Source organism: Strix aluco, chromosome 11, assembly GCF_031877795.1.
Source record: "Strix aluco isolate bStrAlu1 chromosome 11, bStrAlu1.hap1, whole genome shotgun sequence".
Classification (NCBI taxonomy): domain Eukaryota; kingdom Metazoa; phylum Chordata; class Aves; order Strigiformes; family Strigidae; genus Strix; species Strix aluco.
In genome coordinates this window covers 17,074,202-17,358,864 of record NC_133941.1, presented here as the reverse complement: position 1 = coordinate 17,358,864, position 284,663 = coordinate 17,074,202, and the positions used below count along the sequence as shown (strand labels likewise).

The window sequence follows — 284,663 nt, the reverse complement described above, 5'->3', positions numbered from 1 at the left end:
TGCTCCACTCTCCAGACAAGAGCATATGGCCAGAGCCCAAGATGGGATGGCAGCTGGCCATTCAGCATTTGCTTTTTAGTGAGGCCAGGCTCACAATATTGTTGGTGACAAACAAAAGCCATTGCTCTTAGTGTGGGCTTCTTCATTTCCTTTTATTATATCCCCACCCATGTCATGTAAATAAAGCTGCAGTTAGCTTCCTTCGAAGCACTGGGGCAGTGAAGATTGTACTGAGCTTCAGGAGGGATCACAGCCACAGCCAAGGCAAGGGCACTACCTCCTTCCACCATTCCCTGAAGAGACTGGGCACTCCCAACAAATGGGAACAAGCGCTTAGAGCAAAATAAGATCACAGGACCTTGCTTTCAAAAAGCCTTTGATATGTGAGCTGGACTAGGACAGCAGTGGTCAGAAGAGATTAAGTAGGATGTAGGACTTGGCTCCATTCACAGATCTGCCCCAGGAGGCTGTATCCTGGTAAAGAGTAGCATTTTAGATGGCCATATAAAATCTCTGTATTTCATAGTCACAGGAGGTCTGTCTCCTGGTGGGCTTCCAAGAGCTCAGCTAGGCAGAGGCACCACCCATATGGATGCAATTGCAAACAAATGACCTTGGAGAGATATGGCCCAGGAGAAATTAACACATCCAGCACAAGCTCTCATCCTATTCCCTTTCTACCAAGGGACACAGGAAACAGGGGAGCACAGAAAGTATCATTTGGCAGAACTCAACCTGTACCTACTCTTCTACCCAAGACTGGCCCAACCAAGTCTTGGTACCCCCAACCCTCTCTTCTGGTGGCAAACCAGAAAGAGAAACACCTCTCTAGAGGCGAGAGAAGAGGCCAAAACCCACTGCCTTAAAGCTCAGAGCACATCATCAGTTAATGTCCTCAGTCCCCAGAGACAGCTCAGCTTTAAGAGCCTTCAATCCAGTGGAAGGTCCCAGGGATAGAGAAAGGACAACAGGGCACAGCTCTCATCCCTGTAGGACAGCATACAGCTAGACACAGGCAGCCAGTGGAGCAAGCGTTATTCAGCACAAACAAAATAAAAAAGCTCTTTCCGGCCTCTGCCTCACAGCTGCTCAACCATATTCCAACCCTCTGACCCTGATAACCCTTCTGGCTGAGAGGCATGGGGCCCATCATTTCATCTGCTCCCTCCCATCATTCTCCCGTTCCAACATCCTTAGCCTACCCGCCCCCACTTGCCATAAAGCTGACTGCTTCCTTCACAGGGTCACCTCCCTGCAGAAGAAAAAACCTCTCGTCTGGACACTGAGTTTCCTGGATGTCATCTGACCAGGACGGGGAAGAAAGACAGAAAGGTCCTCCTCCAGAACACAGAGATGGAATTGGTGGAAGCAGCTCCAATCAATTGGACTGCAGTATCCGAGATGGTATTTTGATTCCAGTCCTACAGCAAGAGGCAGCACGAGGCCAGGCAAGGGCAGATTACATGATCTCTCAAAGCCGCCTTTCACTACAGCACAACACGTCCTCTGTGTTATTAGAGGGCTTTTTCGTACTGAATGAAATAACACTCTACAGCTCTTGATTCCTACCTCAGGGCAGCAACAGCATCTCTCCTGCCCATCTTTCTCCAGGGAGGAGATTAAATATCAGAGATGAATCGAAATGCAGTCAATCAGGCAAGGCAATCTGCCAAAGTAGCAAAAAGGAAGGGAGCTGGGGGAGAGAAGGTACCTCAGTACTGAGGTGACCTGTTTAAATGCTGCTGCTGAGCTGCTGGATCTCTCCAAGGCTCTGAGAGACAGAGGAAGAGCACACAGAAGTGGGAATCTTCCTCCTGACCTGGAGGATGGGAATGAACACACATCACTTCCCAAGCATCAGCTGCACTTGAGGAAAGGGACAGACTCAGCTGGAAGAGCTGAAGACACAGTACAAGGCTAGTCCAGCCTGGTTCTGGGAACTCAGATCTGGCAATGATCTAGAGAGGAGAATGAGACTCAAACGTGTGCACTGTTTCAGGAACGGAGGAAAATACACCCCTCTCAGCCCGAGAGATTACACAGCTCCAAGCGGCTTTAGGAAGTCCTAGCCCATGAGAACCTCTCAGAGCAGAGATGCAAAGATCAAGCCTCCAGACCCCCCAGGCCTTGATGGGTGTCTCTGCACAGGGCATTTCTACTTTCCAACAGCAGTAACATAGCTGGAGCCAGATCCTTTGGCCACAAAAGCACAAGCTGCTGGGGCTGGAAGCAAAAGAGGCTGTTTTAGTGCCTCTCTGTATTTTAGCCACATTAGGCCAAAGACAGCTGGGGTCTGGGAACGATTCACATTGTGCTACCACGTCAGAGTCCTACACTGAACCAAAGCTCTGCTGCACTACAGTGCTTTGCACAGACACACAGAGAAGGCTTTCCTCTTCTAACAGCATCTGCTTGCACTGGGCATCTGGGTAACCTGCAAGCCACAGCATCCACACTGGAGAGAGAAACTACCAACACTCAAAGAGCTGGCTGATTTCAGAAAGCACTGTCATATCTTGTCAAGGGTGCCTGAAAGGCTAACCACCTCAGAAATCCTGTGCCATCAGGGTGCGAGGCCAGAGAGCACAAGTCAAAGTTCTCAGAAATGGGTTGTTCACAGTATCATCTACATCTTCATGTCAAGCAGCAGCAGGTGAACCATAGCAGGAAGGGAGAAGGGAAGGTGAAGCAGAGAAGCACCAGAAACTATGATGGACGGATAGAAAAACCACACCAAGAACTGGAGAAGTAAGCTGTGGGTTTCAAAGGTATACATGCACTCACACACAGGCGCAGTTTCTTGGCCTGTTTATCAAGCTCAGGAAGGAAGAGGGATCAGTCTGCCAGAAAGATCAGAGATGCTGGGGCTGTCATATGACACTCCCTTTAAGAAACAAAACCCACAGAGTGTGCACACACAGAGAGGAAGCTACAAGGAAAGCCTTGAAAACAGCAGAGGAAACCCTAACCCCACCCCAGAGGTGCTACCTTTAACTATACCCCATCCTAGAAGCTGATGAAAAGCACAGTCAAACTTGCATTATTTCAGGCAGGCAGAGGACAATTTTCTGTACTTCTCCGGCCCCTCCTGTCTTTATAATGTAGCACCTGGACAAATCCTTTCTCAGCCTGGCTATGTGAAGGACAGGGAGCCCTGCTCAGTCCCAAACCTCTCCCAAGGGCACTCAGCTCCCTCTGGAAGAAACACTTGCTATGTAAGTGCACAGCCATACCAAATATCCCTTCCTCATTCCCAGAAGCTTTGACTCCAGCTGGTATAAAAATCAGTAGAGTCAATAAAGCTACTGACTGTGGACCCAGAACAAATGGAGGAAGTTTTGGCCAGCATAACAATTGTACCCTGGCCTAGGCAAGAGAGTTTGCCTCTTACCCTGTCAGTAAAGCCCTGTGCAAGCTACCCTCATACAACCCTATTCTGTTTACAACCACTGCAGAAAAAGGGAAGAAAACCCTCAGCGAGTTGTTAAGAGGACATCAGGGCATGGCTGAGACTCCCATGCCTGCAAAAGCAGGGACACCCATGGAGGGGGGCCAGAGCGGGAAACACATCACAAGAGCCATACAGCATCAGATGCTCTCCTGCTCCGGTTAAAAACCACTCACACATGAAGCCCAGATGGTTTCCAGAGTGGGGGAGAAGGGTGTGTTGCTTACACAAGCAATGCCATATTTCAGTAAATATCATATGCCATCCAGACATTCTGGACTGGATCCAATTTCCGTTAGGCTTTGCTCAACTGGGGACCTGGCTCCTCCAGCAGACAGCAAACTCCATTCGTGTAAGGCAGATCTGTGTCTCAGGCAGACACACATTTTTACCAGATGATCCTTGTTACACCTGGCATGAAGAAAGGATTTCCAGTGTTCAGCCGATCAACCTCTGCTTCCAGGCTCAGCTCACCCAGAAGCCAGTTAACTCTTCCTCACCGGCACTGTGTAGGACTGTGCACCTGCTTCTCCCACTCACCTCTCTGGGGATCCTCAGAGTCTCCTCAGGTTCCTTTCACATGCTCAGAACTTCATGTGTGTACCTGCAGTGCTAGGAAGCACCTAGTCTGTTTGACAACTTTCACAAAAGACACAACACAATTGGTAATCCCCTGAGATGAGGTGTTAAAGTCTCTTTGTAACATCAGGTGGAGTACCTTGAGTTCTTCTTTAGGTCCTTTACAAATGATAATTGTTAAACTTGTCTCTAGCAGGGAAGAGCAGAAGTAGGAGGCACTTCAGCAACCACCTCTTAACACAGAAAGTTTAAAGAAATTAGGGAATTCTCCAGTATATACAGTCCCAGGGACAGATTTGTCCTTGAGATGAAACTCTACACATAGTTTTAAAAGATAGTCTCCCCGGTCCTGATTACTGCTTGCTGCACTAAAATGTTGGAGGTCTCTGCACAACCTCTGTCTAATAGCCTATCTGGCTTCAGGATCTTACACTAGCCAAGGCAAACAAGGCCTTTAACCAAAGGCAAACAAAGCCTTTACCCGAAAACAAGGCTCTTTAGCCAAACTCACCATTTCAGGACACAGTACTCCAAATACATGCATCCCTCAACCTGCCAAGGAGCAAACGTGACCATGAAAGAGCGGCAGTAGCAGGAATCAACAAAACAAGGTGGGAATCATTCCCCCAAAGAACCAACCTGTATTTTCTCTGACCATAATTTTAGAATTCCCTTTCAGAAAGCATGGCACATCTTCCAGGCAGCTTTACTCACACCCTCCCTGGAAAAAAAAAAAAAAAAAAAAAAATCAAGCAAAACTCTCACAGGCTTGGCAGAGGGAGGCTAGATGTCTGGCTTGCTGGCAAATATGACAAAAGCAGGGCTCCCCTCCTACAGTCCATATGCATGAGACACACCGGAATGGACAACAACTTTGTTGAAGCCAAACCAGAGACCTGACAGCTTTTCTGGACCCTGAAGCCAAAAAACGCACACTCATGAACCAGACTGGCATGAGTTTAACACAAAACACAAGTTTTGTTCCACTCAAGTTGGGGTTCGCCAGTGTTAATGTACTGGTCACAGCGCACAAGCTGGAGTGGTTGTGCAGCTGCTTCCTCCCCACACACACCTCACGGGCTGAAGCAGGAGGTGGGCACTGATAAAGTCACAGTATGAGGCACTGCTGAGGCTGTTCTTGCCTTCTTAAGGAGCACTAACATCAAGTTTGCAGGGCCTCTGTAGCTCATTTTTCTTCTCTTTTGTGACTTCCTAGCTGAGAGCCTTTCCTCTTCCCAGCCCTCCCAGACCCTGTGTACTAGATAACTCCTGCCTCCTCCCTGGTGTTATATCTAAGCTCCCAAATGAAAGGAGACATGTGGTTCAGAGTAAAGCCTCAAATAAACTTTTATTTCTGGGAGCAAAGGAGTTTATTTAAAAAACCCAAACCAGGTATCTAATATATAAAACACCTCTCTCAGATCAGAGATCCAGGCAGGTAGGCTCAACCCATGAGCACAGGCATCCATGAGCCCCATTCTCAGCTGTTACACTGCTGAGCATACATGACCATCCCTACAACAAGGAGGAACAAACCAAAAAACTCCTCTTAAATCAGACCAGCTGATGACATATTCCTTAAAAACTCTGTCAAGTTGTAACTATTATAGCACACTCATCAGCATGCTGCAGGGCACCTCTCCAGTTACTTCCATGGCTTCCTCAGCACCCTGGAAGCTAGTACTGGCCTTGTTCAGACACTTTGCTCAGGCCTTTTGGAAGCTCTGTGTGTCTCTGTACATCTCCCACGTCTACTCCTTCTGTGGGACTCATACTGTAAATCTTGGTATTGCTACAGCAATTTCCCAGTCTAATCACATGTCTTGTTGCATTACCACAGCAGTGATAGCTGGTTGAACCACACACCACATCCTTGCAATTGTTTCTATTACTCACAATTGACTTATTTATTAAATTTCAGCTTGCTGAGCCTTGCCAGAAGATGAGCAAGATCCCTGTCACCCCTCCTTGCTGTTGATCAGAGTTGCAGAGGGCAGGTGAGTAGGCTGCGAGTTTGAGCTGTGAAACAGCCCCAGCAATTTTGTAAGGACGTGCTTTCTCCAGCAGCCAGGCTCCCTTGCATCTAAGCACCAGGGCTTGAGTCCTGGGAAGTAAACTCTTGAATTGCAACAGAAATCAAAAGGGAAAGTAGATGCAAACGAAGCCTAAATTAATTCATGATTTTAGAGCAGAGAGGTATTTCCACAAACTTGCTTGTAGCATGGCATCAGCTGCAGTCCCTGTGTGCAGGTCTATCTCTGCACCCACCCTCGTTTGCAGATGTACCTAAGAGCAATCCATAACAGAAAAGTGAAGTGCCTCTAGATGCAAGTAACTCTGCTTGCGGGGGATTTCCTAGACTTGGAACAAACAGTCTGATGGGTCCTGGTTGCTTCAGAGGCCCAACCCACCATCTTATGCCTCACAAACACTCCTCTGACAAAAGACTTTGACTCCTTGCTTTCAAAGGGGAACAAACAGAAGACAAGTTCAGACAAGGCTAATGGCTGCTTGCCCAGCCAGGCCTCAGCTAGTCCTTCATAGTAAATATTTGTTCTTAATTACAGTGCCGTTTGCCCCAGGAACTTGCCTGCAATCTGTAGGAGGGAGGGGGATTATGTTGTTGATAGGTAAATAATAGCTCTTTCATCCAGAGAACCCAGTATGTTTTCCAAAGATGAAAGCCTCCTGAATACTTTCTCCATAGGTTAGGGTAAGGATTTTAAATCTTTGCCCCACTCAGGGGCATGCCAAAAACTCCCACAGTAGGTTGAGAGAGGGAGATTGGAGCTTCACTGCGACAGCTGCCCCTCCAGCTTTGCTGCGAGCAGGAGTCAAGTGGGACAGATTCAGCGCTAGCAACTGGCGAAGCGGGTGTTTGGCAGGATCTGGTCTGCCATCGTAACATGAAGTGAGGACAGTCTGCTGCAGACTGGCAGCATCAAGCACACGCTGCTCTGCCATGCTCCATCATGCCTGGCCTCACAATGAGACACCAAAGCCAGGTGGCCAACGTTAGATGGAGCCAGGAACAAACTCCATCCCCCCTGGTCCCCAGGTCCTGCTTCTGCCCAGCAGAGAGCCATGTTCCTTCATGCCCACGTCCTGTATGAAGAGCTCCCAAGGGCCTGGAACATCTTCTAGGGGAGGGCAAGGTGCTGCCCAAGCACAGAGCAGCCATGTGAAGCAATCCCACAGACAACATGTGGGAAGCAGCTAACAAGCGTGAGTTTTGATCTTCCAGCACTCAGCTTCCAAAACATCAAAAATACAAATATTTACCAGTGAGACTAAGGGAAATGTAAGCAGGAGAGCCAACCTCTGCTCTGTCTGAGGAGGAGGTGAGAAGTGACTTCCTCCCACCCACCATGAGAAAACCCATCTGACCCTCTGGGAGGCACTGAAGGAACACAAGCACTCCCCTTCTCCCCAAGCCACCTAGCTAATGTCACTGCCAAGGCATCCAGTATCTCAGTCAGAGGTCAGAGCCAAGCCAGCTCCAGCCCCAGAACACATTACCCATTTCTTCCATAAAGAAGAAAAACAAACAAAAACAACAACAAAAAAACCTACCATAGGCAATCAAAACCACTATCTACCCATGCTACAGCTCCTTCTTTCCTAATCCATTCCCAGTTACCAAGTCCAGCACAGAAAGCAGAGGAGAAATGCCTGTAAACACCAGAAATGAGAAGAGCCTTCTAAGAGCAGGACCTGAACTTTCAGGGGAGTGCCAGACACGCAGAAGTCTGACACTATAATATTTAAAAATCCAAGATAAACTGCACTCCTCTCCTCCCACGTTCAGCCCATCATTCACAAGAGGTTTTTTGCATGTCCCAACTAGGCAGGAGCAGGCACAGAGATGATACTGCACTTTTAATGCCCAGGAAAGCAACACAAACCCTCCAGCACCACCTCTGCTGCTCTCCCCCACTTTGTCTTATCATTTACAAGCAGATTTGCTGGGCTTGGTTTTGTTCCTCTTTCCAAACATCACCCAAGCCTTTTATTTTTTTTTTTTCCCCCTCTAAACTCTGCATTAAAAAAAAAGTGCCATTCCCTCCCCCCAGCTGTAACGGACTAGCCTGAAATCTGTTGCCAGCATGCAATAAATATTTGTACAGTTCCTTTTTAACTTCATTCATCTCTCTCTACTGCAACACTTAAATCATTTAGCATTTTTCCCTCTTACCCAAGGTCTTCAGGTTCCTAGACAGAGATTTAATGAAGCCTCTGAAAACCCCCAGTCCAATATTCTCTACTAATACCCTCACAGTGAGCTGGAGTTTTTCAGTTTGACCCATATATGAAATCAGCTGTGGTGTGAGCAGTGGGAAAGAGAAAGATCTGCTCTATGCATCCTCCCCTGTTCCCCATAGCTGGGGAACAGCCAGTCCCAGGCCTCACATCCACACTTTTACACAAGTCCCAACTCCATGAGCAGCTAAGACAAATGGTTCATTGCATTATGCCCGGTAAAGGACAGCACTGGAGATACGGGACCAGAAATGTAGCTGGTGTCAAGTCTTTCTTCTGGTATGTTGCTATGTCCTACCCACCTGAATCTCTTTATTACATCCTTTAGATGTTTACTTTGCTTCCTGCCACTAAATTCGTCAGACAGGCTTCCTTGCTATTATGGTAGTTATAAGGTACATGGTTAGAGGTATATTTTATAGTGTGCCTAAACAAGGAGTTAATCCTATAAATCTATGTAAGAAACACAATACATTCAGAACAAGAATTCAGCAAGGAGGGAAGTTTTAAAAGGACACTTTCAAAGAATTCTTGTTTATCCTTGACTGGTTGAACCTTAACACAACAGTCTGCCAACAAGCCCCAAACTATCTAGACCCTGCACCTGTACAAGAAAAAGGCACCTTAAAACCAAAAGCACCATTAGGTCCCTATTGCTTGCCTACTGTCCCTCTCCTGAGCAGTCCTGAGCCCTCCAAACCCAGATCACCAGCTTACAACCATGTAAAAGATGGAAGAACTTGAATTTGGGGTTAATACATCTTTTTCCTTTTGAAAGGGGGGAGGGGTGGGGTGGGCAGCCAGGGAGCATAAGCAAATTTACATACAAAGGGTTGAAACAGAAAGAGAAAGTGTTCCACCAAAACAAATTACTTTTAGATTAATGTTTTTTCCTTTCCTGATGCAGGACAATCTACCTTAAAATGCTAGCAAGGAGGAAGTGTGTTTCTCCTAACGCTGTTCTCTAACATAGATGCAGACTGCTACCGGGGAAGCAGAGAACAGGGTTGAACAGATTTCTCACCAAAACCTGTAAGCCTGAAAAGAGCTATCAGGCAATAGCAACTACTGGTGACCTTTTGAATGAACTCACCTTGAGACCAAAGCAAAAAGCCCAGGTCTTGATCCTTACAAGTCCCTTGAAATAATGAGAGGAAGGATGCACATATACTTAAGTTAATTCATTCAAAGTTTAGGTGCACACCCCCTTACCTTTGGCAATACAGAGCATAAATATTCACCAGGGAAGGGAGCAGGGCAGGGGAGACCAGAAGAAACACTACACATCTTGTGAGTCACAGCAAGCCATAACAGAGGATTCATTAACTGGATTCAGGTGATCCTATTAGCTTTGCAATTGCTGCACATCAGGCTGCAGAGTAATTAGGGCTGCAATTCAGAAGGATTTACCAGAACATTTTTTATTAAAACACAGTTGTTAATCGGTCTGACTAAAGTCTTCAGAGCTATTAGCCTGCTGCACAGAAGTCATAATTACTTCATCCACTGGGGAAGAAGGCATCAAAGAAACTGCCTGGGATCATCTGCAGGTTCAGAGGACCGAAGGAAAGCCAGGGAATTCAATGGGACATCTCCGTTTGGCATCACCACAGGCTTTTGATTAGGTTTCCAAGTGGAGCACCTGGGAGGCCAGCAGAGAATATAAGAACATCAAGCCTACACAGGAAGGATTTGCCATCGGAAGTATGCCAAGACAACACCCAGATGTATTAGTTGACTCAGAGTTACTGCATAAGTCCTAATTGCTGCCTAAAAGTTTAGTGGTCCACCTGAATTACATGATCTGTATCTGCTGAGGATGTTTGGCCACCCTGCAGCATCTTACAGAAGCAGGGCCCATATTTCCTCTTCCAGAGGCAGAGCATTTTTCAGTGCAGACAGACTCAACCACGCCAGAGAGGAGTAAAGGGCAAGCATCTCCTACCAGAGCAGTGGAGTGTGAGCAGCTCTTAGGTTTCTCAACATATGGCTAGCCATGGGAATAGGAGGACACATTCCAGCTCCAGTCCCTGGTCTCACTTCCACCAGGTTAAGGCAGGCTTGATTCAGGTGATGGAGAACTGAGCTCAACAAGTCTGGGCACGGGATTGAGAAAGAGCAAGGCATCTGGGCACCTGCTGCCTTGCCCTGCTCTGCTTCCGCAGACACTGCACACGCAGCCCTGTCTGTATGAGTGCAGGAGGGCAGAGACACCAACAGAGGCGAAAGAAGAAACAATTTCCCTCTCCACCCTCTCAAACCAGAGTTGGTGAATGTAGGACTGGGGCTCTGCGAGTCAGGCTGCCCATCCTCTGCCACCAGCACTGCCCGTTCCTCTTCCTAGCCCCCTTTGTTCATAGATTTACTACCAGTACACAGAACTTTTCCAGTTTCATCCCCACCACACCAGCTGGCATCTGCAATAACCACGCTCCCAGCAAGGGGGAAATGGCAGGCTACACTGCCCGACTGTTAGACTGTGAGACCACAGTTTAATAGCTCCTGTGCATCCGGGTACTCCATGAGAAACCCTGCCAGACCCTCCAAAACCCAACACCCTTACCCATATTAAGCAATACAGACAGTTTATCAACAGACTAAAGGGAAGCTCAGAAAGGAGAACATGATAAAAGAGCAAGTGGAAATATGCGCGTGTACACAGGCTGTGAGGGTATGAAAATAGCATTAGGGCAATAACAAGTAGCCAACCCCCACCACAGGCTCTGGAAAGGAGGAGATCTATTTGTAAGCCAGGCACCTGCAGAAGAGATACTTTGACTTTTATGCTCTGGAGAGCCAAGACTCTGATGCATTCTGCTATGCCTGAGGTTTCTAAATAACTGATCTGATGTGCCCCTGAACCACCGGTCCTGGTGTCTGGCCTGGGCTTGCTCCTGTGGGAAGAGCATGGTGGACCTCTGACAGGGTCTGCCTCAGAAACACTCAGATGCATGGCACAAAAAGCATAAAGGAGATTCCAACCAGTGGAGGATGTACTTCTGAAGAAGAATATTCTGTTTTAATAAGCAAACTAAATGAGCATGTTAAATATCTTACTATTCCGAGGGGAGGGGATAGGGGAGATTTTGCCAGCTTCCCCTCCTTGAGCACTTCAAACACTTGAGCACATACGCCCTACAGGGAAGCCTACACAGTGTGTAAACCTAGTGTAAGTTTTACATCATTAGCCTCATACAACACCTAGCACAGGACTAATGATGTAATGCAAATAATTAAACATAAAATCATGGTTGGCAGTTGACAGAAGAAGGGAGTTGGTTGGAACAGCTCATAGAAACAGCTTGTTCTTCTTTTGCCCTAATTCAAGTTGCAGAGGTAAAAAAGTGCTGTCCTGCCTGGCAAGATCACAGTGCAGCTGAGATGAGGACCCTTCCAAATTTCCAGATCAAATAAACTGCTTGTTAACCAACTGCAGAGGGGGAGAACTGTCCGGCTCTGACCTGCTGGCATCCTGCCAAAGGGGTTAAAAAAGAAAGAAAGAAAAAGACACTCCAAAGCTTCTGAAGTCTTTCCCAAATAAAGCAATACTAATAAAAATAGATCTGATCTTCATAAACCATCAATACTGAGCTTAATTAAACATTTTAATCTTTTACAGCTGGACACTAGAGCTAGGTGTACACCTTGGAACCAAATGCTCATCAAATGATTTAGCTCCTCTGTCAGTTCACAAATTACCTAGGAACAGACTACAGTTTTGATGACTTTACTCATTATGTTCAATTATTCAGTGTATGGTTTATGTGAACATATTTCAGCTAATAGATAATTCACATATTATTCCTTTGGTTGCCCAAATCACATGGTGACTTTCAAACCTCAGATCACCTAAATCGCCTATTAAATTTGGATTCCAATTGGAGACAGCCTTAAGGGACTCGGTTTCCTAGAAACTAAATCTCACCACTGGTTTGAGGGGAACTTCCATAGCCACTTTTTAAAATCTAGGCCAGATTTGTCTCTTATTTTAAATTTGAAAGTCATGCAAAAGTTTCCAAATTACAGACTTACATTCCATGGACATTGCTGAGAATAGTCTATTAACATTCCCATGAAACTCTTAAAAAGTGCTGCATACACAGCCAGAAGCCCTATGTGCTGTTTCCCTTTGAATCCTTCTGAGTTGCTTTTTTCCCTGAAGGCTTCATTGAGCTCTACTGGACATAAATAAAAAAGTTAAACATTTCCTTTTCTGGTACATCACACCAATTGATACTTGACGCACAGACCTTCCAGGCCTAGAAGGTTTTGCATTCTTAAGGGAATATGTCTCCAAAATTAAGTCTTTTTTGTATGTTTTCCTGTTTACACTTCCATGGTGTTCAGTTGTAGTTTGCATTTTTTTTTTCCATGCAAAGCAAGAAACAGTTTCAATTAACAAATTACAGATTCCTGTAAATATTCCCTACTCAGGGAGGGTAAAGGAGAGGCTTCTGAGACAAAGGAAGAATATAAAAACAGAATAAGGATTATAAAACTGAAAAGTAAACAGGCTAAGCAACTTCTTAAAAATCCCTTGCACAGAAGACACCTGTCTTCCAGCAGGCACAGCAGAAGCAGCCATGTGAAGCAGAAAAAGGGGATATACTGAGACTCAACATCAACTCAAGAGCTGTGAGGCTTGCTAAAAGCCACTGGCCTTTATCAGAAAGGTTCTGCCGACAGCAGAACCACCCGTTCCTCTCAGTCTGTGTCTGCAGGAAGCCTGATAAAAAGTTCACCAAAATATAAATAAGGAGTAAGGACTTGCCAGCCTGTTATTTCATGTGACAGCTGTGCCACAGGGGTGCTGCCTGGGGGCATGTCCCTGCTGACTGGGGTACTGAAGAAAGTGGAGGGCAGAAGATGGTGCCCATCCAAAACTGGCTCTCAGTGCTTATTTTGGAGCCACACACCTGAAGTCATGTTTAGAGCCAGGAAGGATGAAGACATAGAGACTAGAGGTAGGCTGTGCTCGCCATTCAAAGCTTTGCTCTGCTCACCAGGAGTATCTGGCTGCAAGGCAAGTAAAACTGTCTTCTCTGCTCTTTGGTGTTGTTTGTTGCTTCATATTCTTGTCCACAGTCACTGGTAATGTAGCACACAACAAGAGCTTTCCCCTGCTCTTCCAAGCATGGCAGTTCACCCAAACCCCAAGACTGGGTGCTCACTCAGGAAAGGCCTCCACTTTCAGGAAACTGGTTACTTCCACCAAAGCTGCCTTGGTAGCAAGTTTAATGAATGAAGAATGCCCTAAGGAGAAAGGATACAAGCGAAAGTTTGGCACGGAGCATCCACCCCACCCTGCTCACTAAACACCAGTCCCTCCCAGTGCTGTGAAGAGCATTTACCAGGGCTGCCCCAGAGCTGGACCTGGAAGCCAGCCTGTCCTGAAACCCCACCCCATGAATCTCCTGTGTGCTCTGCACCTCCTCCTGGCCGAGCCTTCTCTTCCTGAGGGCATCCCACATGGCAGGATGCTGCTGCCTGCGTTTCTCCAGGACACACCTTCTCAGGTGGGGATGGCTACAGATCAGGACTCCAGCAACTGGGTCCTCTGTCATGACACCTTACACCTATGCTTAGAGCAGGCCTTGGGAGAAGGTAGCTGGGCCCTGAGGTTCTGATGAAAGCTGGTTTATTAAAAGCTCAGGACTCAATCCCTGCTCTGCCATCAACTTTCTGTTGGTGGCTCAGTCCAGGTTCTGCTCGCAGCCTGCACAGGACATCCCTTTCCATCCACCTCCTGCCTGGCCGAGCACACTGTGCCTGGTGTGTGTCTTCCACAGCCTGCAGCACAGGGACCCCCCCACTCCTGCAGCAGACCAGATCCCAACACCACACACAAAACAAGAGTTCTTGAATCTGTCTTCTTTCTGCAGCAAGCCTAAACTCTCACTCCAGTCCTTCCACTTTCCCAAGCTCCAGTGCCTCACCAAGCCACCCAGGGCTTTGCAGGAATGCTGACCCCTTCAGCCTCACAGCTCTTCACTGCAGGGGGTCTATCATCTGTAAAGGTGGAAATATCACACAGCAGCACTTGGTTGGCAAAGGATCAACATTCAAACATCCACGCTACAGAAGGATTCAGGCAGAAAACTAATAGACAAGGGTGGTCTTCAACCTGTGTGAAGGCATGGAGCATCTGGCAAGGATGAGAAGACAGGGAATGCAGCAAAATCCAGTGAGCTCAGCAACCAGACACAGCATTTTAGCAGCGACCATGGAGCACCACAGTCAATGTTTCCAGACCTGAGCGACAACAAGGCAGGATTAAAGCTCCACTTATAAAATTACAAGGTTAATAGATGTTACGAGCATGTTACCAGGTGTCATGACTTGCTGGAAGCACATCCCTGAAGATAGCAGAAGCAATTACAAGCACTCCGCTCACTATCCAGCTGCATCAACCACCCGTAGGCACTACTTAACAACCCTTTATCAAACTAAACTTAGCACAAAGGAGGATCTGGTGTGCCCACACCACTGTATATGTCCTCTGAGCCAGCCCTGCTCCCTCACAGAGTTCATCTTAAACAGACTCCAAATGCATCAGTCATTTTAAAATTAAAAAAAAAAAAAAACAAAAAACAAACAGAACAAAACACCAACCAAAAAAACCCAACAAACCAGGCATCAGAGTCAAACTGTGCACTGTTTATTATAAAGTAGAACCCTTAGATCACATAACCTGCTATGGTGAAAACAGCAAAGAAAACCACCCAGGAAAGGAATGGAAGTCCACATGGCATGACTCTTCTGCTGACTTTCAGTCAAAAATCAACTATCCTGGGAGGGCCAGAAATGATAGCAAGTGGGAAACTAAGATATGGATGGTTGAAAGGCCTTGTCCTAACTCATACAGGAAGCCTGGGACAGGGAGCTACTGTATCGCTCATCTTAGGCCAAGCCTGGTGAGATCTCCTATCCAAGCTGGACTATCTAAAAGGGACAGAAGGCTTCTAGGAAGCAGCAGGGGTTTTGTACATCACCGTAGCTTCACAAACTTGGTCAAAGGTCTGTAAATCTTCTGAAGAAGCAGTGATCAGCCCAGAGCTGAGCAATAAATAAAACACCAACACCATCAAGCATCTGTGAGCAGGATGGATAGTAAAAAGCCAAACTAGTCCAAACCCGCAAGGACATGACGGCATTTTCCAGGAACTTGTGACACCGCCTTCAGGGTGGGGATGAGCAACCAGTGTCCACACCTTGTTGCATTGTAGTCATTTGTATGGTTATGGGATCATACTTAGAATACCAGCTGCACATGAATACGTGGTGAAGGACCCTCACACATCCCTGTAAAGGCAATTCATTTCTCACAAACATGCATATGCTCTCACCCTGCTTGAAAATGAAACACACAGAGACATCACAGGCTCTGTGCATGGTGCCATGAGGTGCACAGGACAGGGACAGGTAGGATGCAACTCTCCATTTTAACAGGTTGTCTAAAAAGGTTCATAAAAGCAACTGTCTGTAGAGAACTCCCCACCACAAACAGCTTCAGCACACTCCACCCAGCCCACATGAAAGGTGAGCATGAGGGACAGGCCAAGTCTCTGACAGGCTCCAGCTATGAGTCTAGGTAGGGGAAAGAAACACCCCACCAACCCACTTATGCTAGAAGAAAAGATTTGTGGTTTTCTGCATTTTCAGAAATGCCAAGCAACATTAAATACCTGATAGGTATATTAGCACATCTGCTTCAGGAAAAATCACATAGCCCTTTCCTCCTCCTCACTAGTGTTTTATCCAAATCAAAACTGAGAAATAAAGCACTCTATCCATGCACTGCAGCTTGAATCAGTACACAAGTGACAAGCAAATGCTTTTAAAGACACTTTTCCCTGTTCTTTTCACAGGCTACTACTCCTCTGGTGACACAAAGCAGAATCTGTCTCTTCCCCTCTGCTGAAGCTGAGATCAAACAGCCACTTTACCACATCATAAGTTACAATTAAGGCTACTCCTGGCAAAAGATGATCCTTCCCTAACTAAATGCTAAAGTTCTCCTGGCATTTCTCTTCCTATTGTCTGTATCCAGCCCTGTATTTATAAGATTAGCTTCAAATTAGGACAGTTTCCTCATTCTTCCTCCACTCTTACTACAGCCTGGTTCCTGGGAATCTGATCCTATCTTCCACAGAGGTTACTCCCTGTTGATAGGAAATATCTAGTGTATGTGGGCAGGAAGCACCAACAGAGGATAATGAGGATTAAGAGAGAGTCCTTGTTATGACTTATCACCACAGCAGATCAGGAGACTCAGTGGGCCATTTGATCAACAGGAACATTACGAACTTGTCTCACACTCCCACACAGTGTCTCGCCCCACTGTGGTGTGGGTTAAAGTAGCACATGGGGGCTTTGAGGACAGGATGACTTGCCCTGGCCCATCCAGCTACTTCCATGTCATCCTGCTCTTCCTAACCAGAAGCATGGTGGTACTTAAGTACCATTAAGCAACGGGAGAGGACAGGTCAAAGAAAGCAAATCCTTTTGGAGTTGGTTTCTTGCCCAAACATTCCTCAGAGGAGATAAGACAAGTTTGTTGACCCAGGCAATGGCTTTCTATCACCTAAGGAAACTGGTCATTTCCGAGTGACTGTGCTGGTGAAGAATAAGATGTGTCTATTGGTTCTCCCTCCCTCTCCTTACTTTGGCTGTGCTATGCTACATTGCAATGTGCCTTTGATAACAGATGTACAATAGCTTCAGGAGTTTTCTCCTTTAGCCATGCACTTCGGCAGCTCTCCTCACTGACCAGAGAGAAAGGGAGCACAATATCTCCAACCTCCATACAAGCTCCTCGCACACACAATCACAGTGTGCCACACATGGCTTATTCCAGGAGAGAATCTTCTTGGAAAAGCAGAGGAATCAGAGCCACTAACTGTGGTAAGATCAAGCTTCATCCTGCCCTCTGTCCTGTCTCCAATGGTACTTGATAGCAGCACTTAGGGAAGAGTATAAGAACAGGCCAAGCATGTAGCTATGTTTCATTACAAATGCCTTCCCAGGGGCCAGCTATTTGCATCTGTGGGACTTTCTCAACAAAAAACTGTGTATTGATATTTAAAAGCACTCAATGGATTTTCCCTGAATTAGTTACTAAAACCTCCCCCAAACCTACATAAACACTTGTTCACCACAGATTCGTACAGTGCATTTGTACAGTTTGTTCTCAACTCTTTTCCTGGAAGTCGATTGTTTTCAGGTTCAGACTCAGAATCAAGCCTTGTTCCTGTAGCCCAGTTCATCGAACTTCTGAGATCTCTCTCTCAAGTGACATTATCCTGTTTTGAGCCCATTGCACTGCATTTTAGAGTAAGATGACCCCTTCTTCCCCCTGGATTGCTTTGCTTCTCTCAGCATCATATGCTGCAACCCCACCACTTCACCTTGTAAGGACTTCCTACAGCTACTCAGTGCAGCTTTTGGTTTTTGTTGCTCTTGAATAGTCAGCAGCAAGTTTCACCATCTGCCACTTACTCCTCTTTATCATTAACAGACACATCTGACACCTCTAGCCTTTGACAGGCCCTTGTCACATTTGACCAATATCAATTCTCCATTGGGAAAGCTGGCCCTTCATCTCTCTCAATCTTTGTTTCCCACCTTTCAGCATGTTATTTGCCCATTACAGATGCCCATGAGATATACCAAAACCCTGAGAGCACAACAGGGCCTCTGGCTGGCCAAGGTCCAGCCACCCATGGAGTATCTTGAAAGAGACCTATTTTCCCATCTGCTCTCTCAGCCCAACTCCTCAGCTTGCGGGCCTCAACAACCTCCTGCAGGAAGGCTCCCAGTTGTGTCAGTGAGGGAAGGAGAACAGCTGCACCCCAGGCACAGCACAGTCATTAACTTTTAGTACGGACTGACACAATGTAATGGCAGCAGCCAGGCACCAAGGAGGCTGAGCTCCTCTGGCTGAGCATCCTTGACTCTGCTGAACTCAAGCTATGCCAGACCACTGCAAGAAATTCCTGGAGCTCAATTTCTTTTTCCTGGGGGGAGCTTGTACAGGACCCCACAGAAACACTACCAGGACTTCCTCCTGCAATGCCCTGGGCTTGAAGCAGCCACAAAGAGAACTGCCATTACTCAGCAAACCAGCTTGCTCCCAAAGCCTGGAAAACATCTGGAGAGAAAAAAAAAAAAAAAGAAATGCGGCTCTTCCTAAAATCTCTTTGCTGCATACTATTCCTCAATCCTAGGGAGATGGACAGAGTGCAGCCTTTTCCTTCTAGTGACAATCTTCCATCCTGCCACCCAGCCTCAGCCCCCACCCCTGACTGTCCCTGTGGACTTCAGTCTTCACCTTCCAGCCACACCATGCTTTTGCAAAGTGCTCTTTCAGCCTCCTTCACCCCAGAGCTACCCACATTTCAGCACCCAGACAACAAGCCTCAGGAAAAGCACCTTCCTCTTCTTTCACAAGGAGTGGTCGATTGCTTCAGATAATGGTATTAAGTGAACAAGTCGGACACTGAGCAGCAAGATTAGTTCCCACAAAGACTGGGTAGTAATGAGAGTGGTTAAAGACAGGTAATGAGTGGGTGGCATTTGTCAGCTTCATAATGTAGATTATAATTTGTTTATTACTCTTGCTACTGCTTTCGCTGCTGTTGGAATGCAATTAAATAATAGCACCTTTGAGTCCTGCCGAGTATCTGTCATCCCTGACCTACAAACATCCCTGGGCCTCCGCTGCACATGCAGCGGCACTGGACACGTGGTGGCATCGCGTGGCCAGTAGGAAGATTCCCACGGCTCAGAAAGAAAAAGTGAAGAACTCCATGGACAAAACTACGTGTACCTCCACAAGGAACAGGCTCACAGAAGTTTTGGAGATTCAAGAAAACTAATCATCATCCATTTATAGTTTCATTCATAGTTATTTGAGGACAATGACATCTGGGAGTTATTCTGGACTGCCTGAGATCAGAACTTGATTTTAACACTGAGTCAGGAAAAACGTTATTGTGTGCAACTCACCACTAGTTCCATCTCCATGGTCAAGTGCTTCATCTCTTGGTGGCCAACCAACACTAGCTGCAAGCCCACCATTCACCAGGGGAGCCAGCACATATCATCCAGGAGTGCTTTTCACAGGACAGATGTGCCTCTCCTCAGAGGATCTGTCTTTTTCCCTTCTCATCCGAGAAGCGCTCAGTTAGCCCAACCAGGGTGATGAGGCTGCAGGCACCAAACTGATACAGACACTCTAAGAGGGGTGGACAGGGGACAAGATGGGGCTTTCCTGGCTACTGCTGGTTCAAATCACAGATAGGAAGTGACAGTCCCATCATATTGACTGAAAACTATCTCAGTGGAAGCACTGATTCTGTATCAGGAATGCACACTGGCAGACAGCAGCTTCAAACATGACTGGATTTGTTTTATTAAAAATACAGACATTTGTAAGTCTTGCTTCATGCACACACACGCACTTCTCCACTTTTACCAGGTTTAAAACTAGAGTGGGAATTTCTCTAAAACTGCCTCAGCGGCTGGCAACACAGGAAAGCAACAAGTTAGCTGTTCTGGGCTTTTCCAGATACAGTTTTTGTGCAGTTCATCCCCTTATTTGGACCCCTACCAGTGTGGCACCCCTCAACAGTATTGCCTTCACCATGTTCTGCTGCAGGACTCGCTGGACGGAGGCAGACAGGGTCAGCGGAGAACCTCTGCTTCACTGACTTCAATAACAACACTCCTGCCCCTCCCCAAACCACTTGAGTCCTTCCCTTGGCAAAGAAAAACATGCTGCAGGGACATAAATAAAAATCAGCAGTGCAGTTCAGTGCCGAAATTCACCATCAGTGCAAGTTTGGGCACAAGCTAGCGCCCACTGAAGTCAGCAGAAGTTTGGAAAGACAAAACACCTCCCACACAAAGGAGAAACAGAGGAAGCACTCAGAGCTGCAGAGGCAGATAAGCCGCCTGTCAGAACAGGCTTGGACTGTCCTAGCAGGAAGATGTTGTCCAATGAGAGGGAAAGCTATTTGGGGAATGAATGAATAGTGAAGCTTCTTGTTAAAAAAAAAAATAATAAAAAAAAACAAACAAAAAAACCCACAAGACTTTCCCAAACATATCTCTCTCTCAGCTTTCTGCCAACTGGATGCAAGGCCAAGACATGCAGGAGCCTGTTTGAACCTCTAGCGCAGGATCATTCAAAGGCAACAGCCTGAAAGGGGCAGAGGAAAGGTGATGAATGGCAGAGAGGACACGGAGACAGAGCTGATGGCAGAGCTGATCCTTGTTCTGTCGGAGGAGAGGACAGCTTTCTTGCAGGTGCAGCACCCTGAATCCCCTCAAACTCACATCCAGCATCCTGCTTTGCACAGCTCCAAGAGGATCCTGCTCAGGGGTATGATCCAGCCTGGACTGCTGCCTGCTCCAAGCAGCAGGGAACCAGCCATCCAGGGAGAGTAAGTGGCAAATTTAGAGTAAGACCCAAACAAACTGCATCACTGGAGCAGTGCTGTAAATCTTCCACCAGGTACTGAGCACTTCACTGACAGGATTGCATAGTAAAATGATGGGTCCAATTCAGAGCCACATTAGCAAAAGGAAGGAGAGTGCTTACCCCAAACCCAAAGTCACAACCCCTCCAACTGCACTTCCTTATACACATTTCAATTCAAAGTCTCCCATACAGAAAAATGCTGTGCTTCTAGGGTGTTGCATCCACAATCAAACCTCAGAGCTCAGCTTCTCGCTGGCACAGGGCTTTCACTAAAGCCGTATCAGTGACCAGGGTCTCGCCAACGCACCAGTCTGCTCCCTCCCACTTTGTGCAGGGTTTATCACAACAGTTCACCTCTCAGAAGAAAACAAGGCAAAACCACAAGCCAAACTAGAGCAGTCCTTCACAAGAAGAGGGAAGTAAAGGAAAGAAAAGAAAAAAAGAAGACAACACAGACCAGAAACAAAGAGTAAACTTCATAAAAGCAAAACCCCAAATCATGAAGAATCTGCCCTTGAGGCAGTGATGGGAGATGAGAAGAGCAGGGAGATGAGAAGAGCAGAGTGCCTGAATACACAGACTTTCAAAATAAAGCAGTGAGAAACCCAGCAAATGGCTTTACATAAGCCAGATGTTTCTCCAGGGAAAGAAAGTAGGAAAATAAATAAATCTGTCTGGATTCCCCTTCCTCCACTCATGCTTGGTTCTCTCACCAGTTACTTCTTAAGGTCCTACGTGCTCTTGGATTGCTCGCACCACTGAGCGGCACAGAAGTAACACACATTCCCCCCCAAATCTCCCCAGAGCACAGCTGGTCTCCATTTCTGACATGCCCCAATGTCTCTGGGAGAAAGCCATTCCTGCAGAAGGACCACAGCTTTGCAGGAGCAGCTGCCAGGTGAGAGTACCTCAAATCCCAACTATCTGAAGAAACAGAAAGCAGTGGAGAAACCAGGGAAAGCAAATAAGGATAATGCAGAACAAGTGCAAGTTCAGCTATGAGTACAACCAACCAGAAGGGAGAAAGAAAGGCCAGAGAGAGCTGGTGGTCTTGCCTTGCACTAGGCAGGGGAGGGGGGTCCATACTGCCCCAGCACTGAGGGGTCCACATGGCCCACAGAGGCCAGACACCAGCAATCTGGGGCTGTACAGCCAGCCTGGGTGTCTGTGCCTGCTGCATGATTAATTCCCAACCCATAATTAATCCCCAACCCTTGACTGAGCCATCAAAGCTGAACCGCAGCTTCCGCCCTGACCCAGCTCCCAGCCCAAAAACATGATCGTGACACAGCTGAGAAGGGCAGCATGAAGGTGTCAGGGAAGAGCCCGGAGGCACCAGAAACTTACAATTCCATTGCAAGCAGCTCATAGACTCTGACCACTGGTTCCAGCACCATCACAGCTGCCAAGGACTGCCGCCGCCATTACAGGCTCAGGGGTTCAGCTGCTGCCCGCCACACAGAGTCTTCCCCCAGATGTTCATCCTCCCATGCCTCTTTCACAGGACCCAGCCACTTTTCTGTACCACCATGATGGCCACGAGTCTTTCAGACCTTCCCAGGCCACCAGTCGGGGTCCCCTCAGGTGCCACCCAAGGTGTCACCATAGCCTCTCAGGTGTTTTGGAGGGGAAAAAAGTGAGAGCAGAGACAAAGTCAGTCTAGGAAAAGGAGACAGTGCTCACCAAGATAATTTCTCCCCTCACTACAAGCCCTGCTGACCCAGGAAGCAGGGCCGGTGCACACCCCTCAGGGCAGCAGCAGCCATGACAGGAAGGGGCGTGCTGTGGAGAGGAGGGACACAAAATGGCTGCCACTGCCCACCCTGAGGAGAGCCCTGCCCTGAGGTCCACTGCCGTATTGCTCCCCGCCTCACAGTTCCCCCCCAGTTTAAGGCAGATACTAAACAGATGCCACACAGTCACTTAAACTTGAGCATGGCCCCCAGGAAACAGGCACATTTGCTGCTTCATTATCATGTCACTAGCTAAACTGTGTGTGGCAGCCCGGACCCCACATTGCCCAGCCAGGCATGGCAACCCTCAGCACCTGCTTGCCCCCATCGCTGCATGGCAAGCCTCCTCAGTGCAATACAACTGCCAGCAGACAGCACTGATGTTGCCCTCACGACACACTCTTCTGGTGGCATCTCCTAAGTCTCACACCCAGGCTGGGGATCCAGCAGTGACCTTGTGGCAGCTCTGGGCAGCCTCACTGCAGCCCATCTTTTGGGCCTGTGCTACCGGGCAACACAGTAACAAGTTCAAAAGACAAAGCCAGTAGAAAACAGAACTTTGCAGCTTGAATAGAGGAACTTGCAGGAACAGGATGTGGAGGCTGGATGGGATTCCCATGAGCTGCTCTCCCTACCTGCTGAACATTTCCTCATCTGCCCTCTCATCCCAAATTACATTAGCCAGCCCAGCACTCTGACCTCAAGCATAATTAAGAGAAAGATTTGAAGAAGCACAGGAGCAAATGACACAAAATCCATAAGAAAGCCCACTTCACACACTTTCCAAGCAGCCCAGAGCATGACTATCACAGCCTGTTCCAGTCAGCTGTAAGTACAAGGATGTGTTGATTAGCTGAACTATTTACATGCCTTCGCAACACTGCAAACAGCCTGATTTGCTCACATAAAGGGTAAAAAAAGAAAATAACAGCCCACAAATAACCTGGTTACCTTGGAAATGTGAGCACCCAAATTCAGATGGTGGCAGGAAGAGTCTGCTTTCTCACGTGCATTTGTGTGACGCAATAGCAAGCAAGTTCAGAGCTGCGGAGGATGACTTGCATCATGCTTAGAGTGTGTTTGATGCCACACCAAGAAATAAGGGCCTAGGAGAGGGGTAAGGGTAGACACAAGCAAGGGAGATACAAGTAACCCCAAATCACCTTCCCCAAGCTCATGTCCTTCTCATTGGACTCCTGATGCTGCTTCCACCACCCCTTCATGCCTCCCTCCTGCAGTTGTTTGGGGCACATCTCCCCTGCCTTTGAGTTGTCTCTCTATTGCTGTGTATGACCACAAGTAATCCTTCCTGTGCTGCCCAGGGAACCAACTCTTTGCTCTTCTGTTTCACAAGATTTCAGTCACCCTCATGCTCAGGACATACCTGTTCTCCTTGCCCTTCCCTCTCCAGCTGGAGTGAGCATCCAGGCTCTGCCAGGCAGCATGGAAGGAGGCAGAATGGGATGTGCTGTGCAGAGGCCTGCTGGAAGTGTTCAAAATCAGCAACCCAGGCTTCCTGGTGGGGAACTGCAGAAGTTTAGCTCTACTTGTGTTCAGAGCTTTGTGCTTTTGCCATGACTTGAAATGGAGGGAGAAACTTTTTGAGAGCGCTTGGGTCCTGTGGTCCCTCTAACTGTTCGAATCAGAGAAGTAAGACAAAGTCATCTAAAAAAAAAGAAAAGATAAATTCCCACTCATATTCCCACTCATATTGCCTAAGGGCTTGTGGCATCACAAGTGAAAACCCAGGGACAGCAGATCTTTGTGCTCAAGCAGATTACCTGGTTTTGTAGAACAGAGCATCTTACGAGCAGCTTGTCTGCAATCAATGGGTTAACCAAGGAGCTTCTCCCTGCTTGGTGTGGGAAGCAGTATCTCCTTGCCAAATTCCACCGATCTGAACATAACCAGCTTTCTCACTCAGCCTGTGCTCCTACGCTCAGCTAGTGCTCGTGCCCGCCTCTGCAAGGGAGTGTAGACAGACCCCACGCTCTCTTTTCTCTCTGTAACTATTTCTCCAGCATTGCCCCTTTCCTGATGCCAGTTCTTGTCTCCTCACTAAATTACAGGACATCAGGTCTCCAAGGAAACCCAAGAAGCCAAGAAGCTCAGTGCAAGACATCTGTAAGACACTGATGGCTGAGGACCAGCCAGGCTGGCTGCTCCCTGCTGTCAAGTCCAGGAAGCTTGGAAAAGGCTCCTTTGGGTCCTGGAGCAAAGAGCACTTGCAGGTGGCAGGATGGTTGTCAGACAAGCTGTCTCGTTCCTTTGGCAAAGGGGCTTTTGAGTGCAGCAGTGGCAGGACACTCATAACAGACTTGTATCTCCCAGGATCAGGTACCCCGAGGGAGCTGCCTGCTGAGGAGCAACCTGGCAGCTGCCTGCACACCAGCTCCTCCACTGAGGCCGTAACAAATAGCAGCTGTGCTGTTCCAGTCAGCCACAACTCAGCTACCGTGCAAATGTGCTTACAGAGCTAATGCTAACTGCTAATATCCTATTCCACACCTTAGCAGAAAATCATAAGAGGAAATTAGATGGAAGCAAATATAGCCATACATCTGACAAGCTGTTCTGCACTTCTTCAGTGCACAGCCAGCCTCCAGCATGGTTTCATATCTTCCTCAAGAGTTACTCTGCCATGTAATTACAGGGGGAAACCTAAGGGTCTTCTTTTCCCTGCATACCAGGTAGATTTTAATTTGTTGAGCCACAAACAGGCCTCTAAATCAATATATAGATTCCCATCATGCAAGCAAGGAGTAAACAAACAAATTCTCACACACACACTCCCTTGGCTCCTGCTTCAGTCTCTGACTACCTCGGCTGCTCTGTGAGGGACTCCACATCCACCAGCCTGAGCTCCTTCTGGAATAAGACTAGCTATCTTTGGTGCTCAGGTCCTAGGATTAGAAGAACAAGACAACACACACATACTCACATTGAGGAATTGAACAACTGAGTAGACAGTCATTTAATTTCTTGCCATTTAAGTTAAAACAAGGAATGCTGGGAAAGGAACCCACTCCTGCCCAGTTACAAGCAGAGGCATGGAGAGCCACCGCTGGGCTCAGACACTTGGAGCCACATTTCACCCTAAAGCATCCTTATCAGCCCCTCCAGGTTTCCTACAAATTGCTTGCACCTGTGGCCAGGGAGCACAGGGAACAGCCCAGCCCATAAGTGACACTGTGTCTGTGGGTTTGGCCCCCCACCGAGGATGTAGGAGGGGACTCCTGCTCTCCGTGAGACCCAGAAGTCATCATCAGGTGGCCCACAAGGCCATGACTTCTTGCCTTCCTACAGCAATGAAGTCTACCACAACAGTTGTGGGCAAGGCCTTGCCATGCCTTTGCAGGCCACACTTAAACAGTGAACAAAAGTGTCTTTAGTTTATATATTTATTTTTGGCACAGAGGAATGGCTGGGGTCAAAGCCAGTCCCATTCTCAAGCTGTTCTTTGTTCTCTGGTTTAACCAATACCCCATATCCCTCTCCTCACCCTCCCACCTCCCCCTCTCCATTTTACCACAGGTCTTAAAAATTAAGCTGTGCATGAAACCAAACACCACACTTGAACACTGCCCAGCAAATGCTCTTCATGGTCACAGAAGAATACTAATCGACCATAAAAAAATGGATAAGAGCAGCATGTCCTTATATGGGCAGAGGCTAGACAAGCATCTGACACAAACATCATTTTTAAAGAAAAAATAATATTTATTTGCAATATAAACAAAGTCCCAATATTGGATCAGTATATATAGGGTCACTAATTTTCCTTCATAACTCAGAAAGCAGAACCATTCCTCACTAACAAGCTCTCATTTGTACTCATCAGAAGATGCATCTTTTTTTTCCTTTAAAGAAGAAAGACCACTAACAGCACAGGAAGCCTTTACAAACCAGCTTAGCTGTAATGCAATACAGATGCACTGTCAAAAAATCCCTGAAAAAATAAATTCCTCCATGAGGTAAGATGCAATTAGGATATTCTCAATTTTCTCACTCGCAACCGTACTTACGCCCATTCTCCCTTCCAATGACCCACGATCCCAACATTGTTGCAAACAAAACCCAACGAACAAACAAACAAAAAACAACCAGAAAACAAGAAAGAGAAGCTCATTCCAACATTCTGGTAACATCTTTAACAAAAAGAACGGTTTCAGGATGTGACAGCATCAAACATTCCTCCAGATGGAGATTTTTTTTTTATTATTTTTTTCTTTTTCTTGAAAAAAAGTACAAAAAACTGGATATTTAGAAAAAATCCGTGGCTTTTTTTTTTTTTTTTCTGAAAAAAAGTACAAAAAACTGGATATTTAGAAAAAATCCGTGGCTTTTTTTTTTTTTTTTCAGTTACATGAGAGTTAAAGTGGACAGGGAGGGGGGAGAAAGGAGGGACTACATTGCAGCCAATAAAGAAATCTCCAAATCCGTTCTGCCCTCCTCCCAGAAATTACTACCACTTCCTCCCCTCCCGGCTTGGTATAAGGTGTTTGCCAAACACTAGCCAGAAATATAAACAAGTCTTCTCAGAATAGAAGGCACGGCATAAAGTTATTTGAAAGAGGAAGAAAAAAAGAAATCAGAACCTCTGTCAAAAGCTCCAATCATCTCAGAATTTGCCAGTTAATATATATATTCATATATATAAAAAAATTCTCTGTTACATCGCTCTTATCATTTCCACATCTCTTCACTCCCCTCACACGCTCCATGTGTGACGATTCAGTCCCGTCCCGCTACGCAATCCTCGCTCTGCTCCAGGCGCTCGCCGTGTTCCCCCCTCCACCCCGCACACATGGAAAAGAATCAAGTGTGCACGAGAAACGCCAACATCACAACTACCTTCTGTACTCGGGAAGCTGGAATGGTTTTGGGCCAGCCGGATGACGTTAAGTCAGTCAACAGGCAGCAGAGAACGAAGCTGGGCTCAGACATGCTTCTACCAGCTCTGGAGGCTACAAGAGTTTTACCTCTGGCAATAGCAAACAGTGTTTTTGGCAGGGGTGGCGTTAAAAAAAAAAAAAGCTTGCGGCTTAGTCACCTTGGCTGAATCAGTGCAGAGTTTGTGATTGTGAGTGCAGGAGTGGTGAAGGGGTTGCGTTTAAGCCCAACTGGCCTTCACACATAACAAAGCTTCCTACCAGATGCTAACAACAACAGCAGCAGCATGTATCTCTCTCTGGAGTACCCAGTAATATGCCAGGACATACCAAGGCTTCACAAAGTGTGCAAAATGCATTTGGTCAATATAAACATTTGATTAAAAAAAATAATAAATGATCAAACAAGAAACGAATAAAATACTGGTTTTGCAACCTCGTCTGTACAAACAGTCAGGAACTTACATATTTAAAAAGAGTTTGAACCCAAAGCTCGAGTAAGATCTACCTTTTCTTTTTTTAAAATCAAAAAAAGTAAACTTGGGTTTTAAAACAGTCTTGGCCCAACACCTTTTGTTTAAGGTTTCCAAGTGCATAAATCTCCTCACTTTCCACAGCAAGCTAACCCCTGGTAGCTCTTCACATGTGTGCGTGCTCTGACAGTCCCAATGCACCCTGGAAAGCGGTTATTGCCGGTAACAGCTGCGTTCAAAACGCTGTAACATCGCCCGTATTAAATAACCCCCTGTAAAAAGACTACCTCTTCAAACCACTTTGATCAGGATACTAATGAACGGCATTAGCCTTCTTAAAGCAGCGATCAGGCACCTCTGCCCAGAGAAGCTAGTCCTTTCAGAGCTGCCTGGCAAGACAGATATTTTTGTAAGAGTTGAAATGCTCAAGAGAAGCGATTCGATGCTCAAGTTCCCAACCAGGCGGCATCCCCTTCATGTGGACTCCAGAGTGTTCAGCTGAAACAGGTTGTGGTTGGTAGGGGTGGTGAAGTAGAGCTGTTCGCTGGGTGAGCGGTTGTCACACGGGCTGTTGAGTCCCAGAGTCCTCTCAAAGTCCAGGAGCTGGCCCATGAAGTTAAAGTTTGGGGAAATGTTGGATTTTTTCCTTTTCACAAAGTCATAGGCATCATTCAGGGACAAGTTGAGTTTTTGCATCAAGTAGGCGACAGTGACTGTTACAGACCGGCTGATGCCGGCGAGGCAGTGAACAAGGATCCCACACTTCTTGGAACGGGCCTCATCTGAAACAAGACAAGGGGAAGGGGGAGTCTATTATTCTGCACCAAAAATGCACGGCTTTGGAGCAGGGCCAGGTGGCAGCTGCAAGCTCCCAGGACCAGGATGACTGCCAGAACTGGATCCCCTGCTCCTAGTGACACCATCTTCTGTCCCTTTGACACCCACATCTCTCCCCAAAGGGCTCCTGAGATATTCCCACTGCACAGCGAAGCTGCACATCCCTGTTCGCACAGCAAGGCCAAGCATCTCATGTGCTTGAGAAGTACTAATCAAGCCTGGCAACACATCCCTTGCCTAGGGAGCATCGGTACCCTCTATTCAAACAGAGAAATGGAGTAACCCACAGAAGGCAGGTGGAGCTGAAAGCAACTGCTCCAGGGAGATGCTGGTGGTCAGGCACAGCACACCCACCTCAACACCAATTAACCGGGGAAGGCTGTGTACTCGATGCAAGGCTGCAGCCCAGCACCACACAAGCTACTCTCTTCTACTGTTCTTGTCCTCCTTCCACTAGAAAGTAATGTGAATGTAGTCAAAGCCAATTTAAGCAGAGTCTGAAGTGCAGGAACTTCCCTTATTGTGAAATTGTTCTTTAGGATCGACAGAAACACACTTCACTACAAACAAACGCTTGGTTGGAGGAGACTCTCAGGATGAATGGTAGCAGGGAGCAGGAATGCAGGCTGGACCAAAAAATGGCGAGAGAACAGCGATGAAATTTCCCCTCCCTTGCCACCGATTGAAAAGCACACACACACTCATTGTCTCTCACACAGTCGGAACAGCGTGATCCCTTTATGAATTGACATCTTAGTGCTGAAAGAGGGACACGCTGCTGAGAGCACTGAATGCACGCAAGTACCCAGCACTGCTTACTTCTGAGCAGCCCTATTTCAAGTCAGTCATTTGACTGAGAGCTTGGCGAGGAGGGAGAAGGTGGCAGGAGAAAAAGGATCCTCAGGCAAAGCCGGAGGTAAGAGACACTGGCACCATGAGCACAGAGAAGGGCAAAGAAGGTGCAGATAAAACAAAATCCAGACCCAAGCCACAACACGTTTTCTGCCCCAGCTTCCAAAAACAGGCAAGAATTTCCAGTAGAGTGGGCAATCACCCCCAGCATACCCAGCCCTCCCCTCAGTCTCTTCCGTTCAACATTTTTCTGAGACATTTTTGCTTTTCATCTGACCCATGCCACATTTCTTGGTGTTTGGTTTTAGAGTGAGGTAATCCTCCATTTCCTGTCATTAACTGGGAAGCACAAGTGCTGTGTGCAGGGAGACATCCTCTGACTGGAGCAGATGGATCCCAAATGCCACATGCCAGCAGGGACCCTGAACCTCACCCCTGACGTTTAGTACTAACCGTCCCATGCGGGAAGTGAAGATGGGACATCAAACAGGTCCCTGCTGCCACACTGAAGCAGCTGCTTCTGACCACAGTTGTGTTACTAGAGGACAGAAGCTGGAGGCGAAGGAAAGCACATGGGAACCAGGGTTTCCAACGGCTGAAAAGCAGCCAAGGACCTACCACCTTCCTGCCGGGTTTCAGGCCTGAAAGCACAGCAAGTGAGTGCATGCAGCAGGGTCCGAAACCAGGGAGGGTAACAAAGCAGGATTGAAATGGGCTGCACAAATTTCAGTCCGAAGGTAAAGGTCCCCCCTCGCCTTTACCTACACTGGTTAACCAGATATGAAGCCATAGGGCTTTTAATAGTTAATGATGGTAATGACTACCTGTGCCACTCACCCCCCATAAATCAGAACTGATTAGGCTAACGACCATCACCAGCAGACAGCATAGGTCATGCTGGAAGTGTACATCCCTATTCAGTCCGACAGACACTTCTCACAGAATAAGAGCAATTTTCAAACATCAACACTAGCCTGGGTGAAGAGATCTGCCCCGCTGCGCCCCTCCCCACGACCAGCCAAAGCTGTCTCAGGGGCTGTCTGCACAGCAGTTTTTCCAGCTGAGCTCTGCAGTGTAATTATAATCACTAACTCATTGTGTTGACACTTACCTTGGGAGAAGTATCCATACAAGGAGTTAGTTATGCTAGGGTGACTTACAGTGGGATCACAACTAGACTAGCAAATCCCCTGAGGAAAAGAAAACATCCCCCCACCACCAATTTTAACCACAGGCTCAGGAATTGCTGGCACCAGTCACGTTAATGCAGCTCCCATCGACATTCATTCCTCTGAGCAAAGCAGGGAAAGGAGCTCCCCACTGCCTCAGTTCAGCCATTTCACACAAGTGCAAATCCCCATACAAGGGCAAGAGACAGCGGGGCCAGGTCCAGAGGGGCCGGTCCTACCACTTGCAGGTAACCCAGCTGAGGTGCTGCAAGAGAGCTGAATTTTGGAAGGGGAGGCCTCCCTGAACCCAGCCAGGGTGACACGCACCAGAAGTGTCACCTCGGCAGCGTGACGCTCAGCTGCTAAGCTAGCGCCAATGCTGTGCCTGGGAGAGGTGAGGCCAGAGACGAGCAACAGCCCTGGGAAGTTGCTTGCCACATTCCCAAGCGGTGAGTATGAAAAGAGATGTTCTGCCAACTACCTACCAATGAAAGCAATGGCCTCGGGAAAGAACTGCGAGAGGTTCTGGCTCCAGTGATCTGAGATGGGGATCTGCTTGTACTTGAACTCTCCGTCGTGCTCAAACATGTTTGGCAGGTTGGGAGTCACATTCAGGATGTATTTAATGCCGTATTTGCCCAGGACGTCCAAGTTGGTCGAATCTTTGGCACAGCCCAGGTACAGGTAAGGTAGGATCTGGACTGGAAAGGCAGGCTGATTGTTAGGGATGGGGCTCCCATCTGACTCCGTGGCACTGCTGGGTTCCCTGTCGGATTCACCGTCCGAGCAGTCGGAGCTTATCCGCAGTCCTCCCAGGCCAAGGACCGATGCAGGGGGAGAGTTGCTGGGCGAGGAGCTGTCAAGGTTCGTCTCGCAGTGCTCCGAATACTCAGTCTGAAACTTGTTAAAGCCACCTGGGAAGGGGGAAAGGAGAGAGGGAAGGGGAGAGGCAGAGAGAAAAAGGTGTTTTAATCTTCAGAATGAGAAATCCTTCTACCTGGACATAGGTGCATGTTACTTAGCAAGTCTTTTAACAGTAAAAAGTTGGTATACATTCAACTTCACACTAAGAAAGGCATCTCCCTGCTCCCTCATCTTCCCTCGGCAGATTGCTACTGAGCAAACAGGTCCTGGGAAACCAGAGTGTTTCTTACGAAGTTTGATATTGCTTGTGATAAATAGTGGCCAAATCTCACTTGCAAAAGAAACAAACGTCCAAAAATAAAAATCAATGGCAAGAGACAATCTCGCCTTCTTTAGCTTCTCAGAAATATGGGTCTGGGGCAGTTTAGGCAAGAGCTATTATGCCACCTAGACAGAAAAGCACAAAAGTATGTGCATCTGAAAAGATAAAGCAAGAACAACATCCACATACCCAGCCCAGCATGAAAACCCAATAAAAATAATTCACCTTCAAGCAGGAAAAAAGGCTGTGAGTTTTGCCAAAGAGTGATCCTCACACCTATTTTATCACTACAAACACGTTTTGCGACACAGCAGTGTCACAGGTTTGTTCTTCACCCAAACCACAGGAGGTTTGAGCAGGGATGGGACCCTTCACGTCTGCTGCTAAGTCCTTTTCTCCGGCTCCTCGGCTCAACAGCTTGGGAAGGAAGGCAGAGGCAGGGAAGCAAAAACCCCACCGATCTACCTCCTTTCCAGGCAATATTAAGCCGGAGCTCAGCCATCGGTATCTGACACTGACAAATGGTTTAATTAGAAAGGCCTCCTGGAAACTTTGTTAGTGGGTTCGGCGGTTGTGGCGGGGTCACTGAGCAGGACAGACAGCTCCTGCCACATCCATTCATGAAAAAGGCTCGTCCTCGTCCTCCTCCTCCCCCCGTGCCGCCAGACAGCGCCGAGGAGCCATTTTGGAATTTTAATTGGAAACATTTCCCACCGAGACTCCCGGAAAAAGGCAGAGAAAGGGGCTCAGCTCCTCCCCTGCCCATCGGGGAGAGCTTAGGAGTAACTTCAAAGCTGCTCCTTGCTGCTAGGGAAGAGGATGATGGGGAGAGAAACGGGAAGACAAAGCGAAGGAGAAACGGGGCCCATCAGGAAACCCCAAACCGGGATGGGAGACTCACCCACCGACATGGGCAGGGAGCGGAGGGACGGTGGGGGGCAAGCAGGATGAACCCCTGTGCTTGGCCCCCCACACCATGTCACCTTTGAAGGAAGCTTGTGAAGGCACTGCAGCCTTGAAGGCTGGTCCCCAAATACCTTCCTGTCCCCCTGCCACCCCAACCCCGTACCAGGGGCTCCCTCGGCTACCCAAAAACGGTCTATCAGGAAGCAGCAGTGGTTTTTAAAGGGCTGCGAGTGGCAACTTTCTTCACCACTCTCCCCCCAACACTCCTCCGTTCTCCTGTTATTTCTGCCTCAAACCCGCCACCCAGCGACCGGACTGGGAGGACTGGGAGGATGGGAAGGGTCCCAGCAGCCCAGCTGTGGGTTCTGTTCAGCCCGCTGCGGAGGCCTGCTGGGATCCTTCAAAATGGCCAAAAAACACCACCCCCACCCCCCACAAAAATCCAAAACCCCAAACCACCCCAGTCCTCACGAAAGGACATGTGCGGGGCTCTGCACCCCTGCAGCAGGGCTCCCCGCTCCTCCATCGCCCTGCCCTGGGGGAGCCGCCGGGCTGCCCCCTCCCAGCCCCGCCGGCACATCCAGGGAAACAGGGAGAAAAAGCCAAGCGCTCGCTTTCGGGAGACGGGGAAGGGAAGGGGAAAAAAAAAAAAAAGGGGGGGGGGTGCTCTCCTGCTCTCCCCCCCCTCCCCAAAATCTGGCCATTCTTACCGGAGGGAAGCCTGGCGCTGGGGCGGGGAGCCCCGCAAGGCACCCTCCGGGGAGCAGAGCCGAGGGGCGCCCCGGGGGGCGGCGGTGCCCAGCCGGGGTCGGCTCGGGACGGGGCAGCGCTGGAAGGGACACAGCCTGGAGGTTGGGGGGCTCCCTCCCGCCGCTGCCGGGGAGGCGACGCAGAAAGAAGCGGGGCGCTCCCGGCCGCTTCCAGCCTGCGACCATTTTGTGCGGGGGATTAAAGCGGGATGCAGAGGGGGGAAAATACGTATGTATATGTATAAATAAAAACAGATCAGGCAGCGGGAGGAGGCGGGAAGGAAGCAAAACAACCCAGTCACCTCCGGCCGGCCAGGCGATGGGCGCCCGGCGATGCAGGGGCCGGGGGCTGCGGGGGGGGGGTATGGCCAAGGGCCGGAGGAAGGGCGGGGGGGGGGGGCAGCTCACCTTTCAGGTAATAGGCTTTGCAGCCGTCATCGCGCAGCTTCTGGAGCAGGAGCCCCAGGACGGAGGTGGCGGCGCCGCCGTCCTGCCAGTCGGCGGTGGCCTCGTCGTAGAGCAGCACGGTGTCGGCCTTGCAGCGCTTGACGAAGCGCTCCTTGTCCTCGTGGTTGGGGATGATGGAGCGGATGGGCAGGTTGCCCTTCTTGAGGCGGCGGAGCATGAGCCCGGGGATGGCCAGGTTGATGGCCGTCTCGATGTGCGAGCTCTCGAAGAGCTCGTGGGGGCGGCAGTCGAGCAGCAGCAGCGAGCGGCCGCCGCCCGACTCCAGCTCCTCCTGCAGCCACTCCGCGCTCTTGCACGGCATCGCCGCAGCCATGGGCGCCCGCGGGGAGCTCCCCCAGACCTGCGTTTTCATGGGGCTCGGCAGCGGCGGCCGCCAGCGCCCGGCCCCCCCGGCCACCCACGCGGCGGCCGGACGCGGCCCCGCTCCGCTTGCTCCCCGCCGCCGTCCCCCGCCCCGGTGGGGCTCGGCTCTGCTCTGCGCCGGACGCGGCGCCGCTCCCGCTCCGCACGGCCGTGGGTGCGCGCTTAGCCTGCGGCCCGGAGCGCGGCGGGGCCCCCGCTCTGCCCTACGCGGTGCGCCCCATCCCGGCGGCCTCACTTAAAGCGGGGTTCGCCGGCGGCTCGGCGTGTCATGCCTCGGGGGGCGGGCCGGGCGGCGGGGCCGGCCGAGCGGCAGCGCGCCCCGCCCCCTGCCGCGCGGCCCCGCGCGCGCGCGCCCCCGGGCGGCGCGGCCCCGCCCCCCGCCGCGCGGCCCCGCCCCCCGCCGCGCCCCTGCCGCCAATGAGGGCGCGCCGGGGGGGAAGGGGCGGGGCCTGCGCGGCGGCGGGGCAGGGCGGAGGGGCAGAGCGCGGGAAGGCGCGCGGCGGGCAGCCGACCCCGGCCCGCCTCGCCGGGCCTGGACACCGCCCCCTCACCCCCCCCACCCCCCCGGTGGGTTTCAGCCAAAAGTTTAAGAAAAAGTTATGGGAGTGGAGTGACACGGCCCACGGGCCGGTGGGTGTGGAGGCCTGCGTGGGCTTTGAGTGGGTCATGCCCAGCCCTGCCTCGGTCCGTGACAGCAACGTGCAGTTCCCAAATAAAACTGGCTGCGACTCATTAAGCCTCCGGATTCCCCTTCGTTCTCAGAATGAGCTTCAAAATAGATGATTTTATCTGTGCATCCTCGTTTATTTTTAGAGTATCTTCCCTATTGGTACCCACTACTATAAATACAAACCTTTTGTGCTGCAACACTGAAATTTCAAGACAGGAATGTAACTGGAGGCACCCTTCTGGTTTCCTTCCATCTTTTACGTGCCTTCTCATGTGAGTCAGTCCTCTGGTACCAGAAGTTTTCTGTGCCTCACACAAACTGTTCCTGTTACAAAATAGATTTGATCTTTCTCTTTTTAATGAGCAGGATGACATTAAAAACGTGGTTTCATATGAGCTGCTTCTATTGCAGTCTGTTTTCACCATGCAGGCAGTGAAACACCGATGGGTTGCTCGGAGAGGTTGTGCAATCTCCATCCTTGTTGGTTTTCAAGAGCCGACTCAGCACAGCCCCGAGTAACCTGCTCTGACCTCAGGGCTGACCCAGCTTTAAGCAGGAGGTTTGACTAGAGCCCTCCTGTGGTCCCTTCTCACCTGGGTTATCCTACAGGCCCTTGCTCTCCAAATTCCCGTGGGCATGAGTGGGAGGGGGAACGGCTTCTCCTCCTCCCGGCTCTGGGACAGAGGAGATGTTCCCTTTTTGCCCTAACTTCTGTTCTCTTTAGCCTCTTACTATAAACTTTCTCAGCAAATAGTGTTACAAAGGGAAGAGCCAGGGTCTGTCTCGCCAGCAGATTCCCAGGCTCAGTGACCTGACTAGGTCTCAACAGGGTTTTTTCCCATCTGGCTGAATTTCAAGAGCTGGGCTGTATCTTGTGTAACAGGAAAGATATTGTTCTTTAAAACACCCCACACACGCAAACAAACACGTGTACACACACAGAGTCTTAGTCGTAATATTGATAAAACTGTGCTGTTCAAATGACGTTGTCTCAAGACAAAAATTACAAACTGGATTGTGTTTGAAGACACTTTTCATCCAGTCAAGATCTGGCTTTCTCAAAGCCATGACCTACTACTGAAACCGTGACAGAGCCACTGTCTCCCCAGTGGTCTTTCATACACCTTCGACACATAAAACATCCCAAGGAGGCCGTTTTCCTCTGTCTTTAGTACAAAAGCAGCACTTGGCTGTGCTGGGGTCCCTGTCTCCTATTAGTCTAATTCTTAAGTCTGGATCCTAATGAAAATACAGACTCAACACAGCACTTGAGCACATGCTTAACTTTGAGCATGATGAGCATCCCGTTGCAAAACACGCCGTGGTTTCAGCAGGACCATGCTCCGAACCGTTCATGGATTTCATCGGCATCAGCAAAATAAACGGCTTGTTCTACATCGCTTTTTTTGTGACTCAAGTGTGCCCGAGAAAGCGGAACAGCAGAAGCTGTCCACTTCCCCTTGCCCAGTTTATTTTTACCGCTGGTTGCTGTGGGAAGCTATTGTGATTCAGTGTTGCAGTAGGAAGTTACTAACGCTGTTCTTGCAGCAGAGGATGTTGAGGTTCTTATGCAAGCCACAGTCACGGTGAAAATAGCTGACCTTTCAGTATGTTTATCAAAGCACCTTCAATTCATAAGGGGAACAGTAGCGGATTGTGCAAAGGACTCACATCTGGGTCTAAAGCCCTTGGTGTACTGAAAACAGTGCCCAGAAATCTTACGGGGACTCCTTGGCTGCCCTTTGGTGGTGCGAGGGAGGCAGGTGTGACAGCCGGTGTGCGGCACCGTGAAACCAGAAGTGAAACGTTTCACCTCCATTTTGCGGTCGCATTAGCAACCACATAAGTTTCGGGACAGGCTCCAGGCGCGTCACCTGCAGAGGCAAGACCAGATTTCACCCTGACGAGGGTGAAAGTAAAATAATGTCACCTAACACTGCTGTGGTATCCTCTGCCTGCCCAGCCAGGAGCTGAGGGACACCGGGAGAGAGCCCCCTCGTTTCTCCCATCTCCTGGCCCTCAGGAGTGCGGCTCATCCTGGTGAATTCCCCGGGCAAGCCAGCAGGCAGGCACAGGCAGGGCTGGCAGCAGCAGGCAGGGCAGCGCGGCGGGCAGCGGCTGGTGCCAGCCTGTCGGCATGCTGCCCTCTTGAGTCAGCCGCTCCAAAATGCACCTCAGCCAAAAGCCAGACCGAGTTATCATCCTCCCAGCGCCAGGTTCCTTTTGCCAGGCCCTGCACCCTCCCCGCAGCAGCCGGGGCTGCATCCAGGGGGATTTCTTCCGTGAAAGAAGAAATCTCTGCTCTGCAAAGCCGTGGGCATCCCCCTCAAATCCCCCCGCAAGGAGAAGGCACCTTGCACCTGCGAGGTTTCCCGAAACATGGCAGCTCAGAAGCGTGCAGGCTGAGGCCAGGATGGCGTGTGCCAGCACCTCTTTCAGCACAGCGGGGTTGGCAGGGGCTCAAGGGTCTTGGTGGCGTTTGTCTCACCATGTACGTGGCTTCACTGACAGCTAGAAGATCAGCACGTGTCCAGAAATGAGCAGCTTTCAGCTCAACTCCAAAGAGTCCCAAGTGCTTGCAACAAGGACAGCACAAAGCGATATCCGCTCTACACGTGGATTGCCATCATCTCTGTGCCGTACTGCCACAACCAGCCTCAAGCTTCTAATAGACAGGGTTGTGTGCGTCTTTCTGGTTATTGTTCTGCTGTGGAAAGGCTCTCTCCTCCCACAGTCTTTCTACTCAGTGCCCAGCACGGTGACTGGCAACTTCCCCATGCCCACAGCCACACGTTGCCGGCTTGGCTTCAGATATTGCTTTTGTCCTCATCCATCCCGGTCTCCTGTGATGCTGATGCAGCTGCCATCTTGGGTTCCTCATTTCCAGCGCCACCACCTCTCTTTTCCCAGGTTCTCCAACTGCCAAACCTGCAGGCTGTGTTTTGATGGTCTGTTTTCCACCTGGGTCTTCATCTTGTGTTTTAGAAACAAAGACCCTGAGTCATGGTAGAACACAAGGTAAATGCATTGTTAGCAGATGTCTACCCAAAACTCGCTCCAGGTCCTGACAGCCTCTGTGGTGCCCTGGCTCCTAAGGACGTGACAGACACTACTTTGAGCCAAGGGAGCAGTCAAAGTCTGAGTAAAGGGCAGAAGGTGTCACACCATGAGGGGACTCATGGAACTAACTACAGCTTAGGTGAGGGCTAGGGTTCCCAAGGATTTGAAGAGTAAAGCAAAAGCATTTGCAATCAGAAGATGGTCAGAAGTTAAAACATATTTTTTTCTTAAAAATGAACTTCTGAAAAGCATGTCTTTGCTTTTTTTTTTTTTTTTCTTTTTAACATGCACTTTCTCAATAACACTGCACCCCAAAAGGATTTTTCTTTCAGTCTCAGCTGTCAAAGCAGCCCTTCCCCCAAAAACTCTGGGCTGTAGCAGGTAAACCTTCTTAGGACTTATCTTCTCATTGCTCAGTCAGCTGTTTGCAACATCTAATAACAAGTATCAGGTATGATTCATGGCCCAGATATCAATCCATAAAAATATTAAGCTCCTTCCAGCAGGAGTCTTCACCTGTCTCAGGTGCTTATTGGTAAAATATCCATCATACCAAGAGAGGATGCTCCTTCCTGGCAGTTTAATGATGGACTGGCAGCTCAAAGCAGTATTTTGCAAGCAGTATTTCCTCTGGGAATTTGCTCGGATGACCTGGGCTCTGAGAGTAGCTTCTGGTTTGCTCTGTGACATTGAGCAAAATCACAATTTTCTATACCGCACTATTCTCATCTGTAGAATGGGGCTGGTGCCTCCCCATCACCTTTGCAAGCATTTGGGTGCCAAGGAACCAGGCAGGTGGGCTGGTATGATGTTAGCATCCTCATGCAGTGCTGAATTTCTTGGACTGAGTCACTTTGTTCTATCTTAAAAAAAGACTTTTTATTTAATTCAGCTTTCCTTCCTAATTATTTAATTAAGGTAGGAGTTATTTTGTCAGGGAAGGGCACTTGTTGATAGTTTATCCCATATGTCATTAATGCATGTAAGAGGTTAACTCCTGGTAGAGAAATAGATGCATGGTTTTAACAGAAAAGGAAAAAAAAAAAAAAAAGGGTCCAAATTTGCTTTCTACTCCTGCACTAATTTGTGACTATTTTTATCAACGTTAACACTGAGCCAGGGTAAAAATACTCCTTAGAAAGTTTAGAATTTACATTCGTCTTCATATATATTCAGCAGAAATCTAGCTCCCCAGCCTCCGCACTGCCTATTCTGGATTCATTAGCTTCACCCGCCCCCGAGAAAAATGTCAGATGACTTTGGCCTGGTGAAGCGCTTCACCCACAAATGCTCAGCGGGAGGATCTAAGCGCAGTGCACTCCTTTCCGCAGCAAGACGGCCCCGTGGAGCATCAGCTCTGACACTGCAGGCAGCTAACTCAGCGTAGGGAACAGATTCACGCTTCCTAACAGAGCCCTGCTTCAGGGCAAAGTCTCTGGGGGGCTCCATCCTGCGAGGATGCTAAGCCCTGGCAAGCTTCTTCCCCTCTGCTGTCCCAGCAAAAGCAGGCAGAGGTAGGCTGGGGAAGAACCATCAGGAGGAGGAACCTTCGTGGAGCATCTTGTGAAGCAAGAGGCAGCCACAAGCATGTGCAAACTGCAGCGCTGGGTCCTTGGGTGGTGCCATTTTTCCTCTATTAAATGGGCATAGCATCATTTACCTCTCCGAGGTGCACTTTTGCTGCAGAGCTGGAGACTTTCATGTCAACATGTCAATGAATTCTGGTCCAAAGACAACAAAATTGTTCTCTGGCATGTTCCTGCAGAAGAAGTAAACCAAACCCTCCTGTGCAAAAGCAGATGGCATGTGCAGTGGCTGGGCAGATCAGGGAAGTTGTCCCACCTTTGCATCTGTGCAACCCAACCTGATGTAGGAGCTTTCTCCTTGGGCTGGTTCTCACCTTTCCACCATGCAGGTCTCCAGGTCATCTAGAAGCTCTGTGACAACCACAGGGGAGCAAAGCTGTGTGCAACATGCTGCAGGCCTTGGGAAATGTGGGCATTCCTTTCCCTTTAAACATTTCTGCAGCAGAAATGGAGGCTCCAAGAACCCCATTTTTCTGTTTTCTTTGATCATATCTTAATGGTCACAGAAGCTCAGAAGGGCTGAGACTGGAGGTCCCTCTGAGGAATGTCTGGTCCAACCTGTGTCTCACAGCAGTATCTGTTAGAGCAGGTACTGCATCCCAGTGGGGTATCCCGATATCTCCAAGGATGGAGACTCCACAATATCTCTGGGAAACCTGATGCAGGGTTTGACCACCCTCACAGTGAAAAAGTGTTTTCTTATAATCAACTGTCATGTCTCATGATTCAGTTTGTTCCCATTGCCTCTCATCCTTTCACTGGGCATCCAGGAAGTCTGGCTTCATCTTCAGGGTTTGAGGAAACCTCTGCATTTTTACAGAAAGGGGTGTGCTTCCTCCTGGGTGCAAAAAATCCAATCTGCAGAGCCAAAAGTAATTTTTCTGGGAAATATTCACCAAGCTTTTCTCACAATGCTTTGGCTGGGATAGTTGGTTACATGAAAACTGAAGAGGTCCCCATGCTTTCTGTGAAACCCACGGGTGAAAGGCGGCTCATGTTTAAGCCAAGAGCCTCCATGGGCTCCACCAGCCAGGGAATGCAACTCCAATCTCTCAGCCTAATCTATGAGTGAATACAGGGCGGCCTAGAATGAGCAGTAGACAGAAAGTTAGTCCAACCAAGACAGTTGATTTTGACTCAACAGATCATAGCCCGACCCTATGACTTTCTTCATGCCACTTCTACACCTCTCCTTCTACTCAGCCTTCACCCTAAGTGCCCAGGGAAAACATTGTTGAGCAACGATCTCTTCCCTTCTTCCCTGCCTCTGGTTCCTGGGCTCCAGGCCCCTTCGAGAGGAAGAAATGGAGAATATTTAAAATTATTTATCCTTTTAGCAAGGGGCTTTAAATGAGCAGGTATGGAAGCTGTGTGCCACCAACCTTACAAAATCCTCCCCTGCGGAGGATTAGAGGAGGGGGCAGCTCCAATGCTCCCTTTGGCATTAGGCCCTCCAGAGTCTGTCATTGCAATGACGGAGCAGGACGGGATGTTAATGAGACTTAAAAAGCCAACAACATCTGCTCTCAAGCCTGTCTCATGCATGTATTTGACATAGACTGCAGAGTGTGTAGTTGAATATATACCTACATACAACATTTTTAATCATTCCTCTTTTTGTATGCCAAGAAAGGCCTTTTCTGCATAGAAAGCAGTGAGGCAAGAGAGGAATGGCCCAAGACAGTGAGTGCAGGACCTGTTGGTGCTATCTGAGCACCTCCCCTCCGATCCGTTCGCACCTCCATCGCCTCCTCAACTCCACAGTTTCAGCATCCTCGGCTGCCCGCCCTGCGCACACGTCAGTTCCTCAGCAGCTTCTCCCAGGCGGCTGGGCTGTTTTCAAGAAGCAATTTCCTGCAGAGAAATATTTCTTTTTCAAGGAGGCTAAGTGGCGAGCTTCCTGGTGAGGGCTTTTCACAGGAAACAATTGCGAAAGCAGCTTCACCACCCACCAGGAAGGGCTGTAAGTGAGCAGGGCAGACGCAGGCTGCACCCAGCTCTGCTTCCCTAACCCAGCTCCCCCTCATACAAGCCCTGGGAGGTGAGTTTTGTGTCCCTCGCCTACACCTCCCAAGCTGCTGATGGGATGCTGTCTTGGGACAGGAGAAGCAGACGGATAGGGAAAACCTGGGATGCGTGCAGGCAATGCAGAGCCTGCCAGGGAAGGTGCTGGGTAAGACCTCCAGCTCCCAGCCTGTCCCTCCGGTGGGAGAAGGTGAGAGAAACTGAGAGATGACACAATGGCTTTGCCAGGCTTTGGCTCACCAGCTTCCACGCTCTCCCTCCTCACTATGTTGCTGGGTCTGATTTCAAGCAGGGCCACCAAATACCAGGATAGGCTTCTCTCCCCACCCTGAGCTGGGTGGTCACTGTTCTTCAGCCTGGTCCTGCAAGGCACCTGGGTTTCCGGGTGCTCCTCTGAAATGCAAACCCTGCCAGGACTTCTCCCCGCTGCTGAAAGGCTGAGGCAGCCCAGCTCAGCTCTGCTATGGCGGATCCGAGGCAGGCCTGGTGGCTTCGGCAACGCTGTCTGGACCGTGACAAGATCAGAGGCAGACTCAGCAACGTGGCGGTGCACCACATCCCTGCCTATCTACGAAACCCCAAACTGCACCAATTAAGCCCTTAGCTGATGCAGAGATACTGGGGAAGGAGGTTGCACTGTGCTGCTGCTCCTCACCATGGGTGGCTTTAAAGTTAATTATTGTTCATATCCTTTTATTCCAATGAACGAGGCAGGTCTCCCACCCAGTGCCTGTCCCCCCACAACACTGCTTTTCATTCATGTAGTTGTTCTGGTTTGGATGTATTTGGTGACTACTAATGGAGGGGCAACCCAGGCTCCTGCCTGCTTTGAGGTCTCACCACCTGCGCTGTGGCAACACTGGTTTTTCATTAAGAAGTTTTGCTGGCCATCTGTGAAGATGCTCTGGTTCCTGAGGGTTTTTTTTTTTTTTTGCATCAAGTCCTCTGGTTTTGCAACCCCTCATTGTGATTAAAATAAAACTGAACACAACCCAAGAAGCCATTTCCGTGAAGCATTTTGGGAGCAAGGGGCTGGTTCCCCTTTCAGAGCATCAGCAAATGACCTCTGTTTTCCTCCCAGTGTTAGCAATGTTCAGCTGAACCCTGCTCTTTTTCCCCAAAAGTTTAGTTTCCTTGAATCAAAGCTTTATTTTGAACACAAAGTGTCTCTTGAGACAATCTCTTTTCTGCTTGTTTGTTTGTTTGTTTTTAAATTTAATGTATTTTTAAAAAATTCTAGCTTCCTGTGAACTTGTTCAGCAATCCCTGCCGGTCGCTGGTCCAGCCTGTTTGACACTCTTAGGTACAGCCACAACTTTCAGATACACATACATGACCTACAAGAACATGACCCAGCGCGGAGGGAACTGGACCAGGTCTCAGGGAAGAGACGGGTCCCTTCCCAACTCACCACTGGCCTAATTGTATGATGCTGGGCAGGTCCCTTCCCTCTGTCTGTGTCCTGCTTCTTGACCCTTGAAATGGGGTTAAAGCCCCTTCACGCAGCACTTCGCTGGACCTAAGAGTTGGCAAGAAATACCTGAAACACCCACAAGGTGAAAGTCCAGTCTCCACCAGTGGCAGCAGTGCTTGGTGATGAAGGAGGAACCAAAACCTTCTTCCTTCTTCTCCCTTGGCCTGCTGGCAATGCTCTTCCTAAAGCAGCCGTGATGTTGCTGGCTGTAAGAATGCATTGCTGGCTTATGGTCAACTTGTTGTCCACCAGCACCCCCAGGTCTTTACCTGCAAAGTTGCTTTCCAGCTGGTTGGCCCCCAGTAGGTACTCGTGTGGGGGGTTATTCCTCCTCAGGGGCAGGAGTTCATACTTCCCTTTGCTGGACTTCATGAAGCACCTCTCTGCCCACTGAAGTCCCTCTGAATGGCAGCACCACCTCCTGATGGATCAGCCGCTCCTCCTGGTTTTGCATCTTCTAAAAGCTGGGGCACTCAGTCCCATCGTCCAGGCCATTAATAAAGAAATTAAACAATACTGGGCCCAGTGATGACCCTTGGGGCACACCACTGGACTCCAGCTGGACTTTGTGCTGCTGACCACAACACTCTGAGCTTGGCCATTCCGCCTGGTTTTAGTTCATCTCACCGTGCATCGGGAAGGACACACCAGCATGGTGTGGAGAAGGAGACCTGTCCTCTGAGTGCCATGGGCCTGTCTCACTGTGCCTGCCTGGCAAAGATGTCCTGGCTGCAGCTCCTGCTCCTCCCGTGCCCGGCTTTGCAGCCAGTCCCACAGTTCCTTCAGTTCCTTGCTGTGCTGTAGGCTGGGGAGCAAGATGCTACAATTTCCCTAGATGTCCTCCAAGCCTTTCAATCTGGCATTGAGCAATTTATCTATTTCACAATACCAAAGCCCTGGAAGATTTGCTGGACCCTCACCCCAGTCTATCACCCCAGGAAACACAGCAGACAAGACACTGGGCAGTATCGGCATGAGGAAGCAATGCATAAGGGCTCATCATGGAAGGAACTTGCTAGATCCCACCCGAAACACCACATGCGTTGCCATGCCTGCTGACCACATCATCTCTGAGGGGTTCTCAAGGGTCTGGAGCTTGCCTGAGTGTGGCTCAGAGGGGCCATCTTTGGTGGCCAAAGGGGTCTTGGGGGAAACCCTCTCAGCTGTAATAACAGCACAGCTTTCACAGGCAGCTGTTATAGCTGGGATGGCTCCTGGACATGTGCAAAGCTGGAGGGGCAGGGAGAGCTCACATCATGTAATAGCTCAAGTGGTGGAGCAGGGATAAAAGAATGTGCTTTGAGATATATGCTTCTCCACATCTGACTGCTGACCACAACAGGGTGTGACACACGGCCTGGAGACACACAGGGCACAAGGAAAGAGGTATCCTCCAAGCAGCTCATGCCATTTCAGCACATGCGTGCCTTGTGCCTGTATGTCACCGTTTCTTCACTCCTGATTTGAAAAGCTAGGAAGCAGTGATCAGAGAAAGGTGACCAGGCAACTTTTAAGCAAACACATCCTGGGGAATGAGTCACTGGCTTTGCGTAAGAAGCCAGACACATCTCTGGAGGGAGAGGGGCAGGCAAGGCATCAGGCAAGACGAACGCTCTGGGGAGATGCCTGCAGCATGATTAAAACGCGACTTGGACCTTGCATTAGGAGACCCATCTGAGATGGCAGGCGGAGGTGTGAGATCAAAGCCAAGTGGGCTCTGGGTGCACCCATGTAGCTCAGCATGCAGCGAGGCAACCCCAGCCCTGCAAACTGGCTGGCCATGGGGATGCAGCGGTGGGAGCACAGCTCATTGGGGCAGGCTGCTCCCAGGAGCTGAAGAAATCACGGCATCCACCTAACCCAAGCTTTTCTCAGGAAAACTGGGGAAGGCTTGGGTCTGGGTGGTGGCATTTCTCATGGGAAATGTTATTTCCTTGGAAACCATGGGTATTCAGGTCAAGTAAAAGCTATTAGCAAAGTGGCATCAGACTCATTGAGCCTGTTGAGTCAGAAGATAATTTCCAACAGCATGTAAGGTAATTTCCGAGGACCAGGAGTGTTTCATCACTGTTTTCCTGGTGACATCTTCAGCTTTTAAGACATCTTTTGCTTTTAAGAATCAGCCTTTTGTTTACTATTTTATCTCATTTCCCCACAGAAAGCCTTTTATTTACTCCTCAACATTACCTGTAGGTTTTCATCTGAGTGGGTGAGGAAGGAGGAGGTGGAAAAGGAACAGCTCTTCAGCAGCGTGGCCAGTGTGCCAGAAATGATACTTTTTTTTCATGCTATTCATAAAGATAATGAGAGATGAAAAGGTTGTGTCAGGAGCGGGATCTTCTCTAGTTGGAAAACATGAAATACGAGAGACTGCTGTCTTTTCTGCTGGGGCCCTGGCATTTCTGATGTTATCTCTCCCAGGGTTTGCCCTATGGGGCAGATGCCCCAGAAGGGCAGCCAAAGTGGATGGATAGATGGGAGAGGAGCCCACCAAGGGACTCACACCCACCCTAGAGGGGCTGCAAGGCCTCAAAGACAGAAGAAAACCTGGCTGAAAAGAAAACCCTCAGAACCCAGACTTTTTGGGTGAAAGGTGTTGGAAATGCAAATTATTCATTTAAAGAACTGGGACAGGAACCAGGGGTGTCAGGCTGAGCTGTTATCTGCTGCATCAGCTGTGAGTCTGGCTCAATATTTCAAAATAAAATTAGACTTGCAGTATATGTCTTTAAATATTTAAATTACTTTCAGTAATTCATATGGTGACATTTAAACAAAGTACGCCAAGCAAACGGCTCCCAGTGCTAAAAGGAAATGTTTGCAGGTAATAATATTTAATTTAAGAGGGAACAGCTGATATCAAGGCAGAATCTTAATGCTGAATTCAACCTACATTCCTTTCTGAACCAAGAAATGAAGAATAAATCCCTGGGCCTATGAATGATTAAACACACAGAGTGATGTGATTAAAGAGTTGGTCCCAGGCACCCCAACAGAGCTGTGAGTTACATGCGTGCCAAAATATTTGCAGGATCGGGGCCTCTGTGCAGAGTTGTTTTGTGTGCTCCCAAAGGTGGGGATGGGCAGCTCCACGCTGGGAGGGGAGGATCACTGGGGCTTGGCAATGCCAACCCCTCCTGCCCCACTCACTTGCCAACCCATATCCTGCTTGGGCCCTTTGCTGTGAGTCTGTTTTAGTAACTAAAGGTGAAATCCATCTTGGGTACAAACAAGCAAAACTCAATGAAGTCAACTTACACATGGGCTGTGCTTCCCTGTTGGTGCTCCTGGCCAATTTGCAGAGCTTAGCCGGGTCTGTTACATCAGTCACGCTGGATTTCATAACATTAGACGTTTCAATGAGGGTGACTCATTCTCTCTTGAAGTGTATTGTATGTATGAGCAAAGATGATTAACTTTTGCTGAATGGTATGATTTCTGGGATGGGAACTGCTATTAATTAGGAGCGGATCTCAGATGTTCACAAACCCTGTTTTCATGGCCTACTTTGTATATTTTTCTACATTCTACTTGTTTTTTTTAGCTCAGGATAAATATTAAAGTGCGCTTCCCTGCTATCCATCACTAAAGCAGCCAGAGAGCCAGAGAAGGCATCTGACTTTCACAGTCAGGCATGGCCCAGGGCTGTCAGTTCCTGTGGCCAGGATTCAGCTACCTGCCCCAAAAATCTCAGTTTTCACATTAAAAGCAAACAAACATAATAAAAGGGAGCTTCCAGCCATTGCAAGTGAAGCAGATAAAATAGCAAGGAAGGTAAAATAGGCTCAAGTGGCTCAGAATGTAAAATACAAACAATTACCCTTCCTTATCCTCCCCCAAAATTTTTGTTATCAAAAGAAACTCAGCTGGGGGCTTATGCTAATCTCATGCTTCTGGCTGTAGAGGGTTGAGCTTTTGGGGTTAGAAACACCAAGGACTCTTGGGATAAAGAGTGTCCGAGGTTCAGGGAGAAAAATAGTCTTTCAGCTTCACTGGCTGCGAAGTTGACAATTTGCCAGCACAAAGGTCAGGATGCTCAGCAGCTTCAAATGCATCCACAGGACCTGACACCATGGTCCTTCATGAAGCACCACACTGCTCGAAGAGCCTGAAGGTATTAAGACCAGCCTGCTTGCAATAGCCAAAGGAGGCAGGCGTAGGACAGAGCCGTCCTTCCCCACCCCACCACTGCTGTGGGCATAGGCAGTGCCAGGGGGATGCTGATGAGCAGCCAGGGCTGAAGATGAGGACTCAGCAGGCCAGCATGGGCCAGGCTGTTTAGTGTCATCTTGCCACTACCCTGTGACTCCCAGCATCCCTGTTTTGATGACAAGGTCCCCTCCCAGCTCCAGCCTGTGAGCTCCCTCTTGCCCCATCCCATGGCACCAGCAGCGATCAACACACCATCCATCCCACAGAGCCGAACACTCCACCCTGCTCTGGCTCCGTTGCTGCTGTGGGCAGCAAAACCGTCTTGGGAATAGACAATCTATGGCCAAACTCTCTGCCTGCCATTGAGGAGCTGGAGGCAGGTTTCTTGTCCTTGGTTCCTGGTGAAACACCACTGTGCAAGTCAATCAGGACTTCCAGAGAGAGAAAGGATGGGCCACAGCTCAGCCTGGTACTCTGCCAGCAAGGATGAGGTTCATCTGCTTTGCCCAGCACCCTCATTACTGTGCACCCCCACCCCCCCCCCCAGCACTTACGGTCACTCCTCAAATGTCAAGCAGGAACTGTGGGCAGCAGTTATGCAAACAAAGGTCACTGGATCCGTGCTTTTCCCTTTCATCAGCTGAGGCTGCACAAAGCTCCTGGACACAGGCTGGAGGTCTGGTCCTGCTCCAAAGCGGGCAGTGATGTTGAGCACAGGCAAAGCCCAAGAGAAGCAAACCTTGCCCATGTTTGTAATTGATCAAGATGAGAAAAGATTAATTTTTCAGTCAAAACTGAGATGAGAGGGCTGGGCATTTCAGTGCAAATGGGGGGTGAGCAGTGAAACCATATGTGCAGCTGATCAGCCCTAAACTGGGGTGTTTTATAAACCTCTGGGGTAGCAACTTGCTCCAAGGCAGCCCCTCTTCCCTGGCAGCTCGGGGTCACTTGCTCTGGCTTGGGCACCTGGAAGCACCTGCTGCCCAAGCTTCCTTGTAACTACCACAGCTCCCAGGCTTGCTCTCAAGAAGCTGGGAGGTATGGGAGCATTAAAAGGCTTCTCCTTTCAGACTCAACGGTGAGGAATGTGCATTCAAAACAGAGATAGGGCTAGTTTTTCTTGAGATCATGGGAGGACATCCCTTCTCCTGCACACCAACCCAACCGTATCTTTGAGATAAAGTGGCATCTAGGCGTAGGAAAACCCCACAATTTGCCTAAAATGGGGCTGTTTGCACTAGCGAAATGCCACTGACAGATGGAAGTATGGATGTATGATTCAGACACAAGTCTAGGACACGTGAGCCACTGCCCAAATTCCGTGCGTGCAGCAGAGGCTGAGCCACGCAGCCCCAAGGGTTTCCTTGGAGACTGACGCAGAAGAGGCTGCTCCTCTAGAGGCTCTTTTTCCCTGCCTTACCAGGCAAAGAAACACCCTAAATCCCATCCCTACCAAGAGAGCCAGCAAGGCTCTGCTGTGACGCTGGAGGAAGGGGCAGCACTGGGAGCCTGGCGGGTGGCTTTCCTCCCCTCAGAGCGGTTTTCCTGCTGCGCAGCTCACTCATGCTTCTAAAAATGTACGCTGGAGCAACTGTCTCTAAGGCAATTTCCATAACAATGGGTGCAGAAGAAGAATCGAGGATGCTGGTGTGCCTTGCTCACTCACACGCATGCCGAGGAATGGGCACACTGCAATTTCAGTGGTGAGCTGCCTGTGTGAATGAGAGAAAAAGAGTGTTTAACCAATTTGCTCTCGATGTCTGCTAGAAATCTCCCCAGAAGACCTGCTGTCCATTGCCCAGCCAAGGGGCATATGCAGGGCTCCTGCCTGTCTTGTCCTGGGGAGGTAGCCTGGCCCTGGGTCATTGCCAGACAGCTGGAGCCTGTAGGCATAAAAACACCCAACAGTAAAGGTACAAAACCACAGAAAACACTTCCACACCTTGCCCACCAAAGCAGCTTACTGGTGTGCCACCACTTCCCAGTAAACATGCACCAGTGCAGGCAGACAGCAGAGGGGAAGGACCAGCACCAGAGGCAGGGTGCTTCAGCAGCAGTACTCAGTAACATCAGCCGAAAGCTCATGCTTCATCTGAGGCCCTGGTCCTTGAAAGGCCGTGAGTTATGCAAAACCCTCAAGTGTTGTTATTTTATCACACAGTTCTGGGTGCTCAGCCCTAGCCAAACCCGCCTGGGTTTGCTCCTTCCCACATCGTTTCCGGTTGACCCATTAAAGTCAACACTCAGCCACTGCCTCTGGTTTGAATCGTTCGCATCCTGCCATTACAGCTTTGTTTAAATCCATGCAGAGCTCAACCTGTTGTCAGACATACACTAATTTGTGTGTTTCTAATTATTTGTTTCCATCTTAAAACCTGTTTTTCAGCAGATTGCAGCTTTATTTTAATACATACTTGGCTAGAGCTCAATATACTGGTTGCCAGTAACCTAGACACAAATAGGTTTGCATTGCATAGGGGGAGCAGGGGGAGAAAAGAGGCTGAGTTAAACTGAATTAAAAGCCTGTTCATAAAAATGAATTAAGCAAAACCATGAAACAAGCAGCAGTTTTGCACTGCAGAAGGTTCTGCTTGTACATACCTCTGTTTCTACCACTTGAAGTAAGATGAATCTCAGCACTTGCACAAGGGCATTTGAAACATTTCCTTACATAAACACTTTGAGCACCTCCATTTTATGTGATTAAAGCTCTTAAACTTCTGTTTAAGCCTTTTTTCAATCACACGCTTGGTGTTAAGAACTAGCTTGGCAGTGGATGACCAAGCCAGGATCATTTTCCACCTGTTTTCCCAGGATGTGAATGCAGAGAGTCAGACACTGTCCTCAGCCTCTTCATTCAAGCAACGCTCTACCAATAGCCTTTTGCTCTTCCAGTAGCAGGCTGGGCACTTTATTTCTTGGTCATTTCCATACAGGTCTTCAAAGGGCAGAAGTAGTAGTTGAAAGAAAACTGGGGTGCTATGCCAGGGCAGCTGACATCACTGCAACACACCAGACAGCATAACCAGTGCTCTGGGACCTGTCTTTGTTTCATTCTTTCTCTGTAGCTCTTTCTCCCATGCTGAGGATTTTGGGGTCTCTGATCTAAAATGCAGATTAGGAGACTTACTCTGAGGCAATTAAATGAAAAGAAAGAACATATGTTATTTGTTGGAAAAGACTGACTTTTTAGTGGAGGCCATGTTTTGCATAACACACTGGTCTGGCTGCATATCCACCCAGCCTGGGAGAGCAGAAAGGGTGCTGTGGTGCTTGCAGCAGGCTGGGGAGACCCTCCCCAGCTCCTGGGACAACCAAAGCTGAAACAGCTATGGAAAGGTCCAGGCTAGATTTTGCCCATGATAGTGCCGGTTGCTCCTTGCATTAGCGCTGAGATGGGATGAGTCATTTGCAGGGGGAGATGCTCAGCAGCAGCAACCATTGAGCAGGTCCCCACCACAAGGTGTTTCACCCTCAGCTCTTCTCTTCCTCAGGTCCAGGCCTGTCCCTTCCCATCCTTCATGTGCATGGCCCTGACCTTGCTGGCGATGGTTGAACAAGTCGCCTGCCCTCTGTATCTGTGCTAAACTCTTCCCTGCTCAGCCATGTCAGCCCTTCTTGCTGGAAAGCCATGAGGAAGCCTTGGTTTAAATGGCCAGACATAGTGACATGAGACTCTGACACATGGCTTCACAGTCAAATCAGTGTATCTTCTGCAGGGATGGAGGGGGCTCAACAACTAAGCCTGTAACTGGGTGGTTTAAGAATCAAGTCCTGACTGAAGCTGCTTGCAACAGTCTCGCCTTTGGCTTTTCCTCCCCAGCTCCGTCTTTCCCTGGGCGTGTGAAAACCCAGCAGGAGCATCCCATGGGCAAGAAAGCTTCAACCCCCCAGCACAGGGATTGTGGCTTGTCCTCCAGGATGGGCAGAAGCCACACGAGGAGCCAGCGTGTGTGCATCCAGCAGCGCGTTGTTTCCCCGGCACAGCCTGGCCTCCAGCAGTCTCCATCGTCAGCCACAGAGGGAGAGTGAAATCCTTGTTCGGTTCTTTCCAGCAGTGAACACAGTCCAAGGACATTCTGATTTCTCTGCAGGTTTTTTGTCAGCAGACAAAGGGGCTCAAAATCTTGATGTGACCAGTGGGGTGTGAGGATACACCTCCCAGGAGGAACTGCTAGAGGCAAGCAGCTCTTCTGTGTCAACAAAGTGACCTGGGACTTTAGAGGGGACACTCAGTTTGAGTACACAGTCTAGAGCACCTGGGAAAGGTATCTTGCTCCTGGTGTGCAGAGGCCCAGCTGGAAGGCTGATGGTGTGCAGCATCTCCAGGTGAGCACCAGTGACCTCCTCCCTCTTGCAGGTCTTGGACTCTGCAGGACACGTAGCCAGGAGCAGCCCTTCCATCAGTACCAAACACTTGGCAGCAGCATGGAGGTCACCTGGGAAAAGGTCTTTTGCCAGGCCAAGTTTTGGTGTGGGCACCAACAGCAGGGAGATCGGCTGGAGGTGGCCACTGCCTCCTGTTTTCATCCTTGCAGAGGAGCATCTCATCCAGACACATCTGCCTTTACCTGCCAGCTGAGCCAGTGGGGACACAGAGGGTCCATCACCTCCTTGTAGCCCTTCCCTACTTCCGCCCAAAGTTGTTTTTGGTGAACTTCTGCTCCTTTTTTTGCTAAAAAGGAAAGAAAAAGGGAAGAGACGCACTTGATGTTAAGGAAATCTAAGAGCGTGCAGCAATCCAACTGCTCAGACACATATGCCGCCTTCCTTCTGCTCTGTACCAGCGAGGCTGTGCCATATTTAGATCTGGCTCCATATCTTGCAAACTTGACCAACTGTTCCTCCACAGTGTCATCTTCGCTTGTTTACCCCCAAACTGTTCACTGAAATCCTCAATTCAGTGAGGGGGAAAAAAAAATGTAGGTTTTTATTTTTAATGACAGGAAAAGCACTAAATGCCAAGAAAGCCAGATCACAACACTGCTGGGTAGAGAGGTCAAAAGATCTCTTCATGAGTCACCATCTTCACCAGGGACCTCCCGTGTGAGCAGGCAGACATGCTTCCTAGAAACCACTCTGCTGCAGGAGCGGGACCAGCCCCGCACTGACTGCCAGGGCAGCGTTTGGCTGGCCGAGTCATCAGCCCGTGGGATGCTCCTACAGTGCTCCCAGATGAGTGGCAAGTTTAGCAACTACATGTGAAGGCAGGCAAAGACCTGTGGTCATGTTTGCCCATGGTGTGACTCCCCCATGGAGCCCCCCAGAAGCAGAGTGCTGTGCATCTGCAAAGCAAATGGGTAACAGCTACCTTAAGGAAAAGGCTGAAAAGTCCAGCTTTGTTACAAGTAGAAAACACAGGAAAGGACAGAGGGCATTCCCCTACCTTCTTGTGTGTGCTAAACCACTACAAGTTCACCACAGTGTTTGGGCACTGGCTTTGGGACCAGAAGCCAAGCAGAGATGGTCTTGTCCAATGCTTTCACCCAGTTACATCGTGCACAAAGCAGAGGTGAGACCTTGCCCTCCCGCACACAGTGGGAAGCCTTGGAGGCTTCTCACTGAACATCCACATCTCCTCCTGGCTTGCCGTTGATGTCAAGATACCACTATCTACTGGAGGATCTGGAGACGGTGACAACATGTCCTGCAGCCTTGCAGGATGCTGCAATGTGCAACATCTCAGCCCTCCCACCAGCTCTGGGGCTTGTATACGAAACATTCTCATGCTTGAGGCAGATCTTACGGAGTTAAGAGCATTTTCTTGGCTTGCTGTGCCGGTGGAAGAGCGACTTACAGCACAGCAGATGGATGAAATTCTAATTTGGGTTTCACATGATTTATATAAATAGGCTTAGACGAGGTTGCGCATAGATGGCGCAGTCATCTGCCAGCTTTGCTCTGTTTACCTTAAGACCCTCTCCTCCCTTCCCACTAATCTTACAGAGTACCCCAGTAACGTCTAGTGCATTTGCAGTGACAAGTCATCTCAGCCTGTGTCATCCTCCTGCAAACCACACAGCTCAGGTCTGGCCTCCCAGTAATGTGAAGCAGCCTCCTGGCCACCCCAGTTAGCTGGGGACAGCATTTATGCTCATCCTTCAAAACAAGAGGCAACTCATCAAAGAGCCACCAGAGCCATGACTCCCCCACTTGGCTCAGGAGATTGGGGAGGGGGGTATGGACCATGTTGCTTCCTACTTTGGTGAATGGGGACAAGAACGGAGCTCCCCCATCTCCCCCACTCACTCACAGGACACTGATTTCTGCCAGGGCTTCTCCCCACTGGTGGGTGCTCTGAGTGAGGGGACACCAGTGGCCCCATTACCACCCTCATGAAGATGACACAGCAGCTCCCTCCTCCTCCTCCCTACCAGTGCGTCACAAAGGAGCCTCCACCACATCCTGATGAGGAACAAATCAGCAAGCACATCTTTGTTGGGTTTAATTAGAAACCCCTGCCTCATCCCCACCGCTCCTCTGTCCCTCCAAGAAGGAGCTTGTGACAATTAGATGAAGGTGTGGCTCCTGTGGCACTCCAGCATACATCTGCTGAACGTCTCCATCACATGTTTATTCTCTCCTAGAAAATAACCATGATGTGATCCCAGCAGGAAAAAATAGAAAACTAAGCTGCTGTTTATTTTACGTGGCTGCCAGAAGTTGGTTATGCGATAGCTGCATCGTCCCTGCGTTGGATACAGCTCAGGGGGTTATTCCACGCCTGATGCAGAGGAGAGCAGTAGGGCTCTGCTTTTAGCATCCATCAACCCCAAGCGATCCCCCAGTCTGAGCTGCAGGGCAGATCAATGCCAAAAATGCCAAGTCTAGGATGAAATGGGAAGTCAGACACATGTTTCTCCAGTTTGAAGGCCAAAAGCCAGACTGCTAAACAGAACGACACCTCCGCTCACCTGTGGACCCAAAGTACCCCAGCCCAACACCTTGTCATGCAGCATCTCTGCCTTTCGAGGTGCCTTTGCCTCTGGCAAAATGAGCATCATCACAAAGCGGGTGTGTAGTTTGCAGCAGAAACTAGCAAAAATGTTATTAAACATCCCCAGAGGATGCACTGCCTGCATCCTTCATTTTATAGTCTGATTTTCTATGGAAGCAAGGTTTATGCAGCCATACCATCCGTGCACCCCGCCTCTCTGCCTCTCCTTCTTGGACACTTTCAGCCACACTGTATAGGGGGTCCTGGTTATTATGGGAATGTAAATTTTGTGCAGTTTGGTGGCTGATGAGAAGTGATGAGCGCGTGTTTAGCTTTTACTGGCCAGCGAGAGTCTACGCACATGCTTTACCCCACGACACAAACCCATCGGAAACCAGGCTTTGCTGGTTTCTGACACTGGTGGAACAAGTTGTATTATTTGTATTATTGTATCCTAGGAGCCCTAGTTTCTGTCCTGCGTTTAGTCCCTGGCATGAGCAGTATTTTCCATGGTCAGCCTAGAAGGAGGAAGCAGACTTTAACCCCTGCAGTGCAAAGACCAGATTCCCACATCAGGCCATTTTCATGCAACCGTCCCCATGAGAAAAAAAGCCCGTCTAGGATCAAGGCACATACAGAGAAATCCCAACACCAGCATGGAGTTGCCTCTAGGAGAGATGCAGATGGCTCAGGAGTAGCTGGGGAGGCTGCTGGGGGGCTGCTTGAGCCTTTGCAGCTCCTGCAGCCAGTACCGTGCTCAAACCCCACCTTCAGCCCTGCTGCTGCCAAAACTCTCTGATTCAGTCTCTCTTTTCCAGACATGCATCATGAAACAGCTCTTTCCCAGCTGGACTAAGGCACAGGTCACCAAATGAAGAAAAAGATTTCTCAAGAGACAAGGCAGATAAAACTCCATGTTTTGGCCTAGTTCCCCTGCTTGTGGATTTCTGGTGGAGGAGAAGAGTGATGTCACACTGGCAGTTGGAGCTACCTCTACCTGGGTAGATGCAAGTACAGCCAGGGTCCCTGCTCTGGACCCCTGCAGAAGATAACAGGAGCTTCATCAGGCACCTCTGGCTTGAGATGGACAGCCAAGGCTTTTCAGAAGTGATACATGACTTGGGATCGGAGTCTGGTACATGCTGAAAGACCCAAGAAGACAAAGACTCAGGGAGGCTTTCAGGGAGATCACACCCATCCCGGAGTACAGCTACTCTTATCCTTGTGGTTTGCGTCCATTACTGAGGTCCTCCTTAGCCAGCCTGAGCCACATCAACTACCATTCCCACTCCTCCCATGGGTCTGTTGTCTGAGATCTGCCCCTAATTATGGGCAGCAGAGAAAAGAAAGGAAGCCCAGAAGGGCTAGAGATTCAGGTCAAGGAGTGGTGGGGTTCTGGGACACCAGCAATCTCCGAGGGAGCTGCAAAGGTGCTGCAGATGGGGGCTGTGAGAGATGCAAGGTGCAGGGCCACACCTCCAAGGGCATGGAGCCAAGCTGGGCTATTTGTAGTGTAGGTTGTGGCAGGCGTGGGCCTGAAAAGCTGGACTATGAAACTACTGTCAAGCTTGGAGACTCAGTTTCTGCTGCCCTGGGAAAGAAGAGCAAGTGGCAGATTCAGGGTACTGCCAGCAGAGCAAAGTTTACAACGACTGTTGAGCAAGCGCTCTTGCATTTCCCTAGTGCCCACAACAGTGGCAGATGAGAAACATTGTCACATGGAAAATATTTGGGGTTTTCTTCTAACAGTTGCTGTCTCTGTGCTGAGGACATGCAAGAAAAAGAGCTGGATCTTCTGTCAAAACCATTTCCCACTATTGCAACGTTTTTAAGCAAAACCCAAAGCATTCCAAAAAGACCGAGGAAGATGCCCATAAACCAGAGAAAATAACTTCAGGAATGCAAAGCGACTCGTAGGTTTGGGTGTCATGTGCTCGTGGGATGAGTGGCAGCCTCTGCCCTGGCATCACCTGGAGAGAAGGAGAAAGTGAGCCCTGGGCTCAGGACCCGACTCGGCCTCCCCTCCTGCTCCCACCGCTGGATGGGGTGTGCCGGGAGGGACGGCACCTCAGCAACCCCATCGCCTACTGTGTCTCACTGTCAGAAACGCTTTTGGCAGAGCTGGCGACGTGTCAACTGGGAAAGCCAAAGTCCCCAAGGAAAATCACCTGAAGGGAAGGGGCATCCTGAGCATCACCAGTGCGGAGTGGTGAAGGCAGCAGGAATACCAGGTGGGGACGATCCCTGCCCCAGACCCAATTTTGGGCTGAAAGGCAATCCTTTCACCTGCCAGGCCATCTCTGCTGATGGAAATTCAGCTCCCACCGAAGCTGCATGTGTTTCTCATCCAAGCCACAAATGACCTGTGGCAGGACTTGGAGTCAGAAGAGTTGATACACATCCCTTGTAGTGTTTCAAACAGAAATTTCTCCAAAAAGGTTTGAGTTTAGAATCAATTTCAGAACTGGATTATTTGATTACTCCTGGATTTCTTTTCAATCTTCATTTTTCTAATCCTTTTAAAAAGCACCTACTTAGAAGTAAAGGCAAAGATATTCCCTTGTAGAAGTTTGAGTAGCTCGTAGAGGCAATGTTTGAAAAATAATAAAAAATAATAAAACTCTCCTCACTCCCAAGAGCAAAGAAAAAAAAAATTAAGTTTCTAGAAACATACTTACACCAGCAGAATTTTACTAGCCTGTGAACCAGTGTTTAGTATAGACACAGACTGAGGCTTTCCATGGGTATTAACAATAAGGTGACATTATTTCAGTCCCAAGCAGTAGAATTTCTTACAACATCTTCAACAGATATCCTGTGACCAAGCTGAAAGCTTTGATGAACAGGACAGCTGATTCCCACAACAGATTACAAATCGCTGCTTCCCCTTTGCGAAACAATGTTGAGTTAAGCACAGATTTCACTGTGAACCATTAAGCACAAATCCAGACCTCAATCCATGCCAGCATAAAAACTTGGATGAAGCATCTACTGAAACGTCTTTCTTGAGCGAGGGACTTTCCTGAGCTGGGCGCTCAGGGTCTTTGCCTCTCCCCTGGGATACAAGGGCATCGTCTCGGTTATTTCGGTCTCACACCGAGTGAAGTCACCACTGCTGCAGTGCTACTCGCAGAGAGCCATTCCCATTCACAACTCCAGTTCATTCACTCCAAAGCATTCCCGTTGGTCAGATATTTATCATTCTTGTATCACCCTCCAACTATTTTGCAGGGGTGGTAGGAGTGGCTTTTGGAAGACATTTGAGCACACACAAAAATACAGGCTTGGGCTGCTGTGTGTTTGGACAAATAAGTAAGTGCAATTTAATCAGAAGAAATGTTTTTATGGTAGCTACAAGCAGGAAGAGAGTATCCCAGCCCTGCCAGAAAACAAATCCCTGTGGGGATTTCTGAGCACACCCAAGACCAAACGGACTAAGACCCTGCCTGTCCATCCCACTGATTTGTGTGGGTGAGAAATTTGAGAAAATAGTAAGTTTTTAAAAAAATAAAACCAAGCAAACAAAATAAAATCCCCTTACCTTCATAAACACAGTCTAAACTGCCTGAAAAGCAACACAGCTGTGTGAGTTGGGCAATACAGCTGCTGGGCCAGGTCTCTTCAGCCCTGAGCTGGACATGCAGCGCTGATGGAGGTAGCTGCTCCTGCAGCTCCCAGCACCCAGGGACCAGCAGCTTCTGCCCAAAACAGCCACTCACGTATATATATTCAAATATATCTTTTTTTACACCATTTATAAGACACCTAGGAAGGTCAGCCTGTCTGGGAGTGCTTTTTCTGGCCCCACAGCATGGTGGCAGCAGGTTAAGCAGCAGCCCTGGTGCAACACTGTTGGTGGTAGTGGTTTTCCACCCCCACATAAAGCCATCCCAGACCCGTTTGCCTCAACATCCAAGACAGATGCTGGCAGGACCTGGCGTTCCTGCTGGTTACAGGCAGCAATGAGCTGTTTCTGTGTCAGAAGATGGTTTTGAGAAGGCAACTGAAGAATTAGCAGCTGCAGTTCGCTGAGGTTTCACAGATGGCTCAAATAGAGCAAGGTGGCTGGGTCTGGAGCGAGGACCTGCACAGGGAAGAGAAAGCACAACCAGGGCACCAGCTGCCGTTCTAAGTGCTCTGTGAACATTGCACCTCCCAGGGAGCAGGATCCCAGCCGTGCGCTCACCCCAGGCAGGGCAGCCCATCCCGCTGAGGTTGGTAGGACAGACATGCTGAACACCTGGCAGCAGGTCCCAGCCCTGATCCCTCTGAAACCAGCAGCTAAAGCTCCCGTTTATCTTCAATGGGGCCAGGATTTAGCCTGGATCTCAACTAAACCCACGATCATCAATGGTTTTGCTCAGGATTTAATTCCTTGGATTAAAGGGAATTTGCCCCGCAGTGCCCTGGGGAGCCCCAGCTCCCTGGGCAGAGCTCAGTGCTCATGTCCCACCACTCTCCATCGCGGACCACGAGAGAAAACCAACCCGAGGTCCCTGGGTTTTAAACAAACAAACAGCAAAAAGAGAAAGAAAAAAGAAGAGCAGCATTTATTTTCCCCACAGCTGTGCTCTCCCGGACAGAGGATTTCTGTGGCAGGACAATAACGCTTTATACGGAGAGGTTAAGTTTCAGTTACTTGAAACTATCAGCTCTTGTGTTCGAATCATCTTATTACCTCCACAATCAAACAAGGCTTCCCCGTTGGCAAGTATTCGGTCATGCTGTTTGAATCAGACACAGAAGCCAAGCAAGGCTGGATTTAAAGTGATCTAATGGGAGCTGCCCAAGGCCGCTTTGGGGAGGGGGTATAGCCACTGTGTTATTCACCCTGTTGGGCTGCCCAGCCCCTTTCCTGTGGGGGAGAGGCAGGTCCCACATGCTGAACCCCATTCCTAAGAAATAGGAACCCAAAATCAAGCTCTAGAGTTGAGCTTTTGGTTCCCAGATATCCCCCCTGACAGTGATGGGCAACCATCTAGCATCAGTTTTGGTCCTCTCCAAAATACTTGTTATCTTCAGGCCAGTGAGACACATCCAGTAGACTTTCTTCAGACAAACCTTCAACCCAATTCTCTTCTGGCTTTTGCCTCTCCCACCAGCAGATTGGGGAGGGCAGCATCTCTTCTAATTATCTATCCAAATGCTCTCTGTGACCCAAGTGGAGAGAAACACTCCTAGATCCCATTGTTCCGAGATAGATCCAGCCAGGGAAGTTACTTAATATTTGGGCACATCCCGCAGTGAGCAGTGCTAAACATGTGATGAAGCCAACGTGCATTTCAGAGCTGTAAAGCTAAAGATAGTAGATGCTACAGCCCGAAAGGTGCTTCTGAGCTACGACTGCAAGGAGGCAGCAGGAGTGCAGGAAATCATGTGCTGAACATCACCTGGAGAGGCAGTGGGTGACCAAGTGCTTGCATTTGTCCCCATGCAGGGGACAGGGATTTACAGGCCAGCCCAGCACCATGCAGATGCACAGAAACAAGGGGAACATCCCAGCCTGACATCTCACAACACAGGCATGGAAGGCAACCAGCAGTGGAAAAGGAGGAAAACAAGCCACCTCCATCTTGTTTACTCGCACCGAAAACTGCTGCTCCTCCATCCAGCCTCATCCTGCTGGCTGCCCTTCCCTCTGCCACAGCCCAGCGAGTGCCTCAGAGCCGCAGTTAGAGCAAGGAGAAGCTGCTGGTAAAAATCAATGATGCTTCAGCAGTAAGAAGCAACCAATTACTGGCTGCTGCTGGTACCTTCTGCAGGCAGCGAAGCAGTCTGACTCCTGAACCAGGTGAGCGCCTCACGGCTTAGCAGACACCACATAATTGAGTTTGGGCTTCAGATGCAGCGTGACAGCCCTTCCGTGAGGCACCCTGGGTACCAGCCAAAGTCCAGCTGATGCCACGCCAGCATCTGCTTTGTCTGTCTCCTAGGTAGGATGCAGAGATTCATTAGCAACACGCTGCACGGAGGGAGCAGGCAGCGTAGAAGGAAAGAGCCTTATAGAAGACAGTCATGGGCTGGGGATACTTTACCCATCAAGGTACCATGCCTTGTCCTGCACAGCTACCCCAAACAGATGCTCCAAGCCAAAATCACTCCCAAAACATCCACTTTTGAACTCATTCTGCTCTGCCTCACCAGTATCTCTGGCCCTGCTCTGCACCAGAGCAGACGGCTCCTCCGAAAGAAGCAGCTGAGTTGGTCTTGCAGAAGGATCCTGCAGCCTTCACTGGCAGCCTGGCTGGCTGCTTCTGCCAGCCAAAACCTGGGCACTCCATCAGCCCCTGTACCAAAGCAGTCTGGTATGGAGCAGGCACCAAGCCTGGGAGCTGTGCTTGGAGTTGCCCCAGCTCTGCACAAAGTCTCCAAGGGAAAACTGTGGTTCTCATGATCGGATCCACCCCCTTGCCCAAGGTAAGATGTCATTCTCCATTGAGGAGCTGTAGGATGAACATGTGGCTTGAAATCTTCCCTGCAATTAGCTTGCTACCTGCAGTCCTGACTACCAAAGGAAAAGATGTTGCATTATGGGACCCCAGTGCACAGTCCGTCCCTTCTCACACCCTGGGAAGGGAAGGCAAGGGAGCAACACAGAAAACCCCAGGGATGCACACAGGCAGCAAGCTGCTCAGAGCAGCCTTCTGGGCTAAGTGCTAAGGAAGCTTCCAAATGCATGAGGCCGGGTCATGTGTCAACTCAACCTGTGGCTCCTTTTAAATTAAAAAGCTTTTTCTCCCACCCAATTTCCTTCCCAATTCCTTAGGATCTCAGTCCAAGGGAAGGAGGAGGTCAGGTGAAAGCACAGAGGAGTTAAGTAGAGCCTTCCTAAAAGCGGTGTAAATGTTTCCACAAAGCAAGACCAACTCTGCCTCAAGACCAGCACCCGGGGTCTGCGTCCCAGATTCACATGCCTCTTCCTAGACCTCCCTTAGGTCCTGTCCTAACAGGCACCACCAACCTGAGCTCACTGGCTGACTCCTCAATGTGAGGTGACATCCTGGCCTTTTCAGGCAAGCCCCAACTGCTCTGCAAAGACGGAGCGGAAGCTTAGCCGGGCTTTCTGCACGAGCAAGCTCTGCCTGTCCCTCCAGGGGCACAAGCCAAGAACCAGAGTTGCTTCAGACAGCAGCTCTGTTCGAGGCAGGCAGATGCTCAGGGGATCGTCTAGACACAATCACCATTTCATATGCCTGATTTCACATCTTCCATCTTCAAGTAGCTCTTAAGTAGCTTGATTTAATGATCCAACACATTTCCACCCAAGCCCCAGGCTACAGGGAAATTTGCACAGGTGTGGCAGTGTTTCATTACACAGCAAGATGCAACAGCTCCCAGCCACACACCGGAGCTTCCCAGGGCTCCCAGAGTGCTCCAGACGCTACCACTGCGTTATCTCCTTCTTGAGATGCTCAGCATGCGGCCGACTTAAGCCTCAACACCTCTGAGCTCATCATCGGCGGGTAGAGCAGCCGGCGCAGGTCCGAGGCACAGCTGTGTCACACAGCAGTGGTGGAGCTGGGCATGGAGTCCACCTCCCCACCTCCCCTAATTGCTTTGTCTTGTATTTGACATCACGTGGTCACCCAGGGCATGAAAAAGTGCAGGGTAAATGAGCTAAATCCCATAATTATTTAATATAATTAACCACAGGATTGAAATAGGTTCATTAGCTAGAAGATATGCTGCTAGAAATCTTCCTTGTTCTTCTTAGAGCACTAACCTGAACACTGGAAAGGCTTTGCCACATCTTCCCCATTGGGGAGCAGAGAGGAGGAGGTCCTGCTTTTTAATGATCCTGACTTCAAAGAGAAGCTGTCTCTCATCTCAGGCTCTGGAACCCAGGATGCCAGTGTGACCCCAGGTTTCCAGACAGCCAGCATGGGTGCTCACACTGGTTTGGATCAAAGCAAGGGAGGCAGCTGCCTTCCACAGCTGCATCAACTGCTTCCCAGGGCCATGGCCAGCACCCTTCCAATGGGGCTAGTGAAATTAATTAATTAATTGCCTCCATCCTTTGGTGTTTCATGTGAGACAGCTTACAAGAACCATCCATTCTGCACTTCTCCCCCTTCCCAATGCAAAACAGGTAATTTTAAAGCACTTCTGGCAGTCCAGTGGAGATGCCTTTGATGAACCTGCTTCTTGCTCTTGCAAAAGCAGCCCCATGTGGGAGATGGAATGGGATGGGGGTTCTCCCTGCACAGCACACAGCGATGGGCTGTGGCCACATGCAGCCCTTGCACCAGGACTGGGGTGTTTCTGCAACACTCTTCTGTTGCGATCGTGGGTTGCAGGGATATCTCACAGCGTGCTGAGGCCTGGGTTCATTTCACCAGCGATTGATTCAGCCCAAGGCAGCTGAGCTGCATTAGGAGATCCCCCCTTGTGCTTCAGGGCGAGAACATCACTACATCTGTGAATGCGGAAATCCTCATCTTGCAGGGCTGTGGGATCCAGAAACATCCATACTGGGTTCATCATTCAGGCAGAGCTCATTTACTTCAAGAAAGACAGCCAAATAGCCAGCTTTCTTCTTTCACTGCTTCCACTCCCATGGAGACATCCAAACCCACTGCTGTGACCCATGAGCCAAAACATACCATGGGGGTCTCGGGGCTTTAAGCAGAGCCACCAAGAGCTACGTTATCAGCCAAGCTGGCTGGCTTCTCACTGAACAGCATCGCCTCAGCGTTTGCAAACACTGCCTGTAACGGGGTACGAGAATGAAGACATCATTGGCAGTGCTTCGCCTGGGCTCCCTTCCAGCAGACCTCACTGCGAGGAGGGGGTGACCAATTCCCGGAGCAGCTCTGTGAAGTCATTCTCTCCCGACGTGCCTTCTCCTCCCTGACCTCATCAGCTGGGGAAAGCAGGCACAACAGCAGTCCCCTGCTGCAGGATTTTCTTCCAAAGGTGGCAGCAAATGATACCATGCTGCTCACAGAGAGTTGGCCAGCACCCTGGGGAGTGCAATTGGGTGCACCCAAGACCTTTGCTCCAAGTAAACTGCCGTGGAGAAGCAGCCTCAGAGGACTGATGTTTGGTGAGCTGCGTGACACTGGTGGGAAACAGCTCAGAAAAGACAGGAAAAAAACAACTCACCCAGCTCAGTCCCTCTCATTGAACCTGGCTTGGGGGCACCCTCATGCTGCAGACAACCAGGAATTCATGGGTTCAGCAAAGCCTCCATCTACCCTGAGGTCAAGGACCTGCAGTGCAAACCTGTGTAGTCCAGAGCAGGGATGCAGAAACCTTCATTTAAATGAGAGAAATGTGTCATTAGTGATGAACATCTTCCAGAGGGGCTCTGATGGGAAAGGAGGGCACAAACCCTTCATTGCAGCTGGGGTTTTTCCTCCCGGTCTCTTTGATGCCCAGCAAAACACCCAGGCAGAGAGGGCAAGGAGCTGTCCTGGAGGATGCTGGACACCCAAGCTGCCAACCCTGGGAGCGGGGCATACCCCAGACCCAGGAAGAGCAGCTGGAAGTTGCTCCCAAATTAACAGGAGTGGGGGCTGAGCTCCTATGTTGGAAGTATTTAAAGATTTTCTGGGCTGGCGTCTTCACCTCCTCGTCCACCCCAGCAGCACCCGCCGTGGTTTTACCCAAAGAGAGTCCCAGTATAGCTCATCCCGCAGTGCTGGGGCTGCATGCTACCCTTCCAAAAGCTTTTATCCACTCAGGATGCCCCTGCCAACACACCCACAAACACTCACCTTCTGCCCCAGTTTCCAAATCAAACGTTTTAATTTAAGACTGGATGAATTCTTTGAAGTGGGGGGGAAAAAAAATCACATGCAGAAAGTGGAATTTCTCTTCCTTTTTCCAGAAATTAGCATGAGCCACCTCTTTACTCTTTAAAGTTGTTAAAAGATTAACCAGCAAATGAAACATTTGGCCTTTTCATTACTTCTTCCCCTTTCTTCCTTTCACTTTTTTCTGTAACAAAATGAAAAGAAAAAAAGAAGAAAACATTGAAAATTTACTAAAGGGAAGAAACTTTTGTTTCTAAACTACAACATGAGGAAGATTTGGAGTCTTCTTTAGCATCTTCACTCTCTACCTTCTTACTCCTATAATTTAGCAGAAAGGGGAGACTACTTGAAAAGATTAGGGGGGAAAAAAAAAGCTGGATTCCAGACATCCTGGCTCCTTGTGCTCTAGAGAAGTTGCCAAAACTTACTGATACTTGAAGACTATATACTAGCACTGGAACCACATTGGTGGTGAAAAGCCAAGAACTGGTTTGAAATTAAGTGGGTTTGATGGTGTTTGTACCTTTTTGTGTTCATTTTCATCCTGTCAGAGTTCAATAACAGGCTGAAACATAACCCTTGGGCTTATAAATCTCTTAACGGAGGCAGCAATATTCCTCCAGGCTGGGGACCGCAGCAAAGCCATGTGATCGGCCACAGCAAAGCTGCATAACTGGGATTTGCTCATTTGACTTCCAACCAAAGATAAAGTGCAATTTGAGAATAAGCTTCCCCTGAGCAACTTCTGTGACGAAGTCTGAGATAATCGTGGATCTGTTTGCAGATGCTCTGCCAGCAAGGGAGGATGTGCTCATGAACGACAGTATCTGTTCCAACTGCTGCCTGTCGGCTGTCCGCAGTTTATTCAGATGGCCGGGGAATACCAGCTTGGGAATGAGGTCTCCTTGCACGCTCCAGACCTACAGAGAGAAAACACGTAACGTGAAGGCTGTGTGTAGCTCAACGTGCTTTAGAGGTGCTCTTTAAGAGGCCTCCAAGCTCTTGCAAATCAAATGCACCTAAATACCAAATGGATTTCAACCTAATTCCAGAGGTAACGCCACCTACTCACATGCCAAAGCAGGGAGCAGACGGCTTGCTAATTAACGTGTCTCCTTCATGAATATTACACTTCCCGAGGAGGAATTTGGTGCTTGAGTGAAAGACTGCTGAAAGCGAGCCAAGCTCAGTTGAGCAGAGAGGATGCTTTGAAACTGCTGAGATCCCTCCAGCAGGGCTGGTGCTAAAGCCAGCCCCTGGTTTTCACACCTACCAGGTGAGTCGGTGGGTGCTACCCAGGTGACACCTCCAAAACACACAGACAGCTCACAGCCACATCACGGGGGACACAGGAGAGGTGGTGGCAGGGACAGGGTGGGAAACGCAGTAAACCACAGAGCGTTTGTAGTCCCAAACCTCTGTGACATTTGATAGTACCTGGGGCATGACCTTTTTTAACCCACACCCAAATCCTTCTGTAAAACCTTCTGGGAGCTTCCTTGGGCTGTGATACCCCACTGGTGCTTGCCCTAATTTCTGCCATAAACAGCTGCCCCGGGCACCTGCCAACAGTCCCATCCACACACAGCAATTACACAGCCCAGGGAAGGGTTAGCACAGCCGCACACTTTGCGTTGGGAAGAGCCAGCTTTGCCAGCCCGATTGGAGCCAGGCAGGCGGGTTTCCCTTGGCCAGGGCTCCCAAGGCTCTCCCATGACGAGGTGTTACCTCGGTCTCTATTTGTTTCCACTGTCAGTCTCCTTTGATGTTACTCCACAAGACTGAGGGGGGAGAGACCAAAAAAACCTCACCAAGGTGCAGCTGGTGTTCTCAGAAAGCAGTTGTCCTTGGTGTCCTCCCCACTCCCCACTTCAGCACAGCTCAGATGCTCGGTCCTCCAAAACCCATGTAGCGCCTAAATCCCGTTGGTCTTGTGTATGGTTTAGATTTTAAAGTAGAAATTGTGCTCCTCAACCCCTGTCTCACTTTATTAGTTGTAATTGAACTGGACAAGCAAAGCCAGGTTTGACCACATTAAAAAGGTTCCTGCTTTTAACCAAAATGCTGGAACTGCCATGCTGGGGTCAAAAGACTCATCATTTTGGATGCCTGCAAACTCAGCTGCTGTGCTAGAGACCAACCAACAGTTCCATCTACCAGCACCACCAACAGCCCCATCATGGCTTCATTTGGAAGAGGCTCCCAGAGATACCAAACAGACACTCTTGGACTACAACACATGCTCCAGAGGAGGAGACAACGTCAGGATGTTGCAAAGGCATCATCTGCCAAGCTGTGTACCCCCCAGCATTGGCTGCCAGCCCTTGCCCTACCAGTATAACACGTGCCACGGGCTTTGCCGCTCACGCCTAACACCACAGGAGGTTACAGGTTGCAGAGGGAACAGGGACCATTCAAGTCCTTTAGCCCAAGGATCCTTAGGTCACCTACCTCATGGAGCACCCCTCATGGGGTGGCACCCCAATTACCCCAGCAGAGAGGTGGTAAAAGGATGATGGAAGGAGAGCAGGATGGACCAGAGTTTGAAGAACAAATGAACCTTTCTATTTTCCTCCCAGGTCAGCTTGAAGGATGCTGGTAACCCTGCTGAAAGCTAGCAGAGCAGCTCTGTCCTCCAGGCTGGCCATGCCAAGAGAGTGAGTATGGTCTCATCTTCATCACTGGCCATGCCAAAAAGCAGTCCTGCCCGGCTCTTGCTCTTCAGAGATCAAATTCAAGGGCTGTGTGAGAGCTCTCCCTGCAGCCTGGCTGTTGGCATTTGGCCCATGACAAACAGCCATCCCAGCAGCAGACTCCAAGCTGAGACTGGATCCCACAGCAACCTTTAAAGCCACTTCTAAGAAAATACACAGCCCGTGTTATTGCCCTGTGGGACAGGTAGAGACTTCAGAGACCTGCTCCATAGCCCTTTCTTGACAATTACCCTTTAAATTTAGCACCTACTACAAGTGTGCATGAAATCTACTTGGCAGAGCAAAAAAACATCCCAGAAAACTCACTCAATCTTCGTTAGCATTTCTAGCACTGTACAAACGGCCTCCCTAGCCACTGGAAAGTCTGCCTTTCCCCAGCCAAAATGTTCCTCTGCAAGTCATTTGAGCTCTTACCTCAGAAAACTCCTTTCCTGCCTGCACACACAGGGAAGCAGCTGTAATCTGACTTTATTACGGCCGCGCACGTGCTGTTGCCATGGAAATGGCCGTGATGCTACTGGGGCCGACTGTGGCACAGCCAGGCATAGGCAGAGACCGCAGCCAGGCTCCCTGAGGCAGCGCTGCTGGAGAACCCCCCTCGGCCAAGTCACTAAAAAAACCCAACCAACCAGCAACAGTAAAACCCTCCCAGGCCAGGGATGAGAGGGTTTGGTGGCTGCCTGAGCCCTCAGGGTAGCACCAACAGTACATACACTGGGAGACCATTGGAGACCACTTTGAAGTTTATCTTGGTAGCAATGCAGCTCTTGCCATGTCATTATCAATGTGCCTGCTTAATTGGCTCCACTGAAAAGTCATTAATAACCCTTAGGTAAGCTAAGGGACGAACATCCCCAGATGTTTCTTGTTCTTCAGATAACTATTCTCAAAGACTTGGTCTCTTCAGTGGTTTGGCCAGTCAGGCCAGGGCCATGAGGGTGTAACATAAGCCATCACAAGGAAATAGAGAAAAGTGAAGAGCAGGACATCTTGCAGCCCAACACATCCTCCTCCTCAGTCTTGAACCTGCAAGGTGAAAGAGCAGGAAGAAACGGAAAGGTCTCACTGCCCTCCTTGTCCTGGTGGAGCAGGCACTGCCTGGATCCTGATCCACAGGGTGTAGACCAACCCTTCAGGAAAGTTATAGCAGCCTTGGTGACAGGAGCATTTCCATAGAGCCTGGAGGACAAGCTTGAATTGTGATTAAAAAAAGAGGCTATAAATTCCTGAAGAAGCAGCCATCCTCTCTTAAGCATGATGGATTGGAAACCATCGACGCTGGGGAAGCAGAGCTTAAACCACAGCTTGCCAATGGCTGCCCGCTGGGAAAGCACGGGTCTACACATGCCCCATATTCATCTTTTAACCCCATGGCATTCCTTACAATTGCCGCTGGAAACAGAAGATGCTTCCAGTTGGACCCACGAAGGCTGTATTTATCTCCTGCTTCAGGCCTGTGCTCAAGCCCCGTGCTGGGCAGGGCTGGGGAGAAGCCCAAATCCAAGGCTTGGGCCGTGCCAAAAGGGACCACAAACAATCCTGCACCAACCTGCCCTGGGGGGCAGGATGGAGAATGGCTGCCCTGGAGCTGAACAGCAGCAAGGGCTTTGTAAGCACAGAGAGATTCAGAGGCAGACAAGTCCTGCGGGTTTAAGAGTTACCAGGGTGTCATGCAGAAGGGGCTGTATTGCATCTGAAGCAGATTGTGAAGAAAAGCAGAATAAAAACTTGATTCACTGAAAACAGAGAGAGGATGAAGCTTCAACTGTCATGTGCGGGACTCGAGGAAGCAAAAACGCTCCTCTAAGGCACAAGGAAGGAAGGAAAGGCATCACAGCACCAACCTGCCCACTGATGTTCAACTGCTCCGTCACCGCGGGGTGCACGGGGAGTGTCAGTGCTCCAAACCCCTCGCCCTTGAGCAGAGATGCAAACGCCCCGAGGTGCACCCGGCGCCACGTCACCGAGGTTCATCTCTTCATCTGGGCAGGAACGCTTTTAGCATCCTCCCATCCTGGAGCCAGTGCGAGTTATCTTCCAGGCTGGTGTTTGGCAGGTAGAAACCATGGCGAAGGGAGATCCCACATCAAGCGCATGTCTCCCTGCTGCACCTCAGCACTCGGGCTCCCAGACCGCATGGCTGAGCGCCCCACTCGCAATTACAGATCTTCCAGTTTCTTTGGCCCTTTCATCATCCCAGACACGCAATACCAAGCAAACCTGGCAACTGCTTCTCATTTACCTTCAGAAGAGTTGAAAGAACCTGGCCAATATTTATAGCAGCAAATCAAGCTAACAGTGCACCAGCTGCCTTGAGAAAAATAGCTGAAGCTTTTCTGAGATTATTATTCATCAAATTGGATTCCACCTTCCTCCTTTAATTTTATGGGTTTTTTTCCTAAAATATGGATTTTTCTTTATGTTGAGGTTTTACTTGAGGATTAAAAAGGAGGACACAGAAAACAGGAAAAAGGGGAAAGAAGGATAACAAACTCTGTTTCGTAAAACCAACAAAATTTTCAGCTAACAAAATTTACTGTCACAGAAGCCTACAAAGGAGATGGCATTGACAAAAGGCACGATGCACATTGTTATGAACTACTTCTTAAGAACTACTCAACGGATTGAGAACCCAGTTTACACCAACACCTCCACCAGAACCGAACCAATACGGCTGATAGAAAACCATGTCCCGAATTGGCTGTGGGAACAAGTGCCCCCGCAATCCAGGATAATCCCTCTGGGAGGGCTGGAGTGGGGCAGGAGGTGCAGGAGCAGGCGCTCGGCTGATGCAAGTCTGCTGCTTGGAGGACCTTGTTCCTCCGTCAGCTACCCAGAGCACATCTGACAAAGCCAGTTGACCACAGGGCCGTGAGAAAAGGACAGGATCTGCAACTGAATTACCACATCTATTTTCTCCAGGGCTTGCCCAGGAGTGAGTCACGTCAAGAGGAGGCTTTGAGCACGGTCTGGACCTGGGCAGATAAAAGCAGCATTATTTGTGTGCGTTTGCTTGAATTAGCCAGAGAGGAAAGTGCACAACACATCAAACCTACAAAATAAATACTGCACCGTAGAGGCTCACCCAGAAGAGATTTCCTGGGAAATGCTTTCATTTTATCATCTGCCCAGGGAGAAGAAATCACAAAGCAAGAACCAGCCATGGCCAGAGGAGAGGTGCCAAGGCATGGGACACCCTGTGCCCACCCAAACCCTGCAGTGGTGGCTGGGGCTGTCCCTGTGGAGGTAGACAGAGCCCAACACCAAGCAGGGCTGGGAGTAGAACAACAGGATCAGCTCTTGCTGGAATTGCTCCTCCTGAGTCTTCACCCTTTCCCTCAGAGAAAGACAGCCCCAAAACAGAATACAACATCTGTCTCAGAGGTGGGAGACCAACAGGTGACCCCCCTCCAGCTCCAAAAGCAAGGCAAAACTGACTATAATTACTTCCCACTAGACATCTCCCCACGCCACATGCTGGGCTGCCCCTTCCTGTCTGTATGAGGCCATGATGGGCACGTGGTCCCTTCTTCCTTCACCAGGGACCTGATGCTATGGGCTCAGGGTAAGAATTACCCACAGATGCACACGGGCACCCTCCTACAGCACTTCCCAGCCTTGCATAGGCAGGGAAAAAAGACCAGGGGAGTTTCTTCCCTGAGCAGAGTCCTTTGGGAGAGCCACCATAAGGGCTCGAATACAGGCAGGCAGGCATTTTCCATTTCCCTGGTTACTTTGGCAATGAATGCTTTCATCCCTGTTTAGGGGTATTCTCCATGTGTTACAGGATCACGTCAGGACAAGCTCTCCAGTTGCCGGGGCTTGAGCAAGTGGAAGTCAGAGGCATAGCCTGAGTGTCTCTCTTCCATGCAAAGGGGAGGGAGAGACAGCAAGAACCACCTGAATGAGGAAAAAAGAGTTCACAAGCATGCTTCAGTATCCACCATGAAAAATCAAACTGAAACCCAAGATACTGGTATGTTGGTAGGAAGAAGGCTACAGAACAGGCTCAGGATGGAAAAGTAGGGAGAGGGAGAGAGCAGCACCTACAGCAGGGACCACAAGTGGAAAGAGTAGAAACAGGCTGAGGAAGACACCAGGAAAGGCAAGAGACACTTCCACAGCAAGAAACAGATGGTCCAAAATGACAGGCAGGTTCTTGCATGTCATGTCAGGCACCATCAGTAAACATCCACTGCTGACATTTCAAACCTACACAAGGGAGCACTGTCACACCTCATCACCCAGAAGATGAGACAACATCCTCGCTGCACTTGTCCCCAGTGCCAGGTCCTCCAGCTCAGATCTCCAGAATTGGACTCCAGGTCTATTCCCTGGAGAGTCTAAACAGAAGGTCTGTGTGTGATGGGAAGAGAGTCTAGTTCAAGCAGTCCGTTGTTCTGAACAGCTGCTGTGCCTGAGACATCTCTGCTCTGGAGGTCTCTAATTTATACGGTCACTTTTCCCTTGCTCTTCAGTCCAGGGCAAGAATTTGCAAGAATTTTCCAGGGACAGGAGAGCCCCTGTCTGAATTCCCTTTGATTTCCTCATCAACACGAGGGTCACAGCAGCCTTCCAACGCTTGAGGTGAAGGTCCACATCACACGGAAGGGGACACCACCACCATCAACAAGTTGTTCGTCATCCAAGCCCAGAGAGGAAGCGCGTACATGTCGTTACCCAAGCAGGTAACGTCACAGCGACGGCTTTGCCGAGCCAGGGTGCGTGGTTTAGAGATCCTTTTCCTTCCTGACATTTTAGAAATTAGCTCTGATGTCTAACACCTTGATCATTCAGGAGTTTAGCTTCCCCCATCACCATGAGCTTCAACACAGTACAAACTGAGCAGCTTCCCACCTGACTGAAAAAATGCTGAAAAAAACCCCCAGATGAGTAGGATTTAGGAACTGGGCAAAATGGATTCAGGTCTTGGCAGAAACAAGAGACAGTTGCACTTGGATGCGATGCCAAGTGAGTGCTCTGGGCACAGGGGGAGCAGCAATGACCCCTGCACTGCCCTTACCAGAGTCAGGCTGAATCTGTAATGACTTCAGGATAAAGGAAATGACATTTTTCTGCAAATTTGCCGTTCACCAGAGTCTTTCACGCAATTTCACTCTACTCAGAGTAAGTCAGTAGATGCTGGCTAGCAGCAGATGCCACCTTGATAATGTTGAAGAATGACTCCCACCAAAGCACTTAACAGACTCCCAAAATTTCCACCTTTGGAAAAGAAAATTTTCATCAATGTTATCCAGTGGGAAGTCTTCTATTAGGTTTCAACAACAACAAAGTATTTTGGAAGGCTAAGAACAACTTACCAGTAAGAAAGCAAGCAATTTCAAAAAAGACAATAAATTTTCTCTCTGTCATAGAAAAATATTCATTGTTTTTTCTCCCAAAGACCCCTAGAGGTCTCTAAACAGTGAATGAAGAACAGAAAATTGCTGCTTGGTGCATCCTCCACAACACAACTCCGAGTATATGAAAACATATAACATCTATGTAACATAAAGAAAGGAAATCAGAATTACCTCTAAAAGAGCAATAAGACTCAAAGTTTCTGACATCCGATTGTGCATATTATACCTTATACTTGCATTTCAAAATTAGTTTATGCTCAGGGTGACTGATTACCCCTTGCCCCAAAACATTTCAATCAGATCTAGTCAGCTGGAAAATGAAGACATTTTTCATGGTAAAAGTTTCACAGTGCTCTTCTGTCCACACATGTCAAAATTTGGGGGAAATTAGGAAAGACAACTAATCAGGCAATGCAACAGCATAAGTATTTCCACTAAGGTACTTGCTCATCCTTGCCCAGCAGGCTGTGTGCCCTGGCACTGCTCACAACCCGGCTGGGTCCAGGGCAAAGGGAAAGTTTTGTGTGTAACCTGAACTCTGAACACTTCCTTAACACCTGCAACAGGTATGACACATTTCCAAGAGCTGTCAGCTCTACCTGTTTCTCAAGCACCTATCAGTCAGCATTTCTTTTTGACCCACCTCAGTTCCTGATGGAGCGTACGTGACCATGGCACACTCAGCACTGCTTCCAGAGACACCAGCTCCTTCAGCTTGAGAGCTGAGAAAGAGTTTTATTGATCTGGGTCATAATATTCAATAACAGAACCTGTTAGAGCTCTGAAACATCCTACCCAAAATAAGTTATATAGAAACGTTGGATGGGCTTTGAGCAAAGCAGACATCTGCCCCAGACCAAGGCAGCTGGCGAGGACGTGCTTGCTGCAGTGAAACCAGGCTCCTTCACCAGGAGCTTAGACCAGTTGAGTGTGTTTCCTAATGCTGCCGAGAATCTCCTCCAGAAAACCAGGGTGAAGCTGGAGGGCCACGCTCCTTTCTCTTTGTTCACCGTATTCTCACTGCCATTTTCTGCTCCCTGGTGTGAAACTGCATGCTCCAGGGCAATGCAGAGACCCAAAGTGTGGAGTCCAGGGGAAACAAATGGTTGAAATCAGCTGGCCCAGAGGTTTTCCACAAGCATCATGCACCAAAGACAAGTTATTGCAAGCTTCTCTTCACAGCCAGGCATCTGCTGCTCACCCAACCACACCATGGCAGCCACCTGGTAAACTCATTTCTACTCAGATCTGAAGGCTTTTGTTGCAGAAGACACAATTAAGAGCATTTAGATAAGAGGGATAAGAGGCAGCATTTAAGATAAGAAAAGGTATGATCATCTCCCAATTACGTGCCCCATCCAGCCCAATCTGTGCCCACAATCCACACACTAGGCTGACCACAGAGACCACCAAAGCACCATTCCCACTCTGCACTGGGTGCCCCATGGACCCCCAGGCGCCGTGCTCAAGGCAGGAACCAAAGGAGCGCTGCATGGGGCTTGACTGACATCATCTGCCTTTGATTTGCAGCTTATTGTCTTGGGGATGGTTTAACAAGCTAATTTTTCCCTGTGGCTAGGTAATGGACACACCAAACTCCAAGGCTTCCCTCCAGCTGCGCAGCCCCACGCAGTGATAGGGCTCGGGAGGAACTGAGCTGCTGGTTTGCCTGTTGGCAGATCAAGCTCACAAGCTCAGGGAAAGCATTGAGCATGTCTAATTTTTGTGGACTCTCCATTAAAAGCACCTCTGAAATCCTTCTGCTCCACAGCAGCCAGCCTAAGCAGTGGTAGCCTCGCCTCCTGGCTCCTTCTCCTGCCTATTGCACCAGCCTCTCCTTGTGCCCTGAGCCACCCCGAGAAATGGTGAAAGTGCGGGTGTCACCCCAAACGTGTTAGAGGAGGAAGTAACACCACTGTCTGAGCAATCCACTTTGTGCAATGTGGGCGTAACACGACCGACCAGGGCAGAGCCCATCCAGCACATGCTTGTCTCATCAGCACGAGCTCCGTGGGCCAGGTTTGAGAGGTGATTTCCCACTGCACAATATCAGAAACATATCATGCGGCAGCTCTTGTTGGGCAATGGGAGATGCTGTTTCTCTTCCACCAGACAAGCCGGGTCACTGAGCCACGTGGCACTGGCTGCAGAGGAGTGTGCTGCCTGCCCTGCTCCCAGCGTCCTGCTGAACACAGTGATGGGGGAGTGGTAAGAGGCTGGGAAGGGAAATTCAAGGTTGGGATTTGTGCCTGAAGCCTGCCACTGAGGAAACGTGTCTCAAAGTGGTAGCAGCAGCCCATTCCACACCTGATGCTCAAGGAAAGGGGTGGTTGTCAGGAACAACAAACCCTATTAGCAAATTCTGAGCATCTTCAGGGTGAGCCAAGAAAACGGACTTGAATAGGAACACTCTCCTGATCACTCAGCACAACACAATGGGGAAAAAGTCCTTGGATCAAGGGAAGCAGTCTGCAGGGAAGAAAAAGGAGAGATGGACCCCTCCCTTCTCAGAGGTCTCCAGTGAACCCTCCAGGCAGCATCAAACCCTTAGGAGACAAAGAGGAAGGGAGTAAGTCACAAAATCTGAGTGTAGAAACCAGCTTGTGGAGAGTCAGAAAGGGAGGAAGGTTGGTTTGGGAGACGAGATAAGCCATAAGATGCACAGGAAATCAAACAGCACCTGCAGCTTCACACCTGGGCTGTGACCCAATCAAATGCATTTCAACACAACCAGGAGCTATTTCCTCAGCCAAGCACAGACGCTGGTGAGGGATGCAGGCAATTGTGAGGACCTGTCTTTAGGATGCTATTCTGCAGTCTCCAATGAGACTGTCTCACCCTCAGCAACCCCCGTTTTAATCGACATTTCTGCTTCCTGAACTATATTAGCAGAGAGGGGAACACGACCACAGCTTGGAATTCTTGTAGCTTTCCAACACCTGCAGGTCTTTCAGCAGTACCTCTGTTCACTTGGCTTTGACTTTCACACCACCCCATTAATAGAAAAATTATCCCTATCTATGGGAGGAAAAGGCCTAGGTCCTCAGGACTCAGCTTGCCAGCTCCAGCTCAGGACAGGGAGTCCAGAGCCAAACCAAACTCTCCCTGCAGTGCCACACCTCCATCCAGCACCCAAACACTGGGGCACCTTCCAGTAGGCAAAGTCACAAATGTCCTATGGGATGGCCCTGCCAGAAGAAACAAGAACACAGGTGCTGATCTTGGCTCAGCCTCTCACCAGCTCTCATACTGCAGCTGCAGAAGCTGAGCACCACTCAGGCTGCAAAAGTCAGCTGAGAGTGGTAAAACAGCCGGACAGTCCAGCTGTGCTGTACTTCCACTGCCAGCAGCACCCTAGCCAGCCAGCTTAAACTAAACCTGCGTCTCCATGTCCAAACTGAAGATCGCAGCGAGACCGCATGCAGACAAGTTACACAGTCTTAAACAAGTCATTACACCTGCCAGTGAGTCAGGATCTCTGACCACAAGAGGTGGCTTGAGTATGACCTCTCGTATCTCACAGGACTCCAGCAAGATCTCCAGGATGCTTGCACAACACGGCGATTACGTGACATGCCATCTATGTGATGGTTTTTGTCAGACAGGAGCGCTGAGAAACCTACCAGCAGGGATGTGGTGGGGCTCTGTGAAGGATTCCCTGCTGGAGAAAAGGACCTTTCCCAGCACTATCCAAGACTTTTGGGTGTAGGTTGACTCACTGGTGAGACCCACATACTATCACTCAACAGTGGTGCATGGTTTTCCCTCCAGCCCTGCTTTGTCAGGTCCAGCTCACAGGACTAGCCCTGAAAGAAAGGGCTTTGCAAAAGCTCTCCATTCCCAGGCCATGAACAGCCCCTTCCTCCATGGGGGAACTCTAGCAGACAAAGCCCATCTACAAAGGGTAAGAAGTCCTGATAAATTAGCACAGGAAATAAAGGAAGAGAGATTTACTCTTCATGTCTGCAGATGAGACAAGAATGGGCCTGATGCTAGTGACAGGATCTGGAAAGACAGAGTTCCCATGTGTCTTTGGAACGGGTGTCCCTGTTCTACACAATGACCACCCTGAACTCATCAACCAGGCTTCAGCCTCCAGGCAAGAACCTCAGCCGTGGGGCCTGCGGAAGCCCGCAACTGCCAGGGTGTGATGAGAAACACAGCACGCATGGTCCTGGTAACGCTGTTCATCCAGGCCAGCTTCTTAACAGAGGCCACAGGTAAGTAGGAGCAAACAAAAGCCAGAGTTAGCCCATCAGACGCTGCCAAGCTGCCAGCTGTTCGGTGGGCTATGACCATGTTTCTTCTCCTAAGGTTTCACAGCTTTTGCTTTCCTTAGCATTCCTGACATCACTTCTGGATTTACCTGGCTGTCGCACTAGAGGATGATGAGAGGTGTCCAAGCACATGCCATCACTCTGGGACACAGTGGCCCGTCGATGGGCTATACCAGCTGATGGACTTCATCCCTTCATACCTGCACAGCATAGAACAAAGACCACAAAATTAAACATGATCCCACACAGTCTCATGGAAACACCATCTCCCACACTTTGCACAGGTCCACCACCAGCCCATCTGTTGCTTAGATGCAACAGGACCCATTTGAATACCGCCAGCTGCAGGGACACGTAACTTATCCTGCAAGGCCACAGAGCAGCTTTATGTTTAGCCAGGATGCAAACTCAAGGAAAGAAAAGGCTCAGAAAAAAGGAAAATCAGTGTCGTGGCTCAGAGGAAAGGAGGCATTAATGTCTCTCCAGCACAACAGTCCTGTAAACGGTTGCAAAGATGCTGTGTTGAGTCAAAAGCGATTTCACTGTCACCTTTCTGCATACATGTGTTTTGGATTTGGACACCTCAGAGTTGGTGACCTTGGAAGGGGCCTCCCAAGCCATGTGGCCCCAACCCCAGTTCTGCATAATCTCCTTACAGGTATCTGACCTCCTCTCTGGTGAGGAAAAGCTCCCGGGTGGCCAGCTGGGACTTCACTACTCGCTCTGTGCAACTGGGAAGGCAAAGGGTTAAATCCATGGCAAAACCCCTTTCTTTTAGACATAGGGGCTGGTTTTAACTAACCTCAGGAATTTCAGTGGAGTTACTAGTTAAACTGGTGCACATAGATGTGGATGGATTATAGCAGTCTTGCTTAGATTGCCAAGGAATCAACTTCAGATGAATTGATGTAAACGTTTTTAAGAACAATTTCTATGGAGCCTGAAAGTGAACAAGAGCAAGAAGAGGGAGAAAACCTTCATTGAATAGTTACATCACAAAAAAATTCTCACTGGATGAAAACAAGGATTGTTTAGTGGGAAAAGCTAGGAAAAAGGCAGAGGGATCCTAAGAAGAGGTGTGGTCAACACAGGCTACAGCTCTCCACCATCCAAAAGCCACAGTTCACCAAAAGCCCTGGGGTGATTCATGTCTTGAGGAAAGCAGAGTTACCTGGGGAGGAAGTGGAGCCCGGATCCAACATCTATCCATCTGTCCAGTAGGAAAGGAAAATCTTGCACTGGCGTGTGCAGCCAGGAAGATTTCAGGAGGATGGAGGCAGGTTATGGGTTGCTACAGCAGAGAGGTAAATACGCCACACACCAGGAATAAAGCTGGTTCACTGCCAGATCCTGCACTCTGGCTGCAGAAGCTGGAGGAAGCTGCTTGCAGCGAGCAGCGTTTGGCCCAGGGCAGTGGAAAGTTTGATGAAGCCTCCAGCATACCATAACCAAGCCACCACTTCATCCTGGGGACAATGAACCTGCTGCTCCCCAAGGGCCAGCCCCTGTGACAGGGTCACCCACCACCAACGTCCCTACCTTGCTGGGAAAATCTATTAGTCTCCTGCCTCAAGGCAGATAGTGACCTCTCTGGGGTACCTGTCAAATTCCATTTCAGATTAGTACAACCCCTAGCACAAAGATGATGATGAGCTTCATCACAAGTATATCCCGGTACTGCAGCTGGCTCACAGCAGGGACAAACAGGCTCTCCTACCCATGCCCTGGTTTCTTGTCTCCTTCCACCTCATCACAGACTGCCCAGAGAACGTGACACACTTCTGTGCTGCCCTACGCATGCCCAGGGAAGGAAAAGCCTCCCATCTCTCTGGCCTGAAGCTTTCTGTTAGCAGCCACCTAGGAAACCTTGATGATGGGAGTCTGCTGATGGACAAGCCCCTTGCCATGGGCTGTCTCACTCTTTCCTGCCTGTTCAGGGATCCTTCAGCAGCGATGAGGCTCTCAGCTCACACTTAAGCTCCGTCCCCTCCTTACTGGCAGAGGCACCGGCCTGGCAAGAGGAAAAGGAGGCCAACAATGTCCTTGGATGAAGGAAAAGGAGGGGACTGAGTCTAACAGTTGTCCCCATAGGTAAATCTCGGCTTAGCTTGAGAAGAGGACATTAAATAAAAAGTGGGCTAAGAACCACATTCATGCTTTCAAAGAGGTTCCTGCCAAGGCCACAGCATGCACTTATCCCTGGGCTTTGCGGTCGTACTGCACCAGTGGCCTTGCTGCCCACTCCACTGAAAACAGACACACTGGCTTTGCCGGTGGTACCACAGTCACGGTCCCTTTGTCACTCAGCTCAGCCATCGAGCTCTCCAAACACCTTCTGTGACACAGGGTCCATTTCACGTCAGTCTTTGTGACAGGGAGAAGCTTTTGCAGTGTCTGCAAGGATCTATTGATTGGCATTTCGGTACCTCTCCACCTCCAGCAACCTTCTCCCAGTGTAACCTCAGCAGCAGCAATATTGGGGTGCAACGCCTCTCCCAAAGCCTGGGGCCCCCAAGACAGGGCCAGAGCAGTTTGTTGCAGGACATGGGGCAGCTGACCCCGCAGCTCTCCAAGCAAGCCTGTGAAATGCTGGGGTGGATTAAGGAAAGATGGCTTTAGCTGACCTTCATTTAGCTTTCTGCAGCTCCTTTCCCATCCTTGTACATTAGCAAGATATTTGCATCTAAAAGGCACGCAAGCCAATCCACTTGGGACCAGGGCAGCATGCAGAAGTGGGAAAAGGGGCTTTTCATTTCAAAGAGGGGGGAAAAAAGCTACTTTCCTGACTAGCGAGGCCAGGCTGGAAACCCCAGATAACACAGATGCACATAAAGCATACTGCTGGCTTTCCCCTCCCCTCCGGTGCGGTCCTGGTGAGATGACCACATGTGGTTTCAGAGATGCCTCCCAACTTCAATAGGTGGGAGAGAGGGAAGGAAAATGGCCCCCAATCACCACACCAATTTTCATTGCTATTAAATATAATCATCTCTGCTCTCTTTCATCTTTGCTTCTCCTCCGAGAGCTGGCAACAAAGGCAGCTCGCAGTAAGGAGAGGCAGGAGAGCGGGGTAATTGCAGCAAAGAATGTAACCTCCAAAACACGCCGCCGAGCCGCAGGGCAGGGAGCGCAGGGAAACCTGCCAGCTGCAGGGAAACCAACCGGCCCGTCGCTATCGGAGGGGTGGGAAAAGGGAAAGGGAGCAGAGACAGAGACTTGTTCAACTTTGTTTTTTGAAGCAAAGCAAATGACTGATTTCTGGTGCAGGGAACCACTTGGTACCAATCCCAAGCTCTAGATCTCATTCAAGCAAGTGTTAAAATGTCACTTTGTAAGCAGGCAGCAAGGTTGGCTCCAGGCGCAGGCAAAGCAGGCAGTGCTTGAGGCAGCAAATTGCCAGAGGTGGCAAAATTACCCCAGGCGTGCTGGAAGCTGGGGCCACACCAGAGCCGGTGGCTGTGGCCATGCCCTCACTCACCGCCTGGGAACAGCAAACCCATCGAGGAGTTAGACGACATCGAGTTTCCCTGCCAGCTGCTGCCTTCTGCAGCACGGAGAGGTGATGGAGGTAACGCCAAGCAGGAATCGCTGCCGGGCAGAGTGGATACCGGGGGGAAGGGCCGTTAGCACAGACCCTGCGCTCGGTCTGGAGAGGCTGTCACAGAGAAATCCCACAATGGGGAGCAGCGAGGGCCCAGGGCTTCATCCGGGAGCTTGTTCCTGACCCCACAGGTGGGAATGGCAGCACAGGAGAGCTCCCCGTCCTGCAGGAGCTGGACCTACGTGTGCAGAGCAGCCCCTGAGCCCTGCCCTGCAGAGCTGTGCTCCCCGTCCCACCCTTATTCCCTCCCTGCACATGAAGATCGAGTGTTTTATTGCCTGGTGCTCAGATTACCTAATTTATTACCTGGCAGCAGCAAGGGGCAGTTTATCCCCAAGCTCCCCCCGGTCCTGCTGCCTGTTTTTTCCACAACTCTTCTCCCCTCCCAAGGCCACCCCTGCAGCCCCCCAGTCCTCACTTCAGCTCTGGGGCGTCCTCCAAGGACTTATTCTGCAGGCATCCGCCAGACCCAGACTAGCAGCTGCCCTTTGACTGGAAGGGAGCAGACACTCACCTGCAACAGGAAAAACATAGAAGCAGGGAGGGGGGAATAACCACTTTTTGTTACTCAGCTCCACTGTTTGCAGAAGATGCCTCTGCCCAGCTGGTATCAAAGGCAGGCGCTACATCAGCTGGCTCAGAAGCTGGTTCTTCTGGTGGCTTTGGTTCCTCTAAAAAAGCCATGTCAGTGTTGGGGTACTAATGTCTGGAGCCAGCAGAGCATGGGTAACAGTTGGCTCTTTGTGCACACCAGCTCGTGACCACACCTGAGCCAAGCTGAAGGTTGAGGTCCCTTCTCCAGCTCGTATGGGTGCAGAGAGAGAGGGCAAAGCCAGGATGCTGCTGGGCCACACTGAAGACATCTCTGGCATTTCTTGCAAAACGTGGCTACCAGGTATATCCCTGCTGGCTGGGTCAGCTGAGACTGCTCACTGCTGCCTCCTTATGCACAGAATTTGATTTTTCCTGTCTGCAAGGGGAGGCTGGCAAGGCCACAGCTCAGAAAGCAGCAGGCCACTTTGGGGTGTGGCAAAACCATGGGCTGTTGCAGCTGTATTAGTAAACGACAATCTGGACAGTCTTGGTATAGACAAGGGATAACTTTGTACCATCATGCGCAGGGTGCTGCACAGGAGCAACAGATCTGCCCTCTAAAATTGAGACGAAGCAGCCCCATGGACTGCTGCAGAGTCTCCAGAACAAACTGAGTCTGCTCAATGCCACCAACACAGCCCTGGTTAAAGGTATCTAAAGAATTTTCAGTGTCCTCGGCAGCACGTACCCTGGATCACACCCCCTCTTTCCCATCTGGGCTGCCAAATTTAGAAGACTGATCCCATGGCCCACCCTTATTCCTGCCCCTGCTTTCATTGAGTGACCTGAGGGTACTCAGGCAAGAATTTCTGCTTTTTCCCCCATCACCTGGGCCATTGTCAAGGCGTTTTCACAGACAAACCATCCGTTTGTGCTCAGGTGAGGTCCTCTCCTCCTCTCCAGCAGACACTTGGCTGATGGGAAAGGCTGTGCTAGCAGGCAGGTTTTTGCATTCTCCTCCAGCACACCTTACTCCAGACACATTGCAGCAAATGTTCCTTTTTAAGATCTATTGATTTCATAAATAATAAAGGAAAGAAACACATCACACAAATACACAGGTCAAATAATCTCTCCCTTAGGAAACAAACAGGAGCTACAAAAAAACAACCCAGCAGGTGCATGTTGATCTTTAAGCAAAAGATCAAAGAGCGTTAAAGTTATTTGTTAATCAACTCAACAGCATATAGGTAAGCCATATTCAAAATGGGTCACCTTGAGGGGTCTTGTCCCAAAAGCCTCCAGGCTTGAAGCCTGCCTTTCTCATGCCTGAAGCTGTGGAAGCACCCGTAGTATTTTGGCACATCATTGTACTGAAGATCAAGCCCTTGAAGAAGAGAACAGCTCCATGGCAAGGCAGCTGTACCTCTCCCAATCACTCTTCTCCATCACATGTGCAGGATTTTAGTCTCTGCTGCTGGGGCATCATCTCAAGAGCTTTTGTTTCAGTGCATCCCCTCCATCCTACAGTTTTGTTTTAGCCAGTTGCTTTGCAGCTGTGCCACTGCTGCTGCAGAGCATGACAGGAGAGATGCCTGGTGAGCAGGAGGGTTTGAGAGCACCTTTCCTGGGCAGCATCAGTGCCAAGAACAGAGTCAACCTGCTGCTCCCCACTTGTGCCCTCAGACCTGAAGCCTGCGGTAAGTCACTTGCGAGCTGAATGTTGCCATTTCCACTCCAGCCCTTTGCCTTGCTCCACCTCCACGTAAGAACACACCACACTGTCAACAGGGACTTCTGCACCCCAGTGTGGACAGTGGCAGAAACGAAGAAGCATCAAGTGGAAGAGCTTGTTCCAGCCCTGCTTTGCAAAGCTCCTCCACATTAAGTGCCGTCTCTCCCTATGACCTCAAAAGCAAAACCTGGACACCATCCTGACCTCGCTGCCTTGACCAAGTGTGAAGCTGCTCTGGGGAAGGGTTTCTTAAACTCTACCACCACCACAGGCAGATACAAGATGGGATGAAACACCACACAGGCAAAGCTGCAAAACCAAAGCCTGCCCTCCCGCTCCCAGAGTCTCTCCCAGGATCTGCAATTAAGCCAGATAAAACTTCCAACCATACTGGCTTGTGGGCCACCAGCACTCAGTAGTGACATGTCATATGCTTCTGCTCCAGCCACATTTAGTAGAGGAAAATGAAGCAGCTTCTGCAATAGCACAACTACCTCTGTCTTGGTTGTACTGACCAATGCTCACAAGGGACAAGCACCAAAAGCCAAAATCTTCATCACTAACTCCTGCAGAAAGCTCTTATCTAGCAAACCCAGCACGCAACACGAAGCTTCTCCAGCCACAGGCCTGCATCAGAAGACACTGACATAGAAAGCAGCATCTACTGCCCTCTCTGAAGCAACCACAGCCTTTCAGAGAAGCTGAGCAACTGGAAGGCAGGAGGGGAGTAAAAAAAAAAACCAACAACCACATCTATTCCTAGGCCTTCACAGGATGAAAACCATCTTGGTTAACGCTGGTTAGCACAAGGTGCCTGCCACACCACGTGGACCAAGCGTCGCACAGGCAGGCAGAGCCTTTCTTGCTGTTATGGCATCTACACGTGGCAGAGCAGGTTCACAGAAGGGGAAAAGCAATGACCTCCCCCTGCCCCCTACCCCAGCCCGTACCATGCTGCGAGGAGGTTCTCCTCCTGGGAGGATTTCATGGTGCCCAGCACACTCCCAAGCTGGGAGAGCCCACAAATCTGCCCATTTCAGCTGAGCAGTGAAGCTCTTCCTCCAGCTGGGAGACCTGCACACCAAAGGTCAGCTCTGGCCTTCAGCAGGGCTGTGCAAACCTGAAGATGGAAACATTGCCAAGAGCAGCCTCGGGAAGTGAGGCCATGCAGTAGCTCCATCCAGGCAGCTACTTAGCTTAACCCTTTCAGCCACCAGCTGAAAGAACAGCTACCACCAACGGCACACAGCCTATGCAGCCGCAAGCTCTTGGAGTAAGCAGGATCAGCCTTTGTAGCACTCCTCACCTGACATTTGCAGAAAAATGACTGTGCCACACAGAGCACCACCATATCCTCAGCTTGACCGGTGTCTGGAAGGTGATTGTGAGTTATTAGCTTCATGGAAGATGCCTGCAGGGAGCAGAAACAGCAAAGAAGAGGTGACAGGTTTTTGGCACTGGGTCACAGTGCTGATTCAGCCTAACTGTTTTGTGACAACAAAATGGTGTGTTTCCAGTTGTACTGCATTATCAGGGAGGAAGGGCTGGAGTCAGTATAAAGAAATCTAAGGGTGATCACTGGGGAAAGACTTCCTTGCAGATGGCAAATTCATGGCCTCACCTGGCCCATCTCAGCTGCAGCTAAGCAGACCGTGAGTCTGCCAGAACATCTCCAGTTGTTCACGACGCCTATCCCTCACCAGAAACCACCCCCAGCACCCTCTCCCAACACACTGATGTAAGCATGGCCCCCAGATCTTTGCTCAGAAGCGAGACCAGTTACCTTCAAGCTCCACCTGAAGCCCTAGGGGACAGCCATCACTCGTGCCGAGTAGCAGAAAGGCGCTCAGCACATCCCCCAGCAGCACCGGCTGCTGTGCTTCGAGGAGACAGGGAGAAAGTAAAGGATGCTAGAGACCTCTGCTCTGGAGGCGAGCCTGCCTCTCTCTTCCCTGACACACTACATACGAATCTCTAATGAGCTCTTCGTCTACAGAACCTGTACCTCAACAGAGGAAGTAATTTATATGCATCTCCCCTGACAAGGAGAACAGTGGATTGGAGAGTAATGTTTGCCTGCGATGGCAGTTCTGCTGCAGAGCTAGAAATAGATCCCAGCTTTCCCGGAGACACACATAAAGCTTCCTACAGCATGCTAAATCCAGGTTAAATATGCAGATGAGCATCAATAAGAGAATCTTCTTTCCCATCGCGTTTCCTTCCCAAAACTACAGGCGATCGGGTCATGCCCTTTGAGAAGCACTTGGAGACCAACCATTTCTAAAAGCAAGAGAAGAAACGCAGCCCTGCTCTCACATCACAAGCAACAAACCTTTGCAAAACGATTCGCTTCCCTCCCCTCCTACTCACTCGTTGTTTTAAAAAGCATTTCGTTCAAAAGCAGTTCTGTAAAGAGGTTATATAATAAGTGATTTGTACCATGAGGCTGGCTGGTTTTAGCCCAGCTACTTAGATCATAGTTGGATTTTATTTTCTAGTTAGCTGGCCGACTCATGTCCAGTGACGACCCTGCGGGCAGAGGATGCTCCTGGCCATCTCACTTCCCACCAGAAGAGTAAATACCACAGTGCTCTGGTGTTTTTGCCTATTCAGTTATGAGCTCAGCTGTGGTATCTGTCCAATTCCAGCTCCCAGACAGGAAGGAAAGTGGGCAGTGCTTGAAGATTCTTACTTTTTCACAGATCACGGTTATGTTTAACATGCTCCATACTCATAGCAGCCAAAAAGCCATTTGCAACAGTGCCGGGTTCCCCAGGGGCCAATCTCGGCACAAAGAACTGTTGCTAAAAGTTTAGTGAGGTCATACGTCTGGCAAATGTAATGGCAACAAATTAAACTTACTTTTTTAAGAACTTGGCCTCAAGCATGCCTTGGAGATCCAAAACAAAATCTTTAACTCTTTGTAGCCTCCCCGTGCACAGAGTTCACCGCAAGCAGTTTTCAAGGTAGAGTATATCCTCACACAGCATAGAACCGATGTCAGCCCAAGTACAGACAACGTGCTCCTCCTCACTCGGCTGTTTCGCTGCTCCCCCAGTTAACAGCTTCACAAATCAGTTGCTGCAGATGTTCCCAAGTCAAAAAAAAGATCGTGAGTGTAAAAATAAAAGTGGATTTAACTCACTGTAGAGGCTACTCTCTCCTCAGCACTCAAAAAGCATGGTGTTTAGGGAACAAAGTTAAGCATGGAGCCTAGGGACAAGACAGGCAATAGGATTTGGGCTCCTCAGATGCGTTTTTCAGGTTATTGCTCAGTGGTTAACAACAAGGATTATATCTTAAATCTTGTATTTTCCACACCTTGACTGCCTCTCAAGCAATAGCCACCCTTTCGAAGTGCTGGTACATTTTAAGTCCTGATATCCTACTCCAGGTGAGAGGTTGTAAGGAGGTGAAATGAAGGACCAAGTTGCTGAGATTTGGGACAAGGAAATGATTGAGATGGAGAGTACTGTCAGAAAAAATCCCCTTCAATTACCTTTCTTGCCACCTACATCATACAGAGGTAGTTCAATTCCCTCTCCTCCTGACTCCCCACACCCACCCACCCTGGGTTATTTCTACAATACATTGTATTGATCAAGTGAGTGCTTTTAAGAAGTCGAGTCCAGAAAAGCAACTTTCCCTACACCCCACTGGCTTGCCCTTCAGCACCTGAGCATCTCATCTGTTTTAGAAGCACAATTAAATCTTTCAAATAGATTCACTCAGAACATCTGAAAAGAAGAAGTGTCTATATCAAATGTGCCCAAGTCATTTGTATTGCCATTCTCCTTAAAATACTATATACAAATTGCTTCTGTGGTCTCCAAGACATTAGAAACTACACATTAAGAGGAAGCAAAGGTTATTTTTAAAGTAAAGCTTAAAAACTGATGAATGTTGGAATTGCTTAAATTTTCTTCTCCCCTCCACACCCCCATCTCAAAGGCCAGTCCAGAATATTCAGGATCGAGTTGATAAATTAGGCTTTTGCAACTCATTTTTGTCATCGCTTCAGCAGCAGTGGAGCAGGGCAGGAGCAGCCTTCTCCTAGCAGCAAATTGGCTGCACGTACCTTTGAGTCCCCTCCTCCCCACCCACCCGCATCACTACACAAGCTCATTTCAATGAAAATGATGTCAGTCTCCCAGCAGAAAGCCGCTGAAAGCTTATAGCAAGAGCACGGAAGAATATCACTGAATTGATTCCATTAGCGTAATCTAAGAGAAAACAATGATTTATCAGACTCAGAGCTTGGAAACAGAAAACAAACAGTCTGTGGCAGAGCACAGAGAAATTCAGATTTATAACCAACCTAATAAGCATGGAAATAAGAAAGCTCTCAGCTTTCTGCAAATGAAAGAGTGAAATATTGTGATAATGCCAACAAGGGGTTCTTACAGATGTAGAAAGTACCAGGAGGGAAGGAGACCAGAGCTTCCCAGTGATGGCAGAGGAATGCGAACAACTTTGCCCAGATGGGATGAGGACTATTAACACTATCAAGACACTGTACCAGCGGACACAGCCTGAAACAGAAACAGGTGTAAAAAAAAAAAAAAAAAAAAAAGAGCCAAAACCACATGGGCTGGCCTTAAGATCTGCTAAGCCCCATGGAAATAAGGAAGCCAGCCAGTCCCAGGCAAGCATCCAGAATGCCCACAGCACAGCTGGAGATGGGTGCCTTGGGAGCTGTGCGAGGCTGGCAGGCGGTAGCGGCAGGAGGGACCACCAAGGGTAGGGATTGAGGCAGCCTCCCGGTTTGAAGAGGTCAGACAGACAGCGGCGAGAAGGGTTTATTAACCCTGAGGCACTCAAGTTCCCGCAGCTCATTTCTCCAGGAATGTGGGTAATAGTTTATTGCAAGAAAGGAGACCTCCAGTGGGCATTAGCAGAAGAGGTGTTGGAGAACAGGATCTCCCAGAAGTCCAAATTCTTGTGCAGCTACATATTGAACACCTGCTAAAGCCTTGAAAAAGTGAGGAGGAGCGATGAGGGGACCAGGGTGAGAGCACAGGTGTGAGTGATGAGCTATTCAACTGTGAAAACATCTGCAAAATGACTGAAAATTAAAGGCAGTCTGGTGTGAGAAGAGGGAAGTTCCACAATGGAGCAAACATTCTGCTGTTTGGTTGCCTTTCCTCTCCCTCTACTCTGCCCTTTAATTTACGAAGCTGATAAAGACAAAGCAAAATCCATTAGGAATCCACCCTGCACCTGACCCACCAGGGCCTCTCTTCCAACCTCAAGCAATTGTTTCTCACACGTTGGACAAGGGAGCAGGTTAAATCCCACCAGTAAATTCACTCACCTCTGCACAAATACCATCCAGGGTCTGAACTGCTCTGTCAGACTCGCCAGGCACCACCCAGGATGTGGGTGAGACAGACCCTTCTCCAGGTGCCGGCTGCGCTGGGACCTCACCTGCTCACTACGGTCCAAGAATGGAGGTGAACTCCCACTGCCCAAAATATCCTGGGAGCCCTTTGCTTGTCACTTATAGCCAGCACACACCTCAGCAACAAGCCTAAAACAGCCCGTGCCAGACATTTAGCAACTCCAGGATGCTTAAAGGTTTTAAAACTAACGCAGCAGCACCAAAGGCGGGAGAGATGCAACCTTCCTAGTTAGTACTCAGACCACACGCTGGCTGCTGCATCTCTGGAAAACACAGGAGATCACAGTCATTATTCACGCTTATGAATAAAATATTCTTTTTATTTTAGTAAAGTAACAAAGCTTATTTACAGATACAATAACTGTACATTCCAATTGAAAAATAGATTGCGCTTAAAATCATTAAAGCAAGTCACACGCAGTCTGTTAGGAACACAAACAACCTCAAACCTCCCAACGCCTTCAGCTCCTGTCTTCTCTCAGGAAATCAGCTCGTTTTGTTCTGAATGATTTTCTGCTGATTCTCAAGACATTCCTTTAGCTTGTCTTCAGTGAGCGTCAGCCTCTGCTCCAGGATGGAAACTGTCTGCAAAACAAAACAAAAGCTGCTGCTGAGCTGCTCACAAAGACAAGCTACGTACTGTGGGTAATCAAATGCTAACTTCACAGGAGTATTTTGAGGTATTTCAGGGCTGTGACTCCAGTACCAGCATTTTAGCAGGGCAGAGCCCCACGCGACTTCAGAGAGGAGCAACAGAGGCTGCCAGGCATGAAACTCTCCCGCAGACACCACCGAGCACCCATTCCAGCACTTGGTGCTTTCAAATCGGGCTCTGCATTTCCTTTCACAGACAAGTTCTGTCCTTCCATGTTCATGAGCCACCAGACACTCTTCTGATAACAAGAGACAGAGGATTTGAACAGTTTTGCCCAGCTGAAGGTTTGATTTTGCCTCTCTGCTTCAGACTCTTTCGTCCTTCCCTGAGTGCCATCAGTTTGCTGCAATTAAAACATGCAAAACTTGCTGGACGAGCACAATGACAAGCAAGAAAACCCTCCCAGTGTAAGTGCAACAGGCGACAGAGTGGAATTGAAAACCAAAGTGGCAATATCTACCTCAACATAATACCTAAATATTTTTGTGTAATCCAGTTACCCCACAAAGGATTGTTATATATTTCTCCTCAAGCTGAAGTCATCATGTACAGGATGCACAGGAAGAACATTTTAACCACGTGGCAATAAAAGCTTCTGCTGAAAACCTTTTATTGATCACTCGGAGGTAATCAAGGGACCTAGCTATGCAGAACTGCTTTCAGCTTCCAAAGACACCAGAGTGGCTGATAATAGGTGGTGATGATTTAATGCTTTAATATCCATAAACTTATCAGCAACAATCAATAGCTTCACATTTTGAGCATTTTTACTGCATCAATAACATCCTCTGTTAAAAACAAAGGATGTTCACAGAACCTTGGACTTTAATAAAGTAATTCAAATAAACTTGGACAACTGCTGTTTGTATAGAAGTTATACATAGAAAGCCTTTTAATAGCACGTTTCGTAAGCACATCTCTAAGTGCCTGACAAAAGAAAGCAGGTCTCATTATCCCCATTTTACAGCTGGGGAAACGAAAGCACAAAGAGAGGAAATAGCTTGGCTACGGCCACTTGAGACTAGGAAAAGTCTCCCGTAAAATGATTTGGGGAATGAGGCGGGGGGAAGAGAAAACAGACATAGTAAAAACAACACCAAGCACTATGGCAAAGCCATCTTGCAAGACTGCTTATCAACAAAGTCAGAAAGGGCTTTGCTTCATAGCATTTACCGTAATGCACCCTTTTTTTCCTCCCCATAGTTCAAAGCTTATTTCTGCTGCACATGTACCGCTGACTTGTGACAAGGCAGAAGAGCTGACTCCTGCTGCCTAATGCAGCATTGCTGCAACTGCAGAAAGCTTCACCTGAAAGAAAAAACCCTGCACTGCTCCATATTCCTGTGGGCCACAGTACTAGCTTCATTTAAGTTTTTTCTTCCTCTATTGCCAAGCCTTTGAGGCACAAGAACTGCAGTACACAGAGAACCATAAGAAAAGTTGCGGAGCCAGCAGGTAACATCCCAGGTGCCCCCAAGCCAGCAGGAGCCCTCCCGTCTATTCAAAGGAGAGAGGATTTCATCTTTTTCATACCCAGCCTTGCTATTGCCTAGTGGCTGTCTTACTGAGGTCAGGAGTAAAGCTACTCAGGGCAGAACACAGCAGGCTGAATGTCTACCAGGGGTTTACAGCTAAGATCTTATCCTGCAAGCAACCAGACAGAGAATGAAAAGCAGTAGGGATCCTGGCTTTTCCATTTAAAATAGAAGAACTAGTGACTCAAGACTCAGTTAAAAAGGGGGGTGTGTGAAACATTGCATCAAATTTCCTTTAGAAAGATAATCAACTGCATTAATGTCCTGGTCACACTGCCCTGCTAGAAGCAAAGCCCCAGATTACTTGCTGTTCCTATATCCCATGATTTACTGCCACCACAATCCTGCCGATACCAGTTAAGTGCTGTTACACACGGCACCGTGAGACTAAGCACAAGTAAAGCAGATTTCAGAAAGTGTTGAATTTGTGAAAGAGCTGTAAGGAAAATGTTTATTGGAATGGAAATTGCATGTAAGTATAAGCAGAAAGCTTGTAGTGAGTATTTGTTGGAAACTAAAAGTGGAAAAGTAGCAGTCAGAAATGAAATCCAGGAAGTCCAAAGTAGGAACTGATGACTACAGTCCATTTACACTTGAATATATAACACCCAAAATACACAGGGCATCTGACATCCTAGGAAGGTAAGGGAAAGCACCAGTACTGCCCAGCTGCTATTAGTGCTATATTGTAACTGACGCTTAAAAGAAAAGCTCCTTTATTAGCAGCTGACAGAGTTTTACGATATTTCCACGTTGCTATTTATAAAGCAAGTCCTTGTTAGGCAAATTAAACTGCACCCATTCAACTCCTGAATGTTTTTGCTATTGCTTTTCAGAAGATAACTAACCAACAATTAAGCCAAGGAGGAAAATACTGTTAGCCAGATTCAGTGAGGATTCACTGGAGCCAGGTTTGCACTCAAGCCATTTCTCTGTGGCAGGACCTGGGCTTCCTGTTGTGTCAGGAGCACAGTACATGTCTCCATTACACACCAGGGAGTAAATGCTGGATAATTTATTAAAGTCCTGGCTCAAATTGGCAGAAGGATAACAGTTTAGGCTTAAATAAGAAGAAAAATCAATCTATTTATTTTTTTAAGGAGTATTTCTGACTTTAGAGGAATATACCGAGCATTACTATGGACACCAGAACAGAATATAGAATTTTTCACACAGAAGAGAACTTACTTAAATCACTTCTACCAACACTTCCTGCAACATTTGTCTTCATTCATCTTCTCAGACTTAGCCTAGGAAAAAACCTGCTTTTCCCTCTGGAAACATTAATGAGAAACTAGGTAGGAAAAAAAAAAAAGTTGCTTCCTATTTACCTTTTAAGTTCTGGGGAATACTCAGCTCCATCTTCCCCCAGGACACCTAGACTGAAGCACCCACTTACATGACAAGTCCCCCTATGCTATTCCTCCATGTTATTTTTACTCCCTCAACCAATTAATAGTCATTTGTGATGCTGTTCTAAGATGCTTTCATCAGTATCTTTTCCTTAATCCATGTTAAACATTCCCCCATCCGATTAAGCAGCAGAGACAGTTTAAGAACCGCTAGCCTCAGGGCTGAGGCTTTTGCAGTGGCCCTGGAGGAACAATCAATCCTGCCTCTTGAGGACAGATAAGGGGAACCAGGTGCTAATTGAATGCCAACAGCAACCAGTTCTACAACTGCCACAGGAAACCTGAAAAGCAGAGTCCAGAGCAAGCAAGCGGAGGCCATCAGCAACCCTCTCGAGCAGTGGTGTGAGTCCCTGCCAGGAGCGAGAGATCCACCTAGACAGATGGCTGCTCATTAACTAAAGCAGTACTTAACCTGGAGCTGGGGGCAAAGCAGGGAAGAGCAGGGGCACAATGGAATAACTTTAGGCTCACCCCGCTGCTAAGGGATGCCTGCTCTGCAAGCAAAAAGCTGCAGATCCTTCCCTGTGAGCAGCACACAGGTTTTTCAGTATGCCACACGCACCGGCTTTGATTGAGTTAGCACACATAATAGCATGGGGGATGTAACACTGCTCCGCCTGATCACCAGTAATTGTGGGACTCCCAAAAAACACATGTACTGATACAACAGTTACTCAGATCAGGTAACAACAGCTTGGCTAAACCTACAAGGCATATGATCCTGCACACCGACTGCAAAGTAGATGTGCTCTTGGCTACGTGCAGGCGAAGTATTACGCTTGCACTTCTATTCCTGTCATCATTTCATAATATAAAATCTCCCTCTCCATTGATCTCGAAGGAGGCAGAAGTAGTTTCCTAGCTTTACTTAAATAAAAACATTCTTAAAAGTTTGCTCCACCAGTTTTTTTAAGCATATGCTAAAAAATATTTTGCAGAGGACTAACATATCAAATAGCCCAAGAAAAAAACATTACTTTTACCTCTTCAGATTTTTCTTTCCTGACATGTTAATTTATGAAGACAGCATTTTCTTCAAAAAATGCACTTGCAAAAGAACACGCAACTAATGCAGAAGTTTATAAGTTTCCATGCACTCAGTTTCCCCACTCCAGTGTGCTGGTAAAAGGAGAGACTTAGCGATGCCTTTAGGCAGAGTAAATCTTAGAGAAGACTACAGATGGCCCACGGATTTGCAGAATGAGACTTGTCAAGTTTAACCTTGAGTTGCAGGCTTAAGAGCTCTGCTCTCTGTAACGAGCAAGGCCAACGCTGGTTTGTTTTCAAAGACCTAGATGCCCTGCTATAACTTCTTACAGTTTTCCCTAAAAATGATTGTTTCAGAGCTGATTTCAGTCCCAAACATGGCCAAAAAGTACAGCAACTAAACCATGTCATAAAAATGCTGCCTCAGCATCCAAGGGTCCCTCCTTGGCAAATGCTAATGAGTGGGTTCAGAGGTTCCTATACACCTTTAGGGCACAAATTCATGACACCTGGAGCAGACTGCTCCACAGCATCGAGGAGAACTGTTGGCACTGTACTGGAAAGTAAAAACAGTCTCGCAAGTTGTCAACCTTCAAATACACCAGTTAAAATGAGTAATATCGACAAGAAGAGGCCCCAGTTATTGTATGCAGATCACTAAAGTGGTACCTCCAACACACTAAATACAGTCCTGAGTGTACACACAGTCCTATGCAGAGACAGAAATTAGCAAATATCCAGGTAAATTAAGCTTGGGACCCCTTTCTCTAAATTAATGCAATGAGTGAAATAAACTACCACAGGAAAGGTTTGCAGCAGGGTCCTTTCCACCAACAGTAGTTTAAGATATCAAACTTAAACTGCAAGATTAAGAGGCTCATAGGAGAGCCTGTGCAGCAAAAGTCACCCTGAGAGTCAAGCATGAACCTGTCTGGTAAGAAGCAGCCTTTCCTCTTATCGTACTAAATTCTGCCCTGACTTGCTGTCAGCCTCCCTTTAATCTTGGCAACTGCATCTAGTGAAACTCAAAGCAGACCCCTGCTATTACTAAGCATGCTTAGGGAAAGCATCCTCATGTGCAAATTATGTCTTAACACAGTTTTGAGATGGGACCCGAAAAGCTACTGTCATTGAGTATGCTCTGAAGCATTTTCAGCATAGGCTGGCAGTTTAGACTAACTGAGGAAGCCTCTTATCTGAGAGTATAACAAGGTATGAAGCCTTCACAGTTATGAACATTTCATGTAGCAAACAAATGCATTCAAGGCTCTTTGCGTGCTGGAACTAGCATTATTCTAGTGGTCAAGGCCTTAATCTCAGAGATCAAATATACAATTAAGGTGGTGGGGTTTTTTTGTTTTTTTTTAATGTGAAATGATTTCTAAAGAATTGATAGCTCCTCATCTATTCAGACTAAAACAAGATGGTGTTCCTCAGGGCTCAGTGTTGGGACCATTTCTGTTCAACATCTTTATTGATGATCTTGATAAGGACATAGAGTGTATTATCAGTAAATTCGCAGATGACACCAAGTTAAGCGGTAATGTCCATCTGCATGAAGATAGGGAGACTTGGATAGATTGGATCGGTGGGCCAATGTCAATGGCATGAGCTTCAACAAGGCCAAGTGCCAGGTTGGCACTCGGGCCACAACAACCTCATGCATCACTATAGGCTTGGGGAGGTGTGGCTGGAGAGCTGTGTGGAAGAGAAGGATCTGGGGGTTCTAATTGACAAACAACTGAACATGAGCTGGCAGTGTGCTCAGGTGGCCAAGAAAGCCAACAGCATCCTGGCTTGTATTAGAAATAGTGTGACCAGCAGAAGTAGGGAGGTGATAGTCCCCCTGTACTCTGCACTGGTGAGGCCACACCTTCAGTACTGTGTCCAGTTTTAGGCACCTCAATACAAGAGAGATATTGAGGTGCTGGAGCCGGTGCAGAGGAGGGCAACGAAGCTGGTGAAGGGCCTGGAGAATAAATCCTATGAGGAGTGATTGAAGGAGCTGGGACTGTTCAGTTTGAGGAGGAGAAGGCTGAAGGGAGACCTCATCACTCTCTACAGCTACCTGAAAGGACGTTGTAGAGAGGTTGGTGCTGGTCTCTTCTCACAGGTGATTAGTGACAGAACAAGAGGGAATGGCTTTAAACTGCAACAGGGGAGGTTCAGACTGGACATTAGAAAAAAAGTTTCACAGAAAGAGTGGTCAGACAGTGGAATAGGCTGCCCAGGGAGGTGGTGGAGTCACCATCCCTGGATGTGTTTAAGGGTCATTTAGATGAGATGTTGGGGGATATGGTGTAGGGGAGAACTTTGTAGAGTAGGGCTGATGGTTGGACTCGATGATCCCAAGGGTCTTTTCCAACCTGAATGATTTTATGATTCTAAGATCTGATACCCTAGAGACATTTTAAACAAGTTCTGTAGCTCCTCACCATCTCAGTTGATTTGAATGCAAACTCTAAGGTGAATTCTCACAAAGCTTATTTGCATAGAATACTTCACAACAGGCTGATTTACAGATACTGTATTGATTATTTCAGATTGAAGAAGATAGCTCATGTAGTGCTTCAGTCTTTCCCTTGATCTTTCTTCAATGCAACTTCATTAATTTTCCTGGTTTTACTTCGTAACATGCTTCAAATTCCACAAAGTTTCGTATTTTTACTACACAACACTTAGCACTGACCCATATGTTCCTGTCTAGCCACACTGGAGCTGCTGTACAGGTGTGGGTTAGGATGTCCCACAATCCCCTCAACACAGTTTTTGCACATTCATCTGACATCACTGTTGGGTCACGTGGATTAGCAATACATGACAATGCCTGCAGAAGTGCAAACGCTAGCACTAACCTGGCCTCAATGGGATCCCTAGGTAGAGTTCCAGATCTGCTCAAGAAGTCATGTGGCTAAACAACCTCTATGTCTGTTCTAGAGCACAGGGCACAAGAGCTCATAGTCCCACCAGCTCTCTTCAGCCAACAGTCAGACACGCGCTACTCAGAATACTCGAAAAATAAAGAATTGAATTTTTTTATATTTAGCAGCCCAAAGCACTACAGGAAGTCAGTAGTTCTAACATTCAAAACCAGTATTGCTCAGCTAGCCCCACATTATTATTACTGTGAGGGTGGTGAGACACTGGCACAGGTTGCCCAGAGCAGCTGTGGCTGCCCCCTCCCTGGAAGGGTTCAAGGCCAGGTTGGATGGGGCTTTGGGCAACCTGGTCTAGTGGAAGGTGTCCCTGCCCATGGCAAGGGGGTTGGGACTAGATGAGCTTTAGGGTCACTTCCAACCCAAACCATTCTATGATTCTGTGATTATCAGCTTCCATCTCTTCTTCCACCTCCCAGTATACTCCACTTTCTGCAGATGCTTGAATCACAGTTCAACCCTTTAACTACATTATAGGGGCAACTTAGGTCTACTGCATAAGTCTACTCATGGATGAGTCTACTCATGCAGTAGACTCAGTACAGCAACAACAATGAGTTATCACTTGCAGTGCTCACTGTGCTTTTTACAGTAGTGGAACCATACAAGATATCTGAAAATGAAAATTCTAGTATCATCCACTTTGCCAGACCAAGCAGCATGGCCAGTACCAGTATCACAGTGACCAAAGGGACCCTGGAGGACAGAAAAGGACATCCTTTGTATTAAAATCAATCCTAGCCACAAAGAAGATGAGCCACAGGCTCTGCCAGTTTCTTCTGCAGAGTGTGGGGACACAAGGCACACATGCCATCTGTAACTGAGCCTTTCCATTTACAGCCCTCTTACTAAAAATGTTTCATCACACATTGCTGTTGCTTCAGTCTTGACAGTCAATCAGCCAAGGCTAAACTGACGGCACTTGCATCGAATCCTGCAAGTTTCTGGAAGGGAACGGCTGCAAGCTTCTGTGCAGGTACAGGCAGCTTCCTTGGTGCAGAGCTCCTAGACCTCTGGGGCTAGATCAGCACAGCAAAAGGAAACAGGAGGCTTCAAGTTTCACCACAGAGTGTGAAAACACAGCAAGTTATGATGAGTTACAACAAAATATTCAAGCATGTACCATGAGAGCAACTGCACAATACAGAGGTTAGAACTCCAAAATGACTAGAGGTCTCCCCCAACCACAAAGACTTCAAAGACTTCCCATATCCTTTCCCTGCTGCCCAATCTACCTCTGAAAGGATGCAAATCACTCAGCTAAATTAATCCAGCTGCTGGCTGAATAACAATTTCTATTAATCTTCAAGGTCTGATTGTGAAAACAAGTTGTGGGAGGTGTTCAGTAATCCTCCCCACTCAAGGATAATGGAAGGTGAAGGTCCTATGGACCTCCAGGGAGGTGATCAGCACTTCGAAGTCAGCCTTTAGACAGTGTCCTACTAATACAGCAATATCCCTAGGAGTCCATTTAATTTAGGCAGTCTTAGAAGGAAGAAAAATGCATTTGTATCGAGACTTAGAGTTTCTAACAAGCATATTTTGGAAATGAAAAAAGTAGCTCTGGTAACATTATACAGAGGACTAGCAACAACCAGGATACTTCATTTGTTTCGAGTGAGAGATCAAAGCTACTGCATCTCTAAGAGATGGCTTTGACTCATGAGTCAAATAGCCTCTATTAAATTAAGATTAAATTAAGACAGCTACAGGCCACTTGACCAGGTAGACCAAGCAGACGAGGCCCTCTACAGACAGACAGGAGCAGCCTCACATTCACAAGCCTTGGTCCTCATGGGGGACTTCAACCACCCCGATATCCACTCGAGGGACAATACTGCAATGTATAAGCAATCCAGGAGGTTCCTGCAAAGCATTGATGATAACTTCCTTCTCCAAGTGATAGAGGAGCCAACGAGGAGACGTGCTGTGCTGGACCTTGTTCTCACCAACAAGGAGGGGCTGATGGGGAGTGTGAAGCTCCAAGGCAGCCTTGGCTGTAGTGACCATGAAATGGTGGAGTTCAAGATTCTTTAGGAGAGAAGGGTCCAGGGAGACCTTATAGTGGCCTTCCAGTACTTAAAGGGGCTACAGGAAAGGGGGAAGGGACTTCTTATCAGGAAGTGTAGTGATGAGATAAGGGGTAACAGTTTTAAACTGAAAGAGGGTATATTTAGATTAGATAGAAGGATACTGAGGGTGGTCAGACACTGACACAGGTTGCCCAGAGAAGCTGTAGCTGCCCCCTCCCTGGAAGGGTTCAAGGCCAGGTTGGATGGGACTTTGGGCAACCTGGGCTAGTGGAAGGTGTCCCTGCCCAGGGCAGGGGGGTGGAACTAGATGAGCTTTAAGGTCCCCTCCAACCCAAACCATTCTGTGATTCTGTGATTTAAAAACTAAGCTCCTCTGGCATTTGACAGATTTTTCAGATGGAAACTTTTTTTTTATTACCGTTTTGGATTTCAAACCATTTCTTTTAGAATAAAAACTTTCAGTTTTTCTATGCATTGGGCCCACCTGTAGCCAGTGGGTGTTCAGGTCTTGAAAGCAACATAGAAACCAAGATATTTGTCCAGGGCAGATTTGTCCTCCCCCTCCAATCTTTCTTCTTGACCTGTAACTACCTCAAGTCATACAAGCATTTATTTTACTAAACCAGTTGCTAATCTACATTCAATACCTCTCAGAAGAGAGAAGCCACATTCATTCCTCACCAACACAGGCTTTGGAGACCACATCTCAAAAAAAGGAGTAACAAATTTGATTTTAGTTGTTTTCATTACAAGCATCGGACACACAAACATTTCCAGTTTTAATTAAAAAAACAAGTAACTTGTGTCCAAGTCTTTTAAGGCTAAAGAATTTAGTTTAAAAAAATTATTCTCCTCCCTCCCTCTACAATCTTTTATGGAGTGAAATAATCCTTTAATCTCACATGAGCTAGATTGTCCTTCAATTCAGGCTTGGATTATTTTACAAGTCTTCTCCATTTCACTGTGTTGTTTTCTCCCAGCTTCAGTGCAAGATTAATTTGGGGAAGTATATAAAGCTGTTTCCTGTGGGTGGATTATCGCAGCTATTTACGAATTTTGATGCTAATCTGATTCTGAACTCTTCGTTAAGAGCAGACATCTTCCTTCCCACATAAAACCAGCAGCTTTTGCCTCAGTGCCCATTGCCCACCAGTGCTACAGATTAACAGAGTGAGCACGGCAGCTGCAGGTGTCTGGAGGGAGGGCAAGAGTATACAAACTCTTTGAACATGATCATTGTAAATGCAAGTTTTCCACTGCAGCCAAGATGGTTACTCACAGATGACCTTCTTTCAGAAGTGCAGTTCAGCTGCAAATGCAGAAAACACATTTGAACCAAGTAAACTCTTAGTTTCTGCTCCATTTTTGTTTCAGCCAACACACACTTTTCTGTTCCAGGAACTTACCCAAGAGATTAAATCACTTTGTTTCCCCTTAAACTTTAATATTCAACCCACCTCTTTATATAGGCATTAAGATACTGAAATCCAGCCTTCAATTAAAAAATAAACACAAACATTTTGCATTTTCCTCCTTTTCACATCTCTGAAATGTCAGTAAAGAACTGGATGTTTAAACAGAGAGACTGACAAGATACTAAGCTGCAAGAAAGGGAGTAGCAAAGCATCTGTATCATACATTTATTACCCTTATCTTCCTCATTCCTTTGCCAGTTTTGAATTGCCTACTTTCCTACAAAGGGGTACCAGGGTATCTAAGTAACCCAAAACTACTGGAAACAATCGGCTTATGTCTGGGTCTCAACTTCATCCTTCAGGGCAGCAGAATTATTAAGCACATGCTACTCTTCTGAAAAAGGCAGTCAAACATTAACTTCTTTATTTGCATGTGAAGTATGGCCAGACAGAAACCATGTTTAGAAAAAAAAACCCCAGACCACCCTGTCAGGTCACATTAGACCACTTTCTTACATGTAAAACAAAAGATATCCTGAGAATGTTCTGGTGAGGAGGAAGAGAGGAAGGATAATTGAATCAAAGACCAGTTTAAAAAAAGTTGCCAAAACCTTGAAGAATAAAATCATAGCACAAAGTCAACAACATAAAAATGAAGCTTTGTAAATCTGAGGGGGCCATATCTATTCACTACAATGGTTACTGCTAGATGTGGTATACAACAGCCACAAGTTTCCTCTGATCCATCTTTCTCTAAGAAGAACTGAAGTGCCTAACTGAAGGAGCAAGTCTGCTCAAGTGTATCCTCCTGCACAGGGCACAACACTTCTTCTACAGCTTCAGCGCTTCTACTTGCAATTGGTGTCTGGCAGGAAGAGACCTCTTAATGGAATAAAAACAATCCTGCTGTCTCCAAGTACGTGACACGCCACTTCATCTGGAAATCTGTTGTCAATGCAGGGAAGGTACTGATAATTGGTGATTGGCAGACAACGCAGCTTCAAGTGTGCAGCTCAGAACTAAGCTGTGCACTGGCAAGAGATGACAGCCTTCAGCTGATGACTTACTATTACCTCTTTCAGCAGAAATTGAAAGTATTTTCACTCCTTCCCACTTTTACATGATACCAGGTTTAGCATGATAAACCTTGAAGTGATAGCTATGGTAAAAATATTAGGAAAATAAATTTGGGAAATTATGCAACTATAAACCTAAGTAGTTTATCACAGCTTTAAGTTTCCCCCACTGGTACATTACATCATGTTAACACAGTGTTGGAAACTACAACAAGAACAAAATGCGCAGGAACACAAGGTACCACATCAGAAATATACCCAAGTTCCCATGGAGCTAACAAATTATAAATTCCTGAAAAACCCATGGATGGCTCTATCAATAGAAGGTTTCTGGAAATATCACAGGAACTCTGTCCTTTCCCTTCAACCATATGGCCCTGCTTATGCCATCAGTGTTCTTTTTAAACAAGCAACCCTCAGGAATTACGGACCAGTGATTTGTTACAGAGCACCAGGAGCATCCTCAGCCCTTCTTCAAGAAGGAAAAAATACTGACACCTGTTACATGTTATTTATGAAAGTTTTTTGCTCCATTTTTGAAGAAGTAGTGGAGTCCTCCTTTCACAAAAAGTCAGCAGGCCAAATCTGCCATATAAAATCCACAGAACCTTGGTTTGAATCTGCTACGCACAGGGAGCAGCACCCAGCTGTGCTTTGGCAGAACAGTGAGGAAAGGCAAGAAACCCAACACCACTAGCCACTGTTTCCATCTCACTTGGATCTCTGTCAGCAATCAGCACGCCATGGCTCCCCTGGTCAACATCTAATTGCACAAAACATGGGTAACAGTGGCTCTACTGGAGCTGCATTCCCTTCTCTGTTACAGGCCATCAGCACTGGAAAAACCAAAGTTTAGCTATGCAAGCAGATGCCCTCCAGAGTTACCTCCGCAGCTCTGCCTTGCTACCTGCCTGCATCCCTCCTCTTTGAGGAACCTCCTCCCTTACTCTAGGAATGAGTAAGTCTTCCAGGCTCATTTGCTTAAGTTTGTTTGGTGTTGGTTTGTTTCACTGCTAAATATCAAAACCTTGGCATGAAAATGAAGAATTATGAAACCATTTCAACAGTGTGTCAGGAACATCTACTTGTACAAACGCATTAAAATGGTGTTAATACAAAAATGTAACATAAAAAGATTAGAACCAATGGGAAATGAAGTACTTCAAGGATGGCAAAAGTGCTACAAAAAAGATAAAAGATTGCTGAATGCAGAGTTACTCAAGGCAGCTTTTTGGTTTTTTACTATTTCAGGCCTATTTCCAATTTTATCCTATAACCTACTAATTTATTCCTCCCCCACTGATCTCAGTTTCTCTTTCTGCTAGGTTTAAAACAACATTTGGAATTTTCTACGGTTACACAATATTTGAGAGAGATGTTTGCATTGCTTATATCTAGTTTAAATCCTACACATACTGTTTACTGCAATATTTGTCTCCTCTAAACACCTATGAAGTTGAAAAGGAGCCATTACACATCCATCATCAGAAGTGTGGATCTGATTTATGTAATGAAAGATAACGATCACATTCCAAGCTTACTAGGGAGACGTAAAAACAGTAATAAAATATTTTGTGTATACACTGGGTTGCATTTTACTCACAAGCATGAGGTCCCAATGTCATACAAGATTTCCCCTCCACCGTTCAGCATTTTAGAGATCACAGGAAAAGTGCTTTCTTGCATTTCTGCCAAATGAACTTAAATACCTTTTGGTTTTCACCCTACACTATTTTAGACTGCCTGTAGTCCTAGAATTTTTTTAATCCCTAAATCAGCCCTACTTCAAGCCCTGATGGGCCCTCCAACCCATCAACTTACACTTTTTGACAAGAAAGAGCAGAGAGCAAACTCGGACCAGTAATCAGTATGTTCAATAACAAGTGTTTAAGACCTGCTTGTTCTTCCTCCAAAACAACACTCAAACTCACAGAAAAACCCTCCAACACAGATTTTTTCCATCCTACGACCATGCTCTCATCCTCAGGAGATCACCAGTGTTTACTATCCCATGCTTTCTCCCTGCTTCTCGCATACCTCAAAAAACACACAATGAAATTGAGCCCCAGACAGTGATCAGAAATGGAATTTCTTCACAGGAGCAATGAGCAGCTATTTACTTGAACAAAAAATAGCTATATCCCCTGATTCTTATTAAGTAAACACATACTATCATGATCACCATTAACAGCTGGTACTGTTCAAGCATTGCTTAGTGACTCTGAGGAAGAACTGTATGTTAATGTTTTAGCAAGGGATTAGTTGTTTGCTAGCTGTGGGTGAAAAGCATGTTTCAGAGATGAGGCACAGAAGGGCCCAGACTTGTCGATGGGAGGAGAATACTGCAGAAATTGGGCTGTGTAGGTGAATGTTGGGTGGGGGAAAGGAGAGGGATCTGAACAGAGTTTATCTATAGACTGCAGTATAATGGAGGAGGGAAGAGAGACAGATTATTCACCAAAACAGAGTCCTACTGCCAACCACTCCTTTAGGCATCACCTTAGATAAACCTCGGCTAATAGCACAGGGTACTAGAGCTGGCTCAAGTAGTGCTCTGCTACACTGCAGCATAAAGGAATTAGAGGAAGAGCAGGGCCTGAGCTGGAAATTGCTGTGAGGGAACTGATAGATATAAACTGAAAACAGATGAAGACAGATTTATCAAAAAATTACTAAAAAAAGCAGAGGTTTTGAACTAGCCACATTTTTATTCTATGAAACTATTGCAAAATATTCCCAGTTCTTCCAGTCAGAGGTACATCTTTCATTGCAAAATTGAAGAGCAAACCATACCTGAGTTAGAACATCCAGCTGTCCCATAATATGCTCCAAGGTATTTGCAAGACTGGTCTCTTCCTCTTGCTGCGCATGGTTCCTATCAGAATCCTGAGGTTTTGTTTTCTTAAGATGAACACCACAATCCATCTCTGATTGCTAGAAAAATAAATAGACAATCTGCTATTGCGATGCAAACAACTGGAGAAGGATTGCTGTTTCATGGAGGGTAAAGAGTAAAGAACAGTTTATGTTGGGACAGTCTATGCTGTTAAAAATGGGCAAAAGAGAACAGGAATTGTTCTTGCTACAGCTGGAAAAGGAAAAGCTTCTGCAGACTTGTCTGTCTTTACCAAGTGGAGGGGTGTTTTTGTTGTTTTCTGGGCAGGTGGAAAGGGTACGGGGGGTGGTGTGCATGATTTTTTTGTTTTTAAACATTCATCAGGAAAGGCAAACCTTAGATAATAATTTTATAGCAATCCTGCATGGTTCAAGTTTTATATATGCAAAGAGCTTTGGCATGCTCGTATGGTACACAGGCACTGACTGTACAGGTAAATGAAGACTTAGTGAAGACACATGGAAGTTCTACATCCAAATCATAAAAAAAAAAAATAATCAAGTAAGCTACCCTGAGAGGAGTCCAATTATTTCACTCCAACAGTGCAGTAAAAGCCTCTCTCCATTATTGGTAGTTGTCAGAAGGCAAGGACACAGTGCTGTAGTTAAGTTCAGCAAAAGCAAGATGTTCCAATGTGCATTAAAACAGTTTTGATTTAGTCATTTTAATTTTGTTTGTATCTTGAACTGGTTTTCCCTCCTCAATGAGGTTAAGAACAAGTTTACTTTGAAGCTTCAGTTTCAACTGTTTTAGTTATGCAAGCTTGAATATTTCATTCAGAATAAATTAAGTTTTAAAAGCACAAATAGATCTTTACTAGAGAACTTATTCTTTCCTTCTCTTTCAAAACGGTATCTTTCTTCTGGAACAAACACTATTTGCATTATTTATCTGCATTACTGCCAGTAAAAGAAGTTCAGAGAAGTTTATCTAACTAAACAAGGTAGCCAACTGATTAAGCAATTGCAGACTTCAATTTCTCAATTTACACTAACAGACAAGATTTGAATCTAACACCAAGATCACAGCACTGAAAACTTAGTTCTCTATGGCCTGATGCCAGGTGCAGCTCCATCCCATGCACTTACTCACATAAATGACTGAAGTTTGCAAATCAACAAAGCAACAAGGAATTATGACCGACTGAAAAAGAGGTCTAAGTTCTCCTGCATGTACTTTTTCTAAGCAAGAAGAGTTGCTTCCACCTCCTCTCTTACACACGCTACTATGAACACATTTCTTATCAGCACTGCATTGATTTATCTGCTCATCTCTATATTTGATGCCAGGTGTATGCAGATGTGCAACTAAACTGCAACAAGACTTTACACCAGCTCACATAACTTTAAACCCAAAACTGTTCAGTGCATTATGAAGAGATATATATACACATATATGTGTATACACACACACCCCCCCCATATATATCTTAAAAATAATTATATATAAAAAACTTGTGCTGCTGGGAGTCACTGATATCAGCCACAGAAAGGCTCCCAAGGTTGAGGTCCAGCCCAACAGTTAAGCTAAACAAGCAATAAGCAGTGCAAAACACAAATGTGACTATATAGGGAAGCTGGAGACTGGGGCAGTGGGAAGAGGCCACAGCAGTAGTAGACTTTGACAGGAGCATGGCTTGCTGCTGTCCCCTAACTGCTAGTAAGGGCCAACCATTCTTCCAGCCCCTGCCAACCAAACTATCCTCATACAGCCAAGCATCACAAAACCCCAAGGAGCAGGAAAGGAGGGGAAAGGTTTAAAGAATACATATAACAACTGCTCCACAGGGGTCACGGTGCTACCCCACAGGCTTGGGATGCAGCTGGGTAGCAGGTGGTACCAGCCATGCCAGCCTCCACTAATTTGTTTCCTCCCACTTGCTTAGATAATTCGGATTACCAACAGGCCCCAGGCCAACACAGCCCCCACTCCAGGTCACATTGCACAGCCTTGGCATGGGAGCCACACTCAAACTACTCCTGTGCTGCAGGTAGCCCAAGAGCCACATGTTGCTCACTGATGCATTGATTTAATCAACAAAAATATGTTCTTGCAGAGATGAGATACAGCCAACCTTACAAAGCTGCTATTTGCTGTTTAAAAGTAAAAAGAAAAAAAAACCCCAAACACTGCTTTTCAATGGGTAATTAGCATTAAAAGCATGTTTTCTTGTTATTTTAAGGCTATCCTATTTTGATGATGTAACTTTAGGCCAGTCAATCATGGCACAGTAGAAATTTGAGTGAGCTAACACTGCATACAACCTGCACTTAAAAACCTCAAATGATGATGAGCTATCCACTTCAAAACCCATTAGAACAAGCTGACTCACAGAAGCAGAAAAATGACTGTACCAACATATTTTCTCTCTCTATCAGACAGCTTTTCATAAAAAGCTGCTGGGTTAAACTCAGAGTTGATATTCTCTTTGCTACAGTCCACAAAGTTTAAGAGTCTGGCATATTCACAAGGCCAATACGGCATAGATGTTTCCACACCCAATGCTTTAGGGGTCAGGTGGTCCCTCCTCGTGTCAAGTTGAATCCAGGGGCAGCAGCAGCTGTTTGTCACAGATGCTACATTCTGCTGATGAACTCACAGGCTATGTACCACCCCCATGAAAAGCCACACAAGCCACCTCCACAAAGCTCATGCGGGCTCCTGAGGCACCCTGAACAGTAGCAACACCCCCAAGAACAGAAGTACATCTACATTTAAAAACAGAAGCATGATAATATGGCATACTGCCCACTTCAAACACTATAACTGCTTGAAAGGTTCCTCATCATCAGGAAGATCGCCTGTAGCTAGTGCCTTCAGCAATGAAGTTCTGAGTGAGTTCATCTATCTAAACTAGGGACACATCCAACCAGCAAATAAAAACTATGTCAATGTGTCAGGGAGTGTGACTTCCAAACAGGAGGCTTTCAACTGACCAGGGGCTTTGAATATTTAGTTCTAGGAACAAGCAGATCCTACCCAGCCTACCCTGCCACAGCAGGTGCAAAAGCAAGTATCCAACACCCACACCTTCAGACAGCACTTTGAATCACTGCCCACAGTCAGGCAGAGGAACTGAAGTCGGTTTGCTCTAGCTTCTTACTCATCCCACCCACTCTGATGGCATCAAGCTGAAGTCTGGGACCTGTCCCAGCAGGCTTCTCAAAGAGGGGCCCTATATACAGCTTTCAACAAGGGTTAAGCCTGGATTTGCCCAATGCAGGCATGTCCAGTGCAAGGTGAAGCTCACTGAAAATGCCTGCAAACTCTCAGCTAGACACACAGGGAAACACTGCAAGGTGTAAATGCAGCCCATGATGTGCAGAAGGACAACAGCAAAGGATCGGCTGACAGCCAACCCGGCCAAGGCGGACATGCACACTGCTCCATCTCAAAGGCACAGCACTTCCTTTCCGCAGGTTAAAGGAGCACGTCTGCATCCATCCAGATCAGATTCACTAGACTAATTTCAACTCACTGGTTTTAAAGAGGCTGAAGAGCCCAAGTAGGTATATTTGTGTTGACACCACCCAAAGCATGTCGCTCTGCTACCAGCTAACAGAAGCCTTGTGAACAGTGGGGAACAGGGATTCCATGGCCTTCCTACCATGGCATCAAAAAGAAAAACAGGGTGGTTTGGTTTTTTTAACCCTTTTGAGTTTTTCATGCCAAAGTCTCCATTTGTTACAGTCAAGGAAATCTTTGCCTGCTAAGAAAACACAGCTGGGACTTCACTGGGCTGATGCTGGGGCATTTTACAATTATCCTATATCCAAATGGACACCCAGAATTTTGTTTGACATTACTTTTAGAAAGCTGCCAAAGATTTTGATGAGCTCAAACACACTCTTCTTCATTAAAAAAAATTGGAAAGAGACTGCAATGCTCAGAGGACAGGTTGTCTGCCGTAAGCACCCACCTGGACTTCTGTCATAGTTCAAATACAGCAGTGACACCAGTTGAAGTTGTGTTATAAAGGCAGTAAGGCCACCTCTACCAAATCATTAGTACAGCTTCCAAATTTGACACTGGTAAGCATCACTGTGGGGTCCTTCAGAGGAAGCTTTGCCCTTTACATTTTAACAGAAGAGGGAAATATTCAGAAACTTTCCCTTAACAGCCAGACTACAACTTGTACTTACCACTACCTTAGTGGCCAGTACATTTGAAAGGAAGTGTGCACCCAAGTGAAGAACCACCAAATTGCCCCCAGACTGAAACCTTTTCAGATTTTGTAAAAGAGGATTAAATCAGCCCCTGCTACTGTCTGTAAGAATGAACAGGAAAACCCTCACAGACCAAACTACAGCCATCCTTCTCCTAATAGCCATCTCTATCAGGTGGTGAGCCAGCCACTAGTGATTTAAATCCTAACAGTTCTTTTAAAAAATTACAAAAATATGGAAAGAGCCCTGAAATATGCATCGGCTTTGTGACAGTCTCAGTACTGATGAGCATCACAAATAGAGACACACACCTGTGCTCTCATCAGACTCACCTGCAAGGTAAAGTGCCAGCTGAATCCTGGCGACAGGCACCAGAAACAATGACACTGCTGCAGAGGTTTAATTTATTTCAGTGAGAGTTCAAGTGCACAATTTATTCAGCACAACCGAACAAATGTATTTGCCATCAAATATCTTATTACAACATCTGCATATTAAGCACTGGGAGCATAGCAAGAAGCAGCTGAACATTAAAGGAAGAATAGATGAACAGTTTCAGAGTACAATATAGCTCTCAGTGACAAAGGGAAAACAGAAGTGATTTATTTATAGCAACCACTTAAAGACAGCACAGTGCAACTACTTGGGGGAAGGGGAAAATTAATCAGCCTTCATTCCAGAGGTCTCTTACTGAGCCTCTTATGAAAATTATTCTGGCTAAACAGCATTCTGGCCAGCTATTACAGTGCTGATCAGGGGGTGGGGGGCAACTATTAGCTACACAACACATGTATATCTGTAGTAAAATTGCAACGGACAACTAGAAAAATGCCATTTTGCTTTCTAAATGGTGATATTAAGAAGATAAATTGACAGGATAACTACCTACCTGAATTTTACACCTAGTAAAAAGTAGGATTCTTATAATTCAATCTAGAGGAAATATTTCTTTTCCCTTCTCTTCACCTTTATCCACTGGAAGGGAGGAACTGAGTGGTGTGTGTGGGGGGGGGAAGGTTCAGCTTTACTTTTAAGTCCTTTTAAATCAATTTCCACAGTGTATCTATTGTTTTGCAGTTTTTTGTTTGTTTTTTAAAAAAAAAAAAACATGAAGTTATCATGAATTAATTTTCAAGTATCTAGAAAAATGCCATCCCTTTCAGCAACACATACCTCCAATGTATTCAATTCAATACAGGCAGCCAATGTATTAAAATTCACTAAGTGCAATTAAATTCACTATCTTAGCTCAAAAAATTCCCCTAGAAACAGAGGGGCAGAAACTCCCAAAGGTGGTGTACACTGTTTATTGGGACCTCAACTCTACTGATCCAAATGAGAGAGAAATACCATTAAAAGACTTCTATTCCGAGGAGTCATTTTCACCATAGGTAAAGTGATATTTTTAATGTGTTCCCAGAGAGCAACAGTGACATCCAGTGGAAGCACATTAGCTTCAAGGTAAACTCCACAGGAAGGTCAGATGGAGTACACCATGCTAGATTGAAGGACTCATTAAAAACTGAGAGGTAACCTCATTTCTCCCTGCTACATACAAATTATCACTGACTGAACACAGCTCTCCAAGCACAAGCACATTTCTCTAGACTGGAAGAGCATCCCCTCTTCAAGGCAGCACTGAAATTTCTAGAGCAATCACATTCTTCAAGACTTGCGTTACTCCACATCTACTGTCCAGACCAGCACAGGGTAACAACCAGAAATGGGATACAAGTTAAATTAGCTTTGTGAAACAATTTATATGACTATTCATCCCTGCTCACCTCTTATTTCAGGATCCAAGTTGCAATAACAAAAGGGGGAGGGAGGGGGAGAAAACAAAAAGGGAGGTGAAAAGAACATCACTTCCCTTTATTTTTGTTTCACACCAAAAGTTAAAGTTGGCTTAGATATGCAAGAGGCCAGAAATTTAGACAGAACCCTTCTCCCTCTTGGTGCTAATAAAAATGCTGAGCTAAAACATTAAAACTTGGCACCTCTATAGTAATGGCCATGTTTTGCCATAGGCCAATATATATTATATCTCTGATAACCCCAAGAAGAAATAGAATTAATAGGTACATCTCCAACCCCTCTAAATCCCAAGGCACTCTCATGCCAAAGCCTAAGTGAACCACTAACAGAGGCATGCAGATGGAGTAAGGTTTGTGTATTTTAGGTGAAGCAGCATTATACCATCCAGCTCTGCTGACCAAGCTGCCAGGAAGGAAACAAACAGGGCTAACAGCTAATGGCCAGCCACAGTGCTCAGACATGCATGAAACCAGCCTGTCCATACACAGAAGGCTGCAGTTGGATTGAAATTTGTATTTGCTTACAGAAATACCAGCATCCCATCTCTGCAAGTGATGCTGTTTGGCAATCTCCAGTCAAGAGCAGGTCCTCACCCTGCTCCTGCCTGCCAGAAGGGAAAAGCTGTTCCCCTCCCATGTTTGTGACCTTGCTCTTTGGTTCACTGTTGGTCCACTTAACTCACCTCTATACTCTATAAATGTCACTTTTAAACCAAAGACAGACATTAGTACCATTGTTTGAGGTAACTTAAGGTAACAAGCATCTATGCAGACTGCTAAAAGCATCCAAGCTATGTGCTGTCCATGCTTTTCAGTTGGCTTATACTGAGCACCATTATATATACACCATGGCATCAACTGGTTGTGTGCCAGCTGAGATCAAGTTTGTGGGGTTTTTTTGTGCTATATGATCTTTGTTTTATAGAAAAAGTTGACAGAAAGTAGATCGCTGCACTGATTTCCAAGGAGGAGCGTATCTGGCATTGGAAGGAAGTCACAGCTCCTGATAAGCTCCGGCAAAGGGGATCACCACAACCAAAAACTTGTAGGAATATAACTAAAAAAAGCTAGGGTTTCCAAATGACTAGTAATTAATGCAATACTACATTAATTCACAGCCTTACTCAAGAAAAACAATAAAATAGGAACTAATCTTCAATAGTCAACTCCTTCCCAATTTGAGTTACATTTTAAATAGCTAAAAAGCCCTCTACAAACATCAATGAACAGGAAAGTTTTGTACACATTACATTTCCAAAAGCACAAATGGCATTTCTGTGATGAGTGAAAGTGGGAAACGGTAATGACAGACATTGAAAACCTGGTGAAAGAGTGCATGGACAGGTAAAACTTAATGACTACCAGCTGTTCCAAAAGTAAAGCAGGTCTGTATTTATTAAGAAGGAAAAGCTAAGGGTAGCATTCAACATTTTAGATTTGTCTTTTCCTGCTTTGCTTAAGTGTTTTACCTCCCTTAACCACCCCCCCCCCCCCCCCCCCATCAGTCCTGGTGTTTTCTTAGGACATATGAAGGCATCTCCTGGAATTTAGTATGGAATAATTAAACTCTGTTGCACAGGTGATGCTCAACAGGCTATTCTAACACTGCTCCTGGAGAATCACAGCACCAAAAATTTCAGAGGAACAGTTCCATGTGGAAACAAGCCACTAATACGAACAAAGAGATAAGTAAGAAAAACACTGGTAAGAAATTTCACCAAGAATTGAACTACTGCTCCCTGGCCCCATTTAAGATTGCTCTTGGGAAAAGCTCCCAACAAAAATCAGCCAAACACTGAAACAAAGTGTTTATGCTCAGCCCTGGGTTATCCAGCTATGGGTTCTTTTACACCAAAAGCAACAGTCTCCAGGGCAAGAAACAAAACACACACAGTGATACCCTGAAGTGTGAACAACGGCTTCCAGCTCATTTTCTTCATCAGAATCATTTGCCTCTTCTTAATGAAATAGGTATGTATATGCTGCGTAACATACATAGGCATGCACGTGATATGTATGTTACTTATGTATAAATGATGCATGTTGTGTATATATACACATATGTAAACATATGCAGACACACACACATAACATGCCCATTTGTTATTACTCTTGCTTGAAGTTTGGATTTTAGCAGAAAAGTTAGAGATTTTAGAAACTTTTAAAGCTTGAGCTATCTTCATCCATCTCAAAGCTGACAGAATAGCAGCTTGGAGAAAGAACAAATCTTGCCTCTGTCTCTTCTCTTTGAATTGTAACTCAAGCATTAAAACAAGCCACATACAGCAGCAACCTAAGTGGGTGAATTCACATTAATTTGCCTGAGATGCTGAACTTAAAAGGCAATTTTTATTCTGACCAATGATGACTTATCAGGACTTGCCTTATTGTTCCAGAGCCTTAAAGAATAAATCTATTTGCTGTAAGATGACAGAAATTAAAAGCTGATCCTCTTATTTCTGCAAAAAATCTTGTCAAACCAGAGCACAAGGGAAAACAGTTGTAGCAACACTGCTGCTCCCACCCACTAACAGGCAAAGCTGTTGCAGGTTGCTGCAGTCAGCCTCTTGGAAAGCCAAGCTAAGGGTGCCTACACCCTGCCTTTTCCTCTCTCTCAGGTCCTCACCACGATCTGATCTGATAAACAGCCTGCAACACTGTGTAAAAAATGTTAACACACAAAATCATAGAAGACGTAAGTTTTCATTTGTCATGCACACCCTTCTCCCCTTACACTGACCAGATCAAGAGAAAAGCAAACATGAAAGTTTCACGGGAAAGAGCAACAACATAGGGACAAAACCCATTAGCCTGTGAAAAACTCAGTTTCACACAGCAACAACAGAAAAAAGCTGAAGGAGGAGTATTAGAGGGCTAGCCATTAACAGAGGCTTCCTGGAACACCTTCCAGAAAGAAGGTCCACTGTTAGCTGCTTGCAAGGTAGAAACTCATTTGGTTGAGTGAGGGAAAACCATTTATTTTGCTCTGATGCAGCCTCACAGTCAAATTAAGATGCAGAAAATCAGTGAGATCTGCAGCAAGGCTCCACAAAGCACACAGTCAACTGATACAGCTATCCAGTTCTGCTCAGATAAACTCGAGCTTCCTGGTATGAAGAAACCTGGCACTGTTGCTAGACTTTATTCTCCAGTGAGTTAGAGTCAGACTAGAGCTCAGCTGAATCCATCCTTTTCAACAGGGAAACCAAGGGGTTATCCCCTTGGGGGCTACCCACAAAACAGATGACACAACACTGATGTCTTCCTGCCTGAGGTTCTGTGCTGGAACCAGGTTATCTGTACCTGGGTGAAGGAGTTCAGATAGGCCTGTAAACACACAAGACCAAGGTTCTATCTCTTGTTAACAAGAACGTGTGTTTATAAACGAATGGGCAGTGTGCTCTTTCTGGTCCATGTTAGCCATAGTTCCTACTGACCATGCTACCATAATGGAAAGAATGATAGTTTTCCCAGAGTCTGAGGATGCTGAACCAGGCAGGAAGAGATCAAGCAAACATTCTCAACTAGCCAGGCTTGCTCAGTGTGACAGCTGCCTTGGTCAACTAAGTGTCTGGTACCTCTTGGGGGTCAGAGTTCATCCCCCTCTAAATCTCTGCTTTCCAGCAAGATGAGTGGAAGACACCACAGGAGCACACTCCTTGCACAGAAAGAACTGCTAGCTGTTCTTGCTAAAAGGACATGTGCAATGAAAGAAAATTACATCCTTCCAGTTCTCACGAGGTTTACAAGCATAGCCTCATAACACTTGACCAGGCCAAAGCAGAGACCCCGTTTTGTCCACACCACAAAGGAGGGAGAGGAAAGGAGAAGACCTTTCCTCTGTTTCTGTTGGAGCTTTGTCTCCTTGCAAAAAAATTACAAGGTCACATGTTGCTATAGGCTTATACAAACAGGCTTCCTTCAATGAAAGGAGAGTGAAGGTTGCAGGTGGTTACCCATTGCTGCCCAACCACTGCTTGTGAAGGATGTGGGGAAGAACTCCTGAGCATCCTGTGATCAGTCACAGTAAGACTCCTGCCCATACCATCCCTATGAAGCTCCTGCTTGGACAGCCAAGCAGAGCAGAGAGCAGTGGAAACATCTTGAACATTCATCACACTGTTGCTCTTTTAAGTAAATAATCTACCTACCTATTCCAAGAGGAAGACAATCATATACCAGACTAAAGCTTCCTGGAGTGGGAACACATCCTCAGGAAAACAAGGTGACAAGCAGATCAGGAAAAAGAATCATTTTGCAGACCACATTTATCCTGAAGGCTGGAGGTTGGATCCCCTGCTGTTGAATACAGGATTCCTCCCTTACAACACTTAAAAATAAATAAATAGAAGGGGGTGGAGGAGGTGCAAATGACAACACACATTCACATCCAATTGCGAAGAGTTACAGCTCTATGCAACGAAACTTCTTCCCAGGAGGGGATTTCACACCAAGTAAAAAAAGAAAAAATGTACAAAAATATTCATAAGTATTAACGGACGCCAAAATTAGAGATAGTCACCAATTTGGAAGCCAAAAGGTCAAAAAAAAGAAAAGGCACATCTGGCCTATGAGTAACTCAGGAGGAATTTATTTACACAAGGATCGAGTGGCTGACAGAATGAACTGCTGCAGTCAGCACTGAGACCACGGGCTGAGCACAGGAGGCACCCAAGGTCACCAAACAAAACAGAACCAGCAAAGGAGAGAGGTGGAGTCAGCTTTGGACATTCAGTTATAGGCCTCAGACAACTTTATGATCAGATCATGTTTTTTGGAATTAGTCTCCAATCCTATTCAACAGAACTATTTTGGAAAAATTGCCATTGAAGAAATAAGCATAGTCCAATGCCTGGAGAAAATTTTAAACCCAGCAGTGTAGAGAGGCCTAAATGCCTCTCTTAACCAAAAGATGCATCTGAAGAGTCACAGGCTACTTGTTTAAAAGTCCTTCCTGCTGAAGCACTGCTCTTCCCAAGCTTCACTTTGTAAAGTCTGCTATGCCATTAGCTTTTAATTTTGGTAGGTCGGCAACTGAGTACCATTTAACTTCAAAGGAGCTAAAGATATTTAAAACATTTGTACTCTTGAATTTCAAAGGAGCAGAAAGACAGCTTGCCAAAAGAGTGACAGAGGACAACTCTGCACCTCTGCCCATGTCTCCCCAATTGCCCTACCATGGAATTACCTGCTTTTGAGTCTGGCTCCACATCCACTCACACGAGCAGGTCTCTCAGAGTCCTACCATGAGCTGAAAACTAAGGTGCATATATTTAAGCTATATGGTTGCAGAATTCACACCTGAACTGGCAAGAGAAACATCTCCCCATCACCTGTAAGCCTATGTTCTGCTGTACCTATTACCTCTCTCACTGGGATACCTTTAGTTTGAGATAAACAGACTACAGGCAACCCTTGCAGACTGTGCATTTCACTGCCTTTTGGACATCTAAAGCTCCCAGTCCCCCTGTTCAAGACAGTTTTGCCTCTAAGGTACTACAACACAAACAAGTTTTAAAGTATTTTTCTTTAGAAAGCTATGAGGCTTAGACTAAAGTCTCCTCATCAGCCTCCTCCTTTGCAAAGTAGTATTTTGCACAAAAAGTTACAACATGCCTAAAGAAGGTTTATGAGTAAAAAAATCTCTGTATCAATGAATATTTCCTATTTTCCATAATATTGCCTGAAAAACTGTTTACCAACTTAGCTTATACTACAGTGCTTTTATTCATAACTTTCAGTGTACAAGTTTAGATAAACACCCAAGCACTTTCCGTGTGACATCAACTGTTCAGCATTTGCTCGTAACACTTGACCATACATAGTCGTCTCGGAATTAGTTAACAATAGCAGCAGATCTGTCACATAGTGAAACAAGTGTTCTTGTATACTCACGTCAGCTCTAACTGCATGCACGAAGTTTTCCTTGTATTTGGAAAAAAAATAAAATCGCCAAATCCCCCAAATAAAACACATTATCATCCCTCTCTGGAAAGAGCAAATTGTATGATGAATGTTTTCACAACATACCAGATCCATGAGCATGTCCTTTGATCTGATCCTACACAACTTCAGAGAGACCCTATGCCTACAGTTACTGACCCCAGGACAAGCATAAGAACCCACGTTTATGAGATCACATGCAAAATCCATTCCTCCTATGCCGACTTTCCTTTAGGTCCTCACCACTCAATATCGCAGCTTAAAGCCATGAATTTATTCTTACCCCTTAAGATTCTAGATCAAAGCAAACACAAATGCTTATAGGATCAAGACACAGGACTGTAAGACTTCATTTCTTCCCATCAGCTTGTACAGCATGCATCACAAGTGCTTGCCCTTAACTTCGGTTTTCAAGGCAATTATGCAACACAACAGCAACAATTGTTAGCTTATAAGAGTAAGCATTTATTTCAGAGCTACTGCAATTCTGATCTAATGTTTGAAGTCTCACATCTACGTTAACAGATATTTATAATTTACTTCTGACAGCTTTAGCGTTTTCTTTATCACACTTTGGTGTCTGTGCTTTTACGCCATAGTCATGACTGCAATTCCTGTTCATCATGAGCTTCTCTTTCATTTGCATTAGTCCTGGCACAGAGCAATTTTACTTTCAAAGCAAGCTGCATCTCCCAAGCCTCATATATTTACAGAAAACACAAGCAGGTGGGCAGAGTAACTTTGAAGTTCATGCCTATTGTTGCAAACAAACCCAATACCCTGATTCATAATGAACTTTAACCAACTGCCTGAGAAACCAGCATCTTCTAAAGGCTCCAGTCTCCCTCTGCCTACGGAAGTGAAAATTGTTTTAGATCAAGTTTGTTTTCAAGCTCACCAAGCTTGACAATGTTTCATGCCTCTTATCCCACAGATTATTTAAGATTCTTTTTTCTTCCTATTCATCTTGATGACAAACTAGTTTTAATGTCTGTGTTCAGTTTTTCTGTTAGTCTGACTCTCCCCAGGAGAAACCAGATACTAAACTGAGCATTTTTACGCAGCCACTGTTTTGATCAGTATTTGTGCTTTCACAATGCTTAAGAAAAATGATACAGCTACACATGAAAGCACAAGCTCTCCTTGGAAAAATATTCTAAGTAAAGGGTGAAAACACATTCAGGATGTGTCAAGAATAGTGTTCGAGTGTTTTAGGAGTACCAAAACCAAGTGAAAACCCACATGCCTGTTTTAAATGTAGTTACATCCCAGAATGACCACAAAATCTCAGTATTATTCAAGCAGCAGAATCCTGACACACTAACACTGCAGTAGAGAAAGATGAAGCAGCTTCACTTTTCACTGAAGGAAAAGGTGACCTTGGCATGAAATTAAGAGCCACGGGTGACAGTTTCAAGTCTGATTTTGATGGAAAAAAAAAAACTGATCTCAACTACACAAAATCCACCAAAATAAGTATTTCATTATTAAAAAGCAAACACTTTGCTCAAAACAAGAAGGAACTCAATATATAGTGAAATTTAAGTCTTGCAGTAAGCTGTAGCAGTCAGTACTCTTAAAGAGCCTGAGAGTAGACTGCCATGAATGGACAAGTTATTATGAAGCCCAGACTTCCATGCTCAGGTTATACTTAAAGTAGCAAGCCAAGCCCTTTTCAGAGATATCAGCTTCTTTTTAACAGCAAAGAACGTTTCATGTAAAATCTAAATTTAAACTTAGCCTATGGTATTCAAAACAAGCTCTCAGACTACATTGTTTATTATTCCCCTTCTACCTTCAGCAATTATAACTGCCTTAGCATTAAAGCATTGCATTCCTAATAACTTCATAAACAACAATATTGAGTACTAGTCATATTTCGCATTTCCATTCTCATATAGTGAGCAACCTGTAGAGACCAGGTATAGGTTCAAGCATGCTACGTGATTGTTCTTGTAACAGGCAGCCACAATGCAACTGATACCCCCCCAAAAAATTTAGAATATAATGGCTTTGGTATTAACAATCAGACTGTGTGACATGAGACAAATTGAAACTCCACTCCTTTACAGCAGGACAGAGCTACATCACACTTCCAAGGCAAAACAGTGTTCTTAACTGCATAAAAGAAACCATGTTGAACTGCATCAACAGACTTAGTTGACTCAGACAACTTCGGTCTTAGCTGCGCCAGCTGGCACCCAAGCTCTCCATTGCAACCACCTTCATGCTCCTGCTTTTTAACCAGGGATAATTTTACTGTTGAAGGCAGTCAAAAGCTTAATTTACAAGTCTATATTAATGTTCAGAGCTAAATTTGGCAGATCTAGGGGAAGCATTATTTGTGCTATTCAGATCAAAAGATAAAAAACCTTTGCCCAAGGAGTAAATAGGAAGGAAGAATCCCACCGACTATCACTCAGTTTGATATAACACAGCAACTTTGCAACGCTTTTTATATTCAGGTAGTACTGCTGGGATCAGCTGCTCCCATGCTGCATGCCCAAGCAAGAGGTTGCATTTGGGTGGCAGTTCAAAGTACTCTTTTCAAGTAATTTAGGTCTCCAAACAAAAGTATGTCTCTTCTGCATGACTCAGCATGGATTCACTTTGCCCTCTAAAAACACAGCACCTGGTCCAAACCAACATATTACAACTCAAAGAATATGCAGTGCCCTGTTTCCCATAGGCTCAGAGCATGAGCCGAGCAAACCCTTGTCAGCCACCACCACATGACATGGATTTGCCTGTCAGTAGCACAACAGTTGGTCCCAGCAGCATCTATTAGAGGTTTTGCCAGATAAACCCTTTTCCACAGGGGAATAGTTTTGTTGGAGGGACAGATGTTCAGGGTGGTTAGTCATTGCTGAACAAAATGCTTGAACAGCTACCTTCAATGCACATCTTAAAAGGTTCTATAATGAAGAACTAAGTTTTAGAAGAGCTCAGGCATTTCCTTCCTTTCCTTAAATTACTACTGGGTAATATGCTCTGGTAATAAAAGCAGTACAGGTAGGGTTCAACTTACCATAATCTCCCATTAGCAGACACCTTGTCTACACTATTTAAGCCATTCCTTGGAATGTTACAAACTGAAAAGGGTAATTCCTCCCATACAGGCTTTCTTTGTCTCTGCTGTATTTCAGCCCAGAATTATACTACAAAATATCTTAAATTAAAGCAGATAATAGTTCAAAGTTAGTGCAGTTCAATAGGCTAATAAACAAAGAGGTTATTGGACTGCTAGTTTCATAGCCTGCATAACTTTAGAGTTAGATCACAGGAAAGGAGGAAAAGGAAGAAGTCAGTTTTAGCCAAAGCTAGTCAAGGATCAATGAACACTTTCACCTCCTCCTTCCTTCTGTGATTGCTTCCTACTATCCTCTCCTACCCACCTAGCACTAACATCCTCTGGTTTGCTTTCTTTACAGGGCACTCCACATAGTAAGGCATCATGTTTAGAGCTGCAGACTCAAATCTTGTCCATCACAACATATGACAGTGATTTCAACACCCCCAGCAATGGACTGAAGTCATATTAAATAAAAACGCTGCTATGTTTAAGAAAGAATATAAGTTTAGTAGCTCAGTAAAGATCTACATTGAAAAAATTAAAGACACTGCCACAGAGCAACAGATGTTGGCTAGAAGCTTACCTTTCAACTGAAGCAGTGCCACATATGCATAAACCCCTCAGTTCACACACTGCTTTTTAGCTTACAGCTCATGTTGAACAAAATGTATCAAAAACCAGCCATAGTAATAACATATTTCAGAATCCTCTAGGTATACTCAAATGTATCAAAAATATCAAAAGATTGACAAGACAAAATACAGAAGTTGAAGTGAAGCATCATCACATGCAAAAATTGTAACTCGTATGGGCAGTAACTTTAAAGGGTTACTCTTGTAACAGCCATGACATCCAACATCAGTACTACATTCAGATCAGTGCATCATACTACATTACTCGGTGGATTTAGCCATTAGATACAGTCAGAACTCTGATGTCTCAACACAAGGTTCAGGGAACAGATAGGAACTAATGTCTCCAAGTATTCAGGAAAGAAGCTCCAGTACAATACGTCACCTATTTTTTATGTGTGAAGTCTATGCCCAGAGATTTCTTTTGTCTTTGCTGACTGTTGGTGAAAAGTATCACGAACAATATCTATTTTCAGGACTGACACCAGCCTAAAGGATTCATATCAGCTAGCAAAACTGACTTCAGCTGTTACTCAGTCTGTGCTTTTTTTGGTGGACTATCATCAAAGCCTACCACACATTCTTAAACACAGGCTGTTAATAAAAAAATACATATATACATGCACTAAATTTATTTATTTCCCTTTAAAAATCATTATACATCATTTTCTTATAAAGCAAGTACAGTTAAACAAAACAAACCATACCAGATTGGTTAAAAACAGACATCTTGCAGCTCAAATAAATACCAAGGAAAGATGGCTCTATAGTTCAACTGCCTAAAAGTCACATGCTTTCTAGTTGCAGAAAGTGTCCAGAAAAGGAACTCCACACGACTGCTGTATGCTGACCTACCAGAGTGTGATGGGTCCCATCCACACTAGTGACAGACTTCTGTGTTTTCAGTACATCACCATAATCTGCTGCATCGAAGTTAGTCTTCCACACCATCACCTGCAGAAGAAAGCCCCCTATTAAAATTTTCCATCTACATCTGCTTAAAGGTCAGTTTTGTCAATGCATCAGAGAAGAGTCAGCAGATGCACACAAAGTTTACCTACAAAAGCTTTGCCATTGATTAAATTAAGGATGTTATTTGTAAATATGCTGCTGAATACAGACATAGCATAACTGAGTTCTCAATGGGCAAGTGATCTCTTCCAACATTCTTTGGGTCAGGAACATCGGGAAACCAGAGTTACCTAGTGAACTTCAAAGCAACATGCAGAATACACAATTAAAATGACAAATATATTAATACACCATGCTCAGCATTATGGCACTTACCAGCCACACCCCAAACAACTGGTCACTGGTTTATCATGAGATTCATTCACAGGAAAAAACAGGATTAGTACTTTGAGACTAGCATTAGAAACCTTGAGCTAGTTTGTCAGCCAAATATCACTTAAAATCCACTTATAGGCATCTTCCTTCCATAATGCACTATTTATTTCAGAAGAGAAGGGAGGCCTCTAACACATAAACAACTTCAACATATCAAGAGCAAATCTATGGAATAAAATTCTTAGTAGTGGCTCTAAAAGTCTAAAAAGGTTTAAGAGCCATCAATCAACTATTTGAGAAGTCTGAAAGACACCTATGAACCCAGGCAGCTCATCTTGGTTATCAGAAATACCAGTGTTTATTCCTCACTTACAAGTTTCCATTCCTGATTTGTGTGAAATAAAAGCATTTTTATTCTTTAGTTGCATAGTTAACCAACAAGGCCATTCCATTGTGAAACAGAAAAAAGTAACGTGCTTTTATTGTATAGATTGTCTCTTCACAGCTAGCAAAGGGGCTATTACAGCAAAGATGGACATTGCCACCTAGTCTAACCTGGGGATTAAGAGCAATGCAACACAGCTCAGTGAAGACTGATGACGGAAAAATGGATACTTACTCAGACCACTACTGTGGGTTGAAGTCCATCCACACCTTCAGTGGGGCAACTCACACTATGTTAGAACCAGCGTATATTTGCAACACAGGGTGCAAACGGCACCTCCTGATTCCAGCAGGCTCATACAACAGGCCTGTTTGCAGTTCAGTAATTAAGTATGGGTTTTTTTAGACAGGCTACATGTCTAAATTACCATACACAAGAAAATATTCGTTTTGACCTGTAGATAAGTTCTTGATCATTATTTCTCATATTTCCCTTGGATTCAGCAAGGTAGTATTCAGTGAGGTCCATTCCACTGAGAAAGCTTCTTGTATATACACAACTGGCAATTTAAGACTAATGCTGTTTTTAATACATAGAAATATTGTATGTTAAAGTTCTTTCTCCATGCACAAAAGGAAACACTGCCTGAATTTTCAGATACAAATCTAAGAGAGGCAGTTCCTCCATGGGAGCTAAGAACAGGAAAGCCAACAGCCACCCTTGCCAATACATACGTTCAGAAACACACAGCCTTGAGTTACAACAGAAAGGGCTGCCGAAGAAGTCAGTTATGACCCCACACCATGAATATGCCTTTACAAAGCACCTTTCAGGGGAGGCACTGCCATCCAGTTTCAGTTTAACAATACCAGGTGATACTTTGCAATGAGCATTACCTTGTTTATAGAAAACCCAACTATAGGAAAGACAGAGGGAGCTGATAAAACAAAAAGCCTTTTGAAGGAATCTATTTTACACAACAGAGTATGTAGGCTAATACATCCTCTTGAGCTAAAAATGAAACAAATAAAAAGTCAGCTTCTTGGCTATGCCTAGAAATAGTAGACAAATAAAACTTCTGAAGTCTTCTATTGAAAATAAGTAACAATGAATTGCTATGTGTTTACAACTTCAAGCTACATCAGGTCTTTTAAGAAAGAGATAAACAAAGAAACAACAGCAAAAAGGCGTATTTATTTCTTGTGTTAGATAAACATTTCAAGAGCAAATCTTAATCTAGTGACCTCAATATAAATTTATAAGACAAAAAACTGGATACATCTCTTCAAAACAGTTTGTTTAAAGCCTTAAATAAAAAGTGGTCTTAAAGAAATAGGATGACAAGCTGTGCCACCTATCTCAGCAAATCTATAAAATAGAGTTAAAATGCAGCAGCTTATGAAACTGTCATGAGCTACAACCCTAGGACTGGTTTCCTCCTCAGCAGTATACAACTGAAAGCGTACATTGTTTAGAGAACCCAGCAAGTCATTTCAGCATGGTCCAGACATACTGGGTACATTTTTGCTTTCCCCCACTGACAACAGAAAACAAAACCCAGCAGCTTTAAAAGAAATGCGAATCTGGATTATAACTCAGAACCAAAAGTAAAAAGGAAGAGATCTCCCCTCCTGCCTCAACTGCTTCATCCACAAAAACCGTTTACCAGCAACACAAAGCACCCAGGCTCTCAATCTCAGTGTACATATCAAGGTCAGCAGAGAAAAGTCCAACTCTGACCCAAAAAGCTGTGCAACTGCAGCACTAGCACAGCTTTGCACCAGGCTCCCATCAATAAAGAGGCCTGCAGCCTATATCCAGGTCCAGTCAGACTCAGAACCATCTGGTCTCAGTCTCTGGAGATGGCTTAGCCACAGCATCTCAGGTAAGACTGAGAGGACAGATCTGTGGGGAGGAGGAGAGCTTTAAGGAATATGACATATAGAGCACTATAGACCAGTGGAGCCTGGAAGAGTATTCAGGGGAAGCATCCCTGCCTGCTTGTCTTGTCCTTACACTTGTGTCTCAGAACTAGCCAGTGGCAGATCAGGAGACAATCCATCAGCACAGCCTGTGATATTCAAGGTATCTCGACACAGCCATCTGTACACCCATCTAACATTTCCCAGCAGCACATGCCTCAAAACTTACAAGGGCCATACCTAGGGTAATATTTCCTCTGTTGTACATACCCATTCCCAGACAATCCAGCTGAAGTGCTTCCTCAGTAAAAAAAGTCTATGTTCACTTTCTCTCACTATTTTTATTATTTATTTTCTCTTTGAAAGCAGTTAAGATGTCAAGAAAACAGTAACCAGACACAAAACTATCAAATTAAGCTAGTCAGATTACCTGTTCATCAGACCCTCCAGATGCAAATAAGTCTCCAGCTCTTGAAAATGCTACACAGGTAGCTGGCCCCTGTAAACAGATTTAAAAGATAGGTTTAAAAAAAATATGAAAGAAAATGAAGTGTTATAAAGCTCCGTTCATTACAGCTTCACAAGGTATTTCTCATTTGACATCAGCAATCTAAAGGCAAAATTAAAAAAGCTCTGTGAGGTAAGTGGGCCACAGTTAACATGCTAAACTTGCTGGCACTTACTGTTTCCCACATTTTTGCCCCCAGTTTAAGACACCCACTTTTCAATATCCATGGCATTAAGTCAGAGACAGAAACAAACCAAGTTTTACAGCTTCAGGCTTTTCCTTGCTCCCTCTCAATCATTCCCTCTTCCTTTTAGAATGAGAAGTTTCTAAAATTCCTGTTCATTTATTAAAAGCAGTGAAACTGTTGAGTTTTGTTAAATGAAGCCTTCAGTCACCTGATGGAAAGGTTTAAAGCAGAAAAGGAGGTTTAAACACAGATACACACAAAGCAGCATCAAAAGACATATTGAGAAAGATTGTTAGATGTAAAATACCCCCACTACAGACAATTCTAAGCATTCACAAATCATAAACCATGTCCCATGAAAATATAAGTTTTTTAAAACAAATTTGAGGAGTAATGAATCCACCTTCAGGCTTCAGTTGCCAAGCCATCAGAATCCACATTTTCTAAGCTCCTTCTCACACCATGAATACTAGAACCATGGAAGGAAAACGCACAGAGCCAAGATTTTCACATAATCATGGAACTCCAGGGGCCAGAACTTCAAGCATTATCCAGAATCTTCAAGACACTGACACCACAAGACAGCAAGTTTCATGGACCACTGTGTGCACCAGATTCACCATGGAAAAGTGTATCTTCTCTCCACATGCTTTTCCAACAGCCTTTCTTTGAAAATACATAACTGTCCCTAAGGGACAGCATAAAACACATGATTGATAATAAAAATAGTCAAAAGGCAGGGCTACAGGCAAGACGTGAATGAATCAGTTCCATCACAAAGGAAAAGGTGGGGGGGGAGTTCGCTTGGTTGCTTTTGTTTGCGGCTTGTTTGTTTGTTTGTTTCTGGGGGGGTTTTTTGGTTGTGGGTTTTTTTGGGTTTTTTTTGTTTTGGGTTTTTTTTTTTGTTTGGTTGGTTTTTTTACACAGTTATCACATGCTCTCCTATATTTCTAGGGTATTCCATACAAACTGTTCACTGCAGAACACCCAAGGCTTGAAGCTCTTGCTTACTCCACCATGACATAACTTCAAAACATGCTTGACCATCTATCAACCAAGGCAATCAATTTCTATCAATTAATTTGGCCAAGGTTAGAAGCATTTTAAGTCAAGAAATCTGTACTGAACACATAAGATTCAGTATTCAGAATCCAATTAGTCATTTTATTTGAGACTTGAGAGTTAAGAAGCCCACAAAGTTTTCAGCACAGGAGGAAGAAAAAGCCAAGGTTACCTGAGGAGCACTGGTAAAAACAACAGGTCACTGAATGGCAGACAGAGAAGCATCAGCAGAATATACCATGTTTGTACATTAGCTTCTATTTACGGTATTCTGTAGTGCTATCTAGAGTTTTGCAGGAGGCAGCTATTCTCTTTGGATAGCAGGATGAGGTCAGTCCGGGGGGTACATCCAAAAGCATCAGGAACAAAACAGAATCGCTGTTTCATATCCCCTTACCAGTGGGCACATGGCCAAGCAACGACAGAGGCTTCAAATCAAACAGGCACCTGCAGCAGCACAGGAGAATGCAAGCAGCAGGCAGGCACTGCTTACAATACCATCATTTGCCATTTTTAAGCTACAGCCTAATGATCTATGCAGGTTTGTGTTAGTTATCAGGTTTGTAACTGAAGAGAAGGCTGGCTTAAATGGCTTTTCTCCTAGTTTTACAGAAGGGATGCCAGAATTAATGCACCTGGTATCACACAGCACAGGTGCTTGCATTCTGAAGAAGCCTCACTCTTAAAACAACAATCAGTTCTGAGAAACTTTAAATGGTGCTGACTGCTAAAGCACCACTTGAGTAAAAGCATGCATTTCACACCACACATCTATTTTAATATGTTTTCAACCTTTCAGAAAGCACACAGGAGAATGTGCATGGAAAGGATGAGGCAGGCACTCTGAGATGCAGTTAAACAGAGCTGGGAAATTGTTACGTGTGTTCACGCACAGGCACAACAGACAAACTGTTCTGCTTAGAATAAACAGCTGAGAACCCAGAGAGAGAGGTTTTATGTCAGCTACTGAACACATTACTCTGCAGATGGTCCTAAGCCCAAGCTTTTTCCCAAGCTGAAATAGGCTGAAGAGGTAGGAACAAGCATTTCCAGAAGCTGCCTATGGCCAAGTTTGCTGGGAAAAGCAAGCTGAACTAATGACAAGCTGAAGCCCCCCTGCCCCACCTTCAAAACAAACCACAACAGCCACAACCACCACCACCAGAAAACTCCACCCACAAACACACACCTCCTGACAGAAGCAGAGTTATCTTCTTTCAAGTAAGATCATTATATATCGGAAAGCAAGTAAGAAGCTTCTCCTCACCCTGTATGAATCACAGAATTATCTAGGTTGGAAAAGACCTTGAAGATCCTCCAGTCCAACCATTAGCCTCACACTGACAGTTCCCAACTACACCATATCCCTCAGCGCTATGTCGACTCTACTCTTAAACACCTCCAGGGATGGGGACTCCACCACCTCCCTGAGCAGCCCATTCCAATGCCTAACAACCCCTTTTGTGAAGAAATGTTTCCTAATATCTAGCCTAAACCTTCCCTGGTGCAACTTGAGGCCATTACGTCTAGTCCTATCGCTTATTACTTCGTTAAAGAGACTCATCCCCAGCTCTCTGCACCCTCCTTTCAGGTAGTTGTAGAGGGCGATGAGGTCTCCCCTCAGCCTCCTCTTCTCCAGACTAAACACCCCCAGTTCCCTCAACTGCTCCTCATACGACATGTGCTCCAGACCCTTCACCAGCTTCACTGTCCTTCTCTGGACACGCTCGAGTCATTCAATGTCCTTTTTGTAGTGAGGGGCCCAAAACTGAACACAGTAATCGAGGTGCGGCCTCACCAGTGCCGAGTACAGGGGTAAGGTCCCTTCCCTGTCACTGCTGGCCACGATGAAGTTGCAAGGATAGACTATTCTGTTAAGAGTTCATGTCTTCCCAATGGCCATCACATGGAAATCTCACATCCAGTTTGTTTCTGGTTTTCCTTCTCTCTCTCCTTCGTAAAAGTGAACTCATCATTATACATACCCAAAGACTGCATCTGAGATAAGCACCCAACTCTCACTGCAACCTGTGTCTCAGTCCTGTGTACTTTCAAATATGCTTGTACAAGGTTATGCCAGCAAAACTAGTTTTGATGTGGTCACTCCTAGTGTGAAGAGTTTTAGCTTCCTTAATATGGAAATACCTTAATGCATTTTATCATTTCACCTGTACTGATTTCAAAAGGTTCTTAGGCCTTCTAATAGCAACATCTCACCCAAGAGATCCTGCCAGAAATTATCTAGCAGCATCAATTTCAAAATGCATGCACAGTCATTAGTGTGACTAAGCTTGTTCAACTAACACAGCATTAAATAGTGTAGATATTTCAAACCAAGGACAGCACTGTCAATCAGCTGGGACAAAGCATGCTTCTGCCTTCTACCCCCACCCACCTTCCCCAGCAGTTCAGGTCTCCGACCACACTGTCAGGAATGGAGACTCTCTAAAAAAAAATAAATGCAAAAGCAAAAGAAAAATAAGCAGTAAGAAAGGGCAGAAACAAGTACATAGCCAGAAAACTGTACACTGGTGAATACTGCTTAAAGGTAACAGAGCTGAGGATACAGAAGCTGCACTTTGCTGTAATAGACCAGTCAGAGTTGGGAAGGAGGAAAAAGCTTTCAAGACATTAAGACAAAGTGTTCAGGAACAAGCACAAGTGAGGAATACTGGAGAGGACCAATGTTTCACAAAATTATTTTTATCAGTCTAAATATTTCAGTGTATTTAAATAAAATTTAGTACAATACAAATCACATCAAAACAGGCAATGAACTGACTCCAAAGTCAGGCATTCTGAAGGGGAAAGAAGTTCAACAGAACATATTCCTCCCAAAATAGAAAGTGATATCAAAGACTGAATGTGCCTTTATAAACTGAAAGAAGGGGAACAAACAAGTCTATAGACACAACATCCTCTACAGATTTGTTGACATAAATTAAGTGAAAAGTATTTTTGCTACATACACTTACAGCACTCTTCCCGGATGTAACAGGTTTGCTATAGCAACATAGAAATAATAGTTTGCCAAATGCTCTTGCAATATAAACACACACAAAAATAAAAAGCTACGCTTGCCAGTGATTAGACACAGCCTAACTCCCATTCATTCCAGGTAAGCATGGCAGAGATCCAACAGATCTCTGATGCAGTTCTGGACAATAGGTACATGGTTGGAGTCTGAAGAATTCAAATCTTCCTTCAGATTTTTTCCCCCCTTTAAACTCACTGTTCGCATTAAAAGTGTCAAAAAGCAGCAGTTGCATATTCCTCTATACAAGTTGCAGGAAGAATTTTAAGCTTATTTCCCATGCAACTAGAACACGGGGGATGCAGCAACCTTCTGAAGGATCACTTTATTCCTCTTTCTGTAGCAGGGTACAAATGCTCTTCTATTAGTATTCCCTGGGGGTTCAGAATTTCCAGTTCGGCATCCTCATTGTGCTAGGTGCTGCACACAAGCTGTTAGCACCAGTCCCCAAATTCTTACAGCTTCTTGCCTTAAACAGCAAGCTGCAGAAAGAAGGGACTGGACAATGAGCTACACCAAGTCAGCAGTAAGGAACATTTATATTTAGTTCTCAGCAGGCCAACAACATCAGGACGGTCAAGCCTTGTGCTTGTCAAATAGATTTTGAAATTATTATAATACTTTTGTTGATACTGGGAGAAAGCCGCAGAAAGTTTGACGGAAAGTACAGAAGAGAGCAAAAAGTCATCCAGTGGAAATGTTGAGTGGGAAGAACAGTGCCACTAATCAATATTCAACTCATCTCCTCCAGTGAAAGATAAGTACCAGGCAGGGTGGAGATAAGCCCCAGGGAGCCTTGAAAAGGACAAATTGCTCACACACTGGATACAAAGAAACTGGAAACAAAAGGAAGCCATACAGAAGGAATGATAACAAGATCAAGCCTAGTTCTTTGCAGCAGCGTTCCTCATGAACAAGATTCAGGCAAGGTCAGCTAGCCATGCCAGGGTAGCCAGAACACCAGGTGACATCCCACTTCTAGCTGGAGATGTAGGTAAGAAGGGTGAGGCACAGCATGTTACACAGTAATTTATGGGCAGACTACAGCACAGCATGTTACACAGTAATTTATGGGCAGACTACCCCCCAGAGATAGATACTATACTTTCTCCATGTTTCCCCACTTTCTACAGAAGTAGGCTAATCATCTCAAGGCCTTTATTGCCCTAGCAATTCACAGGTTGATCAGCTTACACAAAACATTAAGTGTGGCCTTAGAAAAAGATGTTCAGAACTATTCTGAAAGGCTTGAATGCATTCATCACCCAGAGAGACAGGATCCTAAACCAGGTCACAGATTACAACACTGAATGAGTGACTGGCAGGATGCTAACAGCATCAGTAACAACTGGCACAGGAATGACAAGAGACAACAGGAATAGCATCCCTGAACAGAAAACTTTCAAACACGGAGCTAAAAATAGATCTCTCTGAAATAAATACTTAAGAAAGGACAGGAGTTTAGTTTGAGGAAATGGAAATACGCCTGGAGCAAACAGTCATACCTGCATGCAGATAGCAGATGAGTGTGCACCACCTATAAATAGTAAGCTGACAATCACAGAGAAAGCCTTCTTGAACACCACTTCCTCCCCCATAGAACTGCTGGAGGACAGAAGGCACAGGATTTCAAGAACAGCAGGGCCAACACCAACAGTCAATTCAAGTCAAGAGAGGCCAGACTTGTGAGCTTCGGCTAGGAACAGAGCTAACATTTTGGCTTCAGCATAACAGAAGAAACAAGAGCCAGGCTGGAGAGGGTCCAGGAATAAACCAGAGGAGAGCAGTTTACTGATGCACAGTCTGCACAACGAAACAAGGCAGAGAGGAAGGTAGCTGGAGACACAAGTGGGGGCAAGGATGCCAGTAGATTTTTTTTTTTTTTTTTTTTTTAAATCCTGGGAGAAACTAATGCATAGCAGAGAAGAGCCAGATTAGTATGAGAGGTGCCAAGAGCTGGAACAAGGCATATCTAGAGGATGCAGATATTTGAGTTAAAGGAGAGCTTCCTCTTCCACTGCCCACAAAAGGAGATGTAGAAATGGGAAGATATGAGCCAGTACGTTCAGTCAAACTCCTGGAATAGATTAACTAGTGCAAAGAGAAAAAGGAGGTGAGTGATGACGAAGTCTGAGAAGCAAATCCAGCAGCAACCAACACACTAGGATCATCAGTTCAAGGCATGAAAGAAATAATAATAAACAGAGCAGTCATTGCCACTGTCCACAGTGCTTTCAACTGCTTCATGGCACAGGAGAAGATGGCAAGTCACACTGGGACATTGAAATGACAGATGGTAGAGGAGCAAAAGATGCAAAGAGTAAGTGATCAAGACAATTAGGAAAACACCAAGAGCAGGTAAGAAACTTGATAAATGCATTCTAAGTGCCAAAGAACATAGAGGGCCTGAGACAAGATGCTGGATTTATGTGTTTTTCATCTACCACTTGGTTTCAGCAGCAGAGAAAGCAGTGAAGAGTTCAGTGAAGACCAATTTAAATTAACAGACCTTTTGGTAAGGCGGGAGCACCGAGCCTGTATCGCAGCATCAATGATGAACTTGCAGCAAGGAAATGCACAGCTGTGAAGATCTATTCAATCTCATCAGAAAAGGTGAAAGAATAGCAGGATATTTAGTAGGAGAAGAAAGCTGAATTCAGAGAAGACAGAGGCAAGAAGAAATACAAGGGGCAAGACAGGTGACAAAGTTAACACGCACTTGTTTCACAGTCTGGTACAGGATGCAGCACATATCCTGCAGAAGCATCAGACAGAAAAATCCAAATATTAGAAAGTGGTAAGAGCTAGTAAAAAAAAGCTATGAAAGCCATGGATGTTTGTTGGCTTTTTACAAACAACACAGGTACCCTAAAGATGATGTGGAGAGGGGAAAAGGTATCAGCACAGGTATTGTACATTGGCAAATCAAGAGGTGCAGGACAGAACTAAGTATTGTCCTCAAGTGGGGATGGAGTGGAAAGCTATAGGGACCGTGAAAAGGATCCACATCTCCAACAGTAAGGACAAGAAAAATGTTTAGATAAAAAGGGCAGATTCCTAGAAACTGCCCACAATGAGGGTGATAACAGAAAGGAGAGAAAGGGAACCAAGGAGAAAAGCACAGGGGACAGATGGCAATGGCAACAAGGGACATTTTCATGCATAATACCTCTGAAAAAAAGGTCACAAGAGTTCTCATTACATTGAGCTTTGAAAAATCCCTGTATTACTACACAGAGCAAGACTGTCATGGGTACACCTTCCTCCACCAGAGAGTAGCGGCTGGAGCTAACATAGGGAAAATTTATACTGGCACCTTATAATTGAATCTTCATTAGCTTTTTAACTCTTGAAAGCTTCAGTTTAAAAAATACAAGGGAAGAATAAAGCACTCTTATTTTCTTTTAATACTTGGAAATGCTAACCTGAAGTCAATTGCTCGTTTTCAATACATCCTTGTCTCCCTTTGCTGGTTCAGTTCTGTGCAGCTCTGAGATGTCCTGACATCCTTCAAAGAGGACTAGGCCTGCACAGATGTTTAATGCCACCTAGGTAGAGCTGGCAGCAGACAGTAAAGGAGCACATTTGTTTCCTGTGCACCTGCTTAGAAGATCTTGCTCTTTAGTCAGCCAGCAAAGCAGAAAGCACTTATGCCACCCAGGTAGGTAGAATGCAGCTACTTCACAATTCAAGTCAAGGTTGTTTGGAGAATCATAACTTTGCATTTTCTGTCTTCCTATTTATAAATATAACCATGCAGATGTTTTCTAAATATTTACTGAGAACTTCCATTCCACTAAGGAAGTCAGTCTGAAAATGCTCTAATCAAACCACCCCTAAGGGCAGACAAGCACTGTGTACATACCTGATCTCCTCTAGCAACTCTCCAGACGTGACTTACAGGCCCCAAAACATTCTGTTCCTCGACAATGATTCAGTACCAGAGGTGGAACTACACACCAACCCAGTGTCTCATCTGTATGGAATTAGGCAAGAGTACTTCACAGCTTGAAGCACTCCAGAACTAAAATATGCAGCACAATACAGAATGATATTTCGCAGCTGCAAGATGTCAGCTCCAAGCTGCAAACTCCTGTCTCTAACAATCCTTCTGCTACAAAGGGGCCAGCTACATTACAATTAAAGACAGCAATGTAAACTTGGCAATCCTCCCTATGTAAACTACAGCTAATCAGCTGCTAACAAATTCCTGGCACTCCAGCAGTTGCGTCAGAGCATGTCTAAAGGACCTTAAATTTTTTTCCTTCAAGTGTCCACTCGCATGCAGCCTTCCCAGAACAACACAACAGCAGTCAACTGTCAGAGTAGGAACAGTCTCAACCAGCATATTCACCCACACAAAGTCACAACTCAAGAATGTCTTCAGAACAGGCTGTTCATTCGGTGACTAACCTATAGCTCTCACTTAAAAAGGCAAATCTACTTAATGACCAAAAAATCCACACCCACTTCATTTTTAGCCACTTGAAGGTACTTGCAGAAATCACAGTGAGAAGAGAGGGGAAAAAAAGAGCCATCAGTATTAAGTAGCCTGGGTTTATCTGAGCAGAGCAGACTAGGGAAGCAGCCAGTGCAGGAATCCACCCCAGCAGCTTCTGATGAAAGCAGGGCCTGTTGTCACTGCCAGTTGCTTACTGTGAATGAAGCACAGGTTATCACACGCTTTTAGTGGAAAGATGAGGCAGGCATTAAAAGAACCAGCCCACAACAATACAGCACATGCCAGCAGAGGAAATGCCAGCCAGGGCTACACTAGGACTGGTTCCACAGCCATCTTGGTGCAATACCCTTAAAAGATGACCAGAAAGCACTACCACCCACTTTCATGCTTCTACTTGTTTCCAAACTGGAGGAAGTATAATCCCACAGTGGCAACTATCCTTCAGCTGTGCCAGTGTCAAAGCATTTCCAATACCAGTTAGATGCCTAGGAGAGTGGCAGACGCTGTCTTACTGATCTGAAATAGCAGTGGGAAAAACATGAAGTTTTAACTCTCCTTCTGAACAGATGATTCACAAACCAACTGTTTTGTAGAAGCCCTGAGTTAAGTACAGCACCAGCCTAAAGGGACTTTCTATCGTCTAATTCTGAAGACCTCCATCACCATAATCAGTTTTGGACTCTCAAAGCTAAACTTTTTTTTGTGCCATGCACTCAATGAGGAGCAGCCTACAGCTCAGAAGGGAGGAAAATGGAACACAGGTTCAGCCTCCTGCTCAACAATAAACAGGCACATGCCTTCCCAAGGGAAGGATGAAAGATGTAAAGATCCACTGTCCCTCCACACTTACCCTTTTCCAGAATGCTACTTCCTCAGAACTGACTTGACAAATTAACACAAGAGACAAATATGAAAACAAGACTAAGACAACAGTTAGAAGCTTTGCAGCTCCTATCTGATAGGAGTATCCACTTAGTCCAGCTTTTAAAGTAAGAAAGTTTTATGCAGTCAAGGTTTACATGTTAGGATAACCAGCATTTGTTATCTTCCCCCCATTCTTTTCAGCATTTGAACCCTTTGGTCAGTTTTCATCAGATCTTTCCATGAAGCAGAGTTTTAAGTATGAGGTTGTCCTATTTTTCCATTACTATTACAAAAAAGGAGAAAAGTTTATTAATACACAGCAAAAGAGAAGTTACAGAACAAACTTGACCTTTTTAGACATCAGGCAAGGCAGTCACTAAACAAAGCCACAAGAAGCCAGAATTATCAGTTTTGCAGCTTACGCAGCTACCATTATTGCCCAGAACCATCCCTACCCCCCCCACCCCCCAGCAGCTTCAGGCTGTGATTTTCCCCAGCTAGTTTTCATGTTTTAAGACTCAGCCCCCATTTTAACAGAGACAAGTGAGTTAAGAATTTCTGTTCTCTTTATCCCTTTGGAAAAGGAAACTTTAAAGCAGGTCTGCTTTTTCATGCCTTTGAGCTCCACTCATCATGGACAATGAAATTAGTCTATTTATTTTCATTTAACATTTAAAAAGAGAGCTCCAAGCATTCATATAATTAACCTTACAAGCAACACACCCAGCAGCATAATACTAATAGGCCAATCAGTTAAACTTAACGAACCAGCAGCATTTATCACCTTCAATTATTTAATTCAACCTGTTAACAAAATGGAAACATGTTCCCAAATCACATCCCAAAATATATTTCCTCCATTTTACCACTACTGTCCTTAAGTCTCCTGTCAGGTCAATAGCATTTATCTTCACAACCCTTCACATCAAGGGAGCAAGTGTTATTTGCACCACTCTAGAGAGGGAGACAGTCAGAGCTGCAGTACAAAGTGCACGACAGACCCAGGATTAGAGTTTAGGCCACAGCTCTGACTGCCCCTTAGGTCTAAGACTTGCATCCTCAATACTGGAGCTCCCTTTCTATCTTGATTTCTCATCCTCTTCACTCCTGCCTTCCCTCCCCATAAGCCTTCCCTTCCAAACAGTGATGATCTCAAATACTATTAGTAGTAGTATCATTGTCATTTTATGCAAGGAAATTCTGGCCACAAAGAATGAAAGGCTCAAGTACAGATATGCCCAGTTTGCTGTGGGTTTGTACATTACTGTATAAAAGGCTTTGCCTCACCTGGTGACCATGAAGAGTATACAGAAGTCTTCCTTCTAGTAAATCCAGAATTTTAAGGGTTGAATCATTGGAAGCAGTAACAAGATAGTTTCCAGAGGGGTGAAAGGAAAGACTGTTTACCACAGCACTGTGCACTGAGGATGGAAAAAACGTATATAACAGTCACCAAGACTAGTTTACATAAGCTCAAGGCAAAAGAATAAAATAAAGTACAAGCACATTTCAATTTTCTGTTACAAAATTTAACAGGAAGATTATCACTGGAAAAACATTCCACAAACTCTTCAAGGCACTGGAGAACAAGCACAGTACTCAATTCTTGTAAAAATAGGCACTACTTTATTGAAAGAGAAAAGGAAGCATTGCCAATTATTCCGGGAGATTTAAGGATACAAAAGCTTCCAGCATAGCCCCAAAATGTAACTATATGTGCATGTAACTATATGAGCTATATGATTCTGTGAGAGCTGGACATTGACATATTTTGCTACTGTGGAGCTGCTGTTCTCACTCCCAAGTCATTCTAGACTAAAATCTATATGCTAGTACATTAAGGAGAAGACTGAAATGATGATGAAAGACACTCAAAGTTGGCATTGCACAGGTTCTTTTGGTTTAGTACTCAACTCTAACTGAGACTGGATTTAAGAGAAACTAGAAAAGAAGAACGAGCAACTTTAGTATGGTCCGGTATAAGCATTTCTTCAGACATCTAATTTGTCTCACCAAAAAATTTAAAACAAGTATGAATAGACAAATTATCAAGAGTGTGAACTTTCAATAAAGCAATCCTTCCTGCGTGAAGATGAAGCTGAAGAGTTACTTTGGAAAGAGCTAAAGAAAATGCTCTAAGAAGCAAGAAAGTCAAACTACACTTAAGTTCACTGTAACATTAAACATCTACCTAATGTAGAGCTTTTTTTTCCCCCTCCCCAAACTTTTACAAAACAGGCTATTGAACATATTTATTTATAAGAACATGCAGTACTTTACACATGCACAGCCTTCTGAACGTATGTGACATTACAGAATATTAGGACTATGCTTGAAGAGGGTTTTAACTATCCAATTATACTTAATTATACTACATGCCCTCCAAATGTTCTGGTATCTCAAATCTACTACTACTAATACACCCCCCCCACCTAAATTTATGTTCCCTTGAGAGTCTACTGTGCATTTCAAATCCAAAGTGCAAGTTAAAAAACCTCAAAATACAGTTTTAAAGACATTAGAACCAAATATTTTTTTGCAGATAGATTTGAAGCAGAAATCTGAAATAACCTAGTTCAACTGTAAAACAGAATGCATCTACTTTTGAAATTCTCAGGAACACTAGATACGTCAGCTTAAGTTCTGAGAACATAATTCCTCTTGACCTGGACTATTAAAAACACAAAAGAAAACTTTAACTCAACACAGGTAACTTATAAACAGTTATTCTTGTTGGTGAATACTGCTTTATCACACAGCTAGATCTTCTTCTACCTACCCCCCAGCCCTGTTTTACACTATATATTAAAGCAGAAAAAGTCTATGTGGAGTTTGTCCTCCTGAAAGAATACTAAATACATTTCTTCTTTGAAAATTTTGTTCTGAGTGATCCGGAATATTCTTCAGCCCATTGGTATCTAAATCCAGATAAAGGCAAACATATTTTGTCAACTAAAGCAAGTCCTGACAGGAATCACACCAGAAATAGATAAAGTTAATGATATATCCTCCAAGTTCCAGACAGTGAATAAAGTATTTCCAGCTTCAGCAAAAAACCTTTTCATAATGGAAAGAAACCACACAGACTGTGGCTGTGTAAGCAGTCACAGCTTCTGTGCCCAAGGAGTTTTTGGCTGTCATAAGCTCAGAGAAAACTTCATCTCTCTTCTGCCAAACCAGCTCATACCTCCCACAAGACCATTCACAACACCTCTCCAAAAACTTGCCAACACATCCTGCAGCCTCACTTGATTTCATGTTGCAAACAATAAATCCAGTGCAGCATGAGGTGGCATCTCCTGGTGACTTGGTGCTATAAGCCTACCCTTCTGCTGGCAAACCCCTAGAAAAGTAATGGCCAGTTAAGGGACTTATATTGGGGGGTTAACAACTAAAATTGAGTCACACCAGCCTGTAGAGTGACTGAACATGACTGTCCCAAGTCTGACAATGCTACTTTTATGTAATCGGTGAATGCCACAACTTAGTAACCACCAGTGAGAAGATAAATCAGGAAGGACTTGACACAGCCACAGTCCCTACAGAACAAATAACCACCATCCAGCCCCATCTGAACTGTATAAAATTACCAACTGTTCTTTCTAGACAGCAATAAAAAGAAAGGTTAGAGCTGTTTCCATAGACCTGCAGAGGTGCCCTACACACAGCTTTGCACAGGGGAAAAAATGTCAGGCAATAAACATCAGCCATCTTTGTAGGGGGATTATCTGCTGTACAAAAAAGTTAGTGCCAAATACAGTATTGAATACAGCGTCTGTTCTCCTGTACAGTAAACGTGACCAGAGCATACTTTGCTAAAAAAAACCGCACACAGCATACAAAAGGTTTTGCAGTTTGCTCTCTACTTCCAACTTTCATTTACCAATGTCACAGTTGGAACAAATCCTGGCAACAAGAGCAACACTGCTGAAAGATTAATCAGTTTTGGAAAACAACCCAACTTTAACACACAAGAGTCTGTGGCAGAGCTACTTATCTATTAACTCCTCGATGCAACTCAATCTTTAAAATGGATTCCCTTGAAATCGGGCAGCGTAAGCACATACCGAAGGAAGAGATGCCCTCTAGTGGGACTGAGATGGCAGTTCCACGGGGAGAGCCGCAAAACCAAACCCGATTTAGTCTATTTAGGCTTGCGTATAAACCCTCAGAACAGCAGGACTTATAAACACATCTCCAGAACATGTTACAAACGTCAGTTCGCAGCCACAGGTGCATGAAGCGACTGCATACAGCTACCACTGCAATTTTATGTTTCTTTGGCTTCTATGACACTTCCTAGTTCAAAGTTTAATACACAATCAGGATTTACACAGTAGCTGTTAAAAATGACACTCCTAACAGGGAAAGATCACTTCAACAGCAAGAATGTCAGACTAAAATACCATTCAGTAAGGGTAGGATACAGGGGAACTAGAGAATTCCAAGACAGAAAAAATAAACCTGGCAGCCAAACCTGAATCACATTAGATTTGGACAATTTAATACCAGTAAGTGGAAAGTAGGAAGAGATGATTCTTGAGCCAATTTATGCTGTGGCTGGAAACATGCACTGCAGATCTTGCCATTGTTGCAAAGCTGATAGAGTAGGTTAAAGGACAATCTGACACTGTTTCAGTGTTTAAAGAGGCTACCTATTTTAGCAACAAGACTTCAGAAAGACATTTCCAAATTTTGATATGGGCCACAAGTTAACAATACTTATTACACAAAGAATCATACTTCAGTATTCATTGTTGAAATTGTACCACCTCAATACCAACAAATTGGAACAACAGTTGCCAAGAGGTTTGATTTCCATTGGATGTTAACTATCTGAGAACTGGGAGTGATTGCGAGTCCATAAGAATAACTGAAGAAATTAAAAAAAAAAATAAATCGTGTTATATGAGAGTTCAAGGACCTCAGGGAGGTTTGCAGTTGAAAGAGCTCAAGAAGTGCTCGACTTGACTACACAGAGAGAATACACTTGAGTAGCACCCCATACGCCAGGAATAAAACAGTGCAGGAAGTTGATGCTAGAAATAAGGAATATGATTTTTTGTTTTCTATCCAAGAAAAAACCCTGTTCCAATGACAGTGGTGTCACCATCAGTACTTAAAAGTCACATCAGATGATCACAATAGTATTTCCATCTATATGCAAAGAGCAAAAGAACAGCCCTCTATATACAGCAGAATTATGAAAGCATTCAAAAGTTTGCAGGCTGTTTCTACTCCACAACAATCTCTTTTCAGGGAACTTTTATTTACTGTTTTATGGAACCCAAAGGACTTTCATGATCTTAATAGCTTCTCTGCAGACAATCTGCATGTGCTTTGAGATGACCAACTCCCATTGCTCTTATCTACTGGAAGAGGTCTAGTCTTTCACAGGTTGCTGGGAAGACAAAGCAAAGAACTCTGCTCCTTTAACATCATTACACTTTCTCTGCCTTTCTGTAACAAGGGAAACTAGAGAACTTGTATCAAGAGCCTGAAAATTCTTTCATTGCCTTGTGATTAAAGGGATACACAGTCAAAAGCACTTTAAAAAACAATTGCAGTTACATAAAGCCAGGATGACCAACAGCTTTAATTTAGCATTCAATTTTTGTCTCTCAACTTGCAAAGTTAGCAGGAGTCAACTGCAAGCTATTTTACTACTCTCTCTTTCCTGCCTGGCATTCAGCTGTGAGCTGTCACAGCAGGAACTGACAGCATTTGGCATTTGATGTGGATGGCAGAAAGAACAATACACCAAGCTCTAGCCCTGTATCTCTGATCTGCTTTACTAGCATGCCAGAAGCAGTCTTCATGAAAATCTAACAAAATGAAGTTTAATAAGCTATGGAAGCAAAGCACTGGAAACAGTAGGGATTTACAAAATACTACAGCAGCCCAAAAAATTGTTAACAGTAAAGGAAAGAAAAGCCACATTTAGGCTCAGGAGACTAATATGCACAAACCAGGATGATCAAACTCAAAGAAGCTCGCAGGGATGGGAAAGCATCCTTTTCCCACCCAGTTCCACCAAACAGCAGCACTGATCAGTTTGACAAGAGGTAATGGGAAGAGATGCCATTTGGAAGGTAAAGGGGTGGGGTGGAGATTTAGACTCCTAAATATACAAGGTAGCTACTCCAAGGACAAGCCAACTGGATAAGTCATAAGAAGGTCAAAGCTAATTCTAGAAACTGAAAACCAAACAGCTACTGGAGAAGGAACTGTAAACACAGATCATGGTATAGAATTGCAATTGATTTGTTTTGCTCTTCCTCTTTTGTTAACTTTCCTAATTTTCTCACGAAGAACTTAACCTTTTGCTTTGCTGGAACGCATCTGACTCCTCCTATGGGCTTATTCAGAGACAAGGCCACATCATTTTTACTGCACAACACCTCCTCAAGAACAGTGAATATGAGCCAAGTGGCATCATAGATAACACCTATGCACACCTGCAACACAGGGCAATTTCAACATTGGGGCTTTTTTGCTTTTTGATGGTGGGCAGGGGAGGAGGAATCAGAACAGAGGTGTTTCTCACCAATATATAAGAATCAGTCTTGGAGCTAACACAAAGCAAAGCATGATGTTTGGTGAAAAAAGCCTTCCACTGACGGGCCTAACCCAGTGCTTTTCTGAAAAAGCAGCAGATGGAGAAACTGTCCTTGGACTTCAGAGCAAGTCATATCAATATGTGGAAAGGCCCGGCTTTTCTAAGAGCTTAACTTGCCTTGATAATGTTGAAGAAGTCTATTCATCCTAACGTCCCACACCTTCACTGTGTTATCTGTACCAGCCGCAGCAATGCACGTACCACTGGGATGAAAATCCACGTGATTCACAAACCTGTAAATTGCCGTTAAAGACAACTGTTTATATTCAACTCTTGCTAAAGATCAAAGAGGTCTTTTGAAAAAGGGAAGCTACATCATGATGCATTGAACATTACAGAAAGGAAGAGATAAGAGAAATTCAGCAATACAAATTTTTCAGGTTAAGCCCTTGCTTATAACCCCAAGCAGACTGCAGGATTTTATCTAAGCTTACCATCTTCAACACTGTGCGTTACAGGTGTAGGAGCTGCAGATATAAGCCTCCTAAAATCTGATGGATCCGACTGTCACAACATTTTCAAGTGTTCATTTAATGTTTGTATAATATGTCTCCTACTAAATTAACGGGAGTTCTAGAGTGGTGTGTACAAGACTGAAGAGATTTTTCTACTATTACGCTTAACTAATTTTAAGGTGGAATTTACTGAATTTGTGCCTGGAATCATATGCTGCCACTTGGAAGGTAGCAAGGCTGAGACCAAGTTCCTTTCTGAACCTGTATGCAATCAGTTTTTATTCTGAACACACAAGTACAGTAAAACCTTCAGTGAAGAGCATCTTGTAACTCCTCACCCAATCCACACAATAAATTGTACAAAATTAATTATTCTTTGAGTATTCTTGTAACAAATGCTGAAGAAGTTGAAATATTTCAATAGGTTGTTTGGAGAAGCTCTATTCTTAAGAGCACTCGAAAAAATAATGCTGTCTGAATTTATCTTAATGTCGCTGTATATTATCTGGAAAGAACACAACTTTGTACTTAAAGATTCAATGCAGCAAGAAATTAGGCAGATTCCAGTCTCACTTCTCTAAGGACTTGTTTTGTGTTTCTGGACAAATTAACTTTTGCTGTGGCTCAATCTCCATGAAAAAAATCCTGATTCAACAGCTGTTTTTCTGAATACAAAGTGGTTTTTGGAATAACCTTATTATTCAAAAATTTGAGGATGAAACAAAGCATCCAAGTGCCAATCTGCCAGTACACTTTTACTCTTTTAATTTACTTCAACTCAGAGCAAAATAAAAAAGCTTAACATAGCTAGAAGAGATAAAAAATTTAAGCATCTCCAAAAATAAATAAGCGTAAAGATACTAAGGCTTGACATGTTGGACAGTTATGAAAACATAATCCTCAAGGTTCCAATATGGAGAAGTCACAAAAAGGTCAAAGGAATTTTGGGAACTCTTTTTGCATCTCATCCTCTGCTGGCTGCCTTTGTAATAGTGCTAATGAATTTTTAAGAGGTAGAAAAGATTGCCAGGATAAGGACCTCTGACTGCAGTCACAAAACGAGGTGTACATTGACCAGGCATCCCCATTTTAGAAATCACAAGAAGGCCGGTCCTCATGCACTACGAGGTACTTACCCCCCATGCTCACAGAAGGAGTGTATACATTCTCTGCTGGTTTTATCCCACAGTTTGACAGTTTTATCATCGCTGGCTGACACTATCAATCGTCCATCAGGAGAGAATCTAAGATAAGAGTTACAGCAATTAAGAAATGCCCCCAAAAGGTGTACGGGGTCAACTGGATTTGGCCAGCTGTCAAGGTATATCAGTAAATACACCTTGTTCTTCAAGAAGTCACACTGGCATCAGTGAAACTAAAAATCCAATTACTCCAAGTTGAGGGAAAAACAAAGCAAGCTGCAAGCCCTCAAACTATCCCTAATTCCACAAACACATAAAATAACCCTCAGGAAAGTCTTGAGACTGACTTAAGATCTCTTGTCCTACTTGTTTCAATTTAAGTATATCTCAAGTTGTTTCTCTACCCTGATTCGAAACAATTCCTACCTTTGCCACAAGCATTCAGAGCAATACAATTACTCCCAAGATAAAAGCTGCAGCAGGAGAAGCTTCATCATTCAAGTACCTTAGAAGAATGTATTAAGCTATCTCAGAATTTCATATACAAGACAGATCAATATCTCTCTTCAGAAGCATACATTTTACAGGATCAGGACTTGAGTCCCTAACTAGAGAACATTATAATACATACTGGAAAAACATTCTTTCTGCTCTACTGTGAGCATCTGTAGGACTACCAGCCACTGCCACCACCATATTCAAGAACTATAATGAACTTTTCACCTACAGAAAAACTGTGTCTTTATCCTACATGCATATATACATAAAAACTCCTCAGAACAGCCACAATGGACAACTGAAAACCAAATCTGAAACAGTTACCAGGAAATAACGTTTTTATTATGGCAGCACTTTCAGCATTTTGGAAGGAGCACAGGTGATCATTTTAACTAGAGGCATGACAAGTCTAAAAGTAACTAAGCTGAAATAACAATATAAATCTCTCATTTTGTTTCTGTTAGCAAGTTCAAGATGCAGAAGTCTCCAAACCAGACAAAAGCAAAACACAGAACAAATCACTAAGCAGAAAACTCTCTGCTTGACAAAGATCACTGAAGAAACACAAAGTGGGTACACAACTATTATCCGAAGGCATCTCTGCAGGTTAGCAATAGATTTCAATCACTAAACACACCTGAATCATCCTGAATAGAAATGTGTTATACGAGACCATGATACTCAGTCTCCACTTTGAGGGATAAGCCCCCACCTCTTTGTCAGAGCGCCAAACTTACCTGGCACAGCGAACCCAGTTTATGTGTTGACTAAGTGAGAATAGAAACTTCTGCCTGTGAACCGTCCACACTTTGATTGTTTTGTCATCAGAAGCTGTAACTAAGGACTGGCCATCGCTGGAGAAATGAACACTTCTTACAGTCGCCGTATGAGCCTTGAACACAGTAGATTCTCCTTTGCTATACAAAAGGAAAGAACACTTTAAAACCACGTAGCAGGGCAGCAAAGACATCATGTACCTGAAAACACAAAGCTTCTGCATGCTGAACAGTGCTATTAACCACCACTTCTATGGGAACTGCATGTGCTTACATTTGGAAGAAAACGTTGATCAATCCCAAACTCATGCTTCATGATCTATACAGAATACATAGCTAAAACCAGTTATTCCAGTTCAATACTGGAGCCAAATCCAACAGAAAACAACTCATGTTTCCTATAAAGAGGCAAAAATGGTATTGTTAATTTTTGCAACCATTTAAAACAACATTTATGGAAGCATCAGTATAAAAGAGGATGCTGAGATTCTGTACTTTTACCAGGCCCTTTGCTGCAAGGCAGGTGAGGAGGGAGGTACGTGCTTTCACAGTTCATCTAGACAGAGCCAAGCAGGCAACTACCTCACAACTGTTCCTATAATGGCTCACACTCCAGCTGAATGTTTCCGACGCAGCATCACACAAGAAATAACACAACTGAATTCAGCACACCTGACGTTGTACAACTTTGAGCAAGCTACCACTAACTCAACCAGGCAAGACAAATGACAAGGTATTGTTATTTTTCTTTACCCATAATTTCTAAATAAATGCAAGAGGCATTCTTCTAGTAAATAAAGGCAAGGCATATTTAAAGATCCAAGGTACGACATATTTAGAGATCTAACAGGTATATGGGACTCTTGATCCAGCATGTACTGTACTACCAGGAGCTCCATATTCACAGACAGGACAACAGAAAGACACAGTGGTTTGCTCCCTTCTCCATCAGAATTTAACAGGCTTTAGACTGAGGCTGACGACTGCTAAAACTGTAAAGGCCAAAAAAAAATCAAAATACTACATACCTTCCAGCAACATTCCCTCCCTCCTCAGAAAAGGTCAGAGCTGTCTAGTTTTATTTAATCTTTTATCTGCCAGAAGGCAAGGAACAGTAAAGGTTATGTCTCAGGAAAGTTTTCTTTCTGTCCAAAACCACAGAACATCCCCCAGTCTGATAAGTACTCATGCAGAAACATGAAATTACAAAATTCTGTCAGCATGGCTTATTAAAAAAAACCCCACAACAAATCCAAAGACTGAAATCCACACACCAGGGTAGCATTAACTGCATCAATAACATATCGCCCCTGAAAGGCAATTCTTTGGAAATAAAGTCCTGGCCCACAGACTATAGGGCAGCTTCTCCCTCACCCTTTTAATGACTGTGCAAAACTGGCAAGCTGAAGGTCTCAAACCTGATTCAACATCAACACCTTTTTTTGGTTATAGAGAAGGCAAATTGACAAAGAATACTAAATAAACACAGATTAAAGAGGCCATGCACCAAGGTACACACAACCAGCATAACAATAACAACCCCCTTTCCACACTGGCTCTTTTCTGACTTGACAGTCTTAGGTGCAGTTTAGATCACAGAGCTCACATGCCTAAGAAACGAAGATAAATATCACCCAACACAAATTCATTTTTCTCAGCACATCCCAGTCCTCTGTTAAAATGTATATGCTAACTTCTGAGAAATCTAACAAGTTTGCACTGTAATTTATTTCAGCATTCTGTATTAGCAGCACAGCTCTGAAGATAGCTAAATGACACTGTCAGTCTCTTTCCTTATAGGAGACTGATGAGCAGCAAGGTCAAATTTTAATCATAATCCATCTTGTGCCTTTTAATAATATATATGCTAACATGTCACTGTGATTATTCCTTCCAGGAAAGTTTAACTAAACTGAAATAATTAAAATTGAATTCACAATCTGCAAAATTGAGTACATTTCACTATAAATTAAGATATTTAAAAGCACTTTCATCACAGATTTTAAAAAGTCTCTTTCAGAACCTATCAGTTCCATGGCAGAGATTATCTATGGTTTCATAACCATCAAATAAAGCTTCCAATGGGTAATCATAACCATAAGAACTCATCAAAAATAAACAACTAGAAATGCTTTCCTAGGTTCCTGAAGTGACATGTTTATTTTAACATTGGGGTATGTTTTGTGCATGGTTTTGTTTTGGTTTGGTTTTTTTTTTATCATCCCTTCTATCTGCCACCACAATCATGGGTCTGCTTCTGGACACAAACCTTTAGTCTTTGACAGCAGCAATTTACAAGCTCACAAGCAAAGGAACCTCTTATACTTTTTTATGTGCCTGTCCATTCAAAGAAAAACAAGTTTAGTGTGAGAACCAAGAGACCCAAGGAAACACTGGCAGTTGCTCTTGTGCATCTTGGCTGCAAAAAGCTTCTTGTTACTTGCAGCAAGATTAAATTTTCAAGCAATTCTTCAGCACTCTCCTGTTTGTGCTGTATTTCAATTAAGTGTTCCTTGCTGAAGACCTATCACTTAAAACAATGCATCGCAGAGTAAAACAGAAGAAGTTGAGGTGTCTCAGACAACGATCACCAAGGGTTAATGAGTTAAAGCAACTAAACCCTCTACTCAGAAATGGAAACTTCAGAATTAGGCTGAAGTACTGAAAGTAAGTTTTTATTAATCATATGCAAGCTCATAAAAAATACATAATCCAAAGCAGTCTTATGTTAGTAATACACCATCATTTACTATCAGTGGAACACAGAGTTTTAGGCCAAGAAATAAAGGTTAAAGACACCTAACCATTTTGTGGACCATAGCAAGCATGCAAGCTAATAGCCTCCACCCTGCTCACAGTATCTCCATCACTAAACATCAACTTGTGTTTCAGCATCTTGCTTAACACTAGCACAGAAGCAAAGGATCGATTTGCTAGGAGGAAAAACGGGCTGGGGGAGAAAGGGGAAGAAAACTCCAACATCTCACCACTGATGAGTTACATTAGTGACTTGTTATATTAGCATAGGAAGTTAATACTGACTTTAAGCTTTGCAAAGGATTTTAGTTTTGTTTCCAATGCAATACCAAGGCCAAATTACTACTTCTCTGTTAGAGCTGTCACATAAAATGGTTCTTCCTTCCCTCAAACAGACTCCAGTCCCATAGCTGGAGAACTGCTATCAAGAAGCAAGAAGGAACCCCAAACCATAATTAAAACACAAGAAAAGAGACAGAAGGAAGATACTTACACACTGGGAATCCATAAACGGACTGTTTTGTCTCTAGAGCCTGAAGCCACCAGGTGACCAGAAGGGGAAAACTGAACACACATCACCGCATCTTTGTGGCCCACAAAGCGATAGGCTCTCATCTGAGGCCTCATACTCCAGATCATCAGGCACGAATCCATCGAGCCACTTGCTGAAATAAAAAGGAAAAACAAAACCACACAAAACCAAACTTGCATTAGTGCTCCTCCAATTACTCCGAAACTGCATTTCACACTCAGTTCACCATCACAGCTTCCAGCAATCTCAAGTACATTGTCCTTGAAGCTTCACCAATGTATCTCATGCTGTTATTTCATCAGTAATTCAAAGTCAGTCATGCATTGGCTTGGACAGACAATTTACTTCCAAGTCAGGTCATCCAACAGCTGCAGAGGCAAAAGCCACACAAGTTGCAAAATTTCATCCAAATAAATACACACGAAGGAAACGCATAGAAGGTCTGTGAATTAAGGTCTGTGAATTCATTAATGTGAATTAATTCCTCATCACTTTTTTTATTGGAAAGCAGAGTCAGCTATCAGCTGCAGCAGGTTAAATATCAAGTAACACACTACAGATTAAGCAGAGAAGCTCTGTGAGTCAATGACTTAAAGGCAACCCATCTACAACTCCCTCCAACACCTCTCCCTTGTTGCAAAACATTGATCAAAGTCACCTCAGCAGTTCTTAACAATAAATGAAAAATACAAGTTTGCAATGTGATTAGAGCAGTGTTTAATTCTCTATTAGTAGGAAGGGTCAGCAGGACTCAATAGTAGTCATGAGAGGTTTTAAAGAACTATGGATAGAGATAGGGTCACTCCATCTACTCACAGCCACTCTTCCACTCATGCCCACTGCTATACTCACCTGTGGGAATAAAAAACAACCACCACAACTTGCCTTTACTCTATGAAAGGGGTGGAAGAAAGTAAAGGCATGCTCCAAAGACAAGAAGGAGGAGAAAGGGCTGGAGGGAGACCCCAGGGGGCAAAGACTACTTATGGGAAGGTGGACATTCCCCAGCACAGATGCTGCTTTTTCAAGATCTCCCTCAGCAGCAAGAACAAAGGATCACTTAAGGAGAAAGCAGAATTCAGGTGCACATGCTACATCCATTGAAAGCACAACTGACAACTCATCTCCGTGACACTGAACTTCATAGAAGCTACATCCCCCTCCCTATGTGACAGGAGCCGTATCTGTCCCTGCCAAGAGAACCAGGGAACAGGTTTCCCAAACACAAGAGTAAATTCCACTTCAGTCTAAAACTCCCCTGCCAGGTCCTATCACTGACTCAGCACAGTGAAAACTGAAGAGCTGCTCGTCCCCTAAAGCCCGCCATACTGCATGAAGTCTGTAGCACTGGGACCCTAGTGATTCGTAAAATGGCAAACATATGCCCGTAGCAACTTAACATCTCAAACAATGACAGTAAAAATACCCCTCCAAATCAATTTTAATGCTTAAGTAACAGAAAACTGTAGATTTTCCACAGGCAAATACAGAATATACACATCTTAGCCTGCCAACAAACCCAAGCTGCATCTGTATCTCTCTACCCAAGTGTCAACATCTCCAGGGAGATCTTAAAATGTTCCTAGAAAAAAAAAAAAAGAGCAGTTTGATGGTAGGTTCTGACATGGTAGTATCATAATTACAAGATTTCAGTTCATTAGTGTTATGGCAAAATACCAAATAGATTTTGCTGGATATCTCCTTGTATTTCACAGTCATTTTAACACAAAAAATAGTCATCTCTCTTCCTGCTATTGATTTGGGATTATTACATGCCCATTTCAAACAGGATCATTCATTATGCATGTCCTTTATGGGGAAACAAAAAACCTTATATATTTGTCAGTTCAGCTGTTGTTTTTGTTTGGTTTTGTATTTCATACAAGCAACACTTTCCTTAGGGATATTAAAATTTAAGGGGAGACAACTGTGTAAAAGTAGATAAACATACAGCCTAGTGTCAAGAGATTTGAATGTTAGTCATAACTACACTAAGTCACTGTCTGGCAAGGATATTAAGTTGCAGTATCACAGCTTCTCCAGGACTGATGTTAAAAAATGTAAGGAAAATAATGCTCTGACATCTTAATAAAGCACTTCAATATGATACTGCTTATATGTGACTTGCTGGCAATAACAGTTATCCTTACTGGACTGGGCAAGCAATCTAATGGAGTAAAAAGACCAAGTCCTCTAGGTTTGGCTGTTTTATTGGGGAGGGGGTCACAGAAATGGGGAAGAACTTTGAAATCTCATAAGACTCAAGTACACACAACTGACCCAACAGTACCTAGAAAAGAAAAATTCTTAGAATTTGTTTCCTTTCTTACCTGATCTCATTTACTTAAAATATCAAGAGCAACTACTTCACGGTCTAGATGGAGGCAGCAAAGGCTCCCATGCTAATTCTGAAAGGCCATTCAAAAGCAATGCTTAATTATGTTCAGAGCACCCTTGCTAAACAGAGATGTGCACTGACCAGATGAAGTTTTAGGAAAGACACAGGAAGTAGAAACAAAAGATTGCAGACAACAATAAAAAGAGCAGCATGGAGAGAGGTGTCCAAAACAAGTCTGATTGATTTTCACTTCCTTGCAGCTTCCAGAGTGTTGTGTAGGTTGCAAGATCCAGAACAGGATTATTACCTGCTAGACTGCTGCACTTCTATTTACTCATGCCTACTGCTCCAGCTGCCTAGCAGGTATATTGCCTCAAACTATCATTTCTGCCTTATCTGCTCTGCGAGCCAAAGCGATGCCCACCATGCCACAGACTGAACAGCAGCTTCCCCAAGAGCCAAAACCCCTCCTGGTTCCTACTCAATGCACACACAGTGGGTTACTGAATAGCAGCTAGGACATAAGCCTTGGCAGCTGTCTAAAGGGGAGAAATGGAAGGGGAAGAAGAAAAAGCAAGGTTTCACCTTAAGTTGACTGCATGGTAAAGCCAGGTATGTGAAATGATAAGCAATGGTAGATGTTCTTAAAGCTCTAGCAGGATGCACACAATTTGCCACCCCTGTGGTTCAACAACTGGATTTTTTTCAAAGCACACAGAAATGTTCACCCTAAAATGCTAAAATTTCTTCATCATGAAAGCAAGTTCTTCGCTCTTGTAGAGCTCAGTACCTCCACTGCTCCCTCCATTTAACTAAAGCAGAGAATCTCTTTCTTTATCATCTGGCCATCAAAACACAAAGAGATAATTTACCCAATTGTTTCTTATTGAGACTGAAGTCCACACTAGTGACGGCATCTCTGTGGCCTTTGAAGTGTCTCTCCAGGGACGGGTCTTCCTAGAAGAAAATAATGTTCAGACACCATAGGTTAAGAATCACTTTGGACAATAAAACCATTTTATTTCTATGACAGGTGAACCAAGTCACATATTCATCCCACAAAAGCCAGGTAGAGATAAGAACAAGATGCAACAAGAAATGCAAATTTCAGGTGTATTAACAAACTTTAAAAAAGGCAAATTATTCAAGATGATAACCCCCCTGGACCTTAGGTGACTTGCACAAATCATTCATGCATTTTTACAACATGCTTCTAGTACAGAGACCCCAAAGCTGGCTTTGGAACAGATAAGCCATGTCAGTGACCACCTAAGCAAGCAGTCAAGCTCAACTTTGCTCTGACAGCTGCTCATCTCAGCCCAGGCATAGCCAAGAGGCCACTGTTGGCACAGAAGGGACTAATTTGCAAGACTTAGCACACCTGTTGAAACAGACAGTAGAATCAGAACTGCAGCAAAACAGACTGACCCACTACCCCTCCCCTATGTCCCTACACAGCACCTTGCTGCAAGCACCAAACAATGCTTCAGGTCAGTGGAAAAAAAAAAAAACAAAACCAACAAAACACCAGCCCCACCCACCAGCCTAAAGGTGCCCCCACACACAAACACAGACCAGTCCCAGCTCCAACAGCACTCCAAAACCCAGGGCTGCCCCCCACCCCGAGCCCCAGCAGCATTAAGCTCCCCCAAGTCCAACTCTGTCCCGAGAGCCCCAACTGCATGATGCCGCCCCACGGACCAAGCCCAGGTAAGCCGCTACTGCACAGCCCAATCCCAGCAGCACTAAGCCTCCCCTAAACCCAGAACTGCCTCCCCACACCACCTGAGCCCCAGAGCCCCCCTGGCCCTCCCCTGCACAGCCCAGCCCCAGCAGCACGACACGCCCCCCTACAGCCCCAGCCCTGCCTTCCCCCACAGAGTGATGCCTGCCAGCAGTTGGTGCTCATTGCTGGAAGGGGCCTCGCACCAGAACACACCCAAGGACACAGTTTTTGCAACTGTGATGGGGACATCCCGGAAAGGGCAAAAAAACAACAGACACCTGTGCAAGCCAAAGATAGGAAAGCTGAGAAACTTTACAGAGCAATGAGCCAAGCAAGTCCTTGTATGAAAAAAGACTGAGCGTTCATGGGAAGGACACTACGAGACGCCTCAACAGCCTCTAGGGTCCACCCCAGAGCACCGAAACCCCCACGGAAGCCCCTCAGAGACCCCTCCCCAAATTTTAGTACGCTTGCACAATGTATTAACATACGGATTAGATTCTCTGGACATAGGGGTGTACTTCTCGGAAACTACAGGAATATTCATTTCGTTTATTGTATATAATAAGCGTGCCTGTGTCTTTCGGCACCCACGTTAGGTGGAACGATCCCCCGTGCACCCGGCGCTGCAATAAAGAATGCCCGCCTCGGAAACTCCAAACCAAGCCTCAGGGGGGTCTTTTGAGACCGAATTGACGGTAACAAAAGCACCAGAACCACCCCTCCGACACCATCCCGACGGTCACCCCTCATCAAACCCGAGTCCGGGGGCCCCAGGCACCACCCCCCTCAGTGCCAGGGCTCCCCAACACTCCCCCCAGCCCCAGAGGCCACGGCCCCCCCTCAGCACCATCCCAGACGCTCAGGCGGTGCCCGACCCGGCCCCAGCAGCCCCCCAAGCCTTCCCCCTCTCGGCGGCACTAAACCCTCCGGCCGCAGCAGACCCCGACCCGGCCCCCCACCCCCCCAGGGCTTGCCCCTCTCAGCCCAACCCCGGCGGCATTAAACCCTCGGGCCGCAGCGGGCCCCGGCCCGGCCGGCCCCTCACCAGGCACCCGGCAGCCATGACACCCCCCGCGCGTCGCACTCCCGTTCCCGCGCCTCCCGCGCCCCGCAGCAACGGTTCCGCCCTTAAAGGGGCCGCGGCGCCGGGCCGGAAGGGGCGGGCGGGGGCACTGCCGGCGGCGGGCCGGGCCCCGCCACTGAGGGGCCGCCATTACGGGCTCGGGAGGGGGCGCGGGCATCCGCCACAGTCGGGGGCCCCTCCGCCTCCCACGGCAGTCGGGCTGTAAAGCAGTCCCGGCTGGAGGCACAGGGAGGAGGTCTCACAGGCCTTGCCATGGCAGTCGGTGCCCTTGTGTAAAACTAAAGGATGGCCCGGCCATAAGGCCTGTGCTGTGTGGAGCTGAGAGCTGCCCGTGAGGGATAAAAGACACCCCTGGGCAGCCGGGACACAACCAGCATCCAAGCCCTTCTGACATGGCTTTGAAACCCTCCCACCACCATACACAAGTACCCAGCTGGGCTAACTCCAGGGATGTCTGGAGCAATAGACAAGCTGTGAGAACACTGCAGAATAGAGTTGCATTGCAAAGTTTTCTTGTGATTAAGTGATTGGTCAAATCAGGTTGCACCTCAACACCTGAAGGGTGTAAAATCCTGGTGTAAAACCCCATTTGGGATGCCCTGATTTGGCTGGGGCACCTCCTGCGCATGAAGAACTATTTACCCGTGTAATTCCAGACTTGGCATCGTGGCCTCTCTCCTCGCCCAGCTGGGGCCAGTTGCGAATTTTCATAACGTAGCACATGGCCCGCACTGCTGCCGAGGCGGCTTCTCCCCAGTACAGTTCTTACCACATCATCAGCAGATGTGCTTCCTAACTTTGAAGTCCAAGAAGAGCAGAACTGCACGGAGTTCTCCCGCCTGTATTTTACAGGCTCCTTGTCAGACCGTCAAACGTTGCGTTCCTTCCTCTTCATCCTCTGGGCAGGAGATGTTCCCGTTCACTTTATCCCAATCACTCCTGCTTTGTTCACAAATGCAGAGCACTTACTTGCTTGGAGGCCTTGTGACTTAAAAGCTGAGGTTTTTTTGGAGGGAGCTCATTCTGTGACGTGAAATTGGGTTAAAAACCAAACGGATTATTCTCCAGTTATTAAGGAACTGGCAGCTTCATTCAACGCACGGGGAATCCTCCAGCTTTGTGTTCCAGTGTTAACAAACTGCTTCCAAATTACACCGGTCTGTCTTTGTTGTTGAAAACTGCCTGCTACAGCATAGGGCAGTGGATGGGCTCTAACATGGCACTTCCTGGAGCACCACCAAGCAAGACACAACCTTCACAAGACACATTCCAAGATGTCCTGAAGTTGGACCAGAAGTTATTTTATTCCCACTCCTAATCAACAGCAAAAAAGGAAAAGAAGTTTTCTCTAATGTGAATCAGCCCAAGCAATCAAGCAGCCCATTGGCCAGGCATTCACACCTGCAGCAGTCCAGAAGAAATGACAATGGAAAAGAATTCAAGAATATTCATGCCAAGGTCTTTGGAAGAAAAGGGCCCTCCGGAGCAACCAGCACGCATCAGATCCTGTGGGGGAGAGGATGGAGTCTTGAGATAGCCCAGCTCAGCCAGGGCAGGGCCGGCCAGGCTCTGTCCCAGCATCTGAACGTCTTTGTGGAATTACCTGCTCTGGCTTTGGGCAGCACTGGATTTTCCCATCCCTCAGAAACCGTGGCCCTGGAAGCCAGCCCCCTCCCAAAGCCCCAGCCAGGGAGAAGGACCTGTCACCCCGCCACAGCCAGCACCCCGGTGTCACCACCGGCCGAAGAAACACGGCCGGGAAAGTGACTCCTGGGGGATCTAATTGATCTGGGGATTCTAATTGACAAGCAGCTGAACATGAGCTGGCAGTGTGTCCAGGTGGCCAAGAAAGCCAACGGCATCCTGGCTTGTATTAGAAATAGTGTGACCAGCAGAAGTAGGGAGGTGATAGTCCCCCTGTACTCTGCACTGGTGAGGACACACCTTCAGTACTGTGTCCAGTTTTGGGCACCTCAATACAAGAGAGATATTGAGGTGCTGGAGCAGGTGCAGAGGAGGGCAACGAAGCTGGTGAAGGGCCTGGAGAATAAATCCTATGAGGAGTGATTGAAGGAGCTGGGACTGTTCAGTTTGAGGAGGAGAAGGCTGAAGGGAGACCTCATCACTCTCTACAGCTACCTGAAAGGACATTGTAGAGAGGTTGGTGCTGGTCTCTTCTCACAGGTGATTAGTGACAGAACAAGAGGGAACAGCTTTAAACTGCAACAGGGGAGGTTCAGACTGGACATTAGGAAAAAAAGTTTCACAGAAAGAGTGGTCAGACAGTGGAATAGGCTGCCCAGGGAGGTGGTGGAGTCACCATCCCTGGATGTGTTTAAGGGTCGTTTAGATGAGATGCTGGGGGATATGGTGTAGGGGAGAACTTTGTAGAGTAGGGCTGATGGTTGGACTTGATGATCCCAAGGGTCTTTTCCAACCTGAATGATTCTGTGATTCTCTGATTCCTGCTTTTCTTCAGATGACCACGTGAGGGCAGGCTGAGGCCTCGTCCAGCCTTCAGTTTTCTAAAGATACAGAAATAAGAAGGAAAATTGGATGAAGTGCAACATGATTTCATTAAAGATGAATCATGCCGAGCTAGCCAGCTTCTTTGTTAAGACCACCATAACTCTGGGTGAAAGAAGTGTTGAGCTAGCCTCTTTCAAATACCACTTCCCACCTTGCAGCCTAGACATTCCATAGTAATTCTCGGCAAGTCCTTCCCTGGGGTTATTTGTATGACCATGAATCAGGAAGAGACCAGAAGCCCCAGGATCTGCCACCTCTGACATAACGACAGAGCCTTGCACTGCCAGCCCTGCCAGGGCTGCGGTCCCTGCACGCTGCGAGGCAGCACACAGCCATGGGCAGCAAAGTTACCGCGCAACATCGCACCCACGCAGAATTCAGGTGGGTCATTCTTGCGTGAAATTACAGCTAACCTTTGACTTCAAGCCCAATTCAGAAAGCCCTCAACTTCTCGCTAGAGTGAGTGGGTCTAAGTTTAGCTACTAAACTAAATGTTTACCACTTCTGTATTGCAAACCCCAGTTCTCATGTGTCCTATTAATATTTAAACTGCTGAGCACACCAGTCGCTGTACATACTTCCGCAGTTTTAAGAATATGGCAACTGGGGGACAGTGTGCTAGGCTTCCAAAAGCCATGGTGAGACTGTTTCCCTGGAAAAGCTGAGGTTCTCAACAAGACCAGTGGTGGGAAGAAGCACCAAGAGATGTGGAGTTGGTCAAGGCAATGCGCACAAGCCAAGATGGAACCAGCAACCACACCGAGGTCTCCCAGTTGCCAGCAGCACTCTCAGAACAAGCTCATCCTGTGTCCATTACCACCACGATCCCAGCATGGGTTTTCAACAGCTCTTTTGTGTCCCATCCCAGGACGCCCTAGAGACGGAGGCAGGGCCCATGAGCCACCACCCCTGCCATGCTTTGGTATATGTCAACCCAACCGGCTGGGATGGAACAGCCACCCTGTTATTGCTACTTTGCATCCAGAGAGCACAGCAGGGCTGTAGGCAGCCTAAGCAGACAGCTACAAGGAGACAAAAATTCATAGAATCACAGAATGGTTGGGGTTGGAAGAGACCTTCAACCTCATCTAGTCCCACCCCCCTGCCCTGGGCAGGGACACCTTCCACTAGACCAGGTTGCCCAAAGCCCCGTCCAACCTGGCCTTGAAAGGGTCGGGGCAGCCACAGCTCCTCTGGGCAGCCTGTGCCAGGGCCTCACCACCCTCACAGTAAAGAATTTCTTCCTTCTATCTAATCTAAATCTACCCTCTTTCAGTTTAAAACTGTTACCCCTCATCCTATCCCTATACCACCTGATAAAGAGTCCCTCCCCACCTTTCCTGTAGCCCCTTTAAGTACTGGAAGGCTCTCCCCGGAGCTTTCTCTTCTCCAGGCTGAACAACCCCAACTCTCTCAGCCTGTCCTCACAGGGGAGATGCTCCAGCCCGCTGAGCATCTTCGTGGCCTCCTCTGGACCTGCTTGAGCAGATCCGTGTCCTTCTTATGTTGGGTGCCCCAGATCTGGACACAGCACTGCAGTGGGGGTCTCACAAGAGGGAGAGAATCCCCTCTCTCGACCTGCTGGCCACAATTCTCTTCATGCAGCCCAGGACACAGTTGGCTTTCTGGGCTGTGAGCACACTTGCTGGCTCACAGTCAGTTTTCTGTCCACTAATACCACCAAGTCCTTCTCCTCAGGGCTGCTCTCAATCCACTCCTCACCCAGCCTGGATTTGTGCTTGGGATTGCCCTGACCCATGTGCAGGACCTTGCACTTGGCCTTGTTGAACTCCATGAGGTTTGCACAGGCCCCCCTCTCCAGCCTGTCCAGGTCCTTCTGGATGGCACATCCCTTCCCTCCAGCGTGTCGCCTGCACCACACAGCTTGGTGTCGTTGGTGAACTTGCTGAGGGTGCGCTCAGTCCCACTGCCCATGTCTTCACCAGTGCAGGTGAAGAAGATCAATGTAGTCCAGAGACTTGCCGTCCCTACTTCCCTTGCTGCTGTGGAAGGAGGCAGCTGCAGACAGTTTAGGCACTGCAGAGGGGACCAGGTCCACCAAGGAGCTCAGCTGATGACAATGACGTGGTCCCATTGCTTCCACAGGGAGATGCTGCTTTACACTGGCTGAAGATGTAGCTTGCTGCCACATCACGGATTTTCTCTCTTATTAATGACTTCATCCTCCCATGTGTGCCAAACCCATTTATTCATAGCCCACAGTTTTTTCTCCCACCTGCCTTTGTGGCTTATTTTCCTCTATTACGGAGTTAAGAAAAAGACAAGACAAAACCCCCTTTTCCTCAAGTAAATCTCTCACTGACCTAAATGCAATGTGTTTAAGCAAATTCAGTGAGCTTTGATCCTGTGTAAGTAAAAGGGGAAAGGGGAGGGGAGCAGACTCTGCTGCTATCGAAGGGATCTTTACTGCTGCGTAACAACTAGGCAATGAAGCAAAAGCCATGGTAGTTTAAAGAGGAAGTTCAGCCAAAGGTCACCTGGCTGTCCTAGGTGCTTGTTATCAGAGCCTTGAAAAGAGGGAGGAAGGTTGAGCTGATTATAGCAACAACTGGAAAAGGCTGACAGGGCTGGGGGAGCCTGTCACCCCTCCTCAGCACTCGGCATGCAGGGGTGCTTTGCTGTTGTAAAGCAAACAGTCGGCAGAGCCCAGACTCTGGAGCTGCTTGGGCCACTAAAAGAAAATTTGTCTGTCTCAGATCCGAAACATCTGCTAGGCAGAGAGCCAGAAAGTGCCCTGTTAATCGCAGTACTGTATTTTATTTGCTGCCTTGTCTTTGCAGGTGATTTGTACTATTTTCACCGCTCATCCGTATAGCTGAAGTCATGAGGGGAAGGGTGACAAGGGGACAGAGACATACTGACACCAGGACACATCCAGGAGCACCAGAGGAGTACACTGCTACTCCCTGTGTGAAGCTGTACAGTTCTTCAGCCACCCAAGAGAGGTGGAGGGAGGGGAGCTCATACATACATACAATTTCCAGAACTAGCCTAAAGGAGGAGAAAGATTCAGGAGTGAGAAATGCTGGCGAGCTGGATCCAGCCAGAATCCCATCAGCAGCTTTCTGGGCATCTACAAAGTTGTCTCTGACCACTTACATTGGTTCTAGTGTCTTAAGCCACTGTCAGACCTTCAAATCTGTTACACAAATGTAGATCAAACCCACCTTTAAAATATCTGCGGATGCAGGTGGTCCCAGCTCTGCTGATCTTGCTGCCCCAGGGCAGGTGGCTGCTTTCAGTCCCTGAACTTTCTCTGCTATTGCCTGCAGGGGTGAGCGGAGTTCAGACTTCGCTGAACTCACCATTGCATCAACCCAGAATCCAAAGTCCACGGAGACTGGCAGTAGGAGAATGCTAGCTGAGTTCACAGGAGTGGAGCTGAGACCTTTGGGACATGGAGTTCCCTGGTCACGGGGCATGTGCCCAGCGTCCGCACGCAGCAGGGGCATTGCTGCACAGACCTTGGTGCTGGGGCGGGTCTGGCCTGCACAGGTAATGCTGCACCATCCAACACCACCCACCTCATAAACCAGCAAGGTATTGTCAGCCTGAACAGTGCCAGAGGAGCGTGCTTCGAGCTCTTCACCTCCGGCCATTAGCCTGCTTTCCAATCAACGTTGATCACTAGGCTGGATCACATCTGGCTTTAAGTTTTAAGCCTATAATCTTGTTGAAAGTCTTTGTCCCAAAATATCCAAAGTCTGTGGCCTCACTCTGCAGATTAGAGGAGGGTATCAGTCTGCCCCTGCTAAAGGGTATCAAGCTTCCACGCAGAGTATTACATGGAAAAGCCAAAAGGACCCACACTCCGGCATGCTGAGCACAGCGTGGGCAGGAGGACATCGACCTTTCTAGAGAAACCCCTGTTGACAGCACTGAGTTGGGTCAGCACAGGCAAGCACACAGCCCTCTGGTCCTTCTAAAGCTCTGTGCTCCCAGTGGCCTTGCACCTCCTGAAGACCCAGGGTGGCCCTCTGCGCTCCTTTCCACACCATTCCTGCATGCTGCGGAGAGGAAACGCAGCTCAACATGACCAGGACAGACCACAGGACAAAACCAAGTATCTGTTGCATTTGCTGCCTTTACGTGCATCTGTTTGCAGTGTTCAAACCAGCATTAACTCCACAGCATCTTCTTAACCATCTCCCCCACAGCCTCCTTCTCCTCTCTGCACAGCTTGTAGAGTTCCTAAAGCCAGACCCTTCAGCAGTGAATTTAACTGCGTGGGGGGACAGCGGTCCTTTGTATTTCCAAGCCATTTCAAGGCAGACAGAACTGGAGAGGCGGTGCAGCCCACTGCCCACCAGTCAAACCAGTTGCTTCCTTGCACGGATCATTTCCCCTTCTGACATCTCACCCTCAGAAAGAGGCGCCTGGCTGCTCTTCCATGCAGTGCCAACAGGAGCTCAGCCTTTGCTGGACCTCTTGGCACTACCATGACATTGGCGCATGGTTGTGCTGGGATGTCTGTCTTGCTGAGACCACTAAAGGACAGGTGGGAATATTAAAGCCACACAACTGTGTAAGAACAGTGTTTTCCACTGTCCAGACAGGACAGGACAACTGGGACAGGTTTACTGTTCAAACAGTTTGTTTCCTACTCTGCTAGGCTCTGTTTATTACTAACTCTATTAGGCTCTATTTATTACAAAATCCGTTAGACTTTATGTATTCGTAACTCTGTTAGACTCTATTTCTTACTAACTCTATTGGACCCTATTTATTTCCAGGGCTGTTGGGCTCTACTCCCTCCGGAGCGACTGTCTCTGCTCTCTCTGCCATGTGCCGCGCTGGGTCCAGCCCCGTCCCCCGCAGCCTCGGAGGTGCAGGTGCGGGCGGGACAACGCGGGGCTGTTGAGCTCTGGCGGTGGGTGGCGGTGGCAGGGCCACGGCCAGGGCTGCTGCCAGCACGGGCAGCGCCAGCCCGGGGTTGCAGCTGGGAGAGTGGCCAGCCCAGGGGACCAGCCCCGCCACGGTGCCCGGGGGCACGGCGGGGGTGGGAGAGCCCATGGCTCCAAGCACATGGAGCCATGATGTGCTCCAACCTTTTAGTGCGCTCCCTCCACAGCGCTGGCTGCATTGCGCCCTTCATCCGTTGGCTTCTCTAGCCCTGCAGGAGTTTAACTGGGAGGAAGGCGTTTTGCCTTTTGTTTCTTGTATTTGACCAGAAAGGGAAGGGGGCGCAGTAAGAAATTTGCCCTCTCTGGATCTGAAGAGCTGGCAGCAGTTTTTCCTGAGCCCGCTTTATGTGTCCACATAAGCTCTACTGACCCAAAGCTCCAGGCACTGCCACGATACTGATAAAGCACCTTCAGGCCAGCCTTTAAGGGTCTGTGAACAAGGACTCCTCAGATGCCCTGAGATCCGTCCTGCAGCTGGAAAAGCTCCCTGGTAGCAAACTAACCTTTCCGAGGTGCTATGAATACTTCTGCCAAGCAGGGGGAAAGGGTTTCCCTTGTTAAAACACATTGCAGCAAGCCGTTGTGTGGCATAAACTGTCTTCATGCCAGCAGGATCAATGCAAAGGACCTGCCTGGGGCAGCCGGTATCTGAGCTCCTGCTTCTCTCTCGCAGCCTGGTTTGGGGCAGGTTGGCTGCAGTGTTTGGCGAGCTCTCTAACAGGGGAGGCTATTTCTGAGGTGACAGAGACCCAGCAGACAGCTGAGAGCCCAGACAACCCCTGAGCTTGCCCTGTTGGCAGTCCCAGGTTCCTGTTCTTTTACAATCTGTTCTAAGCATTGGCTAAGTTTGGAAACGGTGCTAGAAGCAGGCTTGCCACTATCATGCCAATGAATGAAGAGCTTGTCAACAGAGGGAGATTCGTCAGCAGCAGGACAAGGGAGCAGCACAAACATTACTGTACAGTATTTCCTCTACAGAATGGGTTCTGTCTAAGCATGAGTCCTTCAACACACTGTTCTAGAGCTTTAATACTGCATGAAGGGCTGGGAAATGGGAGGAGAAGAGTGTATTTCACGATCTAGCTTCAGACTTTTGCAAATGGACATGAATCCCCCACCCGAAACACAGTTTCAGCCAACAAGCCAGTTCCTATCATGTTCTGATCCTCAAAAAGTGTCCATATTCAGTTTTTGGCTTTCACTTTATCTCCAGAAAATTTGCAGCAGTTTAGGCTTGCTCCAAGGGTGAAGCTTACCACGTGTTCACACAAGCCAAGGAACAGCAAGCAATGTGCAGTTGCTGGCAGCAGGGCAAAGCCTTTGGGGTGGGGAGCCAGGACCCAGCAATCGCAGCCACCTCTCCCATCTCTGCCTCCAGGAAGTGACTCGTTCCATTTTCTCCTGTGAAAGCAAAAAGGGGAAGAAAGCAGCTGGTTGTTACAGGAAGACAGACAAGTCAAAAAAAGAGGCACTGCAGCTGCAGGGAGTTTGGGATGTTCTGCTCTGAGTCATCCTGAGGTGTAGGAGAAGCCACTGTCCCCTGCAGCACCTCAGGCCTTCCCAGAAGAATTTATTTCCCACCACAAGTCACTGTGCTGGGCCTGTGTGTGGTGGGGTGCTGGGAGCAGGGCAGGGGCTACAGAGGTGGCTCCTGTGAGAAGCTTCTAGAAGCTTCCCTGGCTCCAGGTCAGAGCTGAGCCAATCTGCGATGGTGGTAACACCTCTGTGAACAACATATTGAAGAGGGGAAGAACCTGCTGAGCAAGACAGAGCAGAGCAGAAACACCTCTGCAGCCACCAAGGTCAGTGAAGAAGGAGTGGGGGAGCTGTGCCACAGCAGAGACCCCCCTGCAGCCCGTCGTGAGCAGGCAGGCTGTCCCCCCACAGCCCATGGAGGTCACTGGTGGAGCAGATGCCGACCTGCAGCCCGTGGAGGACCCCACACCAGAGCAGGCGGCTGCGCCCAAAGAAGGCCGGGACTCTGGGGGAAGCCGCACTTGAGCAGTCTGGTCCTGAAGGACTGCACCCTGTGGAAAGGACCCACGCTGGAGCAGTTCATGGAGAGCTGCAGCCTGCAGGAAGGACTCATGTCAGGGAAGTTTGTGGAGGACTGTCTCCTGTGAGAGGGACCCCACTCTGGAGCACGGGGGAGGACTCCTTGGGAGCAAAGCTGAGCATGGGAAGAAGGGAGAGGTGGTGGGAAGGTGTTTTTAAGATGTGGTTCTATCTCTCACTGTCCTACTCTGATTTAATTGGTAAATTAGCAGTGGTAGTGGTGTTCAAATTAAATTGATGATTTTTGAACAAGTTGACTCTTATCTTTTGCCCATGACCATAACTGGTGAGTGAGCCCTCCCCGTCCTCCTCTCGATCCAGGAGCCTTTTGTTGTATTTTCTCTTCCCCATCCCACTCAGGGGGGAGGAGTGAGCAAGTGACCGCATGGTGTTTAGTTGCCAACTGGGCCCTAACCATGACAGTTACCCAGCCCCTGCATTGCCTGGTCAGGTTTACTTCATCTTGGAGAGCAGACACACACCTCTGTCTTTCAGCTCAATGCCAGGTTCGCAATGCACCTGATAGATAAACCAAGCCCTATCAAGACCAAGAGCATTCTTGTCTATCACAGTACCTTGACCCATTGTATGAGATCTTTTTTATCAACGTCTGGAGATTTGGGAAGCAGCTGGAACCTGAGATCCATAGGAGGAAGGGACAGCATATCAGGCATCTCAAAAATAGAAAGATCAGAAAGGTTAGGCTCAAACCAAGTGAGGCAGACAAAGCGCATAACCCCTGCCAGGAGGATGAGCAGTGCAAACAGTGGATGTCTGTATCTGAAGTAGAGATTTTTTTCCCAGTCACAGCAGTGGAATGTATTTTAAGTAGCTGGCTTTCGGCCTTCTGTTTTGTTTATTCTTACAAAGACAAAACCAAAAGTGACACCATATCCTGCTTTACTGAGGCACAGAAGGAAGCATCTGGGAAGGGGAGGCAGAACAGACAAAGTCCAGACCTGCTCAGCCTGCTGAATATGTATATATTTATCTACACAGCCTGCCACTGCAGCTGAATGGAAAATACCTTCTGGGCTTCAGGGTGCTTCAAGCAGCCAAGAGAACAGGGGGAATATCACACTCAACTGCTCCTCAGGGGTTGCTTGGTTTCTTGAATAACCAGCACTGCACAGAAGGACCAGACCCTCAGGTGATGTGGGCAGGCTCCACAGCCTCCACCATAGCTGCATTCATACTTACACCAGTTCAAGAGCCGCGTGGCTACTGCCCAGTTTTCAAGCTTGTGGTAACTTTTAACCTGTGCAAATAGAAGCAGAGAGCAGAATGAGGAAGTGGTCTACTGAAACTTGCCCTGTGTGAGGGACTTCCCTGGAGAACCAGCATGAGAAAGGCACTGCCTGCCCAGAGAAGTGCCACATAAACCAGGCGCTGGAGAACGGCCAAGCACTGGTTCAAGCTGGGTGCTTCGTTCACAGAAGACAGTATCTCTGCCAAGCATGGGCAGTGGCTGAACACTGTTATAATTAGAGCAGAGGTGCCAGGCCAGTTGTTTCCAACTCCTGTTACTTCTATTATTCATCTTTCAGTATTTTGTATTCACCTGAAGAGAGCTGGTGCCTGATTTCAGGGGGTAGGAGAACTTCATGCTAAGTGCATCCAGTGTTTTGTTTTCCCAATTATGCAGAATGCCCTCATCGCAAACCTAGGTGCACCACAAAGGCAGAGCAGAAAGACCCAACTTGTTAAGTCAATTTCTTGAACAATTTGGGTTGGTAGCATTTTGTTCTGTCAAATTACTCCAAGGGTAACTTTTCTAATCAGCAAACGTTTATTGGAAATTGCAGAGGTACAGTAAGGGACTGGCACAGGGAGGGATAGGCTATTTCATCTGCAACTGTCCTGACCTTCAGGGAAAAACCCCTCCAGCGTAACATAGTTGCCATAAATACTTACACCATGACAAAAGATGTCAGAAATGCAAGCTGTTGACATTACAGTATACTTAGCCAAAATGAAATCTTACGCCTTTCAAACTGTGAGCTGTAAAGACCAGCAAGTTTTACAACAGCGTGATATGCTACCCTAGAGTTTAGAGGGCAAGAAAGTGCAGCTGACATCAAACACACAATACTAATGTCTTTGAAGGAAGTTCATCTCCAAATGATACACAACTGCCTAACTCATTGCCAAGTTCTGGATCTAAACCAATCAAGTTCATAAAAGGGTTAGACAGATCAATGCAGAATGGGTTCACCAGAACTTTGATGTCCTGGGATGTATCCTCTGGCTCAGGGGACTGCCGGGAGCATAGTGCATACCAGCATCTTCCCTTAGTGTCTGCTGCTAGCTGGATGGACGTTTAGTCTGACTTGCTTGTCACATACAGTCAGCCAAGACTCAAGTATTCGAGGCTCAGTTTTGTTTGCGCAAAACAAAGCCTCCTCGCCTGGTGGTGTGGGATTTTACAGGCTTGTTTCTCAAAGTGTCTCATGCATTTAGTTCTTCCTGCTGTCTCTTGTGAACCTGAGCAGAGGATGGGCCACCATCTCCAGAGAGGGCAGACACCTCTGCACAGGGCTGCTCTGCTTCTTGTTTGTGAAGTATTACAACACACTGTGCAAACAAACAGTCTAACCTCGGATGAAACAGACGTCTTAGATAAATCCCATGCATGGAATTAGTCACGCTGATGTTGCAATCACTGGTGTCATGGATAAAAATGACCCAAAGAAGAGGAGTATGAGAATCTTCCATAATGGCTTATTTACATTAATTATAAACAAAGACTCCCAACTCTCTTGTGCTAGCCCAACAACTACCTGTTGTCTGTTATCTTAGCTCAGGACTATGCTAGAGCAGATTTTCTGCCACACCTCTGGAGTGGGCTGCCTCGTTCTTACAACTTCAACCAAGCAGCGAAAGTATGATTTTACTGCAACTCCTTTATACATGTTTCTTGCACAGTTACGGGAACAATTCCTTGCTGCTATAAAGACGTACCCCCATCTCACCTCCAGATGACATGATTATAAGCTAAAGGTGCCAACCACACCATAAGTTCTTACACAGGTGAATGTCCTTGTTCAGTGTGGTACAGCCCCAAACACTGCCCCTGAGATGAGCTGTCATTGCTGCTCGGCTCGTGACGTTAGCACTCACAGTGGTTCCTCTGGGCTTAGACCATGGAGAAGAGGCTTTAGCATTAAAATCACTAGTAAATTCATTAAATTGTTTTAAGTTAAACATATCTTTTATACAACCCCTCCCCTTCCCAAGTAAAATCCAGATGTGCAGGTGTGATGCTCTTACAGCTTGACCTAATGCTTTTATGCAGTAGAGGAGGAGGAAAATCAAACCCCTTACGTAGCAAAAGCAACCACAGAGAGTTAAATCATTGGGCTAAAGCAATAGGTCATGTAGACAAACTGAGATATCCGACTGGTTTTCTTAGGAGTGGGTGACTACTCACACAGATTGTGCAACTACTCCGTGTCTGCTCTGCAAACACAGCCTGATGTCCAAACACCAGTGTCTGTAATACAATTACTCTGTATTGATACCATTTGCGTGCATTTTGTAAATAAACAGTGACTCATAACTGATAGGTTTGGAGAAACCCAGAGCAGGGGTTATAACGCAGGCTAAGTCATCACCTTCTCATTTGTCCAAAGATACCACCCTATGTAGTGGGACTGAGTACGGCGGGGTAACTCCAGAGTGGAAGTAACCCTGGATGTGAGGCCAAATCTTACTGCCCATGCTTGCCCTGAGTAGCACCTTGCCTAAGGCAGAGTCCCACAGCAGCACACATTCAGCTCCAGCAGCTCAGGGGCATTCAGTCTCACGGGCAACAGCAGCCCTGGCCTGGCAGGGTATCCCACAGAGGTGGACGTTCACACTATATCCTCACCCAAAAGCACCTCTTCCCTGCGGTGCTGTGTGCGCCGTCCCACCCTCCAATAGCCACACTGAATTAGCATGGGGCACAGCAGATACTAGATAGAAATTCACATTTAGCCTTTAGTAAGGCCTTTGACACTGTTTTCCACAGCATTCTCCTAGCGAAACTGTCTGCTCGTGGCTTGGATGGACACACGCTTCGCTGGGTAAAGACTGGCTGGATGGCCGGGCCCAAAGAGTGGTGGTGAATGGAGTTAAATCCGGTTGGCGGCCGGTCACGAGTGGTGTCCCCCAGGGCTCGGTTTTGGGGCCACTCCTGTTTAACATCTTTATTGATGATCTAGATGAAGGGATCGAGTGCACCCTCAGTAAGTTTACAGATGACACCAAGTTGGGTGGGAGTGTTGATCTGCTCAAGGGTAGGGAGGCTCTGCAGAGAGATCTGGACAGGCTGGAGCGATGGGCTGAGGCCAACTGGAGGAGTTTCAATAAGGCCAAATGCCGGGTGCTGCACTTCAGCCACAACAACCCCCAGCAGCGCTACAGGCTTGGGGAGGAGTGGCTGGAGAGCTGCCAGTCAGAGAGGGACCTGGGGGTGTTGATTGACAGCCGGCTGAACATGAGCCAGCAGTGTGCCCAGGTGGCCAAGAAGGCCAATGGCATCCTGGCTTGCGTCAGAAATAGCGTGGCCAGTAGGGACAGGGAAGGGATCTTACCCCTGTATTTGGCACTGGTGAGGCTGCACCTCAATACTGTGTTCAGTTTTGGGCCCCTCACTACAAAAAGGACATTGAATGACTCGAGCGTGTCCAGAGAAGGGCAACGAAGCTGATGAAGGGTCTGGAGCACATGTCGTACGAGGAGCAGCTGAGGGAACTGGGGTTGTTTAGTCTGGAGAAGAGGAGGCTGAGGGGAGACCTCATCACCCTCTACAACTACCAGAAAGGAGGGTGCAGAGAGCTGGGGATGAGCCTCTTTAACGAAGTAATAAGCGATAGGACTAGACGTAATGGCCTCAAGTTGCACCAGGGAAGGTTTAGGCTAGATATTAGGAAGCATTTCTTTCCAAAAGGGGTTGTTAGGCGTTGGAATGGGCTGCCCAGGGAGGTGGTGGAGTCCCCATCCCTGGAGGTGTTTAAGAGTAGAGTCCACATAGCGCTGAGGGATATGGTGTAGTTGGGAACTGTCAGTGCTAGGTTAACGGTTGGACTAGATGATCTTCAAGGTCCTTTCCAACCTAGATGATTCTGTGATTCTTTCTCTGCCTTACTCTACTAGAAAATAGTTGCAGACAATGCAGAAATTTTTTCACTCACTTGGTTTCTAATTTGTGAGCAACTTTGTTTCCTCTGCCATGAAAGGAGCTCCATCAACAGCAGACCTAGGGAAACCTGGTCCCTCATGGATTTTGTATTTGAATAATTAGTTTCTGCATGTTTGGGGTTTCTTTTCCTCATGGCTACTGTGGTTTCAGTCTGCCAGTGTCTTTCATGGTCAGTGTATTGTAAGTTATGTGGTTTCAGAGATCCCTTAGGGACCTTTAAAAGCTTTACTGTTCTTTGAGCTTTTCACTGAGCTGAAGCATGGCCACCACGTTCAAAGCTGCTGGCAGGCAGTCAGCACCACCACAGCACAACCATGTGCCATCATGAAGTTCAGCTTAAAACAGATGGAAAAGGAAGCCTACAGTGAATCATATAGTAATCTAGCAAAAATCCTTTAAAAATGCAAGAGAACTGCAATAGCAAATCTGAAAAGGCATCAAATCAGAAAATGCTTGTTTGTAGCCTCATCTCTTCAATTCACAGAGATAAAGCCTGAACCTCCAAACCAAAAAGCTTGAACAGTCACGATCTAGCTACCAGATCTTCAGGCCTGAATGCCCAGACAGTAGGGAAGCTCTATAGCTCAAATCTGGGGTCTTGTTCTTCTCTCACAAACAGTAGGCAGCCACAACCGCCCAGCATAAACCCTCCTGTCACAAGAGGAGAGTCAGTCCTTTATCCCTGCAGCCCATCACCCTGCAGGACTGCCTGGTACCACTGGAGAAGCAGTAGCTGTATATAAATGGATGGCTGATTCATGCTGGGACACTGGTCTATTTTCTTGTCCCCCCCAACATGATCTCACCCAGCACAAGAGAGCTGTAAAGCCAGTTCCCTGCGTGGTCCCACTCCAAGCTGCAGTGGCCACACTGGGCTGAGCAACCAGAGGCGTCTGTGGCTTACTGGAGGCTGTGATCCTTAAGGCTTTGTCTGGTTGTAATTAAGCCATCTCATTCTTCTTGATGAAGGCTTGCTTGGGAGGGTATCCTGCCTGCTTTACTCAGCAGTGTCTGAAAATACCAGTGAACAAGAGGGCAGCGCAGGAACAGGCACAGAGGCTGCTAGGATCTGCTTGCAGGCTGCAGAAGGAAGAGCAGAGCCATGCTAAGACCATCAGTTTGAGCCTCCAGTGACCTCACCCACCTTCTCACCTCCCTCGACACACATCCAGAGGCATACAGTCATCTCCACGTCCCTCCCCTCCTGCCCGGCAGGGCCCAGCTGTGCTGCTCCCCCACCCTGGGCAGCCCAGGGCTGGGCTGGGGCCACTGCACCCCCCCAGAGGTGGAGGCCAGGACCTGAGGCCTGGCAGGGTGGGTGCCATGCAGAAAAAAGCAACCCCAGGTTGCAGTGAGCTCACTGCAGCACGAACAGCCAAGGTGTTTTACTCCTTCAAGCACCCTCTACTTTGAGATTAATTCAAATAAAAATTGTTTTATTCACAGGACAATTGAAGCTTGCAAGACAAGTAACTGGTGGGACAGCTACTCGTTAGCAGCCCTAATTATTATTCAAGACCCAGGCTGGTGTTTAAAAACCCTCCATGTTCCAGTACAGCTCTTCCACTACCCACAATAGTTCGGCAACATCTGAAGCTACAGTAACCGTTAAACTGTTGTCCCGTGGTTTGGCTGAAAACCTGCGTTAAACAATATTAAGACTTATCTTGAGATGAGCTAAGCAAAGTTGAGCAAATGAGAGACATGCTCTTGCAACAGAAAGCTGTGCAGAGCCCCAGGCTAGGCAGAGTGTTGCCAACACCTCCATCTCAAGAAGTCAAGTCCAAGGGCTGCCTAACCTCATCTCTTATCCAGAGCAACACCAGACACTTCCCAAAGAGGTGCAAGAACCCCAGCCCGCCTGCATAGGTCTCAACATGCCCTCCAATGCCTCGGGACAGGTTTACATCTGGACCATAACACCCATTACTCCCTCGGGAAGGTATCACTGTTTATTACACCAGGTCACCTTGCTTCCCATTTAAGAACTTGAGTTAGACACTCTGTCTTGCTAAATTTATGGCCTCACCAACTTCTGAAGACAATGAGACATGCATAAGTAAACTCAGTTAATCAGTGGTTAAAATTATTTTTTCACAGGCCAATCATCCTTCAGTTAAGTTCCACAATTTCATGGCAACAAGCCCCAGAGAGGCTGGAGACGCTGGGAACAGGAGGTTCTCCCCAGCTACCACACAATACATACCATGCCTGGGCAGCTATTGGCTGTCATCAGTCCGGCTGGGAACAGCACTGTGCCCTGTGACACAGTGGATTCAGTTTATAATAAAACCAAAAAGAAAAAAAAATAGGGCAGCCTTGACAAGATCTGCTTGACTCACCCCTGCTGCTGTGTTTAACACTGTTGGAGAATTGCTCCATGCAAGGAGAAATTTAGGAAAAGCTTAATGAGGAAAGCTTGTGATGAGGAAAGCTCATCTGCTCTCCTTTAGACCAGCTGCATGCCTGCCCAGGACAGATGCAGTTGGCACATATATGGAGATGGCTCATACGTACTGAAGGAGCCACTCATTCAATAACCACACGTTTATGAGACAGCTCCTAATCAAACCCTTCCTTCAAGCACAGATAGCAGGCTATCCTCAACATTCTCACCATGGGCACATGACAGCTCTAGCACTCTGCTGTCTGCAGCACACAGCAGCCTCTGTGTAAGGACCCACCAAGCCAAGTGACAATCCCAGCCTCAGGGCACCTGTCCCCTGTCTAACTCAGACTATCTTGTGCTAGGAATTTACCCTAATCCTACATCTTGAGTAAGACTTCCAAGCTGTCTGCAGTACACTAGCAGATCGCATGGCAGTGCCTCCAGCTAAGCTACATGCCTGCTTGCCTGCTTTCTAAATGCTCTGCTCCATGTGGGTGCACAAAGCATGGGAGACGTCTTTTTACTGTAGGGGAAAAAATGTCATTCTGTTCAAAATTTCATTGCTGTATTGCTTACTACATTGCCTTCTCTCTAGACTACTATGGTGTAATGAGACAAGGAGGACTGCCTACCCTTGGGGTAGACAGCAGAACTGGGATCCACAGAGAGATCTTTATATATTAAATAGAAAACACCAAGATCAAGATGCTGAAGAGGGAGGACAGTCCAGACACAGACAGATGTATGTGCTTTATCTAGACAGAACACCAGATGCTGACATAAAGAGCAAAGGCTGCAGGAAGTGAGCACATCTAAAACAAAACAAGCAGCTCTGCAAGTACCTGTGTTCTGGGAAAAGATCAGTCACACCTTCAAGCACAAGAGTCTGTGCCTGGCACCTCCTGCAACTGGAGAGACTCCACTCGGGCTTAGCAGGGAATGCAGCAACAGCAGAAGCGCCCAGCCAGGGGCTGCTCAGCCAGCCCTGCTGCATCGAGCAGTGTCATGGCCATGATGGGGACCCAGCAACAGCAAGGCAGAGTGGGGCAGAGCCCTCTGCTCGCTGCACAACCCACCTCCCCATACAACCCTTCGTTGCCAAGAACGCAGCATACTGAAATCTCCTTTCCTAAGGTAACATCTCGTTGTCTCACCTTGATTACTAGTGAAGCCTGTGAGTGATTTCAGCTTCTCCTATCAAACCTGGTTGTGTCAAAATCATCACATTTCTACACATTCAGAACAAAAAGAGAAATCCCTCAGTGAGCAGGTAGAGAGGGGAGCCACCTTCATGCTCCCACTAGGGAAAGGCTGCAGCTCTCTACCTGCCCACTGGCTGACCATCAAACACACACTTCCCCAAGCGGGAAGTAGCCCAGGCACAGGCTGTCTCCAGCCCAGCTGATATTTAGGGGATTTGGGAGAGAAGAGGATAGTGTGGGGTATTAAGAGTTACTGCATCCGAGGCAAGTGTGAGAGAAGTCAGACAGAGCCTGTTCACAGAGCAGTTCGTCCCTCGCTTAGGTTACAGTCAGGAGTTTATGCTAAGGACTTTCTCGTTTCTCAGTGGGTATCACAAGGTGTCAGCTCTGCTACAAGCAAAGTGGATCAGCCCAGGGTAATGGCCCTAGCATGACACCGAGATGAATTTTGGTTCAGGTCCCAGTTTTACTTTTGGCATCAAGAGGCATTTGCTTGTTCTGTGTCCCCTTTTTACCCCTAGCAGGACAGTCTCCCAGCAGGGACTGCTCCTCCAACACACATGGCACAGGTCTCCGCTATGCAGACATATGACCAAGGTAAGACCAGCAGAAAAACGTCCTAATTATCAAAACCAAGCCCAAGAAAGTCATTAAAGGACAAACTATCCCTGACCACTCAAGTCAAGTTCCTATGGTCTACCTTAACGCACCGTTCGCCCATCACAGGGCATGCTGGATCTGCTTGCTTTCAGGGTACTGCACATCCCTCCAGCTGCAGAGCTTCTCCTCTTCAACTGCTCTGCCCAGGGTGGGTAGAAGAGAAACAGGCCCCACTGCCTGCCACCTCCCCCAGGGCAACTTTCCCTGCTTTTCCAGAAAGAGCTGCTCAGTGGAGGAGCCCTACTAGATTTCTCCTACTTTTGAAATTGTTTTTTCCTTCTAGCCGACGATGACCTACATAATAAGCAGGTCACTGGAACATGAGAGATGTTTTCTGAGGCAGAGGAGAAAAGCCAATCAGTTCCCCCGCTGTGCGTGCTTCTGAGGACAAAGTGAAGCGCTGTTTCCCAGGGGTCCCACTCAACAGCCTCCTTCATGCTCTTCCTGCCTGAAATCAGCAGGAGCTGCTGGGATCCCACTGAGGACCTGATCAGACCCTGAGCAGAACATCAGGCTAATTAAGGACCAGCTCCATGTGGGACCGAGGGGAGCTTCGGGAACACAAACCCTCCTCACATGAACAGTAAACATGCCATGTGCAGCCCCTGTGCACAAGGCTGTGAGCCTGTGCCATGGCCCAGCTGCGTGAGATTCAACCCGCCAGGCAAGGCGAGCTCTCATCAAACAAGCAGCAAAGGGAAGAAAGGAGACAGCAGAAAGATGTGAACGGGACAAGTCCCCACCATGTCTGTGGTGCAACCCCACCCCAGCCAAAGGAAGGATCTGGTTGTAGCAGGTCTGCAGACAACAGGAATACGAGACTGAGTCGCTCCCAGCTGGAACAGTGCCCTGCCTGAAAATTTGGCAGGCAAGAAGCAGGGTTAGAAGAGCTTGAACTCAGTTTACTTCCCAAGCTCTAGTCATTTCTGCTCCTTTATGGGGAGCATTCCTGAAGGCTTGCTACAATAAAGTACAAACTGGAAATAAGGCTTTGAGTAGCCAAGAGAGACCCTGGGATATCCGTTCAGCATCAGTTGGTTTAAGGCATGGCAGCATGGAACTGGACTGTCTCGAGATGTTGTCTCCAGCACCATCCTCTCTCATCTTGCCACTGATCTCTCCCCATCTTCAGCCTCCCCCTCCCAAATGGGAGACAACACTGCAAAAGATGTAGGCCAGCATACCTAATCCCCCCAGCGTCTGGTGCACTGCAAGCAGGAAGCAGCTAGCTACCTACCCAAGGGTAAGGCAAGAATCTATTAGAGAAATGAATGTAACGTGATCCTGCCTGGGGCTCAGAGTCAGTCCCAGAAGGATATATGGAGCGAGTAACCAGAGCAGGCAAGGGTAAGAAGCTCTCTCAAACAGCCTGATGGCTCAGAGAGCTCCAGTAACAATAGTGCAAGTCTGGTAACTAGGTCACAGTTATGATCCTTAATTAATCCTGAAGAGACCCCATCTGTTGTGGGGAACAGATAAGGTAGCTCATTAAGCCCAGAAGCAGGCCAGGAGTAATGCCAGACCCCCGCCTAGCCCCCAGAGGTTTGGGGACAGAATCCCGTTTGGCAGCAGCAGCAGCTTTACCCAGCCTGCTCTCTGCCAAGCGTTCAGCCAGCAGATGCACCAGGCTCTCCCCATCTCCTCCGAGGAAGCGATGGCAGCCCAGAGCCTGTTCACTAGCCACTTCCCAAACCACGCTGACATAAACCATGAAACAGGAGAGAGGTGGGATCAAAACCAGCCCAGGGGCAGGCAGACATGGGGCTCCAGCAGAGGAGCCGTACCAAATCCTGCTGGACAGCTGAGCCCTGGCTCCCTGCACTGTGCTTCATCCACAACCCTGCTCTTCTCCCCCACATCCCTCTGTGCTGGGGTGTGCTATTCTGAGTCGCTTCTTCTCCTGACTCCTCTGGGAGAAGCTGAGAAATACCAGCTTCTCCACGTGCACTGCCTCAGCTTGCACAGAGGGTTAAATTAATATGCTGGGCTTGCAGCCACAGCCCTGAGACTGGGTGCTGCAAAGGGACATCAAGGCTGGTGGAGAAAAGGGCCTTGACACCGCAGCTGAAGTTAGGAGGGGTCATGTGCCGGCAGGGCCAGGTTGTTCACTTGGCAGACAGACCTGTTCCTGACCATGACAGCGGAGAGCCCATCTGGCAGCGGGGAGGCAGAGACCAGCTGAGGGCAAGGGCACGGATGGCTGACACCTGGGAGAACAGTCTGGGTGCATGCGACCTGCCCTCGCCTCTACAGCGAGCTGTGGTTTGCATCTACACATGATCCCTGCGAGTGCCTTGATCTGCATAAATCCACTGGTGACAGGAAGATAAGCTGAGATAATGTTGATTGGGTTTTCAAGCCCTGCTTCTGCCACCTGAGCAATTAAAAAGCAGCCGCCATCAGCAAAGATGGCAAAACCTAACACAGCTTCTGAGGACTCAGCACAGAGCAGGAGCATTAAAAATAGTTCTTTCAAAGGAGGGATGTGTGACTAATAAGCCTTAAACTGACAACAGTTGGGAGATGGGGGCAGCTTAGTACTAAAACCATGTCTCCAGGGACCCTTATTAAGGTGTCACTTGTGCTCACTACCACCCCCAAAGGCATTGTGTTCAGCAACATGCACAACTGACAGCACACCAGGGAACAGACACGACTCTATACAATTAAACCAGAACAAGTAGCAAGGAGAAGAGCTGCCAAGTAAACATAAAACAGTACTTCTATCCAAGGAAACCTTGAATAGCAGAGCAATCAAACTCCAGGCATACGCACCATCACCATACACAGGCACTGTTCTCCCTCACCCAAGTGCAGCTGGGCGAGGGACTGCACTGCTGTGAGATCGCTCCATGAAAACTAGGTCACTGGCTATCAAGCCCAAGAGACAGTGCAAGGACTTTGGGAAGGATGTACTGAAATCACTTCTTCCAATTAAAACACAAGCTTAGGAAGCAGCTCTAGTTTATTTGCTTTTGTAATTGGAGCTTTAAATCTCAATTACTTGCTCAAAATCTCATTGTACTTCATGGTAAATATATCTTGACAGGGTTTTTGCTGTGGAGGAGACACACAGTTTGGGGAACCAAGTTGAAGCAAATACAGGAAAGGTTACCACCTTTCTGAGACAGTAGAACAGAGAGCACAGGTAGTGTGGAGCAATCCATGGTCCCAAAGGCTCACAAGGGAATCCTGGGCCTGCCCCCTTCACTCACCCACAGAAGAGCAGCACACTTGTGTGCTGTGCCAAGCACCAGCCTCCTCTCTCCCTCCTCCATGCAAAGTGCAAGACCAGGCGCTACACAAGCCCCGAAGATCCTTCTGGATTTCAGTACTAGATAGCACAAGGATCCAGAGGGTTTGCACACCTTACAGTTGTTGGCTCCTGTTTTGTGGCTGAAGTGGTGGCTGCCCCCTCCCAGGTACCCCACCCTCCACTACAGGGTCTCACTCCTGCTGCAGGTTGGACAGGATGAATGTCTGCTTCATATCTTAGAGCCTGGCCTAGGAAGCATGCATTGCCCAGCATGACATCTCTCCCCAAAACTGCTTCTTCCAAGACATGGTTGCCTCACAAAAAGCAGCTTGGCAAAAAGCCTATTTCACACCCACCCAGACACACAGATTGCTCAGCACACCCCATCAGAGGCAGAAGAATTGACCTTTAAGTAGTGAATGGGCTGGGGAAAAACGTTGCGAGGCAACCCAACCACCTCTCTACTTCTTAAACACTGAAATAATACATGCCAGCTGTGCTGTATTTGCAGACTTCAAAGTGCCAAAGAACAGAAATACAAAACTGTCATTAGGGCTTTTGGGGAAACAGTTCAGCCACTGCTTAAACTCGAGCATCCCAGCAATAGCCTTGTGCAGTGGAATTAATCTGAAAGTTCGATGGTGCTGATGGCTGGAGAGAATCACTCACTCTTCACCCCAAATTACCTCTCCACGTAGAGCCACCACCCCTCCACACCACACTCTCACATGGCTTTCTCCTTATGTGATCAATCATCCCTTATCAGTGCTAAGAGGGGGGTGTCTCAGGGGAGGTCTCCTGTCTTAACACTGAATTTATAGTTTGATTAACACATTATCAAATTTCACATGAAACAAGATACAGCTTTTTGAGAACATGAATTCTGAATTGCTTTTTCAAGTTAAACTTTGAAGCAGAGACTTGTCAGGACTAGAGGTCTTTAAAAATCAACATTGGAAGCACTTAAAAAAACCCCAAACCATCACCACTACACTAGTTCACCTAGGAGCTTGTGTGATTGCTGCGGCAATTTTTGGGCAAAGTGCTGCAACTTGCAAGTCTGAAGACACCAGATTTTCTAATGTATACAAAAGCTCCTTAAGATTAGCAGAGCTCTACATAAAACCACAGCACACAAGTCAATCACAGGATCCATCACTAATGCTAAACCAGCAATAACCCTCTGCTCTCCCTTGGTTTGCTCTTACAATCAATTCAACATGAGAAACCAGGTATGTAAGTGAAGAGAATGATTTAACATTGGGTTTATATTTTTGCCATTTCAGTTTTAATTTCTCAGCTGATCTCTTTCAACTTTTTTGTTATACAATGTTTGCACTTCCATCTCTTTCTAGGACATTTTCTGGAATCAGCTTTTGTCTTCTTTGCCCAGGGCTGGGACAATGCATTTCCAAGAGAAAGCACGTGCATCTCACCTGATTAAGTGGAGGGATTCCTGAAAAGAAGACTTTAAGGGACTCCAGGTTCTTTACCACGTCTCCTGGAGGTACAAGAGCAACACATTTTCCAACCATTACCATGGCCCCAAGCCAACACCTGACAAGGCTAGGCTTGCTCAGCACACCAAGCCAGAGACAACTCGCTCCTTTGAGTCCTCTAGCTCCAGAGATCTCAGCTGGGATGGTGTTCAAAGCAGCTGCAGAACCATCAGGTCAAATAAACTACATGCAGAAAAGGCTGCCAGCAGGGTCACAGTACCCCAAGAAACCTCCCATCCCAGCAGTCCTGGCTGGTCCTCACTTGTACTCCTCCTGGTACCGCCTGTGCTGCTTGGCAGGCAGCGTGGCCCAGGAGCCTTGGAAGTAGAGCCCAGAGCTTTGCGTGACTTCAGCTGTTTGAAAGACAGCGCAAACAGAGCACCTGCCAGCTTTTTGAAGAGTTCAGTAGGCAAACAAGGAATGGAAGCCTCGTATACTGCAATAACCTTAATATGTCACAGAGTTTCTCTGGTCTGCAGCTCCCAAGTTCAGCTTTGGAGATATGATGTGCTGATTTCCTCCCCTAATATTTCAGCACTGGCCCCTTCTTCCCTATTGCTGACACTTGTCTCATTTTAATACCTTATCACCACCCTCTATCTATAATCTTTAGAGCACAAGGAGGAATAATGTATCTTGCACGTCAAAGGTTAAGCAACAAGAGCTATTGCAAAACAGCACAGCAAACCACATGGGCAGAATCCACCAACACGTACAGTGGGAGATGGAAAGATTTGCACAGGAAGGAGCTGGACACCAAGAAGGCCGTAGCTCATCCTTCCAGCTTTCTGCTGTGGCACACAGGTTGTGGTGTTACACTGTCTCTCCTCCCACTCACGAGTGGGTTTGGCCCCATGATGTTTCATACCCCCTGTTACCACACACTTCCATGCTATTTTAATGTCTGGAACATCTCCATTTTAGATGTGAGACATCCTTCTGCTCTACTGCCTGGCCACTTCCCTCTCAACCCTTTGGACTGTTTCTTTCAAGGAGCTAACTCTAACTGACTGTACAACTATAGCAAGTAATATTAACAACAACTAATTTTAACTATAACAACTAATTCTTTAACTATAAAGCTTCCCTTACCATTGACGGAAACAATAAAAGATCAAAACTGCTTTACACTTCCCTCTGTTTATTGCTTGCTTTCTCCAAGACAGCTCTTAAGACTGTCTCAAGACCAGCAGCATCTAATGCTATGGAATAGCTGGATAAGAAGAAAAGCCACCCAGATAACAGAAGAGTTCTGTTGCCTCACTGGGTACTCGCTCATGGGATAACACCCACACAGCAATTCCCAGCTTGGGTCTAAGTCAGGAGGGGGATTTTCCCCCACCTTCTCATGTCATCACCAGATATTTCATTCTGAAATGCTTCTCCTTCTCCTTGCTTCACTCAAATATTGATCCTTGCAGAAGAAATGAAAACACCAGATGCATAAGAGAAGATTAAGCCTTTGCTGAAACAAACCACAACAACTAGCCTTGCTTGTAGGTGTACTGTACCTACAATAGACTTTTTAAGGTCACAGCCTTTTGAAATCCCATCATTTTCACCCTCCCAAAAGAGATCAGAGACTATTAGGACTAGGATGCCTTTATCCTTATTTCCAGGCTGAAAAGGCAATCTTATTTGTATTATTACGCCTAGGAAAAGAAAGGTAGCATGTACCTCTGCAGGAAATAGCACTGATTAAAAACCTGGCTAGTCAGGGAATCTCCATTTTGACAAACAACACTACATCAGTTTATACAAAGGATTTAACTTACCGTGTCAAAGTGAGTCTGGGGTGACTGGGGAGGACCGAGGGCACTTGAATATGCTACTGCCTTGGCAGGCCCATGGGACAGATATACAAGTCAGAGAGATGATTTTTTTGTCGTGGTTTAACCCCAGAAGGCAGCTAATCCCCACACAGCCACTCGCTCACTGCCCCCCAGTAGGATGGGGGAGGGAATCAGAAGGGTAAAAGTGAGAAAACTTGTAGGTTGAGATAAAGACAGCTTATAATTAAAAAAGAGGAAAACAACAACAGAGGAAAAAACCCACCAAAACCAAGAAAAACAAGTGATGAAAAAGAAAACAATTGCTCACCACCAACTGACTGATGCTCAGCCAGTCCCTGAGCAAAGGCAGCCCCAGCCAACCTCCACTCCCCCAGTTTTATTGCTGAGTTTGATGTCATACGGTGTGGAATATTCCTTTGGTTTGTTGGGGTCGTCCTCTCCACCTCGTGCACCCCCAGCCTACTTGCTGGCAGGGCAGTGTGAGAAATAGAAAAGCCCTTGACGCCATGCAAGCGCTGTTCAGCAATGACTAAAACATCCCTGTGTTATCAACACTATTTTCATCACAGATCCAAAACATAGTCCCATACAAGCTGTTATGAAGAAAATTAACTCCCAGCCAAAACAAGTACATTTTTACAGGGCAAGAGGGAGAGAACAAGGTATGTCCTTGACTTCTATCAATCTTCTGCTTGACAGAAAAGTCCTAACATTGATATTGCTTTGAGAGAGACAGCCCATAGGCTCCAGCACAGCATTTTTCACTGCTGTGGGTCAATTTCTTGTTTTCAGGGACTTTTACAATCCTGCCTCTGCTCTGACTTCCACATTCCTGCCAATATCCACACTAATGCAGATATGAGCTCACTACAGCTATCTGGTGTAGCAAAGATGCTTTACTATATAAACATGACTTGAGTGTCTCTCTGGGCCTGGAGCGTTTAAATTCAAAGAAGAGACACCCACTTCCTTCTCTATCAGCTGTCCTTCCTATGTAGAGAGGAGCAGACTATCTACTTAATTCCTTTCTGGAAACTCCAGTTACAGAAAGTGATAGAGAGCTCTGACTTCAGAGCTAAGTCCTTTCCCCACCCTCTCACACCTTCATACAGGAAGCATTCAGAGTCACTTTTTCTAAGGTACTTCTGCTCTCTGCTGACTACGTAGAGAGTTCAAGCTCCTAAACTGGATGTAGAAGGTGGTATCTCTGCCTGAGTAGCTAATGAGGAGAAATGAGGGCTGAGATATGCAAGAAAAATGACAGGTTGAAGCCCAGCAATAATCCTAACTAAAAATATACTGGTTGGAGTCTACTGGTTCTTTCTAAAAGAAGGAGGAAAACTGTGTGAAAGAGGAGCAAACAAGGGGTGGGAATGCAAATCATTGCAAGTGTGGCAAAGCTCACAGTAGCTGGAAGGATTCCTGTATCATTTCCTGCCATGTGCTGCACAAAGCAAGACAAACCCCAGGATGCAAGATGAAAAAAAGACTATTGCATGATTTTCCACATCAGAAGCAACTGGAGGGATGTCAGGGAGATATTCTGGAATTAAGATAAACCACTGCTGGATGTGTTAATCAGATGGGCTACCGACCGCAGCAGTCCCAGTGTGGGAGTGGTGCCCTTCAGCAGAAGGGCAGGGTACCCTCTGTGAGGGCGGCAACAGCTTCTGCTGTCCCGACTGAGCCTGAGTCATGCCCCTGTAATGGGACTTTGCCAAGAGACCAAACACCTCTGCATCAGTGGGCAGCACCTGGGGCCTGGCAGACAGGCAAAAGTGTCCTGACCCAACACCCTTGTGAGGGCCCACCAGCAGTTCATGAATTTTAGATATCCTTTACACTGGGGAGAAAAACAACTCGGTGCTTGTTTGTATGAGATGGGGTAAGAAGCTTGCCTGGCCTGTGTCTGTGAAACAGGGGTGCCGCTCAGTCACTCTGCAACAGGTCGCACGTGCCTCAGCATTCAGCAGCTCCTCCAGTTTGGTCGAATTCTCTATCGATTAGGGGGTCCTATAAAGAAATGAGATTTCCTGTTCTGTCATGTAAAGAAGACACTGGATCCAAATGAGGAAAATCTGCTAAAGAAATTCAGCATGGGAAGAATTTTCACTATGCTGCTCCTATCACAACCCTTGAATTTTGCCTTAAAAGGTAAACTAAGTTCTCTCTAACAACTGCCAGTCTCAGGACCAGAGGTGGAAGTTCTCAGATCTAAGCCTGGAATCTGAGTCTGGATTAAATCCAGATGTCAGGATCACATCCACTCCCTTGGAAAATTTAGATCTCAATATAAACAGTGGCTTGTGTGTGGGGAGGGGGAATTGTTTTTCTGGCTTGCCCTCTCGTGACACTGACTGGGTGGGAAAAAATTAGGAATATGTGCAGCTCTGACTTCTGAAGTGGGCAAAAGGGATTAAATGTTGCTAATGGTACAGTGATATACTTTTATTTGGACAGGCTGAGTGCAGAGGAGCTTTGACTCTTGCTTTTCTGCTGAAGTATCTAAATGTTCTCTTAAAAGCATACCATTAATTAAAATTCCATGGAAGGAGCTAACTGCTGACAGATGTGAGGCTGAATGAAGGCTACAAACCTGTGAATCAAGTTCTGTTTCCAGGAATATTGGGCAAAACAGGCTTGAGAGAAGAGAATGGGAGGGAAGTATTGAAGGTAGCTTACACCTGAGCCTATATGGTAAACCTATAACATGGAAAGAGACCATCTTCGGCCGCAACTCTTCACAGACATCTGCAGAAATCACCTTTATGCTGTGACAGGGGATTTTTTTTTCCCCGTTTCAATTTCTATAGGGGACGCACTTTCTATGGCTTCCCATCCACTCCCAAATTGCTGGAATTTACCTCCCCCCACCTTGCAACTTATTTAGTAAAGAAATGGACAAATCATCAGAATGGAATGGGCTTTAGAAAACTAAAATCAGCAGAGGCTCTCAGGGTAGCTGAGTCTTCCCTTCCCTCCCCCTAGCACTGCATCACATGGGCCTCTCAGGCAGAGCAAGCTTCCTCTGCTGAATCCATCTGGTACCCAGCACCCAGGTACCAGCTCCAAAGACTGCTCCAAAACACAGTTACAGCTGGGAACTACCCACCTTCCAGCCGAACCTTTGTTAAGGCCAGATGAATAAATTTGTTCTCACACCAATGCTATGCCCTCAGCTTAAACCATTTTCCTTCTTTATTACATGCTACTCTGCCCTTTACATATTCACAGGCAACCATTGCTTCTCCCCTGCCCACCGTACCTGCCGTCTCTCTCCAGCCAGGCTGTGTGAGCCTGCTTTCTCTCTCAGGATGGGCTCCCCGTTGCCCCGTTGGCTGCTAAGGTACTTGTCACAGTCTGAAGTTCTCCTGGAGCATGGCAAAGAGCATTTGTGTGACACTTCATGCTAGTTTCTCCTGAGCCCTGTAGGATGACGTTAATACATCACCACAATTAACATCTTTAAATACCATTTAATTAATCCACCAAAGCCCTAATAAATTTTAATTAATGGCAGCTTTATTAGTATTTACTTCACCTTCAACATGTAAGCTCTGGCAATATTTCCAAAGAGAGGAAACTGGCAGAGCAGTTGACAACACACCCTTTACCCCTGACTTTTCCCTGCTCTGTTGGTCCCAGAGCTCACGGCCATCTCTGTGCACTGACAAGGACACGTTTCTCTCCAAGGTGAGGGTCAAGTTAATGTCATTCCATTGGTATTTAGCTCTGCGCAATCCTTGTCATGTACAAGGTTAAACAAATTCACCAATATCAAGCTCTAAAGAAGTGTTATTGCAGTGTCTGATTAATAGCACAGATTGTAGGGGAGTCTGACAGGAAAGCCAAGAGTTCTGCTCCACTTGGAGATCTCAGTATCGCAGCCAAGGTCGCTGCGTCTCTGCTGCCAACCTTGAGCGATGTTTGTGTAAAAAACAGATGCTCCTCCAGCTTCAGGCTTCACGTGCACTTTTGAATACAAAAGCACATTTCTAAATTCCAGCAACAGAGCAGACTAACGTACTTCATCCCTCAACCTTGCAACATGGTAAGATGCTGCTGTTAAGATTATCAGGATAAATAAGGATTATCAGATTTTTGTGGGATTGAACCTGCTGTGGCAGGTGTCTACACGGAAGAGCTCTGCAGCCTGTTGCAGTACTCTGCCAGCATATTTGCACAACACCTTTCTCTGGTGCCTCTCACAACAAAACATGTATTCTCTCTGTCCCTCTTAAGTACCATGGTCAATTAATAAGGAAAGAATAGAAGAAGGAAAAATACTATCGACATACTATAAATCAAGCATACGGGACTTGATTTCTGTTGTTAAAACTGAAATTAATGTAAGAAGCACTGGAATGATCCCTCAGGTTCAGACACATTAACTCTGTGACCTAAGGACACCTGTCAGGTATCTACATGGTAGAATGTGGTGACATTTCCTCACTTTTAAAGTAACTGATGCGATAAATGCTTCAGGGTAGGGAGTCAAATGTTGACAGTCAGGGGAATAGAGACAGCAGTGATCTGAAACACAGATCAAGTATCTTTAAACTTCAAGTGCTAATTAACTATTATATTTTGCAAAATGTAAATATTTGAGGCATGCAACACTAATTGAAAGCCAGTTGTGAAAAAAGAGCACTTTTCATGAGCAAACTAATAATTTGAAGCACTGTACTGGTGTTACCAAATGACCAAGACTCTTGCTATCATAACTGCTATACAGGCTTGGGTCAAATACCATAGCATTAGCTTAATCATTTATTTACAGAACAAATTAAAACTAGCAGATGCCTAGTTTAACAATATCCACTGATGAAAGGCTGTTTCTTAATGGTAACTTCTGCATTACATTGCTGGAATAATGAATTGAATTGTTTAAGATCTAATCTTCAAGACTTATTAAACAATGTTGTCTTAAATTCTGAATAAGCAAGAAGTAAACTGTGTTTTAAAAAACATCTAGCCCTACTAAAACCCAAATCCCATGCCTCTGCCTTGTAAAGCCCTAATTTTTTCAGGGCCCCATGAGGAGTACGTGAGGGCAGAACCCTCTCCCCTTTCCTACCTCAGAGCTTAGTACCATGCTGGAGTTGACAGCGAGTTTGCCATTCGACTATGGTTTAAGGTTGCTTTCCTCTTGATCTACTTACTCAGATCACAAAGTTTACCTGCCGCAGCCAGCATCCTCAAAGTGAGTCAGTGATGAAGAGGGGTCAGGCAAATATCCTGCTGGTCTTCCCTGTGCCCTCCGACAGAGGAGTTATCTAAAGATTAATTTGCAACATGTAAATACTGACCTTCTAGTAACTACACAACGTGACAACACGTGAGATACCAGTCAAGTCACAGCGAGCTTTAAATGATCCCTCCTCAAAACTCTGCACTTGGTACAAAAACCACTCTTGCCTCAAAGTGTCCAAGCCAGCTTTTAGCTGGCTGAGGGACATGAGGCTGAGAGAGGCAGTACTCTGCCCGAATCCTGTCTTCCGTGAAATCATTGTTTCACAAGATGGGAAAAAAAATGCATCGTCATCTTTCTTCCCCATTCTTTCCACACTTCAGCATTTAGTGTAAGCTTACAGGAATTGGTACTAGTGCAGCTCAGATGGCCAGATATATACGGAGAGCTCCTTTTACCATTACCCACCTGTAAATATTCTTTTAAACAGATAAACTTTAACGTTCATTGCACATCAGAGGATGCAGGATTCAATTTTACTTGCTGCTGCTGTTCTCACAGAAGTCTTATTTATCTTCAAAACCTGGGCAACGGTGCCACGCTTCAAAAACAGAGTCTGAGCATCACCATCAGAGAAACAGATTCATACCAGCTGTAGGCCAGGTGAAAAGGGTTCAGGATCCCACCACCACCAGCGAGACTACCTGCTGCTTTCCGAGCCCGTGCGCAAGGACTCTGCCGGGAGTCGGAGGTGTGTATTTAGGAGGAAAATACACGAGATGTGTCTGAGCAGCGCTGGGTTTCCCCACGCAGCTGACTCAGAGCTCGCGTTTCCCAATGGACAGGCACGACAGGGGCCCCCAAATCTCCCGTCCTGCGGGTAAAAGACTCCAATACTTCTGGGAAACAAGCGCTGCACAGCCTAGGGCTGGGGGGAAACCCAGAGCAGGACAGCCACCCGCCTCTTCTTCCCGTGTGGGCCGCGCTCCCCTTGCGGGCCGTCCCCTCACAGCCCCCCGGGGCCGGCTGCCTCGCTCTGTCCCCTCACACACCCCCCCGGCACCTATTCGGGCCCCCTCCGTGCCCTCACGACGCCCCGGGAGCCACGCAGCCCCCTCCGAGCGCCTCCACCCCCTCACGGCGCCCCGGGAACCGCCCTAAAGCGCCTCCATGCCCGCAGCCGCCGCCCGAAGCCGCCCCCAGCCCCTCACAACCCTCCCGCGGGAGCCGCCCCCGGCCCCTCACGGTCCGGGCAGCGCCTGCGCAGTGTGGCGGCCGCACCGCGCCTGCGCGCTGGGTGGCGGGGCTATATAGGCAGCGGCGGAGCGGAGCGGGCCGAGGTACGGTAGCTGGGCGGGCGTTACGGTCCCTTCCCGGTGGTTAACGGCGGTCGCTGGTGTCAGGCCCGGTATCCCGTCAGGCGGCGAAGATGGAAGCGATGGTGCGACGCTGCCCGTTCCTGGCCCGCGTCTCGCAGGCCTTCCTGCAGAAGGCCGGGCCCTCCCTGCTCCTCTATGCCCAGCACTGCCCCCGGATGATGGAGGCGGCCCCCCCAGCCGCCGCCCGTGCCCTGGCCACGACCGCCGCCCGCGGGCAGCAGGCGGAGGAGGAGACCCCCGCCGCCCGCCGCGGTGAGTACGGCCGGAGGGGAGCAGCGGCCCTGGGCTGCGGTCGGGAGCCAGCACTCCCCGCGGGGGGGCGGCGGGGCACCGGGCTGGGCCACGGTAGCTGTAGCGAGGAGCTTTCCTGGGGACAGACCGAGTCGCCCTTAAGGGAAAAAAAAAAAAAAACAAAACAAAACCAAACCTCGCATGTCATAGAAGGAAGCTTCTGGAATGGGCAGCTTCGAGGTAAAGGTTGCTTAATCCTTTAAATGTCTGTGGTAACTAAGCATGGGCATAAACCGGAGATGTTCTGTATCTGTTAGGATGTTCTGCAGTAAGGTCTGGTTGGGGATCCGTGATCCTGGGTCACAGAGCTGGGATCGCTCAGGTAAATGGCTCTGAATGGTTTGTGCCAAATTAATTGCAAAGGTAATGGACAGAAAAGCTTAAGTCAGTGTATTAAAATGATGAAGCTGAAGTGCTTTCCCTTCTCTGCCCCCACCTCAGAGGCCAAAAATGCCAAAGAGGTGGCCCAGCCGAATGCAGATGGAACCCAGCCACCTACTGGCCACCCACCTGCCGGTGCTAGCCAGAGCTCTGCTACCAAATGCCCGTTCCTGGCAGCTCAGATGAATCACGAGAACAGTAATGTTTTCTGCAAAGCCAGCCTAGAACTCCAAGAGGATGTGCAGGAAATGCAGGCGGACAGGAAAGGTACGTGTTCTGTGTGCTGATGTTGGTTCCTTCCAAGAGCTTCTGATGCCTGACTTTGCTCTAGAGTGTGCCAAGCCTAACAGTCACTACTTAAATGGTTAAATCCTGCAGGTAGGATTATGGGAGATAGCACTAAAAAGCTGTTGGAGAACACAGCTGTTAATGTAGTACCTGCAGCATGGTGCAGTGTTTCCCCTGGGTGATTTTGGTGTGGGAATACTGTATGCTCTATTTTGATAATGCTGGCTCTAAATATGTGAATCCAGCTGTTACAGTTGTGCCCAAAGGAGATGCTTATGACTGAAGAGAGCTTTACTGGGGTGCTGGTATAGATAAAGGTGGTATATCCAGAGATGGGGGAAACTGGGTTGAGGCACTAGGCAAGTACCAGCACAAATCCACACTGGAAAGCAAACAAACTTTTTATGGAACTAAAGGGTGTTGGCTGGCTCGCAATCCTGATGCGGAAGGGCTGTCCTTCAAAGGAAGGAACTTCTCGCCAATATCAGTAAAGCCTTGCTGTCTGTCTCAGGAAGTTTATTTTACTTTTCTGTTTGTTTTCTGTGGCATAGTTTTAAAAAAATCTGTGCTAACTGAACAAAATACTAGGAATGAAAAGGAAGCAGCTGACCAGAACTCTGCCTTCAGTTAGGTGTGTACCAACTCTTTCAGATAAATGCTGTAGCTGTATAGAGTGGTTTTCTGAGTCACGATGAACCAAATATGTTATAAGGAAATTACATGTTGTATTGTCATTTATTAGGAAAGGCTTTCCCTTTGTCTTGTACAATGCAAAATTGCAAGCAAATAAAATACTTGACCCTAACAGGGACATGTGGATTTAGGCACATGCTGCCTAACAAATAAAGAGTTAGTTACTTAAAATGTTTGCTTAACTTCATTTTATTTCAAACTGATTAAGCTCATTAGAATTTATTACAATGTCTGTAGGTACAGAATTTGCCAAAATACCAACTACTTCCACAGTGAGGAACATTGAGACTGAGGGAGAAGAGCAGAGTGGCTTGCTCAGGAAGTTTAAGGATATTATGCTGAAGCAAAGGCCGGAAAGTGTCTCTCATCTGCTTCAGGATAATTTGCCAAAATGTAAGATTGTCTGGCAGAACCCCCACAGGCCTGGTCTCTTGTGATTATTTCGTGTGTGCTTAAGTCTCTGTCTTATTTCAGCTGTATCCACCTTTCAGTATGATCAGTTCTTTGAGAAAAAGATAGATGAAAAGAAGAAGGATCACACCTACCGAGTATTCAAAACAGTGAACCGAAAGGCGCAAATCTTTCCCATGGCAGATGACTATACTGATTCTCTGATCACCAAGAAGGAGGTGTCTGTCTGGTGCAGCAATGATTACCTGGGGATGAGTCGTCACCCTCGTGTGTGTGGAGCAGTTATGTGAGTATTCTTAAGAGGCAGTTTCAAGCTGTAGTGCCCTGCAGAAGCTTTTGTGGGAAGGCTTCTGAAGAATTGATTTCTGACCTATGCTACAGAAGCTGCTTCTGATATTATTCTTGGTATATAATTAAGCTTACACCTTTCTTTTGAGCTGGGGGAGGTAACTTGGTATGTAGCTCCAGTATACCTGTCAGTCACTAACCCTGCTCCTTGGATTTTCCTTAGAAGCCCCCAAATGTTACCAGATAAACTGGATGGTATATTGCAGCTGTACTTGGTAACTGATTTCTTAGCTTATCAGATTCCTGAGTTGTGCAGGTTGCTTAAAGACCTTAAGCTTAACAGCTGCTTTTTGCAGTCAGTTCCTTTTTAGAAAAACACCAATTATGTACTAGAATGTTTTCAGCCATGATCCTTTATTAATCTATTTCGTGCAGTAACTCTAATGCCTCTTTTTGGTCCCTCTGCAGAGATACACTGAAACAACATGGTGCTGGAGCAGGAGGCACAAGAAATATTTCGGGAACAAGTAAATTTCATGTTGATTTGGAAAAAGAACTAGCTGATCTTCATGGGAAAGATGCAGCACTGTTGTTCTCATCTTGCTTTGTAGCCAATGACTCCACTCTCTTCACTCTAGCTAAAATGCTGCCAGGTAAGATCTCAGACTGCACCCCCTATTTACCACAAAACCACAACCATGCCCTAAGTAGTTGGGAGTACATTTTACAAATGGCTACCCAAAGTGAGGATTCATCCTACTCAATCAACAAAGTATGGTTGTTTTTAATGCCATACTCAAATTATGTTCCCCTCATGCAAATCATAGTAGTAGCCTACTGAGATCTAGGAGCTAGAAACTGCAGAAAGAATTAAACAAAAAGCACAGTCTTCTGCTCCTGCATTTAAATTCCACCTGAAAATGAGGCAGAAGAATTTAGTGTCCACTTACCTGTGGGTGTGAACTTCTTTCTCTCTAACTTCAGAAGTTAGTGGAGTTAGATAAAAATATTAAGGACTTGGAAAAACCCTTCTGTGTTTCCTTAAACTCAAGTTTGTGTTAGTTTAAACACCTAAAATAAGCCTTAAATATTCTTGCTTCATGATCTTTTGATCAAGAGCATTACTTTCTAGGACATGCTACCCTTGCTGCCTGAATACTTCCCATACATAAAGCAATGCTGGGAATCAGTTAATGCTTTCTGTACTTAAAGTGTGACCGGGCTGTTTCCTCAGGCTGTGAGATCTACTCTGATTCTGGAAACCATGCCTCTATGATCCAGGGGATCCGTAACAGCAGGGTGCCAAAACACATATTTCGCCATAATGATGTCAACCATCTTCGAGAACTATTGGAGAAGTCTGATCCATCTACCCCTAAAATTGTTGCATTTGAAACTGTTCACTCAATGGATGGTAAGTTGACATCAGACCCTTCTCTCTTCAGTGCAGTTAGTGTTCAAATTGTCTGTATTTTAGATCTGAATATGTACACTGCTATAAGGGTTTATATGAAATAGTCTTCTGAAATACCTGCTGTTTGGGAGTACTTCTAATATTTATCCAAGCTGAGTACAGGGAATCCAAAGCTGCCAGTCACCGTGTTGGTTCCTAGGTGCAGTCTGCCCTCTGGAAGAGCTGTGTGACGTGGCCCACGAGCATGGGGCAATCACTTTTGTGGATGAAGTGCATGCTGTGGGGCTGTACGGAGCTCAAGGTGGCGGTATAGGAGACCGGGATGGAATCATGCACAAGATGGACATCATCTCTGGAACACTTGGTATGCATGGCCTGGCACTTCTACAGAAGCTAAGGCAGCAAAGCTTCTGAGCAGCCACATGAAGTGGGTTAACTCAGCATCTGTATATTCAAATGAACTTGCTAAGGGCTGTTGGGGGCTAGGATTTTCCAAAAAGCCCAGTGGATTTAAGTATGCCCCACAGTTTGAAAAGCTTGTGTTAAGCTACTTACACTGCCTTACAAATTAGTTTAAGGTAGCATTGTTTTTTTTCTTTAAACAAGCTAGCAAAAAGTCCTCCAGTGACATATTACACAACTCAAGAATAAATTCAGGTGAGAATGCTAGTAGGGTAGTACTCTATATTTAGTAGTACTTAGTTCTTTTATGTGAAATAGCATTCCTAATCTAGAAACCTGAGATGGGGGGTTATGTAAAGAGATTTGGCAAGAACTGAAGCAACTGCTATTATTTGAGTAGAATGCAGGCTTAGGAGTAAGTTTACTGCTGCAAATTGCAAAGTTGTTTGACCAACAGCTTCCAGAACATGAATACAATTTACTAGGAAAGTTCATGACTTTGAATTTGGGTTACAGCCTAACAAACAGAAACATTCACCAGACACCCTAGTTCTACCTGTGGTGCTGTTTGGGTAGCTGAACATTTGGAAAGGGGGGCTGATATCAGCCACATAAACACAGTAACAACCTTGTGTGCTCCTTAGGAGCATAGGCTATTTCTAGCATCTCTGAAACAGATTATTTTAAATCTGCTGGGAGACTTAGGGTCACTATTGAAGTCTGTGCTTGATGATTTGGCTTATAAGGTCTTCTCCAAAATCAGAACTTGAGCATTTGAGAGTCTTGAACTGTCCTTGCTATGTAATAACTAGATCTATATTACCAGGATTGGTTTAAAAACAAAGCTGTAACATGTGCTGAGTAAATACAAGATTAGCAGAGAGGGGCTAGAATTGTTGCCTGCCATGACTATATTAAGTATGTAGTCAGAATACCTCATCCCTTCAAGTGAAGGGCTATAATACTTCAAGCCATTCTAATGGATGGAAGAAATAAGCTTACTTACCTTCTCTTTTTCCTTAGGCAAAGCATTTGGTTGTGTAGGAGGCTACATCTCCAGTACAAGTTCTCTGATAGACACGGTTCGCTCGTACGCTGCTGGCTTTATTTTCACCACGTCCCTGCCACCCATGCTCTTAGCTGGTGCCCTAGAATCCGTCCGAACGCTGAAGAGCGCGGAGGGGCAAGTTCTGAGGCGCCAGCACCAACGCAATGTGAAGCTTCTGAGACAGATGCTGATGGATGCAGGGCTTCCTGTGGTGCACTGCCCCAGCCACATCATTCCAATAAGGGTGAGTACTTAGGATACTGCTCACACAAGACTGTGGTGCCTGTTTTCCTGTCCATGATAACATTACACTTTCAGGTATTGGTTAACATTCACAAAGTTCAAACCTGTCCTAGTATTCAGCAGTGACGTGCTAGGAGTCTGGCTTAAGTTGACCTCAGCCTGGTATAGATGTTGTAAAGCAGAATGATAAAGTGCATGAAACCCACAATCTGACAATACACAGAAAGCAAAGAGACTGGTAACAAGCTAGTAAAGAGTTGAGGTATAAACAACTACCTGCCTAGGCTGCAATGGTGTGCCTGTGCCCAAAGGGTTCTACAGCACAAGCTTTTAGCTCTTCTTTCTGATATATGTGCTACTTACAGGGGCACAAGGCACTAGTCCTATTTGATTCCTGTGGCTAGCTAAGTTGGGCTGACCGTCCTGCCACTTCACATGTTTTGGTTGATCTTGTAACTTACAACTTTGAACTTTAGGTTGCAGATGCTGCTAAAAATACAGAGATCTGTGACAAGCTGATGAGCCAGCACAGCATCTACGTCCAAGCAATCAACTACCCCACAGTTCCTCGTGGAGAAGAGCTACTACGTATTGCCCCTACGCCTCACCACACCCCTCAGATGATGAGCTATTTTCTTGGTAAGTGGATTCTTTCATCAGTGCAATGAAAATAGTGGGTTGTCCATGCAGTCTTTATACTAGATATGAGACTAGGAAATACTTAAGTTTTAAATATCATTAACTGGACAGTGTTTTTCCACTTCTGCAGTGTACATAGAGCATACTTCTGTGCTTAACCTGCTTTGAGCATGACAAGTGAAGGCCTGTGCACTGTGACCTAGAATAGAGTGTGCAAGGCCAGTGCAGTCCTGTACCCAGCCAGTTCTGTCACAGCCACCTCTGCTGGGGCTCTGCTCATGCACTGTCCAAACCAATCTTCATTTGTTACACGTGGTCCAAAGAAATCTGCTCTCCTTGGCTGAGCTGTTAACCCATCTTAGACACAGATCTGTCTAGGGAAAGTAGCTACTTGATCCTGTCAGCAGAGGTAGCGTGAGAATACCTGAGGCTTAGCTGCAGCCCTGTCACCTCCCTCAAGAGGTAAATTATGTCACAGTGAACTCCTATTATCCCTCCTCACTTGCTAGGAGAATAGGTATGCTGACACTTCTGCTGCTTCTCTAAAGCATTCCACTGTCTTAAGCCTTGATCTTGATGAACTTTCCTGTTCATAACAGAAAAACTGCTGACTACATGGAAGGATGTTGGTCTGGAGCTGAAACCACATTCATCAGCTGAATGCAACTTCTGTAGAAGACCCCTACACTTTGAAGTGATGAGTGAACGGGAAAGATCCTACTTCAGTGGCATGAGCAAACTAGTATCTGTCAGTGCATGAAAGTAATGGTGTTAATCATGTTCTTGTCTACTTCTACTACCCAGTCAGTAGCATTTTTAAATTGCTTAAGTATTTTAATCATAGTCGAAGCACTAAGCTCTGAAAATAAATTTCTAGAGCCACTATGCCCAGTTGTGTGTTTTACTGCTTATCTTCCATAAGTGAAACTGAAGTGTCAGTGCATGGAAGGGCATCTGGTGCAATAAACAGTGCTCTGCAGCTTAATGCCCTTCAGCTGAACTACTGACTTCTAAGGAGTGTATGCCAGAGAACTTCAGCAGTGTTTCCTGTAGTACAAGGGATGGGTTTATTATGAAAACATGCAGGTATAATAGTACATCTACACTATGCTAAAGAAATGCTGTATAATAAGCTTGCACCCGTTTTTGGAGGCAGGCATTTGGAAGGGATTCCACTAGATGCTGTCTCCCTCTACTGACACAGTCTTCCTCTGTAGTTTTGTGCACAAGCCTTCCCCCTTTGGTGTTCAGCATGGTGCTCACTAAGGAAAATAGTGCTAAGGGGATTTAATAAGTGGTGTTTTGTGACAGCTTGACAGAAAACCAACATGGCAGGGTGGGGTAGTGGCTGTGAAAGGAAAGTGTGTTTACCACCACAGGTAGTAGATGCCCATTGCCTCTGGCTGCCTGTGTCTCTTCAAGCCTGCAGAGTCTGCTGTCCTGGGCACTTGGAGCCAGACTTCAGTGTAAAAACTGATTATCAGAAGCGATCTAATAATCCAGGTCTCTGACAGAATTAATTGTAGGAGAGGATCAGTGCTGCTTTTGCAACCCCTTTGAACACTTCAGCTTGTTGCTTAATTTCCATGCTATTTAGTGCTTTCATGAATAGCAAGGACATGCTTTGAACAGGGGGAAGTAATTTTGTGGGTGTATACATGTATTCAGAGGTCAATATTGGCATGAAGTCTAGAGCAAAGGATTAAACTGCTTCCTTCATGTACAGGCATGTCCAGTAACTGCCAGTCTGGCTTTTACAAGTCACTCAACAGCTACTCTGTCCAGGTACTCTTGTTTTCAGGATATAACAAGCCAACCTCCTGGCACTGTCTATTGCTGTCACACTCACAGCCATGCTGTGACACTCCTATTAGGGAGCCATTATAATATCACAAATAGCCACCTCATGGGGAGATAGAAGCCCAAGTTAAATCAAAATCATCAGCTCCAACTGGAAGTCACCAGCCATTTAAGCATGTACTGAAGCAAACTGCTATTCTCAGAAGAAGAATTAGAAAAATATTTGACTTTTCAAGCAGTCAAGCTACTTTTAAAAAGCTCTTTGCCAGCCAGGCAAGTGGTTGCTGCCTCTGGTGTGCAGGTGTTCTGGAGGAGGGAGGAAACTACCTCCCAGTCAGGCCTTGGTGTTCACATGGTAATGCAGCCCTCGCTGAACAAAGCAGGCATGCTCAAACCCACGGCTGGGTTATCATGTGCAGGCAGTTGCACTGCTGTGCAAGTGGATGAGCTTTCACGTGCTGTGACATTATCCTGATCTTACCAAGGCAAGTTCGGTGCTACCCAAGGAAAAACAGTCCCACACCCTGACTTCCTTGCCTTGCCATGAGCAGGTTGTGGCCTAAGGCTGAATGTGCATTCCATTACAGAGCTTTTATCACTATACATTAGGTTATATTACTACATTAACTTGAGTCATCAAGTAAAAAGCCACAGATCCTACATCAACCTCTCTCAGAACAGTGTCCTTAACCATAATGTGTCTTCAATGCCATTCCAAACTGCTGGCATAAGCAATCAATGTGGGGAGGGGGGGAACATGCAACATATGACATACTGACTAATATATAGCCATAATTGGACAGTACAAGGTTACTTGCATTTTTAGTTTCTTCACTGAAAGCATTCAAAATTGGCCCAGTACATTTTACATACCAGGTAATAAACCAAATTTTACTTTCTAGTTTTTATAGCAGCTACTCTGTACTGCAGAGGAGAAGTAGTAAGACACAGAAAGGGTCCCAGCTACCAGAAATCTCAAATGTTACTCCAAACTAGTCACAGGAGAGAACCAAATCCCAAGATTCAAAGCTAGCAACCTTGGAAATGACAGGAACACAACTAACCTTGGCACATGGCAATTGGTACCTCCACACCCATTAACATCAGATGTGACAAGTTACCTTAAGTTCTGGTGCTGGCAAGCAAGGGTGTGAAAGCAGAACCATGCACAGCAAGAGGCCAACAGAAGTCCATCATTTAACTGCAAAATAAAGACAAATCCAATGACACAGAAAGGATAAGTTTTCCCCAATGAAAAGGATGAAGAATGAAAAAAAACACACACATATTGTTTGCCAGCAAACAAAACTTGAATGGTGAGTTGCATAACTAGGGGTAATTACATAAGCTTTAGTTTCTGGAAAAATAATAGAGGAAGTAATCTGTGAAAGATGTTTAAAGTCTGAGACAAATGGTCCATGGCAGTGGCAAAGTAAGCAAGCAAGAACATGGCTGTAAAGCCACTGCTGACATTTGTCCAGGACAAAAAGAATTCATCTAGCTGAATGTTGCATAGCCCTAAACGCATACCTTCCTCCATTTCTCAACCTATTTACACAACAGAGAAACCCCAGGAGGTACAGGGGCAGTGAAAACATCCCCAATGCAAACTGGAGCACGTGTTCACCATCGCTGGGAGGAGGCATCAGGAGGGTGTTCCTCCTACCGTGGCCAGGACTCAGTGCCAGGCTAGGCAGACTGTGGTGTCTTCCACCCCCTCAATCCCTCTTCCACCCCTGTCCACAGCCACAATCCCACCAGGCAGACACTGCTCATTAGCAGAGCTGCTAATGTTCGTGAAGCTTTTGGGGGCCTTGGTTTTCCACCAAGCCCCTTGCTGCATGATGTAAGTGGTTGCATGTAACCCATGGGTTCAGCCCAGAAGGAAGAAACCAGTGTCACAAGCTCATGACCTTTGTTTCTTTAGGGAACTGGACTAAAAATAGCTCATCAGGCTGGGGTCAGCTTCTCCCACCAGCAGGACTTTGCCACAGGAGGAGGATGTTGTCAGCTGCCGGGCTGTGCTATCCAGCCCTAGCTGCCCCTTGCTGAAACACTCTCCTGTGGGGAAATAAATGCCCTGAAAAACCATTCCTAGAGCCTGCTTTCACTGCTGCTGCTTTCAGCCATTAAGTCCATGTTGTCTCCTAGCCCACAATAATAACAACAGGAGCATTATTAACACCACCAGATTCACAGCTCTGGTATCCCTGGTGCCTTGCACCCATTTATTTTGGGGCACACCTCTCACACTGAACCCCTCAGCCCCTGCTCAGTCTCTCAGCACTCACATTTACCAGGGTTTCTCTCCCAGCACAGAGAGAACCACGCAGCCCATCTCTGCCCCCCACACCAGGACTTTAAAAGCCCCATGAGCTCCCTAATACCTGCAGCTCATGGAAGGGGCTCCTGCCTGGTAATGGATGTTCTAGAGCCCCCGCTGATGGCTCACCATATACATTTTTCTCGGGGTGTGTTCAGCCCCCAGAAGACCTTTCCTCTCCTGCTCCCAAAAGGCAAACTCATGCTTTACTCCTCTGAAAAATCCAGGCTAAACTTCTGCTCCCTGCAGGACCCACCACCTCTTACAGGCTCCAGATGGATGCACATGGCAGGTCTCGCTCTAAACACTGGCAGCACAACCAAATAACTGCATCACGGGTCCAAATCTCCTGCTTTTCTTTTATTCAAATGAGCCACCTAGCTACACATCAGTCTGGAATTACACCTTGAACCAACACTTGCTTTTAGATAATATTAGCTAAACCTTAAATCATTGGGAATGACTTCTTATACCCCTGCCTGGAGGAGCAGATGGCAATGGGACAGACAGGGTGTTTTAGGCAGAAACGAGCTGTTAATGCAGGGAAATACCCAAGGGGTCAGAGATCTAAAGCCTTGCCCTCTCCCAGGGCCTTCACACTGAGCAGGAGGTGGCAACCAAGCCCCACTGCTTGGGGTTTTCCTGACCCCAGAAGAACCTGATCTGCTGCTGATGCTTCCCAGGGAGGTGCCAGGCTTTATGGGGTGGGGAGAAGCCACCCTCCCCAACAGCAGCACCCCCCCACACCTCCTCCAGCAAGAGCTCTTGCTCTGGGTCTCCATCCCAGCAAGGGGTTGCACAGGGAGGCAGCTGCAGGCCTCCTAGCCCCCTGCACATGGGTCCCACCATCCACAGCACAGGAGCCCTCCCTTGGCTGCCTGGTTTGGCCACCTCAGCACAGAGAAAAGCCCAGTTCTTGGCAGGCATGGGGTCAGGGGTGCAGAGGGGAGACAGGGGGCAATACCCACACTTGCTGCTCCCCAGGGAAGAGCAGCAGGCAGCCCCTTGCAAAGGGGATTGCAAAGGGCTCCCCTGCCCCACTGCCAGAGGCTGGGATGGGGGATGCATGTGGGGACTCTACACACTGCTATAGTTTGGGCAGACACTGGCCAGGCTGCAGCTAGTGCTGGCACAAGGCACTGAAGCCTAATGCAAGGGTAGCCCCTGGCCCAGAGCTGCTAGCCCAGCACCAGCAGGACTGGGGTCCTGGTTATTTAGGATGCTCTGTGCCCCAGCCACCCTCCAGCCTGATCCCAAACCCTCATCATCCCCAGGCTAGGTCAGGCTCCCTCCTCTCCACACACACCCCCAGGCCTGCACAGTCTTGGGGGGCTGATCCTAGATATACTTACCACCTCGAGTAAATAGCCTTTCACTCCTTACTGCTCCTACACCTTCTTCCCCCAAAGTAGGCTTTGGGCAGGGCACAGAGCTCTTAAAAGGATGAGGGCTCGTCTCTGTTTCCCATGGGCACCTGTAGTTTCATACCCCAGATACCAGGTGGCTCTTTTAATTCACACATTGGTTTATAGCCAGGTGTAACTCCTTTGTGGCTCCTCTGCTTCAGCTTTCAGGGGAGCAGAGGCCAAAGGAGTTACCTCCGAGATTTCGTTCTTTGCACTTTTTCACCTAGGAATCCGGTAAGGAAAAACATCCTGGTCCCATCCTTCCCCCTGTGGCTCATTTGCCATGGAGCCCATGAACCCTCATCTGTGATTTCTAAAAAGCCTGAGCCCTTGGGCTGGCTGTGGGGATGCTCAGCCATGTCCACCTGTAGCTGCTGCCCCTCTGAAGCAGCTGTGTCCTGCTGCTCCCTGCCCGGCTGGGCAACTGCCACAGAGGGGTGGCCTTGTCCCCTGGCACACGTGCCCCAAGGTGACACCAGCGGCTGCTGACCAAACGCAGGTTTCCCATACATCACCTCAAACTCCAGAGCTGTTTGTAGGCAGCAGGGGAGACTTTTTTAGCTCAAACCTTAAAGAGAAAGAGAGGGACTGATTGTGTGAACTCTCACGTGGGTGCTGGCTGAGGGGCATGAGGTCAGGAGGCAGCAGCCAGGTTTGTGAGTGCTTTAATTGCCCCTGGGAATTTCTCAGTGTTGAGCTGGCATTGGCTTTGTAACTCACTTTCCAAAGGGAACCTGGCACATGTGATCACTGATGCTCTGCCTGTGAGTTGTTTGACTCCTCTCCTCTTCCTGCACCACTTCAGCACCCTCCCATCCCACTCTGTCTATTCTATTCTACTAATTTTCAACCAAAATTAACAGAGGGTGAGCTGCAAATTGGTCTAAATCCTGACAAGCCTCACAAAAGCAGACAGCTGGATGGCATGTCCCTGCTACGCTGTGCTGCAGGAGGGGTGGCAGTCTGCGCTCAACCCTCATACTAGACACCAGAGACTCCACTGCCTGGCCATGCTCCTAGCCACCTTCACCCTCCACGTTCCAGCAGCAGAGCTTTCAGCTTCCCACCGCACAGGAGCTGCCACCTGTCCTGGGCCACCAGGTCTGCAGCTGGGACAAGGAAGGCATGGGAAGGGTGAGCAGGAGGAGAGGGGGCTCAGGCCCCCACGGCACAAGGGGGTGGAGGGCTGTGCAGAGCCAGGCTCTGCAGGGCCGGGCTGCCCTCAGCATGGTGCTGCCTGCCTGCCTGCACCTGCGCCCAGCCCGCTGACACCTGAGCCAGGTGAGGATGGAGGGTGGCATGGCATAGGGGGGACAGGTTGGGATGGGGTGGGACAGGGGAGCAGGAGGGGATGGATGGGGTGGAAGATTGGGATGGGAGGGGAGGGGAGGGGAGGGGATAAGATGAAGGATGGGATGGGATGGGATGGGATGGGATGGGATGGGATGGGATGGGACAGGCACCCAGCTGGGGATCTGCAGCCCTTGGGCTGCTCCCAGCCATCCCCTCCACAGCCACGTCCTTTGGCAGGGGGTCTTTCAGCTGGGGGTGGCTGTGCTGGCAGGGGGATGGGGACAGTGGGAAGTGGGGCACACACCTCACTCCTCCTCAATATTTTGGCAAGTTTAAAAATTACCGAGCACAGAAGGGGAGCAGGATCTGAAGGAGAAGGGTGAATGAGCTTGTCAAATGACTCTAGTGGTGTCAGCCCAGGATTATTAGTATTTATATGTGGGGGAGCTCTCCTGCGCTAAGGCTGCTCTGTGCATAGCAGCATCTTCCCTCCTCCATGCCAAAGGGAAACTCATTTGGGATTGGTTCTTTTTTTGCATTTTTAAATGTTTTACAGCTGGCTTTCCCTGGGCACAGTAAGTAAAACTGAGACACAGTGCAGCACTGACCTAGTGCAAACGCCACCAGGCTCATTGCAAGATCTTGCTCGGGGCCCAGGCTGTGCTGGCACAGAATGCAGGGGGCCTTTCTGCTGGGAAACCTGCTCAGGACACCATAATAAATGGAAAAAAAGGTTATGTCCAAACTGCAGCTGAGTTCCTCTGGACAAGAGCAGCGGGGGCAGCAGCTTTTGGTGGCTACATCACAAGCTGGGACATGCTTCCCTGCTTCTCCATCAGGACCCATTGTTGGAAAATTCAGACCCCGCAGCCCTGCTGGAGTTAGATTTTTGCGTATTGGTCTTTTTCTGGATGCCGAAGAGCTCTGGCAGGGCAGCTCCCCCCCCTCACCACCAAGGGAGATAAGGGGTCTGGCTCCCCTCTCAGGAGCCTGGGAATCTCTGCCTTGCCCTGGGCAAGGAGTGGGAGGGATGGAGGCTGGGATGTGGGCAGACCCCATCGCCTTCCCCACTTTTCTCTTGGCTCAGCATCCTCCAGCTTTCCCTCCCCCTTGCCACGCAGGAAGGCACCCCAGCTGAGAAAACTACAGCCCCAGGCCAAGGTGTCACAGCCTTGCAAAATCATCACCAACCCTTAAAAAAAGGAAAGCTGGGCTGAGCAGCGATGCTGCCTCCCCACAGTCGGCTCTAGCTCCGGGCACTCCTAAAACCTCTGCTGGGCATGAAAGGGTTGTCCCACACCCTGGGATTAAAGCATAAATGTCCTTGGGGTGGTGAGGGCTGGATGTGGCCACAGTGGGCTCCCAGCTAGCAGTGCCTGTGGCTACTAAGTTCCCAAACCTGGGGAACCCAGGGGACCTCCAAAGAGCATAAGACTGTTTTAAAAATACTTTATTCTTTAGAAAATACAGCGTTCAGTACAGTGTGCTCTGCTCCCCCCAGCTTCCACCCCCTCCACCACCCGCTCCGCCGAGGTCAAGGCAACGTCGGCACGTTCACCGCCGCAGCAGGAAAGCAGAGGGCAGGTTTCACCCAGCCCCTCTCCATCTTCCCAGTGGCGGCTCTCGAGCCCTCGCTGGTACCCAGCAGCAAGGTGCTCTCCCCCCAAACCCCCCATGAAGCCTTAATCACAGGGCCAAGCTTGGCCCTTGGAGCCAATGATGGCCCTTGGTGGCTGGGGACAGACCTGGGGGAGGCACGCAGGGGCTGTCATGCTTCTCCACACAAGGATTTTGGGGTAGCCCATGTGATTTTTAAGACATGAGGCCACCCCAGACCAGAGCCGGCAGATGGGTGATGGTGGGGGCTGGGGCGCATGGAGGGGAGGTACAACCAGGGCTCAGGATCACCCTGGCTCCCATCCTAAACAGGGATAGGGCTGTATCAGGGCTGTAACAGCTCCCTCCGAGGGGAAAAGCCTTATTGGAGGGGTTCAAAAAGGGGATGCAAACATCACCCAAAGGCAGAGTCACCTTTCTCCAGGGCAAGGCTGAGCTCAGGACTCAGGGTGAGGGACACACACACACCTTCCACCTCACACTGGCTGGCTTCCCCCAGGGACACACTCCTGCCAGCAAAGCCCACCCCACGGGGAGGGGTCCTGCCCGCACCCTGAGGGGGTGCAGGATCACTCCAGGCCTGGAGCAGAGGGGCCATGCACACTGAGAGCGGGACAGGGGAGCAAAATCTGGGGGCTGGGGAAGCAGGGAAAGAAGCATTTTCTCTTTTCAAACAGGAATCCCCAATGCCATCCCTTCCCTTTGCATAGAGCAGCTTGCAGGTGAGCGTGTCCTTCAGTCACCCAGGGGCCACCGAGAGCAGTGGCTGTGACCCTGGGGGGGACAGGAGCAAAGCTGGGGGACACGGCCCTGCTGATCCCGTCCTCCGCTGGCAGCCCCGGGGCTTGCACAGGGATGTGAGGAAAAGAAACACTGACAACCCTGAACCCTCCCCATTGCTCTGCCCCCAGGTGCAACAAGCCATCCTGATGTTTAAAAAAGGAATGAAATAGGAAAAAAAGAAGGGGAGGGAAAAAAAAAGGCTGAGATGGAGGGAAAGATCCCCAGGTCAGCGGAGAGGAAGCTGGGAAGCGCCGCGGGGATGCTGTCCGTTCACCACCCAGTCCTGCGGGATCTAACTGTCCTCGCCGTTCTCGCCCGGCCCCTTGATCAGCCGCTTCTGTCCCCGCTTCCCCACGGGCCCCTTGGGCTTGGCGAAGGCCTGCTTGAAGGCATGCTGCTTGGGGTGCACCTCCTCGTAGAGGAACTCTGCCGTCAGCTCGGCTCCATCGTCGATCTCGATCTGCACCCAGGAGCGGCAAGCAGGGGTTAGCAGCTCCCTGGGGTCTTGACACCCACCTTAGGGCCACCCAACTCCCCCCTGAGCCCACCAGTGGGGCTGGACCAAGGCTGTGGCACAGCCCCTTGCAGATGCCCAGCACGGGTCTCTGCTCCATCACCTCTGGTTGGGCTCGTAATTACCTTCTTGGCTATCTCCAGGCAAAACTCCTGCTCCACGGTGTCCAGCAACCGGCTCTTGCAGCTGGAGTAGAGCATGCGCTCCTTGATGCTGCATTTGTACCCAGGCATGGAGTAGATAAAGACTGCAAGGAGAGAGCAGGGCTTGCGGCACTGCCCGGGCTCATGGCCAGGGAGCTCTGGGCAGCTGCATCCCACCCTGGTCACGGCTTTTCCAGCTGTGAGAGTCCCAGTCTACACAGCGACAGAAGGCGAGCCATCCCATCCAACACCTCTCCCCAAATCTCCCCTGGCTCTGGTACACCTGCAACACAATGGCTGCGCAAATCCACCACGGCAGCACCCAGAGCGCCCTGCGCTGTGCCACGGCAGCTTCTCTCGGCACCAAAGGACTTGCCAGCACCCACCGCGGGAGGACAGCAAGTGGGAACCAGCTCAAGATCCCCTGCTCTGCCACCCCATCCCCACTCGTTCCCCACGTGAGCAACGGTCCAGGGAGAGCGGGCACCAGCACAGGCTCTAACCAGGCAGTCCCAGTGCCAGGGCACTCACCAACAGACTCCAGGTAGTCTCCCTCGTGCGAGTGCTTGTACAGGAAGAAATGATAACGAGCCGAGTCCTGAGGGATCCTCTTGGGCAGGTCGGCAATCTCTGTGGGGCTCGTGTGCACCAGGTCAATGGTCTCCCGCTCCAGATCCAGCTTCTGATGGACAGAGGGGATGGGGGAGCAGACAGGAGTGAGAGGCGACAGCAAGAGGCAGGGGGAGCAGGGTGTGGGGAGCTGTGTGAGGGACCTACCAGCTGGATGTAGTTGATTTTCTTCTGCTTGAGCGCCTGGATGGCTTGCTGAGCATCCAACTGCAGGGGGAAGGCCAGGCCCTGCAGGGTCTGGTGCTTGCTCTCCACGCTGATCTCCGTCTTCACCTGGGGATGGAGACCACCCCGAGCGTCAGGGTAGAGACCAGCAAAGGATGAGGAAGGGAGAGAAAGGAAAACCGGCCAGTGCCACAGCAAAAGGCTTCTCATCCAAGGAGCTGCCTGACACCTGGCTCACAGAGGCCATGGCATTAAACCACCGAAAGTCAGCCAGGCTTGGGGCAGCGATGCTTGTCACCGTACTGCCACGCCGGGGGACCACCCGGCCCCAGCCATGCACCCCTGCGCCCCCCTGCTTCACTCCCAGCAAAGACCAGCATAAAACTGATGTTTCCCAGCGAGTCCCTGGCAGGGATGCTGTGACCAACACTGGCACATGTCCATCTCCAATCATCTCTGACCTCAACCTGCAGGTGATGGGGGGAGCCCTAAAATCACAGTGTTCAGCTGCACAGGTCTCCACCGGCGGGGAGGGCAAGCCCCTCCTCGGTGGATTTAACTGCAGCAGACAGGCATTCCCTCTGACGTTGGAGCTGGGGAATTGGAGATCCACAGCTCAGAAAGATCTTGGCTGCTGTTTTCCCCACAACCCCTGCAAGGCAGAGGCTGCTGCCCGTACCCCAAGCAAACCCCTTAGTCCAGGAGACCAAAGCCCACTTCAAACAGGGAAGAGAAAGAGATTGCAGAGAATCACATCACCCCAGGTGCCTCCATCCAGCCACAATGGGGGATCCCTGACCGGGACTGGAGGGTGCTGTGGGCCGGCAGTGGGGAAGGGGGGGGCAGGACGCGGCCGGCGCGGCATACCTCCTCGGGGCCGGGGTACTCTACCAGCGATGGGCAGCAGCAACAGCCCCCCACCATCTGCCACAGAATACAGGGAGACGGCGTCACCCCGACGGCGGAGGAGCCCATCCCACCTCAAGACCCCCACCCCAGGTAAACAGTCCAGCAACGCTAACCCAGGTGCTCTGCAGTGAGCATGGGTCCCTTTACTTTGGGATCGGTTTGGGGACAGTCCAACCTTTTTTTTTTTTATTCTTCTTCTTTTCCCTCCCCTGATAGAGAAAAGGAAGAAAAATCAAGGCATGCCAAGAGAAACGCAAGAGTTTTAGCTCACATCTCAAAACCAGCTCGGCAGCGCCAAAGCAGATCTCGTTACAAGGCTGCCCTTCGTTAGAGCAGCCCTGCGCAGTACCCACACCCCGGGGAGATGATGGACCCGGGTGCCCGGAGCACAGCATGCAGAAAAACAGCACCGGGAGAAGGAAAAACCGGGCATCAAGCAGGCAAGAGCAGCCTACCATCTCGGTACTCGAGTCCTGGGAACAGGAATCCTGCGAGCGTGGGGAGAGGAGACACACCATCAATGGCATCCCGCGCAGGGACAGAGGGAGGGGTCTCGTGTGAAACGAGAAGGGGTGGGGGACACACGGACATGCCGGGAGGATGGAGGCATACCATCTCTCTGCTGGAGGCCAGGGAAGGCAGGTCCTGGCGGCACGGGCAGGGAGCACAGCAAAAAATGACATGGGAGTCATCAGCGCTGGGAAGGAGCAGGAGGGAGAGCCCCAGCCCCGAGCCCTGGCAGCCCCACACGCAGTATCTCTGCCGACATCCCCGCACAGAGCCCATCCCTGCCCCATCTCCTGACGGCTCCCCAGCCAAGGTGCCCCAGCCCAGGGTCTGGAGGAGTTACGGCTCCAAGAAAGGATCTGTAGGAGTTCCAGCAGTTGCAGCAATAGATTTTGGACTATCCTCCACCAAATAGCATATACTAAAATTTTTTGGGGAAAAAAATGCCCAAGCGTCTGTCTATGCCAAGCATCCTGGAGGATGAACACAGTGTGAATGCTCAGCTCTCGGGAAATAATTGCTCAAAGGTTGTCCGGTGCTGCGTGGGCAAGAGGTCCAACTGACCTCCAAGCTCTGCTGTCCTACCATCCCCCGGGGTGACGTGGCACCAGCAAGGGCCCGAGGGCAAGCGCGCAGGGATTCAGAGGGTGCACACAGGCTCGCCTGGTCCTACTCTGCAGAGAGGTGCAGCACGAGGACATTACCACCGCCAACACCTCCACATCCTCATCTTTCTCCCCTGTAAATGCAAAGAGGCTGGGAGGGTTATAGCAGGACCAGAGAGACCTCAAGCTGCGACACGAAGCATGCTGAAGTCCAAAAATCCCAAGAGGTGGAAAGTTGTCCTAGCACATCAACTCCCCCACATACCTCTGTATTGTCTACTCCTTCCTTTCTCAAAAACATTAAAAACTGGCTCACTGGAACACCCACCAGGGCACAGCCCCAGAGCTGTGCATGGGATGGCTGAGCATGTGCCACATCCCATTCCTCCAGCCCCAGCCCTGCCAGCAGCAGACTTGGTTGGGGGGTTGTATTATCTCCTTTTCTTTAGGTTAGTTTCCCCCCCCGCCCCTTTCCTCACTGCCGGCATGGTGCTGACCTTGGCTAACGAGCATTTCTCTGTCTTATGGTGAAACCTTTTGCAGGGGGGGGTGGTTCTGGCAACACCTCCACTCTATCCACCCACCAACTGTGGGGCAGGTACAAATGGCACCCCCTTACACTCTGCAATGGCACGGCCACCTTTAATTCCTCTTAATCCTTCTGCCTCATCCCCCAGGTTCAAAGCTGCCTTCCTCCCCCCCGAGGCCCTATCGATGCAATATGCCTGGCTCCCCTCTGTGTTTCTGAGCCTGTGATGCTTCTAAAAAGACTTCCCAATCGTGGGTGTTAAGGTAGCTCAATGCCAAACTCAAAGCCATTTCTTAGCCCACGGTCTGCTGACAACTTCCAGCTCAGTAAAGCCGGTGACGCATTTTCCAGCTATTTAAATATATATATTTTAATGGCAAATGGCAAATTTTTGCAAGCTCCCACCCAGCTGTCAAGGAGGGTAGCTCACGACATTGCCTCTGTCCATGCAATCCTCAAACCACAGGGGAAGTTTGCCTCACGCAGCCTAAAATCTACTTTACCAAAGGCTGGGCACCCTCCCAGGGGATGTGCAAACCTGAGTCCTCCCTACCTCAGTGTAAAAGGCCACTGTGTCTGCCCTGAAGCTGCTGCCATGCAGCCATCGCCTCCCACCTCCTGCTTTGCTGCTGCCCTTCCCCTCCCACCCCTTCTCTGCTCTCATCTAGTGATTGAGGATGGTCCCAGGGAGCTTCTGCCAGCCCAGAAATGCAGACACCTTTGGGAGTGAAGACTGCAAACCAGGTTGGCATCCCAGAGGGTTGTGCATCAATGGCATCAGAGGAGAGGACAGCTGCACCACCAGCAGCAGTTCCAGGCAAGGGGCACAGCAAAACACTTACAAGCTGGTGGCTTTTCAAGAAACAGTGTTCCTCGTGTTATTTCCAAAATCCTAATGGATTGGTTGAACCCAGGGAGACACACGGGGTTCTGAATGGCTAGCAGGGGCATGGACAGACATGCAGAAGTGCTGAGGTCAGGGCTTGCCCAGGGGCTGCTTCCCAGGTCGCTGCCAGCCCTGACTGCTCGCTCCCACACACTGGATCTGCTCCCCCAAATGAATGTACACGCATGTGCGAGGCCCCCACAGCCTGTGCACAATGTGCACACAGGTGCAAGGACCCTGTAAGCCTGTAGGCAACATGCAAGGCTGGAGGCATCGCTGTGCTGGGCGGGGTGCTACAGGTTGAGAGCTGCTCCCAGATAGCCCCTCTTGATCAAAGCCCTCTGCTTTGCATGGCTCCAGAAATTCGCTCAAAGCTGCATTTACTGAGTGTCTCGAGTTTACCCGCCCTGGGGAGGTGAGCATGGCACCCAGCACCCGAGCCGTAGCTCCCACCATCTCCTGCTCTGTGCCCAGGAACAAGTGGGGGCAGTCCCTGAACCAACACAGAGACCCTTCAGTGCACCCAGTGCTTGGCTGCTTCCCACCTTTAAGTCCACAGGCAAAAATATATCCATTTTCCTCTCTTTCTAAATTCTGATGACCACTCCCTATAGCTCAGGCTGACACAGGGGACAGCATACTTTAAAATAACCCCCAACCAAATCAAACAGCAGCAGCACCTTCCCCCTGGAGCTGTGTCTCAGAAAGGCAAGGGTGGGAAACAGAGCATGGCAGATCACCCAGAAAACAAGCACCACCAGCACCACTTACCTGGGTCACATGATCCTACAAGACACAGCCAAAAAACCCCCCCAAACTACTTCATCCTGTAGCACTGGCCAGCCAAGGCGATGGCACAATGCCCAAAGGTGCCAAACAAGCTGCAGAGTCACCATCAGCATCTCTCTCTTCTCCAAGCGTGGGCATCACCTTGGATCCTCCAGCACAAACCCTCCCTCCAGGCTGGGAGCTGGGATAACTGTGCGGAGACCCCTGCAGTGGAGATCACCCCATGGTGGCATCTCCCAAACACCCCCCAACTCGGTCACCCCCAGACCTGCTTTGGCAGGTGGAAACCTCCTAACTCATCTTTATCATTAATTAACGCCATCAGGCTGATTGGCTTCACATCTCCCAGGCATGTCCTGACCCAACCATGAGCCCCACAGCCCCAGCACAGGCAGAAGAGAGAGGGATGCTCCTCTAGAGATGAAGGTTTTCCACAGTATCCAAGTGAAATCCTCCCACCCCAACAAATTCCTGCTTCCAGGTGGTCTGCCCAGTCAGCAAGCTGATCCCCTCCCCTGCCTCAGCGTTTCACAGCACCACAGAGGTTGGCATGAGTGCTGTGAGATGTTGGTGGGGAGACGATGGCGTTACAGCCTTGTCTGCTCCCAACCCTACCCTGCACCACTTCCACATCTTCTTCCAGCACATCAGCCCCAAATTTAAGCTAAGATCCGTATTTCTTCAGACAACATCCCTCATATTTATAGCCACAGAGGAAGAGTATGGGAAAGGAGGCTGCTGCAGCCCAAAGACAAGCCTGAATTCTTCCTGCTTCCCCCGCAAACTCAGACACAGCTCTGGCTTTGCCCCCGATACCTAGAGGTTAGAGACTGCTGCCTGTTTTCAGCCTCAAACCATCTTCTGACTGCCAATTACAGCAAGCAAAATGGAGCTCTGAGCTCATGTCCTAGCAAGGAAAGAAAAAAAAAAAAAGTCTGTTAAGTTCCTCTTTACACCACCAATTTGACCGTGAGGATGCTTGGTCCAACTCAGCAAGGGCAGGAATGGGTTAAACTGCAGAGGTACAAGAGAGTGCAGTAAAAATGAGCCATCCCTTTCAGCTGGATGCTTGGATGCTCGCTCCCACACCTCCAGCAGCAAACACACCCCGTCATCCCACATCTCTGTGTACCCCGAGGGTCTCGGGCTCCTTCTCCCCGGCTGGTGGACACCCACCTCGTTGATGCGGATCTGCTGGAGCTCCTGCTCGGCTGCAGTCAGCGGGGCCGGGGCGGAGCAGGAGGACACGTGCTTTTGGTACCCGCTCAGGGACACGTCCTCCTGCAGACAGAGGGACAGGGACGGGGGGAAGTGTCAGGGGTGGTTATTGCTGCAAGGCTGGATGCACCCCCAGCCTTGAGGCTATGTCTGAGCAACCCAGCGGGTATCAGGCTCTCTCCTTACCAGGAGGATCAACCTGAGCAGCACTCTTGGATGCCTCCGTGCAAATCCCACGCTCGATTTTAAACAGTGCCTGTTGACTGCCTGTGCCTGTTCAGACCACTCTGCCCCTTCCTGGACACCCATGGCCGCAGCAGTGCGGCTCCTCTGGCCAATTAACAGAGCTCGTGAGCACCAAAGCAAGAGGGAAAGGCAGAGACCACGGCCCAAGAGCAGCAGAGAGGGGCACCGGAGCAGGAGGGCAGCTGCTGGGGATGCTCCCTGGCTCCCATCGGCACCAGAAGCCCCGGCAAGGGGCAAGGTCCTGGCTGTGCAGCTCCCTCTGCCCATGGAAAAGCCCACGGAAGAGGAGAAACCTGCTGCCAAGGCAGCCGGCTGTCCCCGGCAGGGCAGCAGCTCTCGCTGCTGGAGCGACACTGCCACCGCCTGGCGCTTCTTCTCCAGCTCAGAGTAAAGCTCTGGATGTCTTCTGAGCCTTTCTCCCACCTCTTCCACTGTCTCTGTCACAGTATGACTACAGCTGTGCAGGCATGAGAAAGTGGCAGCAGCCACTGGGGAGACTAAAGCTGCACGGAGGACAAAGCTCCATGCTGTCCTCTGCAAATACCAGCATCCCCCATCTCGCTCGGCTTTGGCGCTGAGCCTGGGTTAGGCTCCAGCGTTGAACCCAAAAGGCTGCCCAGAAACCACCACCGTACCTTCACCGTTCCAAACATCTCATCCTTTATGTGCCCCCCGCCAAACTCCTTCTTCACCGTGGCTCTGGTGGCGGCGTACAGCATCTTCAGCCGGACCTGCACGAGGAGGGAGGCAGCCAGCGCCGTCAGAGAGGAGCGTCCTGCACGGCGGGACCAGAGAGCAGCACCTCTGCGCAAGAGGTGCTTGATGCTCGCGGTCACCGTCCCGCTACCGGCTCCGCAAACCTCAGCCCTCCCTGGGAGCAACCACCTGGTTTCTATCCAGGCTGACTTCTAACCGCAGCATCTCCAGGCAGGGAGCAGCCAGGAAAACCCATCAGCGCTATTTCCAGGACCGCCCGCGCTCGGTGCAGCCTTGCCAAGCACTGCCCGTGATCTGCCGGCTTATTCTGTGCTTTGCTTTCCCGTTCCTGAGCTCCAGCGCATCATTCCTCACCCCCCTGGGTAAGAGGAGGTGCAAATATCGCTGGAGTTGCCTAGAAGGGACTTTTGGCACTTCTTCTGCATCATTCTTCTGCAAAACCCAGGGAAAAGCTTTTGGAAATGCTCCTTGGTGCCCCACCCTTGCAGTAAGGCCTTCCACAGTTTATTGAGAGAGATATATATTAAAAATATCTATTATTATGATATATTATTATATATATGTACACATATATGTACATGTACACATGTATGTGTATACACATATATAAAAGTATATATTATTATAATTGTATATATATGTGTGTGTATACATATGTGTGTGCATATATAATAATATATATTTGTTAGATACCTCAACAAACTGCAGAGGGTCTTTTTTATATGCGTGTGTTATATATAATAATAAAATAATAACAACATGTGTTTGTTATATATGTTGTTATATATATGACAAATATATGTTATTATTATATATTATATATAATATATAGTTATATATTAAAATAGTTATATACAACAATATTATCATATATAATGTATATATTCCATATATAGCAATATTAACAATGCTGTTATTATATATAAGAAATATTTTTATATATGACAAGTGTATATATTAACACGGCAGCAAATCTATACAGCATATAGATTATATAAAATATATATTATAAATATAAAACATATAATATATTATATATTATATTATATATAATATATAAAATACATTATATAAAATATATATATATAAAAAAACATATATGTGTATGTATGTGACAGGCACATATGTTAACACAGCAGTGAATCTCAGTCCCGCTGAAAGCCCGTTACGGAGGTGTGTTCAGCACAATGACATTTTCCAAGCTGTACCACTGAAATCCTCCAAAGCCATCTCCCCTCAACTGGCCCTTTTGCGCCCACTCCAACCCCCCCCACCAGCCCAGCAGGTGCCAGTGCCGGCCTGGCCACACGCAGTTCTGAGAGCGCCAGCCTGCCCGGCCCTTTTTAAGGCTGATTTTGGAGCTGGGCCTGGAGGTGGGCCAGCAGCCGCTCTGCATCAGCCCTCGAGTGGAGCGGGGCCGGGCTGGATGCAGGGCCAGGCACATCGGTGCCAGCACCAGCTCTTCCCAGTGACGCTTTTGGCCAGAGCCATGGTGGGACGTCTCCATCCCCGTGGTCTGTACTGCTCCCCTCCCTACACCCCAGACCTTCCTCCTCCTCCTCACAGCGCTGCAAAGAGGACAGAGACACAGTCCCGCTGTATCTTAAAAAATTCCCCCATTCCCAAAGCAGTCTCCACTTCTTAACCCAGGCACAGCAATGGAGAGTGTGGATGCTCCTCCTCAGCCCCAGCGCCAAGTCAGTCTGGCCAGCATCACCTCCACCCTCCATCACCACCCCCCAGAGCCCGGTGGCTGCTCACCGGGGAGCTGTCGGGGGACCAGGAGATGAAGAGCCACTCGTAGCCCTGGGCGTTCTGGCTGTCCAGGCGGTACAGCACGTAGCACGGCTGCTGCTCGTCCAGCAAAGGCAGCACGAAGGCATCATAGTCAGCGTCCCAGCGTCGGGACAGCTCTTTGTGGGCTCCCAGCACGAGCTGTTCTGGAAAGAGAAGACGGAAAAGGTGGTGTTAGCTGAAGGCAAGGCTTAGCTCACCTTGCAGGACCACGAGGCAGCTCGGCTAAGGGCTTGCCACAGCTCCAGCACTGACAACGGTGCCATCCTGCAGAAAAACAAATTAAGGCCTCCAACCATGTGCAGGAGTGTACACCCCCACTGGTGACCCCACCGCGGGATGCCATCAGGGCTGCAACCACCATGGAGGGGCTGGTTTTCTGCCAGCATCCTGCTGCCTCCTGTCCAACCATCTCCTCCACTCCCATGGGCTCCTCACTGGTGACCATCTGTAGCCTCCTTCCCCTCTTCTCCCTCCAGCTGTGTAGACCCCAACCAACCCTCGTTGCTCACAGGGGAACATGAGACCTCCTCCATCCCACCTGGACAAGCTCTAGGGGCACTAAAAGACCTCACCAGGAACACAAGGAATCAACCTACATCCTACATTTGGGGCACTGAGAAAAATAAAGGTCCCATTGCAAAAGCCAGGACAATGAGCCCAGGTTGCTCTCATCGGATTTGCCATAACCTCAGAGGGGTGAAATTCAGAGGGAATACCCGAAGCCCATGTCCGCAGGGACTGAGGATATCCCAGAGACCCCAGCCTGAGGGGGGACCATGCTGCCAGGAGAGCCCCAGCCTCTGGAAGAGATCTACATATTTCACACACTTGGTTGCATCTCAGGTATCTGGACAGTCTTTTTTTCAGCTGCTATGCAAGCAGCAGTGGGGCTGGGAGCCCCAGGAGCCAGGCAGCTGAGATTTAAACACTGGTGCAGGCATTATATGAACATGAAACCCCACCCTGTGAGGGTCAAATCAAGCTTTGGGATGGCCAGATGGAAAAGCAACACCACTGGAGACAATCATTGTAGGTTGCTGGAAAACAACCTGTATTTTTATTCCATTTTAGATGCAGAAAGGTCTGGGAGGAGATGTCAGGACACAGAACAAGATGTAGGAAAATCCAGAGGTGCCAAAGCAAAATAAGTTGGGGCCTTGGACAGTTGGCACTTGAGGGGATGCTCAGCCTGGCACGTGCCCTGCCTGGACCTCTGCCCACAGCCCTGCTGCCCATCAGGAGCCAGGAAGCCCCTTGTCTTTGGTTCCTTTTCCAACCCTCTTCCCCCCCATCCAGCTCAGCAGCTCTGAAGCTCATGGCAGGAAAGCTTTTAAGGAAAATAGTTGAGGAATAAAGGGTTTGAGATGAGTTACTCTCACCCACCCTTTCCATCCGAGCAGGGCATTTCCCCACTGACAGCAGCATAGCCCTCCCCTGCCCAGTGCCGCCCTGCCATGGCATTTGCTGAATGCGTTGTTATTTGTGCACAAGGGGCACATGCTACTGGTACAGTAACAAGGACAGCAGACAAAAAGGGTGCTGAAAATAACTTTACCTTCAGCAAAACTACCTGTTTTGATGAAGAGAAGCATAAAAACCTCAATGTACCCCTAAAATAAACATAAAGCCCTGCAAATGGATTTGTGTACTGCAAAGACCTGGGATCCCAAAGAGACTGCAAGGAATTTCACCCAGCCAAACCCACCGGCAGCTCACGGGTGCCTCTGTCTGCCAAATATCCTGACACCTCACGCACGAGGCAATCAATCAGTGCTGAATCATTCCAGGCTATTCCCGGGCTGCGCCCAAGCCGGATCCCGTGCTGCCATGAGTCAGCAGCCTCCAGCTTTCCCCTGGACTGGAGGAGCAGCTTCTGTCGCTCTGCTTATTCCCCTGCGTCCCATCAGGCTCTCTGCAGTTCAGTTCAACCATTCAGGGTCAAATTTTCCACCTCGGGAAGCATCGGGAAAGGGAAATCCAGAGCAGCTGCCTTTTGACGAAGCATAATCATCAGCACCAGCTATTTCAGGCTCCATTTCTGTAGGGCGCTGCTGCTGGAAAAAGGGTGGCTGGGAGCATTTCTGGCCCTCGAGGTGCCCCCAGCACTCAGCTGAAGGCAGGCTGCCTTGCTCCCAAATGCCCGTAGAAGGCAGCCCTGCCTGCAGCTCTGGCAGGCGCCGCAGCAGGACAGCGCAGGAGCCGGGAGCCTGCAAAGCTCAGTGCACAACATCACCTATGTGCAAAGAAACACACCCAATCGGGAGGACCACAAAGCCAACCTTGTCCAGAAACCTGCTGACAGCAAGTAGAGCATCACCTAAAACCACGTTGGACCACAAGTATTTCTCATGCCAGGAAAGCATTGCTGAGCCTCAGTACACAGCCTGCTCCTCCAGCACACACCTTCATCCAACCATGGCTTCTCCTGGCCCGCCCCTAAAGGTAACATCAGCTCAAAGAGCTCCCAAAAGGTTGCTCAGCCATAGCTGCTCTCCTGGAGATGCCTGGACACAGAGCATCTGCCGTAAGGCTCCTTGCAACATCTTCCTCTCCTTCCACCTGCAGTTGTCTGCTCCAACATGTCCCAAGGCCGGTAGGGCAGAAGGTCCTCTGCAAGCCACTGAGCAGGGCTGGAGGCTCCTCTTCCACTCCCCCTGTGTAGGCAGGGCAGCTGGCATGTTCTCCCCAGCCATTTGGGACACATCCCTTCCAAGATCAGTGTGCTCAAGTCCATCTGTCCAGCTATGACATCTGTCTGGCCGCTCATTACTGCCTGAGGGTCCTTCTCTGGCGGGTAGCAGCAGGCTGATGCCTCCTGTGTTACAGAAAAGAGTAGTGTCCCAGAGGGACCAAGCAACTTGAGACAAGTCACACGGGAGGACAGACGAGGTCCCTGAGCCAGGCTGGTGGGCCACCACCACCTTGTCCCCAGCAGACCAAGCCCTTCAGCTCAGAGATGCTCCTGGCTCTCCTCCTTCCACCTGCCTCCCCATGGGAGCCTCAGGCTCTGACACATCTCAGAGGCTTCTGCAGACGCCCAAGCTCTTCCAGAGCTGCCCACTGCCATGGCTGGTCCAGGCCAGGGGAAAGGAGCCAGAGCAGGGTGGGAGAGCCGGACTGGGAAGCACAAAGCACTGCCAAGTGAGGTTAGTCCATGAAGCAGCTGCTGCCACCAACACATCAGACAGATAAATACGTCCCATTCAGCCCAAGTAGAGATGGTGGGATGTGGTTTCCATTGATGGTAAAAAGTCTTCCTTGCTGGTGTCACCAACCACAATCCAAAGCCAGCGGCACAAGCCCTAGCACCCTAAGTCCAGGCTTAGGGACATCCATGACTTATCCTAACGCAAACCTGATTCCCATTTTTAAAAAGAAAAAGAAGCCAAGAGAGCAACATTGCTGTCAAAAGATGCTCTGAAGAAAGAACACAGATATCATATCCCAACACAGGCAGATCTCGCCAAGGACAAAGCCAGCACCGATGAACCTTGCAGTGGCCCTGCCGATGTGTCCCATGCGTCACGCTGCTCTTCCAAATGGGTCTTCACAGCCCCTCCAAAGCCACCATGGGCTCCTTACGACCACAGGCTCCTTACAACCACATCCACCATGGTGTTTGCAGCATGGTCCTGGTGGCCCACCCAAGGGAGGTGGTGATGACAGCTTGGCAGGGCATTAACGTTCCTGCTGCCATGAGAAACAAGTCATTCATATGCAATTGTATGAGGCTGAGGTGATGGAAAACCTACACCACGGAGGCTCCCCGCTGGGACATTCAATCAGTGCTTTGCTCTGGTTGTTTGTTTGATAGATGTAGAGGCCACCCAAAGGCACCTTTCCATGGGGCAAACGCAGGCAGGTTGGTGCCAGCCTGCAAACTGGGCTAGGGGCAGCCCCATGCCCAGAAGCAGGTGCTGGGACGGGCTGGGTTTCAGAGCACAGCATCCCTTGCAGGATACAATTGGGGCCCTGTGCCGAGCCCTGCATGAAGGAGCAACCCCCTGCCCACCGCTGTCCCGAGCATCTCCTTGCCTGGTGTGGGATGCCACGTCTAAGGAGGAAGATGCTGCGCATCGTCCCTGACCAAGGTCTCACAGCACCCGCAGCAGCTTCTCATGGTGCTCCCCATAACAAAATCCAACACAGCGGCAGGAAAAGCCACCCAGAGCACAGCACTGATGCCAGACACCCATATCGGTCTGCTGGCAAAGTCACTGCTCCCCACCCCGAGCCACCTCAGTGCTCACCAGCACCAAATTTTGGGGTTGTATTTCAGATGTCAGGGAGCCCCAGTAGGATTTCTCTTGGGGTTTCCAAAAACACGAGGTGACACCACAGCGGCAAAGAGGAAAGAAGGAGAGGCGAAACAGAGAACCAACATGGCATAAATCAAAGCACATGAAAACTGGACTTACCATCCTCAATGATGACCTTGATGAGCCGAACTGAACCATTTCGGGCTTTGGCAAAGAAGTCCCTTAATTCTGTGGTGGCTGAAAGAACCAGAAACATTGTGATCAGATTTATCAGTCAAAGCAGGCACTGGGCTGCTTGGCGACTGGCCAGGGAGGGAAGCCACTTGGCAGGGCAGAAATTTAAAAATTAAAAAAATAAAATCACTGGTGCCAAAAAAATGATAATAAAAATAATAATACAAAACTCAAACAGCTGGGAGCGAAGTGCTGCGTCTCCCTGAGGCGTCAGAGTTAAATAGCAGCTGGGAGCGCATGTGATCCAGAGAACTTGATACTTGGCCTTGGTGAACATAATCACCCAAATTTAGACGACGGCTTGGCCGGTGCAGGCGGGGAGAGCTCAAGTGACAAGTTATTCGCTTTACAGAGCGGCATTGCATCTGGGGGTGGCTGGAAGATGTCCCAACAGGCTGTGACGTCTTGGGCTTGTGACACACCGCTGCAGGGATGTTGCTCCCGAGGTGGCTGGGGACCAGCATGGCTCCAAACTGGAGGCCCTGGGTTGAAGCTGAGCCCCTGCAGAAGGGAAAGGCAATGGCCCCAAGGTTTTGCTTCGGGGCCAGTGGGGCTTTGGTTGCAGAAGGCTTTTGGGAAGTACTTTAGGGAGCCACCTTCCTCCACATCCCCACTCCCTGAGCACCACGCACCAGCAACCGGTCTTCGACATCCTACCAGGAGGCAACAGCAGGCAGCAGATGTTGAAGGGGCAGCCCGCAGCCAGCGTTGGAGGCTTAACGTGCCCACCTTGAAAGCATGACCAGCACAGAGCTTCTCGTCTGTGTTGGGTTTGTGTGTGTGGCAGGGTTTTGGTAGCAGGGAAAGGGGGCTACAGAGCTGCCCCCTGTGAGAAGCTTCTCAAAGCTCCCCCAGCTCCAAGTCGGACCCACCACTGGCCAAGGCCAAGCCAATTAGAGACAGTGGCTGTGTCTCTGTGATAACATATTGAAGAAGGGGAATCTGTGAAGATGAGTTGGAGTTGCAAGGAGGACACCTCTACAAACACCTCTCTGCCAGAGCAGAGACCCCCCTCTGCAGCCCGTGGTGAGCAGGCAGGCTGTCCCCCCGCAGCCCATGGGGGTCACCGGGGGAGCAGACGCCGACCTGCAGCCCGGGGAGGACCCCACACCAGAACAGGTGGCTGCGCCTGAAGAAGGCCGGGACTCCGGGGGAAGCCCGTGCTGGTGTAGTTCGGCACTGGGAGGATTGCAACACACAGGAGGGACCCACACCGGAGGAGTTCGTGAAGAGCTGCAGCCCGTGGGAAGGACTCATGTCAGAGGAAGTTCATGGAAGACTGTCTCCCACAGGAGGGACCCTACGCCAGAGCGGGGGAAGAATGTGAGGAGTCCTCTCCCTGAGGAAGAAGTGGCAGAAACAGCAGGTGATGAACTGACCGCAATCCCCATCCCCTGCCCCCCTGAGCTGCTGGCAGAGAGAAGGGAGAGAAATCAGGAGCAAAGCTGAGACCAGGAAGAAGGAAGGAGTGGGGGGAAGGTGTTTTTAAGATGTTGTTCTCACTCTCCTACTCTGATTGGTAAATTAAATGGTGGTGGTGGTGTTTAAATTAAATTGATGTTCTTTGTCTTCCCCAAACAAGTCTGTCTTCTGCCTGTGACCATAATGGGTGAGTCATCCCTCCCTGTCCTTATCTTGATTCTGGAGCCTTTTGTTGTATTTTCTCCTCCCCATTCCTGAGGGGGAAGGAGTGATGGGGTGGCTGTGTGGTGCTCAGTTGCCCTTTGGGCTCAAACTGTGACACGGTCCCACCCAGGACATGCTATGTGCAAAGGCAATGCCCAAGAGATGTGGCCTGGAGGGGCCAAGCCCCACGACAAGGAGTATCTACCAGTGCAGGGAGTGCCCAGCATCTCCCAGCCTGGATCCCCCAGAAAGCCCCTTTGATTACACGCCTGAGCCCCTTCCTGGATGCAGCTGCACAGCCAAGGGGGTCCTGTGAGTTCAAAGTCACAAGCAGCATTACGCTTGTTAGAAATACTAAAGAAACTGGTGTTACAAAGACTAGAGACCCGGGCAGACACCCCTTAGCCCACGCCAGGATCTGTGCTTGGAGTCACTGTCAGCAGCCCAGCCCTCCTGGTGCTTTGTCACACCGCCTGTCCATTGCTGATCACCGTGCCGGAGCAGCCCGCAGCAGGAAGGAGCCCTGCTTTGGGCTCTGGAGCCTGAGAGCATCCACGGTCAAGCCACTTTGCAAAGAAAGCCACCCCTACATCAGCCGAAAGATGCAGTGGCTGGACAAGCCATCCCCTGGCACCAACAGCCACATCCATTCTGCTTCAGTCCCACTGGCAGTGGGTGCCACCCTTCGGTGCAGCCCCCAGCATCGCCACAGGAGGAGCCTCGATGTTACCCATCACCTGCCCAAGGGACATGGTGGGGCCACCGACTGTCACATGCCAGTGTCCTCTTCCCTGGAGGCAGACCCTGGGCTAGGGCACTGCCCACAGCTCCCCCAGCCCCGAGGGAGAAGGAGCGGGTGGGCGTGGATTTGTCCCCACGCACAAACACCAATGATAATGCAGGCAGAGAGGTGGACAGACATGTCCTGGGGAGTCCCCGGGGAACTCCTGCCTGTCCCCCCCAAGTGATACATCTGAGATGCATCTGTTCCACCAGCTGGAAGTCTGTCCTGATCAGAGGTCCCGGTGGCTTCCCCTCCCCCTGAGAGAAGAGGCACAGAAAGAGCTCCCAGGCTGGTACCCTGCAAACAGCAGCGCTCCCATACAAACCCAGAGACGCCACCCAGCAGGACCCCGCGGGAACAGGCACAGAGACACCCCAGCAAAGGCACTTTAGTCCTTAATAGCATTTTAGGGGACATACAGAGGTTTGCTGGCATAATCCCACCACGAGCAAACCTCTTCGCCCTCCATCAGCATTGAGGCACATGGCTCTTCCAGCACCCAGCGCAGACTTTCACCCTCTCCCAGCGCCAGCTGGGAGCTCAGCCTGCTCCCTCCGTTCCCACCCAAGGATGCTCTGATATTTTTAGCTCCTTTCACTGCTGAGAGTGACTGTTTCCTTCCGGCAGCATCTGTGGTTATTGCAAACACACGAGGCGGAAGAGGAGGAGAAAAAGACATTTATACACCCAGGAACCCTCACGCAGGAGACAAAAGCTCCTAATAAGCACTATGCATCAGCGATTCCTATTGCACTGCCAAATTAGGAGAGAGTAACATCGGTATTGGATGTTTCTATAGCATCAGCTACAAGGGAGGAAGAGGAAAGCTCTGCAGTGCTATCCCTCTGGCCTGACCCCATCCTTTCCAGAGCCCAAGGGCACACGTAGGCCTGGAAAAATCAGGAAAGTCTGGGCAAATGCAACCTCCCAGCCCACCTGGAAATGCTGAGTCCCCAGAAGTACTGAATCAACAGCTGGGATGATTGATAGTTTAGTGATTGACAAGTGACAGCCAAGTGCTGGGACCTGTGTAGGTACAGAATGGTTTAAGGGGATGGGGAAAAGCACAGATGCTGTCGGAGAAGCCAAGCGCACGATGGGAAATACCACAAGGTCTGCCAAGGAGGGAGATGCTTTCCAGAGAAGGCAGCGGCTAACGTTTCAAAAAACACTCAGAGCAGGCTTCCAAGCTTTAATTCTGCTGGAATTAAAAACAAAACAAAACAATTTTCATTTAAATAAAAAAATCACCAGGGTGTCTTCAATGTTCCCTTCTGTCTCTCATGACGAGAGCCAAGAGACGGAGAGGAGGGAGAGGAATAAGCTAGCGAAGGTTTTCAGCACGAGCTCAGCAACTGCTTCGTTACAGCATGATTACAATTTAATTGGCACAGCAGACTTGATGAGACGGCTCACGTGCCTGAAATATTAATACAAAAGTCCACAACCAGCTCTGGAAGAAAGGCAGGGAGGACACCTTACCCTGTAGATGGAGGTGAGCAGTACCTCTGCCCCAAGGCATCTCCTTGCCAGGAAGACTCCAGGACCCAACTCAAGGGCTGAAAAACCCACGTGTGGGGAAACCACAAAAAGCAGAGCAAGGGAGAAGCGATGGGGCAGAAGAGTGGAAGGGAACCTGCACATCCAACACCCTCGAGACATGGGTTCCTGGAAAATCCTGGAACAAATAATCCAGAAACAAACCCAAGCTGGGCTACAGCCAGTGGGGATCTACTGAGACCAAGTTGCATGAGATCAACCTAGCTTCCTCCCACAGAGCCACAGACCTGTGGGCTTCAGGGGTCTCAGCTCAGCTTTCTAAGTGTCTCCAAGTGTCAGAAGCCAGCTTGGGAAACACGATGGTGGTGAACCTCTATGGCACGGACACAGAACTGCATGGATAACTCACTCTGGGAGGTATCAGAGGGTGGATCAAGCAAGGTCTCCTGGGGACCTGTGATGGGTCCAGGTTTAGTCCACATTTCCATGAACACTTCTGGTAACTGCAATAGTGCCTCCTGCAGCTGTAAGGCGGGAAGCTAGAGGAGATGCAAGAGCGTGCTGGAGAATTCACCGTTCTCTCAGGAGACTGGAGAAATGGGCTGGGAAAAAAAGACATAGGATGAAACTCAACAGGAAGCAAGTACCATAACTAGAAGGACCAGCAACACCGATGCAGGGTCCAGCAACTCCAGAAAAGAGAGGAGGGTTGCAAGCCAAGATCAGGTTAATCGCTTCATGTTGTTGCCAGCAAAGTCATTCATGAGGGCACAAACAAGAGCATGACCATGTTATCTGGTGCTGACAAGGCTGCAGGCACAGCAAAACCAGCACGTCCAGGCTCAGCATCATGCAAGGAGCAAGGCACAGGATGGACAGCATCTATGCCAGAGGACACAGCGTGCAGGAGCAACCAAAGAAACCAGGGCTGGTTGGCCCAGAGGAAAGAGGAAAAATGATGAACGACTTGTACTAGTTTTCCAGCCAGAAACATCAGGTCCCATCTTGGCACTTGGGAAACCTCACGATGAGGGTGACCAGACTCTGGGAAGGACACCATGCCTCCATTCCTGCCCCAAAAAGCCTCCAGAAACCTTCCCAGGATGCTGCTGCTTTGAGGCAGGATGAGCTCGGTGGCGTCTTGAGGAACCTTCTGGCCTTTCTACAAGGCAGTCCTGCCATCAGCCCTCCTGGCAGACATGGTGGGCACAAGCACCCATGCCTGTTCAGCCACCCTTTCATGCATGACAGCCCAAAAATTGCCTCCAGCCACTGAGTCGTGCAGCACCTCCCTCTCCCATCTGTTTGTAGGCTGCAGATGAGTTGTCCCCTAATCACGAGCCACCTGCATTTAACAGTCTGCTGACAGCATGTCCCAGGTCCCCCAGCACGACAAAAGCTCCCTGCCCAGCAGCACCTGCTACCCATTTGGGACAGAGGGCTGTTGGCACCAGGACACCAGGCTGGGCAGCTTGCAGCGTGGCAGGGCGATGATGGTTTGGCCAGCAGTGGCCTTCAGGTGGCCCTGGCCATGCAGGCAAGCTGCCAGAGGAGAAGAGGAGCTCATGGTGGGAAGGCAGGGCAGTGCCTCCGCCCTCAGCAGCACCGCGCAGGCACAGACCGAAGCCTAAAGACCCCACGCCTCAGGGACCAGCGGGGTGGCCAGATCCTTGCACCTACTGAACGGACGTGCTGTTTGCCACCAGAGCAGGCAGCTGCCCTGCCCTGGGATGAGGCCGTTTGGATCAGGCCCCAGGAGATTTCAGTGCCGGGCTCATAGCATCACACTTGCCTGAAAATGCTGCGAGATGGAGCTTGGGGGTACCATCCCACCACAAAAGCCATTCCCAAAGTCAAGCCTTTTTTTGATGTTTACAGCCCCAATTAGCTTATCTGAGCTGAGCCAGGCTGTAACAAGGCTGGAGGGAGACAGAGGCACCACGCAGTGATGGCAGCCGTAGTCACAGCAACGGGCCGGTCTCTCCCCGGGGATGCCAGGGTGCCAGCGGAGCCGCCTGCGCAACCCTCAAGGAAGCACCACGGGGATGGGGATGGAGGCGACAGCCACACCGCCTCCCCTGCACTTTTCCCTCCTCCACCCTCTCAGTCAATTGTTGGGGGAGCAACAGGTTTTTGCTTATTCAACCTTCCCAATCACCCCCCATCCCGATGACAGCGCCCAGCTCCCAGATCAATAATACATGCTCCCTGAAACAGATGCCTCTCTCAATACATCGAGTCACCTTGCCCTCCTGACGGGAAACCCGAGCCTCTGGCCATCAATCTTTCATTCCCTGGACATAATCTTCAAGTCGATGCGACTCCAAGTGGCTGCTTCCCTTTCACTGGCCGGGGCACAGAATGCCTGGGATGCAACAGGGAAACTCAGCCAAAAATCCAGCCACAAACCTGGGCAAAACTTGTCCAAGCTCCAGGGATGCTTGGCCAGACAGTAGTTGAGGTGCTGATGGATAAAACACCTGCACCACTTACACTTTCCCTGCACAGGCAGCTCTGCCCAGCTCCGGCTGGGGCATCCAGGAAAGGGCACAACTGCAACAGGCACAAAATAGCTGTTGCTGCTGCTGAAATTCATCCTTTTCAGCCTACCCCAGTGTAACTCATCACGCAGCGCCTGCTCATCCCGCTTGCTGCAGAGAGCTTTTCCGCTGACGGATGTGGCTGGTCAGTTTAAGTGCTAAGAGGATTTTATTTCTTACCATGGAAAAAAAAAAAAATGTCCTTGCAGGGAATCTTTTCTCAGGGAAAAAGCTAGAGATGTCAGAAGAAAATAGAAAGAAGTGGGGGAAAAATATCTCAGCGAGAGAGGACATAAGCAAAGCTTTTCTCCCAATCTTCTGTGGGACTGGGCCGTATCCTGCAGGATTTCACACGATTCCTGGTCTGTATTACAAATCCTGACACCAGCCAGTTGCTTCTCAACACCGGATTTTCCATGTGTGTGCCCAGGACCCATCTCTTCTCAGCTCTGGCACCTCAGTTCAGTGATTTGGCCCTTCCCTTGCTCCCGGGTAGGCAGAGCCCACCCTGCGGGCAGCATCGCTCGGATCCAGCCAGCGACACAGCATCCCAGAGCAAAGTGGTGGTGCCAGCATGCACAGTACTGCTTTGCCTGCAGAAGTTGCTGGTTAATGCTCCTCTCCTCTGTCCAGTAAAGCCACCTCTGGGACTACTGGTTTGGGTGTCAGGTGGGACCGGGACCCTGGCAGCAATCCTGAATTTACAGCCTCTCGATGCAGGCTTTCCGATGGATTTTCTCTACCCCGCCACTTTAGGTGCTTAACTTCAAGGGGTTTGACATCTCAGGGTGTTTGTCTGGTCTTCCAGCCACGCTGCCGCTCTGGTCATCCTGATGTGCTGCCCACTGGGACATGGACCATCACCCCAAGCGGGCCTCAACCTCTGAGTTGGGTGCTGGCCCCAGAAAAGAGCTCACAAGTGGGGACTGGCTCCTCAAAGCCATCCTTCCAGCAGCCCAGTGCCCTCTGTCCCCCATGGACCAGCCATCCCTCCTCCTCGGCTGACGGCATGGTGTGACACGTCCCTGCTTAGGGGGTTACCCCTGGCATCCCAGACACAAAGCCACCTCCAAATTCAGAAGGCCAGGCACCTCGGGAGCCAGAACTGCCTCCCAGCACGGCGGGAGGAGAGGGGCCGAGGAAGTGGTGGATACCGAGAGAAGCTCCTTCTTTCTTCTCTGGCTTTCTTCTCATTGAAGAGCCAGGAAGCTGGCTGGTTTCAAAGGAGACCTTTGCAGACCCAGCAGCTCCCAGGTCCCCCCTTTCTGCTCCTTTTTTGCCATCTGACATCATTCCTGTCTGGATGCATCACGGTTATGCTTCTCCTGAAGCAAATGGCCATTCCTACCAGATACCTTCCCAGTGCAAGATCCAGTCCTGGGCCAAAGTGGAGGCTCAGCCATGGACGGGAGCAAAGGTCCTTATGCTCACATCTTGCCACCTACCCCAGAAAGAGCCAGCACCAAATTATTTTTTTGATTGAAAAAACAACATGCATTTGATTACTTTCTAGATGAAAAAAAATCCCCTTTAAGAGACTTTTTCTCTCTACCCAGAGGTCACAACAGAGCACCTAGAGGTGACTGGGTGACCTCCAACCAGCATCAGAGCCCTGGTTCAGCATCACCTTCCTAAGGCACAGTGGCCAGGCCTGGCTTTTAAACTCGAACAGCAAATGCTGTCCCCATCTAATGCCACTCAGAGCAGAACAGGGACTGCAAAAATACTTGGCAAACCCTCCTAGCTGTAGTTAAAAAGCAGGTTTCCTGCCCCAAGAAGCCCAAAGCAACCCTCGCCAGCTTCCAACCGCCTCCCCAGCCCGGCAGTCTCCATGGCAGCCCAGTTTTCTCGCCAGCACCTTCGAGGGAGCTGCCACGGATAACTAAAAAAAATAATAATTAGCCTCTTGCCTCTGCGTGAAAGGCTCAGCCCTGATTAAATACCCTGAACCTGTGGCTCTTCACTGCCATTGCTCCCCCTCCTCAAGGACCACCTGCTTCTCCCCAAAAGCCAGGATTACTCTGTAGCATCGCAGTGGGGGGCTGCTCTGGGGGCTCCCCCATCACCACGTCTCCCTGCTCTCACACTGATCTAGCACAGTGTCAACCAAAATCTCTCGCCAGCTTGTCTGCAACCTCCCCTAAGCTAACCAGCGGGTCTGAACGTAACTCCTGCGGGAGCAGATGCCTTCCTGCAAACGGGGAAGAAATGGGAACGAAAAAACACAAAGCAATGCGTGCACACAAAAATAACGAGGCCCCAGAAACCAGGAAGATGCAGAAAATCCCTCCTCCTCAACAAACAACCGACCTCAGCACCTCAGCTGAGGGAATGAAAGTAGAAGCAGGATTGCTGCCCCTCATCTGATATTGAACCTACTCTTGGCCAAGTGAAGGAATTAATTTGATCACTGTGCCAAGGGGGGGAGGACTGAAGTACCCCAAACCCCACCCCAGGGTGGTTCCCTTACAGCCCAGAGTGCCCCAGTTCAGCATCGCAGGTGTTGGAAGGGCAGTTTTACATTCAAAGAGGAAACGGCCGCTTTCTGGAAGAGGGACTGCGCAGCAGGGCACGGAGGAGAGGATCCAGAGAGCTCAGCCACCCAGAGATGTCCAAGATGCTGCGAGAGCGAGACCACCCAACACAAGTTATTTTTCAAAACCACGTGGACATTTTTACATCACCCCCAGCTTGGGGATCTGCTGCCTGGGCAGAGCCGTTGGGTCTATCCCCACCCTGCACCGGCTACAGCTCCTCGGGGGAAGTCCGAGTCCCTTCCCCTTTCCAGCAGAGCGCTGCTGACGGGGCACGCTACGTCCCACGGGCAACAATAACTCGCAGTGACTCTCTGCGCTGGGCCCAGCAGGGGTTGCCAAGCGGTGGGCAACCAAGGTCGGCAAAGGTCAGTGCTCTCAGAGAGCAGCTCATTGGCTTCGCCAAGCCAGCGCATCCCCCCCGGCAGGCGTGGGGGTGCCAGGCAGGACGGCATCAGCGGCAGAGGAGCAGACGGGCATGGCAGCAAGCAACAGGCAGCTGCCTCTTGGGGCACAGGCAGCACAACAGGCCTTGCCTGCACCAAACCCCACAGGAGAGCTCTGCAGAGCAGGGCTGGCGCACCGAGAGTTCAGGTGGGCACTGGGGTCCATCCTATTGATTTCTTTTTAAATTTTTTTTTTACAGCGGAGGAAACATTTAACTAGACCCTGAACTTCAGTGTCCCACAAGCAACAAATCTGAACCCAAATATTGTCAGCTACTAGTGCTCCCAGGCAGAGCAGGAGAAACATCTAAGCACCATGGCTAACTGCTTCTCAGCTCCAGCTCCTCCAGGAGCATCTGAACGGGAAGGATGCTCTCGACCATGCACTCAAGGAACAAAGATGCTCGTGCCATGACGGAACAGCAGCCATGAATTCAATACTCTTGCACAAAGGTGCTGGCCGTGAGGAAGGGAGCTGCGAGGCCAATGTCCCAGCTCCCCTCCCGGGGCACGCAGCCGTGCTGGATTCGCAGCTGCCCGGCACAGAGCCGGGCTTCAGGGGCGGCTGCTCTCACCTCCCTGCTCGCATATTGATTGGGTTACATAAATTATGCAACACCTCTACTCCCGATTAATATTGTTAATTGAGTTGGCAGGTGGGGGAGCAGGAGGGAAATACCGTGAGGACACACGGTCCCGCACCAAACGCTGCCGTAAACGCAAAAACTGTCGTCTCAGGGTGCGGGCCGGGTCCTGTAGGGAGCGAGCGGAGAAAGCGGGGAGCTTCCCCCCAAACGCAACGGTCAGGCGGGGATTTACGGGGGGTCTCTGCAGCCCCCCCCGGGAGGAGGCGCAGCGCTGGGGGCCGAGCAGCCCCGTGGGCGGGGGGGGGGGGGGATGTGGCCGGGGCCGATGCGGGGCTGCGGCGAAGCAGAGCTGTGCGGGTGAAGGTGCTGCCGCAGCAGAAGGCGTCTTTGAGCGGGGTCACAGCGGTTTGTTACCATCAGCCCAGACAAAGGATGCAGGAGAGCCCCTCACCAGCAGCATCCCCGGAGCCAGACCCCCTCCTTCACCTCCTGCAAGCACCCAAATGCGCTGAGCCCGGCTCAGTGCCCCTCCCAGCCTCCCCCCCCCCCGGCGGCTACTTGCAGGAAAACCCGCCGGCTCCTTCAGGAAGCTTCATCTTATCGCCCCCATCATCGCTGCGGCGGCGGGGCCGGGGGATGCTGAGGGCGCGTCCCCGCTGGTGCCTCCCGCGGGGGGTGCGGGGGAGCAGCCCAGACCGGGGGGGTGGGCGTCCGGCCCCCGCCCAGCCCGGCAGCAGCAGACACCCCGCGGGAGGGGACCGGCGGCTCGGCGGGCGCCGCTTACCGTGGATGCCGGTCTGGTGAGTCATGGCTCCGCTCGGCTCCGTCCCGCTCCGGCTCCGCCGCGTCCCGGGCAGGAAACGGCTCGGCCGGCAGCACCGCCCGCTTCCGGGGCCGGGAGCACGGCCCCCCCCCGCCCCGGGGAGGAGCCACCGCCCCCCCCCCGCCCGCCCCGGGGAGGTGCCACCGGGGCCGCCCTGCGGCGCCCCCTGGCGGAGGTCGGTAGCGCCGCGCGTGCCCCCGTCGGGCCCCGCCATGTCCGGCGAGTGGCTGCGGCGGTGGCGGCGGGGCGGCCCCGCGGAGCGGCCCGGGGGCACGCAGGGGCCCGGCCCGAGCCCGCCGCCCACCGCCCTCCGCTACCGCCGGCCTAAGTTCCTGCGTGGCGGCGGCGTCGAGGAGAGCCCGCGGGGCGGGCGGGCCGTGCGGGGCACCGGGCCCGAGCGGCCCCTGCCCTGGGGCGCGGGCTACGCCGAGTGAGTGCGGGTCGGCAGCGGGGCCACCCCGGGAAGGGGGCTCCGGGAGACCCGCGGGGGGCGCGGGGTTAGAGGGTCTCCCAGGGTGCTACAGGGGTTTGGCGGGGGTTGGGGGGACGCCCAGGGGCTGCGGGTGGGGGTTAGGGGGCTCCTGGGGGTGTGGGGGCTGCGGGGGGGGGGGGTTAGGCGGTGCCCAGGGGGTGGTCGCACCCCGCTTCTCCCCCCCCCCGCTGCCCCGCGCAGGCACGGAGCTTCAGCCTTCCCCTGGAGAAGGGCGGCTGGAGGCAGGAATCGGTCCCTGCCCGCACCTGCCTGCACGGGGGGAGCCGCTTCCTCCTCCAGGCACAGCAGCAGAGCGGGGTGTGATGTGGCGGCAGGTTTTCCTCGGCCCTTCTTCCCTCCCTGCCCGTGGCTGGCAGCAGCGTGGGACACACCCGCACACTCCCCTGCCTGCATTTAGCTGCCTGCACCCTGCCAGCCGCAGAGCGGGTCACCATTGCTTGTGACAAGTGGCAGGGGCAGCCCTGAGAGCAGAATCAGGTCAGTTCAAGTATCTCGTCTCCTGCTGCAGTGGTGTTTACACCATAATTTTACCGCTGGGATGTCGCCCATCCCCTGCTCTGCGCCCTGGTTGCAGGGAGCTGCTCAGGCAGGGCTCTTCTGCTGTGTTGGGCAGCGGTGGGCAGAAAGCCCTCCCTCTCAGGGGGGAGCAGGGAGGATGCTTGGGGCAGGGGGGGAGTTTCTTGGGGCTAACAGCACCAGGTGTCTATCCCCTTGCTCCTAGTAAAACAAAGGGAGGGGGAAGATCACGGGAAATCTCACAATTTCCCATTTTTAAGGGCGGAGGAGATGGATCAGGCAGAACAACTTCAGCCAGGAGCTGTTCCCAAATCCTGGCCAGACCATGTCACGACCTTGTTGTCGTGGGATGGTGCAGTATGGAGAGAGAAGCAGTGCCAGGAGAGCTGTGCAAGGAGATCCAGGGACAAACATTAGGAGCGCTGGAAGGAAAAACAATGGTGGTGGTTTTGCAATTCACTGTGTCACCAAGGAAATAGCACAGTATGGGCTGCTGACAAGGGCTGCCTGAGGCCAGGGTGCTCCAAAACCACTCACTGGTCCCTGTATCCGTGGTCAAGCTTTTCGCTGCTGCACGTAAAGGGCTGGTTATTTAGGTCCCCAGCAAAGAGATCCTCGAGTCTGAAAAGGGAGTAGGGAACATGGGGCTGGAAGGAAGGGGCAAGGTGCAGCCGCTGGCCATGGCTGCAGAGCACCCAGCCCAGCTGGCTGGGAGCAGGCGAGGTGCAGCGCGTCCACACGCCTTACCTGGAGCATTTGCACCCCCAGGGTTATCAATGCTGAGAAGTCGGAGTTCAACGAGGACCAGGCAGCCTGCTGTCAGATCTCCATCCGGAGGAGAGAGCCAGGCCTGGAGGAGGATGAGGAATGGCTGATCCTGTGCTCCACGCAGGTATAGCTCCCCTGTGCTCACCCTGGTCTGCACCCAAGGGCCCAGGTACAGGAAACACAGGGTTGCCCCATCAGTCCCACATGCCCATGCGCTGAAACCCTTCCTTGCACACATTTAGGGCACCCATGTACCTTAGGTCTGGCCAGAAAACACCCAGTTCTGCCTGTATGTGCCATTCCTACTTCTGTGGCCCATGACTTGCAGCACGTGAGGTTGCCCAAGCCCTTTACTTGGTGCCTCACCTTTCCTTTACTGTCCTTGCTCTGCTTTCAAGGGCTGGTGTGTGTTGTCATCACTTGGGGACAGCAACATGAAGCAGGTAGGTGGGATGCTCTCACCTGGGAGCGGCTCTGCCTCACCTCTTGTAAAATGGCCCTATCTCCCCTAAAACACAGAAGAGCAGTGCGTGAGGGTGGGTGGCAGCGAATCCAGGTGCTCAGAGCTCAGGTGACCGGCCTGGCAGAGCAGCACAGGGGCATCATGTGAATTTGAGCTGCTCAGGAGATTATCTGGTGGCAGGGAGGGGTAGCTGGGGTGGAAAAGCCAGGCAAAACACGTACAGTGATGTCCTGGCTGTGAGCCTGCCACCTGTACGACCTCTCCAGCCCATCTTCCCCTTCTTTGCTGTCCCTCTTCCTCGCGGCAGTTTCTGACCGGTTACTACTGGGCACTGTTTGACGGCCACGGTGGCCCAGAAGCTGCCATCATTGCCTCCAACTACTTGCACTACTGCATCAAGCAGAAGCTGGAGGAGGTTGTGGGAGGCATCACAGAGGCCCGTCCCCCCATGCATCTCAGCGGACGCTGCGTTTGCGACAGTGACCCCCAGTTCGTGGAGGAGAAGCACATCCAGGCAGAGGACCTGGTGGTGGGAGCGCTGGAGAACGCCTTCCAGGAATGCGTGAGTACCCCTGAGCAGTCAGTCCGTCCCTCCCCACGGTGGGCAAGGTCTGCAGTTCTGCAGCTCACGGAGCAGGCAGGAACGTTCAGCCAAACCTTCAAGCGTGCAGAGATCGCATGGGGTCAGGTCCCCAAGATCTGCCTCAGATCTATTGTACGTCAGCAGTGCTGACCCAGAGCAAAGCGACAGCATCTCTGCTAAGTTGCACCCAGGGGTTACACTTCTTTAGGACTAGGTGGTGGCTACTGCCACACTCGTACAGCACATACAAGTTTGAGATCTCCCCATTGTGCTCCTAAAGCAGTCCTTAGTTGAGTAGCAACAGTTTTGTTGGCTGTACCAAAGCAACATTGTCTTTCGCCTTGCTGGTTTCCTGTGGCCGTCTGCAATCAGTTTTAGTTCTGGATTTCTGCTGGGAGGCATGAGGTAGCAGCAGAAAGCAGCAGCCTGGCTCATGTCATTCTCCAAACTTATTTAAACCAACAGGATGAAGTCATCGGCCAGGAGATGGAAGCTACAAACCAGACAGGAGGCTGCACTGCTCTGGCTGCCCTTTATTTCCAGGGAAAGCTGTATGTGGCTAATGCTGGGGACAGCAGGTGAGCCATAATAAAAGGGGGATGAGAGCTGGGAGATAAGCAAGACTTCCAGCATCTTATTTAATCCTGCAGAAGCTAAATGTGCAATCCAGCCATTTCCCTCCTGCCTGCCACAGGGCCTGATGGAAGGACGGGTGCTCTCATGCCTCCAGGAAGGGTTTTGGGATTTCAAGAGACTAACGCTGCCCAGCCACAGGGCAGCACTAGGGTGGGTAGTGCAGCAGTAAGCTCAGCCTGGCAGGTGTTTAAAAGTGGAAAGTGATTTCAAGACCTTCCTCATCTGGCCTTGGCCCACCATTCCTCCAGCAGTGAATTCTACCATTGTCAAACCAGACAAGCTCAGTTCTCTGCTGCAACAGTGAAATTGCAATGGAGTTATTTAAAATACACTGGCATTTTTAAAGGTTTCTGGGTGCAGAGCTATGCTCTGGCATTGTTCTGCCGCTGGTTACCCCCTGGCCCGCACCTAGCTGACCCTGGGGCTAGCCTCAGTAAGAGGAGGGCTGCAGTGACAGACACATCTCAGCACTTTGCCTCTTCCCCCTCACAGGGCGATTCTTGTTCTGAAGGATGATGTTGTGCCCATGAGCTGCGAGTTCACACCTGAGACAGAGAGGCAGCGAATCCAGCACTTGGTGAGTGACTCCTGCATATCAGACAATCCAGCTGTGAGCATCCTTCTGGGTCACAGAGGGCTGGTGGCAAGAGGACCACCAGCTTTCCTCAAAGGCCACTGTGGGGCCAGAATGCCATCTGGCACTAGCCAAGGAGGGCTGGGGGCAAGATTCAATCAACAGCCTTTAGTATGGGAGATGCTTACATCCTCCTTAGGATGTGCTTTCCCAGTTCTGTTCACCATTGTGCTGCTGAGTGCCAGTCCTGAGGCAGAAGCCGTTCTGGTGCCCTGCTCCACTGAAGCAGAACCTGTCCATCCTCATGCTTTCATTCTCGCCTCCAGGCTTTTCTTTTCCCAAAGCTCCTGGATGGCGAGTTCACACGCTTTGAGTTTCCACGGAGGTTGAAGGGAGATGACGTGGGCCAGAAAGTCCTGTACCGGGATTACTTCATGGAGGGCTGGTGAGTCCTTTCTGCCTGAGGATAAGGCTGTGGCACAGGGCAGCTTTACCAGCTCACAGCAATGGGGAGGCGCAGGGAGAAGGGGCATGCCCCACTGGCGAGAGCAGTGGGCTTGGCGGTGCAAAGCTGTGCCAGATAAAGTGAAGGATGATGCTGTGAGCAGCCTCCCCCATGATGGAGGGACTGGGGCTCTGGCAGGGCAGTTAGGAAACAGCTGAGATGGTCCTTTGGGGATCCGGTGAGGTGGGGCTGGTGCAGAGAGTCCCAGCGTGGTGCAAGTACAAGCTGGGGAGGAAGAGGAGAGGGAAAACCACCTGGGCATTCAGCAAGGGGTCATCTTCACTGCATCTGCTTCAACAAGTCACCTTGCCCTTTCCTCAGTCAGCTGCCTGTGCGTGGGGGCACCACAAGGGTCGAATCTCAGTCAAAATGCTTTGACTTGGTTGTACTGTCAAGTCAGACAAATCCCAAATCGATGGTGAATTCTCTGTTCTAGGGGATACAAGACAGTGGAGAAAGCCGACCTCAAGTATCCTCTTGTCCATGGTCACGGGAAGCAGGTAGCTTAATGCTTTACACACTGGGAAGGCAGAAGCAAGTCTGCTGGGGGTCCTCAGCATCCCTGTCACTCAGTCACGCTCCAGGGCACTACGGCAGACTGGGGCTGCAGCACACCCAGTGCTCTGGGGCGCTCCAGCATGGCGCAGTCCCGCAGCTCCCTTTGCTAGCACCATGTTGCCTGCTTAGTGTAAACCAGAGCCCTCCGGAGCAGAGGTTGCACCCTCCTCCAGAGTACCTGCTAGCGGAGCAGGCAGCATCCCCGAGCCAGCCTGCCCTTTCCTCATCCCCCCTTGTGCACAAGAACTCATTTCAAATGAAAACTTATTTCATCAGATCCCACTTTGGACTGTCTCCTCCAGCTCTAGCACCTTTCCCACAAACCCTCTTCCTCGAGGAGAGGCTGAGAAAAGGAGCCTGGGGAGGGAAGGAGGCAGCAGGGAGAAGCAATGACTGTACACATCCAGTGTCTGCCTGCTGGAGTCAGGCAGAAAGCCCCTTCACCTCCCACAGCACTACAACCTGCATGCCACGCTGTGTGAGCCTGCACAGGCAGGACGCAGGAACACCCACAAAACCACGATGAAATGCAAAGAGTAAATTTATTCTCGTTACCTCACGGCCTGTGAGATCTCTGCAGCAGCACCTGGCCATAGGCACACAAGCAGGGACACAGGCACCACAGAGCTCGGTCCTTGCTAGCCAAAAAGAAAAGAAAAAGATCTCGAACCTGCTGCTTTCTCCTGTGTATCAGATTTTTGCAGGTGTAGTTTTCCACTGTGCTTTGATCTTTCCCACAGCAGGGCAGGAATCTCAAACATGTTTGGTAAGGTGCCTCTGAGTCTATCACAGGCCTATGTTATCTAAGCAGACATTCTACCTATCAAGCACACAAAACTAAACAACACTTAGTGTGATATATGTGCTTTGCAATACTTGCGCGTGTTTACAATCCTCCTCACCAATCTTCTGTTGTATTCCCACACACTCCCTCTGCAAGGAGACAGTGCAGAACCTCCTCTGCCAGGAGAAGGGACCTCTTCCTCCCCAACCCACCCAGTTTTCTTCCTCACCACTCCAATCAAGAGCAGATGCCACCATGGGCTTCCTGAGGTCTGTAGCATTACCCAGAGCACAGATACTAACTCCAGAGCACACCGTGGGCCACCAGGAGCCGTCCACGGGCAGGCTGTCTCCACACTCACATCAGGCCATCACTTCTGATCATTCCTCCATCTCTGAAGTCGCCAGGGGCTGTTCTGGGTGATGCTTGGAGAAGGGTCCTATAGGCAACACATAGATCAGTCAGGACAGGCCACACATCAGCCTTTAACAGTGCCACGTTCTTGTGTTTCAATACTGTTTTGCTTTGTTTGGGGCCAGGCTCGCTTGCTGGGGACTCTGGCTGTCTCTCGAGGTCTGGGGGATCACCAACTCAAAGTCATCGACACCAACATTGAAGTCAAACCTTTCCTCTCCTGCATTCCCAAGGTCAGTCACAGCACATGGGAATTGCAGAATGGAATTAAACATGCTGCTCCTCCTTTGTAGCACCCACCTCTTACAGACCTGACAGGTCTTAGCCTTGTCCTTTTTCCATCCCCCATCTCTCCACATGCTGCTGAGACAATCCCCAGGACAGGAATCTAGAAGCATAGCAGCAAGGGGACATAAAGGAGTCAAAGCACCCTGGTCCCACTTTGACATCTCTCAGGCGAAGAGTTATCTCCCTGACCCCTCCGGTACACTGCAGGAATTGTCAGCGATTTACTCTTGTGCTTTCCAGGTGAATGTACTTGACTTTGCTCAGCACGACATTAAGGAAGACGATGTCCTCATCATGGCAACTGATGGCCTTTGGGACGTTCTGTGTAACAAAGAGGTGGCCCATGTGGTCAGGAGCTTCCTTGCAGAAAACAGGACAGATCCTCACAGGTAATACCAGCTTTGCTGGTGTTTTCCTTTCCAAAGAACCTGGTCAGACCAAAAGCAGACAGGTGCTTCTAGGTCAGCTCTGGCATGACCCTTCCTCTGATTCAGGGAAACTGCCTCCTGATCTTTCCCCATCCTGAAGGAACAATGATAAAGCTGGTGTCTTTAAAAAAAAACCCTACTATTTTGACAACATAAAGCCACATCTCGATGTTGTTAAGGGAATAGTGCCATGTTAACCCAAACTTTGCATTTTTTCCACCCAGATTTTCAGAACTGGCCAAGTGCTTGGTATGCAGAGCCAGGGGAAAGAAGAGAGGCCACCAGTGGATGTTGGATGACAGCTGCGAGGCATCCTACGATGACATCTCTGTATTTGTCATCCCACTGCACAAGAGGGATGAGGACTGACTGTTAGCAATGACACACAGGATCTCTGTGCCCCCTCCTGTGGTGTTATTCAGCACCAAGCCGAGACTGAGGGATTTCTGCTGTGCATGTACACTCTCTTCCAGCAAAACCTGAAAATGCACAGCCAGTACTTACGCAGGAGATCAACAAGAACATTAGCTGCTTAAGAACATGCAAGAGAGGAACAGCGGGCAACAAATCACTCCTCTTACTCTTTGCTCATTGTTGGGCCAAGGATGAATTGCAAAGGGGGCCATGCAAGCTGAAGGATACTATTTCCAAGATCTTTGCAGTACAGCGAGACTCAAATTCATGTTTCTAGTGACCCTTCCCCCTTTTTAATATTGAAGAATGAGGATCAGTTGAGATCCAGCCAGTCTCAAGAGCTGGTTTTTAATCAGACTTGAACCAAGTTGTGTAAAACCAGATGCATAAGCGAAAGAGTCCCTCGTATCCGTTTGCTGAAACGCGAGATGTACTGAAAACCCGGGAGTTGCTGCTGCGACAGCGGTCAGCACGGCTGTGCCTGTGGAATGCAGACGCTGAAGCAGTAGCCCAGACCTCTTCAGAAAGTTGCCATTTGTAGGCAGCGCCACCTCAACACACAGAAGCTACTCATCGGTGTACAGCAGCCTCCTGTGTAAAGATACATGCCTTACTGTTATTTAAGCGTATCAGTATGTAATACAACATACAGATTTCTAACAAATCTTAGTCCACACCACTTGCCAACACTTTTTCTATTCATTCAGGTCATTTCTGACAGCAAAGCTGGTTTTGTAGCAGTAGCACTGACAAGAACTGAAGTGTTTAAGTACATCAGCCCATTTAGTAGAAGAGCTCCAAGTAAAATAAACCCAGTTTGTTCAAATCTGTCTGCAGTGCTGGATCTCAAGCGATTACATTTATTACACCAGGAACAGCAGCACAGATGACACGCCAAACAGAGTTGTGCCTTAAACTCTGAGGATCTGCTTCTCAACCTGCTCATTAGCCAGGCAAATTCAGGTTTGGACAAGCTTCCCATCTCCCCAAGGCCCCACTTTGGTTTTCATTATTTGTTACACAAGTTGCAAGATTCCCTAGTGAGGCGGACAAACCCCAGTGTGTGTTTTAAGTTCCACAAGGATGAAAGCCTTTTTTTTTTTTCCTACGCATCTTACTGCAGTTTTACTCCTGTCAGAGGTTCTACACAGACCTGAGATGGAGAAAAACAGCCTTAGAAAATCGCAGGGGAGTCTTTGCCAAAAACCAGTTTGTCACTACAAGTATTCCTTTAGCAGTGCTACCCGAGGGCTGGGTGTTGAAAGATGATTTCCTGCAGTGGGAGGCCTGGACCCAGGAATGAGGCAGCCTTCTCAGCTCTCTGCTCATGGTTTAAGCAAGGGGTAGAACAAAAAGTTTCTCTCCAGCTTCGCTTTTCCCCCATCCTCTTGAGTTTAACCTGAAAACAATGCACATGGGGTTTTACCCATGTTAACTTGATGGTGGCTGCCGTCCCCCCTACAGCAGGTCTAATACTATGTAGACATTTACTGTGATGACCCAAATCTCCCATTACTCCAAACCAACAAGCTATTTCCCCACCTTCCTGCTGAGAAAGGGCTCAGCTCTTCCATCCAGACCACAGGCTTCTGTGAACACCCCTTTACCTAGGGCACCATACCTCAACAAGTAGCTGTTGCAAGACTGCTTCCCTATCCAAATACATTCCTAGGCAAGAAAAAAAGCTCTTAAAATGGACAATTTATGTAGGGCTAGCTTCAGAGCAGCACAATTTCCAGTACAGAGCTGATGACTTTCCAAAATGAAGGGGCTTTTAAAAAAATGGATGATTTTCCCATTCCCCCTCTGAGAAACAGCAAGTTGTATCACACTGGACAAATGCAGAATTTACAGCACTCAGTGATATCTCTACAAAATATTTATTCGTAACAGCCACAACATTGAATTCTCTACATAAGTAGTATTTTGTGACAAAGCATAATTTGACTTCATGTATTTACACTCATCTGGCAGATACCACCTAGGAGTTAAACTCCCCATACCAGGTCATGACCAAAGAGACCAGTTTCCAAGGCTCGCCAGGATCCTAGTCCCTGACCCAAAACCAAGGTAAAGTCTCTTAAAGTGCAAATATAGTCAAGAGGCATTGCAAAAGATACACTGCTGCTTCCAAATTTGTTCACCCAGTTGCTCCTGTGTCCCCCAGAGCAGGGGTTGGGACATTAAGCAAGGACCTGGGAGCCTCATTAAAAAAAACCAACTCTCCCAGAGACTAACTTGGAGAATTAGACCCAAAATCTCCCACAGCCCAAGCAGACATGCTCAGCCACCACCACTTACTTACAGGTGGGCTGTTGAGCCCCACGTCATCCCAAAGAATGCTGGGGGGATTGATCTTTTCAATGTCAAATCTGGAGGGGGCATGCTGCTTCCTGCTTGGCTTTACATAAGGTTGGACACTCTGTTAGACCTGGGAGTGCTGGTTTTAATGAGGTCCGTTTCTCAGCTGGCTGCCCTGAAGAGCACAGGAATTGCAGTCCTGATATTTTCAGAGAAGCACATGGAAGCTGGAAGCTAAAAGATTTATTCACCTTTCCGGTCTAACCTAGAAACACACGATACTCGAGTTCCTTGACAACACTTGGCACGTGTCCCTCTTTTAAAGGCAGATGGAAAACACCGAGTGCTACACCAGCTAAGAAAGATGTCTTTGCCTGGGCGGGTGGCAATGGGCCCTGGGAAGGCATTCAGATTTAATTCTGAAGTGAGCATTAGTGCTGTGGTGTGCACAAACCTGTAAATTTAAAAGCCAGAAAGTCACTGATGTTCTTAGTGTATGTGTTCTTCTTAATCAGTCCTGTGGTCCTCTTTTCTTAAACATTTCGTGCTGCAACCAACACTGCAACCAGAAGAGAGCTGAACAATGGTCTTTAGACAAACACTCAAACCACATCAGTGAAGAGCATTTTTAGAATAAAAGCCTTCCAAGTGCTTCCCTGTGAAAAGTAACAAGAAAAATAGCTGGAGGTTATCTGTTCTCTTCCTCAGGCAACAGACCCAGTAAAACCCTGAAAGATGATTTGCTACTGAACACTAAAATTTAACTTAAAATGCATTACAAACCCCAAAGTATGGCTGCTTACGGAAACACCAACAATGGGAAAATAGCACCAAGCAGCCTGAAACGCAACAGTACTGAGCTGAAGAGGTGGCTGTGGAAAGCTGGTCAATGGTGAGGACCGAGATAACCATCTCCCTTTGCAGTGGGCATCTACAGGTGGCGGTGGGGCAGTACGGGAAGAGGGATGCTGGTGTAACAGTATGAATTTCTCTTCTGCATCTCCAACAGCAGGCCTGTTTGGCAAGATTGAAATCATCAGTCCGAGTGTTCCCTTCCCTCCTCCAGTCTGGAGGATGGCAACTCACATCCCATCACAGACCTGTGCCGTTAGAAATGGCTCGGAACTCCTGCAGTAGCATCAGCAGAGGCAAGCCACAGAGCTGAAGGAGAAGCTTCGACCGCAGCACCGATCCAGACAAGTTTATCAGACTGCCCTGTGTGGGCAGTCCTCCTGCCCACTGTCACAGGCAACCGCTGCAGCTCAGCATGGGCTGCTACTTTCAAGGAACCAGAGTGGAGAAATGCTGCCTCCCCATCCACAGCTCTTCGCACAGCTCATTTCCACCGACAAGGATTGGGGGGGGGGGGGGGGGGGGGGCAGGGGGAAGCAAGAAAAAGCAAAAGAGAAGCTGTTCTACAAGCCAACTGACTTTTCTAGGGAGACATGCTCTGAATTATATACAAGGCCCCACAGTTGAGATGAACTTTGCTGTAGCAGGGGAACATCTAGACAACTGACCTAAGGTAAAATGCTTGAGCGTCGTTCTCCAGTATGGACTGACACCCAAGAGCAGAGAGAACAGGCCCATTACTGTCCTTGCCACCTTACCAGCATTTTACATTTAGGAGTGGGGAAGCACACACACCTGGGTGAGGGAAAGAACTGAGTTTCCAAGCTGTGACCCAGCACATAAAACCAAGTGTGCTTGGAAAGGCAAGAATACAATGAACAACACATTTAAGCCAAGCCTGTCCTGGCCTGCTGGTTCATGCATTTGATCAATGCAACGTTTCAGGAAACAAAAACCTGGAAGCAGGCTTGAAGACCAGCCTGCCATCCTTTCTGTGCTATTCGCCCACAAGCCCCTCTGGAGCAGCAGAGCACATCCCTCCCATCTCTTTGCAGGGGCGTTCCATGGAGCAGGGCCACAGCAAAGCAGAGTCAGCACAGTCACATGTAAGTTTTTAAAAATTCAATTCTGAAGACACCATCTGACAAAGGAAGCATCGCTCTTTCAGGGCCATCGCTGGAAACCTGCAGGACCTGTAACAAAATGCATGATGAACTAACTGCATGTCAGTTTTATCGACAAAGGGATACAGGTCTAAGCCTGGTGTGGGGAGAACTTAATGGAGCTTATTTACAAACCAGGAAGGGAAAACTGCATGGGTGAAGGTAAACAGCCTAGACACCCCACAATACTGGCCCACATCATATTCTTTAATATCTAAAAGTAAAAAAATACGGCCCATTCCCACTGCCCTCCCCCCCAAAATATTTACAAGTAAGAAGAGCCATGATACATAAGGAAGATACACAGGCAGACTGTGCTTTCAGTCTCAGTTTGGTTTCTCCATCTTCCTGCTGACGGACTCCTTTATTGCTTGGGACACCGACCGGACCTCAGCAGTACTGTCGGCACCCTCCGGGATGCTGGCCCAGCAAACAGCAGGGAGGCTTCAGCAAGCTCAGGCAGTGGACAAAACCTGTATGGTTTGCTGCACACTAAATCGCCAAAGAAAGGATGACAGGGTGTATCGTGTATTTACAGTCACCCACTCTTTCAGTGCATGTTCCACTGAAAGAGAATCCAGCATCTGCTGCTGAAGTTGAAAACTGTCAGTGTTCACATTTGGCACAGAAGTAACTTTGCATCAGCGGACTGCAGTGAAACCAGAGAGAACCCAGATGTGAAAAACATGCACTTATGGGAAGGAACTACGTGTTCCATCTTGGAACATCAACAGCCTTGTGCACTTACAGAAGGAACACACAGAGTTACAGCTTAAAAAATGCCACAAACATTTTGTAAATAAAACAGATTTCATTGCTTTTAGAAATAATACTTGTGTCAGTTCCAACTTCGGCTGAAGCCTGCTGGGCACGGACTGGAAGGTAAGAACATGTAGCATGCCACTTCTGAACATGCTAGGAGGCCGCAGAGGAGTCCTCGCAAAGGAATGCAGCAAATAAAGGTAAGACATATGGAAACATATGTAGGAACAGGAACATAGTCTAGGAGATCTAGGCAATTCCAATACTGTGCTTGCAGTGACGTGCTGCTGTTAGCAGTATGGAAGTCATTCGACAGCAGCTGCAGTGTAGGAATTAGTCGTCAATAGTTGGCAACCAGAAGGCCTACAAAAGAAGAACGAACACGTTTTACAGAGCAGAACACAAATCTCTCCTACAGCACTGCAGGAACTGATCACTGCTACCTTCTATAAGCACACAGGCAGAGACTACCAAAGAGCCAGCAACGCCCTCCCAGCAGTTTGAGGTCACAGTCCTTGCTGACGCTCATCTGCATTGCTCGTTCTCCAGAGCAAGCCAGTCTTACACAAACTGAAAATACCAGCTGTGTACAGTGACCTAAAGAACTCATACTTCTGTGTGCACATTCACTCGCTGCTCTGCTTTCATGTCTGTGCTCACATGCTGGCCTGCCAGGTGTGCCGCCCCACACAGCTACCTGCAAGGTAAGGCACAATCAAAGCGTAACAGACAGGGCCCTGGCTCTCACCAAAGCCCAAGGAAATGGGCACTCAGTAGCACTGAGCCTTCTCAGATTCATTTCTAAAATGGTCATCACCTCACTGAGCTAGGAGGAACTTAAAACACTTTCCTTACCATATTGGAACATGCGCTAGCAAAAGTCATGAATTTTGGATTGAACTGCAGACAGGTTATAGGACCCGTGTGTTTCCCATCCAGCACAGCCACCTTCATCCCACTTTCCCCATTCCAAACATGAATCTTCCCATCCTCTGAACCTGCAGGCAGGAGTGGAAAACAAGATATGCAAGATACATTTGAGAGGCCAGCGGAGAAAATGAAGAACATAACCTTTTCTGTCAGAGAACTGTAGGAACAAGCATGCCTCATCTTCATAGTTTAACCTTTAAAATTCTCGAAGTATCACTAGGGCATTTACAAAACATCACTCGAGTTCACACCCCTGTAGCCAAACAGCAGGTTTATATCTTTGCACTGCAGAGTCTCAACTGCACAACACAGTGCAACACTATTCTGACAAAGAGGTTAACAACTACAGTCACCCAATGGAAAAGGAGAGCTGACACCATCCAACTAAGGAAGACAGACCCTTGCCAACTTGCACTGATGTGCGAGGCCAAAAGCTGCGTTGTAAGAGTCATTGTTCACACAAGTTCTCAGTTCAGACACAGAAGGAGATAAATATTTCACTTGGTAGGCACACAATCAAATCAAAGGCTTTTGACTGAAAGCAACCATATTTCAATGCACTATGCCAAATACCAGAAGCTTCACTGGAGATGTCAACACTCCACATTGCTACAATGGGACAGGTTTTTCACTTTAAAATGGCATTTTGCAAACTGTGAGGCTGGGCACTTAACATTTTTATAATTCAATTCTGGTTTAGTCTCATTTTAAATAGGACTCCAAATAAAAATGCAAGGTATTTTCTTCTGCTTCTGTATTTAGATGTATGGCCTTTCAGAGATGAAAAATTAAGCAGCAAAAGTTACAGCTTAGCCATATGTAAAAAACAAACAGAAATTAGTGTTTTGGAACTTCTCCCACTATAGCTTTCATTTGGAAGAGCACAACAGGAAGGTAAATACATCCAATAAAGTGCTCTCCAGAGACCGACTAAACAAAGAATTCTGTCCGCCTCCTGTGCAATCAGGAAGTTCTCAGCCAGAACAAAAAAAAGTTTTGCCAAGACTCATCCAGGAAAAATGAGGATCTGGATACCAATTACCACAGAGTTAAACATATTCGATGTACCAGCCATATAAATAAGAACAAAAAGAAAGTGCTAGGAGAGAGCAGCACCACACAGATGGGTCTGACGTGTGTTCATGGGTCCTGTTGGGCAGCAGAGCGTAGCAGAGCGACTGAAGTGTTCACCTTGGGGTGCCCAACCTGCAGCACCAGGCTTTACAGGAGTTGCAACTGCTTTTTGCCACCTGCTTCACTCAGGAGTCCCTCCTGCAGGGGGTGAGGAAGGGGGCCTGGGCCAGAGGAATCATACGCTGGGAGCCTACTGCTTCTATCAAGAGGAAAGCGGCTTGTTCCACAGACATGGGAGTTTACAAGAGCCACCTGAACAAAATGCAGCCGCACAGGAACATTTGAGAGGTGTACAAACACCCCAGGCTATGAGACCAATCGCCCAAGCACAGGCAGGTGCCTTGCTCATCAGGCAGTGGAGGGCAGGCCACAACATACAGCCCCAAAATGCTTAGAGGCAGCCAATGAGCACATCCGAGCCACAGCGTGAGGATCACTGACAGAAATGATGTGACAGGTCTCCATGCATTACAACAGTTTGCCAGTTTCTTATCTTTTTTGGAATAGCATTTATATATAAAGGAAAAAATAAAAGTCTTCTTGCAGGCTCATTTACATTTCAGTCTAGGAAATGCAGAGTAAACTAACAAAACAGGAAACTGTCAATGCAAAGAAAGCTTACAGCTGCATGGTATTATTTAAATACATTCTGCTTCCCAACAGACACAGCTTTAGTCCTACATAACACACCTAATTTCAGAGCACTGAAATTCTTTCCAAGAAGAATTATCTTACCTATCATGATGAACTGAGAGTCTGGTGTGAATGATGCCTCCAGCGTGACAGCCTTACTATTGTTATAACCCTATGGCACAAAACAGGAGAATATGTAGTAGAGAGTGTGTCCACAGTAATCTCGCAACCAAAGGGCACCTGCTCCCAAAACTAACACCAAGTTTCAAGAAGGTAACACAGGCAACATGCTCACCCCAAAAGTATGCAGGATAGCTCCTTTAAAAGCATCAATCAGACGAATGAACCCTCCATTAGTCGATATGAGGATGAGTTTGCCATCGTTACTGAACTTCAGGCCTGTCCACTCACATGTTCGATCATACTGCATTTTAAACGTAGCAAATGGACCCTTCAAAGAAAAAACGGGAAATATGATGTAGACTCTGAATGCATTGCTGCTAACAAGAGTCTGCTTTTAACCTTAGCTCAGGAAAAAAAGTTTAACATTTTTCAAAAGAAAATCTTTAGTCCTAAGATATCAAAGGGAAGTGTCATGGCAAAAATATGTCACTGCATGTGTAAGTTTCAAAAAAGTATGAATCCACAGTTTCCACAGCAAAAAAGAGCCACAGTAGGGTGTTTCAATACCCAACAGTCCCATACTCTACTACATTCAACAGCAGAAATTAATTTAAGGTAGAATGAAGTTTTCAAACAAGGCTGCTAACTGAAGTTAGAGAAAGAGCTTGAGCCACTGTTATCATCATCCGACTTTTTGAAAACCATGGAACTAGCTATGCTCAATGCTTAGCCAGTTCAGCTGCCCACCCAATTAGTTTCCTTTGAAATTTCATCCTTTCTGACAATCCTGACTCCATCTTTGCCAGTGTTGTTCCAGAATAAGCAGCAAGGGGAGAAAAAAAAAAAAAAACCCCAAGAAAAACCCCAACAAAACCCAACAACAACAAAAAGCCTGAACACAAGTTTGGAACAGGTTAAAGAGTTAGCAGAAGTAAACTTTAACACTGGTTCAAGAGTGGATTTCAGGAATTAGTGACATCATATATCCCTTTCTGTCTGTGAGATGTGCAGTTACTGAAAACGCTCTAGATGCCAAACAGGCAACCCAGACAAGGAAGCTAGAGTAAAGAAATCCAGCCTCTGAGCAGTGAGTTTAGACTACTTCTTGCAAGCTAAAAAGTGTAAAAGTGAAGTTAGGGTAGCTCACCTTGTCAAAAGAACGGAGATCATAAAGCTTCACCATTTCAGAATTGACTCCAGCAGCAAAAATCAACCCTTCCGGGTCAAAAGAACACACAGGCTTCCCCTGGAGATGCATTAAACCCTAGAAAAATAGAAGTAGTTCAAATTATTTTGCGAAACTGATGTTCACATTTCTATCACCACCCCTTGAGCCCACTGCGAGCAGAACAGCAGCCTACAGGTGGAACAACTGAATTTCAATTGTAAATATTGAGGTTTTACAAAGGTTCAGAACTCAGCTTCTCAAAAGCAACTCTGACTACTTCAGGTCATCATATGAAGCTTCTAGTTTGCTGCAGTAACAAAGTTTACATTAGAACAAATCAAGACCTCCTTCAAGCTGTCATCCACTCAAAAAGCACCCAGAGAGGGAAGGATGATGTGGCTGTATTAATAACGACAGCACCACAAAACACTGCTGCTGGGATTGATAACAACGCTCTACCAATTATGGTTGCAAAGGAGAGCAAAAAAAAAGGAATTTGAAAGCAAGTAGAAACAGCTCCAGTGAACACTGTTGCTGAACTTTCCATGCCTGTATAATGAAAACTCATACCTTCTGGCAGTCAACAGAACTTACGTATTAAAACTGACAGATTACTATCAGTGCTTAACTTTTCCTTAACTCACTTAAGTAGAAAAGACTTGAGGAAATTTGGTAAAAGCCAACAAGATATATAATTTTCTGTATCCTGACCGACAGGTGTCTGTGTGTTAGCCACATGTCATTATGTAACTGTATGCACATAAATAAGAACATATCTTTGATTGAATCAACAATATATTTAAGAAGTTTCTGCATTTTGGAAATACCATTCTTCTCTAGAGAAGTCTAGTCTAGAGACTTTACTACTTCTCTCTTCTTGCCAATTTAGGTCAGTTTTCCCTGTGATATCTGAAGGCTAGGCAGTAAGCTAGTGAATGCTCAGGGCCCCATCAAGTGGGGTATCTCTGGTTTCCCGACAATATTTCTAGGCACTACGGCTGCCATCTCATGGGCAAATTGAAAATTACAAGTAACACTTCCTCAAACAGTTTCCCAAACTTTGCTGGCTGCAGCTTCCAGCTACAAGTCCTAGTTTCACCTTTCTTACAAGTTCAGGCATTAGCATAAATCATAGAATTGCTACTGAGTTTACAATCCTATCTGTAGCAACTCTGAGATTGAGATTACTCCCAAGGGAAACTTACACACTGGCATTAAAGGCATACTCCCAGAGAAGCGCAAAATTAAGATTTCTTGTCAGAAAAAGCTTGGGTTTAAGACAGATAAAACCATTTTCTAAGAGATGCAACCTTTTCTTCCTTTTGCATTTACACCATCTGGAATAAGTAAATAGCCCTCTCTTGTACGCAAAATGATCCTGGTGAGATGGGAATATATGAGAGTACAACACTACGTGTCCAGACATAGGGACAAACAGCTTATCACAAATAAAAGATGGAGATTCTACTGCTAGTCTTTCATTCCTGCCCCTGATGCCAGCTCCGGTACTTTTCTCAGCCCGCACAAGCCTGCTTCCACTAAAAAGAGTACAGTAAAGTATTCCAGCTAAATAAATAAATAAATACAAATAGGGTTTTGCCTTGCTAGAAAGTTAAATCTGCTCATCACAAACAGGTCTGATGAATAACAAAGGTGATGCAAGGAGGGGGCTGCTGTGTTACTTTAGATAATCAGTTTCTTCATCAAATTTAATTGCATTAAGGCATCAATTTTAAACAGACACTAAACACTCAGATAAGATGCATTCCCAACCCAGGAAAGATGCCGGCTAAGAAAGAACTCTCTCTGTATGGGGTAGCAGCCTGATGAACAAAGCTGATGACACCCAGCTCTTCTCCTGTTTCATCAGCTGTGGGTGTTATTTCCTGCTCTTCCCAGTGCCTCTGCAGCAGAGACACAGGGGAAAGTGAGTGGTGTTACACAATGCAACACACATTTCGCAGAGACTGCTGATCGAGGCTCCTTCAGCATTCCAGGAAGGTGTCAACACTAAATCAGCAGCATACATTTCTGGCAGTATTTTTGTTTTATAACAAACAAACATCCATTTTTCATCCTTCTAACTGAAAACACAACACAATATGCACATGAATTTGATATCCTACCTGGCAATTTGGAGAGCGGAGATCCCAAAGTCGAATAGTTTTATCAAGGGATCCAGAAATAAAAGTATCATCCACTGGAGACATTGAAAGAGCAACCACTCTGCAACACAGAGGATCACGGGCATAAGGGACACACAAAAGAAGCAAATGGAGCAACACCTACCTGATAAAGACAAATAAAGCATACTCGTAACGGAATGGGTTTCACTCTATGTTTGCCTTTATTATATACCCAACTCAAGAGTTGGGTCACCACCTCAGTGAATGGCAACTTAAATTAGTCCTTGCTCCTTCTTATACAGGTATGCTAAAGCATTACGTCATACAAAGTCCACCTTAATTTCCCTTGATGTTTCAATTCTCTATTCTTTCAGTGATCAAAATGTCCATAAATTTTCATCAGTCAGCAAGTCTTTATTGTTCTTGTCTTTGGTTCTGCTGCTGATCACATTGTCTATTGGTCCGTTTCAGGGTCATCAAGTCATCCATCTTCAAACAGCTTCTCTTTTCCTCTGTCTTCTGCAACCTTTTCTCATTGTTCTATTTAACATTTCTAATTTCTAAAAAGTTAATCTTATAACCTTTAAGAACCTTTAAAACTTGACGCTTTAATTATCACCCAATTCATATCTTATGTGTGTATCAGTTAAAATATTATAATCAGTTTAAACATACTTAAACTAAAGGTTTCAATTCATCTATCATTACCTACTGATTAACTAGGCTGGGTTTTTGGCCAACCACGGTGAGGGCTATACATGGGACAAATGAGTAGTACAGCATGGTTCCATGACTTCAAACTATTTGAACACCTGCATCCTTATAATAGCTTACTAGTTTCTAGTCTCTTATTCAGAATCACAATGATCATTAATTTCTTATTTCTATCATTTATCTATGAGTAATCATTAAAAGATATTTTAATCTTTTTCTTAACACTACCCCAACAGTTGTGTACAAGCTCATAATTTCCACGAACAGCTTCTACAAAGCAAAAACCAGAGCGAATCGAGCGTAATGTAACTCAAGCTCATTACAATCATTATTTCAATTTCTGTTGTATTGTCTCCAAGCCACATCTCACCTTTTTGTATGCCCTGGGAAATATCGAATGTATTTGTTGTCATGCAGGGAGAGGTATCGGATTGTATCTGAAAACATAAACAAACCATAAGTTTTATTATACCATGAACCCAACATTATCTATAAGTGGTCACACAGCAAACTTGCTCCCCACAGCAGCAGCAGTCTTGCCACAGTGAGTAAGTCTGGTCATTTGATTTCAAGTCAGACTTTGAAACAGAATCAAGTTAGAAACAGACATAAAACAACTTGGTTTCCAAGGCAGAACTGGAAATGAGGAACCAGGAAAAGATACTTCCCACGGTCTGAAGTCATATTACAGCTTTAAGTCAAACTGTCATGTGATTTATGAAAGTTAATTTCAAAGTTGCTAAAATTTAAGTACCGGTAGGTTTTATTCCATCATTCTCACAAAATTGAGTGTATCAAATTTACAAAGTTGACACACTTTTTTTTGCTATACAGCATGAATCTTGCTGTTTTACATATGTACACATCCAGCAAATAAGTCTCTGACTAAACAGTAAGCATAAGAAATGTGTGAATTCTAGCATTTAGCCAAAGAGAAGATAAAAACATGAACTTCAAAGCCAAGCAAGACCATTAAAAAGCAGCAAATCTCTCTCCTTTTTTTTAATCTGAAAATCAACAGCTTCACACATTCTCTGCACTTAGAGCAGCTAAGCTTTAAGAAGAGGACAGAGGAGTAATCTAAAGCTTAGTCCACTTAAAGCAATCTTAAAAATATATTGAATAAATCAGAGCAGCACCACAACATTTCCCAAGTGGTAATTTTATACTGAGTATAGATGAACATACCAAGAGCAACTCAGAATTTTGTAAGATGCTGTTGAGACTTTCTCCCAAGATTAAAAGAAAACCTTGTAAGAGGAAACAATTATTAAAGCACAGAAGCCCCTTTTTAAAATCTTTATCCATCTGAGCGATGAAACGTGAAGAACACAAGTTAAACCTCTGATATTTGAAAGCAGCATCAGCAAAATCCCTTCTCATACTAGTTAGAAAACACTAGTTTAAGCTGTTGCTGGAGGGAAGAGATTGGCATTATGCACGTGCACCATACAAGAGACTCCATACTGCTGTAACAACGTCTTGCTGAGGCTCCAAAGAGAAACGGAGGGAAAAGGACATTTTTGCTTTTGACTCAAAAGAACAAGAGCCAACAGGATGCCATACACACAGAGCATTTTAACACTCATAAGGGCTACTGTGTTCAGAGCTTTTTTAAAGGCTCATTCAGCAAAACTTTGTTTCTGTGAAAAAATGATCAAGTTACCATTTTTGCCTGAGGTTTCACATCAAGCTGAGATCAGAGTTCCAGACCGCTCTCCAGTATTTGACAAGAAAACTAAAACTGATTGATCAAGCTGGAAACATGATGCTGGTGACACACCATTCTGAAAGGCTCTAAGTGACCTGAGGTTACTGTCCAAAACAGAAATCCCCAACACCAGTGTCACACCCCATCATGGCTAGAGCTGATACGCTTCAAGCGCTGTTAAGACATCTCTAGTTTTTCCTGAAAGAACTGTCATTACCTGATTTCCAAAGTATCCATGTAGAATTTCACCTTCCTTTGCTAAACAGGAAGCACTGGGGAACTGTGATCCTTTGTGATCCGTTTTGTTGGCAGCGCTCTGTCCCAGGCAAGGCAGTGGCCTGTACAGTTATCTCCTGTACCGGGTGGTATCATAGACCCTCAAACTGTACAAACTACTACCTCAGCCTGGAATCAGGCAAGACGAGCTAGGTTCAAAGGTCTTGAGGAAGTCTTCAGAAGTAGGTGGATTGGTAGCAACTCCAACACATAAAATGCTTGGGAGCAAGCGCCAGTACTCCTATAACATGTTCCTGGGTTAACTTTCCCTCCCGATAACTGCGTAACAGGTTAAATCAATGCACCTTGCCCAAGACTGCATGCATTAGGGACTACAGAGTATCTGTACTGAGTACAGAACACCCTGCTGGTTTTATCAGCCTTAGGGTTTGTAACAGCAACAAATACTTTCGCATTCTACCTTCTTTTCTTCTAATCAAGTATTTATCATAATGCTACCCTGCAGGATGAAGACTCTTAAGTTCTGGTTCCTCAAAGGCTTACCTGTGCTTTTAAACAAAAATCCACAACTCAAAATGGCATTAAAAATGCTTCATTAAATTGTTAATTGCTGCACACAGAGAATGGAAAAACATCCCCTTCCTTTGCAGTTGATTTGTGTGTGTACCAGACAGAGCTACAGCATTTAGCCCACCTTCTGGCCACATGCTCCTTCTACCTCATTTCACACAAAGAAATTAAGGCACAGAGGCTGACTGACAGCACTGGTATCAAACAGCAAAGTGAACAGCAGAACCAAAACTGAACTTTTATCACACTAACAATGTTTAATCCCTTAGTTGTTGCAGCAATGAACAAAACTCACGTCAGCATGCTCGAGGGAACATCACCAAGTTGTGCATTTGAGTTGAACATTAATTCCTTTGTCTGACAGAACGTTTATCACTGAAAAGTTCCTGTAATTTTTTCCCAGCTCTTTAGATCTGTTTATCCAGGCATGTAATTTTAAGTGTAAGGACACAATATGCTCAACTCCAATGGATCACTTACCATCTATTTTGTTGGAGCTGTACACAACAGTGTTGGCAGCATGTGTGTACCTGATGAGGTCCACGCCATACTTCTTACTGTACAGTGTTCTCTTTGGTCTGTCAGAAGGAAGCAAAAATAATTGCACTTATTGCAACAAAAAGCTCAAAATGCAACTCACCACATTAACAAGGGCTGTTTTCATTGAGATATTACAAGATTGTTTCAAGTAGTCAGATGTTTTTATACAAGGAAAGAAAACCTTTTGTATTTGATTTTCAAACAAGCACCTTGGTGCTTTCTTCAAGACCATCCCTAGGCTTGAGGAGTTCCCTGTAATACCTGCAAAATGCACTTGTCTCCTCCAAAAATTCTTTTTACAGTAGGCATCATGGGAAAAAGAGTATGAGGAGCTAGCATAACGAGCCCTTAATGTCAAGCAGCACTGCCTCATTGCTCCCATGCTCATCCAAATCTCTAATCCATCTGCTACTTATTTTAGATTGAAAATAATTTGTCTTTTTGTTCTATATTACTTCAAAACATAGAAAAAGGTGTCTCATTCAGAATAAGGCTTCTCAGTATTAAGACAAACACAGTAGTCTATAAAAGCAATGCTAACACAGGGACTACCGGAGAATTATACTCATACCCGATCTTAATTAAAGCATGAAACTCAAATGTAACATTTTGCAACACAATTAAAGACATTATCTAGTGAGAGGGAACACAACATACAGAACTGGAGTTTTAGGGGGTCTGGTAAGCAAGTGAGGTACTGCAGTATGAGCAATTTAAACTGCAAAAAACTTAGAAGTAGCTGGTTAATAAGTGTATCTTGCAGCAGCAGCACCTGTTTACGCAGTGCAAGGCCTCCACTACCCTCCTTCCACCTTCTTCCTCAGCTGAGGTAGCACAGAGGTTTCAAAGCTTGGCAGTCAACCAACAGGGGTACCGAACAACACCAGAAATAATACAGTCTCTTCCAGCAGTTATTTTTAATCCAGAAATTCTTAACTATGGTTATTACACAGGCCCACAAAATATTTTACCAGCAAAACCCAAAGACAACAGCATGGGAATAGAAGCAAACAGGAGGAGTGGTCTAAATCAATACTGCTGCCAAAAGAAAAGCTTATCAGACTACACCCTCAGACAAGGCATTTATAAAATGCTCAACTTTTTCCTTGTTTTCATTAGCCTCAAATTGACACACCCAAACAGGAGCATGAGTTGCAGACTTTTCATATCAGAAAACGGACATACATTCTTAAAAATTCTCAAATAGCAGAAGCCATAGGGCTTTGACTTCAAATGAACTTGCTGGGGACAAGCTTCCATTAACTGAAAGCCAATGCAGCAAGTGTAAATAAATCCCATACATCACCTCTTCCACTCACACCAAATCTCAACAGATTCTTCCTCAGTTCCTCCAGTAGGTTCTTAAATCAATTTTCAAATGCAAACATGCTACAAACTGAAAACAACACATCAAATGTAAATTTAGACACTAAAATTCTGTAACATTATACCTGATATACTTCCCCATACTGCTCTCTCTCAGCTATGCTGTTGACCAAATTGGAAAAAAAAACAAACCACAACAAAAAACCTCCACAAACCTCGAAACATACCAAGACTCTCATGCCTAGTCTGGCTCTTCTTTATCTATGAAAAGTTTACAGCTTAGAAGCTCTATTCAGAATAAATGAATATACACAGAGAAAATAAAGATCGACTTATGTCCAGACAAAAGCACATTTACCAAAAAGAAGGAAAGAAAATACTTCTGTGTTTTAAGAAAGGTGAAGTTTTCATGTAAGCTGACAGAAGCAGAAGCACAAGCACATCATTTCACACAAGACCAACCGCCTGTTCCCAACCATTTAAAAACACAAACAAGAAAACTAAGTTTTACATTTTTTTAAACAAATCACAATCACTAAATGTAATTCCAAGTTTAACCTTAATCTATCTAGCCCACTTGCAAATCAAGCAGTATTGTCAAAGAAAAATGTTTTAGGAGATCACAGTGATATCTTCTATAAAGCTGATACAAAACACAGGCAAGGTTTGGAATATCTGTGCCTTGTTTGAATCCCTACTACTGCGGGTAAAGCCATCATCCAAAACAAGCTCACTGATATGTTTAGTAAACACCATGGCTAAGCAGGAGTCCAGACCCATCACCTCTTTATTTGTATAAGTAATACACAATTGATATAGACCACCATCACACCAGGGATACAAATTTCCAGCCCTGAGCCTCCTGTCCCCAGCCTCAAGGACTGCCGTACATCCCAACACACAACTTTGTTCTAAAAATTTTCAGAATTCATTCTTAAGCCCTAACAGACACAGGCAAGCCTCTTGGTCATGGTCTGGAGCCAGCCTACTGTGGAGCTATGTGGTGATGCAGAATGGGTTAAAAAAATAGTAATAACAATTTACTTGTTTACACATTTTGAAATAGAAGTGGACTCTCAGGTCCAAAATTATTGGATGCTCATGAAGTCAGTCAATTTTTTCAAGCTTGTTGCCTAAAATCAGAATATACTTAACAAGGGAATCTGTGTTTCAAGGAGATAATCTTGTCCTGTCAGCCCTTGGCTACACATCACTGTTTAAACTGTCCTGACTCTTTCAGAAACTGAAGTTCACTGAGATGAGGCTTGGTCATACTGGTAACGACTCTCGGAGCTGTATGGCTCATTTCGGTAAGGCAAAACAAAGCAAACGAGGTGATACTTAGGTACAACCAAACACAGTTGCATTTGAATTCTACCAGCAGAACTGCTCATTAACAGGGGGAATAAAACCTGCAAATTTTGCCACTTTTACATGGGAAAAAGTTTTAACATTCAGGCCATTTGATTAAGTAGGGTATCTTATACTGAACTCAGCGAGCAGGACATTTCCTCCTGGCCATTATATTCATTAGCAATGACATATACAAGAAGGTGGGAGTTCCAGGCCCTTGAAATGGTGGTTTAATTAAGAAAATAAATTATAGTCCTGAAACTGCCAAATTCCACCATGTCACAACAACGATCTTTCACAGGTTTGATTTTTCAACTCCACGTGAATCTCTAGTGACAAAGTAATTCACAGCTAAAACATTCCAGGTGAGAGAAAAAAAAAGTGTGTCCTGCATCCCTAGATACCTCTAAAAATCACAGTTACACTTTAAAGTCAATTGATGGTACAGGAGAAACTTTCAAATTCATTTTCTAATCACTAGAGAAATGCATCCTGAAACAGGGGTTACCTTGATGAAAATATTCTCACTGCCCTGTAGCACTGCAATAGCTAACCATCGATCTTCTGCATTTAACTTAATTAAAGCAAATCCTCTGACTGTAAAGCATACACCAGGACTCGATGGAGATAGGGATGAAAGGACCAAATGCCTCCCAACCCATCAAACTATTCTTTACAAGTTTGAAAGGGGAAGAGCAATCAATACCTAAAAGCATTAACGCCACTCAGTCCTTCTACCATTGTATATAACTGGGATCTAGAGTACAATCCATGGTAGACACCATACATATAAAGTTACCTATTTTTACATAAATAAAAATTACATAATTTCAGGAGTTCACTCTATCAGATGGGCACACCAACAACATGAACACATAAAGCAAGCAAACTAAATAGAAGTGTAAAATAACACACAGTAAGTGGTCTACAAATTAAGAGAATATGCGGGATGCAATCTTTCAAACACAAGTATGCTGCCTTGGTCTGCTTGAAAAGCAGGAGAATTAGGAATACCTGGTGTATGCTTTACTAGAAAATATACACAACACTGACACATCTACCTCCTGGTACCCTCAAGCCATTTCTTTTTCATTCCTGCATTACCCTGTCCTTTTTATTATCTTTTTTTACAATACACATGTTTGGTTTTCTTTCACTTCCTGTATGTATGTGATGCTCTCTAGTCTTTGACTTAAAAAAAAAAAAAAAAAAAATCACCTCATATTACATCTCTACATCAAGAAGCACATGAAAATTAAAACTTAAAATTTAAAATAATTTAAAGCAGCCAAATGCATACTTGTACCAACTGAGAAAGATTTTAATGGAATAATGACATCATTTGGCTCAATTTGTTTCAACTCTCATAGAATACAAATGCCTCTTGCGTATGTTCCAAGACATCAGCTGCAAGTGTTACTGGTGGTCTTATTTGCACATTTTTATCCTCTGAACAAGAGCAATATATCTCAAGCGCTGTGCAAATTTCTGGGGTTTTATCCGTAAAACAAGACAAGTGTCATGTGATCAACGAAAGATGATAAACTGGACAACTCTGTTCAGTAAGAAACACACACACCTTAATTCGCTACCCTTAAGCAACAAAAAGCAATAAACACCTTCCTTGATTAAATATACATTAAGTCAACGTTTGAAGACAAATGTAAATCACACCTGTATTTTAACTGTGCTTTAGAGATAAAAACGCAATTAGAGACACGGATTTAAAGCACTGAGGACCACCTTTATCCACAGCGCTCCCAGACACTACTTAGGAACTAGGCTTTAAGGAAAATACCATTAAGTTTTTAGAAGTTATAGTACGCACACACCACACCATCTTCACCTTTTGGCTTAAAGCATTTATCCAAGAAGTTACACTCAAATTAGGTTATTTAAAATGGCACATCTCTACACTGCCCACAGCAATTGCCTCTATTTTAATTAATGAGACTTAAGCCCAGAGAAGCCCGAGAAGTCAGTTTGCATATCTGTAACAATCCCGAGGCCTGGAAACGTGACCAGACTCAGCCCCTTAAGCTTAACAACTATTTATTTCTCACAGCAGTGAACTCTCTCACACTTGGGAAATTACCACCACTTGCTCCAGCCTACCAGAGATAACAAGCAGACACCCGTAGCGCAGACAAAACCATGCTGCTGCTCCCACCTCTGCGCCCCACGTTAGCCGTTTATAATACACACACACCCCGCGTCAGACATCACTGCAGTTCCACTTACAAGTCTCTACTTTAAAAAAAACAACAGAAAAGCTACAGCTTACCAGCCAGACCTGCCACCTCCTCAGCGCAGTCGCACCGGTGCGGAGCCGGGCACAGCTTCTCCCCGCAACGGGCGGCTGCCAAACCGGCGCCCCTCACAATTCGCCCCGCTCCAGAAACTCCCCCAGCCCTCCCGAAGGCAGGCACCCCCCTCCTCCGGCGCGGCGGCGGAGCGGGCCGGGCCGGGCCCCCGCCACTCACTTGCCCTCCTGGCAGTCATAGAGAACGATGGAGTCGTCGTCGCTGCTGGAGATGACGGTCTCGCCATTGGGGCTGAAGTCGAAGCAGTTGATCTTGTCCGAGTTCTCGCGGAAGACCTTGGCCACGCGGAAGCTCCGCAGCACGTTGTCCGTCAGCTTCATCCCGCCGCCGGGCCGGGCCGCGCCGAGGGCGGCGGCAGCGCTGAGGGAAGCCGGGCGGGGCTCCCGGCGGCGGCGGGAACCGACGGGCTGGGCCTCGCGGGGCGGCGGGGATCGGCAGAGGGCGGGGACGGGCGGCGGGCCGCGGCGGGCGGCGCCCTCCGGCTCGGCTCGGCCCGCTCAGGCCGCGGAGAGGCGGCTCCTCCTCATTGTGTCCGCCATCTTGCTGCTCCGGGAATGGCAGGGGGCGGCGCGCGGAGCACCCTGGGAAGGGGAGGGGGGAGTGGGGGCGCGCGCTCGGCCGCTGCGGGGCGTTGGGGGAGCTCGGCGGGGGGCGGGGCGTGCGCATGGCCTGCTGGGACGGGCGAGGGCGCAGCGGGGGGAGTGTTCCGCGCCTGGCGGCCATATTGAGCGTGGCAGGAAGGCCTGCCCTCCCCTGGCCTGGGGTGGCTCTCAGCATCCCCGCCCCTCGCGGGGCCCGAGGTGGGAAAGAGCGACTTAGGGCCGGGCTGGGCCGGGCCGGGCCGGGCGGCTGTGGCGGGGTTGGGCTGTCATTACCCTCCCACCCGTGCCTCGCGGGGTAGGGGGATGTCGGGTTGAGGGCGTGACGTCATCCCGTAGAGCGGGCAACGGCTTCGCGTCGCTGCGGGGGTGTCACTTCCGGTGCCGGGCAGGGCTGGCGCCGCCTCGCGTCGCTCGAGGGGCCTGAGGCGAAGCCGAGCTCCCGCCGCCGGCCCTGCGCGCCTTGCGCTGACCCCCGCCCTGGCTTTACGCTGCGCGTCATGTGCCCGACACGGAATTTAACGTATTTTTCCGCGTTTCCCGCCGTAACTAGTGAGAAAACGGCATCTGGGGGCGCGTGGCCTGCGCCAGCCTCTCGGTACGTCCCGTAGCGGCAAATATGCGTGTCCGCTGCGAGGCCGGGGTAGGTCCCCATCCCTTGAAACGCGCAATGATCGCTTTCTCATTCTCTTTTTCCCGACTTTCAGCTCAGTTATTACACATTTTTATATCCCGGTATTTTTTATTCTTTGAAAACCTGACCCCCGAAACACCACAGCTATAGCACTGCGCTCTTGCACCACAGACGACGTCAGATAAAAGTGAGCAGCACACACTTCACCTTTGAGAAAGGCACCTTGGCTTTTGAGGCTGGTGCTGCAATGCAGACACCTTGGAACTGTGATTTTTTTCTATCGTGAATCTTGATGTCAGGCTCTGTGTGCATGTTTTTGTACATCTCTTAACCTTAAAAAAATTATTCCTGGAGTGTAACAGTAGCTGTGAGAATCTGCACACACACACCCCCTGAAGGCTTCCGGCACCCTGCTGTTTTAATTTTAGAAAAGCACCAGATCTTTTGTCATTTTGGTCCCACAGAATTCAGAACCAAAAGAAAAAAAAAAACAACATCGTAGATGCCTTCATAAACGTTAATTGCATTTTCCTTTCATAGTCTCCAAAATAGAGTTTGATTTTGCTTTTAGAATAATATTGCCCTCCTGTGGTCAAACAACGGTAAGTCCGGGAACTGTTGTCAAAGGTCTGCCTGCACGTCACTCAAACATGCTTAGTTATTTTATATGCATATATGGTTTAGTGAAACAAAAGTATTTTCTCAGATTACTTGCTCTTACTGTTTGCTTACTCGAGTTCACCGTTACAGGTTTAGACATCTAACCCGATTCACCCTTTCATGCTGTGGTGGCATTGGCTCATCAGAACGATTCACTGATTTTTCTGTTGAAATGGAGACATGATTTTCACACCGGAGTCTAGGGAGACTCAACAAAAGACACCTTCATTACTTCGAGGCTCTCAGGGTCAGCTACCCCATTGCAGGTCAGTTCAAAACCTACAACTGATTTTCGTGTGATGAGAGATTTTAGAGAAGCGCAGAACGGCATGCCTCTTGCACACTGTAAATTACATGATCAAAGCCTGCATTATCTCATGTGGGCCCTGAAGGTGACTCACCAATACCATCATAGAGAATTTACTTCAAAACACCTACAATACTTAGCTAAGTTTTAGAGTTGTGTAACACCGTGGGTTGTTGATTTGATATTTTGTCACTCCCTTTTTATTCTTTCTTCTGCCTTTCTTCCTCATCATTGGAACTTAGTTTGTCAGTTTATACCAAGCTGGAATTTATCTGGCAGGATAATTGGATCTCCCAGCAAAATGTCACATTAAGTAGGAATTATGGATAATGTTCCTGCAAAACTAGTTAATGGAAAAAATGTTTAATTGCTGCCTGAGTAATATTGATCATATGCAGCCATTCTACTTATGCATTTCTATATTATATACCACCCTAACCTGCACAATACAGACTGACCTGTACTTGCTCAGATGGGTGGACATGAATTTTGGAGAGATGCTTCTGGGAACAACACTGCTCAGGTGAATACACTTCCGTTGGAATCTGCTGGAGTGATGATTCTCTGTGGGTAACAGTTATGACTGGAGGCTTGTGTGGAGAACTTGTATCCTACAACTTGGCATCTCTTTATGGGCTCTTGAAACTAAGTGTGATGCTCTGTCCCTGCTCTTACAACATGGAATCACAGAAGTGTGGGGAGAAGGGACCTCTGGAGCTGCCAGGTCCACCCTCCTGCTCAGTGCAGGATTGTCACCAGCACAAGATCAGCCTGGCCATGGCTTTGTCTGGCCAAATCCTGAAAACCGTCTAGCATGGAGACCACAGCTTCTCTGAGTGGCCTGATCCAGTGCTGTGTGACCCTCTCTATAAAGAACTTTTTGCTGATGTCCAAAGTGAACATCCTGACTTGCAAATCATGGCCATTGCTCCTTCTACTTTCTGCCATTACCAAGAAGGGTTCATCTCCACTGTCTCTATATCCACCCTTCAAGTAGTTGTAGCTGCTATTAGGTTTCTCCTTAGCTGGTTGCACCACTTGGTTCCTAGCCCGCCCTGATACATGGGGATCCTGCCCCAGCAGCAAAACTTCACACCCCTCCTTGCTAAGCACCATGAGGTTTCTGTTGGCTTTGACCTTGAGTATCACGGTTCTTCTGGAAGGTGGCTCCTCCAGCACTTCCCCCAAATTAGGCACTCTGTGCTACCCTCCAGGTCACTACTGAAGCTGTAGGGTGACATGAACCCCAACAGAGTCCCTGTTGAATACCAGCTATCAACTGGACCCCGAACCACTGATTTCTACCCTCTGAACCCAGTGGTCAAGCTGCTTTTCAGCGAGTCTAACAGTGTGTTTGCCCAGCCCACACTCCTTCAGCATGAATGGTGTCAAAAACCTCACTTATGTCAAGGTAGAATACATCTGCTGCTTTCCGCTTTCCCCATAGCCTCTTGTCTCAGCCTAGAGGGCAGGCATAATTGTCATCCTCTGACTGATTAATAATCTTGGCTCTTTCTCCTCTTATGTTATTTCCAACTGAGGAGCTCATAATTTTTTGCTATTAATCCCAAAGAGCATGACCTTGTATTTTGCAGTACTGAATTTCGACCCCTTTTTATTATTCCAGTCCTCAAGGCTGGCAACTTTTCACTTTCTCTAGAATACTGTGATCCTTCTCTGTATTTTAAATGACTTTCAACTTTGATTGCAACTTGACTCAGAATGGGGAGTTTGAGAAATTACAGCATGAAAGGAAGTAAACTTGGCATGGACTTGGCTTCAGGGTAGTAGTGTTCTGCATTGAGCTACAGAAGGATTTTTTAGTGAAAAAATTTTCTTCCCTGCAATCCCCAGTGCATGGGAAAATCATTTCCAAAAGGTGTATAGGGAGTGAAGGGAGTGTGACCTAGAAAAACTAGTAAGATGCATATGTCAAATCCAGTTAATTTTTTTTACTAATGATACTGATCTATATATATAAAATGCTGAACAGAACACTTATCGTCCCTGTGTTTGGCCTTAGGCTACATTCCCCATCAAAGGCAAAGAGACCCTGTTGACACTTTCCTGGTGAGTAAATCAGTCATGAGAGCAACATATTTCTTTCCTGAGAAACATATAGAAAGCTGAGTACTGGAAATTAGGACTCCTGGGTTTCCCAGAGTTCAGCATATTCTTGAAACAAAGGTATTCAGACTCCATCCTACTTTCTCCCTTGCCTGTCTGTGCAGCTCTCCGGTCTCATCGTACTGCTTCTGTCCACCATCATCCTCTTTCCCAGTCACGGATGCAGGAGCACCACAGTGAACGGGGGCTAAAGGACCTTTCACCCTGTCCGTGTGCACCCACTTGTGTACTGGACCCTTCATAGCTGACCAGTGATGAGTTGGTCCATCCTAGCTGCAGACATTTTCTCTTTTACAAAATGTGAATGAGGTAATGCAGTAATTTTATGCAAATCCATGTGCAGATTAAAAAATTAATCAAATTCTGAAATTTTCATTTAAAGAGATTAGTCTTGAAAAATCCCCCATCTAATCCTCCCAGAATAGTCACTTGGAACAAACCTTCACCGCTTTGTTTTCCTCCTGGGTTCAGTGCATCTCCTGGAAAATTTTCTCGTAATGCTTTTGGGACCATCTGGAGCAGCAAGTTTGAGTTTGAGCAGGGCTCGCCAGGCAAATTAAAGTTGATATATCAAATGATAGAAAAGATGTGTCAGTAAGTGGGAACATGGGAGTTTAAGGCAGTAAAATCTCCGTGCTGTTGTACTTCATAGGTAAACTCCCATGGTAATGCATGAAAAATGGAAGCGGTAAGCCTCGGTGAGTCTAACGGTAATTTACATACCAAGAGGCCAGAAGAAAGTCATGTAGCAAGAAAAACGAGTAACAAGAGACACTGCTAAAACTTGCTGTGGCTGGTAGTTTATTGCTGTAACAAAGATGTAATCTGTCTTTTAGAGCTTGAGCTCAAAATTATCCTCGAACAATTGGGGTTTGATCCGGTGCCATCTCAAATTTTTTCCAAGCCCCTCAGGGATTTTGGAGTGGACCCTGTACACGGGGTGGGCAAGCCACCAGTCACTGCCACACTGGGAGAAATCCAGAGAAGTCCTGATGACGTTAAAAATAAACTGACTTAGGCTCCTGAAGATCTCAGTTAAATTAGCCATCCCAGAGCATTAATATACAATATCCTCTGATCTTGCAGCACCTGAAACGCTCGGGATGTGTGATTGGGTTGGCCTGCAACAAGCCCAGTTGTCCCAACTTCAAGAAAACCACAAGCCATGATGCAAACCCTTGAAGAAGCCTCCAACCGCAGCACCTGGAATAGCTCAGCTCTGCCCAGCTATGGCAGACTGGCCCCTAGAAGGGAATATTTTTCTGGCTTTCAAGTACCTACCATGGAGCGAGGTGCTGGCTCTTTTTTCTCACAGCACGGGCATGGCCAGCTCATTTGTTCACTGTTTTCCTCCCCAGTGTGACTCCAAGTTTATGGCTCAGACTATGCCCCCCCATGTCCATGCTTTTGGTCTCATGCCACCATCCCATTTACCTGGCAGCTTGCCACATTTCTGCCCCTAGTGCTGGATTGTTTCTGTCTCCCTCTGACTTTGGCTCCTTGCCTGCAGAATTGCTTTAATTAAAAAGTTAATGAAAGATAATGCAAACGAGCACTTTGCCTGTATTTTATCACAGTCCAGCTCCTCTCCCTCCCTCTTTCCCAGAGAAAGTGAAAATGAGGAGCTGGGGTTTTGCTGCTTTTTGTTGTGAGAGTTAACAGTGGAAATTTCTGCAGGCTTAGGAGGAGCCCTATGAAGAAAGAGCTTATAATGGTAATTCACGCAAACAAGTATGTAGATGATGAACATTATTCATCAATGAAAGCTGAGGAAGTTTTCATTTAAAGGGGATTAATCTAAACCCCTTACAGTCCTCCTGCTCTCTTTGGAACAGGCAAGTCTTAGCATCATTTTCTTCCTAAGCTTAGTGCAAACTTCTAAAAAACTTTTTGAAAGACTATCTATACCCCAATTCCAAATTATCCCAAGCAGGGACAAAGGGAAGGTGTAAAACCCAAGCCCCACTAGTGCCTATTGCATGTCACCTTATATCCATATAGAAGAGGGCTATGTGATTTCCCTGAGAAACTGGGGAACAAAAATTAGTGTGTGAAGTAATGTGACCTGAGTCACATCATCAGCCCCTTCTCCCAGCCCAGATTCCTCCCAGCCAGTAGTGGGAAGAGGAAAACGGAGGGATGTGAGGATGTAATTTCCCTACATGCAATACACAGCAGCTAACTGGCAATTGCATCATTTCTAGACCCACCATCCATGGAGGTAGTCTGTGAGCTGCCATTTGGATGGTTGCCTATGCCTTGGTGTGGGGTGATGTTCAGTTCTCTTGATCTTGTTTTTAAAGCGTGGGTAAAAGGAGTAGGAGTTTTATTTTTTTATTTTTTGTTAATATCTACAGTGGATTTACAGCTGTTCCCTGATGACATTTAGTACCCAGTGCCTGAGACTGTATAAATAAATTACATAAAAATGGATTTGTGGCATCATTAGCAACACGCCCATTCCAAGGGGAGCCTCCAGTGAGCCTGCGTGTCTAATCAGAGCTGACAAGGAGCAGAGTTACACACCGAGACCTCCAAAGCTAATGGGTCTGTGCCAAATTCAGCTCTCTGTTGTGTTGGTGTAAGGTTGAATAACCTCTGACTGCAAGGGGGTTTTACACCGGACTTTGTGTTTACACCTGTGCACTGAGATCGGTGTCAGGCGGTGTGCCCTAAAATCCTTAGAAACAAGGGAAAGACACGGGCTGACTTCAACAGAGTCTGGATCAGGCCTTGATGGTTAAAATATAATCCGAGTTCAGAGTGCAGAAAACAGATTACATGCCTGCTATTGTAGTGAAATGCTTTCTAGAGCAAGCATTAGCGGTATGTACACAAGTGCCAGATGAATTAAGCTGGCATTTATTTTTTTCAGCTCCAGTAGAAGAGGATTGCTTTTAAACAACTCGCGCCTGCTGTGTCGTGTCTGGAGTTGGAGCTGAATGGAGCTGCTGGGAGGGCACGTGTGACAGGAGCCACAGTTGCAGGTCTGGTTGTGCTTAATTCCCCTGGTCTTCAGGGTCAGCCCTGCACAGAAACATCAAGGCAGAGACAGAGCCTGTTAAAAGCTTTGGGTCTTTATTTTCTTAAACTCCCCTGGCTCCATTTAAGCCTTTTTCTCTAACTACTTCTGCAAACCCTGTATCGCAGCTCAGACGAGGCGACCTGGGGCGTGATGCACCTCTGTTTTGTAACACCTTCCTCTGATTGCGCTGTGCTGCCAGGTGAATCAGAGACCTGCTGGGAACGGAGATGCTAATCTCAGTTCCTGAGAGGTGTACAGCTGACTTCACTAGTGTTAGCACGGTTGCTCTGGCCCTCATTGTAAGAGGGCTGAGGCTCAGTGGTTTAAACTGCGGGCAGCATCCACTGCCATGAAGTTTAAAGAGTCTAGTAACAAAGTGTTCAGGTCACCCTGTCTTTTATTCTTATCTCTCCTTGTGATTGATAAGCCAGTCCTTCTGGCTGCTATCTAAAGGGAGTATGGATAGGTAGTTTGTCTGCCTTGGGTTTTGCCTTTAAAATCTGTTTCTCCTCCGCATTGAATGATTTACAGTTAGACTTCATGATCTTAAGGGTCTTTTCCAACTTAAATGATTCTTGGATTTTTTCTCTGGCAAACCTATGATTCTCCATATAGTTTTACCTGCAAGTCCCTTGTCCAGTAGATTTCGGAGTGTGCCCAAGTTTCGCTGCCTGAGTGGTGCTTGTGTAGAGGTTTTCACTGAGCCTTTGGGTCCTTGCAGCAAAATAAGGCAGATTTAGACCCAGAGGAACTGCTGGAAAGCTTGTCTGGCTTAATTATTAACACCTTGCAATGCTATGGGAGTGTTAGGACAAAGAGACCTCTGGACTCATGAGCTCACCCAGAAGAAGCCAGTCACTGGCCTCACACTGAAACACATCCATTTACTAAGGAGAGGATTAACTCTCTCAGGTAATTTGAATGGGTCTGTGATCAAGTGTGTTGCCCTGGCTGCTTCAGTCTCCTGGCACCCTGCCGTAATTGCCTGCACCATAATTGCCACGAGCGGGAGAGATGCAGATCACAAGGATCTTTGATCCTGAGAAACCAGCAGTGAACTTGCTGCCAGTTAGCAGAAGGAAGAAGAAATGCTGGGAGGAATAGATGCATGTGTGCTGACTGGGGCTGCCTTTCCTCTGTCAAGACAAGTGTCTGCCCTTGAGCAGTTGAAATCTTTCGGTCCACACACAGATCTGTTGCATATAATGCTAATACTCAGCGGACACTAGCTCAAATGGGCTTTCACAGACACGGCTGGCAACTTTGCCTGGATCTGAAGTCTTATTTGGTCTCTAAATATGATTTTAATGGGTAATGAGAGGACTGAAAAATAAAGGCGAATGAAGCCTTGTGTTGATTTGCTGTTTGGTGGGGAAACCTCATTACTGGTCTCTCTGTGGCCACCAGCAGCAAGGGATCAGGCAGCCAGCAAGCCTGTTGTTTCTCCTAAGTCTGTGCCTGATGCTGCAGGGACACATGGGGCAATGAGCAGCCAGAGAATGAGATCAGCATTTGGCTAGCACGAGGATGGGAGTTAATGTAGTGAAAAGCTGTTCTACCCAGACACCCTGCTCTCTCCAGGACAGAGAGCAGCTTCCACAGTTTGGAAAGGTGTCAAACGCTGAGCAAATAGAAATGATGGCTTGCCAGTGGCAAATCTACAGTGATGGAGAAGCTGGCTGGCAGGGCTCACCTTCCCTGCGGGAGGTAATGGGATTGAAGGGGAACCACAAGCTGACAGGTAGTTTGAATGTGACACTGTCCTCCCCTCCCTCCTGCCTAGGGAGAGGTTTGAAAATGCTGTTGATATGGCACCTTAATCTAGAGGAAACATGGTTCGTGTTTCGTCCTCCCTGCTCTCTCTGAGACAGCCCTGTCTCTTCTGCTAGTGAAAATGTTCACTTTCCCTTGCAGGTTGGAGGGTGCCGTCTGCCCGAGCTCTTGAGGCCTTGCCAGTGTTGGCAGAGCGTGCACAAGCCCACCACACCGAGCAGATTGACTCAGCCCGGCCACCCCACGCAGCATGTCCCTCCGTGAGCACGCACTGTCCCTCTTCCGCAGCGCAGTGGCCACCGTCCAGCCGGCCCCGATGCTGAAGAGGGCTGTGAAGCTCCAGGGAGACAGATGCCCTCACCTGCTGGTGAAGGGCCAGGCCTTTCCAGTGAAGAGGGACCTGTACCTGGTGGGTTTTGGCAAAGCTGTGCTGGGGATGGCTGCAGCAGCAGAAGAGATCCTGGGAGACCACCTCGTTCGGGGGATCATCAACGTGCCACTAGGCATCCAGGAGAGCCTGCAGCGAGCAGGAATGCAGTAAGGAGGGCTGTATCTGAACAGTTTGGGGGGGTAGACTGCCAGATTTATCCTCTGTGGGATGTTGCTGTGAAACCCTTCAGTCCTTTCCATCTGCCCTCTCTCTGGTGCCCACCCCGTCCACCACACCACCCTGTTCTTCAACCTCCATCACATCCCAGTGGCATCAGTGACACAGCCCATCTCTTGCAGTGGATGTGCTGCCTCCCCATCCCTGGGGAAGAGAAACTCAGCAAAGGCCACCTCCCTTTCCTGGTCACTCGCCATGCACCTCTGGTGCACCAGGCCTGTTTTCCTGCTGAGTGACAGCCTGGCTGCCTGCATAGGTGCACATGTCAGTGGTGTGATTGCCTCTCTTACCTCACCAGGGAGATGCTCCTGAAGCCACACAGCAAAATCCAGGTCATCGAAGGTGCCAAGAACAACCTTCCAGACCCAGAGGCTCTGAAGGGAACAGCTGCCATCCAGGAGCTGGCTGAGGGCCTGGCTGCAGATGACCTGCTCCTTGTGCTCATCTCAGGTAGCGTGGGGATTCCAGGGAATGGGCTCTGCTGATGGCCCTCCAGTGGCCTGCCCACACGTGCCTGTGTAGCAGGGGAGCGCTGCTGTGCCGGCCCTTTCAGCACTGACACTTGCACCTCTCTGATTTTTCCTCTCCCTTCTCCTGCCAGCCTTTCTCTAGGGATGCAGCAGGGGAGGGCACGGGGATGCCTGCTGCTGCAGTGGGCATGCTGCCTCCCAGCACTGGGGAGAGGCTGAGCTGCGCAGGCTGGGTCCTGCGGTTGTGACACCACTGTGAGATGCACCTCTAGGCACAGCCCGCCAGCTGCTCTCACCCCTTGGCAAGGAGACGTTTTCTTCCTGCCCCCTCCTTACATCTGGGGATGCAGACTTGGAGAAGCAAGCACTTGGTGGACTTGCACACTCTGGATTTGTGCAGGGATGTGATTCTGTAAGTGGAGAGTCAGGACTGACTCTTCCCAGGGCTTTGCTGCTTCCCAGCTAGTGGAAATGAGGCCCCCAGGTTCCAACACAGTGAGCTGCACGTCTTGCAGTGTCAGCCCTGAAAACGCCCAGGCTGCTGGGCCCCCAGGCGGTCCCCCCAGGCTGTCCCCAGACCTAGGGCTGTAAGAGGGTGGATATTGTGCATCAGAGAGATGCAGTGACATCGCTCCAGCCTGAGCTTGGCTGAGTGAGTGGGTGTCACAGGGTAAAAGCATGCAGGGGCTTGGAGCAGCTCTGTAGAAACCCCTTGGTCTCCTGGGCTCAGTGATTGTTCCTCTGTGGATGCTGGAGCCTGATCTGGTGCAGAGAAAACAGTGCCATTGGGCAAACACCCAAGTGGCTGGCATCTAGCTGCACTTGCTGGGGATTCCCCTGGGTTTCCTCCTGTCCTTTGGCTACAGGGATCTCCAAGAGACTCCTCAGCCCTTCAGGGAGCCTGTACAGGATCTCCCTGTGGCTGTGACTCCCTATGCATGTGCACGCCCACACAGCAGCCGGTACCCAACTGCTCCTGCCTCTCAGCTAGATCCCTGGCTATTGATTGAAACACATGCATTTGCATTTGTTTTTCTTGCTCATCATGTTTTATTGATGCTGATTTGTCTCAAATCTCTGAGCAGGCTTTGCCTTTTGACAGTAGCTTTCAGCTGCGCTTCTGTGCATGTTCACGCTCTGCTCAGATCTTGCTCCTTTCTACTCTGTGTTTTCCATCCATTCTACTTTTCCATTGGAACCTTTTTTCTTTGCCTTCTTTTCTGCATTTCCAATGCCCACTTGTATCAGACAGGATTCCCATCGATGAGGCTATCACCCTGGACTCTGGTGTGCTTTGTCCTTTACGTTACTCTCTCCTGCTTTCCTTTCCTCCCAGGCCTAGATGACTGCAGTTCAGCAGTTTCCAATCTTGCTGCAGCCATAGCTGGTGTTTTTACACACTGTCCTGAATAAATGGAGCCAGCAAAGCACGCATTGTCTCCACCTGCTTAGCACTGACTGCTGTGTGAGTCATGGAGGCCATGCTCCCTGCTCACCCATCCAGGTAGCCCTTGAAAATCTGTGTGACGACACGCTAGTAGCTTGATGTAGTGGGGACAGCAATTGCTGACCCTTCTTTGTCACCCCCATAACGCTGCAGGCACGCGGTACCCTGGTCCGGTGAGGTTTACGCTGCCTGGGTGAAGTGTAGCTGACTGCGGACAGTGCAGGACAGCAGTGATTTAAACCCATTGGTGAAGAAGACTGAATTCTCCAGAGATGTTAGCATAGTTCCCAATCACCGCTGCCTTCCCTCCACACACTGGTGAGGGAAAAGGAAAGGCTCAAGCATTGAACAGCCTTGCTTTCCTTCTGTCCTCCTTTTCTTGCTATCCTGATGTCCTTGCCATCTCTTTTGCATCCTAGGGGGTGGATCAGCCCTACTGCCTGCTCCCATCCCTCCCATCCTCCTCGAAGAGAAGGAGAAACTCACAAAGATGCTGGCTTCCCGAGGAGCTGCCATACAGGAGCTGAATGTTGTCCGGAAGACTCTGTCCTTGCTGAAGGGTGGAGGGCTGGCCCGGCTTGCCTATCCTGCACGGGTAACCGAAGGGAAGCCCCTGTTCGCCCAGAGAGCACCCATCTGCCCTCAAAAATAGGGGTTTAGTCAACTGACCTAAGCATGCTTGCAGGGTTTTTCTCCTTACTGAGTGAATGATCTTTGCACACTGTTTTGGGACTCTGTGGCTCAGATTTTACTGAGAACCCAACCTCTCAGGGAGACAGAGGTGGAAGAGGGGGAATTCAGACTTGGCAAATGTTGTCTGTCCCATCACACCACTCAGCAGACCCAGCCCTCACCCAGCAGGCATTTCCAATGTGCTGGTGCTCCACCACAATGCTTTCGAGGCTGGATCTGACCTTTGGCTCCCCTGAGGGCTGTTCTCAGCTGCTGAACCCACACTAGGTTACCAGCCTGACAAGTGCAGTGGCAAAGGTTACATCTTCCAATGTGATGGTCCAGCATCAAAGGACAGTGGAGATCTGTGGGTTTGAGAAGGGCAAGGTGACACTCACGGGACTGTAAAACAATGGGCCAAGATCTGCCCCTGCTTCCATTTGCTTTGACATGGGGGTGGCACAGGTGTAACTCAGAGCAGCGCTGATGCCAGGGTTCTTGCGTGGCCACCTGTCTCTGCCTCCCACAATAATCCGTTGGCATTTCTTCTTGTAGGTGGTGAGCCTCATCCTTTCTGATGTGATCGGTGACCCCCTGGACATCATAGCGAGTGGGCCCACTGCTGCCAGCTCCCACAGCGTGCAAGACTGCCTTCGGATACTCGCCAAATACAACCTGCTGCACAACCTGCCCAAGTCAGTGGAAACGGTCCTGTCCTGCTCTCCCACCAAGCCCACTGCTCTGGAAGACTACTCCCACGTTTGCAACATCATCATCGGGTCAAATACGCTGGCATTAGACGAGGCCAAACGCCAAGCCGAGGGCCTGGGCTATGCAGCTCTGATTCTGAGCACAGCAATCTGCGGGGAAGTCGGTCACATTGCCATGCTGTACTGCCAGCTGATCCGGCTGGTCTGCCTGAGCTTCGCTGGCCTTGGAGAAGGGCCCCTGAGTGATGAGGTGAGGGGGAATCTCCTGCAGCTGGCAGCAGAGCTAGAGATCCCAGGTTTGAACCTTGCTGAGTTCCTACAGGCCCTGCAAGGATTAGGGCCTGAAAGACCAGTCTGCCTCCTGGCCGGCGGAGAAACCACAGTTCAGCTTCAAGGAACCGGCAAGGGAGGGAGGAACCAGGAGCTGGCCCTGCGTGTGGGGCTGGGGCTGCACAGGGCACAGGCTACAGAAGGCAGCAGCCCCCCAGGGAGGTGTGAGATCATCTTCCTCAGTGGCGGAACGGACGGGCAGGATGGGCCGACGGAGGCGGCAGGGGCCTTCTGCAGCCCGGAGCTGGTGGATGAGGCGCTGCAGGAGGGCCTCGATGCAGAGGCCTTTCTCAGCAACAACGACTCTTACACGTTCTTCAGCCAGTTCCAAGGTGGGCGTCACCTCCTGGTGACAGGCTTGACGGGTACCAATGTCATGGACATCCAGGCCATTTTAATTAGAGCCACAGAGAGATCACGAGAGCTCCCTCTGCAGATATCCAGATGCATTTAATTAGGATTAGGGGTAAATGAAGGCATCAACACTGCAGACAAATGTAAACTACTTAAATTAGGGCTCGCTGTCGAGGATGCTAATATCTTTGACAGAAAGAATCCACGAATTAGACACATGGGTGGATTTCCACAGCAAAAGCAAGCACTTGTAATTGGGATCAGAGGAAGGTAAGAAGTCACATTGCAGACACAGAGGACGGATTTAACCCTTCTGCTGAGAGCCACCACTCTTGTGACTGCCTCAACTAGTTAAAAGCTGTAGGGAAATCGAGGAGCAGCCCAGCAGTGGGCTTTTACAGGTTCACGGAAGCGCATTACAGTGACTGAAGGATGCAAAAGCAATAGCAAGGCCTGCCCAGCTGCAAGCATGGAGATGCTGGGGGGACGTGGTGGGAAGGGGACACCCAGCACCTGCTCCACGCGCCAGCGCAGTGCCCTGCAGCTCCTCCCACACCAGTGGCAACCCAGAACCCCCAAGCCCAGCATGGTGCACGCCCAGCAGCGTGCTAAGGAGCATGTTGGCTGAGACAAGCATTTGATACTGGACACATGACACAAAAGAAGTGCACAGTGACACAGGGTGGTATACAAGGAAGAGGACGCTTGAGGTGCAGTGGCAAGCACCCGAGTGGAGTGCTCCTCCTCCAGCCTCCTTCCCTCCGCAGGGCCATCTTCCCTGCTGATGCCTGTCAGGAGAGCCTCCGTGCCAGCAGCGTGTATGTGATGAGCTTTCACAGTGTTGTTTTCCAACTGCCTAGAAAACAGTCGTGCATCCAGCCCGAGCCACTGACCTTTCTTCTGCGCTGAGGCAGAAGTCGCTGTCACTCTGATTAACTCTGCTAATTCCACAGAACAAAAGGCAAGGAAACCTTCACGCTCGGCTCTCCTGACCCATGCTGCTGAGCTGATCAAAGGCCAAAGCTGCCGGAGCTGTGCTTGACAGGGAGCCGCTCCCCCGCATGTCTAAGGACGTGATGGTTATTGCGGTTTCGTCACCTATTGCAGTGCAATATGTGGGAGAGCTGAGATGAGCCGGGTTTCCCAGGATGTGGAGCCCACGGTGGGGCTGAATTTCAGAAGGGCTCTGCCTGTAGCAACAGGCATGGTGATGGTTTTGGCTGGATATTCAAAGCACTTCAGCTCAGCAGCCAGTATGACCCAACACGTCCGACTCCTTTGGAATATCTGCCTGTTTGTTACACAGCCTAAGTGGGAGCTGAGCTCCTTTGAAAATCCAGTCCTAATTTAATAGGACACACTTGACTCAGACTCTCTCCAGACAGACCGACCTACTCCGTGTGGCTGATCTCATCTCGTGACATAAATACACCGTCCTGCCAACACAGTGAGTCGTGGTGTCTCACTGAGCAGTCGTTCTGCGCCCTGCTCCAGGATGGATTGGAGGGTGGATTTTTGAGGAGGATGCGACACCTCCTGCTTTAGTTTTGAAGCCAATATCTAACAAGTAGGGATATCAGGAGGACCATCACGGGGCCTGGTATCAATGCCAGGCTGGCAGCTGGACTGTCTGGGCCACAGCCCAGGCATAGTGTCAAGGCACAAGCCTGGGGATTTCAAAACCCTGGTTTTACCCTGGTGGTTTAAACTCATCCACGCATCTCATTTGTCCTCTGAGGCTGAAGGCCTTCTGTAACATGCCTGAACTTGCTCACGCTCGTAAACAGCTTTGAGATCTGCTGAGGAAAACCTGCCAAGCGTTATAAAGCTCGCTGTGCCCCTGTAACATCAGGTGACGGTTGTGCAGGAGAAGCTGCTTTGTGCCGTGTGCTTTTCTCTGGAGGTCGCTGGCAGGTCACCTCCTCCATGCCCGACATGCCAGCACCACAGGGGCACTAACACACGCCGTGATACAGACAAAAAAGTATGGGCTGTGGCCAGGAGAACTGGCTAGAGCTGGCTCCAAACTGTAGTTAATGCTTTCTGTCCAATTCCACTCCAGTGAAATGCAGAGTGACTCCGGTTTCGGGCTGGGGTGCCTAGCAGAAGGGTCACTGGCATCTTCAGCAGCGGGTCAGTGTGCCAGCCTGGGCACGCTGTCACAGGCCCACCGTACCCCTGCGCTCTGCCCGCAGCCCGGCCACATTGCTGAGCGCCGGGCTAGTCCTTGGAGCTGCTGCTTGCGCTGCGTCACAGTCAAGTTGAGAAGACCTTGGGCTAGTGCTCGCTGGCTTCTCCTGGGAAATGCCTACTACACGTACCCCGAGCAGTGTCCTTGCTTTCTAAACGGTGGCTTTTCACTAATGATTAAAATGAGTTTGTGCTGGGGAGGAGAGAAGGCTAATAAAAGGTTTGTTGAAAGGATGGAGCTGTTTGAAGTGCACTTGACATCTACATTTGCTCGGCCTCCATGTATGGTTTTTGTTCTTGTCCCTTCTTTTCTAATGAGGAGAGAACAGGACAGGGGGAGATTGACCAAGGATACCCAGGTTACAGAAACTTTTCTGATGCTTCTACCTGGATAAAGCAAAGCTCCACTTCTGAGGAATTGCTTGGGTAGACCTTGTGCATCTTCTGCCTAGGGAGGAAAGGAGCTTTGGAGCATGTGCACCTTTTACAAACAAGGCATCATTTTATTCCTTTGGACAATGCTCAGCACAGAATTGCCTGTTGCTGCTCCAGCCCAAAGCCAGCTCCCTCTGACCTGCCGTCTCTTTGCTGGCAGCAAAAGACCCCACACATGAGACAACATGTATTTGGGCTGCACCAGTCGGGTTTTGCAAGGATTTGTGAGAGGACAGTTGCATCTAAAGACACAACAGCATCGCTTACCTGCCAAGTAACAATTTGCTTCTGGGCTTCGGAGCCACCAGGAGCGATGACTTTCCCCTCGGGAAATTGAGTGAGTCACCACAGCTGAGCAGGGCTTTGCAGCTTGCCCGCACTGTCCTGGACGGGTTATTAGCATCATGTGAGCATACCCGGGCAACTGAAGAAACCCAGAGTGTGACTGCTCACACCGAGTGATCCCAGTGTGCGGGCCATGCTGGGATCAGCTCCGTGCCATCCTGGGACCAGGGTGCTTGCACCTAAGGAGACAAGTCACAGAAAGAGTGAGGACAATAAGAGCTGCTGGTTTCGATGCTCCCATTCCCTTCCCTTTATTACCAGAAAAGCAAATCTGTTTCTACACCAGCCAGCCTCCAGGAAGGAGGGAGATGGGTGGAGATGTCCAACAGCTCCCTGGTCATGTCCCTGCACATGGGCAGGGGACACAGGGACAGCCATCGGGGAAAAGCACGCCCAGCTGCTGGGCAGGGAGCGGGCGAGCCATCCCGAGTGCATTCAGGGCTGATTTGCTCTCCTAAGCGGGCTGCTCGTAGCCAAACAGTGCTAATGGCCAGGAGAAGTAACTGCGTTATTAACAGCACGAGCTTTTGGCAGTAAATTAAAAATCTTGGCTGCCGCTCTTGGCTCTGCTCTTGCCTCTTAGGAGACATTAATATCACAGCTCCCCAGCATTCCCATTATCACTTCATTAAGGATCCAATAATGATAAATGTGGATGGTTTTATTTTGCACAGAGCCTGATTAATGGCTAATATTTCACTAGGTGTTAATGGGGCCCTTCCTTTATGGAGGGATTGGAAGGGGGCTGCCTTTCATCTCCTCCACAAGCTGGGTAATTTTCACTATTTTCGCTAATGTGACAGATTTAACGCAAACCTTGAAAGAGCGGCTGAGGCCTCTTGAGAAACTTTGATGAGCATCATGCTTGGGGCAGCCCTTGCTGCCGTGGCCATTCCCCAGCTCCTTTCTCCTCCTCTTCTTCTTCTTCTCCTCCTTCCTCCTCCTCCCTAGTCCTGCTGGCAGCACCTCCTTCCAGTGCCTGCACCCAGATGCTGCCAGAGGCTGTCACCCACCTCCTGGGACAGTGGGGGGGCAAAAGCAAAGCAGGGGTCTCCCCAGGGATGAGCTGCTGGGGCTCTCTGCAGCACATGGGGTACAAAATCAAGGGGGTGTAGTGCAAGGAGTGGGCTTGTGCTGGCCTCACCCCAAAGCAGCTTGGCACCCCGTACTTGCCCCTCAAGGGGGCTGGGGAGCCCGGGATGCAGGACAGAGCCTGGTGTGAGCCCAGCGGCCCTCCTCCAGCACCCCAGGGGATAGCTTTGGTGGCTCATCTGAAGCTGGTTCCCATGGCACAGAGGCTGTTCTCCGCCGTAGGACCCCGGCGTATTGCACGGCTTCAATCCCTATATGAAGTGGGATGTATAATCACATAGGAATAAAAAGCCATACAAGACAGCAGGCCATGAGTTGCTCTGTGCTGGTGGGCGACAGACCAGTCCCTCTGCAGCGGCTGCCGCAGCCCCAGCCGGGATGGGGCCGAGCCCTGGGGAGCCCCCAGGAGCCCTCCCCAGCCACTGTGTGGGGTCTGTGGGGAGACAGAGGAGCCCTGCATCAAACAGAGAAGAGAGACGATGTTTCAGCCAGGAGAAAGCATGGGAGGCCCCAGAGCCGCTGGAGAGGGAGCCCTGTGGGGTATCGGCACTTGCTCCCAGCTAATGGGGGCCTCCCACTCCAGGCCCCTCCTTGGAGCCAAGACAAGACTTGCCCTGTGATACACCCAGCCCTCCCTCTGCTCATCCCCATCCCACCGCATCACCCTTCAGGGACTCCTCCAGCCTGGGGACCCTCTGCTTGCACCACCGTCGCCCCAGGGCTTTATCAGTCCCACCAAGGCAATGGTTACCACCACAACCCTCCAGCACCATCAGAAACACCTGGTTGGGGAAGAAAAAGGAGCCAGCCCCCTCCCCGTGGCAGTGGGAGCATCCTCGGCCGTCTGACCAAGGAGAGCCCAGTGAGTGGAGCAAGCGGTTGGAGGGAGCTGTCAGCACCCGGCTGTCAGAGCACAAATCCCCTGGCAGCCCATTAGGAGCAGCTCCCGGCTGCCTGCAGGAGCTCTTGACAGGGGGCCAGGCACCAGCGAGAATGAGCGTGGGTCCTCTGCTAAGCTGGACGTGGGTGGAATGAAACCGAGGAGCTATTGCCCCGGTGAACGCTTATTGAGCGGTGCCGGCACGGCTGCCATGGGCAGCCCCGTGGGCAGGGGTAGGGGGTTACTAGGGCAGGCTCCGGTGGAAGCCCACCCAAGCGATGCTGGGGATACAGCCAAGTGGCAGCCAGCAGAAAGGCGGTTTTGTGCTGCCTCTTCTCCTCCCACCTCACATCCCAGCAGCAATTTTGGCATCCGCAGGATAGGACACCCAGAGCAGCGCCCGCAGCAGGAGGGGACGGGTGGTGGGTGCAGGCTTGTGCAACGCAGTCCAGACACGCACTGAGAAGGGAAGAGCTTCTTTTAGCTAAAAAAGAGCAAAGCAGCAATGCACGGCCATGCTCTGCTCACTGAGGGCATGAAAAACCCCTTCTCACTGGCCCACGAGACCACGGCCGATCACCAGCCTCCAGCCGATCGCCACAGCATTACCTTGGGCTGCACCAGAGGGGCTGAGCCACCCCAGAGCCTTAGCCCTGGGCTCCCCTTAACCCACGAGGAGGAACTTCAAGCTCCAGGCTGCCTTTCCAAGGCATGTGACAGCACTGGGAAGCACCAATACCCTTCAAAACACTCCCAGAAACCGTCCTCCATCCCCAGCGTCAGGGTTTCTCCCGAGGCCGGAGCAGCTCAGCAGGTTGGACTCTGCACATCATCCCTCATGGGATGTGGCTGCCCAGCCAAACCCTGCATGGTGAACATGCAAGGGTCCTCCTGCATCCCCTCCCTGGGCAGCACGGCTCTGGGGAAGAGGGTAACATCCCTTGCAACCGCCCCACAATGAGCAATTTGAAGTAAGGGGCCTTTTTGGTGCAAAACCTGGAGAGTTTTGCTTTCTACATCAGTATTTCATGAGTTATCACCCACCTGCTCCAAGAGCTGCGAAGAGGTGAGCATCAAGCCATGTCACTGCCGCATTTTGGGAGGATGGAGGGGTCAGCTCTGATGTGGGCAGCCCCAGCTCTCCCCCGGCCAGGCTGTGTCACAGCAATTGCCGGATCAGGCGCTGTGACTCTTCGAAAAGCACAAATCCCAGAGCTCGAGCAAAATCCCACAGCTCATGCAAAACCCGTACGGGAGCAAGCAGTGACAGCCAGCAGCACAGCACAAAGGAGAAGCGGGCGAGCGACCGCACCACCAGAGCGAACCAGGCACGGTGGTGGTGCCGCCAGGTCTTCAATTGCTTCTTAACCGCCTTCGAACCAAATCGGCAATTAAGGGATCGTCATTTGATGAATTATACGAAAAGATGCGTTTGTGAATCATTGTATCCAGGCTGGGTAAGAACACTGCCGGTGCTGTATTTGGGAGTAATTACTCTCCACGAGCATGTGAATCATTAGGTATAATTGCCCTAATAAATAAAAGGAAGATAACTCCGGTCTCTAGCCTAATCTAGCACAAGCGATTTTCAGGCAAGTTACATGAAAGAAAACCAGGAGCACAAGGCTGAGGGAAAGCAGAAAGAGGAGATCTTAAAAATCTGGACCTATCACTAATCCCTCCCACAGTAATCAAAGCCAGCCAGCAGTGATGGAGTGTCTCCCACAGGTCCCCAACAGAGTTTGGTGGCCGTGAATTTGCCGTAGAGGGCTCAAGTTTGGCTGCAAGGGGGTTGTTCCTTCACAGGGCAGCATCACACCGGAGCACAACTCCTCCTGGCTAAAGTTTCCCTGCTGCAAAAACGCAATTGGGTTAAAAAAAGGACTTATTTTGGGGGCGACAGGGGAGAAATGGTTACTTGAGTCTAAACAAAACCATTTCACTTTTCCCCTGAGAAATGCTGGAATTAAAATAAAAACCCCAAACCCACCCCACTCGAAGTTGACATTTTGAAACGAAGCAGCAATTTTCTTCTCCACTTAAAATGTCATCACAGACTTTTGCTTTAAAAAAAAGCAGCCTTCCCTGAGTGACATTTTAAGGGGAAATGTTGACTTAAAAGCAGAAGGAAACCCCCCAACCCATGCAATGAAATGTTTTGAGCTGCAGTTGAGACTTTTTGCAGGGAAATCGATATTTTTGCAGAAAAAAAAAAAATCGCAAGTAACTACAGATCTTTTGCAGATTGATTTTTCTGCGGGACAAACCCATCCTCAAGGAAGCAAGACTTTGGGCCGCTCTTTGCCAGACCTGGATGGAAAATGATGGAGCAACATACCTGCCCTGTCCCACCGGAAACAACATCCGCAGTTCTGGGCAAATTTTCTCAAAAGCCCCGCAAAGCAAAGCAAGAAATTGGGAGCAGAGGCTGGTTTTGTCCTAGAGTGGTGGCAGACTAGTGGTGCTGGCTCTACGCTGTCCCCATGAGATGCCAGCACAGGAGCTGCCCCTGCCCAGCCCAGCCCCGCGGCGGGGAAGATGCCAAGGCAGGGGGATGCCGGCAGCAGGGTGGGGAGCTGTGGTGAGTGATAGTGGAATTTATTCCACCTCCTCTGGGGCTCCCGGCAGCCTCCACAGGGAGAAACAGGATTTAGTCTGCAACCCGTGGGAATCCCCACTCACTCCCCAGGGAGAAAGAGGATTGTGGCTCATCCCTTCTCTGCTTGCAAGAGGGGCTGGGCTCTGCCTAGAGATGCTCCACGCCGTGCCATGCCATGCCACCTCTGCCTGCGGCTCTTCTGCTGGCTGGGGTTTGACCAGGAGCAATCTGTGCTTGGGCTCTCCCCAGGCTGCAGTTATTGCTGCCTGGGTTTTGTTTTTTTAATAACCCGTAATATGAGAAGCCTGCCTGGGGGAGCAGAGGGATTATTGGCAAATATCACTTCCCATTTGCCGGGCTTCAAGGGGCTTTAGCCATGTGGATTAGCTGGGAGCAGAGAGGGACACAAACCACTGGGCTGGGAGAGACCAGGGCTGAATCCTTTTAACACAGGGCTGCAGCAAAATCCCACAGACAAGTATCCTCCAGCCTTCGAAGGAGAGGGCTGGATGGGAAGGGCTGCGGAATCCTAATTAGCTCTTCGATATTAATGAACTGGCACTGAAGCAAACAAGGCAGCAACAGTGGCTGGCACAGCTCCTGCTGCCACCTCCCAGTCCCGGCACTGGGCTGCCCACACAAGGGGGCTTGGTGGCAGCCAGGGACATGGGGACCCAGGGGAACGGGGGGGACACCCATGCCACTGTGGGAGAGGAGCTGCTTAGGCATGATGGCACAGGGAGGATGCAAAGCATCCGAGACGCGAGGGTGCGTGGTGGGACATGCTGCAGCCCCTGTCCCCACCTCTGTAGCTGATGCTGGGAGATGCCACCACTCACACAGGGACACCCACTTTGCCAGGGGCTTTCTGCAAGACCAAGGCTGAGTCACTTTGTCCTCAGATGAAGCCAGCAGCCCAGGAATGGGGCACCCAGTCACAAGCTATACTAATGGGTACCTGCTGGCTTGGAAATCTAAAAGCCAGCAGCTGGAGACACAAGGCGTGCAAATAAATCCTTACACTGGACATCTGTGCCTCGGTCCCTGTTTAAGCGCTCCAAAAGCCTGTGGGGCACCCAGCAGGCAAGCCAAGAGGGAGCCACAAGGTGCAGAGCCAGGGCCCCATGCCAGGGGTGCCGGGGACATCCTGCAATGTTAACTAGCACTATTAGTTATTAAATGCCACTGGGCTGGCAAGGGAAGGAGCCTCCCTCTTGCCCAGGGAGAGCTGGTGACTGACAGCTCCTTTCTGGTCTCCAGGGCTAACACCTGCTAGGGCAGGCGTGAAGGGGCTCCCCACACATCACCCCAGAGCTCTGGGTACAAACCTGGGAGCCACCCACTAGCAGCTGCTGGATGCACAACCCCGCCACAGCCCCATCACTAGCAAAGAGCACTCAAAGAGTGTGAAAGTCCTGGCCCAGCACAGGCTACAGGGATAAGCCCTGCAGAAAGCCACCCCCAAGCGCAGCACGATGCCAAAAACAAGCAACACTGGCAATTCTGTGCCGAGGCACCAGCTGGGGCACAGCCCTTGAACCCTGCTCACCTGCCTTTACCAGCATCCCCAGCAACAAGCCCAGCCTAGAAGGACATGTGAGCCTTATCCCAGTGCCCAGCTAACTGACCTCTACTTGCCAGCACAGCCCCACTGAGCCTGCAAACTACATCCCAACCCTCCTCAGCTGCTTTAACCTCTTATAAACTCTCCTGGAAAGGCAGGAATCACTGTGTGCTGTGCTGAGCCACCAGAAGTTGATTAAGCCCTAATTAATTGCATTAAGGTCAGCCAATGTACTCTGTTAAGGAAGAAAGCCAATAATTAAACTCCACGTGGGGCGTGCTTCTGCCATTAGCTCCCCAGGCTGCAGCAGCAGAGTCAGGCTCGGCAGGGTCACAGCCAGCGCCGCTCGCCAGCACATGGCAGTGGCAATCGGGGAAATAATTAAGTGCCAGGCATAAAACCATCAGCGCTTTAGTGGACGAAACCTACCCAGCATGGTTGTCAGCAGTGGGGCTGCCCAGGAAGGCTCAAGGTGGAGGGGACAACAGGGGGACACTGGCTGCATGGAGAGCATCCTCTGTGGGGAGCCCCGGGGAGGATGCAGCCATGTCCGGGGAGGATGCAGCCATTTCCCTGGCGGTGCTGGGGTGCACGGAGAGCAGCAGGGGCTGGCGCAGGTCCCTGCCCGGGAGGGAAACCCTGCGGGTGCCAACAATGAGGTTTTGTGTAGCCCAGACGAGAGCACCTGCCCCGGTGCTGGGAGCCGGCCAGGGGCACCATATGGAGGGGACCTGCCCCTCGCCGTGGCAGTTCTGTCTCGGCACTGGGCCAGCTTAGCTGGGGCTGCAGCCCCTGACATGGAGAGGAGCCCAGGTGCTGAGCCGTGCAGGATGGGGCCATGCAAGCCCTGCCTCTGCCCATCGCCAGTCCAGCCTGGAAATACAACCGCCAGGCACAGAGGTGATGGGTACAAAAAGGGTACGAGCACCAGGTTGTTCCTGGTCACCCCAACACGGGTGCTACGTGCCCTGAGAAGGCAAGGGTGCTGTGGGGTGCTGCAGGGGAGCCCCAGCACTGAGCCAAAACCTCACCTGGCCTTGGGGCTTTGCAGCGGAGCAGGGAGCGACAGGGTAGCACGAGCCGTTCCCGGGGTGAGAGATGGGGTCCTGTGGCTTCTGGGGAGGGGAAGGAGCACTTGGGGCTTCAATCCCTCCCCAGCAGCAAGCTCATTTAAGGCTTTTCTTTGCTCCCAGCTGAAAAAATAAAGGCCAAGGTAATCTGCCTGCCTGTCCCTCTTTGTCTCGGGGATAATAGCAGCCAGCGCAGTGTGGAGCCCCCCAGGGCTTTGCAGATTACAGCTTTCAGAGATGTCTACAGTGCCTGGACAAAAATGAGAGGTGGTGGAGCACAGCGGGACGGCGGGGACGTCACAAGGTCACTGTGCCTAACTGCAGCTCCCCTTTCCTTCCCCGGCCACCATCCAGGCAGGCGATGGGGTGGTGGTGATGGGACGATGGGACAGTGGGTGATGGGATGGTGGCCAGGCGACGGGATGGCGGCAGAGCGCTCCTCTGGGCTTCCCAGCTCTGAAGGCTGACCCTTCACTGAGGGCAGAGTTATGAATATTTCACAGAGGCTTTTCGCTTTATAATTTACACTTCACCGATTCTGAAAATTACACATCTGATCCGGGATGGGAGGGAGTGTGGGACCAAATAGACAAAACCATGTAACCTGCTGCAGTAACTACGACAGTGCGAGCTGCCGCTCCCGTACTCGTGATGACTTCTTTGCAAACCACCTACAGACCTGAAATGACTGGCGGGAGACACGCGGGAATTGCTGTGTACGGGGCTGAGCTGCAGCTGGCTTTTCAATAACTCAAAGGGTCAAGACACGAGAGAAAAAACCCCAAACCAATTCCCCCATTTCCTATTAGTTTCGTCTGGCAGGAGGCGTCCCAGCCCCGGCAACGAATATCCGCTGAGGAATGTCTCATGTCTAAAAGCAAAAAAAAAAAAGGGACGTGGGAGGAAACCCTACGCCCAGCTTTCTTTCCCCATGGCCGAGTTCAAACGGCTTCGAGACAGCAGGCAGGGGCAGGCAGGGGCTCGCAGCACCTCGTGCTGGTGCTCAGCAGCGCAGATGCAGGCAGAGGGGCAGATCAGAGGAAGACGCCATCCCTTGTGCCTCCCTCTCCCCAGCTCTCCGTCCCCGCTGCAGCTGCCCACGCCAGCCCCGGGTCGCGGCCAGGCTCCAGCTCCTGCTCGTCCCCTGCTCGCCCTCCCTCCCTCCCGTCACCGCACACGTCATTCCTCCAAACACAGCCCACGTAGCTGGTGCGGTGGTGCCGACACCGACACCAGTGAGCCGGGGGGCCCGGCCAGCGCACCCCATGGCACGGGGCTTGGTGCCTTCACCCTCCGCTCCCCCACACAGCCTGGGTTTATTTAGTTTATCAAAACCATTGGGTGCCCGAAGCTATAACAGCATCCTCCAAAAAAACTTCCTGGGGATGAGGCATCTGTGTGGGCATTTTGTAGACCCTAGTGTGTAAGTACCCCCTGAAACACCCCACATGCCCTCTGTGAGCCATCCACCCCGAGAATCACCTCTTTCCTGCCTTTTAGAGCCAGCCCCAAGACAGAGAAGGAACCAGACAGAGCAGAGGGAAGACGGAGGCACCAGACAATAAAACTACGGCTAAACCCATGGTCCTTAATAGCCCAGCCCTGGGCTCGGCAGACCTCATCGCTCCCCTGCCCCACTCAGGGTGCCCACACCTTCCCCCGGGCACCCTGTCCCCTGGGGGTAGCACCCACGCTGGCTGCCGCCTGGGGTGATCCGCCACATCCCGTTGAAATTCTAGCTCCGGCCTCCGTAGCGGATGGAGATAAGGACAAAACTACTCCCCCGCTTATAAACAAGGGGCCAGATTCTGCCGCCAGCATCCGGCAGGCGATACCCGAGCCGGTGAGGCCAAACCCTGCCACAAATCAGCTCCGTGCAGGGATCGCAACCGGGATCCGGCAGCCTGCCCACGGTATCGGGAGCGGGAAGCGCGGATCAGTCCCGGCTTCTCCTTTTACCTGGGGCCGGCGTGAATCCTGGCGGCGCAGGAGGAGCGACGCGAAGCGAAGGCAGCTTGGGGAAACAGGATCCCCTCCTGGGGATGGTATCAACGACACATGCAAAAGGGAAAATAAAAGACTGACCCCCCCTCCGTCCCCCATCACCGTCCCTGCTCCAGACAAAGGCAAACCTGGGCATAGCAGCGCACACGTTAAACACAACTCCCCCCTGAGACCCCAGGCTGGCTGAGGCCCCCCCAGCCCGTGGGACCCACAGGGACCGGCACCATGCACAGATCCAAGTGACAGAGATGACCAAACCAAGACACGGGGCCCGCGATGAAAATCGTGCTGAGAGAAAAACCCACCCTGGGGAAAGCAGTGCCAGGGAGGTACCTGTGCGATCCCCAGCCAAACTGCCGGTGCCCCTCAGCCGCGGGGCATCCCAGTGCTGCCACCCTGGGAGGTGACGGGTATTTATTGGGGCGAGTGGCTGTCCCCCCGCGCTGGGGACCGTGGCTGGAGGGTGGCAGGGGCTGCCATTGGCTCCTGCGCCACCCGGGCAGCATCGCTCTCCAGGGGCTCGCTCTGCCAGGGCCAACTTTACAAGGGAAGCAATTATTTCTTTTTTTTTTTTTTTTTTCCCCCAGCTGAAACAAAGACGAGGGCTAGAGTGAGCGAGAGCACGGATGAGAAAACAGGCGGGGGGGGGCGGCTGGAAAAAAAACCCACACAAACCCACAGATCTTGAAACAAGAGGGAAGGCTAAAAGAGAAACCGGAGGCTGCAGAGGTAGACGTGGAGATGGGAGGGTAAAAAAATTGCAGAGGGAAGAGGCAGCAGCCAGGAGCTGAGCAGGGAGCTTGGCGGTATCACACGCATCGCACCCCCAGGGAGCCACCAGCCACCCCGACAGCCCTCTGAAGCCACCCGGGGGGATGCTGTGCCCCACAGGGAGTCAGTCCCTCGTGAGCCAAGGGCTCTGCGGGGAGAAGACGGTGCAGGGGAGACAAGGGCTGGGCCCCCCAGGACACAGCTCCCGCATCCCAAGGGTGCTCCCCACTCGGGTGGGCTTTCCACCAGGCCCCCACGTCCCCACCACGGTGGCCAGAGGAGTGACCGCTGAGGACGTGGGGGGGACAGAGCGAGCAGCCGAGGGGTCCCACCGAGCTCTCCCTCGGATCCACCTGCCATCAGGCAGCCGGCGCCCCGAGCCCACGCCCACGACAGCCCCCGGCATCCCACGACCCCGCTTTCCGTGGGGCACTCGAGAAGCCCCCCCCCCATCACCCCGATAGGTCCCCGGGACCACCAACCCTCCATCCCGGGAGCCTTTTCTCCCCGGCCGGCGAAGCAACCGCCTCCCTTCCCGCTGGCTCCTGGCACCCTCCGGCGGCAGGATCCGGCCCCGGCTCCAGCCCAGCGCCCCCGGCCAGCGGCAGCCGGTGGGGGCCGGGGCGGGGGGGAGCGGGGTGACCCCCGCGTCGGGCTCCTCCGCTCCCCATCCCCGGGGATGCTCCCGCCGGGGCCGGTACCGGCCGGACAGGAGCCCCGGCCCCGGTCCCCGCCCTCACCCTGCACCCAGCGAGCCCAGCCGGGGCCCACCCGCCCCGCTGCCGCTCCTGCCCCGCTGCCGCTCCTGCCCCGCAGCGCGGTCCCCATCGCCCGGTCGCGGTGCCGGTGCCGGTGTCGGTCCTACCTGCGCGGCGCCGCCGCCGTCCCCGTCTGCAGCCGCCGCCGAGTCGCGCTGCCGCGGGGGCGGGCAGCGGGAAAGGGGGGGGCGAGCGCCCCCTCCCCGCCCCCGGCCACCCCCCGGCACCGCCGGTCCGCCCTGCCCGGCCCCGGCCCCGGCTCCGGCCCTGGCAGCGCCGGCCGGGGCTCCCCGCCCCCTCCGCAGCCTCCCCTGGCCCCCCCGCGCTGCCCTACAACCCCCCGGGACCCCCCACCCCCGGGGCCGCAGGGGTCCCAGGGTGGGGGCAAAGGGGGAGCCCAGTCCAGGGTGGGGGGCACAGCCCGGGATGGGGGCACAGACTAGGATGGGGGTTACAGGGGGGACCACAGCCCAGACGGGGGCCCCAGTCTGGGATGGGGGGGCACAGAAGGAGCACAGCCCGGGGTGGGGGTAACAGTCCGGGATGGGGGGCACAGGGTGAGCACAGCCTGGGATGGGGGGCAGGCACAGGGGAAGCACAGCCTGGGACAGGGGTGTCTGCCCTGGGAGAAAGACCAAAACCATCTCAGCCAGGATGGAGCATCACCACCGGCCTCTTCCCCACTCGCTCCCCACCAAGCCATGGCAGGTCCAGGGAAGAGGCTGCGACTGGCCCCAGACACATGGTACTGGGGTGCTGCAGGTGCATCCCACACCAGTGCCACAGCCCTGGATGCTGGGGTGCACACAGGTCCCCAAAACCACGTACACGTGGGCACCCCTCTGTGTCCTCAAGCTGGGTATTGCCACCTCTGCTGGCTGCTCCCGGGCAAGGTGGCTGCCACCCACCCCCCTGGGTGACAGCAACTCAGGGGGGACTGGTGCCTTGCCCCATCCACACACACGCCTCCTCCTTTGATGCCTCACAACTGATTTACCTCTCTCTTCATCTCTGAGGGCTGGGGCCAAGCTGGCAGAAAAATCAAAGGGAAAGCGCAGATGGCACCCAGGTTCGGGGATGCCAGCCCAGAGCGCTCCCCTTCACGCCAGGCAGAGAGGGGACGACGAGTGGGGGACACCAGGCTGCAAGGCACTGGCTGCCCTTTAGCCTGTGCCAGTCTAAGGGCAGCAACTTTATCCCAAAACCACGAGGGAAGGTGGCCCTTGGGGCAGGGGCACGGCTTAAGGATGCGGTGGTTTGGACTGGTGTCCCTGCTTGGTCACTTCCCCAAAAGCCCCCCTTTGCACTTTCACAGTGTCCTGCCCACTCCCAGCCCCATGGCGCTGCTGGCCAGAGCGTGGCCCAGCTGCTGGGCTCAGCCACGATGGCAGAGGTGGCCCTGGGGCTGTCCCTGGAGAAGGATGGGGATGGGGAGCGCGTGGGAGCTGCATCCCACCACTGCCGACCCCTTGGGACAGCCTCGAGCTTCGTCTTCACACCCTGGATTCACCCAAGCTCTCCAGCCCCTTGTGTCCACAGCCCCCAGGCGCAACCCGTGCCATTCCTCTAGCATTAATAAAGCCATCAATTAATTAATAGATTGGAGAGACAGCTCAGAAATGCCGCTTTGCGAGTGAGCTGGAAGCGCCTCAATTCGGATCACAGTGATAAGTGGGCTCAAGGAGGCAGAAGACATTTTAATGCCGGGGCGGCTGTTTAATACACGCAAATCCTTCCTGGGTCACTTCTGAAGACCCACGCATGCCGAGCACAGGCCCACAAAGAAAAAAAACATGGTAGATGAGCTGGTTTCCCGGGAGAAAAGCCCAAAAGGGGAGCAGAGGAGCCCCGGCCGCCGCGCCGCACAGAGCCACCTTTCATTACAAAGGGCCGGGAAGCGGCTCGGAGCTGCCAGCAACACCGACACGATGCAAGAGGGGATTTTTCAGGCTGATGCAGCAACAAAGGCAGTTAAATCTAGCCAGGTAAGAGGCTTTCGAGGTTAGCTGGCCATTCCCACAGCACAGGCTTTTTTTTCCTTCTTTCTTTCTTTGTTTTTCTCTTTCTTTTTTTCCCTCCTTTTCTAGGGGGAATTATTTTTGGTAATCCATGCGTTGCTGCTCGTTGGGCGCTGGAGCAGAAGTAAGCAGGTAAGCGGCGCTTTCATCCCCATCCCAGCTTCCCACCGCGGCCGGGACTCCAGTGAGGGGCTTTGAGCCTCAAAGAGAAGCGGCAAGGCTGGGCCAAGCAGCTGGAGCGGCGCTAAGCTCGCAGCAGCTGGGAATTGCTTATTTTTTTTGATTGAAGTGGTGGCAGTGGAAAGCTACCTGGACATGAGCAGCTTTCACACCAAATGCCTGCTGCACCGGTGCAAGCTGGCTGCCGTAAGGTATCGCTGGGGCATATGAGGTGCTGGCACCCACCTGGAGGCAGACAGCAGGGTACACCCTCCTCCTGCCTGGAAAGTTTGGGGGGATGGGGGCAGCCCCAGCACCGGAGGGGGCAAAGAGGTGACCTTGTGGTGTAAGCTGGATCTGGGCACTGCTTTGGGTGGCACCCGCTGCCCAGCCCCTCCTGTCAGGGCAGAGGCGTGCTGGCAGTGGGAAAGCCACCCATGACACCCATGTCCATTGCCCCCCAGGGACCCCAGCACCCTTGTGTGGGGAGAGGCGTATACTGTTGTCCTAGGGCAGCAGGGTTCTCCTATCACTGGCTCTGCAGGGAGCTCAGGCAGTTTGGGCATCTCAGTGGGATATTTTGGGGATGGACCAGGATAGAGCCCAGACCTTGAAGCCTGTTGGAGGCCAGGAGGGTGTTTCTGAAGGGATCTGTGTCCCTGGAGATCCACACACCAGCCCCAGTCCTCTCCAGGGAAACAGCCTGGGATGGGGTGGGCTTCGCCCTGAGCAGCCGCCTTCCCGTGTTTTGGCCGGGTGGAGGATGCGCTGGCAGCTCGTGACTCAACACCTTCTCCCAGTGCTTCGCATCAGCAGGTGGGATGTGAAACAAACCCAAAGGCTGTAATGAACCATGCCAGCAGCCCCTCACCATCCCAGGGTTGTGGCCATGACAGGGGGTGGCCACAACTCATCTCCCAGATGGAGGTCATCATCTTGTCCTTCTTCTGGTGAAAGCTCCTCAGACATCACCCCACCGAGCCCAGAAGACCCTGCATTGATCCATCCAGTGCAACGATGCCGTTGCAGACTCCATCCATCCTCTCATGATGCTTTTTGCAGCACCCAGGCCACGTGCCAGTTGCTTCCTGCAGCCACGTGCCTGCACCCTGCTCTGGTTAATGGTGCAACGAGAGCACCCGACCACGCCGAGCTGCCCAGCAGCCTGTCCAGGGACCTCACACCCTGCCTCAGCATGGGGTGAAGGCAACAGAGGATGCCTCTTCCTCCCCATCCTCCTCCTCCTCCTCTCACCCAGCCTGGCCGGCATCTGCCACTGCAACAAGATTAAACCAATTGCACTGTTATTTGTTTCATATTTAATAAGGGCTTGAGGAGCAGATCTCCCAGCAAGCCCCTGCTATCAATCAAACCCGCACAGAGTCCCCCTTTGCGCCTGCCTTTCCAAGAAGAAAGAAAACAAAATTGGACTAATTTATTATTCATTCGTTCATTAAGTCTGTATTAACCAGATATATTATAAAGGAAAACAGGATTGCGCCTTTTGATCAGCAAACTCTCTGCTCATGAATATCCATGAGGGTCTCCCCCACCCCAACACCTCTCCCATGTGCAGAGTGAGCCGATGGCGGGTGCTGACGGCGGTTGCCGGTGCTGGGCTGGGTGCCGGCACACGGCGGGGCTGGGAAGCTGCTCTCAGCTCTCTCTGCTCGCACAGTGTTGGGGAGCGGCTGTGCCGTCCCATGGGGCTCCAAAGCTCCGGCCACCCATGGATGCCCACAGCTGGAAGGGGGAAGCCAAACCCTGCTGGGGGCAGGGGGCTGATGGGGATGTCCCGGGGGCAGCGGGGCGATGGGCTCCCCTCCCGCCTGCCTGGGGCTGAGCAGGGAGCCGAGCAGGTGTTGTTTCTGCGGCGTGAAAAAGCAGCATATGTCGCCGGTTCCCCAGCGCGCGGCGGCGGGCGGTGATGCCCGCGGCTCCCCCGATGCTGCGGGAAGGCCGAGTGGGACCCCAAGGTGCCAGCGATGCCCTGCAGTATTGGCACAGGACTGGGGCCATGTGTCCCCTGGCTCCCTGGAGCACCCTCCATGAGCCCCGTGGTCCAGCCCAGGGAGGATGGGCTGGGGCAGGACTGGTGCCCCAGGATGCTGTTGCAGGGACCAGCTGGCACCGGGCTGCAAGCTCCTGGCGATGCACGCCTGAGCGAGTGGGGGGCAGCGGCAGAGCACGGGAGAGCCGTGTCCCGGCCCTGCCTGAGAGGTTGCTGTGCCCCGCAGCAGCAACAGGCACAGACAGAGAGATGCCAGGCGGCACATCCACACGTATGTCCATGCACCCATGCAGTCCAGCCGCACCCGAAAATAGGTTGGTTTAAAAAATGCATCACTTTGAAGTTATGTAAATGAAAGGCAGCGGCAAACAGAGCACGCTGGCAAAAGGTTTCCTTTTTTTTTTTCCTCCTCGCCAGCTTCCTCCAGTTAAAATTGGGTTGCAATTCATTAATAAAGGAACAGTTGTACTGAATAAGCTCCCATGCTTAAATCAGGACAGAGAAGCGTAATTAACCCAGCTCCAGTCTGATGTGATGGAAGAGGAAAATGCTCTTCTGTTTTGGTCCCTTCTCTTAAAAGCCCACCGCGTTCTCCTGGCCTCTTGGGAACAGAGTCAAGCTTCTTATTTAAAAATGAAGCTTGCAGCCTGGTGGAGCGGGTTCATGTATATATATAAAAGCTGTCATGATGATATTTTATTCATACCCCTCTTCCCCTTCCCTTTGCTTGGAAAATCCAGGAGCAGCCAGCAGGCAGCTTGGAGAGAGAGAAAGTAAGAATCCCCTTTTAAAAATAAATTACAGATGCAAGTCACATTAGTTGAAGCCCCACGAGGCGACAGATTCCCGAGCACCAGGGCTGGCACCGTTGGCTTCGCCAGCCCGGTCTGGGCACGACGGTTTCCTACCCCGAATGCCACCCCTGGGGGAGCAGGAGGGGACAGATGGGGTGGCTTCAGCACCAGGGTTATGCCACTGATTTGTGTGAGCTGAGGATGTGGCCTCCCTTCTCTAATTGGAGCTAGCACCTAAATTACAGCCTAATTATAGACAGGACCACAAGGAGCTCCCACTGACAGGTCCCATGGGTGGGATTCAGCCTGACTTCCCTGGCTGGAGGCGAGGGAGCTCCTTCTCCACCATTATTTTTGGGGCTGAATTTGCCATCTTTCCCTGCAGCGGTTTGTCTGGGCGAGCTAGACACTGTCCGGCCACCGTCGAGCTGGCACGCCGCTCTGCATGTTGATGCAGCATCCCTGCGGCTCAGCGCTGCTCTGCCCGGCCTTGCTCCGCCGCCGCTTTCTCACCTGCTGTAAAAATAGCCAGCTGGTTGTGTGGGAAGGCAAACTGTATTTTGTGTGGTCTCGGGGCAGAGAAGAGCTGCCCACAACGAGGTGGTTGGATTTGCTCTGTGGGGCAAGGGGGTCCTGCAAGGCAGAGCCAGACAATGTGGTCCATTGAAACAGAGTGCTGCGGGAGGGTCCTGGCATGCTGTGAGAGATAGAAGCTGCTGAGGTTCCCGTGGGACTGGCCATGGCCCCATCAGCATCTCCTCTGCCCCTACAGGAGCCACACTTCTCCCCATGCCACCTGGGGTGAGCTGGGCTGAGCACCTGGAGGGATGCGGCCAGCCAGCACCAGTGCTGCGCAGGAGCATCCCCACGATGGGGACGTGAGGGAGCAGCCCTGAGATGGGGACACGCAGAAGCACCTCTGCCATGGGGACGTGCAAGAGCACCTCTGTGACAGGGACATGCAGGAGCATCTGGGCGACAGGGAGATGTAGGAGCATCCCTCTGCTGTGGGGCTGCCCTGATTCCCACTCAGCCTGCCTGAAGGTCTCTGCCCCAAGCATGGAGCCAGAGCAGGGGTGGCACTGCCCCATGGCACTGCCATCCCCACTCTCATCAGGGACCTCCCTGGAGACCTTCTCCGTATTTCTCCTGCTTTACCCCCAGTGTCCTGTGCCTGTTTTCCCTGCTCCGTAGTCCTACCCCAGGGGATTTCAAGGCTGCAGTAGTTTTATTATCCATGTTGATTCCCAGCACACGGGGGATGCTGGACCCTGTCTTGCCAAGAACCCACTGTACGCCCTGCAAGCGGCTGGGCTGGCACTGCTGGGTACCGGCATGGAGGAGGAGGAACATCGCTGGGGCTCATCCTCCTCTACCACACACCAGCGAGCCTGGAAATCCTTGGTGGGGCAAGCTGGGATCCTGGGACTGGAGGAGGCATGGGGCAATGCTGGCCAGCCCTTTTGTAGCAGAGATGCTTCTGGTGAGGACAAAAAAAAAAAAAAAAGAGAAATCAGTGTTTGTTTCTTTTGGAGAAGATTGCTCTCTGCACGCTCCTTGTATTTAGTTATTATTAAAGGGTTGTTTTGCTGTCAGTGAAAGCCTGCAATTACAGGCACTCTCTTTTTTTTTCTGGCTGTCACTACTATTTACCATGAATGCATTGCCCACAATTTTAGCATTTCTGCATTTCAATGTAAAAAAAATATATATATATTTGAGATTTGGGCTGACACTTTTCACATACACATAGCTGGTTTAAAATTCCTCCAATTGTTTCCCCCCCCCAAAAACCATCCAGGCTCAGACTGGAGCAGGATGTAGCTGTGCACTAGCAGGGCTCATTGCTCTTTTCTCCCTTGCTTGCTCAACCTGCAAAAAGCTTGCAGGAATCCCACCGCTGTCAGCGCCATAGCCAGGATGCCAGTGCCACCTTGCATCCTGCTCCCATGAGCGCTGCTGGGGGAACAATATACTATTTTCATTGAAGATCCTTATAAATTTCCCTTGGTCAAATAAATAACAGCTGATGGCTGGAAACATGCTTCATGCCCTGCATCTGTCCACGGCAGCTCCGCATCGCGCCTCCTGCGCCCTACATCCCTTCCCTGGCCCCATGTGGTGTGGCGCATCCCCAGCTGGGGCTGGCATCCCTGTGGGAGCCAGGGATGCAGCAGATGGGGCAGGCCCAGCTCCCCCGGACCCTGAATCCTCGATGTGCCTGGAGGAATTCCCCCAAAGTTCATAGGGACGCGGCTCTTCTCTTCGAAACCCTCCTCCCCGGCTGTATCACAGCTAATCTAATGTGGCTAATTTTAAACGAAGCTGCCCTCCCTTGACATGCATCTCCCCGTGGCATTGAAATTAAATGTAGGCTGTAATTTGGCATTTGAAAAGCGAAAGGGATGGTGGCCCTAAGGGAAAAGATAACAGCTTGGCTGTTTGTGTTAAATAGCTGTCTGCGAGCTTCAAACTGCAGCCGGAGATTCAGCTCGCCGGCGGGCAGGCTGCCAGCCGCCGGCCTGCTTTTTGGCTACAGCTCCTTTGCAGCAGGAAGCTTGGCGGGGGGGACCTCAGCCCTGACCCCCCCCCCCCA

The 284,663-nt window shown here is 48.5% G+C and overlaps 7 protein-coding genes and 2 long non-coding RNA genes across 37 annotated transcripts; 3 read left to right on the top strand and 6 right to left on the bottom strand.

Annotated features, from left to right (window-relative positions):
• Positions 1 to 26,200: 26,200 nt before the first annotated feature.
• DUSP7 (dual specificity phosphatase 7) lies at positions 26,201 to 34,636 on the bottom strand. The gene is made up of 3 exons (XM_074836380.1): positions 33,977 to 34,636; positions 31,213 to 31,641; positions 26,201 to 28,651 (listed from the first exon to the last, which is right to left on the bottom strand). Exons 1-3 carry the CDS (start codon positions 34,386 to 34,388, stop codon positions 28,344 to 28,346), a joined length of 1,149 nt encoding a protein of 382 aa, XP_074692481.1. The 5' UTR covers positions 34,389 to 34,636; the 3' UTR covers positions 26,201 to 28,343.
• A 24,137-nt stretch (positions 34,637 to 58,773) lies between these two features.
• LOC141928335 (uncharacterized) lies at positions 58,774 to 77,675 on the bottom strand. The gene is made up of 5 exons (XR_012624727.1): positions 77,218 to 77,675; positions 76,505 to 76,615; positions 64,585 to 64,981; positions 64,023 to 64,245; positions 58,774 to 63,558 (listed from the first exon to the last, which is right to left on the bottom strand). It is a non-coding gene; the product is annotated as an uncharacterized LOC141928335 (long non-coding RNA).
• Positions 77,676 to 83,595: 5,920 nt separating this feature from the next.
• On the bottom strand, positions 83,596 to 86,818 carry LOC141928336 (uncharacterized). Its single transcript, XR_012624728.1, has 3 exons — positions 86,690 to 86,818; positions 85,148 to 85,366; positions 83,596 to 83,696 (listed from the first exon to the last, which is right to left on the bottom strand). It is a non-coding gene; the product is annotated as an uncharacterized LOC141928336 (long non-coding RNA).
• A 1,157-nt stretch (positions 86,819 to 87,975) lies between these two features.
• POC1A (POC1 centriolar protein A) lies at positions 87,976 to 181,665 on the bottom strand. 12 transcript variants are annotated; one of them, XM_074836367.1, is made up of 21 exons: positions 181,053 to 181,665; positions 180,574 to 180,669; positions 178,659 to 178,819; positions 177,292 to 177,406; positions 165,499 to 165,674; positions 160,971 to 161,072; positions 160,610 to 160,667; positions 159,985 to 160,083; positions 158,611 to 158,755; positions 152,339 to 152,425; positions 150,543 to 151,406; positions 147,960 to 148,044; positions 144,711 to 144,882; positions 141,422 to 141,601; positions 140,181 to 140,288; positions 138,707 to 138,822; positions 133,258 to 133,391; positions 122,284 to 122,352; positions 119,115 to 119,213; positions 102,529 to 102,669; positions 87,976 to 88,271 (listed from the first exon to the last, which is right to left on the bottom strand). In XM_074836367.1, the coding sequence occupies exons 11-21, from the start codon at positions 150,621 to 150,623 to the stop codon at positions 88,173 to 88,175; spliced, it is 1,284 nt and encodes a 427-aa protein (XP_074692468.1). In that variant the 5' UTR covers positions 150,624 to 151,406; positions 152,339 to 152,425; positions 158,611 to 158,755; positions 159,985 to 160,083; positions 160,610 to 160,667; positions 160,971 to 161,072; positions 165,499 to 165,674; positions 177,292 to 177,406; positions 178,659 to 178,819; positions 180,574 to 180,669; positions 181,053 to 181,665; the 3' UTR covers positions 87,976 to 88,172. The 12 variants fall into 12 exon arrangements, with proteins under 12 accessions (XP_074692468.1, XP_074692467.1, XP_074692466.1 ...); XM_074836366.1 differs by lacking the exons at positions 160,971 to 161,072; positions 165,499 to 165,674 and adding an exon at positions 177,990 to 178,096; XM_074836365.1 differs by lacking the exon at positions 165,499 to 165,674.
• Positions 181,666 to 181,880: 215 nt separating this feature from the next.
• Positions 181,881 to 188,946, top strand: ALAS1 (5'-aminolevulinate synthase 1). The gene is made up of 10 exons (XM_074836360.1): positions 181,881 to 182,215; positions 182,696 to 182,902; positions 183,854 to 184,009; positions 184,091 to 184,313; positions 184,784 to 184,968; positions 185,550 to 185,729; positions 185,929 to 186,093; positions 187,155 to 187,423; positions 187,899 to 188,061; positions 188,661 to 188,946. Exons 1-10 carry the CDS (start codon positions 182,014 to 182,016, stop codon positions 188,819 to 188,821), a joined length of 1,911 nt encoding a protein of 636 aa, XP_074692461.1. The 5' UTR covers positions 181,881 to 182,013; the 3' UTR covers positions 188,822 to 188,946.
• A 7,370-nt stretch (positions 188,947 to 196,316) lies between these two features.
• On the bottom strand, positions 196,317 to 222,351 carry TWF2 (twinfilin actin binding protein 2). 3 transcript variants are annotated; one of them, XM_074836356.1, is made up of 10 exons: positions 222,233 to 222,322; positions 215,751 to 215,943; positions 211,357 to 211,434; positions 206,903 to 207,081; positions 205,060 to 205,155; positions 204,137 to 204,241; positions 198,718 to 198,843; positions 198,472 to 198,622; positions 197,923 to 198,044; positions 196,317 to 197,743 (listed from the first exon to the last, which is right to left on the bottom strand). In XM_074836356.1, exons 2-10 carry the CDS (start codon positions 215,827 to 215,829, stop codon positions 197,576 to 197,578), a joined length of 1,104 nt encoding a protein of 367 aa, XP_074692457.1. In that variant the 5' UTR covers positions 215,830 to 215,943; positions 222,233 to 222,322; the 3' UTR covers positions 196,317 to 197,575. The 3 variants fall into 3 exon arrangements, with proteins under 3 accessions (XP_074692457.1, XP_074692458.1, XP_074692459.1); XM_074836357.1 differs by lacking the exon at positions 215,751 to 215,943 and having other exon boundaries at positions 222,233 to 222,351; XM_074836358.1 differs by lacking the exons at positions 215,751 to 215,943; positions 222,233 to 222,322 and adding an exon at positions 215,493 to 215,695.
• PPM1M (protein phosphatase, Mg2+/Mn2+ dependent 1M) lies at positions 222,239 to 230,521 on the top strand. Of its 3 annotated transcripts, none has more exons than XM_074836354.1 (11): positions 222,472 to 222,701; positions 224,049 to 224,172; positions 224,447 to 224,491; positions 224,819 to 225,073; positions 225,560 to 225,672; positions 226,223 to 226,307; positions 226,631 to 226,749; positions 227,246 to 227,309; positions 228,691 to 228,798; positions 229,094 to 229,242; positions 229,506 to 230,521. In XM_074836354.1, exons 1-11 carry the CDS (start codon positions 222,484 to 222,486, stop codon positions 229,648 to 229,650), a joined length of 1,425 nt encoding a protein of 474 aa, XP_074692455.1. In that variant the 5' UTR covers positions 222,472 to 222,483; the 3' UTR covers positions 229,651 to 230,521. The 3 variants fall into 3 exon arrangements, with proteins under 3 accessions (XP_074692454.1, XP_074692455.1, XP_074692456.1); XM_074836355.1 differs by lacking the exon at positions 222,472 to 222,701 and adding an exon at positions 223,108 to 223,241; XM_074836353.1 differs by lacking the exon at positions 224,447 to 224,491 and having other exon boundaries at positions 222,239 to 222,701.
• A 1,038-nt stretch (positions 230,522 to 231,559) lies between these two features.
• On the bottom strand, positions 231,560 to 250,200 carry WDR82 (WD repeat domain 82). The gene is made up of 9 exons (XM_074836359.1): positions 249,822 to 250,200; positions 244,600 to 244,697; positions 241,972 to 242,038; positions 240,888 to 240,987; positions 238,741 to 238,857; positions 237,766 to 237,921; positions 237,573 to 237,642; positions 235,629 to 235,771; positions 231,560 to 235,136 (listed from the first exon to the last, which is right to left on the bottom strand). The coding sequence occupies exons 1-9, from the start codon at positions 249,980 to 249,982 to the stop codon at positions 235,107 to 235,109; spliced, it is 942 nt and encodes a 313-aa protein (XP_074692460.1). The 5' UTR covers positions 249,983 to 250,200; the 3' UTR covers positions 231,560 to 235,106.
• Positions 250,201 to 250,364: 164 nt separating this feature from the next.
• On the top strand, positions 250,365 to 263,692 carry GLYCTK (glycerate kinase). Of its 14 annotated transcripts, none has more exons than XM_074836340.1 (9): positions 250,365 to 250,462; positions 251,646 to 251,821; positions 252,315 to 252,385; positions 254,094 to 254,298; positions 256,865 to 256,976; positions 258,929 to 259,324; positions 259,693 to 259,844; positions 261,731 to 261,906; positions 262,539 to 263,692. In XM_074836340.1, exons 6-9 carry the CDS (start codon positions 259,038 to 259,040, stop codon positions 263,475 to 263,477), a joined length of 1,554 nt encoding a protein of 517 aa, XP_074692441.1. In that variant the 5' UTR covers positions 250,365 to 250,462; positions 251,646 to 251,821; positions 252,315 to 252,385; positions 254,094 to 254,298; positions 256,865 to 256,976; positions 258,929 to 259,037; the 3' UTR covers positions 263,478 to 263,692. The 14 variants fall into 14 exon arrangements, with proteins under 14 accessions (XP_074692441.1, XP_074692444.1, XP_074692438.1 ...); XM_074836343.1 differs by lacking the exon at positions 250,365 to 250,462 and adding an exon at positions 250,630 to 250,859 and having other exon boundaries at positions 252,335 to 252,385; XM_074836337.1 differs by lacking the exon at positions 250,365 to 250,462 and adding an exon at positions 250,630 to 250,859.
• Positions 263,693 to 284,663: the final 20,971 nt, after the last annotated feature.

Excerpts from the sequence above, each read along its gene's own strand:
- DUSP7 (XM_074836380.1), bottom strand. The coding sequence starts at position 34,388 with ATGAAAACGCAGGTCTGGGGGAGCTCCCCGCGGGCGCCCATGGCTGCG. Across the intron at positions 31,642-33,976 it reads CAAAGCCTATTACCTGAAAG|GTGGCTTTAACAAGTTTCAG; the intron begins GTGAGCTGCCCC and ends CCCCCTTCCCAG. Across the intron at positions 28,652-31,212 it reads CGAGGCCATTGCTTTCATTG|ATGAGGCCCGTTCCAAGAAG; the intron begins GTAGGTAGTTGG and ends GTCTTGTTTCAG.
- POC1A (XM_074836366.1), bottom strand. The coding sequence starts at position 150,623 with ATGTGCTACGTTATGAAAATTCGCAACTGGCCCCAGCTGGGCGAGGAG. Across the intron at positions 140,289-141,421 it reads AACTGGGTTCGCTGTGCCAG|ATTCTCTCCTGATGGACGAT; the intron begins GTAAGTTTGGCG and ends CTCTTATCTTAG. Across the intron at positions 102,670-119,114 it reads ATGGGACCCATCACACTCTG|CAATCAGAGATGGATTGTGG; the intron begins GTAGGTCAGCAT and ends TTATTTTTCTAG.
- ALAS1 (XM_074836360.1), top strand. The coding sequence starts at position 182,014 with ATGGAAGCGATGGTGCGACGCTGCCCGTTCCTGGCCCGCGTCTCGCAG. Across the intron at positions 187,424-187,898 it reads GCCACATCATTCCAATAAGG|GTTGCAGATGCTGCTAAAAA; the intron begins GTGAGTACTTAG and ends TTTGAACTTTAG. Across the intron at positions 188,062-188,660 it reads GATGATGAGCTATTTTCTTG|AAAAACTGCTGACTACATGG; the intron begins GTAAGTGGATTC and ends TGTTCATAACAG.
- TWF2 (XM_074836358.1), bottom strand. The coding sequence starts at position 215,592 with ATGCAACTTGGTCTCAGTAGATCCCCACTGGCTGTAGCCCAGCTTGGG. Across the intron at positions 198,844-204,136 it reads AGCAGATCCGCATCAACGAG|GTGAAGACGGAGATCAGCGT; the intron begins GTGGGTGTCCAC and ends CTCCATCCCCAG. Across the intron at positions 198,623-198,717 it reads AAATCAACTACATCCAGCTG|AAGCTGGATCTGGAGCGGGA; the intron begins GTAGGTCCCTCA and ends TCTGTCCATCAG.
- PPM1M (XM_074836353.1), top strand. The coding sequence starts at position 222,256 with ATGGCTCCGCTCGGCTCCGTCCCGCTCCGGCTCCGCCGCGTCCCGGGC. Across the intron at positions 222,702-224,048 it reads TGGGGCGCGGGCTACGCCGA|GGTTATCAATGCTGAGAAGT; the intron begins GTGAGTGCGGGT and ends TTGCACCCCCAG. Across the intron at positions 228,799-229,093 it reads TCCTCTCCTGCATTCCCAAG|GTGAATGTACTTGACTTTGC; the intron begins GTCAGTCACAGC and ends TGTGCTTTCCAG.
- WDR82 (XM_074836359.1), bottom strand. The coding sequence starts at position 249,982 with ATGAAGCTGACGGACAACGTGCTGCGGAGCTTCCGCGTGGCCAAGGTC. Across the intron at positions 242,039-244,599 it reads CAGCTCCAACAAAATAGATG|ATACAATCCGATACCTCTCC; the intron begins GTAAGTGATCCA and ends TTATGTTTTCAG. Across the intron at positions 237,922-238,740 it reads ATCTCCGTTCTTTTGACAAG|GGTCCATTTGCTACGTTTAA; the intron begins GTGAGCTACCCT and ends TTTTCTTTGAAG.
- GLYCTK (XM_074836340.1), top strand. The coding sequence starts at position 259,038 with ATGTCCCTCCGTGAGCACGCACTGTCCCTCTTCCGCAGCGCAGTGGCC. Across the intron at positions 259,845-261,730 it reads GCTCCTTGTGCTCATCTCAG|GGGGTGGATCAGCCCTACTG; the intron begins GTAGCGTGGGGA and ends TTTGCATCCTAG. Across the intron at positions 261,907-262,538 it reads GGCTTGCCTATCCTGCACGG|GTGGTGAGCCTCATCCTTTC; the intron begins GTAACCGAAGGG and ends TTCTTCTTGTAG.